The sequence below is a fragment of the Suncus etruscus genome, chromosome 11 (genome assembly GCF_024139225.1).
Source record: "Suncus etruscus isolate mSunEtr1 chromosome 11, mSunEtr1.pri.cur, whole genome shotgun sequence".
Classification (NCBI taxonomy): Eukaryota; Metazoa; Chordata; class Mammalia; order Eulipotyphla; family Soricidae; genus Suncus; species Suncus etruscus.
In genome coordinates, this window is record NC_064858.1 from 10,166,953 (window position 1) to 10,441,171 (window position 274,219).

Genomic DNA, 274,219 nt, shown 5'->3' on the forward strand with positions numbered 1-274,219 from the left:
CCTGAGGTATATATAGTTATTGCTTAGTGGACAATCTAAGTCACCTTAGGGGAAATTATTTTCATCTCCTGGGTTTCCTCCCCCCCCATTTCCCTGGTGTTCTATGATGTGTTCTATGAATGCAAGACTTTTGTTTGTTTTAGGGTCACACTCAGGGCACTCAGGGGTTACTCCTGCTCTGCACTCAGAAATCACTATTGGCAGGCTCTTGGGACCGAATGGAATGCCGGAGATCAAACCTGGGGTGGCTGAATGCAAAGTAAGCACCCTCCCCTCTGTGCTGTGGCTCCAGCCTCCAGCCCAGGGCATGACCTTTTTGTTTATTTGTTTGTTTGTTTTTTGGGCCACACCCAGCGATGCTCAGGCTATCTGCTCAAAAATAGCTCCTGGCAGGCACAGGGGACCATATGGGACACCAGGATTCGAACTAACCATCTTAGGTCCTGGATCGGCTGCTTGCAAGGCAAACGCCACTGTGCTCTCTCTCTAGCCCTTGCATGACCTTTTGATAGTAGGAAATAACCCAAAGATTAGGCAGGAGAGCCCCAGCACCAAACAGAACGTTGCTTGGGTTTTGAAGCTGAGCATAACCAGGAAGTTCTGGCCCCTCTGTGACTGTCTCACATGCAGGACTATATGCCCCACACTGCTGCCTTTTCCTTCAGCCCTTTTTTATCCCAGCATGTGTGCCCATGAAGGCAGTGGGTAGGCATAAAGGGGGACCTTGTACAGGGAGGTTCCTGGGACCTGGAGTGTTGTGTCTGCAAGAATCCCCTGCACCCCCCCCCCCACACACACACACTTCCTGGTCTCCCATTGGGGCAGGCACAGCTCTTTCATGGCAGGCTTATGACCTGGGCTATGGCTTGCCCTTGTGCACTGCACAAGTGACTCCTGCTGTGGCTTCTGTGGTGGCTTTTGCTGCACTGGGGCAGGGGCTTCCCGGGAGTGGAGCTTAGGGCTGTGCAACATGCACCTCACATGAACAAAATGAGAGAGAGAGAGAGAGAGAGAGAGAGAGAGAGAGAGAGAGAGAGAGAGAGAGAGAGAGAGAGAGAGAGAGAGAGAGAGAGAGAGAGAGAGAAGAAAGTCATTTTTTTAATGGTCCCCTAAGTTTGCGAAGGAGGTTGTGGGATCTCATGTGGGTGGGTGGGGTCAAGCAAGGGGGTCCTCAAGCTCCGGGGCCAAACTGCTACATTTCCTACAGAGGGAAAGAGAGTGTGGAGCAGGGTGCATTTGGCTGATGCATATTAGGCTAGTGCCGGGCCCCCTCCATCCCCATCTCCTCCTGGACCCCCTTTCTAATCATCAGGTTTCCCCTTTTATGCCTGGTCAGTTGACAGTTTACAGGGGGGGTCATCACCACTTAAAAATACAATAACATGAATATAGTAATACTCAGAGCGCTCTATGCTAGGTGCTAGGGGCCCTCTATGCTGGATACCAGGGACTCTTCATGCTAGGTGCTAGTGGCCCACTATGTTGGGTGTTAGGGGCCCTCCATGCTGAGTGACAGGCACTCTTTGTGCTGGGTGCAGGGGTCCGCTGTGCTAGGGAACCTGCATGTAGGTGCTAGGAACCCTCTTGCTTTGTGCTAGGGCCTTTCTCTGCTAGGGTGCTAAGGGCCCTCAATGTTGGGTGCTTGGGCCCCTCTGTGCTGGCTTCTAGGGAACCTCTGTTCTGGGCGCTAGGGACCCACTATGTAAGCCCTCCATGCTAGGTGTTAGGTATACTCTTGCTGGGTGCTAGGAGCCCTTTATTCTGTGGTGCTAGGTTCCTTCCTTACTGGGGTACTGGGAACCTTCTATTCTACGGTGCTAGGGACCCTCTTTGCTGGGGTGATGGGAACCCCTGTTCTGCAGGGCCGGAAGCCCTGTGCTGTATGGACAGGCTCTTTGCCAGCATGACCTCAGCCTGGTTGGGGAAGAATCTGTGAGGAGCTGCCTGTGGCCTGTCTGCATGTGCTCTCCTTTCCTTTCCCGCAGCCAGAAAGGACCTGGCTCCCTCCTGCCTGTCAGGCCCCCCTTCTCATGCCACAGCACTGCCTCAACTGGGTTGTAGGTGTGTGTGCTCCGTGGAGACTCAGAGACTCAGGAGAGATCTTGTGACGAGGTGCCCAGGTGCTGATGTAGAGAAGTGCCCAGAACCCAGCCAGTAGCTGTCCCCGGGTCCCTACTTGGTGTTTCATGGCACTTTAAATGACAAGAAGAAGGGAGGAGGGTGGAAGCTGGTGTCAACCCAGTCCTGTTTTCTCTTTGGAGATGTGAGGACAGACAGCTGGCTGTGTAGACTGGGCCAGGCCTGCAGGGAGCACTACCTAGGCCACCCATCTTTGTGGGTTGCATTCACACGTGCGTGCGTACACACACTCCCAGGCAGTCTCTCTTGCAGCTCAGACAGAATCCCCACTTCCCCTCGCCTTTCTTTGATCCTTCCCCTTGGGAACTGGGGGGTGGCGGGATGGGGGGTTTTCTGGGGAACCAGCCGCCTCTTAGTCATCGTGAACCTAAAAGCCCTGGAATCGGCTTCGTGCAGAGCAGCCGTGCCTTGTAACCTGAACCGTATGTGAGGGCTACTTGGGAGACTGTCTCGACTCACTCTTTCCTGAGACAGCTTCCAGGTGTTGGGCTGAGGGGAGCAGGGAGCAGCCGGCTCACCTCAGCCAGAGAGGATCGGGGTGAGCCGTGGTGCAGCCCCCATCAAGCCTGGAGACCAAGGGGCTCAGGCAGGGGAGAAATACCCACAGAAATAGTAGCCCCCACACACCCCTCAAGCCCCATCGGTGCCCCATGTGCTTCCCCTGGCTCTCAGAGTTAGTCTCAATTGTGCTTAACCCAGGAGCAAGAAGCCCAGCCACCTCAGAAAGGCTGCCATTCCCTGCCCATCAAGTCTGGGGGTGCTGAGGCAGAAACACCAGGAAAGGCTGCTCTGATGTGGCCAGCTGACTGGCTGCAGGAAAGCTTGAGGTCTTGGGGAGGCTTTTGTGGGGGACTCAGTCCATTCTCCACCTTGTTCCTGCTGCTCACATGATTCACTGCTGAGGTCAGGACAAAGTCTGGTTCCAACATTGCCAGGGTGGGGAGCCATGAGCCATGGGGCACCCCCATGCCAGCCTTGGCTCTGCCCTCACCCCTCCCAGGTGGGTATCCTGCACTTGTCCTGGGAGAGAGTCTCAGCTACTAACAGGACAAGGCAACTACAACGTTCCCATGCAGGACCCCGTTTCTGGTGCTCTCAGCAGATGTCACTGGTAGGAAGGAGCCAGGGGGCCACACCGGCCACCACCGCCAACAAGGTTGCCCTCTGTGCACTGTCTCCTTGCTGTGCGCCTTCAGGCCATCTGCATCTGCCATGTCATGCCCATACTCTTAACCTATCCATTAGCTATTCTCAACCTGTCACTTGCCATGAGACAATTGCTCTAGGACCCAGAACCCAAGCCTTTTCCTGGGGCTCCCACAGACCTGAGGGGGTAGTGACATGGGGGTCCCAACTCTAGAGGGGGCCTGGAGTTTCCTGTGAATCCCTCACCCCAACTGCTGATCCCCAAGGCATTGTGGAGTTTCAGGGTCACAGAATGTGACAGGTCAGCCCTGGGATGGGGACCTATAAGGTTGTGGCTGGGCACTGAGTGGCCCTTTCAGGGCTGACCACCACCTGAGGGGTCCGAGCTCTGACTAGCCCAGAGGAGCAGAAGCAGAACTCCCAGCTCTGTGCGATGCCGCCCCCTAGTGAGGCCTCGTTGCAGTGCAGTATGCCTCCCACATGCTCCTCTTTTCCTGCCTGGGGAAGTCTGGGGTCCAACCCCACCATTTCACTGTCCACAAAATCCAGGCTGGAAAAAAGGGAACATTTAAGCTCAGGTTCTCAGTGGCAAATGTACGGTCCAGCCAGGGCCACATTGAAGAGTGCAGCCAAGGCTGTCGCAGGGCTGTAGCCCGAGCCAAGCTCATGTTTCCAAATCAGCATCATTAGATTTTCATTTCCATGAAAGCCATCGCCATTTCCCAGCAGTGAACTGTGGCTGGGGGGGCGGAGGGGGGCATAGGTGGGGAGAGTCCCTGCCCTTGTGTGTGGCCCTGTGACTCATCCCAGGGACAGCAAAGTGGCAGAGAAGGGCTAGGTGTCGATTGTGGAAATGACATTCCCCAGGGTCCTTCAGCTTCTGAAAACGAGACGATTCTAAGGCCCAAAGCAATCAGCCCTGCATCTTCCCTTCTGCCCCTTCTTGGCTCTCTGGATGTTCAAAGGCCCTGGAGTCAGCCTTAGAGACACTGTGCCCCCTATATGCCCTCTATAGCCTGGGATGTCCTGGACATAACAGTGATCAGGGTCCATCTCTACAGGTTCCAGTGGGTTCAGAGCTGGGGGAAGAGGCAGGGAAGGGCCTCACTTTGCATCACACAAATGCTGGAGATTCTTAAGGATGGCTCATAGGGGTTCAGTCCCAGTGGGCTGAGTTCAGGTGGTCTTCGCACCAACCCTGGGCTTCAGAACAGAGTGGTCACCTCTGAAGGGGAAGGCGCTTGTCTTGCACATGGCTGATCTGGGTTAGATCCCTGACACCCACAGGGTCCCCTGAGCCCAGCAGGAGTGATCACTGAGTGCAGAGTCAAGAGGAAGCCCTGAGCACTTTTAAGAAGAGGAGATTTTTCCGAGTAGGCGCCCCTCATCTGCCCTCACCACCTGAGTCTCCCACCCCCGGCCCTGTGGATTGCTGCAGCTTTGGTGGAGATCAGATCCGATGCAAGCAGGGCCCTTTTAGGGCATCTGGAGGTTTTTCTTGCTGCCTTAATTCAAACAACCCCACTCTCAGCACCTCTGATCATATTGTGGGAGGAAGTCCAGGGGTTCACCCTAGCTGCCAAGGGGCAGTAACCCCTCCTCCTTGCCTCTGAGCCCCACGGGACTTGTGGATGTCCGGGAGCCCCTGCAGCAGTGAGGGGATGGATAATGGTGCCAGTCCTCCCGAAACTACAGGCAGCAGCAGGCCCCATAGGGAAACATGAGCATCAGAGCCAGGCTGACGGGAGACGCAGGCAGCGCTGATCACATTAAAATCTCATTTCTCCAATAATGACGGAAGCACAGGGAGTCTGTCTGCATGCTCAGAGCTCATCCGTCCTTCCACTTTACTCTGTGGTGAGAGCCTCGCCGGCGGGGGGCAGGCACAGAGTCCAACTGTGAGTGGGTAAAGTAAACCCATGATCCTGTCTGGGTCTTGCCCTCTGAACAGCACAGGTGGCCGAGCCAAGAGGGGCTTGGGATGCTGGGTCCGGAGGGGGTGGTCAGTGCAAAGTCCCCTGAGCAGGGCTGGATGTGACCCAAAAACCAAGCTAAAGATTTATGCATGAGTTAAACCACAAAACATACCAGTGCAAAGAAAGGCACATATTGTTTAAGAGCAGAAAGCTCTGAGTTCTGAAAGAGGCGTTTCCTCTGCAATTTTGGCCACCTCTAGTTTGCATTTAAGTATTCAATGATTTCACACTGTCGATTAGGCATCCATCTTTTTTTTTTGGTTTTGGGCCACATATGGTGACGCTCGGGTTACCCTGGCTCTGCTCTCAGAAATCGCTCCTGGCTTGGGGGACCATATGGGACACCAGAGGATCAAACTGCGGTCTGTCCTAGATGTCTGCGGTCTGTCAGACGTGTGCAAGGCAAACACCCTACCACTTACGCCACTGCTCTGACCTCATTCATCACTTTTAATAAGCAAAATTTGGGATAACGAATTCATTTAAAATTAGTAATCAGGGGCTAAAGCAATAGCACAGCAGGGAGGCGGCTTGTCTAACAACGCAGCCAACCAGGTTTGATACCCAACACCTCACAAGGTCCCCTGAGCCTGCTAGGAAGGATCTCTGAGTCCAGGGCCAGAAGGAAGCCCTGAGCACAGCTGGGTGTGGCCCCATAACAAACAATCAAATCAGTAATCATTCTTATTTATCTTCGTAACTCTCTGACTTGTATATTAAATACCTTCTTGACTCTGACTCGTATATTAAATGTGGCTCCATCTTACCTGGACCATCAGAACCATGAGTCAGCCTAAAGAGCAAAATGTTTGTGTCCCTGTGCTGTGGACCTAGAAATGTCTCAGTTTGCTCCCACACAAGCTGCGCAGATGCCGGATAAACATCAAATGGCAAAGGTGCCTCTCAGGCCCAGAGGGGGCCCTGGCATCAGGTGCAGATGGCGAGTGACCCAGACCTTAGGTGTTTTGTGAACTTAGGGTCCCAGCGTTCAGCTCTGCCCACACACACACCCCACCTCCTCCCTGCTTTACACTGACCAATCAGCTCCAGTGGTTGATGCCTATGATGAGCTCCACCTCTCCCTGCTCCCTGCCCTGGGCAGCTGCCACCTTTCTCCAGAGAAACCTCGGAGAACTGTACTGGCTCCTGCCCACCCCAGCCTCCCCATGAAACCTGCCAGGAGGTCCCAGCGCCGCCAGAGCATCCGCAGACATGCCAGTCACCACCACCTGTGCCCGGATGCCCTACTGCTTGGGTGAGCAACCCACACCCCGGGGTATGGGGCACCTAGCCAGGCCTATATCTGCGGTCACCTACTCGCTCTCCACCCAGGGGCTGATGCCAGGAGCACAAGGCTGGCATAGGATGGGGCCTTGGACACCCTGTGGGTGTTGGCAGCTCTGCTGAAAACAGAGGGTGGTAGATTTGGGGGGTACCAGGGAATTTCTCCCTGTGCATCGGACACTAAGGGCTCACTCACCTCTCTGTGGGGGCCTCCCCACCAGCACTACTCCCCAGCTCACCCATAGCCAAATCCTCCTCACTGAGCTTGAGGAGGGAGTCTGTGTCCCCAGAGGAGTCAGCACTGACAAAGCGTGGCCCCGAGGGTCCCCCAGTCAGGGTCCCTGCAACTGACCCATGCAACTGGGGTCACAGTTTCACTGACCATCTGGAGTCACCTTTACAGTGGCACCAGTGTGGATGCAGAGGACAGCAGCGACCCAGAGAGAATCTTCCAGAATCTCCAGCTGCAGAAGGATCTGGTGGCCAACATTCGCTGCCGGCCCTGGACCATGACGCAGAAGCTTCGGGCTCTGAGGTAAGGACAATGTGGGGCCCTGAAAGGGGGACAGTGAGGGATCCTGAAGGGACATAGGGCCCTTCAGTCTGTGGACCTGAGGGCAGCTTCCCTGCATGTCTATGTGTGAGCATGTATGTGATATGTGCATGTGTGTGCCGCCCAGTGCAGTATGTGCTCTTGAGACCCCATAGGGATGGTGGCCTGGGCCTGGGGCCTCATGTCCTGATCTCTGACTGTAGACTGGCAGGCGAGAATGCTGAGAATCCTGAGTCTTAGCCTCGGGCCAGTGCCCCTCGCCCACCCAGGCATGAAAGCCCCCATCTCTATCTATGGGGAAGATAGTGAACAGGGACCCCAATGCAGGGTGAGAGGAGGGCATCCATTGTGGAACCGGCTGTGACAGTGACTGACAGTTGCCAGTATTTGCCAGACTGGGGCTAGTTCTGTGAGTTCTGTGGGTTCAGGTGAGAGTAGGAAGAAGTGGATGGCAGCTCCCTGGCCCATCACCCCCAGGGGGATTCCTCTGTGAGAACCCTCCGCTGTGGCTGAGGTTATCCAGGGACACACTTTGGGGCACCTTCTGGCTATGCTGCACTCACAGGCATCCCCGTCCTTCTCCTCAGACACGCCAAGGAGACAGTACTCAGGTTTGAGGGGAGACTCACCAGGACTCGTGGCTACCAGGCGGCAGGCAGCGAGGTGAGGGCCGGACACCCAGGTCAGAGAGATGAACCCCAACCCCACCTGTTACTTCTGGCCAGTGTGAAATAAACTGAACCCCCTGTCCATGGCCAGCGATTTGTCCTGGACTTAGCTGCCTCTTTAATGCCCTCCTGGGACCAGAGTTCAGGCCCAGGTGTCGGCGTGGCTCATCGTGGTGCCCCGTGCCCAAGGGGATCCTGGAGCGTTGGGTTGGGGTGCCCCCGGACCTCAACTTCCTCCCTTCCCCCAGCTCTGGAGGAGGCTCCTGCGTCTTGCCTCTAATTTTGCTGCCCTCTTCATCCCCTGGGAAGTGAGAATAAAGAAAATTGAGAGTAAGTACATCTGAGAGGGGTGCAGGGTCTGGATAAGACCATCGCAAGGAGCGATGCCTCAGGCCTCAGAAAAGGGAGGCTTTGATCTCTTTAGGCTTCTCTTCAGAGGATGAGCCTCAGGTTTGTGCCCTGGGGGCTGCCTGAAGCAGCCTCCCCTGGATGGACCAGCCTTGAACTGTTTCTAGAAGACTCTGCTGGGAGAAAGACACCTGTGCCCATGGCCTGATTTCAGACTCAATCCCAGGGGAGCCCTGGAGTTGCTCAGAGCCAGAGTGGAGGGTGAAGGGCTGTACAGGGGAGGGTCCCTTGATCTGGTATGGCAATGCCTAGGCACCAGCCCCTGCCCAAGGAGTCATTTCTCCGAGGCACTCCAAGGTTTTCTTCTCAGCGGACAAACATGCTCTAAGTCTGTATGGAGAGCCAAGGAAGACTCTTCCTTAAAATAAAACTAACAGGGGGCCGGAGAGATAGCATGGAGGTAAGGCGTTTGCCTTTCATGCAGAAGGACGGTGGTTCAAATCCTGGCATCCCATAGGGTCCCCCGTGCCTGCCAGGAGCAACTTCTGAGCATGGAGCCAGGAGTAACCCTGAGCACTGCCAGGTGTGACCCAAAACCACCAAAAAAATTAATTAATTAATTAATTTAATTAAATAAACCTAACAGGAGGCCAGAGTGATAGCTCAGTGGTAAGGCTTTTGCCTTGCATGTAGCCAACCTGAGATGGACCCAGGTTCAATCCCCGGCATCCTATATGGTCCCCCAAGCCTGCCAGGAGTGATTTCTGAGTGTAGAGCCAGGAGGAACCCCTGAGCACCACTAGGTGTGGCTCCAAAACAAAAATAAATAAATAGGGGCCGGGAAGGTGGCGCTAGAGGTAAGGTGTCTGCCTTACAAGCGCGCCAAGGAACGGACCGACCGCGGTTCGATCCCCCGGCGTCCCATATGGTCCCCCCAAGCCAGGGGCGATTTCTGAGCACATAGCCAGAAGTAACCCCTGAGAGTCAAACGGATGTGGCCCAAAAACCAAAAATAAATAAATAAATAAATAAATAAATAAATAAATAAATAAAAATAAACCTAACAGGAAGCTGGAGCAATAGTACAGCAGTAAGGTATTTGCCTTGCATGTGGCCAACACAGGACAGACCCAGGTTCAAATTCCGGCATCCCATATGATCCCAAAACCTGCCAGGAGCAACTTCTGAGCACAGAGCCAGGAGTAACCCCTGAGCACCACTGGGTGTGACCCAAAATCCAAAAATAAAATAAAATAAAATAAAAATAAGCCTAGCAGGGCTGGAGCAATAGCACAGAGGGAAGAGTGTTTGCTTTGCACACCGCTAACCCAGATTTAATCTCCAGCATCCCATAGGATTCCCTGAGCACTGCCAAAGTGATTCCTTGAGCTCAGAGCCAGGAGTAAGCCCTGAGCACCACTGAGTATAGCCGCAAAACAAAAATAAGTAAACATATGACCCTTTGCCAGACATCAGCTCCAAAGTACCCCCACCTCACTTCTCTGTATCTCATCTGGGATTCGTGTTAAATGGAGCGAGACGCTCTTGCAGCGGCCAATGTGGGTCAGTGTAGGTCAGTATAGGACCCTCACTGGGTGGATGCACAGAGTGGGGTTCCCGGGACTTTGCCCAGGTTCTGTCAGAACCAGCATTGACCCTTGAAACAGACACAGGAACCAAAGGATTGTCAGGACCTTGGACAGAACAGAGCAGAGTCCCAGGGGGACAAGGAGAAGGAGGAGACAGAAGAGGAGAGAGAGGGAGGAGGGTGGGTTTAGAGAGGAGGAGAGGGAGAAGGATGTAGGGAGGAGAAGGAGAAGAGTATAAGGAGGGTGTAGGGAAGAGGTGGAGGAGGGAGTTGAAGGGAAGAGGAGCCATGTTGAATGTGGGGTTTGGGTTCTTCCTGCCCATCTTGCTGGCAGACAGAACCCAGACCCATTGTGGGGTGCAGTTGACTTCTCTGTCATCCCTTCCAGGTCACTTTGGCTCCAGCGTTGCCTCCTACTTCATCTTCCTGCGGTGGCTATTTGGAGTCAATGTTGTGCTATCGGTGATGATGGGCGCCTTTGTTGTCATCCCCGAGGTAAGGGCTTCAGAGGTGTCAGGGTACCCCCTGCCACTGATCTTGTGGGGAGCCAGTCCAGCCACCAGCCCCAGCTCTGGGTCAGACCCTCATATGGCTCCTCTGGGTGATGGACCCAGGGACCATCAGGGCAGTCAGTTCGTATGCTGGGGACCCCACAGGGACTCTTTACGACCTTGAGCCCCAGGATAACTGAGCCCTGCCCTCCCAGCTCATCGCCGGGCAGCCCTTTGGGAGTACTGCCAGAAAGAGAGTCCCCCCGGAGCATGTGGCATCTGCCCAAGACCTGGACACCGTGTGGTCCCTGGGGGTGAGGCTGGGGGCACGTGGGTGGGGGTCAGCAACATCCCAGGGATACCACAGTTCTCCCCCTTACCTACATATTTCCTTTGCCCCCTTACTAGAGTAGTTCCCCTTTACCCACCACACTCCCCCTTTACCACCACACTCCCCCTTACTACAGTACTCCCCCCTTGCCATTAGTGCTCCCTCACCCACAGCACTCCCCCTACTGCAGTACTTCTGCCTCACTGCAATAATCCCCTTTGCTCCACCTCACCTACAGTACCACTTGCCTCCTCCCTGCCTCGCAGGGCTACCTGCAGTACTCCGCTCTCTTCTATGGCTACTACGGCCGGGAACGTCGCATCGGTCAAGTGGGCTACCAGCTGCCCCTGGCCTACTTCCTGGCAGGCATGGCCATGTTCGCCTACAGCTTCGTGGTGCTCCTGAGGAAGTAGGCACCGGGCCCCGGAGTTGCAGATCTAAGGGACTGGGACATCTGCCAGTTTGCAAAGGCGTGTGTGTGTGTGTGCTGAGAGGCCTGTCTGCCCCCCAGGATGGCCAAGAACTCAAGCAGCAGCCTGGCTGGAGCCTCGGATGAGAGCTACACCTTCTGCTGGCGCGTCTTCTGTGCCTGGGACTACCTCATTGGGAACCCTGAGGCTGCTGAGAGCAAGACGGCCGCCATTGTCAACAGCATTCGGGTGAGGGGGGCTGTGTGTCTGAGGCACCTACCCCATACCTCATAAAAGTCCCCAGGGCACCATGGTGGGGACCCCAAGAACCAGACCTGCATCCCTCCTAAACACAGCATCTGTCCACGGTGTCTGTCTTTCAGGAGGCAATTCTGGAGGAACAGGAGAAGAAGAGAAACAAAAACCTGTGAGTAGAGACCCGGGGCCCAGGGACAGACCCCCACCCCTGCCAAGCCTCTGGGCTGCACCCTGCCCCCTCTTGCTGCAGGGTCGTGACCGTGTGCCTGCGGGTCGTGGCCAACGTGCTGGTGCTGCTCTCGCTGGCTGGCAGCATCTTTCTCATCTACTTCGTGGTGGGCCGTGCCCAGCGGCTGGAGCGGGCGCAGCGTGAGCTCACACTCTGGGAGAAGAATGAGGTACTGGCCTCCACACCCCAGAAGGGCCTGGCTGGGTCTTCGGGGCCCTGGAGGCTTCCAGAAGGTGCCTCCTCCCTCCCCTCCTCCCCTCTACACCTCTTTACCCTCCTCGCCCTCCTCCTCTCTCCTCCCCTTCTTCTCTTTCCTCACCATCACTCCCCTTCCTCCACCCCTCCTCCTCCTCCCCTTCCTCCTCTTCAACCTCTCCCTCCTCCTCCACCCCTTCTTCCTCTCCCTTCCCTCTCCTTCCTCCCTAACCTCCTCCCCTCGTCCTCCCTTCCCTCCTCTTGCCATCCCCCCCGCCGCCCTCCCCAGGTGAGTGTGGTGGTCTCCCTAGTGACTATGCTGGCCCCATCTGCCTTTGACCTCATCGGGGCCCTGGAACGCTACCACCCCCGCACCATGCTGCGCATCCAGCTGGCAAGGTGGGCATGGGGTGTGCAGATGGGAGAGGAATGAGGAGGTGGGGACGTCCGTGAGCATAGAGAGTCACCTAGGTCCCCACAGCAGCAAGATGGCGGTGCAGGAGACGAGGTTCCCAGGTCCGGTGGCGTCTGTCTGGCAAGGTCTCAAGTGTGGGGGCAGGAGGTAGCCTTCTAGGGGATCACTTGCAGTGCAGAGCTGAGCACAGGAGTGTAGGGGGGTGCAGTGGGCCCTGGAAAGAGTCTCCTGGGAGACTAGGAGCTGTGGCTTCTCTGTGACCTGCTTCAGCCTGGTGGGGTGCAGGCTCATGTCTGTGAGTCTTCGGGGATGCTGGTGGTTGCTGTCAGCCCCCTCACGCCTCCATACCTGTTGGGGGCCTCATGTGTCTGGGCCCCACAGGGTGCTGGTTCTGTACCTGGGAAACCTGTACAGCCTCATCATAGCTCTCCTGGACAAGGTGAACAGCATGAACACCCAGGTGAGGGCTGGTCAGATGCACACGCAGTCAGATACACTCACATGTGGTCATATACATGCATATATGTTCAGATACATGCACATACGGCCAGATACACACAGTCAGATACATACCAGGTCAGATACACATGTGGTCAGATATACACAGTCATACATGTAAACTCGCCTTTAGCTGCCCACACATGTGCATATGCTTACATGCACACAACAGCACATACATGTGTGCATGCAGCACTCCCATACATGCCCACTGGCACATGCAGGATGACACATGATCTCATGTGTATGTACCCTAGCACATGCTCACACACATACATGCATACTCCAGAATGACCCTTCCTGCTGGTCTCTGCTCCCTCTCTCTCTTTCTCCCTTCACTGAGCTCAGAACTCGGCTCATGTGGTTCTTTCCCTGAGTCCAGGGTTGAGGATGGGGCTGGGGTGAGTCTGTATGGACCCCCCTGGGGAAAAGTTTAGCTCAGGAGGAGGGAGGCAACCAGGCTTGCTAGCAGCTCCTGAGGCTGCTCAGGCCTTCGTGTAAGGAGGACTAAGATGAGTTCCCACGGGCCCAGAGAGATAGCACAGCGGCATTTGCCTTGCAAGCAGCCGATCCAGGACCAAAGGTGGTTGGTTCGAATCCCGGTGTCCCATCTGGTCCCCTGTGCCTGCCAGGAGCTATTTCTGAGCAGACAGCCAGGAATAACCCCTGAGCACCGCTGGGTGTGGCCCAAAAACCAAAAAAAAAAAAAAAAAGATGAGTTCCCAGCAGCCTCTGCTGGGTTCCCCCCCCCCATGGACTCCCCCACAGGCATCCCCTGTGCCCATGTGTCTGAGGCCCTAAACCCAGAGCGCTTCCCTTCCTCTCCTTTCCAGGCCACAGCCATAAGGAACAACACAGCTTCTTGGACAGACACTGTCCTGGCCACTGGCACAGCTCCCACAGGAGAGAGGTGGTCAGGGCTCCCGGGAAACAGCTCAGGGGCCCCCAGGATGCCCCTTCTGGAAGCCAACAGCACCACCACACCATCCCAGAGTCCCCCAGGCCCATGCTGGGAGACCTACGTGGGGCAGGTATGTGCCCCCATAGCCCAGACCCCCACCCTATTTGCAGGAGAATCAGGGATGGTTGCTGGGGACCAGACTGCAGAGAAGTGGCAGTGAGAGCAAAGGTGCCTCACACACACCCAGGCCCTATGCTGGCTAATCTGTGACATGGCTCAGGCGCAGGGACAAATGAGGGATCAAGGCTGGAACCACTGCCTCCCACCAGGATCCCCAAGGACCAGGGCAGGCAGCCTTGGGGCTCCAAGTTCAACCAACAGAACTGACTGGGAGCACACCAGGTGCCCAGGGGAAACAGTGGGGACAGGTGGTGTCCCCCAGCATCTCATGGGCCCCCTCCACGTCAGGAGCTGCTGAAACTATTGGTGGTTGACCTACTCTTCACCGTGGCCAGCGTGCTGCTCATAGACTTTGCCCGAGGCCTGGTCGTGCGCTTCCTCAGCGACTACTGGTGCTGGGACCTTGAAAACAAGTTTGTGCGTGGGATACAAACCCTAGGGGGGCGGGACAGGCAGACCTGAGGTTTCCTCCTGCCTGCCCGCCTGCTCACACCTGCCTCTGCCCCACAGCCTGAGTATGGAGAATTCAAGATCGCTGAGAACGTCCTGCATCTGGTCTACAACCAGGGCATGATTTGGTGGGTGCTGGGTGGCTCTGCTCCCCCACCCCTGCTTCTCCCAGGGTGTTTGTCCCTGTGCCTACAGTAGTAGGAAGTAGGAGGAAGGCGATGGTCCATCTTAGGATCACCGAGGATCATGGCCCAGATCGAATACTGTGGGCCTAAGAAGCTCCAGGAGGACTTGGTGCTGAGTCTGGGGCTTCCAAAGAAGGGAGTGCTCATCCTACCCTCACCCCACACCTCCCGGGGGCTCAGGGCTTCATGTGGACTGGGACAACCCCCACCCCAGCCTTTTGGCTCTCCTGCTGACCCCTGCTCCCTCCACCTCCAGGCTGGGCGCCTTCTTCTCCCCATGTCTCCCTGCCCTCAATGTCCTCAAACTCACTGGACTCATGTACCTGCGCAGTTGGGCTGTGCTCACCTGCAACGTGCCCCACCAGCAAGTGTTCCGAGCCTCCAGGTGAGCAAGGAGGAGGAGGGTCGCCACCCACATGCCCCTCCTCCAGGCAGTCCTCCCACAGGAAAAACACACACACACACACACACACACACACACACAAAACCTTACAAGTAACCCCTAATGCAAAAGCCACAGACAACACTGGGCTTCCAGCACCTCAGGCAGGGATAAAATGAGGGGCTAGGAGGTGACATGCTTCAGGGATCAAGGGCCCAGGCTTCGTGTGCTAGAGCCTGAGCACAGTTAGGGAGTCCTGCCCATCCCTGACTGACTGGAAGGGGCCCCAGAACTTCCTGGAAAGCCAGAGGCCCCTTGTTCTGGCTGAGATGTTGGCCCAGCTGGTGTTGAGGAGTTGGGTAGATGGGGCACCTGATTTTGAGGGTCCTGGAAAACTCAGGGGTGCCCTCATTCCAGAAGCTTCCCTCATCACAGGTCCAACAACTTCTACCTTGCTACGCTCCTATTCATGCTCTTCCTGTGCCTGCTGCCCACGGTCTTCGCCATTGTCCGCTACAGGCCGTCCCCGCACTGCGGCCCATTCAGGTGGGTATTCCCCAACTCTCCCCATGAAATCCTGTCCCACACTTCCTGTTCCTTGTTCTGCACTTCCTGCTCCAAGCTTCCAAGTTCCTGGTTCTTGCTCCCAGCTTCCTATACCCTGATTCCTACTTCAAACTTCCTATTCCCCTACTCCACACTTCCTGCTCCCTGTCCCCCCAAATCCTCTCTGAATCTTCCTGCTCCCAGTTCAACCAGGAGTGTTCAACCATCTCATTGCCCTGTTTTCTTCCTGTGGCCCCCAGCCCACTCACTGGCTGGCCCCCTAGTCTCATGCCATGGCCCCCCACTGACAGGATTGTCACCTGGGCCCTCTAGTGAGCTCTGAACAGGAGTGTCCGGTGTGGGCCTGTGTCCCCTGACTGTGGCCTCACCCACAGTGGCCAGGAGAAGATGTACGATGTGGTGGCCGAGACTGTGGCTGAGGACTTCCCCACCTGGGTGGGCTCCGTGCTAGGCTACGCTACCAGCCCCGTGGTGATTCTACCAGCCATGCTGCTGCTCCTGTGAGTCTGGGCCTTGGGCTCCCTTCCTCTGACCCTTCCTGGGTTCCTAGCATCCCCCACGGAGGCCAATTCCTCCTCCCAGCAGTCCCACTGCCCTCTAGGGGGAGACACCAATTCCGGGGATCTTGCAAGGCAGCTGAGGCACAGAAGGTGTCGGTGCCTAGAGCCCCCTGCAGGACTGAGAACGTACTGAAGCTCCTGTCCTGGGTCAGGGTGGAGCACCCCCTGTGGGCCTGAGGGTGCACCGCATTCCCTGTCCTGGGCCAGTGTAGGGTGCCCCCTCTGGCCTGGAGCCACAGCACTGGGTGGGCTGAGTAGTGCCCTTGCACCCAGCATGCTCATCTACTATCTGCAAAGCATCGCTCGCTCTCTGAAGCTCAGCAACCAACAGCTCCGGGCACAGGTGCAAGACGTGAGTGCCCAGGGACCCTACTCAGACCACTGAGACCCCCTTTCCTGCTCCCCCAGGACCAGGTTGCATTTTGGGGGTGGAGGATCTGGACTCCCCTGTCCCTACCCCATGACCCAGGTGGCCAGAACAATGTGGCCCCCTGCAGTCTGGCACCATTTGGGTTTTCCCCCAGAAGCCAGTTTCACTGCCCTAATTTGGAGAGGACTGAGGGACATTGGGGGAAGGGACCCCCTTTCTGGTCTCCCTTTTGTGTCTGAGGAAACTTTCCCTTTGTAACCCCTCCTGGACCTTCCCTGCCAACCCTGCACTGTCGCTGTCTCTGCATTCCAGGCACAGTCAGGCGGCAGGAAGAAGCTAGCACTGCTGGTGGGAGGTAGGAGTGGGCAGTAGGCATGGATGGGCACACGGGTCTTAGGCATCACGTCGGACCACATCTGCCTGGGCCAGCAGTGCTCAGGAACTTACCAAGCTGGGAGGGAACTTGGGGCTCCCATAGGCAAACCCCTGCTCAGTCTCACGTGTCCCCCACAGCCCGAGGCCTGTGCTGGAGGTGTGGGGTGGGGAGGCTTGTCTGCCTCACTGGGGGATACGGAGGCACATTTGTTTTGCTGAGGGGACAGGGCTCCATCTATATGACCATCTGAGAGCTGTTCTCATCCCCTCACTCTACAGCTCAGACCCATAGCCAGGAGGGGAGCATGGAGCAGCTTCCGAGGGGCAGTAGGCTTGGTTCCCAGCTTGATCCCCTGGACACATCCCAGAACAGCTGCCACAGAATCAGCACCTGCTCCCCAAAAGGGAGGTAAGAGCTTGGTCATCCCAGCACCATGGGATCCTGGGAGTCCTGGAGGGAATGTGACTTCAGCAAGTGAGTGGGGCGGCAGGCAGGGACCTGGGGACAGAGCCTTCCAGCTCAGACTTTGTTGGCAGGAGGTCAGGGCACAGCTTAGATCTAGCGTCCAAGTCCTGGGTGAGGAGTTGTGATGCGTCTGTGACATCTCCTGCCCCCAGAAAGAGATGTCCAGGTAGGCACATCCCTGCTCTCAGCCACACTTCCTCCGGGGGTCCCATGGCTCATGCTCAGACCCGTGCCTGCAGCATCTGTGCAGCCGAGCCTTCTGGCTCAGGCAGGACCATGCTCACTGGTCCCTATGTTCTGTGTCCTGGGTGTTTCCCAGCACGACTGAATTCTTCCCAGGTCCTTCTGTGCCACAGGTGCTCACGTGCTCCAAGCACCCATAATAGGAACCTTCCCAGTCGGGGGACACTGGCCCAGTCCCACACCCAGGCTCGCTCAGACCCTCCCTCCAGGAAAGGCTGCCGGCGTCGCCTGAGACCTCATGGGTCTCTCTGGCCCAAAAGCCGCTTCAGGATCAACAGCTCGGGGGACATCATCGTGCTGTCCCCCAACACCATGAGGCGAAGTGTGCCCTGGGCCTCCTGGTGGGCAATTTCCTCAGCACCTAGTGAGGAAGAAGGGGAGGAAGAGGAGATCCTCAGGGCAGGGCTTAGTCCCCGGCCTCTCCACCCAAGCTCCCTAGCAGATCTACCCAGGGTGCCCCGATTCTATGCCAGCTCACACCGAGCACCCAGGTGCCAGGGAAAGGGACTCTCCACCTCTTGGAATGGTGACCTAGGTCCGCCCAGCCGACCAGTGTCTTTGCACAGGAAGTCACGTGGCAGACACCCCCAGTACCCCTGGAGACCCCGGGCTGCACCTGCCCTCACAGAGTCCGACTCGGTATCCAGCAGTGACCTGCAGTCTATGGGTTCTACCCCCCAGGCCAGGCCCCACTGGGAGGGGATCCCCCCACCTTGGCACCCGCAGTCCTGGAGGCAGGTTCCTGTGGCTGCCCAGGACCTGGTCTGCTCCTATGTCTAGGCCCCAGAATCCCCTTCTGAGGCTCATGACCAGCTGCAGAGCTGGGCTGTCTGGACTCCTGGACACAGGCAGCCAATGAGCAGCAGAGTGGTCCCAGAAACTGCTCACTCATTCACGGGGGTTCACCTGTGACCCAGCACCAGGCCATCCTGGGTGGTTGTTTGCCAACCTTTAGCCTTTCAATCCAGACAGATCATGCCCACAGCAGGGGCAGGGGTTGGACCCCAGGACCAGGGCTGAGTGGACAGGGATGGTGGACACTAGGTGGGCCCTGAGTGGGAGCCTTTCTGCGCAAGGAGCAAACCTGAGTGAACTGACCTTTGGCTGACTTGGGCAGTGCCCAGTGGTGGAGCCAGGTTGGCCTCTAACACCCACTTCTGGGCAACTCGGTCTGATCTGAAACTGGTACCGCTGAGCTGATGCGGGGGTTCAGGCAGGTGCTGGCAGCACCTATGGTGCCCTTTTGATCCCTGGGAACACCACCAGCTTCAGGCACTGGACCTGCCGTGAATCTGCGGTGAATCTGTAGTTTAGATGGAGCCCGAGGTTAGAGTAAATACAGACTTCTATGTGCCTGCCCCCAACACCCACATTGCAACTGCTCTTGACATTGTATTTCCATCCCCTTCATTGTGTTGTGAAACCATTGCAGGCTTGGCCCTTGCAACCTACGCCAGCCCTGCTGTGGGCGTGTGCGAGAGTGTACCAAGTCTGTCTGCATTCTTTGACTCACTCTGAGAGTGTGTGAAACTGCATCACCACAACGCCACTTGTCTCTCTGCTCCGGGTGTGTGTGTGTGTGTGTGTGTGTGTGTGTGTGTGTGTGTGTGTGTGTGTGTGTGAAACAGCCCCAGACAGTACGACGCCTCGTCTGTTAGTAGAATAAATTCCTCTCTCGTGACTTCTTGAACCATGATATCATTCTGCCTCTCTGCTGCCCCCCAACCTCAGGGCATGGTATCTCCTACTAACGGGAGCCTGTTTATGGGTGCCAAATCCCTGAGAACCACTAGCTGCCAGTTCATAGGAACACCCCCCGCCCCAAAACATGCTGAGCCACAGAGCCCTGGAACCCTTGGCTTTGCCCTTACTGCCATGGTGGTGGTTTAAGCTGGAAGCTGTGGACACACTCTCCTCCCCCAATTTGAAATACTTCCAGAGCCATTCCAGTAAGAGGAGACAAAGGAACTGGGCACCCCAGTGCAAGGGCTCTGTTCAAAGGCTGCCCTCTTCCTCCTATTCCCACCAATGGCAGGAGACCCCTCTCAGAACACTTATAAGACTTATCCACAGCTTTCCCTTTCCCTCTGTCCCCCACGTTGAGCCAGGCCAGAAAAAAATGCCCAGGTCTGGGAGAAATGAATCAAGTTTCTCTGTTGGTGCATTGTTTTTTTTTGTTTGTTTGTTTTTGTTTTTTGTTTTGTTTTGGGGTCACACCCGGCAGCGCCCAGGAGTTACTCCTAGCTCTGCGCTCAGAATTCACTAATGGCAGGGTCAGGGGACCATATGGGATGCCAGGATTCAAACCAGGGTCCCTTCTATGTTGGCCTAGTGCAAGGCAAACGCCTTACAGTTGTGCTATCACTCCGGCCCCCGTGTAGAAGTTTTTCATGCTTCTTTTTGACCCGTGTGACAGTCTCGATTGTTGGTGTCTCGACAGAGAACCTTAGCCCTTCCCTCGGTTTCTGTTCCTGATCTTTTCTCCCCAGACTCAGTTCTAATGGTAACAAACCCTGGGAACTCCTGAGACACACACAGCTCTGGAGAATCAACCGAGACGCAGCTCAGAACACCTTAAAGTGTTGAATGTGTCCGTTTAGCTTCACAGATAACTGCGTGTAATTCAAATAACAACGAGGTGGTGTGGGGGGGAAGAAAAGAGAAGAAAACACCCTTTGGCATCACACACATATGCACACATATGCAAGAACGCACATATACAGCTCCTTGCTCTGCCTTCCCACAGGTGGAAATCAAGATATGTCCACAAACACAAGGTCCATTTATGACTCTTAGTGCTCTAATGAATGCCTATGCTGATCTGCTTGGAAAGGACTGTGGTGAGGCTGCACACGGTGCCCAGGACCACTCTGGCCAGCAGATCCACCAGCTCTTATCCTCTACTAAGGGCGCTGGGATCTGGCATGGCTGACCCCCACTCAGCTCATCACGAGCAGCTCCTGGCCGCGGCCTATTCCCTGTGCCCTGAGTGCTTGGCCTAGAGCTCACTCCAGGCACATGATGTACGGGTGCAGCCGCTTTCAGGTCTCTTCCTACATCTTCCTGCTCCCAGCAAGGCTGCCTGGGGCTCCTTCTGCTTGTCGTCTTGTGAATTTGACTTTGCTCCTCTCTTGGCAGGGCCCATGCTTCACGCTGCCAGGACTCTAGAACCTTTGCCTCCTAGGGGTCTCCTTGCCAGTGTGACCTGGTCCCACCTGCACTGTCAGGGGAAAGTCCACTCTCCGCAAACAAATCAGCTGCCAGGGGCCTGAGGGATAGCACAGTGGTAAGGCGTTTGCCTTGCACACAGCCAACCCAGGAAGGATGGTGGTTCAAATCCTGGCATCCCATATGGTCCCTTGAGCCTGCCAGAAGTAACCCCTGAGCACCGCCAGGTGTGACCCCCCCAAAACAAAAACAAACAAATCAGCCACCAGCTCTTCATCGGAGACCTGCCTGACTAACCAACCGTAGGTTGGTGCTGGGCCCCTTGCATGGCAGCGCGGGCCTGGAGGGAAGGAGGGACCCGGTAGGACCAGCTTACATGTTTTCACTTAGCCCCACCTGAGCCTCCGCAGAGCAAGCCAAGCAGGAGGGGCGGGGCGAGGAGGGGAGGGGGCGGGACCCTGAGCCCTGAACCAATCAGATCCACCAGGGGGCGGGGCCATAGTGGAGCGGTTGCAGCCTGCGCGCCGCGGACCAATCCGTGAGTGGGGGCGGAGTCTATCGCCGAACCAATCCGGAAGAGGGGCGGGTTTTGGAACTCCGGGCCAATCGTGGAGAAGGGCGTGGTCACGCTCTGGACCAATCAGCTGAGGCTCCGCCCGTTTCCCGGGCTTTCCCGCTAAGGTCAGCAGCTAAGGCTGCACCCAACGCCCAAAATCCTCTGGCTGTCGTTTTCCAAGGAAGCGGCTCCGCGTCATGGACCCGGCCGAGGCCGCGCAGATGGGCGAGGCGGTGGCGGAGAAGGTGCTCCAGTACCGGCGAGACGCCTCCGGCTGGAAGAACTGCTGGCAGAAAGTGAGTGCGGGCCGAGGGCGGCTGCCTGCAGGATGCAGGATCCATCACTTTGGGGCCCCCCAGAAAACTCGCAGCTCCCGCCCCCCGGGAGCTGAACTCCGGGGAGCTGTAGGCGGCCCCCCGGCGGGTGGAGCCCTGGCCCAGGCCGGGCAGCCCGGTGCATGGTGCCCAGGCGGTGCCTCCAACCGCCCTGCAGCCCCTTGAGGCGTCCTGACTCTGTGCCTTTTGACAGAACGGAGTTTCCATTTCCTGGAGGCCTTCCGTGGAGTTCCCGGGGCACCTGTAAGTGACGCCTTGTCTTGGGGCTGGTCAGGCGCTCCCCGGGTGCCAGCCGGCCGCTCGCTGCCTCTGTTCTTAAGGGAGTCGCTTCCAGCAGGGTTGCAGGGTGCAGGGCTGGGAGGGGTCCCCGTGGTGAGCACCCATTCTGTCTGTCCTCCCACCCAGGTATCGAGGCGAAGCTGTGCTGCCTGCACCCACTGCCAAGGTGTGGGACCATATCAAGCCCCAAGATGGGGGCCTGCGGCAGCAGTGGGATGAAAATATCACTGGCTTTGAGATTATCCAGACCATCAGTGATGTAAGTCTCCCCTTGAGTCCCCAGAAAGCTGTTCCCCCTGACATTGGCCCCCTCCCGTCCAAGGGAAGCCTTCCAGGGCCAGGTGGGAGAAATGTCACCGAGGATTGCTGCCAGGGCTAGGAGGAAGATTCTAGAACTCCAAGGTGGAGCACACCTTGGCCAACCTCTTTGGGGAGTGAGTGAACAGGATTTGTATTCTCTGGGCTCTTGTATGAGCCAGGCTCCCCACCGACAGGAACAGCCAACAGAAAAGTTTTTCCCCAGAGCTGATAGGTTGCCGGGACTGAGGCGTGGTTTTGGCATCCACACTGCGTTGTCTACGCTGACTGTTGTGAAACCAGGTCAGGTGGGACGTGGACCCTGTGAGGCAGGTGAAAAGGGTCTGGACCAGTCAGAGGGGTGAGCTCACCCTGTGTCAGGCCTCCTACCCTGGGGCCTGATGCCTGTTTACAGGGACACACTCAGAATTTCATGCACATGTACGCATGAGTGCATAAGAGTGTGTGTGTGTGTGTGTGTGTGTGTGTGTGTGTGTGTTGACACCACTCTGGACAGGACAGAGCATGTCTCAGGAATCTTTCTTTAATGGCCCATTCAAAAGCACATCTTCATTAGAGATTCATGCTGCTTTGCTTCCCAGTGAGCGTGTGCCTGTGGGGAAAGCAGGAGATGAGCTGGGGTGTAGGACATGGAATATGCCAGACTGGACCATGCCCTGCTGATCTAAGGACAGCGCAGGGCAACTGAGGGACCCTTCTGTAAGGGGAGGTTCGGGACATCCCCAGGCACCCACTGGATATTAGTTTCCTCCTACCACTCCGCAGACACTCATCGTCAGCAGGACCACCACCCCCTCAGCTGTCATGAAGCTCATCTCTCCCCGGGACTTCGTGGACCTGGTGTTGTTACGGACGTACGAGGATGGCACCTTCAGCTCCAATGGTGAGTCCAATCCCAGACCCCAGACCCTGGCCGCCCATGCCCCCCTCAGTGCTTGGGGGCAGCAAAGCCAGTTTGACTATGTGAGTTTCCCATCAGTGCCTGAACAGGGGTCCAGGGGCTTCATGGTGCAGGGATGAGGCTCCTTCGCTCCTGCACTGAGATTGGAGGGGCGTCCTAAATGTATACCCCCTCCTTACTCTGCAGCTATCCATGTGGAACATCCATCCTGTCCCCCACAACCGGGCTATGTGAGAGGCTTCAATCACCCTTGCGGCTGCATCTGTGAACCCCTGCCAGAGTAAGGGTGGGACCCCTGGTATAGGAACTGAGATTCCTCCCCATGGGTGCCTCCCAAAATCCTCCCATCTTTTTGTCACTGTCACCTGGCAGAGTTGGGGTGGGGGGGACTCATGGTCACGGCAGTGCCTTCTAGCCGATGAGGAAACTGCGGCCTCTTGCCTACTGAGCTCCGTCCCTGAATGGGGGTGTCTGCCTCTCTGGCCCTCTGAAGCAACCAGGACCCTCACAGCTGTATCACTCTGCGCAGGGATCCCAGCAGGACGAAGCTCATGATGTTCTTCCAAACTGACCTGAGTGGCCTCCTACCTCAGGGCGTGGTGGACTCCTTCTTCCCCCGTAGCATGGCCGGCTTCTATGCCAACCTGGAGCGTGCCCTACACGACTGAGCCCAGCCCAGGACAATGGACAATGGCCCTGACACCAGTCTCTGTCATGTGCTAGGGAGTAGATTTTAGAAAACAGCTCTGTGTTCTTTTCCAAAAAGGACTTTTATTTGTGTTTGTTCACACTGACATTCTTGCTCCCCAACCCCGCCCCTGCCCAGGCCTGCATAAGCTGTTGGGGGGATGCAGAAAGCTCAGTGCTATGCCCCCATGTCTGGGCTCACCTAGGCCTCATGTGCCCGGGTTACCCACGAAAGCCCAGTGCTGAATCCCTGAGTGGCTGGGCTGCAGCCTCGGTCAGTGCGGGTCCCCGGCCAGGGCTGCTCTGTCAGCCCCACAGGCCCTCCGGACGACGATTGTGACAGGCCCGTCGGGTAGTGCCTTGATGATTTTCCAGGCCTCAAAGCGGGAAAGTCCCTGTGCAGCGGTGCCGGCCAGGGCCAGGACCTCGTCTCCAGGCTGCAGGCTCTCCTTGGAGGTGCCTGTGGTGGCCGCTCCTGAGGAGGTGAATAAGGAGCCTACGACTCTCACGGTGCCCATTCTCACCTCCCCCTAAAGCTGGCCAAGTGACTAATCTCCCCCCAGTGCAGTCTGAGCAAAGCACAGAAGATTCCAGAAAGGTCAGAAAGGGCCCATACCCCCAGGCCTAAAAGCGAGCAGGAAGCCAGAACACCCACCTTGGAAGATCCTGTTAATCGTAAGAGGCCGGTCCCCATGCAGGGACCCCTGGCCACCCTCCAGGCTAAAGCCCAGGCCACCAGCTCCTTTGGTCAACGTCACGGTGATCACATTGCCCTCAGCTGCTAAAACACGGGTCTGGTGAGAGGCAAAGCCACCACAGGTGGACCCCATGGCCGCAGTGTTGTGGACTTACCATGCTCCTCTGGCTGGATGGGCACTGTGGGGGGCTGAGGCTCCAGCTTCCTGGTGACCACCACAGCCTGCGGGGGGCCCCGCGCCTGCCGGAGCACAGCCAGGGCATCCTGGTGTGTGGCACCCTTGAGGGACTTGCCGTTGATGGACAGAACCTCGCTGCCCCTCTCTATGGTACCCTCCTGGGCCGCCAGCCCATCCGGGAAGACTCTGTGCACCTGCATGGATGGCGTCCTTGTCAGATCCGGCCACTGAGCACTGGGCTGGGCAGGGTGGGCAACATGGTTCCTGGCCCTCCAACCTGCCCTGTATTGCACCCAGGGAGAAAGAGGGGACTCCAAGGCCAAACAGACCCAGGGGTCTTAGCACCCACGCTTGCACCCGCGTTCGTCTTGAACCTGAATCCCGAAGCAGAGTAAAGTTTCTTGGAACAAACTTTCTCAGGGCTGGGGGATGTTCACCTTTGTGAACAATGGTGGGTTTGGGGTTTGCACCGCACTGAGGGGATCCCTAGTAGGGTTGTTGGTGGCACTCACTGTGACAAGCTTGCTCTCCAGGTCAGCCCCTCCTGCAAGGCTAAACCCCAGGCCTGCTCCCACCGCCTTGTGCAGGACTGTAACACGCACATGCTCCAGCTCCTGAGACAAGACAGGGTCCACAGGGACCCAAGGTTGTGAGCACTTCTCTCTGCTCCCTATAGCACACACACCAACCCTGTACAGACAGGCTGAGTGAGTCTTGCACGGGATACGCAACCCCCACACACACATACAAACATACATGCTGCCACACCACACATAGCCCATATAGCCTGAGTGAGTCCCCATAATACACCACGCAGACCAAGCCCCTCCACAGCATGTGCACACAAACACCCTGTGAACGGTCTAAGTGAACCCTACATCCTATATGCCGACCCACTCTGTATAGACTCTTCCCCCTATCCCTACCAGATCAGCACTGCCTGTGTAGATGTGCTTTCCCCACATCCGGCCACCAGTGCACACAGAAGTAGGGAGCCCTGAGTGGGGGACACAGGCCTGGGTGAGCTGCTTTTTGCAGCAGTTTCAGCAGAGCTTTGGCTCAAAGGGTGCAAATCCTGGCCTGGCCTTTTTGAGGCCCGGGGACCCTACCTCAAGTGTGGCTTTGTCCAGGGTCTTCACCTCCTCCATCATTGTCCGCAGCTCCTCAGGGCTCAGCAGGGACAGCCTGGACTGGCCTGGCTTCAGGGAGCAGGGCGTGCACTCCTCAGCTTCTGTGGGCCCCGCCAGCCCCTCCTGGGAGTCCCACAGCTCCAAGAGGCTGCCACAGGGATCAGCAGGGGTCAGCCTCGATCACAGTCAGCCCAGAAGTTGCCAGCAAGGGCTCTGGAACCCTCCACACACCACCCTTTCCCGAGCCAGCCTTGGGAGATGGCTCTCCATAGCAGCTCTGTGCAGACCTCACTAGTCCTGATTTCAGTGGGGGAGCAGCCAGGGAAAAGGTCCCTGGGGTCTGAGCTCTGTGGCACCCCTGTCCTGCACTTAGCTGAGAAGAGCAGGTCATACCCCAGAGGGATTCACCTGTAACCACTTGTCAAGGCCTGCCAAGGGTGACTGCCAGGAAAACCCTTCCATGGCATCATGTCACACATGCCACAAGCACATGGAAGTGGACACCACATGCTCACACTCTTACTCTTGCATGCACATTCATAAACACACACACACACACACACACACACACACACACATTCTGGGGTTCTGACAGGACAAGGGAAGAAAGGAAGTGATGCAAGCGAGTAAGCCACTGACACTCACTTGAATGAGAAACCACTGTCCAGCGCAGGTTCCTTGGCAGAACTCAGAGTTCCAGGGTCTTCTTTGGGCACCGAGGTGGATGTGGTCAGGAGGCAGCTGAGCAGCGAGCGCAGGACGGCAGAGGACACTTGGGAGCTGAGGCCATACAGCTGGCTGGGGGACCCCTCTCGGGCTGAGGTGCTAGCCAGAGGGAAGCTGTGGGCCCGCTGGCTGGGCTGCTTGGCCCAGGGCTTGGTCCCCTGGGAGACAAGCCCCTCGGAAGAATCTGATTCATGAAGCAGGGCTGGCTGACCACGGGGGAGCTCGGAGCTGTACGGTGCAGACTTCTCAGGAGAGTCTGGCTCAGGAGGTGGGGCTGGTTGACTGCAGGGGTGCCCAGAGCAGTGGGGTGCAGACCTCCAGGAAGGGCAAGTGTTCAAGGTGCCAACGGGACCTGGGGGAAGCTTCGGTGCCTTGGTAGGGACCTGTGCAACTACGGAGCTGGGCGTCTGTGGCTTGAGGCTCTGGGCCTCCCTGCCAGGTAGTTTCAAGGAGCTAAAGGTCTCGAAGGAGCTTATTTTCTGCCTGATGGAGGCGGCCGCCTGCACAGGGGGGCCCTGGCGCTCTAGGGGTGCTGGTGGCTCAGGGCAGGTTCCCTCCGGCAGCAGCTGGGAGTCCAAGGCTCTACCCCTTAAGCTCTTCAGAGTCTGGCGGAACCAGGCAGGCTTGGGGGCCACGGGTGGGCCCTTCTTCTCAGTGCTGCTGACAGCCGCTGAGGCGGCAGCAGTGGGCTTGGGTGGGGTCCCCTGCACCCTGTCTTCCCCGCGGCTGGGGCGTTCACTCATGGCAGGGCTGAACAGGGTCTTGATGCAGTCAGATATGCGCACCCAGGGGTCGTCAGGGGGTGTGGGGTCCCCACAATCCACATGTGCCTGCCTCTGGAGCAGCTGGGGCTTCTCAGGGGACCCCAGGACTCCTGGGGACAGAAAGGCGTAGCTGCACCCCCACAGTATGGCCCTCTCTCCTGGGCCCTGTTCTCGGGGTCTAAGACTGGGGTGAGGGGACCTCACCTGCTGCACTTCCTAGAAGCCACCTCAGCCCTCGGTCACCTGAGTGGGGGTAGATGCATCCCCCAGGCTCTGTACCCCTCCGTGTACCCCACTGCACCCACACCCTGTGGGGGACCACCCAGATATCCCCTGGAGCCCTGGGTACCCACCTGCACAGCTGCTTGTCCCTACTGGTGCAGCCCCCCCACAGCAGGACAAGGCTGAGGCGCTAGGGATGGTCCCCGCCACCCTTTCCTGTATCGGTGGCCGTGGTGCACTGGTTTCCTGGGGTGTAAACAGGAAGCAGAACAGTGTGAAGTCAAAGTCAGGACTTCCTGCTGGCCTGTACCTGGGTTCCTGTGGCACCTCATCCCCTGGTTCCCCTGTCTTGTGGCATCCCATTCTGTGATATCCCAACCCCTAGAATCCCCTTTCTGTGGTACAACTGTCCTGTGACACCCTCACCCTCTGACACCCTCATTCTGTGCTGTGGTTTGAGCTCCTCCAAGGAGAACCTTCTCTCCTCAGAAGTTTCCTGAAGTCAGAGAAGTTCGTTCTCTTCAGTTAAAGTAGATGGAAATTGGGAGGTATCAATGCCATATAGAGAGGAATCTGGGGGCCCAGGGAAGGTGGGAGTGAGAGGATATGGAGAGAGCCAGAGAAGGAGAAAGTAGCAGCAGCAGGCAGGGGAAGAAAAGCCCGTCCTGAGGTCCAGGACAGACAGTTGAGTGCAGCTCAGGGGATTCCCTGCAGTGGAAGCCAGTGATCTGGCGCCCGTGCACTGAACTCTGCTCCCAGCTGCCCTCACAGCACCCTGAAATGACATGTTGGGACACCCCAATGGCCCAAGCTTCCCTTCTTTCCACAGCTGGGGGGCCCGGTCTCCCTTACCTGGTCGGTAGTGTGCTCCACCTTAGGGAGGCCCTGCAGAGGGGGACTGGCACCCCGGAAGTACTTCCGAGGTGGGGGGTCTGGCTTGCAGTTCGTGGGCTTCCGCACTAGGATCTCACAGGACTTGCGTAACCGCACTGGCAGGTGGTCGGCCTGGCTGACAGGGGGATGGCTGGGTGTGTTCATTTCTAAGACGGGGGACTTGTGGGCACTGCAGGGGCTGCCCCCTGGGGACGCAGCTGCATAGCTGCTGGAACGTGCCATGACCTGTGGTCTGCGGCGGCCTGCCGTCCCACTCTCACCCCTGTCCAAGGCTGGCCGCCCGTGCCAGCTACTCTCCAGCCGCTTGGCACCTGCTGGGAAGTGCAGGGGACCAGAGTGAACATGGCCCATTTAGGGGAACCTGGTCAGAATTGGTCCCCTTGGGGTCACAGAGTAACAGGCATGAAGAGAGGGGCTGGCTCACTTGTTTACGCACAGGGATTCTGCCCCCCATCCCGACCCTATCACGGGCACCCCTATTGGCTCTGTCATCTGTGGGATGGAGTCCCCACCCTGCTGCTCTTTTCTCAGACCCAGAATGAGCTAGTCTCAAGGGGCCAAGGGGGCATTTCTCTCCATGAGTGAGCCAGGCCAGGACACCCCAGGTCTTGTCAGACTCATAGCATGAGCAGCAGTAGTTGGTGCCTGACCCCCTACTTTGGGAGGCCCTTATAGAGTGAAGCTGGCACCCCGGAAGTACTTCTGAGATGCAGCTCAGGAGCTTCCCATACTAGGATCTCACAGGACTAGCGCAGTCACAGGGGCAGGTACCTGGCCGACAGGGGAAGGCCGGGGATGCTCATCTCCAAGTCAGGGGGCTTGTGGGCACTACAGGGACTGCCCTTGGGGACACAGCCGCATAGCTGCTGGAAGGTGCCATGACCTGTGGTCATGTGCCATGACCCGGTGCCTGACCCCCAAATGCTCCGGGCCCACAAAGTCCTCACCGTCCAGCCCGCACGCCAGCTTCTCCCTCCCGAAGCGGACGTTCTCTGCGCTCTGTGCCACAGCTGCTTTCAGCTGCTGCTCAGACACCTGGGGAAGCGGTATGGCTCAGGGGTGGGCCCACAGCCCTCTGCCCCTCCTCAGGGCCCTGCAACTCGCACCCAGACAGGCTTAGAGCATCATGCCAAGGGAAAAATCACCCACCTGTGCGTCGGGGTGCCGGCTGACCACAATGGGGACAGGGCCTGGCTCACAATGGCTCAGCAAAGAGTAGACATCACTCAGCGTCATGCAGTGCACGGGGCACTCGCTGATCTCCACCAGCTCGTCGCCACACCTGTGGAAGGCCAGAGGACCCCTGAGACCCTGGGGGAGAACAGGACTAGGTACAGGATCGTACCCGCAAGCCACAGAAAGCCACTGTACCCACGACCGTGACAGCTAGACCTGCAGCCCCTCAGACAACCTGAGTGACCATGTGTCCCCATACCTCAGTGTACCCAATGGAGTGGCAGGAGGTCAGGCAGGTGGAGAGAGACAAAAGGCACAGCAGGACTTCCTATCCCCAAGGAGGGCCAGGGGTAACCGAGGGTACTGAGCATGTGCCGTGGCTGTCCCCACAGAGCCCCCTCCCCGAGTACCCCAGAGAACTAAGAAGGTAAGTCCTTGACCTCTTCTAAAGGGACAGAAGTCCCCTGGAAGCCCTCGTTTCAGCAGGGGAAACTGAGGCACAGCAGGAAAGGCCTGGCAGCCCATAGGGCCGGTGACTCACCTGAGGCGTCCGTCTAGGTGTGCCACGGAGCCAGGCGACAGGGCAAGCACGAAGATGCCAGAGACGCTCTGCAGGCCAGGGACGCTGCAGAGGCCCACGCCCAAGCCCACACCGGCCTCTGCAGACAGACATGAGTCCACAGTAGGCCCCAACATGAGTTTGGGCTGGGAGGGATCCCCGAGGGGTCAGAAGCTGAGGCTTGTGTGTGTATGGGTTGGGGAATATGTGTGCTGGGACGTCTGTGGTTGTTTGGGAATACTTGTGACGGATGTGTGTAGTTATATGGGGTATGTGCGACTATCTGTGTGTGTAGACATGTGGGGGTACATGTGACTATGTGTATAGTTGTGGGGTACATGTGACTAGGCATGTGTAGTTGTGGGGGTACATGTGACTGAGTGTGTAGTTTGGGGGTACATGTGGCTGTGTGTGAAATTGTGGGGGTACATTCGTATGACTGTGTGTGTAGTTGTGGGGTTACATATGACTGTGGAGTTGTATGGGGGTACATGACTAGGTGTGTGTGGACGTGGAGGGGTGGGGGTACATATGACTCAGTATGTGTGTCCCTGTGTAGGGTATATGAGTGGCCGTGTCTACTGTCTTGAGTTCCCATGGCTGGGTGGTACCTCATGGGATTTGGACCTCAGACAGGCATGGCTGCATGCTACTAGGCCGGAGTGTGGCACCCCTTGCGTGGTGCCCCCATGCAGTGAGGAGAGGACCCAAGCATAGCCCACCTTTGCGCAAGGAAACTTCCACCAGGACCCGGTAACTGGACCGGGTGCTGCTGCCCACGACCCAGGTGCTGTCCATGGAGGTGCAGGTGCCCGAGCTCAGGGAGCGACACAGCGGTGGGGACAGGACGCTGCTTGGGGCGGGGGGTGTCGTGAGGCGAGTTCTCACCGTCAATGTCAGCAGCCCCTTCTTGGCTTGCTGGGGCAGAGACACAGACATCCAGAGGGAGAAGGACACAGAAAAGAATGGGGAGAATGATGCAGCGGGAGACAGACACAGAGAGAACCGTGAGAGAAAGGAAAACGGGAGGAGAACAGTATTACTGGGGAGAAAAATGGCCTCTCAAAGACACAGGGAGACACTTTGCAAGCAAATGCCGCCATGTCTGCAAGTGTCTTGCAGACATGGCGGCATTTCTTTGCAAAGTGTGAGAAGAGGTAGAGGAGAGCTGTGTTTATGCATATGCGTATGTGTGAGAGAGCAGCAGTGCACACAGGTGGCACAGATGCAGACATGACTTCCCAACCAACCTGGGCCCAGAATTGAGTGACAGGTTACCATCAGGTCAGGTCAAGACCGTGGGACAGGATGTGGGGGTGCTGGGCCAGGCCCATTCACCTTGAACTTTTGCAGTGCCTCCTGGTGGGTGAGTCCAGCCAGGGGTTCTCCATTGAGTTCCAGAATCTCATCTCCTGTATAGGGGTTAGAGGACCCTGGTGTAGGGGCAGGAGGGGATGCAGGGCCATTCCCACATGACCCTGCCACCCACTTTCCCTTCCTACCCAGCTCCCTGCTCCCTCCTGTTGCCTGTCTTTGGAGCCCCACAGAGGCCAGGAGAACCAGGGCGCTGAATCCCCCACACTTCCCTAGGAATGAGATTCAGACAGCAATCCCCAGACACACAGGGGGCACCTCAAGAAACAGCAGAAGTTCCCATGGTGCATCAGTGTCAGCACCTCGAGAGAAGAAGGAACCTGAGCCCAGAGCAGCGTCACCCAACTTGGGGACAACCCCAGCAGCGGAGGGAAAACGCTTTTGTGCATGACAAGAATGTTCCAGAAAGGTAACCAGATGGTGCTGCTGTCTTAGCACAGAAGCAATTTTGGGGAACTCGAGCTGGGAACCCACAGGACATTCCCCTGTCTGTCACAGAAGGGGCCACCACTGCTGTGGGTGCTAGGGCTCAGGATGCACGTGGCCTTCATTGCCCTGACAGACCCCACGGTCTCCGTACCTTCCTGCAAGCGCCCGGTGGCAGCGGCCGCACCTCCAGGGAAGATGGTCCTGATGTAGATGCCCATGGGGCCATAGGCACTGTCCTGTCCCCCCACGATGCTGAAGCCGAGGCCCTGTGGCAGGGGAGCAGACCAACCTCAGCAGGAGGTCCTGCGCTCTGCCCATCCAGGAGCCCCCATACTGCACTACAGAGCAAAGAGGAGCCCTGACCACCAGGATAGACCAAAGACTCAGCCCTACCCACCCCTGTGGTCAGTCAGGTGACAGATCAGTCAGCTCACACAGGCTCAGTGCACATGGCTGGCAGGAAGAGATGGGACTTGGGGCTGTGGGTGGCAAGGACACCTACTCCTGCCCGGCAAGATGGTGCTGAGCTGCCCAAAAGTTCCCTTCCACAGCACCAGCCAGATGCAGTACATTATGAGAAAGATTGTGGGGCTGCCCCACATCTCATCTTCTGGTGGGGCCTGGACTTCGGAACTTAGGGTGCGTGCCCCCAACTGTACATAATGGCCCCTGGAACAGGGTCAGTACCTCTCTAAAGCCCCTAGTTCCGCCCTGACTGCCTGCCCCACGCCTGCACCCCTGGCTGGAAACTACATGGTTGGGACGATACAACAACGGTCACCCCAGCAGAGGTGCCTCTCCTTGTGTGGCTGGCAAAGAAACTTCCAGACGGTGTCAGCAGGCGCCCCTGAGAGCCCAGTCATCCCATGTGCACACCCTCAGGGCTGTCCCACTCACCTTGGCCTGGCCCTTCATCAGCACCACGCTGGAGATGGCCCAGGCAGGCGGGGCTCCCCCAGGCTGTCCCAGTTGGGCACTGCTCAGCGAACGCGTGGCTCTCCAGGGGCCCTGTAGTGTGGGGGGAGGAACAGGCCCGCAGGAGATGGAGACCCCCAGGACACCTCCCAATGGGAGGAAGCACCCCAAAGCCTCAGCTCAGGTCTGAGGTAGGATGTGTCCTGGGTTTGCTTCTCACGGCGTGCAGGAGGCACTGCCAGACCAACTCCTGGCTCCCGATCCTCCTTACCCCTGCCTGGCCTGCCGACCCGTCCAGCTGCTGCGACAGGGATTTGTGGCCACTGCTCAGCGAAGGTGGCTGTCGGCTGGGGTCAGCGGCACTGGGGCTGCTCCTGGGAAAGTGCTCTGCATCCCCTGAGTAGCAGGAGCTCACACCTGGGCCGTGAAACCAGTAGCTCAGCCTGGGGCTCCCTCATCCCAGTGAGATTCCTGCACCTGGCAGGGGCCCTCAGGAAGGGTTGGGTATTGCAGTGAGGAGTGCCTAGGGGTCTTGGGCAGGATAGAACCCCCCATTATTCTGCCAACAAAGTGAGGTGCAAAGTAAAAGCCCTCGGGGATATGAACCGCCACCAGGCTGACTCAGGGTGGGCCCCCTGTTTTGGTGGTTCCAGGAGGCCCACTCCACATCCCAGAGAAGGACAGCACCGGCCACCCCACCCCCAGCTGAGGAATGAGTCTAGGGGCTCCCCGAGCCCTCTATGCAGGAGACACTCACTGGTGGAGCTGCTTCGTGCCCGAGGGGGGCTGGTCTGGGAGGGCAGAAAACTCATCACTTCTGGCTTCTCTGATTTTTCCCGAGACAGTGTGGAGGAGGCATCCTGCAAGGTGACAGTAGCCGGTGTCACAGGGAGTCGGGATCCACAGCCAACAAAACACTGCACCCACGGACTCAGAGACCAGAGGATATGGGGAGACAAGAGCCTAGATGAGGGCCACTGAGCAAAGTCCCCCAAGGGATGGCAGTGGAGAAAGGGTGGGTGCAGGGCAAAGGGGGGGCCCTAGGGCAGATCTTCAGCTCAAGATACGGGACAAAGTCACTTCTGACCACATTCCTGGTGCCTCCAGGCCCCAGACCAGTGTGTGAGGCTCTCGGGGTACATAATGTGTACATAGGGGTCCCACAATGTTTGGGCTTGACCCTGCACCTCCACAGCTGTCCCCTGCACCTCAGGACCCAGGCTTGGGTCTATGCCTCTGGGTCACCTTCTCTTCCTCTCGCTGAGCCTGAGTGTGCAGTTTGCAGGGCAGAGGGCAGTCAGGAAATAGGGGACAGGCGCCTTCTTCCCCCCATCCCTTGCTGCTGACAAAGACTAGGAGACAGAGGGGCTGAGGGGAAATGAGGAAGCAGAGCAGGTAGGAACTGTGGGTGAGTGAGTTCTAAGTAGGGTGGTGGTGGGGGTACCCGTATGTCCTCCACTGAATCTCTAGGTCTCTCCCCCTTAGCACCAGCAGGTGGCGCTCGGTCACCTGCACAAAGTCCCACAGAATAAACCAGGCGCCTCTTTTGGCCCCAGACACCTTTTTTTTTTTTTTTTTTTTTTGGTTTTTGGGCCACACCCGGCGGTGCTCAGGGGTTACTCCTGGCTGTCTGCTCAGAAATCGCTCCTGGCAGGCACGGGGGACCATATGGGACACCGGGATTCGAACCAACCACCTTTGGTCCTGGATCAGCTGCTTGCAAGGCAAATGCCGCTGTGCTATCTCTCCAGGCCCCCAGACACCTTCTTGAGGGTCTTCAGCCTTGACCTCTGCCACCCCCCTGTACATGGCAGAGGCTGGAGGTTCCTTCGGGACGCGTGGAACTGCCTCTCTGGCAAGGCCAGTGGGTAGGGCAGCAGGAGGTCCATAGCTTGGAGACAGCTGGACAGTGTCCTTGAGCCCGCCCTGCAGTGGCGGCTGGGCTCAGGAAGGCCAGGGCAGGGGTGGTCGAATTTCCTCTCTACCTGGGTGCTGGGGTAAATGCTCCGCCATATCCTCCCTCCCCACAGGGAACCCCACAACATACACGGTGCCCTAAAGCCAGTTGGTCACTTTGTGCTAGGCTCCTCAGATGAGGAAGAAGGATGGGACTAGAGGCCACCCCCAAGCCCAGGGCCTCCTCCTTCTGCCAGTCCCGACACAGCCTCACACCCATGGTCTGTCCTCTGCACCTCTCAGGAGCCTCGACCAGTCCCGCTTCAGTCCCCAGGGCCCCACCAAGTGGCCACAGTTGAAAGCTATGTAGAGGCACTCCCCTTTCATCCAGCAGGAACCCTCAAAGGTGATGACTGTCTTTGGGGTCCTATGAACCCAACCATCTAGAGAGGGGCGTTGTCCCGAGTGGCCATGACTAATCACTACCAGACACACCTCCAGGCAGGCCCTGAACGTAGACCACATGGGCTTCTCCAGAGTCTTGAGAATTCAGGCACCTGGCCAGCTCGCCCAGCCTTCTTGGGGGAGGGGGGTCACATGTCCCAGAGGGGAGGTGGCAGGATGCAGGGGATGGGTGGGACATGCATGTTCTCTGGGCAGAAGTGGGAGGTGAGGACAAGGCCCCGAAAGAGGAAAAGGGCAGACACCTCTGGGCTGAGAGACAGAGAGACAGACAGACAGACAGAGACAGACAGAGAGAGAGAGGCAAGAGGAGAGGAAGGAGGAAAGAGGAGAGCAGGGGAAAGCAGAAAGAAGAGGAGAGAGAAAGAAAGAGACAGAGATAGGGCCGGAGTTTTAGCACAGCCTTGGACATGGCAGACCCTGAACGAATCCAGGTTCGATCTCCGGCATTTGGTCCATATGGTCCCCCGAGCCTGCCAGGAGCGATTTCTGAGCTCAGAGCTAAGAGTGACCCTGAGTGCTGCTGGTTGTGCCCCAAACCCCCAAAAAGGAAAAGAGACAGAAGGAGAAGTTCCCTTCCAGATGGACTTGAAGGAGCTGAAGCAAAGACACATGAAGGCACCAATATTCAGCCAAGGGGATTCATCAGTGCTACAGGGTGAAGACTCTGGTCCAATGCCTGATGCCCAGTGCCCATCTGTCCTCCCTCCCATCCTCCTGCCCTCCAGGCCCAGAGCCCAGGAGCAAGTGGTATGAGTGAGAGAAAAGCCTGGCCCATGGAAAGGGGCGGATGAGAGGTGAAACCTCATCCCCCCCATTCTTCCTAGGTAACTTGACCTTACCTGCAAGACCCTGCCTATTTCCTGGGAGGGGTCTTGGAAAGGGTAGATAAGGTTTTGACCAGAGGGGATGAGGCCTTTTTGGTCTTTTGCCAGCATGGAGGTCAAAGGGAAGATGGCTGAAAGGAGTTAAGATGCAGGCCTAGCTAAGAATGGCTGAATGCTTAAAAGGTTATGATATAGGCCACACATGTGGTGGATAGGACATGAATAAAGTTGATGCTTCCTGATGCCTGTCTCTGGATGAGTCTGATTCAACCATTCACCTAAACTTGGGACCCGCCAGCTGAATGGGGATTGCGAAGCCACGTGGCCTGGGATGGCAGAGAAAGATCCCTCCATCCATCCACCTCAATCCAGCACCATCGTTAATTATTTAATTCTACAAGAGGAGCCGCAGAGATGCACCTCCAGCTCTGCTGGCAATCTGCACCTGGGCACCCCCGCTCCGTGATCCACAGGGAAGACACAGGGAGCCAGAACAGGAATTCGGGGGAGAAGGATGGAAGAAGGGAGGTGGTAGCTTTGAAAGGAGGAGAAACGAGAGCATCAGTTTACTGACAGACACCCAGACACCCAGAGCACTGACAGGTACTGTGTGTGTGTGTATGTGTGTGTGTGAGAGAGAGAGAGAGAGAGAGAGAGAGAGAGAGACAGAGAGAGAGAGAGAGAGAGAGAGAGAGAGAGAGAGAGAGAACACCCCTGGAGAAGAACTACACACACTGTGTGACTTTGTTAGCACCTCCAGGAAACATGTACACATCTGTGTGTGTCTGGTGTGTTTTCTAGCATCTCCTAAATACCTATCCTGTCCAAATCACTCACAATTACTCACAATTTACTCACATCTAGAAAGCAGAGACAGGGTCACGAGCAACCCCTCCAAAGCCTCTGTGACTAAGAAACTATGTGCCACCCATGATCTCATAGCACTATTGTGCAGAAAAACACAATAGCCAAAACATGTCCTTCTGTCTCCAAAATAATGCACAGGGCCGGAGATTTAGCACTGAGTACGGTGTTTGCCTTGCATGCAGCCAGTCCAGGACGGATGGTGGTTCAATTCCCGGGATTCCATATGGTCCTCCGAGCCTGCCAGGAATGATTTCTGAGCATAGAGCGAGGAGTAACCCCTGAACGCCACCAGGTGTGACCCAAAAAACAAACAAACAAAAATAATGCACATATGGAATACTCAAATGTTCAGGTAAACTACCAATCATGGGCAGATGTATAGCTTGTACATGTATTTATAACAAAATAATTAAAGTTGGGCCAGAGCGGTGGCGCAGCAGTAGGGCATTTGCTTTGCACGTGGCTGACCTAGGAAGGACCATGGTTCAATTCCCCCAGTGTTCCATATAATCGCTCGAGCCAGGAGCAATTTCTGAAGGCATAGCCAGAAATAGTAATCCCTGAGCATCACCGGGTGTGGCCGAAAAACAAAACAAAACAAAAAGAATAAAAATTGAAAATCCAGGGGCCGGAGAGATAGCATGGAGGTAAGGCGTTTGCCTTTCATGCAGGAGGTCATCGGTTCGAATCCCGGCGCCCCATATGGTCCCCTGTGCCTGCCAGGAGCAATTTCTGAGCCTGGAGCCAGGAATAACCCCTGAGCACTGCCAGGTGTGACCCAAAAACCAAAAAAAAAAAAAAAAAAATTGAAAATCCATTATCTAGGTCTGTCCCTAATTAAGCCTCCAGAGTATATTTAAAAAGAAATATTAATGACATAGGAAACAAAATATGTGGGGCCGGAGAGATAGCATGGAGGTAAGGCGTTTACCTTTCATGCAGGAGGTCATCGGTTCGAATCCTGGCGCCCCATATGGTCCCCTGTGCCTGCCAGGAGCAATTTCTGAGCCTGGAGCCATAAATAACCCCTGAGCACTGCCGGGTATGACCCAAAAACCACAAAAAAAAAGTCAATTAAATCAAAGCTGACTGAAACCCATTCCTGGAAGCCTAGAAGGGCGAATGGAGGAAAATTAGCATCAGAAATGTAAAGGAGAACTGCTCCAGTGCCTCCCAATCCTACCAGCACCCAGTCTCTATCCCGGCCGCTGTGCCAGCTGCCATCATATTTACCCACAAAGCTTCTGAGGAATTGAGAGAGGAGATGCTCATATCCTCCTTACCACACGCCAAAGAAATCAACACTGTCTCAGTGAGAGCATCCACCAAATGTGCTAAGCTTTTCCACAATGTGGTACAAAAATCCAAAAATCAGATGAGGCAGGGGTTGGGGGCAGAGTCCCTGAAGAATGCATCTTACCAAAACTGATATTAGAAGCACTGAAAATGTTTTGTCTAAATATTCTGTCTCCATTGAATAGATTAAACAGTCGTTTAAAATTCATCCCCAAGAAATAGCCAGGCTCAGATGACTCATAGTGAATTCTTCCAACCATTTCACAAAATACAGCACCAGTATTTGCCAAATTCTTCCAGAGCATGGAAAGAGGAAACATGCCGAGTATTTCATGAGGCCAACACCCCCCTAAACAGGGAAAGCCAACAAGGAGACTTTCACCTCCCCTTCTGTGCCGGCCCAAGGCGCCTGCATGTCCATAGGAAGACCAAGAGGCTCATCCATACACCTTGGCTCGGCGTGTCTGTCCCTGAAATTTCATTTTAACATCCAGAAAAGACTGCAGTGTTCACTACCAACTACTAACTACCAACTTGCGGGGTTTAGCAAGAAACCAACTGAAAGCTGTGAGGCCCCGTCAGTGAAGGCAGGAAAGAACCATTTTGAAAGTAAAGCCTTGCCCCACCTCACCCCTACAAACACAAGGAGCCTCTATACAGCAATGGTGCTGTTGGCCTTGATAAGGGCTGTGAGACAGAAGTAAAGAACCCACGACCACACCTTGCAGAACTGTATGCTGTAGATCTGCAGTGGGAGGGTAGAGACCCTCTCCCACTGCTACTAAGAAGCCCTACACTCCAACGTGGCCTAAAGAGGAGAGAAGAGGAGTGTTTGTGTGATAGCTACCAAGATGCCATAGCACAGTGAGTGGGTAGGGCATCTCCCTAGTACATTGCCAACCTGGGTTCGATCTCCTGCATCCCATAGGGTCCCCTGAGCATTGCCAGGGTGATTCTTAAGCACAGAGCCAGAAGTCAGCCCTGAGCATTGCTGGCGTGGCCACAAAATAAAACAAGCAAAAAATCCACCTCTTTAAAAGCTCCATACTGGACCGGAGTGGTAACAGTGGTAGGGTATTTGCCTTGCACATGGCTGACCCAGAACAGATGCAGGTTTGATCCCTAGGCATCCCTTATGGTCCCCGAGCCAGAAGAAATCTCTGAGCACAGACAGGAGTAACCCCTCAGTGACATAGGGTGTGCCCCCCAAAAAAACAAAAACAAATAAAAGCTCTATAATGAGACCAGTGGGGAGGGCATTTGCCCTGCACGTGGCTAAGCCAGGCTCGATTGATCCCTGGCATCCCCTAGGGTCCCCTGAAGCCAGCCAGGAATAACTCCTGGGTGCAGAGCCAGGAGTAAACCCTGGGTATCACTGGGTATCACTGGGTGTGGCCAAAAAAACAAAACAAAACAAAACAAAACAAAGAACCTTGAGACTATCCCACCAAGAAAAACATCACAAGGACCAAACAAACAGAAAGGGGAGAATTAGAAGCAACTTTGACTGTGGGGTCACTGGGAGCTCTGATTGTTGGGGTTCTCTCAGGCCCTCTGAGGTGTGCCACCTGGACCACTCTGCACAGGCACCAGAAAAGCAGAGGCAAGAATGGGGACAGAGAGATTGAAAAGCAGTAGGGTGTGTGCCTTGCACACCTGGTTCGATTCCCGGCATTCCATATGGTCCCCAGAGCCTGCCTGGAGCTATTTCTGAGCACAGAGCCAGGAGTTATCCCTGAGAGCCACCAGTTGTGCACTCCCCCCGCCCAAATGCAGAGGCAAGTAAAAGGGAATAAGAAGACATCCTTGGGGCTGGGAAGGTGGCGCTGGAGGTAAGGTGTCTGCCTTGCAAGTGCTAGCCAAGGAAAGATTGTGACCGCGGTTCGATCCCCTGGTGTCTCATATGGTCACCCCAAGCCAGGAGCGATTTCTGAGCGCTTAGCCAGGAGTAACCCCTGAGCATCAAACGGGTGTGGCCAAAAAAAAAAAAGAAGAAGAAGAAGAAGACATCCTTGTGCGGGGCAAGGTGGAAGTGGGCATCCCAGCTGGTGCCCAAGGCCTGCTGCAATTTATAAGCCCAATGAAGCAGACAGCGGGCACAGTTCCTGGAGACCTGGGCAGCAGCCATTTCTTTCAAACGTGTGGTGGGAATCTGGGTCAAGAGGGGGTTCCTGGGGCTGGCAAGATAGCATGGAGGTAAGGCGTTTGCCTTCCATGCAGAAGAATGGTGGTTCAAATCCCAGCATCCCATATGGTTCCCCGTGCCTGCCAGGGGTGATTTCTGAGCATACAGACAGGAGTAACTCCTGAGAACTGCTGAGTATGACCCAAAAAACACAAAAAAAGAGGGGGTTCCTAGTGCTCACTTCGGCAGCACATATATTAAAATTGGAATGACACAGAGAAGATTAGCATGGCCCCTGCACAAGGATGACACGCAAATTCATGAAGCATTCCATATTTTAAGAAAAAGAGGGGGTTCCTAGATAGCTCTTTCTAGAGAGGTCTGCTTCCCTTCTGGGGTTCAAGCCTAACCCATCTGAGGAGGGAAAGGAATCCAGGAGGATCCTTGAAAAACAAATTCCGACTTCCTCATCCTCTAAGGGGCCCTTCTCCTTGGAACACAAGAGGGGGGGAGCACATGTAGGAGTAGCCGCACAGACAAGGAGGGGCAGCGGGGCTTGCAGGGGTGGGCACGGGGACAATCACAAAGCTTGCTTTGGCCCCTTACCCAGCTCATTGAGAGAGCTCTGCCCCCATGAGAAAAGGGTATGGGAAGGAAGTGGCCCCTCCTGTGCCCTCAGCACCTCTAAAATGCTGTTTTCTTGGGGCTCTAGACAACCCCTAGAGGACCCCCCCTACTGCCACTGCCTTGCTGCCAAGCGCCCGCTGGGCAGCGTGTCTGAGCTGCTGTCCCCAAACTTCCCCTTTTTTGCTTCTCTCCGGGCGTTTCCAGCCCCGCTGACGTCAGGCCCACCAGATGTTGTTTTGGAATCTGGTCACCATGGCCCCACAGGCGGCCGGCTGGGCCAACTGAGTCAGGCCATGCCCTGCTTCCACATCAGTGAAGAGAGCCTCGTCCTGGGAACCTTGCTGGGTGGTTACCTCACTTGTGATCCCACAGTAGGACAAGTGCCCCTGGGACCCAGACTGCTGAGGTGCCCCTCTGGGTCGGGATGTGCTGAATTGCAGAAAAGACAGCCCCACCCTCAAAAACCCTCTGCAGTGCACAATCCAAAAGCTGCCTCCCCACGCCCTTCCTCTTGGCCTGCCAAGGTCCCCCAGTTCTCTCCCATCATAAAACCTGGTATCCCCAAACTGTGGCTAACAACTAACAACTTTGGGGCTGGAGTGATAGCACAGTTGTAGGGCATATGCCTTGCATACTGCTGACCCGGAACGGACCCGCGTTCGATCCCTGGCATCCCATTTGGTCTCCCGAGTCTGCCAAGAATAATTTCTGAGTGCAGAGCCAGGAGTAACCCCTGAGCACCGCTGAGTGTGGCCTCCGAAAAATAAATAAATAAATAAATAAATAAATAAATAAATAAATAAATAAATATATATATATATATATATTTTTAAAAGGGCCAAAGATATAGCACAGCAGTAGGGCATTTGCCTTGCATGCGGCCAACCCAGGACAGATCTGGGTTAGATTTATGGCATCCCATATGGTCCCCTGAGTTTTTTGTTTTGTTTTGTTTTTGGGCCACACCCTGTGACGCTCAGGGGTTACTCCTGGCTATGCACTCAGAAGTTGCTCCTGGCTCTTGGGGGACCATATGGGATGCCGGGGGGATCAAACCGCGGTCCGTCCTAGGCTAGCGCAGGCAAGGCAGGCACCTTACCTCCAGCGCCACCACCCCCAAAAAAAGGTTTTTTAATAAAATAATTTTAGGGGCCAGAGAGATAGCATAAAGGTAGGCATTTGCCTTGCATGCAGAAGGACAGTAGTTCAAATCCTGGCATCCCATGTCCCCCGAGCTTGCCAGAGGCAATTTCTTTTTTTTTGGCGGGGGGGTGGGAGGGAAGGATCATACCCGGCAGCGTACTCCTGGCTCTATGCTCAGAAATTGCTCCTGGCAGGCTCAGGGGACCATATGGGATGCTGGGATTCAAACCACCAACCTCCTGCATGCAAGGCTAAACACCTACTTCCATGCTATCTCTCCAGCCCCATGCTAGGAGCAACTTCTGAAAGCCCCTGAAATCTCCTGGACACCACCAGGTGTGGTCTAAAAGACAAAAAAAAAGGTTTTTTTTTTAATAAAAAAAAAATGTTTAGGGGCCCAAAGAGATAGCATGGAGGTAGGGTGTTTGCCTTGCATACAGAAGGACGGTGGTTTGAATCCTGGCATCCCATATGGTCCCCCGAGCTTGCCAGGAGCAATTTCTTTTCTTTTCTTTTTTGGGGCCTTCAACCCGGCAGTGCTCAGTGGTTACTCCTGGCTCTGTGCTCAGAAACCGTCCCTGGCAGACATGGGGGACCATATGGAATGCTGGGATTTGAACCACCATCCTGCATGCAAGGCAAACGCCCCTACCTCCATGCTATCTCTCTGGCCCAACAAACAAAATATTTTTTAAAAATTAAAAATAACTAACAACTTAGAGGCCTGGCAGTGTGTTTTTCCCAGATGTCAGGACTCAGGGACCCATGTCACATGGCTGTATCTATAGCCCTGGAGGACTTTTGAGAATCAACAGCTCCCTACTCGGGCTTTAAGTCACAGGCATCCTATCACAGGTTTGTGGAGTGAGGGTCCTGGGTGGGGGGGCTAGACTTGTTAGCCTGGCAACAGCCCCTTGGGCAGATCTGGGGTCCAAGGCCATGGGAAACAGCCCTTTACTAGAAGTCTGCAGGACAAGATAGGGGCTGGGGGGCATTGGGGTAGGAGATGCCGAAATCAGCCACCTCCATCCCACTCACAGGGCTTGCCAGGTTCCAGGTGGGGCCAGCCAGATCCCCTCTGCTCCCCCCATGGCCTGTGAAGCCCACTAGCGCTCACGAAGTGGATGCCCACCCCCAGCCCTGCCCAAGCCTCTAGGTATCTCCCTCGACTACGGAGACAAGCCCTGGGCTCACCTTTGAGAACAGCCACCTGCAATTCCTTCCCCAGTCATTCCCGCCTGCCAGATTCTCTGCCGCCTCTGCTGTGTCCCCCTCCTGGCCCAGGGTCCCCCCGAAGAGGTCAGGACCCTTCTCCTCGGGGCTGTGGCCATCATCACTGGTGCGGGCACTGCACAGGATCAGTGAGCGGGAGAAGGAGCGCAGCGTGGAAGCGGGCCTGCTGCGGCGTGGCTGGCCATGGGGGTCCATTCTCAGAGCAGAAGTGCAGCTGCGCTTCTTCCTGTCAGGGTCCCTGGTTCGGGCCACACATGGGGCGGTCACCAGCTCCCGGCGCCCTGCGGGTAAGAGGGAGGACACAGGAAGGCGCCTTGTGACTTGGTGCCTTGTGACACGAGGAGCCAGGCTGGGCCATGTCCAATGCAGGGGTGAGGCAGTCACCCCTGGGGTCCACCAGGCCTCTAGCCCCACTGCCCCCACTCACTGCAGGACAACTAAGCCACAGATAAGGAAACTGAGGCACAAAGTGTCCTGTGCATGGCCACAGAGGGCCTGGTAGGTGTGGTAAAAACACCCACCCTCCCAGGGTCTGTATCAAGGGATCTCTGAGCTACAGAGCAAGTTCAGGGCTGTGTGTCTCTTGAAGTCCCCCCAGTTCCATGTGGGGCCTCAGCTCATGGAGAAGGTCTTAGGTTGGCTCTGACCCCCAGTGCCAATGTGTGGATGGCAATGCCAGGGTGGGTCTAAAATCCTTGGCCCAGTCACACTGTCACACCTGTCGGGTCCAGCTTCTGTGTGGCAGGTGACAGTGGGCCGAGGTCCCTTGGGGGATATTCTCAGCTGAGGACCAGGACACTGGTGCTGAGTGCCTCCTGCTCCCACCACGTCCCCAAGTCAACTCCTGGGCTCCCTAGCACAGAAGGGAAGGGATATATCCCCCCACCAATAGCTCCTTAAGGATTGGTCTCAGGAGGCCCTCATGGATCCCTAGGAGATACCACCTCTGCCAGCTCCCCCAAATGCGCCTGTGACCAGAGCAGGCTCTGGCTTTCCATTTACTGCTCCAGAACCTTCCCTACAGCCCTGTACCTGTCTGAGGTGACACCGTCCATTAGACTAGCCCTGCACTGAGGACCTGACTGCCCAGGGACCCCACCTTCTACCCCCACTCCATGAGAGTCAGACAGGCTGGTAACACCTTGGAGCTGTGGAGGACTCGGTCCTGTGCCAAGGTCCCCACCAAGGCACAGAGAGGTTAAGCATTTGGTCCAGGTTACACAGCTTCCCTGCTGCCTGCCTTCCCCTCCCCAGAGGCCTGCATCCCTTTTCCTGCCCCATCTCCTACCCCACTTCTTCTTAATTTGTTTTGTTTTGTTTTGTTTTGTTTTTGGCCACACTCGGTGACACTCAGTGGTTACTCCTGGCTATGCGCTCAGAAATCGCTCCTGGTTTGGGGGACCATATGGTATGCTGGGGGATTAAGCCACAGTCCATCCTAGGCTAGTGTGGGCAAGGCAGATGCCTTACCGCTTGTGCCACCGCTCCGGCCCCTCATGCCCCACTTCCTTCGAGCCTGAACCTGGGGTTGAATGAGCATACTCACTATCTGGACACCATGGGGGCCATGGACCCTGATGGCAGACAAGGGTCATACGGCCTCACGCTCCTCCCTGCCTCCCCTCCCATCATCTGTTTCCTTCCCGGACACTCCCAAGCACGTTCTATCACTTCTGCAAAACCAGAGTCCACATCCTCTGGGCAGGGGGCAAAGCGGGAACTATGCAGTGACCAGGACAGCCCCTCCATTCCCACACACACACTCTGCTCACATGACTGAGAACAGACACTGTCCTGTCCCCCTATGTGGCCACTTTGCGACGTGCCCAGCGCACCTGCGTAATGAAGAAGTAAATGCATGGTGTGTGTCTATGTCTATGGGATGTAAATGTCGTGATTGTGTGTCTGTTTATTTGTGTGACTGTGTGAGTGTGTGTGTTGGGGGGATCGTGAATGTCTGAGTCTCTGTTGTGACCAGCATGGTGACACAGAGCAGGGTTTGCAGCTGGTGGGACAGAGAATGGAAGAGCTTCTTGAAGGGCTAGAGGGAGGGGTCAGGCCAGGAGGGTCAGAAGAGGCAGAGTGATGGGAGGGCAGTGCAGCATGTGAGGAAGTGAGAGGGGACCCATGGTGGCTTGGCCCCAGCTCAGAGCCTTGACCCAAGCACACTGGGTTGTAAGTATGAGGTGCACAAAGTGGATGGGCCCATGAGGGGTCTGGGAGCGTCTACGTAAGGTACGGAGAGTGGATGGCCAGGGCCCGGAGGGTTTCTGAAACTGGATTTTCCTCCCCAAGCCTCAGACTGTGCCCAGGTCACCCCCAAAGGCCTGAGTACCCTCCTTGGGCTGCACTGGACACAGACATGGGGGCTGGCCTGGGCAAGGTTGCAGTGACTGGGATGGGAGGGTCCTCGGACTGAGTGCAATGGGAGAGGGGACTCAGCACCTGCTCTGGCCCCATAGGAGGGCCAGGCAGGGCAGCTGTGAGCTGTACTGCCTGGGAACTAAGGAGGAAGATGCAGGTGATAGAGTCAGGCAAAAGGGGGTCAGGTCAGCTGGGAAGGCGGGCAGTTTGGGGGTTCAGGTTGGCCATACTCCTGCAACCAAACAGCCTCACCTTCCATGGAGTCTGTCCTGAGCACCCTCTCCCGCACAGTTTTGGAGTGCCTCCCAGGGGACACTCTCTCTGGCCCTGTCCCACCCCCCCAAAAAAACCAGCAAGAGCCCTCATGTCTCCTTTCTATTCAATTGATCACAGGGCCAACTGAATCACAGTTGGAAAAAGACAGAGTCAAGGGATGGGTAATAGGACAACAAGGAGGGCATCTGCCTTGAACTTAGTTCAATCCCTGGCATCTGAGATGGTCCCCCGACACTGCCCAAACTGACTCTGAGCACCACCGATTATGCCCCCGATCCTTCCCCCCACAAATGCAAAACAAACAATCATACTTGAAGGAACTAAGCCAGCCCTGCTAGGTGTTCTTCTTTCTCCTGGTCCCCTCAACCCTGTGCAGTCCCTAGGTATGGCTAGGAACCCCAACCACCACCACCACCACCGCCACTGCCAAGGTCTAGCCACAGCCCAACAGAAACAAGATGGGACATGCACTGCGATCCCCCCTTCTCCCATCAGGCCACCTGGCCCCGCACTCACCTGGCACGGCCGCCCCCACTGCCACGGGCTCCCTTCTCCTGCGGCAGGGCCCACCCTCTGGAAGGACTGTCAGGACCCACGTCTGAGCAGAACCACAGATTACAGTTGCGTCTCTTACCATGAGGGCCAGCTAGTGGATCCCGAGGCTTGACTCAGGGAGGTGAGGGCAGGTGCTGTGCCGCCACCTGTTCAACAGGAGGCAAGTGACCCCAGGAAAATGTCCGGCCTGGCACAGTACCCGGGGGCTCCAGCCTGGGCCATCTGACAGCTCTGTGTGAGCCAAAGGTTGGTCCAATTGGGGCCCTGCCCAGCACCATCTGCTGGATGGCAGAGAAGACTGGAGACCAGCCTAGAACCCCCCAGGACCTCCAGGAGGTGATTGGCCTTTCTTCTGTGCACGCCCATATTTCCCTGAGTATACCTGTACATCCCTATACATTCCCAAGTATCCCCATGTATCTGCGTGTGTCCCTGAATGCCCTTGTATCCACGTGTTTCTACATGCTCCCATACCTCTCTGTGCACCTGTATGTGTCCCAAGTGCCCAGTGTGTGTCCTTTCATGTGTCCCCTGAACCCCATGCAGCCATGGAGTCTGAATGTAGGTTGCTGGGCCAACCCTGAAGCCCCTGCCCTGAGTAGCCCAGGCACCAGATTAGACACATCTTTGTGCCCTTCTCTGGAGCATGAACCCAGATTCCTGCTCCCACCTGCCCTCTGATCCACCTTCGGAGGACATGACATGTCCACTACAGAAACCTCCTGACACTCCCACTGTCCCCCCACCCACTCCCCCAACTAAAGTGCAAGTATTTGGCTTTTCTCTTTCATTAGTCTGAAGTTTTCAGATTCTCAGTAGCCACCCCCATTCTCCTACTCTGCACCCCAGCCCAGCCCCACAAAGGGCAGTGCCCACACAGTCATCTAAAGAATGCTCTTTCCCGTCCGGCACCCAGGAGCATTTCTCACCATGGCACAGAATTCTGACTTCCCTCCTTTCCCCTGCCACTGTGACATGGTTGTTCACGGGTGAGGGGAGTCCCTAGCAAGTCATGGCATTCCTCCTCCCACAAACTGCTGGGGGAGGCCTACGCATGCCCTTTTCAGCTCTACCTGCTGCCTTTGATGCCTCAGTTATTCAGATGTAGGGTTGCTTCCTCAGAGAAGACCTCTGGGATGCCCTCCTACTGGCTGCCAGAGTCCCCACTGTGCAGCCCCCTCTCCCAGGGCACCTCCAGGAGCTGTGGATACCCTCCCTTCAGATGCAGGGTGGAAGCCTGATGACTTCACAGTGGGGCTCTGTATCTCTGAGACCTCCACAATCCCCTATCCAAAGTGCCTGCTGATTAGCTATCAGGGTGAAGGAGGAAGGAGGCATGGAGGTGAGTCAGGACACCCCTAGCCTAGGGACACAGCAGCACCCATCTCTGCACTTCTCCCCCCTCTCCTGGGCTTCCCAGACTCGACCCAAAAACAGGAGCCACGAGGTCTTAGCACAGGTGCCTATAGCCCCAGTACCTCGAAAATGCAGGGCCTATTGGGCTCATTGCCCAGAGTCCAGCACCCTACCTGTAGCGGCCTCTCTGCCTCGGCCTGGTGCTGGGACCTCCCCAGACTCGACGCCCAGACCTCCTGGGTAACCAGGATCCCAGGCAGAGATAGCAGCAGGGCCCAGGACAGGAAGTGGGGGCCTGGCCTGACTGGGTGGGTCGGGGGACCTCCAATAGCCTGGGTCCCCCTCCTCCTCCCACCCTGAGCCAAGCTGTAAGAGAGGGGACCAGGTCACAGCAGCGAGCAGAGACACGAAGTAGTCAGACACCAGGTGTCTGCTTCTCAGGGAAAGGATTGTCTGCAGTCTGCTGGCCTGTCTACCTTAGAACCAGGCTCCACCCTGGATGCCTATGCCTCTCCTTCCGACACACACACACACACACACACACACACACACACACACACACACACCCGTAGCCTGGCTTCCAGGTCTTCGAGGCAGAGTGAGGCCCAAGCAGGCTCCCAGCTGGGCACTCCTTAAAGCAAACCATGTGTGTCCACCCGGCTCAAGGCCCATGGCTGCTGCCTCTACTCAGGCTTCCACAACGGGGCGGGGAGGGGGATTCTCCCTGGTTCTGGGGGTCTCTGGCTGCAGACCCACGTGGGGTTCCATGGAAGGGACCTATGGCCATGTAGGGCTCTGCCCACGCCCTGCGTGCCCACCCAGCCTCAGACCTGCCTACCTGCAGGTCAGGATGCTCCTACCACAGACCTGCCCTGCTCCCCCTCTCACTGGGCCTCACAGCCCCTCTCCCACGCCTCGACGCATCTCCCCCAGGGCTGTCCCCATCTCAGCGTAGGGTCAGGAAAGACACAGAGTCATTCCCCCAGTCAGGGGCCACTTCATCCCTCCAGTGGTCCTGCAGATGGTCACACACCATCATGCTTCCACACCTTGCAAAGATCACATACCTAAACACACTGTCCTAGTCACATACGTGGCCACACTTTCCTCCATGCTTACATTCACATGCTCTGCTCCCTCCGCCCCTCTGGTAGCAGAAGGTACCTGAGGCCAGGTCCCTCCGTCCACTCACCGCTCGCTCTCCAGGGAAAGATTTTCTTCTGCAGACTCATGGGGCCTGGGAGGTCGGGCACCCCAAAAGTGCCTGCAGCATGGAGGGCCCAAGCAGCCTCTAGAAGTGGCCAGGAGTGTTTGAAAGAAGTTGAAAGCACTCAGTCAGTCACTCCTCTCCTCTGACCGGCCACCGACCGGCTGTTTTTCCTCGGCGGGGGCGGGAGTCCTCCCCGCTGCCAGCCAATCTGCAGCGCCCCAATCCCAGCCCCTGCCCGCCCCGAGGCCATGTGCAGAGAGGGGCGAGGTCTGCCCGGAACTGCTCGGATGCAGCCGCCACACACACAAAACGCACAACTTCAGACTTTCCTTTGGACTGAAGTCGAGGGCGGAACCCCGCACTTCCTGAGGGCCGCTGTTTGGGAAAGGGCTGAAGGCACAGACCACCCCAGCACCCCGATTCCTGGGGCCAGCCACCAGCGCAGCACTTCCAGCAGGGCCAGACAGGGGCATTCACCCCGCCACCAACATCACCACCACACAGACCCTGTGCTGTTTGAGGCCTGTGAAGACTCTTTTCACGGCGTCTGCCAGGGCCAGACCCAGCTGAAAGCTGCCTGTGTCCAGAGGGGCCTTGGAGCTGGAAAGGTGGAGGCTGGCCCAGCCCGACGCACAGGAGGGAGGTGGCCTGGCCTCCAGGGGGACGGTAGTGGCCGCAGCCCTGCCCGCACGGTCCCCGCTCGCCCAGACTTTATTTTTAGGCACTCTCATCAACGGCCCACTTGCATGGGGGGTCCTCCCATGTCCTCTAAACTGAGCCATGGTGAAAAGTATGGGTGCCCAGGCTGCGGGGGACATGAGAGCAGGGAGTGTACCCTTGGGAACACTGCAGATGCCCCCCTCTCTCCAGACGGGTCAGCCAGGTTCACAGGCCTGAGGATCCCACTCCTAAATCACAGGGGCAGTGGGCCAGGCTGAGACATGCAGTGGCCTTCCAATCCCCTGTGGCCTCCTCTAAACTGACTCAGGAAGCTGGAGGCACCCCTGAGTCAAGGACAAAGAGTGAGGGGGCGCTGGAAGGCAACACTCCCCTCATGTTACTGGAAGGCAGGTGGAACTCCAAATGTATCTCTAAGCCAATTACCTCTAACTCCAAATCCACCTTTGACTCTCCAGTACCCCTAATGACGCCAAGTACATCTCGGACCCCCTAGTACCCTGACAACCCAGGGATCCTGGTAAATAGAAAAAGAGAGTGGCAGCACTGAAAGAACAGCTGGGGACCCCAGCCCACATCTTGCACACCACAGCTGTACCCCAGGAAGAAGAGAGCTCCCTGAGGCCAGCCAGGGCTGTGGGCAGCTGCAAAGGCACCCCACCTCCTTCCTCGGCTCTGCTCAGCCCTGCTGGAGTGGTCCTGGGCTATTCCTTTATCAACAGTGTGTTGAGGACACAAGGGTGCTTGTCCCCGTTGTCGAGCCTGCCTCACTGAACAGTGCCCAACTCTCTCTGCCCAGCCCCTCCTGAGACCCACCCAACAGGCAGACGGGCCTCAAGGCTGGCATCTATCCCAGACATGGGTCCAGTGCAATAGGATAGCCTTGCATTTCGGCTAACTTGGGTTCAATCTCTGGCATCCCAATATGGTTCCCCAAGTACCACCAGGAGTAGGCCCTGAGTATCTCCAGGTGTGCCCCCCACACACAAAGAGTCATCCCGCCCCACAGAGATGTACATCCAGCTGGCCAGCCCTCTGCCTTCCCAGGAGAGTAGAGCTCCCCCTGCTAGGACAGAGAGGGGGGCAGAAGGAGGAGAAACAGGGCCCCCAGAGAGCCAGGCCGCCTGCTAGCTCCTTCCCGCCCTTTGATAGTTCCGCCTATATCCTCTTGACCCCGCCCCTGTCCCGCCCACTTTCACCCAATTCCATGATGGCCCCTGTAGGCATATCCAGGCCCCCACCCCAAGTCCTCCTAACCTCGCCCAGGCACAGCCAGGCCACACCCCTGTCTGGCCCTTCCCCTGGGCAAGAGCTTCACCTCACCCCACCTGACCAGTGTTGGACAGCTGATCAGCCTCATGCAGGCAGGGGAACTGGTCCACTTTTTTGGGGGGGGGCCACACCCCTTTGATGCTCAGGGGTTACTCCTGGCTAAGCGCTCAGAAATTGCCCCTGCCTTGGGGGGGGGACCATATGGGACACCGGGGATCGAACTGTGGTCCTTCCTTGGCTAGTGCTTGCAAGGCAGGCACCTTACCTCTAGCGCCACCTCTTGGTCCACATTTTTACAGGCCAGTCTGGGGGTTGCCTGGGACCATTTCATCCCCAGTCAGGTCCCAGACTTCTGTGGTTCCCCAACTTCCTGTCCCGACCCTCAGCACAAACCTCACCAGGCCTTCTAGAGCTTGTTCGAGCAGACTCTGGCCGGTTGGCACCCAAGGCCTCCCAGGAAGGCTCTGGTGACCCCACAAGTATAAGCCAGGCCCTCCACCCTCCACCCAGCCCCACCTCCTGTCCTCCTCCCAGCTGAGCAAGTTCGGTCATGAAGGACGCCGTAGTAGCGACGGAGACTCGGAGCACGTGAGACACAAGGATGCACATACGCCTGGCACACATGAGAATTTGGAGTACTTGACGCACTACACACAGGGGCCTGGCATGGAGGAGCATCTCCCGAGCCCACCAGTGCAGAACCAGATATAAGCACTGAGTATAGTGGGTGTGGATAAAAACAAAAGAGTGTGAGGGAGCCAGAGCAGTGGCGCAGCAGTAAGGTGGTTCAATCCCCTGGCATCCCAAATGGTCCCTCAGGCCAAGAGCAATTTCTAAGCCCAGAGCCAGGAGTAACCCCTGAGCATCACTGGGTGTGGCCCAAAAACAAACAAACAAACAAAAAGGTGTAGGGTCTTCATGGGTTTTTTTAATCTGGGGTGGAGGCATCAGACAGGATTCCCTGTGGCCTTCGGATGTCCCATCCCCAGTCAGTCCTTTTCTTCACATGTCTCATGTCCAGGTGACTCGATCCTGGGTTCTATTCGCTGTCAGGAGGAAAGTGACCATGGAGTCTGCCCTGTCCGGCCACACACACATAGTATATGATTCCCCAGGCAGAGCCAGCCCTTGGCACCCTTCCTCCCCTTATAGTGGCTCTCAGGTAGGGCAGGACTGCACAAGGGTCTTTATTTCCACACTCAGGGAACAGCTGCAAGGGGGAAGGAAAGAGAGACGGGGAGGAGTGTTCACTGTGTCTGTGGGGCAGGGGGACAAACAGGCAGCACCTGGGCCCCAGTGTCCCCCTCCAGTGGCGGTGGTAGATCCAGCATAGTGGAGTTGGTGACCTGGGGATGTCCAGTCACCAGCATCCAGTGATTCCTCGGCTTCTCCACCTTGTGGGTGTCCAGGTGCATGTGAGCAGCCACCTCGACCTCCTTCCCGAAGTAGGTCCTGGGGGGGAGAAGGTCATGGCTGGGTCGTGGCTGGCATCTGTATAGCCCCCCTTCTAGCCTACGGAGGCTCTGCTGAGCATCTTTGGAGGGAGTCCTCAAGAGACTCCAGAAAGGAAGGAGGGCACCTAGCACTGCGGTAGGGACATGCATGTGCGCCTGTCTACACTGCCAATGTGTCTACCACCAGTGGGGCCTGTCTATACTGCCAGCAAGTGGGGAGAGGAGGGTGTACACATGGGCCTGTCTACACCACCAGCAAGTGTGGGGAGGGGAGCATGACTGTCTAAACTGCCAACCATTTCGGGGTGAAGGGCCATGCATGTGTGTGACCTTCACAGTCTATACCACCAGTCAGTGGGAGGGGTGGGAAACATTCTCGCATTTGATTTGGTCCTGGCTGTCCACACCACCAACCAACGGGGGGAGCATGTTCATGGCCCTGGTTATCTACACAGACAATGTTGGGGCACCGCTGCTGCCCTAGCTATCTACACCACCGATCAGTTTGTGGGCAGGGATGTGTCCCTGCTGTCTACACTATGGCCAGCTTACCTGAAGGGGAGGTGCCGGTGAGCAGCTAGGGCACGGTTGGTGTGCCGGTGGCTGAGCACGAGCCTAGAGTTGGCCTAGAAGATGGAATTAGGGGATCCTCTGGGGAATGATGTGATGCAGGTGGCCCTGTGACTGGGCCAAGCTTTTCAGGCAGGAGCCCTGCAGTGTCCAATGCCTGAGACTGCACTTTCCCCAGCACAGCCCAGAGCTGCTCCCAACCAATCAGCACCTGGATCCCAGGATCCACCCCCACTCTGGTCAAATCTCCCTCAGTGGATGAGAGATGCTGCCCGACCCCAAAACAACTCAGGTCTGATGGGGAGATGTGCCTGGAAGTTGTAGATTATCCCAGCAGTAGCCAAAGGCCTCTCACCAGGGCCACTCACCAGCACAGGGGCACCCTCATACTCCAGCCGCATTTGGGGGTCGGGCCAGGTGGCCTGCCACCAGCTCAGGAAGGATGGCTGAGCCTCCAGGAATACGGCTTGCAGCCAGGAGCGCGGGGCTGAGCGCTGCAGCGTCAGGTGGTCACTAGACAAGAACAGCTGCAGAGATGGATGTCACAGATCCGGGGCCCCTCCTGCCCGAACTGGCACCATCTGGGGAGCCCTGGGGTTGAGTCCACCTTCAAGGAGCCCTCGACCCCCACCAGGAAAGGCCTGGTACCCACCAGGGGACATGGAGGTAGGTGTGGGTCTCTCAGGGTATGGCACTCACCATCCTGCCTTCACAGCCCCCTGTGATGCCCAGGCAGAAATCCTGCCCATACCTGAGCACATCTCCAGGGACAGAGGCATCCTGACCAGTGCTAGGGGACAGATGCAGAAGGTCAGGACATGGTGGGCAGTCATTGGGTATGACTGCTCCCAGCCCCCTGCCCCTCACTAAGGGGAGTAATGGATTTCCTGCCCACCCCAAGAAAAAGCAAGTGGGGAGCAGGAAGACATGCCTCTACCTCAGCACACAGAAAGTATTCCGGCCCATGGGGGTGCAGTTCTGTGCTGCACTCAGGCCACAGGGCACCTCCAGGCCATGTGTCAGGAATGCCTGCATCTCATCCGGGGTCACACACAGGCTCAGGTCGCCCCCCAGAGACTGGTCAGCCTCCTTCTCGTCGTAGTTGGGGTTTACCAGCAGCACCTGGTCACCGAAGTGGATGTGCCCATCTACTGACACCGACAGTTTTGTCTGCAGGAAAATGGGGGTGACCTCTACAGACACTTGCAGGAGGGGACCTACCCGGGGCTCAAATTCTCTGTTTCCTCCCCCACAAATCCCAGGACTCCAAGTGGAACCCCCCTTTAATTTCAAAATGAAGTTGGAGAAACATCGAGTGCTCCCCCTCAAATTCCCCAGTATTGCTGTAGTCCCTCACTATATGGGAAAACAAGCCCCAGGATTAGGCCTACCCAGCTCTCTGACCTCTCAGGGGCATTTTCTGAGAGTTTCAGTGCCAAAGAGAAAACCTAGGTACTTCCCATGGAATGGAACCTGGCTCATGGAAAGTTTGCTTGCTTAACAAAGATATCCGCACAGCTCAGCGGGGATTGAGTATGATGTCTGGGTTTAAGGTGGCCCATCTCGGGGCCCAAGAGCTGACTAAACTAAAAGGTCTACACTAGCCCGGTCTTGGCATTTGGGAGCCCTCGGTTCAAGCCTACCATGGCCCCGTGCTTCACTCCTGTGCTTTAGGAATCAACCTCTGAATACTGAGCCAGGAATAGCAACACCCCTCACCCAGCACCACCAGCCAGGTGTGGCCCTCAAACACAAATAAACTGAAATTACCGGCTTCAAAAGGGTGTCTTTCAGTCTCCGGCTTTTTTGAATGAGCAGCTGGCCTTTGTCTCTCTTCTCCAAGAATTCTCTCATGAGGTCCTGGTTTGGAAGAAAAAAGCCAGACTTGGGGATCAAACCAAGGTCTAAGGGGGAGCAGTAGAGGTAGAGATGCAGAAAGATTGAAAAAAAAACTTTTTTTTGGTTTTTGGGTCACACCTGGCAGTGCTTAGGGGCCACTCCTGGCTCTACACTCAGAAATCTCCATATGAGACCATATGAGATGCTCAGGGGTTACTCCTGGCTATGTGCTCAGAAGTTGCTCCTGGCTTGGGGGACCATATGGGACACCGGGGGATCGAACCTCGGTCCGTCCAAGGCTAGCGCAGGCAAGGCAGGCACCTTACCTTTAGCGCCACCGCCCGGCCCCGAGAGATGCTGGATTTCAAACCACCGTCCTTCTGCATGCAAGGCAAACACTCTACCGCTGTGCTATCTCTCCAGCCCCAAGATAAAAAAATTTATGAGAAAAAGGGGGCGGGGCGGAGTGGTGGTGCAAGTGGTAGGACATTTCCTTGCATGCCCTAACCTAGGACAGATAGCGGTTCGATCCCCTGGTGTCCCATACGGTCCCCCAAGCCAGGATCGATTTCTGAGTGCATTGCCAGGAGTAACCCCTAAGTGTCACTGGGTGTGGCCCAAAAAACAAAACAAACAAACAAACAAATCCAAAACTTCCTGGGGCCATTTGCCTTGCACGAGGACCTAGGAATCTCCACATGGTGCCCTAAGCCTAACAGGAGTGATTTGTGTTTGTGTGTGTGTGTGTGTGTGTGTGGTTTTTGGGTCACACTCGGCGGTGCTCAGGGACCATATAGGATGCCAGGATTCAAACCACTGTCCTGCACGCAAGGCAAATGCCTTACCTCCATGCTATCTCTCTGGCCCCCACAGGAGTGATTTCTAAGGGCAGAGCCTGGGTGTGGCAAGAAAGAAAGAAAAAAGAGAAAAGGAAGGAAGAAGGAAGGAAGGAAGGAAGGAAGGAAGGAAGGAAGGAAGGAAGGAAGAAAGAAAGAAAGAAAGAAAGAAAGAAAGAAAGAAAGAAAGAAAGAAAGAAAGAAAGAAAGAAAGAAGAAAGAAGAAAAAGAAAGAGAAAAAGAAAAGAAAAAGAAAAGAAAGAAAGAGAGAGAGAGAGAGAGAAAGAGAGAGTAAGAGAGAAGAGAGGGAGGGAGGGAGGAAGGAAGGAAGGAAGGAAGGAAGGAAGGAAGGAAGGAAGGAAGGAAGGAAGGAAGGAAGGAAGGAAGGAAGGAAGGAAGGAAGGAAGGAAGGAAGGAAGAATTTTCTAAGGGAAAAAAGCGAGTATAAGGTGAGTGCTGGGTGGTCTGAGCCCTGGAGGAGAAAAACAAGGAAGCCCTGGGCCCTGCTGAGACCTTAGAGGACCCCTGTGTCAGTGGGGGCCCCCATCTGACAGCCACCTGGGGCCCAGTGCCAGGACTAAGTGGGGGGGGGGGCGGACAGAGACCAGGGCAACTTGCCAGGTTCCTGTGGCCACCTGGGAAGGAGGAGGAGGGAGGTCCCAGTCTCAGCAGGACCCAAGGGCTGGCTCCTGGGGGTGTCCTGGGGGTCCCCACAGGCTCCTACCTCCTCCAGGAACAAGTCCTCGTTCCAGTTGCCCATCCGAACCCGCGGACTGTACAGGTTCCGGGCCATGGCGGCTGGGCCCCTGGCGCCCCTCCTGTCCTGGGGCAGTCAAGTCAGCAGGTCAGCTGCGTGCCCGTCTCCAAGACGACGCCCGCCGCCCTGCACACCGGGACGCGCAGCCAATCAGGGAGAAGGGCCTGGGAGGCGGGGCCGACTTGCTAATAGAATCCACTCGAGGGGACAGGGGACAGTCCAGTCCGAAGCCTCAGTCTCCCCAGCTGGCCTCTGACGCTGTGAAGAGCGGTTCCCCTGCAGGGTGGCACCCTTGAACCTGAAATCACCTGGAAGGCCCCTCACTCACTTACAGGAGCCCCTAAAGGCAGCAGATGATACATATTTATTTATTTATTTATTTATTTATTTATTTATTTATTTATTTAGGTTTTGAGCCACACCCGGTGCTTCGGGGTCACTCCTGGCTCTGTGCTCAGAAATCGCTCCTGGCAAGCTTGGGGGGCCATGTGGGATGCCAGGGATCCAACCCGGGTCTGTCCTGGGTTGGCCATGTGCAAGGCAAAGTACTCGGCTGTGCTATCCCTCCAGCTCCAGTGACACCCCTTTTTCTTTTTTAGTTTTTGGGTCACACCTGGTGACACTCAGAGGTTACCCCTGGTTCTGTGCACAGAAGTCGCTCTTGGCAGGCTTGGGGAACCATATGGGATGCTGGAAATCGAAAAACTGTGTCCTGGGTTGCAAACTCCCTACCACTGTGCTATTGCTCCGGCCCCTTTTCTTGTGTTTTAGTCTCTGCAAAAGACCAGCTGTTAGAGGCTCTAGACCATTTCTCTTGTTTTGAGGTCAGGGGTTACTCCTAGCAGTGTAGAGGGGTGGGGGTACCATATAGGATGTGGGGGATGGAATCCTGGTCGGACAAACTCCCTCCCCACTCTCCCATTTCTGGCCCCATCTGACTATTTTTGTTTGTTTTGTTTGTTTGTTTTTTGGGTCACTCTGGCTGCACTCAGGTTACTTCTGGCTCTGAGGTCAGAAATCACTCCTGGCAGGCTAGAACTCGGGTCGGTCTCGTGCAAGATAAACAGCTTCCCCCCATCTGGCCCTATCTGGCTACTTCAATCCCCTTTGGGAATTTTTCCTCCTGATTTAGGTTAGGGGTCGGTTTGTTTTGGGATGGGGAATTTTGGACCCAGGAATGGGCAACACCGACCTCGTGTGGCCAGATGTGGGATGCTCCGTCCACCACCAACTGCTGGTCAGACTCTGGGCAGGGACTATAAGGAGCTGCAGGTACCTCCACTACGGGTCAGAGCCCAGGCCACAGTGAGGCCAGAGGCCTGGACTGAGTCCAGATAAAACGGGGCTTTTCAAAATGGGGTGAGGGCCAGAGAGGTTGTACAGTGGGCATGGCGCTTACTTGTTCCTTCTGACCTAGTTTCCATCCCTGGCCCCGAAATATGGTTTCCCCAAACCCACTAGGAGTCATCCCTGAGCACAGAACCAGGAGTAAGTCCTGAGTCCACTGGGTGTGGCCACCCAAAAAAGATAAATAAATGTGAAAATAATGAAGCATGGGGCCGGAGCGATAGCATAACAGTAGGACTTTCGTCTTGTACGTGGCCAACCCTGGACAGACTCTGATTCAATTTCCGGCATCTCATATGGTTCCCCTGAGCTTGCCAGGAGCGACTTCTGAGCACAGAGCCAGCAGTAACCCCTGAGTGCTGCCGGGTGTGACCCAAAAACCATAGAGGGAGGGAGGGAGGGAGGGAGGAAACAAAACATCATTTTATGGAAGGAAGAAAGAGAGAGAGAGAGAGAGAGAGAGAGAGAGAGAGAGAGAGAGAGAAAGGAAGGAAGGAAGGAAGGAAGAAAGGAAGGAAGGAAGGAAGGAAGGAAGGGGGGCCGGGCGGTGGCGCTCGAGGTAAGGTGCCTGCCTTACCTGCGCTAGCCTAGGAGACGGACCGCGGTTCGATCCCCCGGTGTCCCATATGGTCCCCCAAGCCAGGAGCGACTTCTGAGCGCATAGCCAGGAGTAACCCCTGAGCGTCACCGGGTGTGGCCCAAAAACCAAAAAAAAAAAAAAAAAGGACGGAAGGAAGGAAGGAAGGAAGGAAGGAAGGAAGGAAGGAAGGAAGGAAGGACGGAAGGAAGGACGGAAGGAAGGAAGGAAGGAAGGAAAGAAAAAGAGAAAATGAAACATCATTTCACGTGGAATAAAACAAAAAAAGGGTTCAGAGGCCAAAGCACTCAACTTTGAGTTTGATCTGTGGACTAGTCCACATGCATTGCACAAAAGCCCACCATGGGGTTCCATATTACAATTGGTAATTGGGCCCAGGGTACAACCTCATGTAAGTACTCAAGTCTAGTCAAAGCATCTCCAAAGCTGGGATGGTCTTAGGTTTCAAGAAACCTGCAGGAAGAATAAGATGCAAGCATGCCTTTCATCTGTGTGGCAGCACTGAGCACAGAGACCCCCCTGAGGCCACCAGTCAACAGCCAACCAGTCAGTGAAGGCAGCAGACGAAGCTGGGAAACAGCAGACTGGAGAGAGGCTCTGCCCTAAGGAGCAGCTCCCACTGAGGCGCACCCGCCCCAGCTCAGCCCTGGACCTGATTCTGTAGCGTCTTTCCTGCCCACAGGCTCACTGGAGCTGGCCCAGCAGGTAGCAGAGATGTCCTGTGCCCCAGTCACAGGAAGGGTAAGGACTGTCCAGGCTAGGAGGAGGAGAGTGGAGGGGTGCGTCCATGTCTCCGGAGCTGAGGTCAGAACAGGCACTCTGAGCTCTCCCCGCTAGGGTGGGACTTCCTTCCTGCTGGAATATTCTGGGCCCCCAGAGGGGCTTCCTCCAGCAGAGCTGCTGGTTGCAGCCTTGGGTTCCCCATCCGGCCAGTTGTGCTTCATCAGGGATCCCAGCAGGAGAGCCACCAGGTAAGGTCTGTTCCTGTTGAAAAGTCCAGAGCATCTCCATCTCTGCTGCATCCCCTGCGGGAGCTGAAGTTCCCAGCAGGGAGGAAGACTTAGATACTCTCACCCACTCAGTCAAAGAGTGGTGGGAAGTGCGCCCCTCACCTCGGGAGCAGCAATGAGAGTCCTGACTAATGCCTCCTTCCCCTTACACTACGGAACAGAAACAGCAGAGCAGCACTGGGCAGCAGGCTGCATTGAGGGGTCTCCTCCTGGCCCTCCCATATCTCACAGCTCCGTCCCTACTCCCCAGAACACCTCCACTCTCCAGAGCAGGACCTGACTCAGAGCTCCGCAAGTTGTCCCACTAGGCAAGAACTGATCTGGGTCGATCAGAGCTAGTCTAGGCCTGGTTGGAACTGGTCAGAACTGGTTAAAACTGGTCTGGGCTGGTTAAGACTGGTTGGGGCTGGTCTGGACTGTTTGGGCTGATCTAGGGCTGTCGACTGATTGGAACTGGTTAGGGTGGTCTGGGGCTGCTCTGGACCAGCTGGGCTTCTTTGCTGCTTCCAGGGTAGGTTGATCAGTTCTGATGTGGAATTGTAACTGGGACAGTGAATGTCACCTGCCCATCTCATGGCAGGAGAGCAAAACCCTCAGGTCAGTGTGGCTGGTCCCTACAATCATGTGAATGCTTTTTCCCTAACCTCACAGCATTTGTCCTTAACCTCATGGGTTAGGTCCCTACCCTCATGTAGTACCTAACCTCACAGGGTTGGTCCCTCTCTTCACATGGATGGTCCCTAACCTCACAATGAATGGTCCCTAATTTTACTTGGCTGCTCCCTAACTCCATGGGCTGGTCCCTAACTTTATGAAGTTGGACTCACATTGGCCTCTTGCACGCCCTTCAGAATCTCCATTCTTCCTGGCCAAGCTCCTTCCTGAACCAGCCCCCGTGGATGTTGCCGGTCCTGGGTCTCGGTGCTCTGGTTCTGTGGCCCAAAGACAGAAGGTCCACTGGACTCCAAGCATCTCGTGGGCCCTTGGCTCCTCCCTGGATCCTTTCCCAGGAGACAAAGACTGACCAAGACTCCGACTTCTGAGCCTACCACAGTGGAATCATCTCGGCTAGCACAGGCCCAGCTTCCTGTTGTGCACGGAGCATCCTGGGCCGGCCCTGCCTGGACAGGAAGGGAGAGTGTGGCCACCCAGGCCACACACAGCACTTAGCCCAGTACAAGGCCTCCAACTACCCACGCCAACCAGTGGATCCTGCAGGCCTGTCTCGTCCCCAGGAAAACTGAAAATGACCAAGACAAATGCCCTGGTACGGGGGGGGGGGGGGTCCAGAAATCAGCACCAAAGATGTCCCTGCCACCCTATCATCACAGCTTCTGAGACTTCTCTTCGAGGTCTTGGTTCTGAGCAGCAGCCCTGGAACACAGAGAAGCCAGGGAGCTGCATCAGAGCCCCACACCTCAGCTTAGGCAGCACCACCACAGCCTGTGGGCAGCACCTCCGCACAAGGTACCAGCTAGGACAATCCTCCCACAGGAACTGCCCCAGATTCTCACTGCCTCTAGACAGCTTGAGAAGGAAAGTTTCCACCACCTTCAACTACCCAAAGGGGCACAGAGGTGCTGGTTTGGGCTCTCACAATTTATACAGGCTGGTGGCATTGGGGTCGTCAGGACCACACCTGGCAGAGTTCCGGGCCAAGTAGAGCCTTGGAGACTGACTGTTGTTAATCAGGTTCTGCCAACTCCATTTTTGTTTTGTTCTGTTTTGGGGTCACACCCGGTAGCACTCAGGGGATACTCCTGGCTCTACACTCAAGAAATCGCTCCTGGCGGGGCCGGAGCAGTGGCGCAAGCGGTAGGGCTTGGATGACATAGGATGGACTGCGGTTCGATTCCCCAGCATCCTACATGGTCTCCTAGGCCAGGAGCAATTTCTGAGTGCATAGCCAGGAGTAACTCCTGAGTGTCAACAGATATGGCCCAGAGAAAGAAAAGGGAGTGAGGGAGGGAGGGAGAGCGAGAGAGAGCGAGAGCGAGAGAGAGAGGAAGAGGAAGAGAGAGGAAGAGGAAGAGAGAGAGAGAGAGAGAGAGAGAGAGAGAGAGAGAGAGAGAGAGAGAGAGAGAGAGAGAGAGAGAGAGAGAGAGAGAGAGAGAAATCGCTCCTGGCAAGTTCAGGGGACCATATGGGATGCCGGAATTTTTTTTTTTTTTTTTTTTTTTTTTTGGTTTTTGGGCCACACCCGTTTGATGCTCAGGGGTTACTCCTGGCTATGTGCTCAGAAATCGCCCCTGGCTTGGGGGAACCATATGGGACGCCGGGGGATCGAACCGCGGTCCTTCCTTGGCTAGCGCTTGCAAGGCAGACACCTTACCTCCAGCGCCACCTACCCGGCCCCATGGGATGCCGGAATTTGAACCACCATCTGTCCTGGTCAGCTGTATGTAAGGCAAATGCCCTACCACTGTGCTATCTCTCCGGCCCTCACCAGCTCCATTTCTCAGGGCCAAGAGTCAATGCAGAGAAAAGTTGATGCTCTAGGGGCCGGAAAGACAGCATGAAGGTAGGGTGTTTGCCTTGCATGCAGAAAGATGGTGGTTCGAATCCCAGGATACCATATGGTCCCCCAAGCCTGCCAGGAGCGATTCTGAGCGTAGAGCCAGGAGTAGCCCCTGAACGCTGCCGGGGTTTGACCCAAAAACCAAAAAAAAAAACAAAAAGAAAAAAAGAGAAAAGCTGATGCTCCTGTGTGTGTGACTTCAGGCTCTCACATGTGGTGTGTGCCTGGTGAGTCCACATGTGTTAACATACATGTATACAGACCATCTTCCAAACTTGCAAACTTCTCCTCTGGCTGAGAAAAAGGTCTCAAAATAACCAAGGAAAAAAAAGGCAGCTGGCAAGCAAGGATCCACAGAGATGCAGCTGCCAGTCACCTGGGCTCCGGGACAGGGTCCAGCACTAGCTCCAGCATTAGCTCCAGCATCAGCCCGGAACCAGCTCCAGCACTGGCCCCAGCTACACCAGTACAGGCTCCTACACCAGCTCCAGCTCCAATACAGGCTCCACTGCTAGCAAGATTCTCGCGCCAGCTCCAGCTTCACTACCAGCACCAGCCTGGCCCCGGCTCCTACACTGGCTGCAGCTCCAGCCTAGCTCCCAGAGGTGCTCTCCTGACAGACAAGCCCCTCCCTGGCTTCTGGCATAAGAAGGAGAGTAAGGGGTCAGAGAGATAGCACGGAGGTAGGGTGTTTGCCTTGAATGCAGAAGGACGGTGGTTCGAATCCCCGCATCCCATAGGGTCCCCGTGCCTGCCACGAGCGATTTCTGAGTGTAGAGCCAGGAGAACTCCTGAGCACTGCAGGGTGTAACCCAAAAATAAAGGAAAAAAAAGTAAGAGTAAGCTGACCCGGGCCCGGAGAGATAGCACAGCGGTGTTTGCCTTGCAAGCAGCCGATCCAGGACCAAAGGTGGTTGGTTCGAATCCTGGTGTCCCATATGGTCACCCATGCCTGCCAGGAGCGATTTCTGAGTTCTACAGAGCCAGGAGAACCCCTGAGTGCTGCAGGGTGTGACCCAAAAATAAAGAAAAAAATAAAGTAAGAGTAAGCTGACCCAGTACAATAGGACAGAGCTGGGGAAGGCATTAGTGGGCCAGGGGCCTCTCCACAAGGGGAGCAAGCAGCCCCAGTCATACTGGGCCCTGAGTCTACCTGGCACACACCTGTGTAGGGGCCCAGCCCAGAACAGCACTTCTCTCTTTCCCTCCCTCTCTCCTCCATCTGGGAGGAACAGCTTCAGTGTGCACAGGGACACCCACCAGGTGGCTCCGTTATTCCATCCAACTGTCAGGCAAAAATCAACTTGATTTTTTTGGGGGGAGGGGTCCACACTCAGTGGCACTCAGGGGTTACTCCTGGCTCTGAGCTCAGAATCGCTCCTGGCAGGCTAAGGGGACCATATGGGATGCCAGGATTCGAACCACCTTCTGCATACAAGGCAAACACCATACCTCCAGGCTATCTCTCCGGCCCCCAACTTGATTTTTTTTTTAGCCGTTCCCCCCCCCCAACTTGATTTCTTAAACCAAGAATTTGCATGAGGGCCCAGGCTGAAACCCAAAGCTGCTCTCTCAAGGGCTAGTAGGGGCTGGCAGCCGTGAGGCAATCAAGCAGACACTTTAATGGGCCCAGGATCTCTGTGCCCTGCCACCCCTCCCCACCTGGTTTGAGGCTGGTCTTCCACAATGGGCCCCACATTTCAATGGAAGGTGGAGCACAAGGTACCGTTCCTCTCCCCTGCTTCCTCTATTCCCTTCCCTTCCCTGTCCCTCCCTTCTTCCCCTTCCCATTCCTCCCACCTGCTCTTCCCCTCTCCCCTCCTTCTCCCTCTACTTCCACACTCCCCTTCCTCCCTTCCCTCACCTGTTCTCAACTGGCTCCTCACTTCCCTTCCTCCTCCTCCCTGTCCTACCTGCTCCTCCCCTCCCTTCCCTGTTTTCCACCCTCTCGTGTGCCCCTCCTCTTTCCTCCTCCACTCTCCTCCCTCCCTCTCTCCCCTGCTCCGCCCTCCTCTTTCCCTCCCCACCCACACACCTGCTGGAATTGCGCCCATCTGAACCTCCTGGACTTATCTCAGAAGCAGGGCCAGATGAGGATGCCAGATCAGCAGCTCAGACAGAGGCAGGGCTGAGGGCCAGAGCTGGGCCCTAAGGCATAGCTGAGAACAGAGGCTGGTGGCAGCTGCCAGCACCACCTCGGCCATAAGGGACAGTGACTTTGTTTTTTTGGCTTTGCCATTTTCCTGGAAATCACTTCTGCCTGGACTGAGTCCAGAAGCCACCAACAGTCCTTGTCTTTTTTTTTTTTTTTGGTTTTTGGGTCACAGCTGGCAGCGCTCAGGGGTTACTCCTGGCTCTGTGCTCAGAAGTCGCTCTCAACAGGCTCAGGTGGGGATGCCGGGATTCTAACCACCTTCCTTCTGTATGCAAGGCAAACAACCTACCTCCATGCATCTCTCCAGCCCCAGTCCTTGTTTCTCTCCCCAGACATCAGATTCGCAGCACAACTCAAGGGCAGGCTCTGGACAAGGGACTCAGGGACTCAGACTGCTTCCATCTTGAAAGGAGCCACTCAACCCTTAGCCCACGTGAGTGGTGGGTCCCAGGACATGCTGAGTGCAGCCTCCCTCCACTCTCCCCCACAGTGGTTCCCCTTGGCCCTGGGGAACGGCAAAGACTACATGAACATGGAGCAGGAATCAAGCTAGCATCTTGCCCTTGGGGAGGCTCCAGGGCAGGGGCTATCTGGGTTCTGCCAAATGTGGACCCAACCGGGACCACCTGAGACAGCAAAGTCCCCACAGACACCCATCCCCATATAACTGTCCCCAACACCTGCAGAAAGGACAACCTTCAGGTAGCCCCAAGTAGCCTTTACCAACGCCTTCTGCCACCAGGGCATCACCTGGGCCTTGCCCTAAGAGCAGGGCACAACCTGCCAAAGACTGGGGCCTCGGGAAGGAGAGATAGCACACCGGTAGGGAGTTTGCCTAGCAATGTGGCCAATCTGGGTTTAATTCATAGCATCCCATATGGTCCTCAGAGCCTGTCAGGAGTGATTTCTGAGCAGAGCCAGGAGTAACCCCTGAGCACCAAGTGTGGCCCAAAAACCAAAATAAGTTAATAAAAAGACTGGGGCCTCAAAGTTGCTGGCACAGATTCCCACTGCTTCCCCTGGAGCCCCATTAGCTTTGATCGGGTCTAGTTGGGGGCTGCAGACAACTCCGTGGAGCTAGACACCAGCCTGGTGGCAAACCCCTCAGCCTGAGCACTGCCCACGGAGTCAGAGACACAGACACCAAGGGCAAGAGAGTGGGTAAGCCCCATCCTATGCCTTGGACACTGCAGCGGTGGGGGAAAAATCCCTGTCTTTCATCAGGGCTCAGAACCCCTCCCTCCCTAGAGCACAGGAAAGTTGGCAACTTCTGGGGAGGGAGGCCAGCACCACCCCAGAGATTCTTGAAAAGCAGCGACAACTACCAAAAACGCCATCTGAGAAACATAACGTTTTAATAGATGAAATAAATACTCCAGTACATGCAAGGTAAAAACTTGACATTGGGCGGGGCTAGGGGGAATCACTTTATAATGTAAATTAAAAAAAAGGGGGGGTTCACACACTCAACAGCCGCGTCCCCTCCGTTTACGAACCCATGGGCGAAACCAGAGTAGTTCCCACACACCAAGGAATACTCAGGACTCAACAGGATCGCTGGGAAAAAAAATAACAGACAATAAAAGGTAGCTACATCCATATCTGGGGAATGAGAAACTGAGGTAACCTTTCTTTTCATGAGAAAACAAAAGACCAAAAATAAAGTTAAAATTAAAAAAAAAAGAAGAGCCAAAACCAACGAGCCCCAAATGAACCCACGAGTCATCCACGAGAAAGCTGAGTTGGAGGAGTCCTCAGCAAGGGCAGAGGCGCAGTCCCCAGGCGTGGTCGACGTCTTCGTCCAGGTACGGTGGCCTCGCCTCTGCCATGCCAAGGTTCCTCCGCGGGTGCGCTCCACCTGGGTGGGTGGGTAGGCTTCCCCTGTGATCTCTTTGGTATCGGTGGCGGGGTCGGGGAGCAGAGCAGGGCAGGGCAGGGCTCGCTCCCCTGGGTCCGGACTAATTCACAGAATTGGAATTCACGGGCGGCAGAGTCCTGGGCGATGAGCGCTCGCGCAAGGCCTGGGAGAGCAGGGTGCAGCCCTCCGACACGGCGCAGGCCGAGCTCCGCAGCCGGTCCCTGTGGTCCGCCATCCTGGCGCCGCCGTCGGGGTGCAGCGCCAGGTCCCTGAGGCACTGGGTGAGCAGCACGCAGGCGGACACCACGCTCATGGCACCGCCCAGGATGGCCGTCTGCACCGCCTTGCCCTCGGCGCTCACGGCGGCCGCGCGGCCCAGGAACTGGGGCTCGGTGGCGAAGCCCACCAGCGCGCCCACCGCTTGCACCAGGGGCCCGCTGAAGAGCGCGCAGCGGCCGCGGGCCAGCTCGCTGGGCGCCGCCTTGACCTCGCGCACGCAGGCCAGCAGGGCCGAGGCGCTGGCGCTCATGCACCTGACGCTCAGCTTGAACTGCTCGCGCGCGAAGCGGTCCCGGGACTGGTCGCTGGCCAGGGCGCACGCGTCCGTGAGGAACTTGAGGTTGCGGGACAGGCCCTGCGACACCTCGAGCAACAGCTGCGGGCTCAGCTCGGCCAGCGGCGTGGCGCGCAGCACGGCGCAGCCCTGCTCCACCTCGTGGCGGCAGCGCGTCACGCGGTAACGGTCCACCAGGCCCGGCTGCGCGGGCTGCGCGCCCGGGGTGGCCACGGCCGCCAGGTAGGCCGCGTGCGCCGAGCACTCGGTGAGCGACACCACCAGGTCGCCCAGCTCCACCAGGCTGTCCCCGGCCTCGGCGAAGCGGCCCATGTTGAGCTGGCTCTGCACGTCGTGGGTGAGGATGGACAGGCCCTTGGTGCGCGCGATGACGGTGTCCCGGCACTGCTCGAAGGACTCGGCGCCCTCGGAGAGCACGGGCCGCGCCTCGCTCGACAGCAGCAGCAGGTCGGCCACCAGCTGCATCTTGGCCTTGCAGTGGTCGCACACGGCCGCCAGCCTCTTGCGCGGCTGCGAGCCGGCGACCGTGGGGGGAGCCGGGGAAGCCGCCTCGCCGGTGGGCTGCCCAGCGCTGCCGCTAGCCATCGCGCCCGGGGGGCACTGGCATGCCGCTGGGGACCCCGCTAGCGCCGCCACCCCCGTCGCGAGTCGTCGGCAGGCCCGGGCCGCGGCTCCCCCGCCGCACCATCATGCCATGCAGCGCGGCGGGCGGCGTGGGGCCTGCGGGCCGGCCGGCAGCGACCATGAACCGGGCGGGCGGGCGAGCGCGCTCACTCACTCACATCCGACGCGGCCAGGAAAGTCCCTGGTGCCGGGCCGCCGCCGCCGCCGCCTTCCTGGGCATGGCCGGCCCGGCGCGGGCGGGCGGGCGGGCGGGCGGGGAAACTGGGAGTTGTCCTTCCTTCCTTCCTTCCGTCCTTCCGTCCTTTCTTTGAAATCCGCAGCCTTCCTCGGGGAGGGGCGCGGGCACCACCGAGCCTCCCGGCTGGCCGGCTGTCAGCGCCGCACGTGGTGGGCTGGGCGAGCCGCCGCGACCCCTCCGGGCACCCCCGGCCCGGGGCGCATCTCGTCCTCCCGCCGGGCGCCGCCGAGGGTGTGGCCGAGCCGAGCCGCCGAGGCAGGAGCGAGCGAGCGGGCGGGCGGCGGCCTGGCGCCGGGCGGCCCCGATCACTCACTGAGCGCCTCCCGCCCCGTGCGCTCCGGAGCCCGGCAGCGGCGGCGGGGGCGAGTCCATGCCCGGGGGTCTCCCCGGCTCCGGCCGCGGTGGCTGCGCTCCCCGGCGACCCCCGGGGCGCTGCGCATCGGAGGCCCCGCGCGAGCGAGCCCACGCGCGCGCTCCTGCCGGGCCGGCCCGCGCGGACTCGACTCCTCACTGGGGCCCCGCCGCCCGGCCCCCGGCTCCTGCCATCTTCCCCGGCCTGCAACTTCCGAGGGCGCCGGCCGCGACTGGGAGGAAGGGCGGGGCGCGGATCGCCCCGGATCGCCGTCCTCGGGGCGCCCTCGCCCCGCCGCCGCCGCTGACCCCGCGCCGCCCGCCCGCCCGCCGCTCGCCCCTGCCGGCCCGGAGCCTATGGGAGCCGCTGGTGCCGCGTCTCCGCCCCCGCTGCCTCCGCCCGCCCCGGCCGGCCGGCCGGCCTCCTTCCCTCCCTCCCTCCCTCCCTCCCTCCCGGATGCTGGCGCGGGGCGCGGCTCCTCCCCCGGGAAGCGCGGGGGGCTGGCGGGGCGGGAGGCGAGGGCGGCGCCGCTCCGGCCTGATGTCAGCGCCCGGCCCGGCCCGGCCCGGCCCGGCCCGGCCCAGCCCGGCCCCGGGTGCTCCCGTCTCCCGCCTCGCGGCGCTGGCCTGGCCTGGCCTGCAGGCCCCCGCTCCGTTCTGCGGACGGGACCGCACGCGGGCTGCCACTCGGGCCATCCAGAGGGCGTGTGCCGGGCTTGTGTGGGGCGGGGCGGGCCTCTCTCTGTCTCTGTCTTGCCTCTTGTCTCTGACTCTGTCTCTTTTTGCTTCTCTGTCTCTTGTGTTTGTCTCTGCCTTGTCTCTGCCTCTGTCTTTCTGTCTCTACCTCCCTGGTCTCTGTCTCTCTGCCTCTGTCTCTTGTCTTTGTCTCTGTCTCTGCTTTCCTCTGTCTCTCTATCTTCTGCCTCTCTTGTCTGTCTGCCTCTCTCTCTTGTTTTCTGTCTATCTTGTCTCTGTCTCTCTGTCCCTTGTCTTTGTCTCTGTCTCTATCTGTTTGCCTCTCTGTCTCTCTGTCTTGCCTCTCTGTCTCCCTTTCTGTCTGTCTCTGCCTCTGTCTCTCTGTTTGCCTCTCTTGTCTCTGCCTGTCTGTTTCTGTTTGCCTCTCTGTCTTTCTGTCTGTTTCTGCCTTTTTTGTCTCTGTCTCTCTGCCTCTCGCCTCTGTCCTCTGTCTCTGCCTCTTTATCTCTCTTTGCTCCCTACCCCTACCCCTCTCCTGCTGCACCAGGATGAGACCTAGACAGAAAGCCTCCTGAGCAACTGACCTGTCTTCCCTCCGAGCATCCCGCCCACTGCCACAGCACTTTCAGGGTGCAGCCCCTATCCCCCCAGAGTAGTGGCCTTGCCCACTGTTCCCCTCCGCTGGAGGACTGGCCGCTGAGTGGCAGGAGCTCTGCTCCAGGGCTCTTGGCTGGCTGACTCAGGTCCCAGGCAACAGTGTCCGGTGAGACAGACCTGGGTGTGGTTCGTGGACCGAACGAAGGAGCGGACTGGGAAGTGCAGGGTGGGCACAGCCCCAGGAAGTTCCAGCCAGGCCCCGCCTGCGCTAGGCAAGTCTCAGACCCTGGGGACACAGATTCACTTCCTTGAGGCCAGCGCTGCATGCAGCCTTGGGGCTGAACTGCCCTCAGCCTCAGCCAGAATGTATCCCCAGCCCTGTGCAATCCCCTTCCACACCCCAGCACTGCCTGCAGTAGTCCCGAACACTCTGGGCTGTGACCCCCAAACCAAACAAATAAGCATTATCGGGGTGGCCCTGCAGTGAATCCTCCAAACTCAAACCCGACAGGTCTGGGGCCGGGCGGTGGCGCTGGAGGTAAGGTGCCTGCCTTGCCTGCGCTAGCCTAGGACGGACTGCGGTTCGATCCCCCGGTGTCCCATATGGTCCCCCAAGAAGCCAGGAGCAACTTCTGAGCGCATAGCCAGGAGTACCCCTGAGCGGCACAGGGTGTGGCCCAAAAACCAAAAAAAAAAAAAAAAAAAAAAAACCCGACAGGTCTGAGAAACAGCCATGCACTCCATCAACGCGGCCAGCAAGAGCAGAGACCAGCCAAAGGGGAGAGAGTCCGGGGCCTTCTAAAATCGAAAAGGTTCCCCAGACGAGGGCCTTTGTGAACTCACAGCCCTTCTCTGGAGCAGGTCCCCAGAGCCTGGAGGAGCTGTGATGAACCAACCATACTGACTCTCTCCATGGTAACCCAGAAATAGCACTAGTGCGTCCTAGTTAGCTCTGAGTTTATTATGAGCAAGGAGGGCAGTGACTTTGAGGTTCACCGTCCTGCACAGAGCTGCTCTGGGGTGGGGGTGGAGATCCTGAGTCCTAGTTCCTCCCTTCTATTCAGACACCCTCTTCGGATCTGCCCCACCCTGAACCCCACCCTGCAGGGCTCTTCCTGGACCCCCTCCTTTCTCACCTATCCGAGGTCTTACTTGGGTCATCTACACCATCCTTCCATCTGCCACACATTCACATGCCCTGACCCAGGGCCAGGTCTGGGCTCCTGTGAGGGCAGTGGGGGACACTCTGTGACAGAGCAGGGCCCACCCAGCGCCCACCCTGTCTCTGCCCTTTCTCCCCACCCCTGCCCAGCTCACAGAACAGTTTCTTCTAGAGCTGGAGCCTATGATAAGGATTGATTGAATCTCCAATCTCGAGCAGGCAGTGTGTCCTTAACACCCTCTCCAGAAAAACAGAACAAGAGGCTGGCACAGGTTTATTGCTGCCCAGTGAGATGGACAGATGTGAGGTTGTCGGGGAGCAACCACAATGGGGGAGTGGGTTCCGGATGCTATGGGGTGTCAGCCTCTTCAGGGGAAGTGAGGGAATAGGTCTGCCACTCCTTCCCCTCGGAATGGAAAAGGAATCTAGGGAGCTTATGTGTCATGTGTCTGTGAGGCCCTGGGCTGAATCCTAGCACAGACACTCGCGCGCACACAAACACACACACACACACACACACACAGCCAAGTGGCGCTTGCTGAAATACACACACACACACACACACACACACACACACACACACACACACACACACACACACACACAGCCAAGTGGCGCTTGCTGAAATGGAAACCAGGGAGCAAGAAGGGAAGCTGAAATCACTAAAGCTGAATTCCATGACGAGATGAAGGGACAGGGGCTGGTGAGGTGGCATTAGAGGTAAGGTGTCTGCCTTGCAAGCACTAGCCAAGGAAGGACCGGGGTTCGATCCCCCAGCGTCCCATATGGTCCCCCCCAAGCCAGGGGCAATTTCTGAGTGCTTAGCCAGGAGTAACCCCTGAGCATCAACTGGGTGTGGCCAAAAAAAAAAAAAACAAAAAAAAAGATGAAGGCACAGTCCGGGCAGCTTCCCTAGCTTGGAGGTGTCCTGGGGCCTGTTCTTTTTTTTGGGGGGGGAGGAGGATTTTGGGGTCACACCCGGCATCGCTCAGGGGTTCCTCCTGGCTCTACGTTCATAAATTGCTTCTGGAAGGCTCCAGAGACCATATGGGATGCCGGGATTCGAACCACCGTCCTTCTGCATACAAGGCAAATGCCTTACCTCCATGCTATCTCTCCGATCCCGGGCTGGCTTTTTACTGTTTTTTTTTTTTTTGTTAGTGTTGAGGGTGGAACCCATATGGATTTCCCCCATAGTGAGGCAAGGTGTGTACTACTATTGCCCCATTTTCTGTTTTGTTTTTATCAGCTCCAAGTACGGTCCCATTCAGAGGTGCTTTGCATTAGACATTTGGGCAGTGCAATACCGGTCTGCCTAGAATACAGGGTATGAATTAAGAAGTTAAAAGGAGCGCTTGTGGGGCGGGAGAGATAGCACAGCAGAAGGCATTCGCCTTGCAAACAGCTGACCCAGGACCAATGGTGGTTTGAATCCCAGCATCCCATATGCTCCCCCGTGCCTGCCAGGAGAGATTTCTGAGCGAATAGCCAGGAGTAACCGGAGAGCGCTGCCGGGTGTGGCCCAAACACAAACAAAAATAAATAAAAGGAGCGCTTTTGATAGGGGAGAACTGGCAGTGAGCAGCTATTGGTCACGGAAAATGAATTGTTGGGACGTAATACCAGCAGAGGGTGCAGCTTTCTAAGGTTTGACAGCAAGCCTTAGAACTTTTACTTGACCGCTCCCAACTGGGACTTGGTGCTTATTAAAACTATCTTATAACTACATGGGACCAGAGCAGGGAGGGTTTTTGCTTTGCATGATGCCCATCTCCGTCATCCCATTAGGTCCCTGAGCACCAAAGGGATGATCCCTAAGTGCAGAGCCAGGAGTAAACCCAAGAACTACTGGGTGTTATCCAAAAGTCAGGCATTAAAAAATAATAAACCTGGGGCCCGGAGAGATAGCACAGCGGTGTTTGCCTTGCAAGCAGCCGATCCAGGACCAAAGGTGGTTGGTTCAAATCCCGGTGTCCCACATGGTCCCCCGTGCCTGCCAGGAGCTATTTCTGAGCAGACAGCCAGGAGTAACCCCTGAGCAACGCCGGGTGTGGCCCAAAAACCAAAATAAATAAAATAAATAAACCTTAGGGCTGGAGCGGTGGCACAAACAGTAGGGCATCTGCCTTGCATGCACTAACCTAGGATGGACCGTGGTTCGATCCCCTGGCGTCCCACATGGTCCCCCAAGCCAGGAGCGATTTCTGAGCGCATAACCAGGAGTAACCCCTGAGCATCACCGGGTGTGGCCCAGAAACCTAAAATAAATAAATCTTGGGGCCAGAGTGATAGCACAGCAGTAGGGCGTTTGCCTTGCATGTTTATGACTGAGGACAGACCCAGGTTGGATCCCCATCATCCCATATGGCCTCCCAAGCCTGCCAAGGGCAATTTCTGAGCCCAGAATGCAGAATCAGGCAGAATCACACCCCTGAGCGCTGCCGGGTGTGGCCCAAACTCCAAAATATAAAAATAAATCTTATAATTTAAAAAACTGGGTCCTTCTGTAACTACATTTTAAATAAAATCAGTAGGCCTCGATTTAGAACAGAAAAAACTGGGGGCTTAGGTTTCTTCTAGGGGAAATGCCCAGGTAGGGCTCAGGGAGGACTCTCTGGAGGAGTTGGGGAGCAGATCTGGGTGGGCTGTGCGCAAGGCAGGCGCCTCAGCCCCCCTGTGCTCTCTCCTGCCCCAAATCGGAGTCACTGCAGTGACCAGAAGAGTGTCACTGGGTTTGAACGGATCGGGCCTAGGGAACAGGCGGGTCGGAAAGAAGAAATGGGGACCAAGGTGCGGCCTCTCTGGGGAAGAAGCCAAAGAAGCGGCGCCTCTGACACGGTCGCGGGCGGCCCCAGAGGCCACCGGCCTCGCCTGACGTCACAGGGCCGGGGCAGCCTCGGGTCGGGGCTGACGAGCCCGCGGGAACTCGGGGCAGGAAACGAGGCCGCCAGCTCAGGAGCCAACCACAGGCAGAGCTTCCGGAAGCCGGGGCGTGTCCCGGAGGGCGTGGCCTCAGCGGCGGGTGAGCGGAGCTACAGGCGTAATCCTGCGACGCGGCCAGAGTTGATAGGCCAATCGGGCCAGGAGGGGAGCTCAAAGGGGCGGGGCCTCAGTTAAAATCCGGAAAAGGGCGTGGCATGGCCGGGGTAGGGGGGAACGCACGCCAGCGTGTTCACGTAAAGGCTGGTCCGCAGGGCGGGGCTTGTGGGCCTGTCTGAGGGGTGGTGGAGCGGGGGCGGGGCCTGAAACTAGGGGGCGGGCCAGAGGCGCACCGACTTCTCTTCCATTGGGTGGACGTAAAGATGTTTAAGAGAATAACGGGTCACTTGTGTCAAAGCTACGCCCAGGTGGGCGGTACTACGGGGGCGGGCCTACAGTGAAATGACGTCCACCCATTGGTCCACGCTTACGGGGCCACAGAACACGTGAGGCGAGGGGCGGGGCTTGAGGGGTCACGAGGGCGCGGCGAGGCGAAGATGGCGGCCTGCAGGTGGGCGTGCGCGGCTCTGCTCCTGCTTTGCGCCTCCGACCTGCTGCCATGGCCTCGGGCCCACGCAGCCGAGAGTCCGGCCGGGACGGCGGACGAGACCACCGCCCCGCCACGCAAGAAGAAGGACATTCGCGATTACAACGATGCCGACATGGCGCGTCTCCTGGAGCAGTGGGAGGTGCGCGCGCTGGGCCCGGGTCCTCCCCACTAGGGATCCCCGCTGGCCTCGAGGGGCCACTGCACGCCCAGCCTAGGCCGAGCCCCGGCTCCTCCTCTGCTTCGGGCTTGGAGGGCTTGGGTGTAACCGGGGTGCACGGGTGTAATGCCATCCCGGGTTATTGTAGTAAGACGCGCGCGCGTGTGATGGAGACGCACCCCAAGACCCCGTGCGCTGTCCCGGGAGAATCAGGGATCGGCCTGAGGGACTGGGTGGTTGGGGCACATGCCCGCTCCTAACTCCAAAGAGCTGCAGTCAGGCAAGGTACTGCATCCTGCTGTCCGAACTGTGCACCTGGGCCTGGAGGTGGGGTGGGGGTGGGGGGCAGTCGTGAGAACTATTGGGGGGGGGTCCTGTCCAAGGAAAAGTTCTGCCCTGGTGGTTTAGGGGGGTTTGTTAACCCAGTCCTCGCCACTGATAGCAGTTTACGGTGCTTGCTGCTGGCTTGGTAAACTTTCCTCTAGGTCGTTTCAGGATATGCCCAGAAGGGGGTGCTGTCGCTGGGAGGAATTTTGGAGCTCATCTTCGGAGTTTTATCTCAAGTTTTTGGTAGCAGGACTTTGAAACGGAGAGGTTAAATAACTTGCCCCCAGGTCACAGGCAGATTAGCAGAAGCTCTGTAGTCTCTGCTCTGCCCTTGGTGACTTTTGAAGGACTCTGGCCTGTGGAAGGGTTGTCAGTGAGAGTTGTAAGGATGATAAGGCTGGATGAGGAAAAGGACAGGTAGTGTGGTGAGTGGAAGGGAGCTTTGCTCTGAGAAACCAGGGTCTGGATCCCAGGAGCTGAATCTCAACCCCACCTGGAGTGGGGGGGAGGGGGAAGGGGAGGGAGCTCCCTGGGAGAGGCTTATTCCAACTAAAGGGCCGAGCAAGAGCTATGGTGGAGGGGCAGGGTGAATTAGGATTGTAGTGACAGGCGTTTACGTAACAGGCCCAGACCCAGTGAAGTGCTGGACAGAGTTTGCAAAAAGACTGAGCCTGTGATGTGCTCCTCCAGGTGGTAGAAACCATCTAGGCTTGGCACTGTTTGGGGTGGTGGTGAGGGGCCTGGATCGGTATGTCCCTGTCAGCGGAATGAAGGAAGCACAAGGGATTGTGTTGCTGAGGGACCGTCTACATTCCTGGATACCCACTGTGAGTGTGGCCAGCCATACTTCTCCTGCAGGTCCCATCAGCTGCCAGGCCCTGGCCATCTGCTCCTGCTTTCCCGTGACAGCAGGACAGCGTAGTGTCTTTATCCGGTGCACTTCTGACGTTAACTACTGTCATCTTACCCCCCCCCCCCCCGCAGAAGGATGACGACATCGAGGAAGGTGATCTCCCTGAGCACAAGCGCCCCGCTGCCCCCATCGATTTCTCCCGGCTTGATCCTGGCAAGCCCGAGAGCATCCTGAAGATGACCAAGAAGGGGAAGACGCTCATGATGTTTGTCACTGTGTCGGGGAGCCCCACAGAGAAGGAGATGGAGGAGATCACCAGCCTCTGGCAGGGCAGCCTGTTTAATGCCAATTATGATGTGCAGAGGTGGGCCCTGGGGGCACCGTGGGGACTTGGAGGACCCCTGGGTTCTCAGCCTAGTGATTTGGAACATACCGTGTCTAGGGTGTGGTGTGAAGGGCTCTCCTAAATAGGGGAAACCCTTAAGGGAACTCATTGCTGCCTGGCCCAGGCTGCTCTGTAGACTTGGTGGATGGGCAGACATGAGCCCTCGAATCCCTTTTTGGCTGTGACCAGAATGGCCAGTGGCTCTCGCAGAAGCCATTTGTCTGCCTCTGCCCCCTGGGCCTCGAGCAAGGACAGTGTTGCCTGCAGTCCAGCCCCTGCCTTGCTGGCTAGCAGCCTTGGGCCTGTTCCTCCCTGCACCCAGGGCAGGCACTGGGTCTCATTTCCAGGATCACCTACTCATTCACTGTTGCTTCCTTCTAAGGTTCATCGTGGGCTCGGATCGAGCCATCTTTATGCTCCGGGACGGCAGCTATGCCTGGGAGATCAAGGACTTCCTCGTGGATCAGGACCGCTGTGCAGATGTGACTCTGGAGGGACAGGTCTACCCTGGCAAGGGCGGAGGCAGCCGGGAAAAGAATGCCACCAAGACAGCGAAAGGCAAGAAGACGGGTGCACCAGCTCCACGGGCCAAGGACCACGCGGGCAGGACCAAGGAGGATCTGTGAAGCCACCGCCCACCTGGACGCCCGCTCAGGACCTCACACTGACAGGCTGTGTGCCTGTCCCGCAGCACAGACTGTTCAAGACCCTCAGAGTATCTGGCCACTGTGTCCCACAGACTCCCGCCAGGCTCAGGACAGTCTGACGAGCTCTGAAGTTAGGGTTCAGCCAGGACACGGGTGTATGTGCCCCCTCTGCAGAAAGGGTGACAAAAGGTATCTTAGGGTGCACATGCCCATCCGCTCATCTGCCCTTCCCAGAGGACATTGGCGGCCAGAGAATAGGATTGACTTTTCTGGGGTCCTCTGTCCCAGCACCACTGCTTCGTGATTTTAACACATTAAACCCATGAGGACCATTGAGCATTGCTGAGTTGCAGACTGGACCTGCTGGGCTCAGTGACCCCAGGTGTCCCTGAAACCCGTCCTGCTTGGGGCCCCTGCTGTGCCCTTGGGTTGAGGTGAGCATGCATGCAAGTGCTCTGGTGAGTTCATTTCTCATTGAGGATGGGGGCCCCCAGACAGTAATGGGATACTGAGAATGAAGCTTCTCCTGCCAGAAGATGGGGTGGCTGCTGCTCTGAAGCCACCCTGCATGGGCCAGGAAAGACAGAGCACGGTGTGAGGTACTGCAAAGCAGCATAGGGAATGGGGTCTTGGGGCTGAGCACTGGTGTTCGGTGTCCTATCCAGGGACCAGCCAGCACAGGTGGCATTTGGGGCACCTTTTAAGCAGCGGGTTTGGGGACAGTCTCCAGTGTACAGGATACAGTATAGTCTAGAGGTCAGAAAACACTGGTGCCAGAAGCCCAGAAACCTGTACAGGGTAGAATAGATGCTGGGCAGCAGCATCCATCCTGTCCAAAACTGTGGTCAACTAGGTAGTAGCTGAGGCCCACTGGGGGTGGGGGGACCTTGGGCAGCACCTCTCCCTTGTCTGTCTGGGGTGTCAAGACCAGTGTGGGCACTTAGGAGGTCCTGCTGCCCAGGTTGGGCAGCTGTGCAATGCAGAAGACAGACCTGCACAGGCTGCGTTTCTTTGTTTATTGTGGCTTAGCAGTGTCCGTACTCACAGCCCAGCACTGTCTATGCAGGGCCAGGCAGACACGGGCGCATAAAGAAGTAAAACGCTGCTATCGCCACTGCTGTCGCAGCTCAGGCAACCCCTTGTAGCCACTTGCTCCCGCACGGCCCCCAGACCTGGGGTGCTGAAGACCATGCAGGTGCTCACACAGCTCCCACAGCTCCACTTCGCAGGTTCCTAACTTGCTGCTGGCTTGGATGCCTGTCACGATGGCCATGCCCAGGCTTAAGCAGGCCTTGATGTGGCCACGCCCTCTGCAGCTGTGCCCTTACTCAGTTACCCAAGGTGACTGCAGTACCCTGGTGTCACCTTACTCCACAGGAGCCCACTTAAAGCCTAACCATGTCCATGACTAGAACACACCCCTAAACTGACAAGCAACACCACCTGGACCTGACTGCCATACCCTCCATGGCCATGACCACCACTCTGGCGTCACCCTTCCCCGTGACACAGCCCCAATGTTACTGTAGGACTACAAACAGACCATACCCTGAACTCACATTCCTATGCAACCCTGACTTGATGTCTTGTGACCAAACACAGATGTCATCACGCCCCCCGTGAGACTTGAGTGAGCTCAAGGGACAGCAAAGCCCCTGGTCACCATCCTAAGAGCAGCGTGGATGCGCCAGGCTGCAATCTGGTGGCCCAGAGCTGTTTCTGCGCTGGCAAGGAACTCTGGGCGCCCAAACTGGGGGTGCCGCGGGCAGGGCAAAGCCCGAGGGACACTCCCAGATCCTGTCCTGCTGAGCTGGGCAGTGCTTCCTCCTCGTCGGGTCTCTGCTACGCCAGGGTTGGTGCTGTCCCCACCTCGGCCTCCCCCACATCCCTCACCAGGGTGCTGGGGCATCGGTGTCGGCGGGGCTTAGTCCCGCAGTCCGTCAAACTCACAGTGGCCGCCTGCGCTGCACTGGCACGGGCACTGCCTGGAAGAGCCGAACTGAGCGCTCATCCGTCCGCAGTGACACCCACGGGGGCCGAAATGCGCCCTTGAAACCCACGAAGGCCAGGTGGTCTGCAAAGAGTGGGGATCAGCACCAGGACCTTGAGGGAAGGCATACTTGCGGCCCCTGGAACTGGGGTTTGGCACCTGTCATGGGCCCTGGCTTTGGGCTTCAGATCCATGCGTGGTCCTGGGGTACCTGCCAGTGTCCCTCCCCACCTCCCTGCCTTATTTTTGGGACATCATCGCCCCCCCCCCCATGTCCCATCTCCATGCTCCCTCCTTGTGGCCTGCACCTTTGAGCCTGGAGCCCTTGTCTGCGCCCAGTTCCTCCAATGCACGGGTCCAGGAGCCTCGGCACACGGAGCTTCCACGGGAGACCGCAAGCACCACAGAGCTGGGGTGAAGGAGTGGGGTTATGGGAGCTGGGCCGAGACAGCTGGAGACGGCCTCAGAGGGATGGAGCTGGGGTGGGAGGGACCGGATTATGGATGGGTGGGGCCGATGTGGAAGTTGGGCAAGGCAGAGAGTGGGTGGGGTTAGGGATGGAGTGGCCAGGTAGAGCAGAATGGAGGGTAGGGTGGTGCTGGGGTTAGGGTCAGGGTTATGGATGGGACAGAACTGGGTAGGGACACAGAGAATGGGGTGGAGCCAGGGTCCCAGGTAGGGGCACATTTGAGATAGTGGGTTCAGGGACTGTTAGGAATGGCTTAGGGGCCTGCAGAGCCCAGTCAGAGGGTACTGGCATGGCCCTTACCGGGAAGGGGTGATGGGCAAAGGAAAGGGCGCCCATGAGTCCCTATACAGAGGGCTGCCTCTGGGTGGGTGATATGGGGCTGTTGACCCTTGAAGTTCTAGAGGTGGAGGCCGTCTGTTGTAGGGGACTCACTTGTCGGGGAGAGCTGCCACATAGCTGTAGAGCTGCCACGGGGCACCCTGCAGCACTGCCTTCCTGAAGACCGCCTGGCCCAGCACACGGGCACGCTTTCCATCAATCACCACCACCAGGAGCCCCTCCTCAGAGCCCAAGAACCGCCTTCCGTCCACCTGGGTCAGAGCCAGCCAGAGCCCTGAGCAAGCAGTCCATACCAGCAAGGGGGCAAGCAGGAGCCACGGGCTGGGGCTTCATTTCCAGGACTGGGGACCACCCGTGAGTCCTCAGCCCCATGTGATCCCCTTCCTGCCCCCTGTCTGCCCAGCACTAGCACCTCGATGTAGGCCACTTCACTGAGCAGGTGGAAGAAACGCTGCCTGCCACTCTCCAGCTTCACCTCCAGAAAACGCTCCTGATTCTGGGAGACAAGGAAGTTGTCAGCCAGGTAGAGGGTGTCACTCCATCTTCCCACCCACCCCCAGGCTATGTCGCAGGTGGCAGCTGACCGGCTTCGGACTGAGCTTGCGGGGCATAGGCACGTCCACAGTGGGCCATTCAGCAAAGCGCGGGTAGGCGGCAGCTGTGCAGTCGCTGACGCTCGCACCCTTGGGGATCAGGGCTTTGATCTTGATCCGCTCACAGCCCTTCACGGAGCAAAAGGCAAATTGCTCGCGCTCATTCTGCGCTACCAGCTTCAGGAAGAGCAGCCTGGGAGTGAGGAGGGCAGTCAGCAAACACCGGGCTCTCCCTGTCTCATAGGCCCGCACCCTGTTGCAGGGAGGAAGGACAACGAGGTGGGGGTGAGACCAGAAGGGGGCGCTGCATGCTGGTGAATGCCCCCCTCACCCCGATTCCTCGTCCCAGTAGTAGTGGCTCCGGCCCGGGAAGCTGGGCCCCACTTTGTCCATCTGCAGCGTCCGCACGAAGGTGGCTGTCTTGGCTGTCTGCTTGCGCAGGCGGTCGTGCACGTCGGACAGGATGGAGAAGGCAGTGCCCCGGGGGTAGCAGAGCCCCACACGGATCCAGTCTCCCCTGCGTGAGGCCAACAGGGCTCAGCCCAGCAGGACACCGGCGCCAGGCTCGGTGAGGGCAGATGGAGTTAGGCTGGGCTGGCTGGGCCTCTGCCCAGAGATGCCTGCAAGTCGCCGTGGCTGATGGATAGGGCTGCATGCTCAGACTTGTGCTGCCCCATGGCCTCACTTCACCCGGCACACCCCAAGTGTCCATGCTTGGTCACCGAGTGCCCCTGCTGGGCGACGTCACCCTCCAGACACGTCCTGCGAGGCTGTGTGGGCAAGCCTGAAACTTCATGGCCACCCTCCACTAGCAGCCATCAGAGGACCTGTATTAGCATCTGGGTCACTGCCCTGTCCCCTTAGTGGTCCATCTTCTCAGAGCTCCATCCCAGTATCCTCTCCCCTCACTGTTCCTGGTTCCCTCACTGTCCCAGGTCAGGGTTCTTGGTGGGGCCCCTCCCTGGTCCCCCCACCCCCACCTCTCACTTGTTGAAGTTGATGAGCCAGATGGCAAGCTCAGTGGGCGCTGGCTGGTCCCAGTGGATGGTGTAGCCATGTTGCAGTGTGACCACAGGCTGGTATTGTTGGTAGTGGGAGCTGCGGGTCAGCGCCCCCTCCAGCCACAGTGGGTGCTCAGGAAAGTCATTCTTGACAATCTTCAGCCTCAGGTTGTTGCTCTTGTAGGCCTGGATATACATCTGCAGACAGGGAGTCCACAGCAGGTGGATGACAGCTAACAGGCAGCCTTGCATGGGTCCTAAGTAGGGCCTCCTCCCCACTTTGTTGGCCCATGCCCTGCAATCACTGTGTTTCCCCTGCAATACCCCATCCCCTACAGGTGCCTGCACCCCTCCCCTGGGCCACTCTATCTGAAGGTACCCCAAAAACCAGACAGACCCTGTTCTAGAGGTTCTGCCTGGAACTGGGCACGATGGCATTGCGGTGGCACCATGTTTCAACTGTACCTGTCTAGATTCCAGGAGAAAAAGACTTCTCCATAAAGCACCCTTTGGGGGGTCAGCCAGGGCTAGGGCTCAGCAGCCAAATACTAGTCCTGCATGTGTGAGGCCCTGGATGTCACCCCCATCCTGCAGCACCCCAAATAAAGCTCAGCTCACTGCCTGATGGGCCAGGATCCCATGGAACGTAGCAGAGACCAACCAAGCCAAGAGGAGTGTGCAATGCTTCCAGAAGGGATGTGGAGAACATCCAGAATGTGGGGGCTAGATTCTAAGCATGCTGGGGTGCTGGGATATTGCTTCTCCTTCCCTAGGGGGCTTAGCTTTTCAGGAGCCTGCCCTGCCATCTCTAGCTGGCCCTATCCTGAGCTTACCCGGCCTACCTGTGCATAGTGCCCACTGCAAATGGCGCCTCTCCAGTCAGGGATGTCGATACAGTCAGGGTGCCGCACCAGCCAGTTGTCATCCTTGGTTAGGTAGGATCCAGGGTACTCGGACACAGAGCCATCCACATCGTGGAACACAGAGGTCTTGTCCCCGTCCATGTCCAATTGGTTGAACCAGGGTCCCGGCTCCCCGAAGAACACTCTGGATGTGATCTGGACAGAGCCAGTCCTGAGGCTAGGCCCGGCCGGCCCTGCTCTCTCCGCCCATTGCAGAGTGGACAGGACCGGGTCACTGAGCTCCATGTGGGGCCACGGACTCAGAGAACAGGTATCTGTGGGCAGCTCCCTCCCCCCCACCACGACCTATCCATCAATGCTGGGCAGGGACTCCATCTGGGCCTCTGGCTGTGCCAGTTCCTGGCAGTGCTGGTGTTTACACTATGGAGCCAGCCCAGGTGGCCACACCAGACAGTGAGTCCCAGAGCAAGGGCATGCGGGAGTGGCCTCCCAGCCAGTGCCAGGGTGCCTGGGGTTCATGTGGCCTGAGGGGGATGAGGGTGCGGATGGCCCCCAGACTTGACCGGGGCAGCTTCCGCTCGTACTTTTCCAGTTGGGTGCCCGGGAGCTGGGCCAGGGCAAGCAGGAGCTCCTCCGGAGGCTGCTGACTCACCCTGGAGTCTGGGCTTCTACACACCAGCCACCCAGTGGTCCCACTTACCGGCACATCCTCAAAGGTGATGTCAGTGACGTTGTTGTGGGGGCAGCTCTGCCAGGCATTGTTTAGGCGGAAAGCCAGGGCGCTTGTGTGTCGGCCCTCCAGCGCCGCGAATTTGCGGAACGTGCAACTCTGGATGTTGACAGGCCCGTCGTAGAACTGGATCCCTCGGATCGGGAAGTTCCTGGGAGTGAGCAAGTGAGATCCAGGCTGCCTCATGCCGGGTTGTGGGCGTGCCCTCCAGCATGTTCCATGCAACAGCAAGCTCAGCCCACAACAGAGACAGTGTTTCCAGATTGTTCCTGCCATAGGTGGAGATGAGGGTGGGTGGGTAGGAGGAGGAGTAGAGAGATGCAGGGTGGATGGGTGGATGGATGGACAAAATGGGTGGGTGAATGCATGGGTGATGGACAGATGGATGGAAAGACATGTCGGTGAGTGGTGGATAGACAAATGACAGATGGGTGGAGGGTAGATGATGGAAGAATGGATGGATGGACGGACAGGTGGGTAGATGAATAGATGAATAGATAACAGGTAAGTGGAAGATGGGCAGATGGTTGAGTGTGTGAACAGATAGATAGACAGAGGGTGAGTGGATGGGTGAGTGGACGATGGAAGAGTAGATGGATGGACAGAAAAATGCAAGGGTGGATGGATAGATGGATGGATGGACGGACAGATGGAGGAGTGGGTGGATGATTGAAGAGTGGACAGGTGAGTGGGTGGATGGGAGAATGAGTAAGCAGCTGGCTGCTGGCTGGATATGTGCCATCCTCCTACCCCACCCCCCGGTCTACAGAGTCACTGAGTAAATACCATCACTGCCACATAGACGCCAGCCTTAGGTCCCTGGGGAGGGCAAGCAAGCCTTTAGTCATCTGGGTCTGATTCTGGGGCCAAAACTCTGCCTAGATTAGGGCCCAGATGAAGGGCTCCCTGGGTCAGCCCTGGGATTGAGACCTGATAGTGGATCGGTAGAATGGAAACCAAATTGAGGGTGATTGTTCTAATGGGACTTGGAGCATCCAGAGAGACAAACAGCCCCCAAAATATAGGCAAAGACCCTGGGGGCAGCAGAGTAGGGCCAGGACCCCCCAGCACTTCACCCTGATCCAGTGCAGGGAGCCCCACAGCCTTGTGCCTTTGCAGTCCAGAGCTCCAGGACTGCTCAAGCACAGTCCCAGCCACCAGGCTGCCCATCTCCATGTTTCCATGTGTTGAAGAACATACGGGCCTATAGGGAGGGTGCGTCCACTGTGGTCCAGGCCACCGGGGCCCCAGAGCCGGTTGTCCACCATCTCCGTGCCCACGTTGGCACTCTCGCCCACGAACAGGCTGTTCTTGATCTCCTGCTTGGAGCCATCATCGTACGGGAAGGTCCCACCGCTGCCAGAAGAAGAGGGTTGAGGGGTCTGCAGGGAGTGGAATGGGTGGAGACACCAGGGGTCCAGCTGAGAGTGCAGCACTTACCTGGCCAGTGTCAGGCCAATGCCATTGTCAGCAAACCTGGGGATGCCAGAGCAGAGTCAGTAATCAGCCGGGTTGTGGCGGGAAAAGAGCATCCTCAGCCGATGCCTCTGGGTGCCACGAGGTGACCCTGCCCTGGGCTCTGCACTCACCGACAGCCGTCTAGCCACACATCACCCCCGCGCAGCCAGGCCCCATGCTCCTGGTTCTTGTAAGCGATGAAGCCCCGGATGATGGCCGGTTCACGGGGCTTTAGTGGGTCGGCATCCTGGTGGGGGCTGTACCTGGGAACGGGGTCGGGGGTAGGGCCAACTCTGGGGAGCAGGTTCAGCTGTTTCCTGGCACAGAGGCCATATGCCTGACCTGCGCAAGCCCTTAGAATCTGTGAGTTCCTGTCCACCCCACTCTGAGGGCCCAGGAGAGGGGCTCATAACCTTCTTAATCCATGGCACCTGGAACTTTCCACATGAGAGTCTTCTCGGATATCCACAAGGCCCAGCAGTGGGCGCAGGGCGTGGGTGGTAGGTGGCAGCTGCAGAGACCCAGGGCTGCCTACCTGGCGGAGATGATGGACAGGAAGGGCCGCTTGTCCTTGGCGGAAGCTTCCGTGGTCTTCACCCCATTATCTATGATCATGCCAGCCTGTGGGGGTGGGCGGAGACAGGGCTCCAGGTGGGCCTGAGCCGGCCGGGCTGGGCCAAGCCAGGCCACAGCCAGAGGACTCACAATGTGGCCGACTCACCCTGTAGTTGGAGTGTGCTCTGTTGTTCTGGAACTTTCCCAGGGGGCTGTGCTCTGAGTATCCTGGGGCATACATGCCCACAGAGGGGCCGGTGGGGACGTGATGGAAGATGAACCAGAAGCCTGTTTCCTGGGTGAGGGGGGTACAGTCTGTCACCCTGTGAGCTCCACTTGTTTGGGGGTCCCAATGTGTCACTGTAGGTCAGGGCCGCTCACTTACCTCAGAGCCGGCAGCAGAGCAGTTGACCAGGTGGTTGTTGGGATTTGCCATCCAAAAGGTGGACACGGCGCTGAGAGGGCAGCCACAGGTCGCACAGGCACAGAGGCCCACAGTACCCCCCCCACCCGGCATTTGCCCCCTGGGTGTGTGTGCCTCGGCTGGGGGGTCTGAGGGGAGCTCACTTGCAGTCCTGCCGTGGCCGGGGCACATAGCCGGGGTAGGCATCGTCCGTGATGGCCCTGCACATCTTGCTGTCTCGATCCGAGGGCAGCAGGGTGCCTGCCTTAACCAGGAGTCCCAGACAGTGGTCAAATATGTTCCGCTCCTCTGGCCCATCCTCCGTGAAGAAGCAGTGACCCAGGGAGTCATAGCCAACCACATCCTGGACCTGTGGCAGCAGAAGCACACCCCCCACATGGGGTGCTTCAGGGACACAGAAGCCTTATTTCCATGTGAAAATACAAGGCCCCACCAGGCCCTTATTTCTATGTGAAATCCCTTCAAGTTCCAACAGTGGAAGCCAAGCAATGAATTCTTTTGTTTCGGGGCCACACCCCCAGATGTTCAGAGGCTACTCCCCATTGGCTGTCCTCTGAGTGTTTCCACAGCCCCTCAAGATTCTGCAAACACTGGGGAAAGCAAACAAAACACATCCACCCCTGTGGCTGCCCTCGAGTTGGTCCCAAGGCTCAGAGAGGGAGGCAGCTGACTCCTCAAGAAACTTAAACACAGGGTCCAAGAGATAGCACAACAAGAAGGGCATTGCCTTGTACTTAGATGACCCTGGTTTAATCTCTGGCAATCCATATGGTCTTGCTAGGAGTAATCTCTGGGTACAGAACTAGGAATAAACCCTGAGTACCAACCAGGTGTGGCACCCCAAAATAAAAAAATTTAAAAATAAATAATTTTAAGGTTAATTTAATGTTAAATGATCAGTTGGGTGTGGAAAAGAAACAGTCTAAGGACAGGAGTAATAGGACAGCGGGCATATGCCTTGCACGTGGCTGACCAGGGTCAATCCCTGGCATCCTATATGGTTCCCTGAGCATGCCCAGGAGAGTCTCCTGATTCCTGAGTGCAGAACCAGGAGTCAACCCTGAGCACCACTGAGTGTGACCTGAAAATAAACAAAAAGAAAAAGAAGTAGGGGGATGGAGCAGTAAGGCATTTGCCTTGCACGCGGATGAACCCTGGTTCCAATCCTGGCATCCCATATGGTTCCCAGAGCCTTCCAGGAGCGACTTCTGAGCACAGAGCCAGGAGTAACTCCTGAGTACCACCATGTGTGACTCAAAAACAGAAAAGAAAAGAAAGAAAGAAAGAAAGAAAAGAAAAGAAAAAGAAGGGGCCGGAGAGATAGCACAGCAGCAGAGCATTTGCCTTGCATGCAGCCAATCCAGGACAGACGGTGGTTCGAATCCCGGCATCCTTCCATGCCTGCCAGGAGCGATTTCTTTTTCTTTTCTTTTCTTTTCTTTTTTTTTTTGGGGGGGGGCATACCCGTTTGATGCTCAGGGGTTACTCCTGGCTAAGTACTCAGAAATTGCCCCTGGCTTGGGGGCACCGTATGGGACGCCGGGGGATCGAACCCTGGTCCTTCCTTGGCTAGCGCTTGCAAGGCAGACACCTTACCTCTAACGCCACCTCACCGGCCCCCCTTTTTTGGGGGGGCCAGGAGCGATTTCTGAGGCGGAGCCAGGAATAACCTCTGAGCACCGCTGGGTGTGATCCAAAAACAAAAAAAAAAAAGAAAGGAAGGGGAAGGAAGGAAGGAAGGAAGGAAGGAAGGAAGGAAGGAAGGAAGGAAGGAAGGAAGGAAGGAAGGAAGGAAGGAAGGAAGGAAGGAAGGAAGGAAGGGCAGTTTAAGCGACATACAGTAGGTGCTAGCCGAGCTACAGACAAGGACTGTGAATCCGATTTATTCCCACATGTGATGGGGGGGTGGGGACCCTCCCTCAGTTGCAGCTGGAGTCACTCACCAGCAGGCCGTTGGAGCCATGCACAGTTACGCAGCGGGAGAAGGTGTGGTGGATTGCCATGTCGCGGACGTAGGTGGGCGGGTCGTAGCCGCCCTTGCTGTCTAAGTCGCCTGCCAGGTGAAAGTGCAGTGGGTACTGGCCCACCAGCTGCTGGCCCATATGCACCAGTTCCACGCCCTCCAGGTGCACAGCCGCGAAGCCCAGGGCCACCTGTGGGACAGGACAAGGAGTTAGCTGGGTACATGGCTGGGAGAGAAGCACTTCTCAAGCATGGCATGAAGCATGCCGAGGTGGGGTCCCCAGACCTGCCGCCTGCATACCTTGATGTGGCCCCCAAAGGTGTCAAAGTGGAAGAAGTTGCAGACATGGGGTGTGTAGGGGTAGCAGGCAGGCTCCATCTCGCCCCGCACCATGATGTTTCGACTCAGCAGCCCCACCTCAGCCCGCATGTCCACGCCATCCACCTCTTCCCCCATGTGCAGGTACTGGGGCTTTCCTGCGACAGTGGGTGGCTCAGAGGGCCCCTGCCCCCTGTATCAGGGGTCCCTGAAGTTGGGGGTAACGCCGTGATCCCAGACATCAACAGAGGGTACAGGGCCCGAAGCAGACCAAGCAGAAGGGTGGGAGGGAGCAGAGGACCCAGCAGGCGAGCAGGGGATGTGAGTCCCAGCAACACACAACGCGCACATGTGAACACAGGCAGGGTATTGCCTCACACCTGGAATAACACAGGACATATCTAGATGCACACACGTGGACAGAAGCCCTATCGCATGCATAACACGTGCACATTGCACCCATCACACGCCTTTGTGCACGCACAGGTGACATGTGGACACACCCCACCCACCAGGAGGCGCTGTGTTTCAAGGCCCAGGTTACTATTAGGTGAGGGGCTACCAGGAGCTGTCTCCTCTTCTGTCCTCCCCTGGCCAAAGACAGGGTCACATCGGCCATTTGGCCCCCGCCTGGCTCCTGCCCTTTGAGTCTCTCAGCATCCACCTGAGCCCATAAAGTGGGCCCCAGGAGCCGTGACTGATGCAGGGGTGTGGGGGTGCCAGGCTCTGTGGTAACTTGGAGAGTCCGAGTCCGGGTTCTCATCCTACCTGCCACGCGGACCTGATTGGGGGCACAGGCTCGGCAGGGCAGCACCCGGAACTCCTCGGCCTGGTACATGGAGTAGTCGGTACTGGCCACCACCAGCGTGTCCCCTGGCTGCCAGGAGCGCACATCGGCTGCCAGTGTGAGCGTGGTGCTGTTCACGTCAGTGTCTACTGTCACCGTGAGTGTGGGCCTCACTGAAAGGCAGCAGTGGCACTCAGTGGCCCCACATCTGCCCTCCACATGGGGCTGCACCGGCTTAGCCGGTGCAAGCCAGGGTCACCCGCTCACCCTGGCTGCCTGGTCTGGCATCTGCAGCCAACAAAAGCTAGAGACCAGAAAAGGGCCATTCATGAGTGGGGTAGGAATTTTCCACCCACTCTTCGCAGGCCGGAGTTAATTGTGGCTGCTCGTACCACACCCTCATGGCCGAAAACAAATCTTGTTCCTCTGGCCATTATTTACAGTGGCCCCGCCTGTTACGGCAGCACACTTGCCCCTGCAGGCCCTTCTTGGGGGTTCCCTTGAGAAGCCGAGGTAAGTGGGATGGGGATGCTCACCAGGCTTGGCACATAGGAAACGCACACGGTAGTGCAGGCAGGCCCGGCCCCGGGCATGGCACGCAAGCCTGTGCTCCTGGCCACGCCGGTGCAGGACCTCAGCCGTGAGATTCTCCCCATCGGTCGTGGCCACCTGCAGAGACCCACCGGCGCCATAGCGGTCACTTCCATGCCCAGTGATGGAGCATCACAAACACACATGGCTCTGAGCCTATACCAGGGTCTCTCACAGTAGTTCAACCCCTCCAGCCCTCAGGTTGCCTGCAGCCCTACATGACAGGCTCTGTGAGTGCCTGGTCTATACTGGCAGACTAGAGCTGATCCTTGACCTTATCTCCAAGTTGATTCTTGAGCTGATCTCTGAGTTGATCCCTGAGATGCTCTGAACTGGCCAACCTCCCTTTGCCCCCCTCAGGCCCCTGCGTTCTGAACGTGTCTGCAGCACCTGGATTTCGATGGGTCGACTGCAGATTTTCCCAGGGTCCAGAATCTTCTCTCTGCCCTTGGTTGGCCACACCTGCTCATGGTTGAACCACTCGGTCCACACCAGATCTGCAGGACAGAAGAGTGAAGGCAGGTGGGCAGGGCTGGGGAGGGGCCAGAGCCCCGAAGTTGCCTCCTCCAGGGCTCTCACCTTGCACCCACTCGCTGCAGGATGTGACATTGAAGAGCTCGCCCTGCTCAGAGCGGAACAGCTTCGAGACCCGGGCAATTGCAGAACCCCGATGCCCTGCGGGAGGAAGACGAGGTGTGAGTGCCAGGCCCCAAGTCGGGCTCCTTCTCACTGCAGGGGAACCGGCCCTGTTTTGAGCTTGGGAAGGGGGTTGGGGAGGGGATTCACAGAGAATCTCACCGTGGAACTCCACGTGCTCCTCTACCGAGGACGAGGGGTCCCCCTTCACTGTGAGGAAGCTCCAGGGGTGTCTGCAGGAGACACAGCAGAGTGTGAGTTTACATGGCTCCAGCCCACTAACCCTCTCCTGCCACAGATGTTGACACCATTAGGCATCTTTTTTTTTTTTTTTTTTTGGTTTTTGGGCCACACCCGGTAACGCTCAGGGGTTACTCCTGGCTATGCGCTCAGAAGTCGCTCCTGGCTTGGGGGACCATATGGGACGCCGGGGGATCGAACCGCGGTCCGTCTCCTAGGCTAGCGCAGGTAAGGCAGGCACCTTACCTCCAGCGCCACCGCCCGGCCCCACCATTAGGCATCTTGATCAGGCTTGCTGTGCTGAGGGAAGTCTGCACTGGCTAGCCCAGGAGTAGGCTCAAGGAGGGACAAGCAAGCCACATCTGGGGTTCTGGAACCTTCTCAAAAATTCTGGAAGTGATGGCCATACCGAAAGCCCAGATGCAAGAAGTGTTTGCTGCCCAGCCGGGTCATGGTCTTCCTGGCTGTGTCATCCAAGTGAAGGGAACCCTCATCATTCACAGCAACAGACAGGATCCGGCCATCGGGCACTGCATTTAGGTACTGAGCCAGTCGCTCACTCTCTCTCTTGGAGCCATAGGTGTCGAATCTGGGCGGAAAGGAAGGCAGGGGCAAGTGGGTCTACAGCATCCATGAGGTTCGGCCCAGCCCCTGGGGGTTGCGAATTTCAGAGGCAGATCAGCCTCTGAATGACATGAAACAGTCCCTACAGAGAAGCCAGTTCTGAGACAGCCCCAGTAGGCCCACACTCAGGACAGCGTCATTGGGCATATTTCCAGGCTGCCCTCCTGGCATGGAGGGGAGACACAGGTCCCTGCACCAACAGCTAAGGGGGACCCAGCAGTAGGTGTGCGTGTGAAACTGTGAGAGGGTGGACATGGGTGTGCATGGGCATGAGGGAGTGTGCTCGTGTCTGTATACATGTGTGTATGGTTATGAGAAGATATGTACGTGCGTGGGTCTGAGGGTGTGTACATGGACACATTGGGGTCTATGTGCATGCACGTGGGTGGATCTGAGGTTCGGGCAGGTGTCAGCTCCTGACCACCCCTAGTCGGTGAGTGCCCAGGAAGAAGAGAGGCAGGAGGCCTGTTCCTGATGTGGACCAAGTGGGTGGAGGCCAGGCTCTGCTGTGTTCAACTGGGCCAGGGCGTGGTTCCAGGCCAGGGAGCAGCACCCAGTACCTGTCAGAGTGGATGACGGCGCCTGAGCCTGGGTCGATGACATGCACAATGACCCCGCGGTGGCCCCAGCTGCGCTGAAAGAAGTAGCCTCCCTCCCGCATGCCACCTGGGTGCAGCGTCCGGTTGAGAAAGGTCCAGGAGAGCTTCTTGCGTCCATGCAGCTCCAGGGTGCCACCCCTGCCCACACCCAGGAACTTGAGGCCGAAGTAGGGGTCTGGCGGGGTGCCCTCGTCGGCCCTGCGGAGAAAGTGCCCACGACTGAGCTGGTGCCCAGGAAACTGACTCAGTGCCTGGGTGCTCAGCGCCCAGTCAAATGTGTGACCCCTAAACACTGACCATATGTCTCGGGGCCCTCCTGAGCCAACATTTGGCAGCAGAAAGGGGGCCTAGTGGAAACCCCCTAGGCAACCCTGTGGCCTTGGTCATCAGAACTGGCTCGAGTACCAGGCTGGACTCTGCCCTCTATGGGCTTCTTTCTCCTACACAAGATCAGGCATGTCACGCTTTCATGGGCCTCTCGCTCCCCACAGCATCCCACCCCCGGGACACCCACCGTCCATACAAGATGATGCTGAAGTGGCTCTGGAAGGGGCAGTGAACACTCCCGACATGAAGCTCCCCTCCGTGCTCGATCAGAATGTGCCGCACCCGCAGCACGATGCTCTCCCCACGGTCCTGAACCACCAGCTTTCCTGAGGGAGAGGGCAGTGTGGGCTGCCTCATAGCCCAGGACCCCCATCCCCCAGCAGGCAGGGTGAACCCTGGAGACTCACCACCTTCCCTCGGGACCTGCCTGGCTCTGAGGTGTCCCGTGGCTGGGCAGCAGCCAGCACTGTTACTGTGTCCCCCTGCGGGCCTCAGGCACTTACCACCATCAGTGATATGAAGCGAGTTGACAGTGGCTGAGGCCGTGAGCAGCAGGGCTGTGCCGTGGCCAACCTGTGCCACGTAGTCAGGGTCATGGCCAGGGCTCCAGGGCTGCAGCTCCGGGCTCTGGTCTGGGCACTCAGCTGCAGCTGCAAGACACAGGGTCACTGCTGACTCAGACAAGGGCCCAGGCAGCCTCGAGGGCTGGCACCTGGGGCTGAGCCTCAAGGGAACCAGTTCCCAGTCATGCCTGGAGATAGGGTGTATCAAAGCCCCTCCACCCCAAAGAGGGTCCAGGGGTTTGCTTTGTCCAGGTCAGAGGTCACACACAAATCAGAGGTCCTGTACAGGGGTTCAGAGTCTTCCCACTGGACATTGAGTCCCAGCCACAAGTTGGGGAGCACAACGTGGTTTGTGGAATCTGACTTGAAGCACTGGAGGGAAAGTCCAGAAGGTAGGGTGCTTTCCTGGCACTGGCCAACCTGGGTTCAATCCCCAGCACCCCAGATGGTCCTCTGAGCCAAGCCTGGAGTGATCCCTGAGCACAGAGGCAGGAGTCGGCCCTGAGCACTGCAGGGTGTGGCCCCCAAAAAATTTAAAAAAAAAAGTGAACTGATCATGAATTTTTAAAACTTTTATAAAAATAGAGTTTTCAGGGGACTGGAGAGATAGCACTGTAGTAGGGCGTTTGCCTTAGACGCAGAAGAGCGGTGGTTCAAATCCCGGCATCCCCCGAGCCTGCCAAGAGCGATTTCTGAGTGTAGAACCAGGAGTAACCCCTGAGCACTGCCGAGTGTGACCCAACAAACAAAACACAAAACAAAAAAAAGTAGAGTTTTCTGCTTTTTCTGGAGGGGTTAGAAGGTCCTGCCACAGGGACTGGATCCCTGCGTGAGAAAAACAGCCGAGAACTGGGAGGTAGGTGACCCTGTCCCATAGGCCCTTCCATAACCTGAGGCACAGAGGGCCTGACACAAGCCAGGCCTGTTCTGTGGTGGGGCCATGCAGGGCAGAAACAGGTCTGGAGACCCCGCATGCCAGCCTGTTCTCCAGGGGCCCTATGTGGGGCCTGAGCTGGTCTGGGTGGACGCTTGGTAGTGGAAGCTCACCTGCACTCAGGGCTCCGGGAAAGCAGGCCAGGAGCAGCCAGCCCATGGCCAGCAGCGCCCCAGGGGACAGATCCTGCTTGCACACTGCTTTCATCCCAGAGAGCCTGCAACAGAAGCCGAGCTTCAGACCTATGGCTGAAGGCATGGGGGTGGCCACGGCCACAGGGACAGAGGGGAGGAGAATGTGGACACAGGCAAGCATCAAGGAAAAGAGTCCACAGGGGCTGCTCCTTGTTTTGTGGGCTCTGTAGGCCTGGGTGCCATCCCTGGGCTTTGTTCCTTATCTGCTGAGAGGCAGTGGACGGGCTAATCCCCACAGCCGGCCACTATCCTGGGAGCATCTCTACGAGCCAAAGAGCAGTGTGGAATCTCCTCTGTCTAAGAGGATACAGGGCAGATGGCTAGCTGCCATTCAATCATTGTTATTCATGGGGGTTATACCTTCTTGCATTGGGGCTGGGAATACCTTCAGGTCCGAGAAACCCTGCACGTGCTCCTGGGAAGGCAGGAAGTTCGAGTAGGGATCTGAGGGCTGGATCTTAGGCAGCCACTGTTGGCTATGAGGCAGAGACCTAGGCCAGGACTGGCTTGGCCCATTCTGGCCTCTGCAGGCTATGCTCTCCGCCCCCTGCTATTCCCCACATGGTGCCACAGAGGAGGAGGCACATGCTGGCACTTGTGGGACATTTGGGACATTCTGTGACAACCACCAGGGAAGGACTGCCAGAATCTCTGAGCTGCAGCCAGCTCTGTGGGTCCCCGCACCAGGTATGGGTAGAACAGGCCCTTCTTCTCTGCTGCTCCTGCTGCCCGCAAAGCCAAGGTCCGAGTTCTTCACCTGCAGGGCAAAGATGGGGGAGATAAGTTACTAAGTCTCCCATCCCTGGCCACTGCACTCAGCTCTCAGGCCCCGCATGGGGGCTACAGCCGGGATCCTGGGGAGATGTATGAAGAGCAAAGGTCACTGTATGGGGCCCCAAGGTCGACCTGAATTCCTGGGTCCTCTCTGGAGGCCTCTCAAGTCACACAGAGGGGTCTGAGTGAGAAAACCTGTAGACAAGTTCGGTCTCCTGAGCTGGGACAGGTGAAGAACTGTGACTTCCAGGACCCTTGGGGTCAGCTGAAAATGGGACCCCCTTGGAGCTGGCCCAGGCTGAGTCAGCGCCCACAGGCACGTCCCCCCACCCCACAGCTCCCACCCACTGGTCCCACGCCCACTGGCGCGTCCCCTCGGAGCCGTAAACACTTCATCCCGTGTCCTGCGGAAAATGCCCAGCTCAGCTGCTGGCTGCCCGCCCGGCCCCAGGGCTCCAGGACACCCCTCTGCCGCCTGCGAACCCTAAGACCTGCGGGGAGGGAAGCGCCTTTCCCAGCATGGGTTTCGCTGTCTGAGCAAGCAAAACATAGGGTTGGAGCTGGAAGTGCCCTGAGGAGCTGGTGTCTTTTACAGGACGCTGGGGGTCTGTCTCCACTGCAGGCAAAATGCAGGGTTAGGGAAGGAAATGCCTTAAGGAGCTAGTGTATTTTTACAGGACTCTAGGGTCTGTCTCTTCTGCATGATGGGGACCAGGTTGGAGCTGAGACTTTGCAAGGCGCCCCAAGCCGGAACCCCCATCCTCAGTGACAAGTGCCCAGAGTGTCTTTCTGTGGGCGCCAGTTTGGGCTAGTTTAAATGTTTCCGATGGAACATTCCGGCTGCTCCCGAGCCAGAGCGGAAGGAGGGTGTGAGTGAGACCAGCCCAGCTGAGGCATGGCCTAAGGGATGAGGCCTACGCATGTCGCCTGAACCCCAAAACACTGTCCCCAACACACTGTCCCCTGACAACACTGCCCCAACAAGCTGTGTGCCCCACCACACTGTCCCCCTACATGCTGTTCCCAACACATCGTGCTCCCAATCCACTGTCACCCAACACCATGGCCCTAAGATGCTGTACCTCCAACATGCTGTACCCCATATGCCTGACTTCCACACACCTGAATCCCAACATTCCTAAACCCCGACATACTGGTCCCTTATGTGTCCAAACTCCACATGCTTGAACCCCAACACACCTGCACCTCTCATCCAATAGAGGGTTTCTCTCTATCCCGACAGGTGGGATGTCTGATGCCCACAATGTGGGGACGGATTGGGATCCAAGACCCCTGGGGGGGGTAAGATCTGGGGGATAATCTGACCTGTCCCCAGGGCTTGCTCTGCAGAGGGAGACCTGGGGTGTCTTCTGGACAGGGATGGGGGGAGGGGATGGATCACCTCGGTCCCCTGCTCTACCCCACCTTTTTTCATCCACCTTTACCCATCCACGTTTCCCACCTCCTCCCAGGATGGAGACCAGGTCTGTCTGTCCATTCATATGTCTATCTGTCCACACCTGGGAACTGCTGTAAACTTTCAGCACCTTTTTTTTTTTTTTTCAGTTTTTGGGTTACACCCGGCAGTGGTCAGGGGTTACTCCTGGCTCTACACTCGGAAATTGCCCCCGGCAGGCTTGGGGGACCATATGGGATGCCAGGATTCGAACCATCATCCTTCTGCATGCAAGCAAACACCCTACCTCTGTGCTATCTCTTCAGCCCCCTTTCAGCTTCTAAAGGGTCAGTGACCACAAAAGACAGAACAGGGTCACCAGCAGCCGGGCCCAGCTGCCACCAAGCTCAGTGCCCAGGCAGAGCTGTGCTAATCCTGCTGCCTGTGGGGAGGCCCCAGTGCTGGCCTCAACAGGGCCTGCTGAGAGCCTTCCAGAAACTCCAGCTGGAAAAAGTTGCTTGGAGCTTCTTATCCTGGATACAGAGCCCAGCCAGAGCAGGCGGAGGAGCCAGGATACCACCAAGCTTGGGGTCACCAAGCACCCAGCACCATCAACCCACACAGGACACCACTGACTGAGCTCAGGGTTACCCAGCACCCTCACTCCATACAGACACCACTGAGCTCAGGGTACCCCTTCCCAGCACTCAACACTCAGTGTCCTCACACTGAAGAGAGCAGAGGATGACACAGTCCTGCATGACTGGGTGCCCCCAGGACAAGGGGGTGCCCAGGTGAGCATGTGGCAGCCAGGATCCCAGTGGAACTGATACACACAGCCAAGTGTGGAGTCACCTGCCTGTGCTTTGAACCTGAGAACTGGTCTGCACACATGCTCCTATCAACTCCAGACCCATGTCCTGCAAAGATCCCCCATGCCCACAAAGACCCTCAAGCCCCGCAGAGACTCCTCCTTCAGGTCCAAGCCCCAGTGCCCGCACTGATTCCCCTACTGCAGGATCCTTTCCCCTATCTGTGAAGCCATTTGTCCCTCCTACCTGCCCATCTGCCACCTCCCACCATCAGCCCTGCAGGAAGGTGGCTTTGGGGGGCTGTGGCGGTTGTGGTCAGACCAAAGCCAATAGAGAGATCAAGGGCAGACCAAGGGCAGAGACGGGGAGGGGTGGGGAGCAAGGTCAGATGCCTATTCCTGACCTCTGCAACAGGGCCCAGAAGATGGGGTTCATGTCATCCTGCCTGGGGCTTTGAGGTTCCCGGAAACCCCAGCATTTTGTGGACTCAGGAGAGGCTGCACGAGACCCTCTGTACCCGTAGGCAGTTACCCTCAGTTGCCAGCTCCCAGATGTGCCTCTCTGATTCTGGTGCCCAGGACACACCCGCCTCAAGCAGATGCAGCTTTGCTGGAAAATGGGAACCACGTCCAGGGCCCCAGACGGCCACACACAGAGCCAAGGTGTGCCCCAGGTGTGAGGGCCACCCAGCAGCACCTCCTGGGGCGGACCCCTTTCCATGCTCCTCCCAAACTCCAGGAGAAACTCAGGACCATCAGTTGCCTCTTCCCAGGTGGACCCAGCCAGCACCCATCTCCCAGGCAACAGGGGGCTGCACAGGCAGGAAGGACCCTGGGGTGGCCCGAACCTTGTCTTTTTGACCCTAAATGCTCTGGTCTGGAGAAAAGTCACATCCAGGACCTCAAGGTTTAGCCCCTGGTCCCTGAGGAAAGGGATGTGCAGAATTCTGAGGGGGCGGGGTTTGAACACACAGTAACAGTAGGTAGATGTGTGTGACTACAGGGACACATGGACCCAAACTCAGTCCCTATATACACACACACTCACACATGATCCCTGCATACTCACACAGTCACACAACCCTGGACTCTCAGACACATTCACACAATCCCCGCTCACTCACACAACCCTGCCCATCGCATGCTCACATAAACACTGTCCCACACTCACACACTCCTGCCTGGGTTTATCTGAGCTGGTGCGTCTGCCCCTGAGCCAGGCACAGTAGACTCAAGGCCCCACCAAGGGCATAGACAGCTCCCCCTCACCAGTGTTGCTAAATTGGAATCCTCAGCACTTTAGAAGCAGCTTTTGCAAAACCAAAGCAGCTAACTGGGGCGGGAGCTCTAAGGGCGGCCACAGGCATCCGGTCCTGGCACACATCCTGCCCGGGGGCAGAGCAGGTGAGGTGCGGCCACGAGCTCCTTTCATCTCCAGCAGGGTGTCCCTCCTTCCCTCCTGCCCTCCTCCACAGGAGTAGCACAGCAGGTGGTGCGTGGGGGGGGGAGCGTGGTGCCTCCCTGGCCCCTGCTGGGCCCCACCTGGCAGGTCTCTGGGAGGTAGGAAGCGGGGGGTGGGGGGGCACCCCCTACCTCAGCTCTTCTGTCCCCACACCCCGTACAGAGAGGGGAGCCCCCCCCCAGTTTGTCCCGCCCGCTTGGAGGAACACCAGAGCCAGCCTAGAGCGGGCAGCTGAGGCCCTGCCACGTGCTGCTGCGGCACTGCCCCACGCTGGCTCCCTGATCCCGGCCATCTGCTGTAGCTTGGCCGGCTCAGAGCTTGAGTCTGCCCCGCAGGTCAGACAGAGGCTGCCCCAGCCCCAGCTCTGCCTGGAAATTCTTATGAGCGTTTCGTTTCCAAGAACCCAGAGCTGGGCTCTCGGGGGGCAGAGCAGTGGCCAGGAGTCAGGAGCTCTACAACTCAGCCAGATCCTTGCTGGGAACGGCCAGCCTCAGTTTCCCTGCTGGGGTTGAAGGGAATGGCACCTAGATAGGATGTGAAACTCATGGAACAGGGTTACGTGTGTCTACATACACATAGACATGTTCCATATGGCTGCACATAGACATACATGCACATCTGCCCATGTGTGGACACCACACGCAAGTGCACATGCAACCCAAAGCACAGCATTGCATGCATGGACTCCTGCTTGCAATGTACACATGTGCAGGCATGCCTACGCACATGATCATACAAGCATGCCACATGCATGCCCATGGTGCACAGACATGTGCCTTCGCATGTAATGTATACATGCGTGCTCGTGTGTTCATATAGGTGAGCACATGTGGTCACACATGGCAACACATGCTCTGTGTATGTTCACACCAAAAGTGATGGATCTCACCTCTCTATGGCTTATACCTATAAAAGGACCCCAAGACTTCCCAGCCTCCAGCAAGGCTTGTCTGCAGCCTGAACCCCTGAGTGTCAGGGTGTTGGTTACTCCTCTGTCCCTTCCTATGGCTGACCGGGCCACATGCAAACTCAAAAACCAAAGTTCTACTTCTCTCAGGTAGCCAGAGAACATTCTACAGGTGTCGGCAACCTGCGGCTCCGGAGCCGCATGCGGCTCTTTTGAAGGCTTGCCGCGGCTCCGGAGCCGATGTCAGAAAAAAAAAATACTGCTTTAATCTCAGCTCCGCTTCTCTCCGCTATATCTATAGCAGTGAGGCGGAGCTGAGGAGCGGAGCCAATGGAGGCAGCCGTACCTGGTGACGTATATAGCATTAAGGTAAGAAACAATATATGCAGTGTTATATTTGTTTTAAATGTTGCAATGGTTTTGCGGCTCCCAGTTTCCTTCGGAAACGGGTCCAAGTGGCTCTTTATGTCTGAAAGGTTGCAGACCCCTGTAACATCACTGGTCTCAAGTGTGATGCAGGGAGGACTCAAACGTCCCTCTAAGTCCCTGTGTCACCCCTGGACCAGAGACTCCCCCATCCTCCCACTGAATAGCCAACCAGGCAACCACATTCTGACCTAGGTTCTAGGGCGTCTCAGGGGAACCAGGACAGAACCGGCAGGCCCAGGAGTCTCCATGCCATGCCCTGGGGCTCAGCCCCAGAGCTGCTGTGGAAAAAGCACCTCACATCTCCAGTGGTGTGGCTCAGATAAAAATAGATGCCCCAGCACTGTGCACATGGCGCCCAGCTTAAGTGTAGCCCCATACGCCCACACCCTCACATCCCAGGAAACCCACTCGTCCCATGAAGAGGACGTGGTCTGTGGCTTCAGTCGGGCTCAGACTTAATTAGAGGATGTTTGTTCCAACCCCTCATGCCTATGACTGGGAAACCCGAGGGGGGGGGGATGGAGGGAGGGAGAGACAGACGAAGAGGGGAGTGAAAGGAAGTGGAGAGGGAGGAAGGGAGACAGGAGAAAGAGGAGACAGGAAGGAAGGAAGGAAGGAAGGAAGGAAGGAAGGAAGGAAGGAAGGAAGGAAGGAAGGAAGGAAGGAAGGAAGGAAGGAAGGAAGGAAGGAAGGAAGGAAGGAGCGAGGGAGGGAGGGAGGGAGGGAGGAAGAAGGGAGGGAGGAAGGAAGGAGCAAGGGAGGGAAGGAAGAGGAGGAGGGAGGAGAGGAGAGAAGGGAGGGAGGAGGGGAGGAAGAAGAGAGGGAGGGAAGAGGAGGAGGGAGGAGAGGAGAGAAGGGAGGGAGGAGGGGAGGAAGAAGGGAGGGAGGAAGTCAGGAAGGAAGAAAGGAGGAGAAGGAGGGAGGAAGGAGGAAGCCAGGATGGCTGCAAGACTGGGCTTAAGGGTTTGTGTCCATCAGAAGACATGAGGGCTGGTGGGTGGATGGATAGGTAAAGAGTGGAAGGATGGACAGATGGTTAGTGGTTAGATGAATGGATAGTGAAGAGAGATTGAGCAGATGGAGGATGGGTGGATGATGATTAGATGAAGGACGAGTGGAGGGACAGGAGACAGCAGACAGGTGGGGACGTGGCAAATAGGAGCTGTGTGGGTGGATGGATGAGTGGCAGAAAGGTAGAGGATACCCAGGAAACAGATTCTCCAAAGTCAAGTTGTTGAGCCGTTTTAAGAACGAAGAGAAAGGGCAGAAATGATTCACGAAAGGAAGTGGAAAGTTGCTTTAGGACAGTCCAAAACAGTTCAGTCCAAACTAAAGGGGAAAAGGCTCCAAGCTACATTTGGGAGGCTGCAAGGAAAGATGGGGTGCCCCAGCAGGTTCATGATGCCCCAATATGCCAGGGCAGGTGGGCAGGATGCTGTTCTTACCCCCCACTCCTGGTAGACAGGTGCACTGAGACTGGAAGGGGCAGGCATCTTAGAGACCCCCCCCAATGAAACATCATCCCGGGGGACCAATGTAGCCTCAGAGCCAGTAACAGGCCCTGGAGTGTGGATGCAGAGAGAGTCTGCCAGCAGAAATGGCATATGGGGTACCACCAACGTGGCATCAAGGACATGGCCCAAAGAGGTGGCCAGCAAACAAGACAAAACATACAACAGTCAGGGCTGAAGCGGTGGCACAGCGGTAGGGCATTTGCTTTGCACACTGCAGACCCAGGACAGACAGACTGTGGTTCAATCCCCTGGCGTCCCATATGGTCCCCCCAAGCCAGGAGCGATTTCTGAGCACTGAGCCAGAAATAACCCGTGAATGTCACCAGGTGTGACAAAAAAAAAAAAAAAAAAAAGCAATGGACACACACAGCCGGGAACATTGTTGGACTCTGGCCCAGCTTCTGGGTGAGTACATGGGGTCTGAGTGGCCCTTCTGTCTGTGACATGATGTGAAACACGGTACAAGTGGGTCCCCACAACCAGCGTTCAAGGGAGGTTCATATTCAAACGAGCTGCAACACCCCTTTTCTGCACAGGTTTCCTGGTCTGTGCTCTGCTGGAGTGGCCTTGCTGTGTGCACCTTGCAGCGTGGCTGGCACCTTGCAATGTGGCACCTCGCAACACGCCACCTTACTGTGTGGCACCTCACGGCATGATACCATAACAATGTGGCATCTCACAGCGCAGCACCTCTCAGCGTGGCACGTAAGTCCCAGCGCTGCCTCAACTGCAGCCCAAGTCGCCCACAATGGCCGTCCCACCCAGTTTCCCCAGAGACCTGTGGACCCTCCTCCCCCTGGCACCAAAACCCGCCGCCTGCTGCCTCTTTTCTGCCCACACTGGAGACAACAAACAGCATCTGCTGTGGATGCCACGCAGGCTGACATCTCAATGCTCCACTGACTGCCGAAACCCGCAACCTGAGTCCCTGTGCTGGTTCTCAGCCCTGCAATCAGAGCCTGCAAGAGCCACATGCCCCATGCCCAGGCCTCTGCTCTCTCCTGCCACCTCCTGTCTGTCCTGTCCTATCTTGTCCTCATCCCCCACAGCTCTGACTGAGGCCATGTTCCTTCCTGAGAGCTTCTCAGCTGGAGAGGACAAAGGCCCTCCCCTTCCAGCTCTAGAGGGCTCCGTGTACCCCACACCTTGGCATACACCCCACACCTGAGTAACATGTACCCCCCACATCTGAACTTCCTGTACCCCATACCTGGGATCAATATACCTCACACCTGAACTCCCTTTACCCCCATACCTGGGCTCATGTATCCCCATACCTCGGCTCATACATCCCCACACCAAAGGACTCTATACCCCCACACCTATCTCCATGCACCCCCACACCTGGTCTCTGTGTACCCCCATACCTGGAGTCTATGCCTCCCAGGAGCTGTTTTTATCAGCCCGTGGGTCTGTCTGCACCCCAGGAGCGCTATCTGCGTCTACTTGCCAAGCACGTGGGCAGCTCGGGAGAACTGTACCTCATGGAGGGGCCTGAACACAAGTGTGCAGGGCACCCAGCCGCAGTGCCCACTGCCTCCCACCAACTTGAGTTGGGCCTGGAAGCCCCAGACTGTTGGCCTGAGAGATGGCGGGCAAGTGTGGGGCTGAGACTGAGAAGAAGGGCCGCTTGTCTGCTGCCTGCTCAGTAAATATTGTCCTGACCGGCAGGAAGAACTGACTTCCCAGACAGCCACCGCTGCCCATTGCCGGCTGTCCGCTGTCCGCGCAGTCTGTGCCTCTTGGCTGCTGTCTGGTGCTGAGCCCAGCGGGTGGCCGGGCCACCGAGCCATCAGCGGCGCTCTGTGGTCTGCAGACTCTGTGTGGGGCAGCGGGGGGGGGGGTCTGGTCCTACTGAGACCCCCAGAGATCAGTTTGGACTTTCCCCCAGATGCAGCCCAGCTGGGTTCAGAGCTGCGTCTGGGCTGCCCAGTCCTCCCGAACTCCACACCTGGCCCCCGCAAGAAAGACTTGAAAATAGGGCTCCAGGCTACGGTGTGTGGGGGCAATACTCGCCTGGTCATGGCCTGTCCTGTCCCACCGGCTGTTCCTGGGCAGGAAACAAAGTTCAGAGGGTTTGGGATCACACCAGCTGAAGCAGCAGCAGCCGGAAAAGGCGCGGTGAGCCCCCATGCATTCACAGACCACTGAGACCCTCCTACCCCATAGATGGCTGAGACACCCTGTACCCCACAGATGGCTGAGACCTCCATACTCCACAGACAGATGAGACTCCTGTATACCACTGACAGGTAAGACCCCTCTACTCCACAGATGCTATGACCCCACTCCTCCAAATCAGCTGACACCCCCTACCCCACAGATGGGTGAGACCCCATACCCCACAGACAGGTGAGACCCCCCTTACCCCACAGATAGTGAAACCCTCTACCCTACATATGAGTGAGATCCTATACTCCACAGAGGAGTGAGACCCCCCCCTAGCCTATCTAACCATCCCACAAGTGGGCTGCATCCATCTCTCCAGCCTGATTCTGGGCACCTCGAACACTCCAGCCCTGAGCCCATGCCCTGCTTTGCACCAGCCTCCACCTGCCCACTCTGGGCCCCCACAGTGCCCACAGGTCACAGCTGGGTAGAGCCCTAGCCTTGGACACCACAGTCTACTCCCATACTGGCTCAGAAAAGTTTCACCACACACCCAGGTCACTTGACTTCCAAGGCCCCCTAGCATTGTGCTCTCCAATGCTGTTGACAGTAAAGCTTATGTCCACATAGCCCTAGCCCAGGCCAGGCACCTTCTCATTCCCCAAAAAACCTCCCGCACACACAGAACATTCCAGAGCCTCTTTCGTCCATGTCCCCCACCAACCCCACCACAGAGCCCAGTGCCGCCTCTTCCCTGGTAGGTGTGGCCAGAACCAAGGACCACGAAGCATCGGACAGGACAGGACCGTGAACAGGGTGGTGGGAGATGAAGTTGACCCGATGGTGACCCTACTGACTGCGGGATGTGGGCAGCTGTGGGGCCGAGAGCAAACCCCTGCCCTCAGCCTGACCTTGCCAGGACGACCTCACACCGCCCCCCTTCCACAGAGCAAGCAGAAGCTCAAAAGTTTGTGCTGATGAAGCGAGATGGGGCAGAGCATCATCCTTTCTGCGTCTTAAAAATAGCGTCTTATTTAAAGTAACTGCGAGGGGCGTTGAGTCGGAAAAGGAGCTGTGCCCGAGTCTCTGCAGAAACCCTCGATGTGTTTACTCATGTGGCCACTTGCAACCTCAGGGCCTGGTGGTTTGGAAACTTAGTGATTGCTGTTTTCTCATCAGCTGGCAAGGTCTGTGGGCACATACGGACCATAGTGGTGGGCCGGATGCAAAATGGATCCTGGGGGTGTGAGAAAGGATGTTTGCCTTGGGGGCATCCCAGAGCTCTGGAGCTCCTTCCTTGCCCCTCAGGAGCTAAAAGGACAATGAAATAAAATCTGCCTTTCCCCAAAGCTGGAACCTTCTAGAAATGGTGACTCTCCATCTCTGAGGGGATAGCAGGGTGAACTCACCCACCTTATTTCCACTTTCCCCAAAGATTCCTGCCCACTTCACTGCCTGTATGTATGGTTACGTGGAGCTGGAAGGAGTAGAGCAGAATCATGGGTGGGGAAAGTTGCCATCACCCCCAGACAGGCGACTGGCCTGGATCCAGGTTAACAAATCAGAGAGCCCAGAGCCATGAGAGGCCAGGTTGGTTGCTCCTCCTCCTCCTCTGTTCACGGGTCTCTGCAGGCTGCCCCGGTGCCCATCTTCCCAAGGGCAGAGGCCTGGATAGTGTCCTATCCCAAGTTCATTCTTTATACACCTGATACCCATGAGAACCCACATCCAGAGTCCAGGGCCCCCTACCCAGAGGTGCATCTTCTCCTCCTCCCTACAGGAGTCTCACTCAAATCTCCCCTCTGCCTGGTGAATGTGGCAGGCCCTACTCTCCGACTGCCTTCCTGTGTGTTTGGTGGCCTGTGGTCAGTGGCAGTGTTGATGGAAAGAAAGCACAGCTGGTTCCTGGCAAACACGGAGGCATCAGCACGAGCTTCTCATGGGGCCAATGGGCACCTTACAATCAGCTCCAACTGCCCCCCCCCCATGGCATGGGACAAGAGGCTCCAAAGGGAAGGTGGCTGTGGGTGGCCCTGAACATGTCACAGCTCTCATGGTTGAGGGATGGGGCCCGAATGAGGATGACATACTTGTCATGGTGAAAACGTTTGATTTGCATTGATCAACAGGCCAGTTAGTTCTCCCACCCTGTTTCCTAGCAACCGGCTTAGAAAACCAAGTAGGGGTCCCTAAGAAGGACCCCCAGTGGCTGAGCCGTCCCCCCAGGGAAGGATTTGGATCCTAGCATGGAAGCAGTTTTGTAAAGGCTTCGAAAATCCAAACTTCCACTGGTAAGGGGCAATAAAATTCTGAGGGGCAATAAAATGGCTGGCCCTAGCTCCACCTGGGTCAGTGGCAGCATGACAGTAAGCAGCTCATTCCAAAAGGAGGGATCCCACCTGCACAATGACTGCACCTGAGGGTCCCTGAGAGTCCCCGAAAGTCAGATGCTCCATGGAAGCCCCCCTCACCATGGCAGGGGGGCAGGAGGCAGCAGCTCAGCAGCAAACCCCCTGGGGGCCAGCATCAGCCAGGCTTCCTCTCGTTCCCAGGAGTGGCCCACAAGGACAGAGACCCCAGATCCTCCCACATCTTGCAGGAAACTCAAGGTGGGTAGTACTCGGGGACCCCCAAGGTCCCAGTGGCTGGGAGCTGTCCATGGTGGCCACATGTCGAGGGTGGGGGGCCCACAGGGCATAGCCTCCCTGCATCGCGGGCCGCAGCTGGATTGTGCCCCAGACCACGGGGCTGGCAGGCCTGGCCAAGAGCGCTGCGCTCCAGGCTTTCCACCTCCGGCCTGGGGTGGCCGCCAAAAATGATCGTCCACATCAAAAAGCTGTTGGAGACGGAGACGTTCACCTGTGGGCAGCTCGGGCCGCGTGAGGCTGGACTCGGGACCTCTGGCCCTTGGGCTGGTGGCGCCAGGAAGGTGGTGTAGCTGGCGGCTTGAAAATGAGACTATTGGCGAGCACCTACCTCCGCACCGAACCGCGCGTTTTTCTCCAGCGCGCACAAGTCGCGTCCCGGGCCGCTCGCGGGGGAACCCCTACCTGCCTCCACTGCACCAGCAGCGCCCCGACCCTTCTCGAAATCTCACGCTACCATCCCTGCGAACGGGCCCACCCCTTCCCATGGGCCGAGGACACAGGAACTGGGGGTGAGAGGGGGACCCTCCATCCAGCGCAGACCTGTTGCCAGGCGCGCGTCTGCTGGAGCAGTGACCGGGTCACCGTGCGGTGCAGGGCGCAAGACTCCTGGCACCAGAATGGAAATGGGGTCTGCACCGAGCCCCAGTGGGGGACCCCCGGCACGTGCCTGTCACCTGCCTCTACATGCACAGGACGTCTGGGGCTCGGGGACACTGGACGGAGGAGGGGGGCGTAGGCACGCGCATCCACAAACGCACGGACCGGGCAGGAGACCTCGGCTGCCGCGCGCTCCCCGCGAATCTGCCTTCCTCTCGGCTCAGCTGCCCCACCACCCCCATTTACCTTCTTGGCGGTGGGGCCGGAGCCTCCCCTCGCGGCTGGCGATCGCGGGGACCTGGGCTCACGGGGCTGCCGCTCCGGTGCTGGGGTGCAGCGCTTGCACCACTCTCCGCTGTCTGCGCGGGGCTCGCGCGCTCCGAGCCCTCCGATCGCTCGCGGCCTTTATAGGGGCGGCGCGGGGCGGCTCCTTTCTGGCCTGACGCGCGCCTGGCCCGCCCCCCGCTCCCCACACCCCCTCCAAGTGCAACTGGGGCCCCCGCGCGCTCGCCAGACCCAAGCAGGCTCTGCTGGCTGAGGCGCACGAGCCTGGGGCGCGCTGGCGAAGGGAGGACCTGGGGGGGGGGGCGGCTAGGCACGCGAAGAAGCCCCCTCTAGTTTGGGCTCCTTTGGCCAGAAAGTCGAGTCTGCCCAGAATCGCTGCAAGGAGGGAAGGAGCTTGGATTACTTTCCACCCAAGCAGCAAGGGGATAGTCCGGGGCGCTCCTGGGCGACACCCCCAAACATCCATTCTTCGGCATTCTTAGCTGGGTGGTCTCTGGGGCAGAGGTGAGAGGTGAGATGGGGCAGGGTCCCTGTCTTCTGTCTCTGCCCTGTAGGGTCACCCCTGCTCCTGCCCTGGGCAAGCACCCCCTGGCACCACGGGGCATTTCAGGGTACCTCATCAGGCCTGCTGCCCGTGATGCGCTGTTTGAGGCACCCCATCTCCAGAGCAGTGGGGCTGCAGAGGAAGGTGGGATCCAAGGGTGGGTACCTCCCCCAAATCGATCTCACTCTTGGTCCTGAGACCAGTGACCTCTTGGAAGTCCTGGAGAGGTGCCCGGCTGGCAGGGGTGGAGGGGAGGAGGAAAGGGCTTGTCCAGCTCGGGTACCAACAGGATCAGGCATCTTTTGACACATGTAAGGGCTTCCCGGGAACCGCTAAGTCTTGCTGGGCTCTGTGACAGGCGAAGATGTCTGCCCCATGGCCTATGGCCCCTTCACTGCCCACCCCTATCCCCATCGTCCACAGCCTGAGTGTGTCCAAACCAAGACCTCTCTGCAGGCTCTCGACCCACCCACAGGGGTCTCTGGAAAGCCCCCACCAGTTTCAGGGCTCCTCATCAAGTTTGTCTCCTCCCTACCACCCCCATTCCCCAGCACTGGAAATGGGAGTCAAAGGGTTGCAGGGGGATTGGTTCTCCAGGCCTCCCACAGATATATATGGCCAAAACCTTCCCTACAGGATGGGGTTCAGGAACAAGGGCATTTTCACACCAGGCCAACAGGGGTCGCCCTTGGACGCCAAAACTGTGTCTGGCAAGGTGCGTGTTGGGGGTGGGGGAGTTCCCGGGGAACCCAGGAGACCCACCTTCCTCTCTGGTGCACTCTGCCAGATGCAGGCACACGTGGCTGCCTGTGCTGGCATCTGAACAGGGATAGCTGCCAGGCTGGGCAGCTGCTCATTCAGGAGTCCCGAAAATAAGAGGTTCATCTCAGTGCACTGACTCCAAGCAAGAGCAAATTTTTCTTTCCTGTAGGTTCTTTTGTTTTTTGTTTTGTTTTGTTTTGGTGTGTGTGTGGGGGGGGGTTCTTTGTTTTCGGACCACACTAGGCAGCACAGCAATTGGGCTTCTGATTCTGACTCTGCTCAGGAGTCACTCCGGCAGTGCTCAGGGGACATGTGTTCCCTGGGATCCAACCAGGCATTGACGTTATACAAGGAAGTTGCCTTGACCCCCACATTTTCTCTCCAACTCTCCTGAGTTTCTTATGTCTTTTATTTTCTTTCATATTTTGGGGCCACACATGGTAGTACCTTACTCCTGACTCTGTACTCAGGAAATCACTCGGGATGGAGGTTAGAGGACCATGTGGGATGCAAGAAACTGAACCCGGTCAGTCACATGCAAGGCAAACGCCCTCCCAGCTGTACTATCAGGTTGGCCCCAGTTTTTACTTCTATAAACCCTGCAGTTTGTGTTTGGGTGGGAATTTTCTATCACTTTTTTTTTATTGGTGTAAAAATCACATGTGGCTTTGCAAACCAAGAGGACCTCATTTAAGAGCTCATGGAAAATGTCTACATTTCCCAAAGCTCGAGAAGCACGGAAAGGAAAAAAAAAAAAAAGCACAGAAAAGGAGGAAGAAGAACCAGTTCCCTGTGAATTGCTGCCATTCACTTTGGCAACTGGGCCACACACACCCCAACCCCAGTCTCCAGCTCCAAGTTGGGTGGATGCAGAACAACATAAACGACTGAGCTCAGAACCCTCCCCCGCCAGCTCCGAGCCTTGCTCTTTGTCCTTTTCCTCAAGAGGCGGCTCGTGCTGGCCAGCAGCACAGGCCGTAGGAGGTGTTTACCTTTCCAACGAATGAAAACGCCAATAAGCTGCTTACACAGAACAAGGGCTCTTACTCCAATAGAAAGAAAACCCAGAAGATCCCCAAACATTTGAAAACTGGCTCGGCTTGGCACAAGGTAAGGCCAATAGGTACAAGAGCAATGGGCAAAGACCTGGTGTGTGGGGTAGGGTGCGGGGGTACATGAGGCAATCCCACTGCAAGGTCACTGGGTTTGGTTGGTTGCCCCATCCCGCAGAAGCCTGGCCAGAGAGGGCACATAGAGGCCTCAGGCAGGGGACCCCCATTCTGGCCCCTTGAGGCAGCGGGGAGGGGAAGGCTGGAAGCATGGAGCGTAGCTATGGTTCATGCATCTTTATTCCTCCCTGCCCGGCACGCGCCGGACAAGCTGCTGAGGCTTACAGTACATTTAAGGCTTTGAATTGGAACAAGGATTTTAAAGTCTGCCCAGTGACGCCCCCTGCACATCATGTCCCCCTCCAGCACCGCGTGGGGGAGGCCCCTGAGCAGCTTCTCTGGCAGAGGTTTGATCGCTGCCACACCGGGGTTTGAGCCCAGAGTCCCCAGAAGTACAAAGAGTCCCATGGTCCTAGCTGGATCACAGAAGTCTTCAAAGCATAAACACAATGTCGGCTTGTTATTGTTTTCATCTTGGAAACGTCATAAAAAAAGTTTTAATAGCAAAACGGAGGAGTAAAAACATATTAACAAAATGTACCCCGATCATTTACATTACAAACCAGAAATTGGGAGCCCGACGGAGGGGGCGAGCACAGTGGCCCTATGTAGGAGGTGGCACAAGTGTCGGTCAGACATTGAGTTAGAACCACCTAACAGGCAAAGGAGGAAAACCTCAGTGGGTTAACAAAGACACATTTAAAAAAACAAAACAAACCGTAACAAAAAGAAAACACAAAAAACAAAAAACCACCCTGTTTCTGTTTGGAATATCCCAGTTCTGCCCAGGATGCTCGCGGAGCTGTTTGTAAGAGTCCCCTTCTGGCCACGTGTTTAGGGTGAGGAGGCGCCCACAGAAAAATATCAGGCATTTTCAGGATCTTTCACAGATGCTAGCACGGCTGGCTCCCCAGGCCCAAAGCAGGGGGGAGTCAGGTCAGGGCTGAGCCTGCCCCCACGGCTTGATGGTGGGGAACGAAGCAGAAGGTGGAGCCAGGAGTCTGAGTGTGCCCGGCCCATGGCCTCAGACCTACCCCCAAGGACCCCAGAGTGCCCACCCTCAGGAGCTGGGGAGCTCATGTGAGATGAACTGCTTCAGTCGCTCCAGGTACTGTGCATAGAGCTCGATGTCATTGTGGCCTGCCCCCTCCACCCACAGCGGCTCCACAGCCCGAGGACAGCGCTCATACATGGCCAGCCCGTGCGAGAAGTCAATGACCTCGTCCTCCGTCCCATGGATGACCAGCACCGGGGAGGTGACTTTGGAGATCTTGTCGATGCTGCAAAATACAACCGGGAATTGAGGGGGACCTCCTCTGGCTTCCGGAAGACCCTGTGAGTTGGTGCACTTTCCATCTGTGAGGCGGCACCTACAGCAAAGGCCCAGATAGCCTAGTGCTCTCCCACTACCACCTGGCTCCACACACCGAGTAAAAGATTAGACACACAATGGGGCAGGGGGCAGAATTCACCAGTTGCCTACACCCGCTTCTGCTCCAGGATTCTGTGAACAGGGCAGCAGGTTCCAGCCAACTGTGCCCTAAGAAGCAGAAAAGGGCTCGAGCACAGGCAGAAGCTTCAAGTTCCTCCTGGCACCACCATCAGGTGGGATCCCAGAAAAGAAAAGTTACCATCCACACAAGGCATGGTTACCTACAAGGCAAACAGGCCAGAGCTGAGCCCATCTGAATGTCAAATTGAGAAGGGCCATAGCACTGAAATTTCCAGAAGCTTGAGATCAGCCCCCAGAATCCACAGATGAGACTCGCTCCAGGGTGTCACGAATCAGTTCACACAGCACAGGTACATGCCACAGGTTAGCACAGGTCTCCCAAAGGACATCCAGAGTGACTGTCCTTTCAGAGGCACTGGCAACCCACCTGTCGATCAGTCTGTCCAGCTGGTTCATGATACACTCCCTTTCTGTGTTCAAGGTGAGGCACAGTTACAGGGCAGGGGACAACTGTGGCTGGAATGACCAGGAGACCACCGCACTGGCTAACTGGACAGGGGCTGTGTGGACTCACCTCCAGCTCTAGGTCCCTGTTAGCTGAGAGGCTCCTGACACCCAGTGTCTGTGTATTTGTGTGTGGAGTAGCTGAGGGCCCTGGTATCACACCTGAGCTCCTGGGAAGGGCACTTACCTGGGGAAGGCGTCAAAGCAATAAGTCTTCCTGGTATCAGGAAAGGCAACGCGCAGGCCTGACATAAGCGGAGAGTGGAGGATGACAGCAGCACACTCATAGCGGGAGGCCAGGTCCACGGTGGGCACTGTGCCAATGCTTTGCCCGTACAGGATGATGTTCTCTGGGCTGACACCATACCTGGTTGGGGGGATGAGGGACGGCTCTGTTAGCTCAGATGGCAGGAGAGAGTGGCTGTCACTGCAGTGGATGCCCACGTGCGTACATGGGAGGGACCGATCCCGGGTGACCACAGCCCACCATGCCACCACCCGGCCATCTCTTTGTGGGGACATGGCAGAGTAGGACCACCTGTCTGCACATGCAGAGAAATCCAGGACAATGACAGTGACTAGAAACAAATAATCTCCAGTTAACAGTTATCAATTATAGTGTTTAATTGGTTAATTTGAGATGAAGTTGTAAACAACGATAACCCATCTGGTTAATTATAAGCAAACGACTTAATCCATTCATCGTGAGTGTGACTAATGAAGTGGGTAATGACTGAGCTGGCACAGTGGTGAAATGAGGTCGCCCCAGGAATGAAGTGCCTCCCCTTGATTCCAGGGACCCAGCCCTGTCCCCAGCAAGGGGGCACAAGGCTTTGACACTCTCAGGGATGGATGTGCAGGGCATGGGCCGCACAGGACAGGCCTTCCCTGCTACGAGATGCTCTCAGCTACCGGTGATGCCAAGGCAGTAGCAAATACAGTTTCAAACTTCTAAGACACATGCACTTTTGCTGCCTTCTCTTTCCCATTCAGAACACTTTCTGCAAACCCTTTGGCGTCTATCATGTTTTCGGGCAACTGGCGCCCCGGAAGCAAAGGTGTGAGGCAGGCAGTGGTTCATTGCCTTGCCTGCTGCCACACCTGCCCTCTGAGCCCTCAGGGATGACTCACTTAAGCTACAGAGTGGCCGAGGCATGAAATGAGCCAGACAGTTCCCAGCTTCAAACTGCTGCTTAAACTGGAATGGTAGGACAGGGAGGAGGGCGCTGATCTTGCACACAGTCATCCCGGATTGAATCCTGGCAGTCCCACAGAATTCCCCCTGAGGGGCCGGGAAGGTGGCGCTAGAGGTAAGGTGTCTACCTGGCAAGCGCTAGCGTAGGACGGACCTCGGTTCGATCCCCCGGCGTCCCATATGGTCCCCCCAAGCCAGGGGCGATTTCTGAGAGCCTAGCCAGGAGTAACCCCTGAGTGTCAAACGGGTGTGGCCCAAAAACCAAAAAAAAAAAAAAAGAATTCCCCCTGAGCCCGCCAGGAGTGATCCCTGAGAGCAGAGCCAGGATTAATCCCTGATCATTGCTGGGTGTAGCCAAACAACAACAACAACAACAACAGCAGCAGCAGCAACAACAAACCCACCAAATCTACAGACTTGATCCTCGAACCCTTCTGTGTGAAGTCCCTTCCTCCCAGTCCACCCATTAACGTCACAGCGGGAGAATGAGGGACAGTTCCGTGGAGGAAGGCACCTTGTAGGAGGCCTTGAGTTGGATCTCTGAAGCTGCCCACATGCTTCCCCCCACATACACCTTACGATGACAAAGAGAAGGGAGGGGTGTCAATAAACCGAGTAAAACGAACAAAGTACATGTCAATGGATGACAGCCCTGGTGTGGTCGGCACCTTCCTGGGTTTGGTGACCAGATCACTGGGGGACAGTGAGAGAACCACTCCCCGGGGCCGGCTCCAATTTCGCCCTGGAGCCAGGCTCCCCCCACAAGCACCAGGAAATCAATAACGCGGCAGCCTGTCAACACACTCCATTACCCATGCCTCACATGCATATTTTAAAAGGCAGCGCTAGGCTGGCTCCCTCAGCCAAGGAGAGCCAAGGTCAGCCAGGGCCAAGGTCAGCCTCTCTGCAGCCAGTTTGGTCCAGCCCCTCACTGTCTCCTCTGTCCCCTCTCTCTGGGATTCAGAACCCAAAGAAGCCTCAAACATCCACAGGACCCAGCTCCTGAGAGCAGATCAGTAAAGGGGTCCCCAGGGGAGGAGTCCGGGTTCTAGAACACTGTGCAGGATCACTGGTCTCCACACTGCATCCACAGGTTGAAATTAAATGCCCAGTGATGCCAGGCCCACAGCAGAAACCCCCCAAGGCAGGGGAGGAAGGGGAGCCCTCCCCCACACACACATACACACAGAAGCAGAGAGGCAATGCCATGGAACTCATGCCCTCCCAGGACACCCGTCCCCTAATTCGCTGCTCCAGCACCAGTCAGGCTGGATTCAGAGGGGAGACACATACACACACCCAGAGCTGAGTCCTCTGCCTCAGGGCCTCACACACAGAAATGCAGGATCAGGGTCAGGGTGACTCAAAGAATGCAACAAGCAAGTGAGCAACTAGGTCAGGCAGTCCCATCCTCTCCTTCCACTCTTACCTCCTTTCTCATCTCCACCCTCAGCTGCACTGTAGTTCCCAGACACTGCAAACTCCTCAAATAAGAGCTGCAGTTCTGTCCCCAGTACCACCCTGTCACTGAGCTGCAGGAACTGGGCTGAGACTCCAAGTCCTCCGAACCTACCACAAGCTTGCTTCCGGGGTACTGAAGACAAATGAGGTTCCCTAAGGGTCTCTACTGTGCTCCAAGAGGGCAGGGGGGCTCAGCAAGGCTCATGCATAGGGTCCCCCTGATCAGTTCCAGAGACAAATCAGGGTCTCAGAGGACACTGCCCTGCACCCCAACCCACGTCCAGGATGGGCACCTGTCTGCAGCCCCAGGGCAGAACTCAATACACATAATTAAGGGGTACGAGGCCAGGTCCACAAGAATCCAGCTCCCCTGCAGAGGGAACTTAGGGGTGAATGGTTCTTGGATGCTCCAAGAAGAAACCCTATGACACCCCCCAGCCCCTCCTGGTCCCCAAAGGTGCGACAGAAACAAGCAACCACAGGGGAGACGCTTCCACTGCCTTTTCTCCAGTCCCGAGCCAGGACAACTATGGCCGCTGTGGCTTCTGAAGGGTCCTGGACAGTCCTAACCCTGGCTATACCACCTCACATGCAATTATGGCCCTTACACACATGCACACGTTTGAACATGTCAACATGTGTCACATGGCCTGTGGGCTGAAGTGTGTTCATGCGTACTAACCTAAGTACTTCTACAATGTGCAGATATGTTTGTGTATTGTAAGTGTGCATATGTGAGTGTGATGACACCTAGGTACTTACTTGGACAGGTGTGTGCATGTATTTGCTTGCAGCGTGTACATGAGTGTGTGTACATGAGCAGAGCTGCAGATGGACCTGTGGGCCTGGGGCAGTGCAAGCTTCTCCAAACCGACAGCATCTGCAGGAACAGGTCTGTGGCAGGAGCCTCGGAACCCCACGATTCTACTTCACCCTCGAGCCTGTTGTCCTGTGTGTTCCTCAGTAGCAAGGTGAACCCTGGTTCCTGTAGGCGGGCAGCGACCTGCCCATGGCCCCAGACTAAGCAGGTGGTGACGTGGCCTGTGCCTCCGGGAAGTCGCCCGGCCTGGTGTGTGGGACCAGGACCAGGACTTGTCTTCTGCATGAGGGTCGCACAGCGCCCCAGAGCAGCACTGGGAGTTGGGGCCAGAGGGTGCTGAGGCAGGGGAGGTCAGCCCGCCTTAGTTTCCCCTCCCGACTGGCACCCCAAGCCCAGCTTGTCCTTCGTGCCTTGCTTGCCCCGGGGCCACAGGTGTGTGTGTGTGTGTGTGTGTGTGTGTGTGTGTGTGGCCCAGCGCACCTGCAGCTTCCCAGCAGGACCCCCTCCCGAGCCTCAGCAGCCCCCGGGTCCCCCCGCCCCCGCCGCCCACCCACCCACCGCGTGCGCAGCGCCTGCCAGGCGGCGTCGATGTCCGAGTAGAGGTTCTTCTCGGACGGGCGGCCCGAGCTGACGCCGTAGCCCGAGTAGTCGTAGGAGAAGACGTTGCAGTTGAGGCGCGAGCCGAGCCCCAGGTAGAAGCCGCACATCTGGCCCAGGTCCACGGCGTTGCCGTGCGAGAAGAGCAGCGTGTAGCGGCCGGCCGGGGCGCAGCGCACGAACATGCAGCCGAGGCGCGAGGCGCGCGCCGTGCGCGAGAAGAAGACCTCGACGGCGTCCAGCTCGCGCTGCGAGAAGGCCCAGTCGGCGCGCTCGCTCAGCCGCAGGCTGCAGCCGGCCGCCGGGCCCGCGTCGCGCGCCGAGTACGAGTAGGTGGGCTCGGGCGGCAGGAAGGCCAGCTTGGCGGCGATGCGGCCGGGGCACGGCGGGCAGCAGAACAGCCAGCACAGCTCGCCCAGCGAGAAGCCGCTCATCCTGGGGCCGGCCGCGGGCATCGGGCCGCCGGGCCCCACACGCGCGGCGGGCCGGGCGCGAAGCCGGAGACGGACGCGGCGGCGGCGGGCGGCCCGGCCCGCGCCACACACAAAGCGCGCGTGCGCGCTCCCGCCCCGCCGCGCGCCGCCCGCCACTTCCGGGGAGCGCGCCGGGCCGCCGAGGGGCGGGGCCCCGCAGGTCGGTCGCGCCCTCGCGGGCGGCCGACGGGGCTGGGCGGCCCGGGCCGGCGCGGAGGGGCGGGACCTTAAGAGGCGGAGGGGAGGAGGTCGGGTCCCGGACGCCTAGGCGGCGGGGCGGGGCCACTGCCCGAAGGGGGCGGGGCGTAGCTAGGGGCGGGGCCAACGGCAAAGGGGGTGGGGCTTTAGCTGGCCGGGCCGTCGCGAGCGGGCGGGTCCTTAAAAGGCTGAGGGGGCGGGGCTTTAAGTGGTTGAGGGGCGGGACCTTAAAAGGCTGAGGGGCGGGACTTAAGAGGGTGAGGGGGGGTCGGGTCCTGGACGTCCGGCGGCGAGGCGGGGCGGGGCTCGGCGCAGTTGGTGGGCGTGGCCGCGTCCCAATGGGCGGGGCCAAAGGCGAAGAGGGTGGGGCTTTGACCGCAGGGCCCTGGCGGCGGGAGGTGGGCGTGGTCTGCGTTGAGTCGTGGGCGTGGCCTTCAGGTAGGAGGCGGGCCTGCCGCGGGGCGGGTCGCACCTGCCAACGCTGCGTTATCCTGGGCTGCCTGAGTCTTGCAAGGGACCGCGTCCAGCCTCCCGATCTGAGAGAGGGCCGCTGGGCCAGGATCCTCCCCAGGGAGCACCTGCACATGGGCGCAGTCCCGACCCCACGTCTGCCTCCTCCTCCTCCTCTTCCTCCTCCTCCTCCTCCTCCTCCTCCTCCTCCGGCAGGTGCAGTCGGACGTCGTGGTAGCCCCTTCCGTCAGCTGTTGCTCACAGGGCCCGTATGTAGGTTTCGTGTGCAAAGATTGGTCATTTAATCCTTTTATATTATTGTCAATAGTTGTATTTGGTTTGGCGGTGCTCACACCCCGCGGTGCTCAGGGGCTTACTCCTGGCTCTGCACTCAGGGGTCACTGTGGACAGTGATCAAGGAACTATATAGGGCTCTGGGGATTGAACCCAGGTTGGCTACGTGCAAGGCAAGCCAGCGTTCGACCCATGAATTGTACCATAACACTCCACTCAATAACCCCTGCACTCAATTTTTATTAAAAATAAGGCCTAAAGGGGCCAGAGCAATAGCACAGCCAGGAGCGATTTCTGAGTGCAGAGCCAGGAGTAATGCCTGAGCGCCACTGGGTGTGCTCCAAAAATAAACAACCAAAAAAAAAACTTTACTGTCCTAAAATAACTCTGCAAGGAAGGGTTAGAGCAATAGTACAGTAGGGAGGGTGCTAGCCTGTACCTAACTGACCTAGATTTGATCCCTGGCATCCCACAGGTCCCCTAAACACTGCCAGGAATAATTCCTGGGTGCAAAGCCAGGAATAAAAGAATAAAGCCAGGAATAAAGCTGAGTATGGCAGGATGTAGACTCAAAACAAACCAAAAAAATCTGCCACGATTATGTGGCAATATCACGGGTCAGTTGTGAAGTTTTTTTCCAGAATATCAAGATTTGCACTTTACAGCAGAATGCAAAAACAATCTGTAATGTTATTCCAGGAAATTTAAAATAACAAATATTAAGTACAGACTCCATCTGGGAAGATGGCCAAAGGGCTGGAGCAGGAGACCCAGGATCCTTCTTCAGCATTGGGCAGTCCCCTGAGCATCTCAGAGAGAGAGAGACCTGGGAAAGGGGTCCCCATGTTTGTAATAACAGGTATTACCCAAAAAATCTAAAACCAAGAGCCAGACTGCTGTCGGTGAGACCAGGATGAGGCCAGACAGGGAAGCCAAGCCAGCTCTCACCAGATGTGACAGTTACACACAGGCAGCAAATGTTTCCAGTCCACAATGTCTGTCTGGCTTCCTCAACAAAAATGAAAGTTCAATATAAATGGCCAAAAATTGTCAAAGCCCGTAGGACCCACAGCAGAGAAGAGGCCCTCACAGCGGGGGTCCCTGTTGCAAACCTGGAAGTGCCCCTACCCGCCCAGTCCCGTGGTATGGTCTCAGATTTCTGGCCCCACTGGGCTTCCCGGAACATCCAAGGACAGGACAGAGCCAGGGCTTTCAAAATACCAACCCTTCCTTGGCACAACTGACGGGCACAAACACAAACGTTGATCCGTGGATCTCTGGTGGTTCTTGGGTGTAACCGAGCCATACAGGGAGGTACCTGGGGCCTGGAGACATTCTGATCCCTCACCCAGGAACGGCCCTCACCTAGCTCCTGATGACTTAGCACTGCCGGCAGGGCCGGCAGAACCTGGTCTCATTCAGCAACACCCTTTTCTTATGCCATCAGTGGGGGCAAGTGGCAACAGAACCTAGCAGAAGGCCAGCCACCAGGTGGGCGGATACAGCCCAGCTGCTGCTGCCCCATGAGAGCAGGCAGTCAGGGGAGGTTGCATGGAAGAGGTGGCTTGATAGCAGGGCGGGTATCTGGGGCAGGGGGAGATGGGCAGTGGGAGGCGTACCAGTGGGGAAGGGAACAGAAGGAGAAGGGCAGAGATGAAGAGAGGAAGGGCGAGAGAGCACCCACATAAAAGAGGCTGGCTGGTGATGAACATCTCAGTAGAGAACGTGTGTTGGAGAAATTAGGGGCTGCAGTATGGGGAAGGGAGTTACCCTCCAGGGGGTTGCAAAAGGTGAACTCTGGGGTCAATGTGGGCCAAGACAGGCTCTCCACCCCCCATGATTCCCTCTGAGTTCCTTGGCTGCTTTGCATCTCTGGGGTGCTCTGACAAACTGCCACCCACAGCCCCACAGTGGAGGCTGGGCTCAAGTTGGGGGTGTGGTGGTTGGCAGGGAGCTGGCATGGACCCCTCTGATCATTTTCACGTCCCATATCCCACTCCACCTGGAGCCACCACCGCTGTGCAGGGACCGGGAGGGCAGTGTGGGGACCGTGGGTGTTGGACAGACGCTGCCCAGGGCTCCCAGGCTCCCGCTGTGACACTCAAGTCGGCCATGTCCATGTCCCCACCTTGGGGAGCAGTCGATTAAAGGGTGCACCGAGAATGCCAGCAGCTCTTAAAAGGGCTCAAAATGACAGATGGGAAGCAGCTGTGTTAATTGAAGTGGGGCTCAGAGATCTCCTGTGATTAGGGGCGCCAGGACCCTGGGAGCTCCTACAAACAGGAGTCTGACTGGTGACTGGTGATTTCCAAGAGGATGATTTATCCCCAATAAGGAGGGGAGACTTTTCAGAGGGCTTTTGAGAATCAGCAGTTATGTGATGTGCAGTGACTCAAGGGCCCAAGAAATGTCCCTGCCTTTGGACATATCTTCTCCCTCTGCAAGCTGAGTTGGCCACCATTCCAAGATTTTGCCCACCACATAGCTCTGCCTACTGGACAAAACTCCGCCCACTGTGCACTGGCTCCACCCCCGTGTACTGACCACTGCCCATTCTACAGATTGTCCCACTGTGCACTGATTTCCCCCAATTGTGTCCTGACTCTGCCCATTCACAGACGTAAGGCCCCCCTTCAGACTCGGCCTTCACCACAGGCTGACCCCTCACCGACTCCTGCTGACCCTTCTTCTTTGTGCCCAGATTTCACCCTTATGCAGACTACATGTGCAACCCATTCCCCCTGGCTCCTAGAGCTCCCCAGCTGCACCCTCCAACCAAGGTGGCCAAATGACCCACAGGAGGCTGGACTCAGAACCCCCACCCCACCCCACATCAATCTCCATCTTGATGGACCAGGGCACTTTGCAGAGTCCCTGCTCTGAGGAAACCCCCCCCCCCCTTTCTGAAAGCCTGAGGCCCTTCCCCCAACCCCTCAGGAGACCTGCAGGCTCTGAGTCCACTCACTCTTATTGGACTCCTAAACTCAAAAGAATCTGTTGAGACCAGATCTCAAACATTCCTTTGAGAATTCCTGGGCAGGGGGCCCCCAGCCGGAAGTTGCAAGAAGGCTCAGGAAGGAATGTCTGCAATCAGGTGTGGCACCCAGACCCAGGTCCCAGCCTGGGGAGGAGGCAAGGTGTGTGTGTGGGGGGGGGAGTCTGGTTTTTGGTGGCAGGTCAAGCAGAACCACCACTCCACACAGGGTCCTGTGTGGACCCAGAGGCTCAACTGTGGCACTGCACAACCCTGAGTACTGGGGTATAGTCCAAATACCAACAGTCAACAACAACAACAAAAACCAAACCACAGAAGTGGACCTTGCTAGTGCCCCCCTGGACCCTAGAACTGGTGACCAAGGATGCAGCTGACCGTGACAGCCCCTTCACAACCTGGTCTGCAGGAGGCTCTGCGGAGAGCAAAGTTGCTTTATTGGAATGAGACGTTAAAAGGCAGTTACATTCATGACACACAGACACCACTGACTTAGTAACCATTAGTCATAGAGAATGTTCTAGAAAGACAAGTGATGATTAGCCACGCACGGGAGGGCAGAGGTTAGGAGAGAGACTGCCCAGAACGCCTGCTGGCTTGGCCAAGAGAAGCAGCTCTGGCCCAGGGCAGCACATTGAGGGGGGACACGCCCAGCCCCTCAGGCAGGACCACAAAGTCCTGCAGCCATCCTTCAGGGCAGGAATGTGGCTGGGTGGGCTGCAATGGACCCTGGAGCATCTGGTCACAGAAACATCCTCTCCTTGCAGTCCTGCATGGTCCCGTGAGCCCCAGACACTGGCCTTGTATTTAGGCCAGGACCCAGAGGCTCGGAGGTTCCAATAGGAGCCAAAGGCAGACAGAAGTTTCCAGAATGACTACCACCGCCTGGGGGCTGTGGCAAGTTGACAGGTCTCTGCAGTTGGGACCTTCCTGTGTTGAGTGGAAACACACGGAGTCCTTGGCAGACAGGAAGGCCCTAGAGCACGGCTGGTTTGTGGGATCAGCCAACCATGCACTGTGCACCTTTCCTCAGGCTATCTCTACCCAGTGAGGGGCCAGCTCTGAGGGGGCATTGCTCAGCAATGGCCTCAGGTCCCACAGGGCCCCTCTGAGCATACCACCCAGGCAGGCTCATTCCTGTCACCTCGCTGGGAACCCCCACTCCAGAATCGTACCAACATTTTCGAACTCATGGCAGTTTGTTTGCCTTCCACCCAGAAAAAGTACTTGGATCCGGAAGCTATTTCTGCGCTTTTAACAAAAATAGGCCTGGTGCCAGGGTAAGCTCAGGGCTGGGGGTCCCAGGGCAGAGGAAGACCTCTTGGTTCTGGGACATGAAAGGGGTTCACCCCTAGCTCTCCCCAGAAGCGAAGGCTTCTAAGGGTCAGGGTCAAATGAGGCTGCTGCACCACGAACTGGGGTCACACAATAGTTAGAGGCCACAGACTATGAGACTGAGGGGCCCAGGGGAGTGGGCAGAGCCTGCAGATAGTCCTGTATACTGATCTGACAAAGCCCAGATGGGCTGAGGATACCTGAAGCCAGGGCTATGGCCTGCAGGGTATCAGGGCTTTGTGGGGGTTCCTGTCCAGTCTCCCCATGGGACTGGGATTAAGGGGATGGATGAGAGAGAAAGAGAGAGAGAAAGGAAGAGAGGAGGGAGGGAGATGGGGGAGGGAAAGAGAAAGAGGGGAAGATAAAGGATGGAGAAAGACGATAAGAGAGACAGAGAGAGAGAGGAAGAGGAAGAGAGAAGAAGAGGAAGAGAGAGAGATAGAGAGAGAGTGAGTTGTCTTCCTGTCAAGGATACAGCAGGCAGCCAGGAGCAAGCACATCTCCTGTCTGGGAAGCAGGTGGGGGAGCAGAGACCCCATTATCAGCCCCTAATCCTGCTGAGACCTTACAGGCAGGGGCCAGACCTGCACACGGGGCACTCAGGAGAGCCAGGTGAGAGCCCGGCACCCGGTCAGGACACGCATTGACCATGGGGACACATCACAGCACAAAGCACACACAGCACTGGCAGCCATCTCCACGCCGGCTACGTCCAGGCTCCTGAGGGTGAGTGGGGCTGTTCCAGGGAACACAATCCATCACGGGCATCCACAAGCAGAAACCCCAGCACAGGAAGACAATAAATACCGCCTGCGGTGGCTGGTGGGGTGCAGGTGGAACAGCCAGCAGCCCCCAAGGGGACCAGGGGTGGAATGAGATGCCTGACCAGAGAAAGGGAGTGTGGTCCCAGCAGGCCCAGCACTGCCCGCTGCTACTCTGAGAAGGGTGGGAACATGCCAAGGTCGGCGAAGTCCTCGATGTTGTAACTGCCCGTCCCCTGCGTAGGGTCCCCTGGCATGGGCAGCATGTCCTGCAGAAGACAGAGGGGCACCCACTTTTGTGTCCACCAAGAGCCCTGGAGAGGCTCCAGCACACAAGAGGGGGCCTGAACTGGAGGATGGGGTCTGTGTGGCAACTCCCATGAAGCCCACACCCTACCCCTGGTCTCAGATTTCCCCATCCAAGCGAGAGGATGATTCCGGCTCAGTCTCTGAAGACTGGCCTGTAATTTGGTTCTTTCCTTGGAGGAAATATTCAGATACAGAAATGAGTGGGTCAGGCCCAGGGCCCCATGTGACAATGTGATGGCTGCTTGGCAACTATGCCATGGGGAGAACCTCTGAGAGGGGCACAGGCTCCCGGCAGGGCAGCAAGGCCTTTCTGTGTACTGAAAAGTCACAGACGGGGTGAGGGCACGCTCAGGTCCAAGCTGGCTGGACACAGCAGACCCGGTTCCATCTAGGCCCACACAGCTGTGTGGTAGAGAAAATGGCTCAGGGACCTGGTAATAAGGTGGCCTGGATGCTTTCAGAGGGAAGAAGGACCCTCAGTCTTGACCTCAGAGCCCCTGCTCGCTTGCTCATTCCTGGCAGAGCAGACAGCTGGAGAGGCTCGACACCCAAGGGAGGTTAGATCAGGAGATCTACCCAGATCCTTGGATAGGTCGAGCTCTCTCTACCACCCGTTTGAACCCACTCCTGGGCACCAGGCAGGCCAGGACCCCCAGGATGAGGGAGGAGGCAGGAAGGAAGGCGGCACTGCCCCGTTTTACCTGGAACACCTCTGTCTGGCCGGGCTGCGGGTGGGAGTGCTGCTCACCGCTCTGCTGGCCATGGTGCTGGCTCTGCCACTGGGACCACACCTCCGAGGGTCGCCCCGGGAACTGCCCGCCGCTCTGCCCGCTGTCTGCTGTGGCCACCATGGGACACTCACTCAGGGGCCAACCTGGCCCAGCCCTCCCACACACACCCTGGCACCCTCCCTGGTCTGTTGCATTAAATAAATAACGATGGTGCTCACAGCAAGCATGTGTGAGCATCTGGGTTCAAAGTGCTCAGACAATACCATTACCCCTAGACAAGTGTACGGGGCCTGGGGGACATGAGTATGGGGAACTCGGAACATGTGTATGGAGCATGGGGACGTGTGTAGAGACCTGGGGACAGAGTTTGGGGGCCTGGGGATAATAGTATCAGGGCTTGGGGACACCCCGGGTAAAAGCCCAGGAGTCTGGGAGAGGGCTGCCTGTGCCACCTACCGAAGCCCGGGGTCCTGTTAGCAAGGCCGGAGTAGGCACTACCGCTGGGTGAGGAGGTGGCCGGGCTGGAGAGGGGGCTGTAGGAGGAGGGTTCTGCTGGGAAGCTGTGGCTCGTTCCAATTCCAAAGGGTGAGGTCTGGGCCTTGCTGGCCTGCGAGGGCAGCTGCTGGACGGAGCAGAGCAGGAGCAGGGCTATCATCAGGAAGCCTGGGGACGGCCGGACCTGGCCCTGTTCCACTTCCTACAGTGCGGGGGAGAGGGTCCCCCACGTCCCCACGCTTGCCTCCCCCCTGGTGGGGAACCCCCATGTGCCCATCATACCTGTCCTGGGAAGGGCGGTCGGGTCCCTGTCCATGCCACCTGGCTCTGGCTCAGCTGCCGGGAGATCTGGGACATGTTCTGGCTGCTCGAGGACGGAAGCTCGCTCACCCCCGGCACATGGACCACTGAGGAGCTGGGGGGAGATGGATCATGTAGACACATGCTTGCTAGCCGGACCCATAACCCCAGGGATGGGCCACTGGATGCAGTCACACTGTCCTTGTATGTAGACTTGTTTAAGGCCCAGCGACCACGGACAGGAGCTGGAGCAGAGGGTCCGATGCCTACCTTGTGAGCAGGGACTCTCAAGGACCCAGCCACCAGTGGCACTGAGCTATTGTGTGTCCTCAAGACAGCTCCCTCTTACCCCCACCCCTAAAGGAGTGGGTCACTGTCTGAGGCCTGCAGTACCTGAAGGCCTTGCCCGAGTGGCCCGCCGGAAAGGGGCTCCCCTGAGAATACATCTGCTGGCTCCCTGCTGCCGCAGAGCTCATCAGTTTCTTCTCAGCTGTGGAAGGTGGGGATGGGGGTGTCACAAGTAGGGGCAGGGACTTTTGTGTGGTTGTCCACCTGCCCCTGTCCCCCCTGCAGAGCCCCCTTGTAGGTGTCATTTAAGGTGTGGAAGGTGGAGAGAGACAGGCATTCTGGGTGAAGGGCAGCTGAGTTTATGCGGGAGAGGTAGGGGTCAAGCTCCCGCACACTGAGTGTCCTCTGCCTCAGTTTCTCCTGTGAAAGATGGCATTGACTCCACCCATTTCCTCAGCAGCCAATGCAGGATCTGGTGTTGTAGTGGCTGAAGTGTCAGCAGGTGTGGATGAGTTTATGGGAATGTTTGATGTATCGCACACTTTGTGAAGGTGGAGATGGGAGGCTGGGATGTCCAGTGACCTGCTTCTCCAGTCTCCCTGCTTCCCACATGCCCTCTCAGTGGCCTCTGCTTCCTCTGTGTCGATTGAGAGATTGACAGGTGGGGGAGCTGTTGGTTATGGTGGTTCCGACTTCATGACCCCGATTCCATGACTGCCTGGCTCTATGGCTATTTAGGTCTATGGAGGCCTGGCTCTGTGGCTGCCTGACTCCTTGGTTCTATGGTCCTCTGGTTCTGTGATGGTGTGGCTCCATGGCTTCCGAACCCCAGGCTCCCTGACCGCTGGCTCCCTAGCTCTGTGGCCACTGGCTTCTCGCCCAGAAGCAAAGACCTCCCAGGGTCCAGAGGTGCATAGCTGCATTGCATCTGAATCATGGCCGTTTCTTGGGCGCCAGGAGCAGCCATCCGGAGGAGCGACCTCTAGCTCACGCAGGCTGCAATCTGGTCCTCTGAGCACTTTGCAATTTACTAAAAATCGTCCTTTCTTTTCTTGGAAGTGCAACTTCCTTCCTGCTCCTTCCCCTCCATTAGTGGTTGTGTTCAAATGCTCAGGAAGCCGCTTCTCTAAAACCACCAGGGAGAAAACACCACGTGCGGATGAGAAGTTTCTATTTATTACTGAGGTCAGTGTGCTGCCTAGCCTTGGCTAAATGTGCTGGGTTGGGGCTTTTGTTGTTGTTGTTTTTAATAAATTCTGTGTCTGGCAAGTTTCCACAGATCTGAGGCACCAGTCCCCCCCCACTCATGTGTTTGTGGGAAACGTTCCATGTTTACCCCCAGATCCTGAGTGGCAGGCATCTTGTGCAGCTGCAGGTGTGGATGGCAGGGTCAAGACCCCCTTCCTACTGTGGGACCCTCTTTCCCTGTCTGTGTGACAGAGTCTTGGGGCTCCCTTCAGGCTTAGTAAGGAGGGAAACAGTCTAGAGACACCTCCATCCCTCTTGCTGGGTGGGGAGTTGCATGGATTGGGCCTTGGGACTCAGCCCTTCCAGCTTGTTTCCTATACGTGGCCCTGGAGGCCGTCCTCAGGTCAGGGTCAGGGCTCTGCTGATGAAGGGCACCTTCACCTCAAACTCTGAGACTTCGGGGCCAAGCTGGGAGGGACCCCCCCACACCTGCTCCAGGGACCCCCCCACCTGCTCCATCTGCCACTGCCGTGTGCACAGAACTGGCTCAGACGATGCTTCCAACGGAAGTCAGGTGCTTGCTGGCCACAGGACCCCACTGGACCTCAGAGTCCAGACACTTACATGTACTGATACCTGCGAACATCTCAGCAAACCGGGGGTCCCTCTCCTGGGAGAAGAGGGCGTCAGCCTTCTCCACTGATTTGCCAGCCTCGTGGACACCTGCTGGGAGGCTGGGCATGGGCACCTGTTGGCACAGACCCAGGGCCCCACTGTGAGGCCCTGTGCCCCACGGGCCCACCTTCTACCCTCAGCCTCCAGGGATGCCTCTTAAGTATAGCTGAAAAAATGTCCGGAGGCAGGGGAAAGAGAAAAAGGGAAAAAAAAAGAAGGGAAGAAAAAGGGACAGGAAAGGGAAGAAGATAGGAAGAGAGAGAAAGGGGGAGAATGGAGAGAGGGAGGAAGAGAGATAACCCCAGTACAGATGAGTCAACCAGATACCAATACAAGGGAAAGGCTGGGAGAGGGAGTCTGGGATGAAATGCAAAAATAAGGTGCCTGGAATCCCGGAATCCCATATGGTCCCCCAAGCCTGCCAGGAGCGATTTCTGAGCATAGAGCCAGGAGTAACCCCTGAGCGCTCCTGGGTGTGGCCCAAAAACCAAAAAAAAAAAAGAAGAAGAAGAAGATAAAGAGGAAAAAAAGGAGCCTGGGCTCGAAGAGATAGCACAGCAGTAGGGCATTTGACTTGCATGCAGCTGATTTGAACAGATGTGGTTCGAATCCCGGCATCCCGTATAGCCTTTGTGTCTGCCAGGAGCGACTTCTGAGCACAGAGCCAGGAATAACCCCTGAACACAGCTAGTGTGACACAAAAACAAAAAGAAAAACAAAACAAAACAAAAAGTAGCCTGTATGGGCAGGTTAGAGTTGAGGGAGAAAGAAGGGAAAAGAAAGGAAGGGGAATGGGCCGGGCGGTGGCGCTAGAGGTAAGGTGCCTGCCTTGCCTGCGCTAGCCTTGGATGGACAGCGGTTCGATCCCCCGGTTTCCCATATGGTCCCCCAAGCCAGGAGCAACTTCTGAGCGCATAGCCAGGAGTAACCCCTGAGCGTTACCGGGTGTGGCCCAAAAAACAAAAAAAAAAAAAAAAAAAAGAAAGGAAGGGGAATAAGTGAGAGGAGAGTAGAAGTGAAGAGGGGAGATTTGGGAGGGGACAATGGGGGATGACTGCAGGGGAGAGTGGAGAGAAGAGGACAGGGATGAGGCAGGGAAGAGGTGAAGAGGGGAGGACTGGAATGAGTGAGGGGAGAGGTGAAGAGGGAAGAGCCATAGAGTTTAGACTGAAGAAGCTGCTCAGGGCAAGGGACACTGGATCCTGCACAGCTCCCAGCTTCCATCAGTCTCCAACTGCAGTTCTGGGGCACTCAGCACACACCCCCAGGAAGCTTCACCCACCTGAGACAGGTCGTAGGACGACAGCCCATCTCTGGGGTGCACTTCTAGCTCCGCCTGCTGCTGCTGGAGCTGCCTAAGATGGGGAGAAGTTGGGGCTCAGGGAGGAGGACATCCAGGGGCAATGGACTCAGAGGATGGGGTGGGGTGGCCCAGGGACGGCTTCCCCTGGGTGATGAGAGAATCCTGGGGACAGAGGAGACGCAGAGGAGGTGGACAGGAATGCTGACCCCTGTCCTGGCTTCAACACCCACATTCACCCTTGCTAGTCTCTGCGCCCGAATCAAGTGCCACCTGAGAAACAGTTTGGGGGGAAAAAAAAGCAGCACAGGAAAACTAAGGCTGAGACTCGGGGTCGGGGGGGCCTGCAGCTGCTTCTGTCCCTCCTTATCCATCTTCGAACTGCCCCGCCCCTGTGGTCGGCACATGGAGGCAAGGACAGCAGGGCTGGGGCCTTGGAGGCCGAGGGGAGCAGAGGAGGGCAGAGGTGCTTCGGGGTCTCACTCGTACTTGACATTGCTGTTGGTGCAGATGATGTACTCGATCTCATCCGAGTAGGGGTTCTGGAAGGTGAAGCTGCTGGTGCGGATCAGCACCCACTCCCGGTTCTTGGTGCGGAAGCGGTACATGACCGACAGCACCTGGCCTTTGAGCTTCACCACCTGAATGACATTGGGGAAGAGTGTGGATGGAGGCAGCATTTGCCAGGAGTGATCCTGCAGCTGGGGTGTGAGGCTGGGAGCATTCTGAGAACACAAGTTACCTGCTGGAAACTCTCCCGCAGGTGGCTCTGGTCCTCCGAGTGGCAGAACTCCAGGATGTCCTTCCCAAGCAGATCCTGCGGAGAGCGGCCTTCGGTTGCTTGTTCTTTCTCGTTCCTTATTCACCAGTGAGAAAAGGCGCCCCCATCTCCCTACCTGTTTCTGCAGTGGTGCACCCATGCCACAGGGCCCAAAGCTGATCCCCACCCTTAATCCTACCAACTCACCTGTGCAAGAGGCCATGAGGAGGAGACATGGGGCAGCACATGGAAGGCCATGTCCCTGATGGACATACTGACTCTGCAGGCAGCCATCTGCAGAGACCCTGCCTGCTCATATGACCACTACCCTTACAGTGCCCTCCTCAAAGAAGCCAGTCCCATGGGCAAAGCACAACACTGTAGGAAGTGGCTATCAGAGACCTGTCTTCGTAGGAAGGGCTGAAAGGCCTCCGCTTTTCTCCATTGGTCAGAGTCTTGGCCTGTCTCAAGATTGGCTCAGGCCAAAAGGGAGTCCATCTCCCAGGTCACATCTCACCCATAATGTGCCCAGTGTCCAGGGCTCATAGAGAGAAGCCACATGCCAACAGCAGCTCTGACATCCGACCAGAACTCTTTACTTCTTTTTTTGTTTGTTTGTTTGTTTTTTGGTTTTTTTTGGCTACACCCGTTTGACACTCTGGTTACTCCTCACTATGCGCTCAGAAATCACCTCTGGCTTGGGGGGAACCATATGGGACTCCAGGGGATTGAACCTCGGTTCATCCTAGACTAGCGCTTGCAAGGCAGATAGATGCCTTACCTCTAGTGCCACCTCTCTGGCCCAACCCTTCACTTTTTTTTTTCCGGGCCACACCTGTTTGATGCTCAGGGGTTACTCCTGGCTAAGCACTCAGAAATTGCCCCTGGCTTGGGGGGGACCATATGGGATGCCGGGGGATCGAACTGCCATCCTTCCTTGGCTAGCGCTTGCAAGGCAGACACCTTACCTCTAGCGCAACCTCGCCAGCCCAACCCTTCACTTTTTTTTTTTTTTTTGGTTTTTGGTTTTTGGGTCACACCCGGCGGTGCTCAGGGGTTACTCCTGGCTGTCTGCTCAGAAATAGCTCCTGGCAGGCACGGGGGACCATATGGGACACCGGGATTTGAACCAACCACCTTTGGTCCTGGATCAGCTGCTTGCAAGACAAATGCCACTGTGCTATCTCTCCCGGCCCAACCCTTCACTTCTTGATGGACACAGAGTAACTTGTCCATGACAGTCTTGACCTGATTTGGGGCCACATGTTCCTCCTCCTCCTCCTCCTCTGTTTTTGTTTTTGTTTGGTTTTTGGGTCACACTCAGCATCGCTCAGGGGTTACTCCTAACTCTATGCTCAGAAATCACTCCTGGCAGGCTCAGGGGACCATAATGGCATGATGGGATTCGAATCACCATCCTTCTGCATGCAAGGCAAGCACCCTACCTCCATGCCATTTCTCTAGCCCACTAAATTCATGGCTCTCAGGAGTAACTCCTGGCTCTGCACTCAGAAATTACTCCTGGCAGGCTTGGGCTTTGTGGAATGTTGGGGATCAAACCTAGGTTGGCTGCATGTAAGGTAAGCACCTTCCCCACTGTGCTGTTTTTCAGGCCCCACCTCTGGTCACTTTTTTTTAAACTTCATTTATTTGTTTTTGGCCCACACTCAGAGGCACTCAGGGATCACTCCTGAATCTGCACTCATAAATTGGCCTAGCAGGCTGGGGAACCATATGGGATGCCTGGAATTGAACTAAGTCTTTCCCAGATCAGCAGTATGCAAGGTTAATGCCTTACCACTGTGCTATCTCTCCAGTCCCAGCCTCTGGTCACTTTTATGTCACGAAAAAAGCTGGGAGAAGTGTGGCCAGCCTGAGATGACTGAACCCAGACACAACAACTGTTGGCAGGTCACAAGCTGACATGCTCTTATCTTCTGTGTCATGCAGAACTAGAGTGTCAATGCAAGTGACATCAGCACAGATGACCATGGCCATAAAGCATTGTCCCTGTCTACCCTCACGAGACCTCACAGACAGACATGGACGAGATCTCCCGGGATCTCACGTCTCAGAGAAGGGCCCTGACCTCAAGCCCCTGCCAGCATATCCAGCCTGAGGCTGGGCTGAGCTGCACTCCTACCTGAGGCTGGTAACCGATGACGCTGATGCACCGTGGGTCCACGAAGGTGATAATGCCCTCAGCATTGTGGCGGGAGAGGAACTCTGTAGGCACTGCCACAGAGCTCATGTCCATGCACACAGGGGAGCTGGTCACCTGGGGGCAAATCGAGGAGTGCAGAGAGTCTAGCCTGAACCCCATCACCGAACTTCATAGGCATGTCCCTGTCCCCTGGGAGTCTGGGATGTTCCTGGGGCCCCAGGTGCCTCCAGTGGCCAGTCCTGCAGCACATATGCTAGTGACTCACTGTCTCCACACTCAGTTTCTACACAAGGCCAGGGGTTCCAGGGAGGCCACACAGCCAGGCACTTCGGTGTCAAGCCCCTTCCCTCCCTGTGTGTCTGTACTGAGGGGGCCAGGCTGCCCCAGGAATAGGAACCCCAGGCCTCCACTTCTCTCCACAAGTACCTGGTGCCCTTTGTGTCCCAGCAACTCTCATGCCCACCCAACATCGGTCCCTCTACAAGAGCCGCCATCCCTGGGGATGAGAGCTAGAGGGTTTGCAGAGAGGTCAGCGCCACCCTACCCCTCTAGGAGCAGGAGAAACCCCAAAGCTTCTAGAACTAGACTCTCCCTCAAACCTCACCTCCTCCCTCAGACTCTGCCTCCTTTCTGCACAGAAAACAAATGCCAAGTAGGGAGTCATCCTGAGCCCTTCCAGATGTTGTCCAGAAAACAACAACCACCATGAAGTCAAAGGCCCTCAGCTGCTTCCTACCTGGAGCCTCCCAATGGCCACTAGGCAGTATTTACTGCCCTGTCCCACGTCGGCATCCTCTTCAGGAATCGTCATTCCTAAAAACAGGAGACATCAAGCCTCATCAGCACTTTGGGTCTCTTCCCCAGGCAGCCTCTCTTGGTCCAAGTGCCCCTTGAGCTGACAGCATCCACATCTCAGGCCTCTCAGACCAGAGATCATCTCTCAGCCAGCTCTGGGAGTCCAAGCCCACCAGACAACATCTTGATGACACAGGAAGGAGCACATCCTCCCCACAAGTGAAATAGAGGTCAGGTTTCCTGGTCACATGCTGGCCCAGAGGCCACACAGAACAGCAAAGCCAGGGCCTCAGGGTTATCTGAAAGAAACTGGGTATCCCTAAGGAGATATCTGAGAAAAACTGTGTCGCATGGGGTGTTTGAGAGAGGCTAGCTGTCTCTTATGGGGTGTCTAAGAGACATTGGTGTCCCTCGAGGGATGTCTGGGAGTCTCTGAGATAAATTGGGTGTCTCCCAGAGGTGGCTGAGAGGCTGGGTATCCCTGATCGTGGTTTGAGAGACATTGCGCATCCCTCAGAGGGTATCTGAGAGAAGCTGGGTGTCCCTGAGGGGTGTCTGAGAGAGGCTGATGTGAAAGACTGAGAAACACAGGAATCAACTCCCCAAAGATCTCTTGGATTCCCTTTTGAGGTACCTTTTAAGATCCTGTGTAGTTCAGGCTCCCTGGACCACCTCATGAAATCTCTGCACTGAGAGGGGGGGTTCCACCCAGATCCTCCTTTCTTTCCAAATACCTTCCAGCCACTGTCCCCTCCATGTACCTCAGTCATAACCCACCCAAGTCAGCAATGACCTGAACCTCTCCCTGCATGAAGTCCCGCAGAGTGAAAACTCCAGCAGCCAGCAAGGCCCCCGCCTGCAGAGGGACACTCATGCCAAGCTAAGGAGACCACAAGGATGAGCAAGGGCGAGTGCAGGCTCAGAACAGTGGCCAGCAGGCCAGGCCACACCCCGATGGGCAGCTTCGGAGCATGGGCAACAGCAGGCGGAGTGAGCTCATGCAGGGCTGGGCTGTCAGCAAAGTGGCCACTAGGGCTCCAGCCAAAACCCCATCATCTCAGGCCTCTGGCATGCCGTGGGCAGGCTCGGGGATCATGCCAGCTGGGTCCAGGCCCTTCCGGGGTGGGGGGTGGTTCTGGGGCCACCCGCTCCCTGGGTCCAGCAGTCAGAGAACTAAGATTTCTAGGCACAGTGGGGCATGTTGGATTGAATGAAATGGTATTCTGAGAGGAACTCCTACCGAGGCATTTGCTCACAGGAAGGAGATGCAGAGACTTCAGCTCAACAGGAGGGAAAAGGGGAGTGAGAGACGGTCCTGATCTCTGCTGCTTCTGGGTACATGCAAACATGCCCCATGACACATCCACCTGCTATCAGACTAAGTGAGTAGTCATTGTGCAGGAGAACATCAGAATATACCGGAACATACTAGAGCACACTGGATCATTCCAGAACATAATGGAACAGACCAAACCATACTAGAACACACCGAAACATTTTTCTGGTGAAATACACCAGAACATATTGGAACACACCTTACCATTATAAGACATAATGGAACATGACAGAACACATAAATATTTCAGAACATACCAGAACATATGGGAATATACATGAACACAGGGAAGCATCTGTGACACATACCCTGGTGTCAGGGATTAGGGGCCTGAGTGGTGAGGGCAAGGCACAGGGACCACATACTGGGTCAGGGTGGGTAGACCAGGACACTGGAGAGTGAGTGCACCTGCCTACCACCCAGGATTTTCCAGGCTGTTCTGTGAGTATCTAGATCTCAGGATGGTTTGGAACTCCTAACAGGTTATCGTGGTACGTGGGAAGCTGGATCGAGAGCAGGAGGGACCCTGACCCCCATTTGTATCTGCACAGTACATCCTGAGCCCAAGGTCCTACCACTGGGAGCGTGTCTCCAGGGACCTGATGACATTCCTTCACAGCCCGTCCCAGACAGACAGACAGACAAACAGACTCGGGCAAAACTAGACTCTCTACCCTCAATTCACCCGGGATGCCCTTCAAAGAATTCAGATCAATGTCTTTCAGCCTCACTCTTTGTGATCAGAAAAAGTCATGAAAAATGTGAGAGGCCAAAGGAAGGGTGCCCATGTTCTGCCAGTTCAGCAGTGAACACGCTCCTCTGCAGGTCAATGTTGCACAGGTGGGCTCTTCCCAGACACTGACCAGGAAAAGCAGAGCCAGGAGAACCTGCGGTTCTTATGTGCTACCTGGTCCCTGGCCAGGCTCTGGACTCCTGGTGCTGGCACCATGCAAAGGCGAATTCCAACCTGCTGACCTGCTGTTCTGCTGACTCTGGCACAGATTAAGTCAGGGATCTCACACCTTTGACAAGGCTCCAGCAGGCCCCACTCTCAGGACTGTTTGACCTGATTCCTAGAAATATGATTCCTCGGGGGCCGGGCGGTGGCGCTGGAGGTAAGGTGCCTGCCTTGCCTGCGCTAGCCTAGGACGGACCGCGGTTCGATCCCCCGGCGTCCCATATGGTCCCCCAAGAAGCCAGGAGCAACTTCTGAGCGCATAGCCAGGAGTAACCCCTGAGCGTCACAGGGTGTGGCCCAAAAACCAAAAAAAAAAAAAAAAAAAAAAAAAAAAAAGAAATATGATTCCTCTGTCTTAGAACTGTCCAGGGCACCAATGCCAGGTGAGAAATTTGGCTCCTTGAGGCTCACCTGAGCATCCCTATGTGGTCAGCACTGGGTATCCTGTGTCCAGTGAGGGACAAGGAGTCCGTCTCAAACTACCATCATGCGCAGACCCATCTCCCAAGAGTCACAAGTGTGTATGTGAAGGTCACTCCTGGCTCAGTGCTACTCCCAGATCAGTGCTTGGTGTTACTCTTTTCTCAGTGTTCCTGACTTGCTTCTGGATCAGTGTTCCGAGTTATACTAAAGCAGTACCCCCACCCAGGACACTGGGAAGGTCTATCAGGTTTATGAATGTGCCACGAGTATATGTGGATATGTGCCTGTATGGGTGTGTGACTTGTATGTGTAGACATGTGATATGTCTATACATGTGTACAAAGGTATCATGTGTTCACCTCATGCATGTCATCTGTACATGTGTGCATGATTGTGTCTGTGACGCACACATGTGTGCTGAGTGCTTTTCTCTGTATCACCCCCTCTGCACATTCCTTCCCCCTCCACCTGTGCACTGACCATCAGCCTCTGGGTCACTTTCCCTGCCTGGCGCCTTCCTTAAGTCTCCATAAATGGTCCCTCCTCTCCACAAAACACCCCTTCAAATACTTGAAGACCAAAATCACAGTCTTGATTCCTCCAGGATAAACACCACCCACTCCCCACTCTCCAGAGACCATTTGGTGGTTCCTGTCTATTCAGGCTCCTGGGTCCCGAGCCAAGTGGCCACAGACACCACCAACTCAGCCCTGGTGTGGCCTGTGCCCTGTCCCAGAGCAGAAGTGAGTGTTGAGGACAGAGGCCATCTCACCTTCTTCCATCTTCTGGCCATCCTGTGGCAGGATGGGATTCACACTTGCCACCCCAGATGGCTGTCATCATGGAGCACTTGGGTTCATCCCAAATAGCACTGCACAGAACAGCACGATGCCCACCATAGGCCTCACATATCTTTCCACAGCGTGGACAGCTCGGGGCTGTGCCCTGCATTTCCACAAAGTGAGCTCCTCAAGCACGACGACCCACCCCTGGTCCCCCTAAAGAGTGATGGCACATTCTGGTTTCCAGGTAACTTGGGACAACTGTGCTATGTGTGTCCCTGTCCTCACTGCTCAGGTACATGTGAGACAGACAGATGGAGACACAGAGAGACAGGCCAGCGAGTAAGCAGAATGTGGCTTACCTGCTGGGGGCCAAGCTTTGATGTAGCCTGTGCAATGCACAACTGCATACTGGGCCTCCCCCTCCTTCACAGGCCCCAGGCCGTTCCTGCAAAGACAGGATGGGGCAGGGGTCAGTACTCAGGAGGTCCTGAGGGGGAAGCTAATTTAGTGACTGTCTTTGTGTTCCTCTGTGTGTCTGTGTCTGTGTAAGGACACAGGTGGGCTTTCTCTACCACTGCTGGGACCCTGACACCTGCACCCCAGCTGTCTTCCCCCTCCCTCAAGACAGACCCTGTTTCCATCTGCTCTGGAGTCCCACCCAGTGGTGTTGAGGGTGACTCCTGGCTCAGTGCTCGGCGCTACTCCCAGATCAGTGCTTGGTGTTACTCTTTTCTCAGTGCTCATGACTTACTTCTGGATCAGTGCTCAGAGTTATACCAAAACAGTGCCCCCACCCAGAATATTGGGAAAATACCTTTCACCGACCCCCTTCTGGCTCTCCACACCCAGAGACCCCCCTGAAAGATCACTCACCTGAACCTCTTCCTCATTGTGGTGATCCTGTTTAGTGGAAGGTGGTCCAAGGGGGCATTGCCACACCTGTGGGGAAGTGGTCGCTATGGAGGAGCTGCAAACATGGGGCTGCTCTGCAAAGACCCTGCTTTGGAGCTATGCCCAAAGTGCTCAGGGTCACCAGTTACTCCTGGCTCAGTGCTACTCTTCCCTCAGTGACTGGGTCTTAGATCAGTACTCAGGGGTACATCTGGGGTGGGGGATGCAGTGATGCCAAGGATCAGCCCAGGCTGATGTGCAGAGCCTGCATTCAGCCCACCAAGCCGTGACCCTGTGACTCTGTGTGGATACCCTCATGCAGGAGCTCCAGAGCGAATCCACCTCCAAGTGCAGATACATTCCTGTAGGCCCCTGGAGATGATGGAGGGTGGGACTGGGCTGAGGCAAGTGACTGGGCAGTGCTCAGGGACAGTGAGTATCCCAGGACAACCTCCGGTGATGGCTGTGCCTTGGGCCTCATTGCATCTCCTGCTCCTCCGCTTGACTGCAGATCACACGCACCTCATCCTACAGATGAAGGACCTCCGGGAGCCCATGCACATGCGCATGGATGATTGCTGACCCTCCTTCTTCACTGTGCCCGTCTTCAGGTCCAGGATGCGGCCTGTGGGGACATTATATCAGTTGGGGGCAGGTGGCAGGGTCTCTCCCCATGGCTGGGGTGCAGCGAGAGGCCTCTCCCCCACACAGGGGAGAAAAACCCAGGGCCTAAGCCCCTGGAATTCCCAGTCTCTTGCAGGAAACATATGGAGAGGAGACGCATACAACCCTAGCATTTTGTTCCAAGAGCATAGGAACCAGGATCTTCATGTTGGACTCCCTCACCCCAGTGCTCCCCCTTGACCTCAGCCAAGATTATTGTCAACTCCGTCTGTGTTCAGACCACATGTAACCAACTACCTACTGAGCCTCAGACAGTGACAGCAACCTCCCAGCTCCTGACACACCCTCTCACCCCCCCACCTTTCACTCAGGCCCAGACCTGGAGGCTTCCTGTATTTACAGGGATTTGGGATCTACAGCCCTTCACCCCTCATTGGCTCTCCCCCAATGTGGAACCATCAGACTCCACAGCACTGCCATAGCCCTCCCTCCTCAGACCCTCAGAGACTCTGACGGCTGCACCATCCTCCCTACTCACTCCTGTGGAGACAGCACTGACCCCCTCTTTGCTAGAGACCCAAAGCTCTCAGAAAATGCAACATCCTCTGCCCAGGGCTCAGCCTCCTCTCTCCCACATTCCCATCCAGATTCCAAGAAAAACAGGGAGAGTGGCTGAGTGTCGGGGAATGTTGGGGAGGCATGTTCCGGAGAAGTGGAGGTCACAGGTGGAACCCATTTCCTGAACACAGCCCAAATACTTGCATTTCAACAAGCCATCTTGAAGAAACGGGGGCTGGAGACCACTTCTGTTCTGGGACAGGGCTCTGCAGCTCTCAAGCAATATCTTCACACCAGCCCCTTCAGAGCTCAGAAGCCACATCCCAGGGCTCTGTGGGGAGAGCCCCTTGTCATGCTGCCCGGGGCAGACATGATCATTCCTGCAGGTCCTCACTCTATTGTGCACATACCCCACTCCTCCATCCAACACTAACTTCCCCAGAAACTGTCACTAGCTCCAATGTCATGGCCTGGGTTTTTTTTCTGAATTTTTCAAACAGAACGTCCTATCGATCTACTCATCGCCTACCTACCCATCACCTATCCCTCCCTCCATCCACTCATCCATCTTTCCTTCCATCCATTCACATATCCATCCAATATAGCCAATATATCCAATGTATATTCCTACTCCACTCACTCAACAGTCCATCCCTCCAGCCACTCATCATCCATCCACTCCTCCATCCCTCCATCTCCTCATCCCACCATTCACTCAACCTGGGTTCACAGCCTATTGGGGGAGATTTCTCAGAGCATGGCCCCCGAGTCCTGCCACTGCAAGACAGAAACTCCCACTAGAGCTCCTTCGCTGCTAGGCTCTGCCACTCTTTGGGGAATGGCTTCGGTGGAGGGGGGACATATTCCAGTCAGCAGGAACTTTGCATGAGAGAAGAGCCCAAAGTTTTCCTTGGGTGGGACCAGAGAGATAGCATGAAGGTAAGGCGTTTGCCTTTCATGCATGTAGGTGGTTTGAATCCCGGCATCCCATATGGTCCTCTGAGCCTGCAGGAGCTATTTCTGAGCATAGAGCCAGGAGTAACCCCTGAGCACTGTTGGGTGTGACCCAAAAACCAAAAAAAAAAAAAAGTTTTCCTTGGACAAGATCTCACAGGCAGGCTTTGTGCTCGGACAGAGGTATCCAAGCTAAGGCTGGAGAAATGTGAATTATTTCAGCAGAAGAATTCTTAAGAAAATTGCAAATATCTTATCTGGGGCTTGAGAAGGAAAGAAAACAAGATAGCCAAGGGAGGAAAACAAGAGAGAGTGATAAGCGGTGAAACTGTTTGATGTCCTTCTAAACACGCGTGGGCCCCGAAAAGGCAGCTGGAAGTCGGGGCATGCCGGATTTTGGTCCAGCAACACCTTGTCCTGCCTTCCCACACAGAGGCCCCACCTGCCCCAGGAGGGGCTCCAGAGTATTGGGAGTTGGGGCAAAGGCTGACCTGGGTGTGTGAACCACACTGAACCTCACAGCCTACAGAAATTGCCTGCTCTAACCTTGAGCTGGCAGAACCATGCAGGGCCATTCTGCCAAGTGTCTTGCAGGCAGGCTAGCCAGAGACACACCCAGGCGCATGGAAGGGCAGTGCCATGCAGCCACGTCATGTGGGAAAAGAATAGCTTTGGCCCTACTGGGCCACCAAAGCCAGTGTGGGCTGCTGTGCTGTGCTGTCTGACCTGCAAAGATGGAGCTGAGGGGTCACACCTCACACCTGCCTGCTTTCCTAGAGAAGACAAGGGTGACGGGCATGAGCTGACCCTAGCTGAAGGGCAGACCTAGTGACACAGTCTATGCAGAGGCCACAACCTAGAAGGAGTCACTAATAGGTCACAAGTGACCCCGGAGAGCTCAGGCTGGGGACAGGCACTATGGCCAGCCCAACACGAGGCCTCTTCCAGACCACCTCCATCTCTGGGTATCCACGTTCCAGAATGACATGCACCCCTGGGGTATCTCAGGAGCCTCCTCCTGGCGCCACCGCCGCCACCTCCTTGTGGACAGAAGGACGAACCCATCACCGGCTCCAGAACCCGTGACCCGGAGAAGCACATTCTTCATGGGCATCATGCTACAGGAATGCCAGCAATGTGGGCCTGCGGCTGCATTCACACAGCACCGGGGACTCCAGGGGGTGAGGGGGCCGTGGGTGGGGTACCCCACGTGGAGGTCAACAGTGGGCTGATGTTAGCCAGGCCACACTCACTTACCCCGAGGCTGCAAATAACCAAGAAAGAGAGGCGGGTCTGAAGGGTTCCCTGACTTAGAGATCCTGAAGCTGTATTTTGGGGGCTTAAAGCCAAACTTGGGGACCCTGAATCTGAAACCGGGGGGACTGAAACAAGACTTGGGGGCCTAAAGCCAGACTTGGGGACCCTGAAGCCAGACTTGGGAGGCCTAATGCCAGACTTGGGGTCCTGCAGGGTAGGCAGGGAAGGACCCCAGGATGTTGATCCATAGACACAGAGTGAGGCTGAAAAGGGAAAACTAGGGACCCTTACACCCCCTGTCCTTGTCAAACAGGATCTGACCAGTATCAGCAGGATCCGAAGGGGATCCAGCCCAGGCTCAACCAACCAGGCACTAGCAGGGTCTCAAACTCAATTTACCTGGGGGCCGCAGGAGGCAAAGTTGGGGTGATCCTTGAGTGCAAAGTCAGTAGTAAGCCTTGAACACTGGGGGGTGTGACCCAAACAACTAAAACAAAACAAAACAAAAAAGATTCCTCTAGGGCAGGGCCACGCACAGAGCTTTGTGTGACCACCAGGGCAGCATCAAAGAAGCAACTTTTTTTTAATCTCTCAGAACATGGAACCATCTTCTGTGTGTAATAAAACAGTTGCAGGATGGACGGGAGAGAGAGCACAGCGGTAGGGCATTTGCCTTGCACTCAGCCAACCCAGGATGGACCTGGGTTCGCTTCCCGGCATGGTCCCCCGAGCCTGTCAGAAACCATTTCTGAGCACAGAACCAGGAGTAACCCCTGAGTGCTACCAGTGGCCCAAAAGCAAAAAGAAAATTAAAGAAAAAGATGGGCCCGGAGAGATAGCACAGCGGTGTTTGCCTTGCAAGCAGCCAATCCAGGACCAAAGGTGGTTGGTTCGAATCCCAGTGTCCCATATGGTCCCCCATGCCTGCCAGGAGCTATTTCTGAGCAGACAGCCAGGAGTAACCCCTGAGCACCGCCAGGTGTGACCCAAAAAACAAAAAACAAAAAAACAAAACAAAACAAAAGTTAAAGAAAAAGAAACAGTTGCAGGAAGGGCCCACCGAGGGGCCAGCAAGGATGCCCTGGACACTTTTTGTTTTGTTTTGTTTTGTTTTTTGGGCCACACCCATTTGATGCTCAGGGGTTACCCCTGGCTAAGTGCTCAGAAATTGCCCTTGGCTTGGGGGGACCATATGGGACGCCAGGGATCGAATCGAGGGCCTTCCTTGGCTAGCGCTTGAAAGGCAGAAGGCAGCCACCTTACCTCTAGCACCACCTCGCCGGCCCCACCCTGGACACTCTTGTATCACCCAATGAAGGGGGCAGCTGAGAGCTGACACTGACCATTTACCCACATGGGCTCTGCTGTGGGGAGAAAGGAACTTAGGGAAGCGAGGGCCCCATAGCAGAGAGGGAGAAGAGAGCCCCGTGGGGTCCCACTTAACTGTCCGCTTGAGTCAGGACAAGCCCGTGGGGGAAATCTATTTTTCAGTGAAGCTGAAGGAAACTATTTTAATTTCCTTGATCACACGGAGGGTTTTGCAATCGAGTTATTTTTAAGCAAAGCATTACAAAGCCCAGCCTCGGTGCCAAGTGTGGGGGTCAGTGAAGCCGGCACCTGGCAGGGAGCAAGGATGATCCTTCTGGGCGCAAGTGAGGCCAGTGTCCTGCCAGACGCACTGCCCGGGTCATTGTGGTGAGCATTTCCAGCTCTCTCAGCCTGGAGGAGTCCCGGGAAGGACGCACTGAGATTAAGAAATCAGGACCCCTGCAGAGGGCTGGCAGGGCCCCATCTTGCAACAGCAGTTGCTGCTGCTGACAATTCCCACATGGTTGCTCCTGTCATCTCTAGCCTTCCTCTGAGTCACGCAAAAGCCATTAACTGTCTCTGGGTCTTGCTGAGGCATCTCACTGTGAGACAGACTGCACCATTCAGATTGGTGCTGGGCTTGCTCCAGACACGACATTCTTGACCTCAGGTCCCTTTATTAATAGATACCTGAACCTCACCCAACTTCTCGCAGGGTTAGGGGCACCTGGGGTCTAGGCCTGTAAACCCTGGAGAGAGCCTACCCATCTGGCATGCACAAAGCTGCTCGGAGGCTGTGCATCAGTCATCCATTGGGCTTTTCATGCCCCACTTCTATAGGACTCTATGGCAAAGCCCAGGACTAATTGCCAAGATGGCGCCGCTGGGGCGGATGTGCTGTGTTTACAGGTGGGGAAACTGAGACTGAGAGACTTCAGCTGTATCCTTGGGGGGCTCTGGGCCACGCAAGCACGTCCATGAAATATAGGACACATACACACACACCATAGATCAAGCCCTCTCTCTAGCAGCACCGAGTGCTGTGAAGCAAGGCTGAGACTGTCTGCTCCTAACTCAGTTCCGCATAAACCTCACAGGCAAGACCTGAGAGCAGTCTCACAGCGCTGAACACAGCTGAGGCTGCACAAATAATTCACCTGCAGGCAACACAGAGAACAACTGGGAGAGGGGCCCACAGAAAGGGCCATGGGAAACCCCAGGCACACAAGTGCCCTTCGCCCAGACTCTACTGGTTATCCTAGGCAAGACCAGCACCGCTAAGCACTTCCAGGGTAGAGGTCACAGTCCTAGCCCCCAAAGTGCCTGATTCTTGACGGGAGGAGTCCTCTGAAAGCTCCCAGGGCTGACTCAGGGATACCGGCTACACGCGCCACCTAGACCTGTGGCCCACAGGAGCCCAATGGGGTCTCCTGGAGCACCCTGGCCTGCTGGGCTTCTAGGAACCACAGGCTCCCATTATTAACTTCCTTATCCTCACAAATCTTGCAGGCCCCCATCTGTTTCTAGCATCAACATCGCCACCTGGTGTCCACACTTCCATATTGCAGGTAAAGCTCAGCACCGTGATTTTTATTTTTATTTATTTTTATTTTTTTGGTTTTTGGGTCACAACAGCAGCACTCCTGGCTGGCAGGTTCAGGGGACCATATGGAATGCCAGGATTCAAACCACCATCCTTCTGCATGCAAAGCAAACACCCTATCTCCATGCTATCTCTCTGGCCCCAGCACCATGATTTTTGATGTTTTTCCACTCAGCAGTTACTCCTGGTGGTGCTCAGGGGACAACCTAAGAGAATTAATTACCCCTTTTGCCGTACTATTTCTCCAGAAGCCTATGGCACTTCCGCTGTCCTGTTGCTCCAGTGATTCTCAGTTATTAAACGCACTGAGGAGTTTTTGAACATACAGAGGATGAAGTTTCTCAAGGAGAGGAGACAGCCCAGTGCACAACTGACCCTGTGGGAAACTTCTCCTGACCTCATGCCCCAGGCTGTTTGCTGTGGATCTTCCTTACAAGCCACCAGTACCCACTTATTTAACCACTCACCCACTCACTCACCCACTGCCTCAGTCACCCCCATCACTTTCTCTGATCACCCACTCCCCTCCACTCGCTCACCCGTCATGGAGTTCTCTGATGTACAGAGCTGCTCCCGGAGCTTGTCCACGTCGTCGGGGTGCACCTGCTCATACAGGGTGCTCCCAAACCACTCGGACTGCGGTTGATTCAGGACAGGTGTGACCGAGTCAGACACGTAGATCACCCGCCCCGTCTCGGCTGCCACCACAAACAGGAACCCATCAGCCGCTTCTAGGATGAGGTGTTTCAGTTCCTGGAAAGACAAGAGCACACTGGGCTCTGGCCCCTCTGAATGGGCCCAGACCTGGGTCCTCACTGTCCAGCCACCCTCCATGTCTGGGTGCACAGCAAAGTGCTGCTTCTACTTGGTTAACAGAGATGAGATGAGCTCCACAGTGAGTTCTGGGCTTGAGCACCACCCAGGAGAAGGAGGAACTTTCCCCAGGGGGTTTGGGAGGCTGTAGAGGGATTGAGGTATGAAGAGGAAGGGCCTCAGCTGCACAAATAGAGAAGAATCAGCCCAGTGCTTGAGGTAGAAGGAAAGAGGGGGTCGGGGACTTTCACCCACATATCTGTCCAACCCCAAACTCAGACACCCACAATGCTGAAGTGATAGGACAGCAGCGAGGGTGTTTGCCTTGCACAAAGCCAACCTTGGTTCAATCCCCACCATCTCATAGGGTCCCTTGAGCCGCCCCCCCAGGAGTGATTCCAGAGCAAAGAGCCAGGAGTAAGTCCTGAATATAGCCGAGTGTTGCCCCAAAATAATAATGATAAAAACCCAAAGTAAGTTAGAGCCCAGCAGGAAGGGTGCTTGCCTTGCTGGATGTGGTCCAAGAACACACAAAAAAGGCTTTTTTTTTTTATTTTTTTAAATCTCTGACTGGTCATCTCTTATCTAAAAGTTTTCAAGTTAAAAATCCCGAACTCTTGGGGCTGGAGAGATAGCACAGCGGCATTTGCCTTGCAAGCAGCCAACCCAGGACCTAAGGTGGTTTGTTTGATACCCCGGCACCCCATATGGTCCCCCATGCCTGCCAGGAGCTATTACTGAGCAGAAAGCCAGGAGTAACCCCTGAGCACCGCCAGGTGTGGCCCAAAAACCAAACAAACAAACAAAAAAATCTCGAACTCAGGATTGAAGCCATACATAGCACAATGGGGAGGGTGTTTGCCTTGTACAGGGCCAACCAGATTAGATTCCTGGCATCCCACAGGGTCCCCAGAACCTGCCAGGAGCGATTCCCAAGCATAGAACCAGGAGAAATGACTGAACACCGCCAAGTGTGGCCCAAAATTAAAAAAAAAAATTAAATTGAGGGGCCTGGAGAGATAGCACAGCGGTGTTTGCCTTGCAAACAGCCGATCCAGGACCAAAGGTGGTTGGTTCGAATCCCGGTGTCCCATATGGTCCCCCGTGCCTGCCAAGAGCTATTTCTGAGCAGACAGCCAGGAGTAACCCCTGAGCACCGCCGGGTGTGGCCCAAAAACCAAAAAAAAAAAAAAAAAAAAAAATTTAAATTGAGGGGCCAGAGTGATATCACAGCAGGAGGGCATAGCCTTGCACATGACCAATCCAGAACTGACCGGGTTCTATCCCCAGCATTCTATAGGGTCCCCAAGCCTGCTAGGAGCAATTTCTGAGCTCAGAACCAGGAGTAATCCCTGAGCACCACCAAGTGTGGCCCAAAAACAGAAAAATAAATAAATTTGAATTGAACTGAAAGAACCCATGACTTGGAACCAGCACAGCCACACCGTCAAGACATACTTGCTCGGTGAGGAAGGACGGCTTGTAGGCCCCGTCGGTGGACTTGTTCCCGGTGCCTCGCATGGACTTCATGTGCGACACAGCCATGCGCAGGATGGTCAGCTTGTCGGGCTTCCGGGCCAGCGCGCTGCAGGTGGGCACCATGTCCGACAGCTCCGTGATATACTGGGTCATCTTGTTCCTCCGGCGCCGCTCAATCTCGCTGTGGTTCTCTCTTCCCGCGAGCAGGAGGGGGCGCGAGGGGGGAGAGAGAAAGGGTCAGTGCGGGAGGCGGGCAGGGGCACAGGAGACCCCGACTTGCTCCCTGTGGCCGCCCCACCATGGGCCAGATGTAGCCCATAGGCACCTCCCTGTGCCCACACAGCCTATGGCATGGGTGTCCAGGGTACTGCCCCTCACCTTGAGAACTTGCTGGGCCCTTCACCATCTTCATCCTCAAAGTCCATCCTGAAAATTCAGAAGAGAGTCAGGGGGACATGGACTGGGCAGGGGCAGGGGGATCACAGATGGGGCACCTAGGGGCTCAAAATGGGCCCTCAGATGTGACTGCCTGAGCGCTGGTGTCCCTGGTGGGGAACAGGCTGACCCACAGTCCTGTGGGGGTAGAGATGGGGGAGAAGGGGTGAGGTCCAGCTGGCGCCTGTCACAGCACGCGCAAGGAGGAGGCAGGAGAAGGGAGCTTGCAAAATCCAAACAGGATTTGGAGCCGAGGCCACAAAGGGCAAGGATTTCTGGCCACATCTGTCTGTCTATCTGTCTGTCTGTCTGTCACTTACCCCGAGCGCCGCTTCCCTCCACGGGCTGGCATGGCCCCTGCCATCCTCACCTGCCCGGCCGCTGCCATGGGAGCTACGGGCAGTGCCACAGAGCCAGGCATGTCCGACGCCATTTCTGGAAGGCAGCAGAGAGCAGAGGGTGAGGACCTGGAGCAGAGGGGTGGCTGCCTGCTGGGACCCCATCACCCAGTTCTGAATCATAGTCACCATCAGTATCTCCAAGTTGCTTACAGCAGCCACAAGCCCCATATGGTCCCTGAGCACCACAGGGCATGGTCTTTTGAAAGACCAGAGTGAGGGGCCGGCGCAGTGGCGCTAGAGGTAAGGTGTCTGCCTTGCCAGTGCTAGCCTAGGACGGACTGCGATTCTATCCCCCCGCGTCCCATATGGTCCTCCAAGCCAGGAGCGACTTCTGAGCGCATAGCCAGGAGTAACCCCTGAGCGTTACCGGGTGTGGCCCAAAAACAAAAAAAAAAAAAGAAAGAAAGAAAAAAGAAAGAAAGAAAGACAGACCAGAGTGATAGCACAGCAGGGAGGGTATTTGCCTTGCACATGGCTGAACTGGGTTCAATCCCCAGTATCTCATAGGGTTCTCTGAGCTTGCCAGGAGTGATTCCTGAGCCCAAAGCCAGGAGTCACCTATGAGCACTGCCAGATATGACCCCCAAAAAACTCTCTCGAGCACCGCAATCCAGAAGGAAAGACCCCCAAGCAGGAGCCCCCCAAACACCTCAGTGCTCTGTCCAACACCCAGCCAGAATCTAGCCCTCTTCCCTACACAGTGAAAAGACTGAGAGGGGGGCCAGAGAGATAGCATGGAGGTAAGGTGTTTGCCTTGCATGCAGAAGGTCATTGGTTCGAATCCCAGCATCCCATATGGTCCCCCGAGCCTGCCAGGAGTGATTTCTGAGTGTAAAGCCAGGAGTAACCCCTGAGCGCTGCCAAGTGTGACCCAAAAACCAAAAAAAAAAAAAAAAAAGGAAAAGAAAAAAGACTGAGAGGGGGCTGGAGAAATAGCACAGCGGTAGAACGTTTGCTGTGAACACAGCCATCACAGGACAGACCCCGGTTCGAATCCCAGCATCCCATATGGTCTCCCAAACTTGCCAGGAGCAACTTCTGAGCACAGAGCAAGGAGTAACCCCTGAGTGCCGCTGTGTGTGACCCCCCCCCCGCAAAAAAGAAAAAAGAAAAGACTAAGTGGCAGCTGATGGCGGGGAACAGTGATACGTAGCCCGACGAGCCCACCACCCAACCTGGAAATGTGGCCATAGCACCCCCTGACCTCCAAAGAACCCCTTCCTGTCCTCTTCCTGCACCCGGGCAGGGATCCTATTGTTCAGCTTTTGCCACAAGGGGCACCCTCCAGGCCGGGTGGTGAACGCTGGGGCAGTGGGAAACTCTCCTGGGGTTCCCAAGGCCTCTGCTTCTTCCCAAAACCAGGAGGCACTGACCTCCGACCCACAGGAGTCTTGTCCTACCAAGAGGCACCCAGAACTACCGGGGTTCATTCAGAACCGGAGGGCACTGATGCCCTGGTCCACTTGTCACAGGTTGGACCCCCTACAAGGCCCAGCCCCCCCCCCCACCGAGAACCCCAGGAGCCAGAGAACCTGAGGCACTGGCTGGGGGTAAAGCAGCTCCTCCATCCACCGCACACCTCGAAGAGCTCAGAAACCCGGCCTGACCTTCACACTAGATGCAGAAATGACGCGAAGAGGCCACCAGGTGCAGCCACCATGCAGGGAAGAAGCCGGGAACCCTCATAACTCCCTATGCCCCACTGCTTCGAGGTCCAGGAAAGACAAAAGCCCTGACCTGTGTTGCAATCCCTGGACCCCACACAACCGTAAACCATAGAGGAGCCAGCAGCCACCCTTGTATTCTGCTGGCCTGTGTTGTCATCGATCTGTTTACCTTCATGAGGCCCTGAATCAGCCTTGAGAACCTTCTCGCATACTGATGGGCCGCATCTGCAGCGCCCAGCCCCGTTAACCACTTAGGTTCTGGGAGGCGCCTGACTGGGTCCCCTTTAGGCTCCTCTGGGGAGCAGCTGCCTAAAGGCCATCTGTAGGGGAACATCAACCCTGTTGGTTCTTGCTGGGCTTCCATTGCCTAGTGGAAATAGGACCAGGGTTCTCTGCAGCTCAGGTGACAGCCCTTGGAAGGGGAGAGAGGAGGAAGGTCAGGCACTCAGGGGGCTCTAGTGGGCTCCCCTAGAGCCCAGAGCAGGGGTCAGCACAAACTCCAGTGTCCAAGCCAGTGCAATCCTGGACGGACGCGGGGGAAGAGCAATGAACACAGCAGCCCAAAGAGATGCTCAGGACAGAATGTTTGAGGGCCCCCAGACTCAACCTTAGTCCCAGCTTCCACCTAAGACCTGCTGTGCCCACCAGGGCTTGAGTGCTGGGATCAGAGCCCAGAGCAGCAGGAGGGACTAGGTGGGGCCCCAGGGCTGGGCACACACGACTTCAGGCTGGGCTGGGGCGGGAGTGGGCCGCCAGCAGCTGCTGCAGTGCCTGGTTTTGGCTGCTGCTTCTCCTTCTCCTCACTTGGCTCCATCCCCAAGACTGGCGCAGAATAATTCTGGGGATGCCATGGCCTTGGTCTTCCTGCACAGCAGTTAGAGGCACAGACCCACACCCCTGGGCCCTGTTGGCCCCACACACACTCAGGACCCCTCAGAGTCAGGCTAACTGTGTGGCTGTTCCACACTCACTCTGTCTCACAAACTTTCTACTCATTGGTGTGAGCAGATTTATTTATTGCAAGGGTGCTTGGGTTGTATACCTGGCTCACTCCTAGCTCTATGCTCTGGGATCACTCCTAGTGAGGCCATATTTAGTGCTGGGGAGGATCAAAACTGGCTTGGCTGTGTGAGAGGTAGAGAGTCCTTCCCTCTGTCCCACTTCTCCAGCTCCTTGAGCAGGGTTTTTGTTTTTCAGTTTGTTTGTTTTGGGGCCAGACTCCTGGAAGGCTCCGGGACCCTATGAGGTGCCAGGGATCGAACTCAGGCTGGCTGTGTGCAAGGCAAATCCCTTCCCGCTGTGCTATCACTCTGGTCCCTTGAGCAGTTTTCAATCCACCCATCAATTACACAGTCTTGGCATTTTTCAGGACTATTATTTCCAACTGCTCCTTGGGGAGACTGTGGCTCATGGGTGCCAGGTCATACACATCTCGGGGAGCCTGATGGGATAGGAGGGAATGGCCATACTAAGAGGAATAAACAGGTCTGACATTAAGGAGTTCAGCTCAGCACATGGTGTTGCTTCATGGCTAGCACCCCAGGAGCTGAAAAGGGTCACTTTTTGGAGTGTGGGTTTAGGGAATCTATATTTTTTAACTTTATTGATTGATAGATTGGTTGGTTGGTTTTTGGGCCACGCCTAGTGGCGTTCAGGGGTCACTCCTGGCTTCTGAACTCAGAAATCACCCCTGGAAGGCTGGGGGACCATATGGGATGCTGGGAATCGAACCAGGTCCCTCTTGGGTTGCCCACATGCAAGGCAAATGCCCTACCATTGTGCCATCTCTTCAGCCCTGGGGGTCTATGTTGAGATTAACTGGTGTCCTTTTCCGGGGGGGTCTCCAGAAAAGGAGGTTCTCAACTGACCAGGCGCCGCTACTGAAAGGACTGAAGCAGATGGACCCAGGGTCCCAAGTCTAGTACTGGTATTTTAGGGGTGGGATGAGGGAAACCTATCTTGGGCAGGTAGATCCACAGGGACTCAGCCTCTTGCCACACAGCTCTGGGCCCTTCCAGAGGGACTGAGCTTGACTATGGCCCCAGCAGGATGGGACCACCAGGACACTCCCACCCACCAGCTTCCCACCCAGGTCATCCAGGAGAGCCCATTGGAGTGGGTACAAGATGGTGCAATGTTGCCACCTAGAGGTGAGGGACCGTAGCTGCAGGAGCAGTTGTTGGGACTTTTCCCTGGCACCCTTTAAAGAGTTCACTGAGCTCTAGAGAAAGTTCTCGGGTGGCAAGGCACCCGAGGGAAAGCAGAGGGACGCGTGAACAGGCCACTCCCTGGATAATGTGCCCGCTTGTCACTTGTCACGAGGCTGAAAGAGGTGCCACGGACTTGGACAAACAAGACAAGTCTACCCCAACTCCAGATGGCACTCCTGTCCTCCTCAGTTGGCGTCCTTCCTGCCCACAGGGACACACAACAGCAGGGCAACTCCTTTCACAGGACGGTCCCTCAGAGGCCACCGTATCAGACACCTTTGCACAAACCTGTGGCACTTGTCACAGCTACAAACAACAGAGAGCAAAGAGGGACAGGGGTAGAAGAGGAGGGCAGGGCTGGGCCCGAGGGACTCAGGGCCAAAAACTCAGCAAGATCTTAAGTCATAAGATGCAAAATATGAAAATATATTTTATAACAGGGCTGGAGTGACAGCACAATGGGGAGGGTATTTGCCTTGCACACATCTGACCAGGCATTCCATAGGCCCCCCACCCCAATCCTGCCAGGAGTAATTTCTAAGCACAGAGCCCAGAAGTAACCCCTGAACACTGTCAGGTGTGGCCCCAGAACCAATATATATTATATATGTAATGTACAATATGTAACATATATTATTATTGTATATATTCAAGTATTTTACATTTCAGCCTGTGACAGCAAGCCTGGTTTATGTGGGCACAGAAGCTTCCAAAACGAAATGAAAGCCCTCTTCTTCCCTCCCATGCATACAATAATGCCTGCAGAGAAGAGGCAAGGGCACTAGCCTTACTCTAGGCCAAGGCCCCCAACACTGTGGTGTTCCCTGTTCCCCAGCTCTACCAGGGGTCCCTCTTGAGCACAGAGCCAGGAGGAAGAGCACCTGACCATCATCCCCTAAGGCCCCAACCCTCACCACCCCCAAATAATACATAAAGGCTCGACAGTCGAGGACCCAACCAGTGAATTCAGAAACCTCTGGGAAGGGGCCTCTGACCCAGGCGAACCGTGGGGCTCTCTGCAAAGGCTCAGGGCTGTCACGACTCTGACCAGCACTATCTGAGTCTGCAAAACCTCTCCCCCCATGAACAGAAGGGTGCAGCCCCTTCAGCACAACCAGTGCCACCTCTGCACAAGAAGCACACACCCACAGCTTTCTTTTTTTTTTTTGAGGGGGGGGCCACACCCGGCAGTGCTCAGGGGTTACTCCTGGCTGTCTGCTCAGAAATAGCTCCTGGCAGGCACGGGGGACCATGTGGGACACCGGGATTCGAACCAACCACCTTTGGTCCTGGATCGGCTGCTTGCAAGGCAAATGCCGCTGTGCTATCTCTCCGGGCCCCCACAGCTTTCTTTAGAGGCCCTGAACAGCGAGCAGAGCTCCAAACTCGGTTCCAGAAGCTACCCCTCTGGGTCCTCTCCAGCAGGGGGTCCGAGGAGGGAGACCCTGCCCCACCCCAGGTGCAGAGAGCCCTAGGGGCTGGGAGAGCACAGTGGTATAAGCACAGTGGTATAAGGGGGGACCTCATGGAGCCTGCACTGAGACCCTCTGTCTCTGTAACTCTGCCTGCTCTCAAGCAGCTGATGGGACAGGGTTAGGCTCAGGGCATTGGGGACCCTCAGCTGAGGCCCCCTGACCTGCTTTCCTACCTACTGCCCATCTCCTGCAGGTCTGAGTACAGCAATACCACCTGTCCTCTGTCCAGCCAGTGGTGTTCCCTCACCTCTGCCACCCACCACCCCCTCACCTCCAGCACCCACCCACCTTTGCCTCCATCACCACCCCCTCACCTCCATCACCCACCCACTTTCACCTCCATCTCCCAGTTCTTCACCTCATCGCCTACTGCCCTTCACCTCTTCCACCCACTGCCCCTCACCTCCATCACCCACCCAACCTCACCTTTGCCACCCACCACCCCTTACCTCCATCTCCCACCATCCTTCACCTCCACCACCCACACCCCCTCATCTCCATCTCCCACCGCCCTTCACCTGTGTCACCCACCGCCCCCTCACCTTCAGCACCATCCCCACTCACAAGGGCCCCCTAAGCCTCCAGGAGCCTCTCTCTCCTCCCTTCCACCTTCTCCTCCGGAAGGTCCAGGGGAAAGAGGACTCAGCCAGCGACCACACCTGCGGGCCCGGGGCCTGTGAGCAGTGTCCCCTGCCAGTGTGCCCGCAGCGAGCTGGAGCTGGGCAGGGCCACCCGGCGGGGCATTGGGGGTGGGCGGGGTCGTGCGGAATCAGGGTGGGGGTCCTGGCGTGGAATCCGGCCCCCCAAACTTTCCCCACCCACCCACCCACCGGCCGGGCTGAGCCTGGCCTGGCTAGGCTGGCACCGAGGCCTGGGGCCGGCCCTTGCGGTGCGCCCTGGAAGAAGAGAACCGGGGAGCCGGGGCGGAAGATGCGCGGCCGCACCCCGCAACCCGCGCCCCGCTACTCACCGGGAGGGTTGGCAGCAGCCGGCGTTGCCATCTTGCAGGAGGGCGGCGCCGGGGGGCGCGGGAGCCTGCGCGGCGCGGGGATCCGGGGGCGCGGGGCGCCGCACACAAAGGCCGCTCCCACGCGCTCCCGCCGCCCGGTCCGGCCTTTGTCACGCGGCGGGGGCTCCGGGCCCAGGCCGCAGCACCGCGAGACTTGGGGAGACTTGGGGCCGGAGACGCCCCTTGAGGACCCCCGAAAGCCGGGGCCCCGCGGGGTGCGTGCAGGTGCCGCCGGGGCCCCGCGCGCCGCCTCCCCTCCGCGCGCGCGCGGGCCACTGGGGCGCTCGAGGCGGGGAGCAGCGCCTGCCGGGGGGCGGGGAGCCCATTAATATTCCGAGGGCAGCGGGGCCCGGAGATGCGGAGGGAAGGAACAAAGGGCGCGGCGCAGTGAGTTGCACTTGGCCTTGGGGCGCTGCCGCTGCTGGCCCCAGCCCCAGGAGTTGGGGTCCCACCCGGGACAGCTAGGCCCAGGAGCTGGAACCGCCATCTCCCTGGGGTGGGGGTCCCTGACTCCCCAGGCAGAGAATTAGGGGGCGGGCATGGGTGATCACAGGTGAGAATGGGCCCCAGGAATCCCCACACTGTGTCCCAGAGTTCTCCGAGGGGGGTTCCTGGCACCCCAGGCAGAGAATTGGGGAGTGGGCATGGGTGGGCAAAAGTGAGAATGGACCCCAGGGGTCCCCACACTGTGGCCCAGAGTCCTCTGGGGGGACCCTGACTCCCCAGGCAGAGAATTGGGGAGCGGGCAGGGGTGAGCACAAGTGAGTATGGACCCCAGGGATCCCCACACTGTGGCCCAGAGTCCTCCAGGGAATGTCTGACACCCCAGGTAGAGAATTGGGGGACAGATATGGGTGGGCACAGGTAAGAATGGACCCCAGGAATCCCCACACTGTGGCCCCAGAGTCATGAGAAGGAAACAAAACCTGTGGCCCCCGGGGAAGTTTGAGCTACCACGGGACTCAAAGCCGCAGTGTTTGGCCCTGGACAGACGGAAGGGCGGTCGCCCGCGGGGCTCATGTGACTGCTGGACTGGCCAGAGTGCTGGCACCGACCCCAACGTGCCAGGCACCCAGCCGTGTCGGGCACCCGTGAGAGAAGCCAGAGAACTCAATCCTGTTCCCTGCAGGGGACACAGTGGTCAACGGGAACCTGAGGAGGGCAGGAGAGGTCAGTGCCCCGGTGGATGGCTAGGACCAGAGAGGGGTCGGTACATGGGGCATTTGTGACAGAGCCAAAGGGGACCCCTCAGCAGATCACCCCTCTTTGAGCCCACTGAGCTGGATATCTTCAGTCCCCAAGTTTCCTCACTCAATCCCTCTGACTTGACTAGAGGGTGTCCTGAGGGTGGGAGGGGGCTCGGCTCACTCCTTCCCTGCAATCCCCAAGTCTGAATAACTGAGTCAGTCCCGTGTGTCGAGTCCCCATGCTCTGCTGTCCTCTCCTGCCATCCCCACGAGCATTTCCCCACACAGGCACAGTCAGATGCATTCCCAGTGGCTTCACACATGAACACACCCTCCACCACACATTTGCAAATATGCACACACAGCACCTGCATAGCCACAGCCCCTGCATACGTGTGCACGCGCCCGCGCACAAAGCCACAGACAAACACACTTGCCCACACGCTCAGCCCTGTGTGCCCGGAGGTGTTTGCTTCCGAGCCAAAGTCTCTCCAGTGTCCTGGCTTTGGAGCTTGAGGCTTCATTCTTACTTTCTCACTGCCAAGCTCCTGCCGGGCTCCTCCCTAACATCTTCAGCGATGCCCCTCCTCTCTGCCCCTCATCTTTGTGCTGGGAAGGACAGACCCCCTCGTGCCACCTGGGGGTGCTGTCTTGCTCCAGCTGGGGCCTAGGCTCTATGGCCTGCAGGGACTCTGAGCTGGACCTTCGACTCCTGCAAAGAGGGAGTCAGGGGTCACTGACTTTGTCATTAAAAAAAAAACAAAAAACAAAAAACAAACAAACATGGGCCTAAGAGATAGCCTGGAAGTAGGCCATTTGCCTTACATCAGGGGTCTCAAACTCGCGGCCTGCGGGCCGTTTGCGGCCCTCTGTACATTTTGTGGCCCGCCGCCGGCCTTCAAATATCACAGTATTCGAGATTATTCGCTTACTGAATAATCGCAATAAAAATCGCATTAGTAAGGAAAAAATCGCATTAAACATTCGCATACCCCGAGCAGTTCCATTCGGGGTATGCAAATGTTTAATGCGATTTTTTTTTTTACTAATGCGATTTTTTATTGCGAATAGTTGGTAAGCGAAATCCCTTATGCGGCCCTGCCTCACCCCGATTTTGCCTCCTGCGGCCCCCAGGTAAATTGAGTTTGAGATCCCTGCCTTACATCCTGAAGGACGGTGGTTCGAATCCCGGCACCCCATATGGTCCCTCATGCCTGCCAGGGACGATTTCTGAGCACAGAGCCAGGAGTAATCCTTGAGCCATGCCAGGTGTGACCCAAAAACCAAAACGAACGAACAAACAAACAAACATAAACTAATTTCTTGAACTGGAGAGATGGTGCAGCAGTAGGGCTTTTGCCTTGCATGCAGCTGTCCCAGGATGGACCATGGTTCGATCCCCTGGTGTCCCATAGGGTCCCCCAAGCCAGGAGCAATTTCTGAGCACAGAACCAGAAGTAACCTCTGAGCATCACAGGGTGTGGGCCCCCCCCCAAAAAAAAAACAAATTTCTTGGGTGCAGGCTATCGCAAGAACCATGAAACATAACTCCATCCCCATCCCGGCTCCAGTTCAGCTCAGACCCCTGCCCCCACTCTGGGGGATGTCTGCAGAGGGTCCCATCCCCAGTCCTGCTGCCTTGGGGGTCTGAGTAGTCCCTGTGGGTGAAGCTTCCTCTCCATCTGTCCAGGGGCTACCCTGGACTGCCCTGTGTATGGAAGGAATCTAGCAGATCTTGCAGATCTAGCAGAACATGTCTGCTGTAAGGAAAACATTGCTTCCGTACTCCTCACCTTCTTTTTTTTTTTTTTTTTTTTTGGTTTTTGGGCCACACCCGTTTGCCCGTTTGACGCTCAGGGGTTACTCCTGGCTATGCACTCAGAAATCGCCCCTGGCTTGGGGGGACCATATGGGACGCCGGGGGATCGAACCATGGTCCGTCCTATGCTAGTGCTTGCAAGGTAAACACCTTACCTCTAGCACCACCTTCCCGGCCCCCCCCTTTTTTCTTTTTTTCTTTTTTTTTGGGGGGGGGGGCCACACCCAGCGGTGCTCAGGGGTTCCTCCTGGCTGTCTGCTCAGAAATAGCTCCTGGCAGGCATGGGGGACCATATGGGACACTGGGATTCGAACCAACCACCTTTGGTCCTGGATCGGCTGCTTGCAAGGCAAACGCTGCTGTGCTATCTCTCCGGGCCCACTCCTCACTTTCTAAGTGTTAGGGTGGTAGGGCAAGGCTGCCTCTCCAAATTTGGGGTTATCTCTCTGCTCCACTGGAACTGGGTATATTAGGCAGGTCCCGGAATAATGTGCTCCTGAGTGAAACCATGCAACTTCTTTCCCCAAACTCTGGGTTCCAGGGGTGGCTTGCCAGGCCCAAAGAGTAGATTTGTGCCACTGGAGTGACCTCAGGATCACCTACTGGGCTCTCCTCAATGCTGCCACAGGCAGTGTCCATCCTGCAGGCCTAGTGGCTCTGCCCCCAGGATAACCCCAAAACTCATGGACAGGGGCCAGAAAGATAGCACAGCGGTAGGGTGTTTGCCTTGCATGCAGCCAATCCAGGACAGTTGGTGGTTCGAATCCCAGCATTTTATATGGTCCCCTGAGCCTGCCAGGAGCAATTTCTGAGTGCAGAGCTAGGAGTCACCCCTGAGTGCCTTCAGGTGACCCAAAAACCAAAAACCAAAACCAAAACTCATGGACATTGTTTTTTCAGGGAAGGCCACATCCAGTGGTGCTCTGAGATTACTCCTAGTTCTGTGCTAAGAAGTCACTCCTGGCAGGCTTGGGGGACCTTATGGCATGCCGGGCAGTTAATCCAGGTCAGCAGTAAGGCAAATGTCCTCCCCTTTGTGCTATGGTTCTAGCCCACGTTTCACAGGGAAGAACAAGTCCTAGCATGAGCGTTTAGATAAATGACAGTAGCCCCAGGTCGGGTGCGGGTTGGACTTGGCCCTTGGAACTGAGCTAACGGGACACTGTGTCGAACCAGGGCACCTGGAGCTCAGGTTCAGGCTGTGGCCCACCATGACCTTAGAACCACCAGTTGGGCAGTGGGGACAGGCGGGATGTGCAGGGCAAGGCCTCACTCGGGCTGGACTCAGGGTCTACCCTTTTCTGGGGGACCAGGTCTGGGCTTCCCAACCCCGATCCTCTTGTGAGAACAAGTGGCTCATTTAGGATGCCGCCTGGTCCTGAAGCCCTGGGTGCTCCTGTTATATCTATGGGAAGGGCTCCGTGAGTCCGCAGGAAATCCCACCAATGACTGGGACAAGAACTGGCCCGCTAGAGGCTCGCTGAGACCGGATGGGAGAGAAGCACCCTCTGCAGAAGGCATAGCGGCGTCGAGGGAGCCTCCAGTCAGCCAAGCTCCCACCACAAGGCGCATTTGTGTCAACTTAGGAGCCTGTGGGAAGCTGTGTTCAAGTGAGAACTCCAGAAACCGTGGGCACATGCTTTCACATGGGAACCAGCATTTATATGAGCAACTCAGTGCAGCTATTTTCTTTTTTGGGTTTTTATTTAGGAGGGGAGATCACACCTGGTAGCACTCAGGGGTTACTCCTGGCTCTACGCTCAGAAATCGCTCCTGGCAGATTCGGGGGACCACATGGGATGCCGGGATTTAAACCACCATCCTTCTGCATGCAAGGCAAATGCCTTATCTCCAGCTATCTCTCTGGCCACGCCCAGTGATGCTGAGGGGTTACTCTTGGCTATGTGCTCAGAAATCGCTCCTGGTTTGGGGGACCATATGGGATGCCGGGAATCGAACCCAAGTCTGACCTGGGTCAACCATGTGCAAGGCAAACGCCCTACCGCTGTGCTACCGCTCAGACCCCTCAGCACAGCTATTTTGCAGGGCCCCTATGCGCATCCTGGGGCTCTCCTCTGTGAGTCTCTAATTGGGGACCCACTCAGGCTTTTTCCAAAATGAGCCAATCCAGCCTTTTTGCAAACGTGGCAAAGAAATATCCTGTGTGAACAGCATCAGAAAGTGTGGGCTCCTTCCATGCATGCTCAGACACCTCAACCGGTGCCCTAAAGCATGAGGACATGGGTACAGGGTCACAGAGGAGAGGGTCTTACAGCTCCTTAGCCAGAGGACCCCAAACCCTTGCCAGGTGCTTCCCACCATGAAGACCTCCATCCAGGCTTCCACACTGACTTTCACAGCTTGAAGCACTCCTCCCAGTGTCAGCAGTGTGGCCCAACAGCCTTATCTTCGTCTTCCAGGCTCCTGAGCCCATAGTGGCCCACCCACCCCCTCTGGCCTCCTTTACTTTGCAGCAGGCTAAAAAAAGGCTCTTCTGAGCACTGTAAAGCTCTGGTGCATCAGGACTCCTGCTTCTGGGCCCCTGGGGGAGCTGGACACGTTCCTCTCCCTGGGGAAAGGGGCTTGCAGCTGAGTCTCTGAGGGTGCCCGAACCCACGGGGACCCTCCCCTCTCCAGCTCCGTGGCAGGGTCTGGCAGAGAAGCCACGACTCGTGGGGCGCCCCGAGTGGGCGGGGTGCGGGGCGGCGCTTCTGCAGGACTGGGCGGCGACTGCAGGGACGCCAGGAGGGATGCAGACGAGGAGCCCCCAGATGGGTCTGCGCCCCCGGTGGGGCTCGTCCCCGTCCTCGACGCTCAGCCCGCCTTCCTGCTGGAGCCGCATCCAGGATTCGGCCTTTAACATGCCGAGGCCGCTGCGGCTTTGCTCACTGTCCCGCTCGGCCGCCGCCGCTGCCCCTGGCCCGGCGCTGACTCAGCGGCTGCGGGGCCACCCGCACCCGGGCCGGGTGGGGACCCCGCCAGGGCCGTGCCCGTCCAGCCGGTGCAGGAAAGTGTCGGGCAGCGATCCGGCCCCCCGGGTCGACCCACCAAGCCGGCCGCTGGGGCCAGGTAAGAACCGAACTGCAGGAGTAGCGAGCTGGGCACCCCTTGGGCAGGGTCTGGTCCCAGGGCAGGGGTGGTGGCGAGTGCGGGGCGCGCGGTGCTGGGACCAACGTCTCCAGCTACAAGCCTTGAGGTCCCCGGGGAGCCTGGCACCCTCGGTCTGGAGGGGTGCTGGGGGCGAAGCCAAGTTCAAGTTAGAAATTTTAATTTACCCCCCACCACCACCACCTCCCAGGTCACCCTCTCGGTGGGACCCAGTGGGGGGCCTGAGATGTTTCTCTTGGCTGCCAGAGGTCACAGTGGCAAAAAACTTCTAGGGAAAGTTAAGTCGCCTCTGCCAGTCTCTTTCCCTCCTGCCCAGCTCAGGTCTCCACTCTGGAAAACCAGGTCCAAATATGGGGTCTTGGGCGGGAAATTCAGGGGTATGTCCTGGAGCTAAATCTTATCATTTTCCTGCCTGCAGGAAGGTTCTGGAAGGGAAGATTGGTTAGGAAAGACATACAGGGGCTGCCTCTGTTGCTTTAGATCCTCAAACGGGTTCCTGGGGGGTAAGATGGGGGGAGGTTCCTTCTAAGGCAAGATTTCTCTGCCCTGGTAGCACCGGCCACAGATTTGTAGGTGGTGAAAGATACCTCTTGCCCTCCCCTCGGGGACCCCATAAAGTCTGACACAATCTTTGGGAATCTCCCTGTGGGACCAGGAGCCCCCCGTTGCTGTTCAGGCGTCTGGGCCATGGACACATTTGCAGATGGAGTTGGACCAAGGCCCCATTTCCAGGAACGCTGGCAGAGGCTCGTGCCAGCCCGTGGTGGCCAGAGAGGCAGGGACCGGCGCATCCAGTTCATCTCCGGGGAGTCGCTCTGCAGGGCATGGAGGCTGCATTTAGATGCCAAAGCCCTCAGACACACACCATGCCCAGCCCCACTCTCCTTATCCACATCAGTTTTTCAGGTTGTGTTGGTGGTTTCTACATTAACCGCAAGTCACGGGCGTATGTGTGTCAGATGGCGCCTCTAGGCTCAGTTAAGTTCAGAAAATCACGGTGGATCCCAAGGGGCTGAGAAGGACCTGGAGGGGGCTGGACGGGGTGGTTCTGGAAACCAGAAGGTCCCTTAGCCAACCTGGGGGCCAGAGGAGGGGCCAGGACGTTGGGAGCAAGAGAAGTGTCAGTTCCTGTTCTCTAGCTTCTTCTTCCCACAAACGTGAGTGCTCTGGCCCCAGCCCCAGTTCTGGGTCTCACCAAGCTCTGCATTTGTGCGCCCTCCCCTGACTGAATCGGGGGAACTAGCCAAAATCATATACCGAGGGGGGAATCACAGAAGTGAGTGAGTCCCAGTCCAGGTGGCCCTGGTGGGTGGTACCAGTTCTAGCCCCAGTCTTGGGAGTGGCCCCTCAGACCCACCAAGTTCCAGAGAAACATCCAGGCAGGGAAATGTAGGTGCTGTGGGCTGAGGCCCCACCCATCGGGCAGGCGCCTCACGCTTTGCTGAGCCAGGTTCTGGGTTCCCTGTGTCAGAGCTGCAGCTGCTGCAGAACCCCGCCCTCCCACCCAGGACACACAGCGGGACGGTGGACAGTACAGGGTGCAAGTACTCAGGCCAGTCACCACAATCTCACTCTGTCCTGCATCAACTGTCGGGTGTGACGGGGTAAGAACAGGCAGGGGTTGCTCCCGGCAGGCTGCTCAAGGGCTGTTCTTGTGTAGGCAGATGGGTATGATTTTTCGCTCATTCACAGCAAACCTGGGCTGTGAGGGTCCTGAAGAGGAGTATGTGAAGCTCTAAGTCTCCCCATGTCCCCAGGATGCTTCCTCATGGTGGGCCCTGGACTCTGCTGCTCAGGTGTTTTTCTTTGACAGTACCGCTGAAAACCCAATTGTCACCGGGAAATTTCTCAGGGTTCCGCCACTGGGCTGAGAGTTCTGGGGACAGCTGGGCCCAGGATGTGAGACCCTGGCGCCGTCCATGCCCAGAGAGAGCTTCTGTAGGACCCCAAGCCTCACTCCCAGCCCAGTCTCTTCCCGTGCATGGCCCACTGCCACTGACTTATTTCCCGAACCAAGTGTCTGGCTGACAGATGCCTCAGAAGGTCCCTCCGCTCGGGACGCAGATGAGAATGTTCTCTGCACAGCTGCCTGCTCTGCAGGGGTCAGAACTGCTAGTCCCTGGGCCGGAGAGAGAGCACTGCGGTAAGGCGTTTGCCTTGAACGTAGCTGATACAGGACAGATGGGGGTTCGAATCCTGGCATCCCATATGGTCCCCCGAGACTGCTAGGAGCGATATTTGAGCGCAAAGCCAGGAGTAACCCTGGGCAGCGCCGGGTATGACTAAAAACAAACAAACAAACAAAAAAAACAAAACAAGGGCCCGGAGAGATAGCATAGCGGCATTTGCCTTGCAAGCAGCTGATCCAGAACGAAAGGTGGTTGGTTCGAATCCCGGTGTCCCATATGGTCCCCCGTGCCTGCCAGGAGCTATTTCTGAGCAGATAGCCAGGAGTAACCCCTGAGCAACGCCGGGTGTGGCCCAAAAAACAAACAAACAAAAAAAACAAAACAAAAACAAACAAAAACAAAAAACAGAACTGGTAGTCCCCAAGTTCCTTATCCAAGGGGGATGCGGCAGCCTATGGGCTGGTGAGCAGGGTGGGGAACCAGGCTCCAGGAAGGGGATTTCAAAGGCCCAGCGGTAGGACAAAAGAGGGGATGTCAGGGTAGTTTGGGGGCGGGGGCAGCAGAGCTACCTTTAGCTAGGCTCCAGATAGAGGTTAGGTTAAAGAAGCAACTGGGACTCGGTTTCCCCTGCAATCAGGTGCTCTGCTCCCTGTGCTCAGTCCCACAAGGTCATGCAAAAGTGCATGAGCGCATGCTGTAACAGCAGAAAGTGGGGGCTGGCCGTGGTCAACTGCACATCACTGTTCTGGGACACGGGGGCATTCTTGGGGCATCCAGAGCATAAGCTCAGACCTGGGCACCCAGTTGCATGTGTGATTCCAGTTTCTAGGGTTAGTTTTTTGCTTTTTTTCTTGGGGGAGGGGGCAATGTGTGCATTTGCACTCAGTGCTCACTCCCAGCTCTATGCTTAAGTCTCACTCTGTGCTCTGTGCTCAATGATCAATCGTGGCTCTGTGCTCAGGGCTCTCTCCGGGCAGGGACTGAGGGACCCAACGTGGCTCCAATAGTCCTAACCCTGCAGGGACCCCCTGTTGTTGCCCACAGGGCTCCTGCAGGTGGAAGATGGTCACAGCCAGCTCTGAGCACCCCCGCCATGGACACGCCCACCCCCGAACCCCCATACCTGGACGTAGACAAGGGACTGACAGTGGCCTGCTTCGTCTTCCTCTGCTTCTTCCTGCTGCTAATGATCGTCCGCTGCGCAAAGGTCATCATGGACCCCTACAGCGCCATACCCACCTCCACCTGGGAGGAGCAACACCTGGACGACTGAACCCCCGAGCTAGGCAGGGAAGAGAGGTGGCCGCAGAACATGGACAAGGGGTCTGACTCAGAACTGACTGCACTCACCACAGCACCGCAGTTCACTCACTGGGAAAGACACAAGTCAGAACTGGAGACCCCTGAACTCCCGGGAGCCCCGTTTTCCCAGCCCAGTCTGGGGGGATTGACTATCTCCCTATAGTCAATTCTGTGCAATTGGAAATTTGGGGACATGCAAAGAGAAGGGGAGCTGCCCCGTTAACCCCTCCAGGCTGCCTAGTCTTCACTCCGCAGAGCCCTGCAAAGGCTTCCTTCTCCCTGAACTGCAGGACCCCCAGGTCCTGCCCCAGAGCTCAGCCCTCCCTGGAGCCACCTGCCCCCACTCTCAGGACAGCCAGCACCCACACAGGAGGCTCTGGGGTGACAGATGGGAGGCACAGACCAACAGCCTGGCCTGCAGTGGGTCTGTTGTGCCTAGAAGGGCCTATGGGGTGCTGGGAGAAAATGGAGCACGCAGAGTCTGAAGCAGCGCTGCTACCCTGCCCTGTAGAACAAGAAAAGCTGCTCTGTGCTCCAGCCCAGTGTGTCCTGCAGACTCAGACACCTCCAAGACCCCCCGGGCTCCCCCAACTCACAAACACATCCACATGCTCCAGGGTTCAGCTCTATAAGCAGGGACCCCACAATTCCCTCCTGCTACACGGGTGCAGCGCCAGAGCTCCGTGATGCACCAAAGACCAGGGACCACTCAGACCATTCAGGATATGCACCACGTACTTTATTGCTCATAGAGGGGAGACTGTTATGGGAGGTTCAGAGCTCCCCGCAGTACATAGGGACCTTATGCCGGTGACAGGGCAGGCAGCACCTTCCCAGTGCACTGGCCAAAGCCAATGCGGTAGCCGTTCCCCTGGCAGTAGCCTAGAAGAGAGGGTGGGTGGTTCAATGCTCAGTGTGTAGGGGCAGGGGAGGATGGTGGGGGGAGCAGGGAGGAGAGTGGGGAGGGTGGTAGAGGATCGGGGAGCAGGGGAGGATGATAGGGGAGCAGGGGATGGACATCTCAGTCACAGGGCCTGCTGCCAATTTGGGCACCAGCGGGCCCGGAGAGATAGCACAGTGGCGTTTGCCTTGCAAGCAGCCGATCCAGGACCAAAGGTGGTTGGTTCAAATCCCGGTGTCCCATAGGGTCCCCCGTGCCTGCCAGGAGCTATTTCTGAGCAGCCAGGAGTAACCCCTGAGCAATACCGGGTGTGGGCCAAAAACCAAAAAAAAAAAAAAACAAACAAACAAACCAATTTGGGCACCAGCTCAGAGAATGACAAGCAGGCTCAGGGTCCTGTGACCCAAGAGGTGGCCTGGGAGTGGCTGGCGTCTAGCAAGAGGCCGAGGGCACAGTAAGCAGGAACACAGGCAGGCATCTTACCTGTGATGACCACCTCGTCCCCATCCAGCAGGAACTTCCTGGTCTGTCCACCACCCAGTGCCACGGCCTTGGTGCCCCTCCAAGACAGCTCGAGCAGGGACCCGAAGCTCTCAGGCTCCTTCCAGAGGGAGGACAGTGTGAGCCTGGCAGCCGCAGCCCAGTACCATAGGGCCCAACCTGATGCTCCCTCCTGAAGCTCCACATTAATGCTCCCTCCTGATACTCCACTTTAGTTCTCCCTCCTGGTGTTCCACCTTGGTGCTCCTACCTGCTGGTTCCCTGCCATGCACCCAGAACCAGGCTCCCAGCCATGCTCATTGCTCATTGCTCAGCTGGCACCCCAGATGCCCAGAGGCCCTGCCGACCTACATCCAGGTAACCCGAGATCTGGAATTGGGACAGCCCGGCCCGCAGGGCAGAGCTGGTTATTTTTGGGCTCCGGAACACAGTTAGTATAAAAGGAAGGAAAATGTCCCATACCCTGGGGTTGCGTCCCCAGTGGTATTCCCCCAATTCCTAGAGCAAGTGCAGTCCAGGCGCTGCACATTCCACATCTTGCCTACACCCTCAGGCAGGGGTACAGCTGCTAGGTGGGGTATGGGGTGAACCATAGCAGACATAGCTGCACTGAGCCCAGCCATGCAGCTACTAGGAGCAACTGGGGAAGGATCTCTAAGGCGCGGGTGGGATCCAACTCAGGGCTCTGTGTCCCTCTCAGGCTCCATATTGCTCCCAGGCTCCGTGTCCCCCAGGACTCCGTGTCCCTCCTTCCATCCACTCACCGGACCACTGATGGTCCCAGATGCCAGCAGATCTCCGGGCCGGAGGTTGCAGCCATTGACAGTGTGGTGTGTCAGCTGCTGTAGCATTGTCCAGTACATGTGCTGCGGGCAGAGGTCGTGTGGGCTGGGCAGGCACAAGTCCTAGGTCGTGCCACCTCACACACTCCTGATCTCTACTCAGCCCGCCTCCTCTAGAAAGCACTCCCTGACTGCCAGGCTCACTGCTCAGCTCCATAGCTTGCATATGGAGCAGGAGCAGCTCTCCCCATGCACAATTTCTATGGCTCTCCGGCTTCCATTTGGGCAGAGCCAGTCCTCACCCCCATGCGGGAAACAGGGGCCTGAAGTACAGTTACCTTAAAATTGGACCTGCAGATAGTGGCCGGCTGGCTCATGCCCTCTCCTGGTGGGGAAAGTGACCATGAGTGCCCCCAGCTCTGGGGGGAGGCATCAGATCTTCTGCCCAGAATCCCACAGTCTCTAAAAGAATCTGAGAACCCTGAGCTCCCAGGGACCAGAACAACCTCCTCCTGCATGCAGTCCCTGGAATTTGTTTCCTTTCCACCCCTCCATCACAGTGCTCCCACAGTCACTCAGCCCAGTGGTCCTCACTGTCACCCCCATGGCGGGATGACAGGAAGGTGGCAGGAAGGAAGCAAGATTGAGGCTCTGAGAACTGTGGGGTGGGGAACTGCAGATTGTGCTCCTGGCATCCAGGGCACCTCTTCCTCTTCCTGTCTTGGTCACCATGTCTGAGAGCAGCAGCTTCCCAGGCTTTGTACTGCAGGAAGTCCTGGTTCATGGCCCTTCCCCTGCACCAGGGGACACCAGGAGTCTCCCCATACCGAGGACCCGCCCAAGACTAGCCTGGAAGCATGAGGGGAAGGAAACTAGGCAGAAACGATGTTGGCCACAGGTCTCTCAGGAACCCCAGACTCAGGACCCCCAGCCCCAGCCCCCCCTGACTCAGGACCCCCGAGACTGAGGACTGCAGACTCAGGATACTCCAGACTCAGGGCCCCTGGATTCTACATTACCTTTCACGGCGACCGAGAGGTGGATGTCGAAAGTGTAAGGCTGGCTGTGGCGCAGATACGGCAGGGGCTTGGGGTCCTGAGGGGGGCAGATGAAGGATGAGGAGCCTGCAGTGGGGCTGGTGCCAGCTCTAGGCGCAGGGTGGTTGCCAGGCTGGGGGGTCCTCGCGGCAGCAGCCATGGGAGGCCAGTGCAGGGACTAAGCCTGCCCCAAGACCTCCCTTCAGAGCACCAGGAAGCAGGTTAGCCACTGGCTCCCCCCAAGTCCAGATTTTCTGGCTTCTGATGCGTTCCCAGGGGACATTCAGGACTGAGCCTCAACCACAGTGCTGAGGGCCACAGGAAACAGCTTTAGACTGATCCATGCAGGAGGGTGGGGGGGTGAGTACTGGGGACAGGCAGAGGTGTGGGACAGACCAGAGCTCCCTACCTGCTCCGGGTTGGGCACAGCGAAGGGCATGAGGGCGTCCATTGGCACCACCCAGGGGGAGATGGTGGTCCCAAAGCTCTTCCCCAGGAAGGGGCCCAGAGGCACGTATTCCCACTTCTGGATGTCCCGGGCTGCAGGGAAGACACAGCTGAGCCCGAGCCCACCCTGTACCCACTGTCACTGCCCCGTCCTTCCCACACTGCACCACACCTACCACTCCAGTCATTCATGAGGACCATCCCGAAGATGTGGTCCTGGGCCTTGGAGATGGGGACAGGTTCCCCAAACTTGTTCCCGGGGCCAACAAAGAAAGCCTGGGGGGGGATGGCGTGCGGGAAACACAGGGGTGAATGTGAGATGCTGGAGGGCAAAGGTCAGGGTGCTCCTTCCCCCATTGTGCCCCATATACTAGACTATGATAGCCAGGAGAGCCCACAGGCTACGAGGCTTCAGCCAGGAACACAACACTTGCCCCACTCACCATCTCTAGCTCAATATCCAGGAGTTTGCAGGGGCCGTACACAGGGGGCTGGGCTGCAAAAGACCAGAGAGGTCTGGTAAGCAAGCACTTCAGGAGGTGCCTGGGCACACGGGCAGCTTCATGTGCCCCAGGAGGCTAAGGACACATAGTACATGCCCAGCGAGGCTGCAGGAACACAGGTCAGAACATGGGCCCCAGGAGGCTGCAGGTACAGTAACCAGAGCTTGTGCCTCTGGAGTCCTGGAGCACAGAGACCAGAGCACTTGGGCCAACCCTACTCACACTCATCGGGTCTCATCTGCCCCATGGGCCTGCGGATCGGAGTGCCGGACACCACCACGGAGGATGCGCGGCCATGGTAGCCCACGGGCAGGTGCAGCCTGCAGAGGGGTCAAGTCAGGGTCTTGCGCTGTCCCCGACACTGGGTCACAGCCAGAGCCAAGGCACAAGTGAGGGCAAAAGTCACTGGGACGCGGTGCCTCAAAGGGCTGAGTGCCTGAATGAGCCTGGCCCTGGGCATTTATCATGTGAACCTGGGCACTGGCCAGCGTGACCCTGCTGACCCCCAGTACCACTGCCTTGTCAGGCCAGAGCACCAGACCCCAGAGCCTCGTGGTCTGGCCAAGTATCTAGTATCAGGGCTCTGGAGAGACTCCATGGCCCTCTGAGCACGGTTGGGAACCTCCTCCCACACTGCAGACAAGGCCACCAAGTGTCTGTGGAGAGGAAGGACAGTCCATCCCATGAACAGCTACATTGTATCTGCAAGTGGGGACCTGGGGGAGGACTCAGGGGACCTTGGGGTTACTAAGGGAGGGCTGAGTACGCAGGGAGGGTTCAAGGGAGGACTTAGAAGGTCCAGGGAGGACATAGGACTCATGAAGGACTCAGAGGGCTCAAGACTTGGGGAGGACTCAAGGAGAGCTCAGAACACTCCCAACACCTAGGCCTGGCCCAACAGTGTCTCACTCACTGAAGCTCCCACAGAGAAGCAGTGTCTGCTTATGGCCACCTGGGCTCAGCTGCCCTATGGCCACTGTCCTGTACTGGGATGCACTTGGCATGTGCGGGGCTGCGAGTGCCCATAGCACAACATCTGTCAAAGGGCACATTCCTGGCAAGACCACAGCCTAGCGTGGCCTTGACTGGGCCAAGAGGCACCATAGCCCGCCCGCTCTCCAGCCGGCACTGCTGCCTGTGATCTGTGTCCACCACAGCCAGTCCATCTCCCGAGGGAACATTGTGGCGTGACAAGGCCATGAGATGCCCATCTGCCAAGTACAAGGAAACCCTACAGCACTGGCCCCCAGGGGCAGAGGGAGGCAGAGCTAAGATGTGTCCCCTGATCCCACGCCCCACACCGACGTACCAGTTGGGCATGAGTGCATTTTCCTTGCCTCTGAACATTATGCCCACATTGACCGCATGCTGCCGGGAGGAGTAAAAATCTGTGTAGTCCCCTGCAGAGAGACAGGCCATGGTGTGAACAAAGAAAAGGTGGTCCTGGGAATATAGCCCAAAGCCTGCAGCCTCAGGAGTGTGTCTTTCTTGCTCTGACTATGGCAGGGAAGGCCCTGTCCCCAACCTAGCTGCTGACCTGCCCCCATGCACCAGTAACCCTCACCCTCTGGGGTCCAAGCTTTCATGGGCCATGCCCAGCAGTACAGAAAGTCAGCATGTTCCAGCCCAGGGCACAATTCAGATTTGAAAAACAGACTGGGGCACTCAGTTGCCTCACTGGGCTCCACCTGCTTGTGCTTCTGACAGTCATGCATGGGACTTAGCTGGCAGAGGGCTGGGCAGGTGACTATGAGCCTAATGACCTCGTGTCCAGGGCCAGGCAGGGACCACACTCACCGATGGCAGCTGGAAGGTGCATCTTGGCGATCGCCTGGGCTGTGAATGCCCTGAAATGCACAAGCAGGGTTTTGGGGGACCTGCAGAGGCCCCCTCCATGGCCAACCCTGCCTGCCCACCGTCCTCACCGCCGCCGGAGCTCCAGGTCATCCCGTAGCTTAGCCTGGCCAGCTGAGAGCAAGTCCTTCAGGGTCGCTCGAGCCTCCTTCCAGGCCGCAGGGCCCAGTCCCATGAAGCTGTTGAGTGTTGGCTGGACCAGAATGGGGACATAGTGGGCACAGAGACCCCAGGGCTGGCTCCCCTGTGGCCCTACACAAGTAGTGGTCTAATGACCACTACCCATGCCTCGTATGTGCAGGATGTCAAGCCTTGTCCACCCTATATGCAGGTTCTGGGGCAGCTGTTCCCGCTCCAGAAGGAAGCATGGGAATGACGTGTGCAGATCAGCTGGGTGCTGTGAGAAAGTTGGGGCAGACACACTGACCGGGCCCCCGTTTGTTGTGGCCCCCAACACAGGACACAGGAGCTGGTACCTCATCGAAGACGGCCTGGTGCTGGGAGAGGATGGGCCCAGTGAAGAGGTGCTTGATGACGCTGAGGTCCAGGATCTGGTCACCAATGGCCACACCAATTCTTGGTCTTGGCTGGGAAGAACAAGCACATGAACATCTGCAAAGTTCAGGCACTCAGATGGGGCCTAGCAGATACTCTGGGTCCCCCAAATGTCACTGTGAACATGCAGAGCAGCCTGGGACATCCAGGCTGGCCACGTGTTCTCCTCCTATCCAGAGGTCCTCACAGCCGGGCTCCCACTCGCATTACTGTCATCTCCATGAGCCTCAGTTTCCCCAACATCAGTATGGGGCAGCCTAGAGCATAAGAGGCTCTCTGAAGGCCATGAGCACCCAGACCCTTTCCTGTCCCTTTGCTCTGCCCCTGAGTTAGTCCCAAAGGGCCTGGTTACACCTGGGAAGTGGGTATCTATGCACCTGAAGCCCACCAGCAGGACCAGGGAGGGTATGGGGTGTTGGTGGTGAGGGAATTGGCTAAGGTTTAAGCAGGTACAGACTGTTTGAAGTCCTTGCAACATCTGCCTGTTGTGAAACCACTGGCTGCCTCACCGCGGCCATGTGTCAGGCTCAGGGGTGTCCAGCCAGGCCTGTCCCAAGCACCTTTCCTGAGACGCCAAGGGAGTGGTCAACTCTGGGGGATCTGGGGTCTAGGGCCCAGGGGCCCAGGGGCCCAGGGGCCCAGGGTTGGCTCTGCTGGTCCTGAGTACAGGCCCCTTCATTTAAAACACTGCTGCTTGTGAAAGCTAGAAAGTGTGTGTGTGTGTGTGTGTGTGTGTGTGTGTGTGTGTGTGTGTGTGAGAATTGTCAAAGAACACAGAGGCAGGCCAGTGCTCAGAAGGCATTTACTGTCCCATTTCTGGCCCCTGGTCACCCACAGCCCCGAAGCCCAATGTCCCAGCTCCAGCGTGGGAGAGATGCGGGTGGGTGGATCCCCGTGTGGACGGGGCGAACGGAGTCGAAGGGTCACAGGGAGAGAGGGGCCTGAGGGGACAGGGACACGAGGAGACAAGACACTATGGGACGGGTACACGCGGGGACAGGGATAGGGGTAGGGACACACAGGGATAAAGACACTGCGGGATAGGGACACACAGGAACAGGACACTGGGATAGGGAGACACGCGGGAACTCGGCACGTGGGGGAACAGGGCACCGGGGAGGGGGCCAAGCGCTCACGTTGACATCGGTGGAGAACACGCCGTAGGGCAGGTTGTGGATGGGGAAGTCCGAGTCTGCGGCCACTGGGACGAAGGACATGGCGATCAGCGGGTCGGGCCGGGTGGCGAGCGGAGGAAGCGGCGAGCAGAGAAGACAACAGCAGGCCCGGCAGTGGGGCAGATCGGAACCCCGAGGACTCTGCACCTGGGCCGGGCCCGCCCCATCCGGCCCCTCTGCCTTGGCCCATGGCCTAGGACTCTGGCCCGGCCCCCGGCCCGCCCCTATTAGCTTGGGCCCACGCGACTGGTCCGATCCTGTAGTCACACCCCCGTGGCCTTGACCTATCCAAAAGGGCCCGTCCTGCAAGGCCCGCCCAGATTTAGTCTAACCACACAGCTGGCCCGCCCCGCGGTCTCAACCAATTCAAACAGGCTCCCCCGGGCTGGACACGCCTCCACGGGTACCACGCCTCCCTCCCTAAATCCTGGGTCCAGCTTGATGGATGGATACACTGGATGGATGCGGTTGCATCTATTATCTTGAAGACCCGGGTCTTTAAGGCTGCCATGAGCGGTACCAGCCTTCTCTGGGGTCAGTCCCGGGTCTCAGCCCAATACAACAGGTGGACACGTGGCAGGAGGACATGCATAGGCAGCCCCCCATCCCTCTCTCGCACAGGCTCTGGTGGAGGGGCTGCAGCTTGAATACTGGATGCTGAGCTGCCTGCATGGAGTGGAGCTCCAGCAGGACACTAGACAGACCTCACGGCAGACTTGCAGGGGGTTGGTAGGGATGTCAGAGGGCTTGAGCCACCCTGTCAGGCTAGGCCGCTTGGTTATGGATGATACCATGCTGTGCATGTGTACATGCATGCCTGACACGAATGTGCCCTGTGTTTGCATGTCACATGAATATGCTGTGTAGCAGGTGAATGAGTAATGGGTGAACTGGTGAGAAGCTCCAGGACCTCTGCCAGGTTGCAGGAGTAAAAGGGACTAAGATGCGGTTTTCAAATGACACCCCCACCCCAATCCCCGTCTTCTCTTTCCCCTTTTTGGGAAGGTATGGGCCAAGCAGGGCCAATAATCACAGGCATCAGAACGAAATCCTTTCCTTCCTCCTCACTCCCGTGCCTGGCTGACTTTGGTCTTCATTTGTCCCCGTGACTCCCTTGTGGCAAGTGAGGGTCCTTTTCACCACTGGAGCAGCTGTGTTTAGAGTTCAAGCTGCCGCAGGAGACCCACTCACTGGCCACCTTCTCGTAGGCTTGAGCTTGTCCGGAGGCAAAGTTCTGTTTTGCTCTGTGTGTTTGTGTGTGTCCGGAGACAAAGTTCTATTTTGCTGTGTGTGTGTGTGTCCGGAGACAAAGTTCTATTTTGCTGTGTGTGTGTGTGTCCGGAGACAAAGTTCTATTTTGCTGTGTGTGTGTCCGGAGGCAAAGTTCTGTTTTGCTGTGTGTGTGTGTGTGTGTTGTTTTGCTGTGTGTGTGTGTGTGTGTGTTGTTTTGCTGTGTGTGTGTGTCGTAGGCTTGAGCTTGTCCGGAGGCAAAGTTCTGTTTTGCTGTGTGTGTGTGTGTGTGTGTCGTAGGCTTGAGCTTGTCTGGAGGCAAAGTTCTGTTTTGCTGTGTGTGTGTGTGTGTGTGTGTGTGTGTGTGTGTGTGTGTGTGTGTGTGTGTGTGTGTGTGTGTGTGTGTGTGTGTGTGTGTGTGTGTGTGCGCGCGCGCGCGCGCGCGCGCCATATGGGACTCCAGATTCGAACTGATGACCTTCTGCATGAAGGGGCACTCCTGGTCTCTGCTCTCTCCCTTTCTCTGGTCAGACCTACTTTCACCTTCACCTTCCTTCAAAAATGGGGCCATCAGCCAAGGGAGGCAGTTGAAACGCCTTACCTCCATGCTATCTCTCCGGCCCCTTTTTGTTTTGCCTTTTTTTGTGTGTGTGAGAGGCAAAGTTCTGGTCCAAGGCTGTATCAAATTTTTAGTACAAAGTAGTTCCCAGAAACTACCGACCAAGAAAACACCACACGGGGAAGCACTGCTGTTTTCCTTTTATTTAATCAAAGACTGTGGATAAACATAAATACAGCACAATTACTTCAGATCATTCTTCATATTGTACACACAAACCAGGGACATCTATGAAAGCAACATGTGATCAGCAGTGAATGCACACAGCTTTCCTTCCCTAGCTCAAACAAATGAAAACACACAAACTTAGAATCTCATCAGCACGCATCCTCCTGTGACAAATGATTCAGACATAAATAGTGGGTGCAAAGAAACTCTATGCTAACATATGTATAACCTTTGTTAATGTAAAACAAAACAAAACGAAACAAAACAAAAAGCAGCCATAATGATTAAGATACATTCAGTTACTGATGCTAGTGCCCCAGAGGGCATTCTCAAAAGATATCGTGCTGCAGAGAAAAGCTATATATACATACAAATGAGAAAATTAACTGCAAGATTAACGCATGCATGTTTAATACTGGAAAAAAATCACAGCCCTCCAAAATTTCTCCATGTTTGTTATAAAAGCCCTCTGCACTCAACTAAAATTAAAATGATCTCAAAAAGATAATACTTATAAAGTTTACTTAAAGTCTTTCAGCCACAGAAACTGCAATGAAAATAAATGTTCAGAGTCATTTTCAAAACAAAAACAAAAATCTATTCTTCTGATGACATGCATGATTGAAAAGATCTATGCAAGATACATTGCTCTACATCCCAAGGACTAGGAAAAAAAACCAAGTCAATTTTTAGTTTGCAGATGGTCAAAGAATTTTGTATTCCAGCAGGAGTTCAAATCTTCTGGATCTTTTCACCAACCACTACTGGATTTTCTTTTCTGATTTTCTCAGCAGCATCAGCTTTGTAATTGTAAGAGCAATTGTGTACATCTGAGTAGCGGTGTACCCCGCAGTAGACATTCCCACACCGGCACTCAAACCCTGAAAAGGATCGTCAGGCATAGTGAGTCAAATGGAGGCCTCAACAGTAGGTTCTAATATAACTAGTGTGAGAGCGAGCCTGCACTCAGGGCTACAGGTTGGGAGTCTCTTCCACTCCTGCCTGCATCCTCCTGGATGCAACAGGAGGTCAGGAGCAAAATCATTCTGTTTAGATCACAGAGTCTGGGGGCTGAGTCGGCGCACAGACTGACTGATACTAAACAGAACTTCGGGGGCTCTTTACCTCCTTAGAAGTCGCTTCATCGGTCACAAAGCTTTGCTCAGACCTTTCTCATTTCCATTTCTCTCTGACCCAACCCTCAGCTAGACCCATCTACCTTTCCTCTCATCTCCCAGGTCCGATTTCTCATGCAGGAAACTCAGCATGCTGTAAGGGGCACTAGGAGCCTCTTGGCAGTAATACCAGGCCAGGTGAGCAACTCAGCATCTACCCCCAGTGCCACTGTCAGATGCCCACACTGATTGGTGATGTGGCACCAACAGCTAGCCAGCTTGCCACCTTCCTCTGAGCTTCTGCTTGTGCTCTTCCTTCTGCCGGGAAGCACTGATGCAGTTATAGCCCATCCACCCTCATGAAGTTTCTCCGGGTAAGTCTCTACTCTGCTGAGCTGAAGCCCTGAGCACATTTCACTGCCAGGAGCCCACTCTGTCTGCTGGACACAGAAATAGGGGTCTGAGTGGCTCCTGTCTCCCTTATCCCACTAGCAGCAGCACCTGAGAGGATTCTCACTGTAGGCTAGCAGTAGGTTGAACTTTCGAAGCCTTGAACCCTCGTCACAGTCCACATCCGCCCTGTTTATTCAAAGTGCGTAATGCTTCCCAAGGACGAAGCTCGTGCTTACGTTCAAGTGCAGGCTGCTGAGGACAGGACAGGTCCCCAACCTGAAGAGCCCAGCAAAGTCATCAGACTTGTATTGACACTCTTAATACCAGGTGAAATGAAAAATAATAGCAATAAAAAATTTAAAGCTATTCATTTCATTTCTGGGTACATCATATTAAGGTTACTTTTATTTCTTTTTTCTTTTTTTTTGGTTTTTGGGGTCACACCTGGCAGCGCTCAGCAGTTACTCCTGGCAGGCTCAGGAGACCATATGGATCAGCTGTGTGCAAGGCAAACTCCCTACCTTACACAATACTCTACCGTTGTGCTACCTATCAGGCCCCTATTTTTAATTCTTTTAAGAAAATTCAAGGGGGGCCAGAGAGATGGCATGGAGGTAAAGGCATTTGCCTTTCATGCAGAAGGATGGTGGTTCAAATCCTGGCATCCCATATGGTCCCCTGTGCCTGTCAGGGGCGGTTTCTGAGCATAGAGCCAGGAGTAACTCTAGTGCTGCCGGGTCTGACCCAAAAAAAAAAAAAAAAAAAAAAAAAAAAGAAAAATCAGATGTAATGCAAATAATGCATGTGGCAGGAACAAAATAACCTGAGGGAAGTCCTAGGTTATTCCTAAAGCCCAACCTTACTTAATCCCTTTGGTTCAGCTCTTACCAGTCAGTCCCACTTTCTTCCTGCACATGAAACAGCGATTCTTTTTTTGTTTTGGCTTTTCAAGAGACTTGCTTTGTTCCTCAGATGGCTGCTGTGCTATATCTGATACTGAAGCTGACAGAAAGAGGAGAGTGACAAAACATCCTCAGTGAGGTTTTGCTAGCTGTGGGGTGAATGGCTGCACCTCAGGCCTCCCACCCCATGGACACAGAGACTAACAGAGAGAAGTACTGACTTCTGGCCCAGCAGTCGCTCAGATGAAGAAGCAAGTGAGTTAATGGGACAGGCTCATGTGTGCCAATGTACACACATTCACACACACACCACCCCTGGGTCAAACAAAGCACAGTGCTCTGAGACCAGCAGTTCCATTTTGCTGGGAAAGGAAATACTCCAAAAACCAGCCTTCCCCACAATAGTCAAGGGTTCGAGTGGGATTCTATTTCTCAAAGTAAACGACTTTACAGAGTCCATGTGTGTGCTGACAACTTTTGACTCTAAGTGAGAAAGGGCACTCACTGTGCCACTAAGGGAAAGAGCACTGATGTCCAGGCACATCATCCCCATACGTGTGCACAGCCAGAACAGCACCAACCACAAGGGGAGGTGACTCGAGGCTCACCTTGCAGGTCTTCTGCTTCAGGCACTGCTTTGTCCACAGATGTGCTGTCCACTTGGGAAGAGGCTACAGATTCTGATAAAAGTGACTGACTGGACACGGGGCTAGAAAAGCAAGAGCACATGGACCTTAGAAGAGGACGGGGATACATTAAGTGACTTAAGAGTAAAGTTCGGGGTTCCAAAGCAGTAGGGCATTTGCCTTGCACGAGCTAATCTAGGGCAGACCAAGGTTCGGTCCCCTAGTATCCCATACGGTCCCCCAAACCAGGAGTAACTTCTGAGCGCATAGCCAGGAGTAACCCCTGAGTGTCACAGGGTGTGGGCCAAAAACAAAAACAAAAAAAAAAAAAAAGAAAGAAAAAGAGTAGAGTTCAATGGATCTAAGAGATGGTGAGGAAAAGAATGAAAAGAGGCACATTATTTTAACTTAAAATGTTTCTAATCTGGGCGGGAGAGATAGCATTTAGGTAGGACAGGAGAATGGTGGTTCGAATCCTGGCATCCCATATGGTCCTCCAAGCCCCAAGCCTGCCAGGAGTGATTTCTGAGCATGGAGCCAGGAGTGACCCCTGAGCGCTACTGGGTGTGACCCAAAAACCAAAAAAAAAGCAGAGACACACAAAATCTCACAGAGCAGACAGGAATCTTCCATCTGACTGGGAGACCTAGGATCTGCTCTCCAATCACAGAATAAAAATACAATTCTATGTTTCTTGTGTTGTGACTTTAAATCTCATGGGAAACATCAGAAAGAAAATACATAGTGCAAGACAGATAAATCTGAGTCCAACATCACGAAGTGAAGCTGGAACTTCCCCAGCTCATTCAGCAACTACATGCTTTCTAGGAAAAACCACACGTGGAACTGCACCTTCTCTAGGTTAGCACATGAAAAACATTCCCCAGGGCCAGCAAGACAGCTCAACTCTCAGGGTCCAGCACTAAGGGGAGTGACGCCCGAGCAGAGCCAGGAGAAGCCCCCTAAGCAACAACGGGTATGAACTAAAAACACAGCTGCCCATCCCCTAACTCCAGCAAAGGCTTCTACCGTGCTTTCCTCCCATCATTCCAGCATCTCCTGGAGATGGGACAGCCCACTTCAGGACAGACAAAGAAGCTGGACAGCCCTGAGAGATACTCCTTGAATAAACCAACGACTGAATACAACTGGCAAGGGACCGAGGAGAGGCTCTATGAGGTGCCACATGCAGGAACAGCATGATGAGTGTCTGAAGAGTAAACTACCAACCTACTCCCATACCAACGCAAAAACCCATGAAAATGTCTTTCCTCAGAGAGCCAGACGCTGGGCCGTGCCTGATAGCCTAAATGGAGGGCCTTGAAACTCCCCATCCTAGGGGTTATTTACCTGGGCTCCTTACCTGGGCTGCATAGATGGAGACGTGGAGTCTAAGGCTGACTGAGCAGCTGCAACCCCACCGTCCGAGCACGGGCCTGGCAGAGTGTCTGACAAGCTGCTTACAGAGGCTGCAACGGAACCACACACCATGAGCAACTCTGCCCTGGGCAGCCCCTCCTCGCCAAACAAGACCACAGGTTGCCACAGGCCACAGTGCTGCGGGCAAGGTCTTGTCTATAATGTAATGGGCCAGTGCATCATCGCTCACTTCCATTTCCCCAGGTGTTTCCCATGCCTCCCCACAAAAAAATGTTAATTTTAGCCAAGAAGACTGGAATTAATACTTGCACTCAGCTCTGTCCCACTGTTTTTTCCCTTTTCTTTGTATGACACAAATGTACATACTAATTTACTTTAAAAATGATTTGCAGAAGACTGGAGAGATAGCACAGTGGTAAGGCATTCGCCTTGCATGCAGCTGACCCAGGATGAATGTTGGTTCGAATCCTGCCACCCCATATGGTTCCCAGAGCCTTCCAGGAGCAACTCCTGAGTGCTGCCAGGTGTGACCCAAAAACCAAACAAACCAAAATAAAAAGGATGTGCAGAGCCAGAATGATAGCACAAAGGGTGTTTGCCTTGTAGACAGTTGAAAAGGGTTCAATTCCTCACATCCCATACGGTTCCCCCCCCCCCCCCAGTCTGCAGCCAGGAGTGACTTCTAAGTATACCACCAGGTGTGACCCAAAACAAACAATGATTTGCAAGGGGCTGGAGAGATAGTACAGTGGGTCGGGTGTTAGCATTGCACATATCCCTCACACCCCATCTAGTCTCCACTAGCACAGCATCCAGAGAAAGCCCAGAGCATTGCCGGTTGTGCCCAAAAATCCTTCCAAAAAAAAAGAAAAACATTTCAGATACGACCCAAGTTTGCTGAGTTAGGAATTCTGCTTGTTCCAAACCAACGACTTACCAGGTGGGCTTATTCTGCCATTACTACTATTCTGTCTTTGCAGGTGTTCTTTGTAGCAAACGGAACACATGCCGTTCGTACGAGGGTTCCCGTAGAATCCGCAGCCAGTAGAACAAAGCATAGGCACTTGGCCATGGTTAGTTTCTTGAGCCATGATCCTCTGTTGCACACCTGAAACGAAGCAGAGTGGAATCTCGGCGCTCAGATCGTAAACCACTACCTTGTTATTCAAATGTGCCTCCTGATGAAGGAAACCCCGGGCGGACAGACAGGACAGTGGGTAAGGAACCAACCTTGCAAAAGACCAATGCGGGCTGAATCTTCAGCACCCCGTGTGATCCCAGGTCCCGCTAGGAATGAGCCTTGAGCACAGAGCCAGGAGTAATCCCTGAGCACTGCAGGGGGTGTGTGTGGGTGAACCCAAAATCAAAATAGATATCAAGTAACTTTTATGCCTCTCTCTCAAGGTCTAGGATTGAGAAAGAAAAACAAAGATCAAAGCACACACAGTGACTCTCTTGCTTCAAGTCCTATCACAAGCAGGCCTGTTCTGGTTCCTGGAGGAGTAAGAATGGGAGGAGGTCTAGCTCTGAAGGACCTGTCTAGAAGAGTGCTAAGAACACCACCAGTTTAGATCAGACGCTCCACGTAACTGAAATACACATTTTTGTCTTCGAGGTCATACTATGAGTTCCTTTTTTTTTTTTTTTTTTTTGGGTCACAACTGGCAGCGCTCACGGGTTACTCCTGGCTCTATGCTCAGAAATCGCCCCTGGAAGGCACAGGGGACCATATGGGCTGCAGGGATTCGAACCGCCGTCCTTCTGCATGAAACGCCTTACCTCCATGCTATCTCTCCGGCCCCATACTATGAGTTTCTAAGCATTTAGATATTTTTTTTATTTTGATCATAGTGGCAGCATTAGATTTTTTTTTTTTTTTTTTTTTTGGTTTTTGGGCCACACCCGGCTATGCTCAGGGATTACTCCTGGCTGTCTGCTCAGAAATAGCTCCTGGCAGGCACGGGGGACCATATGGGACACCAGGATTCGAACCAACCACCTTTGGTGTTGGATCGGCTGCTAGCAAGGCAAACGCCGCTGTGCTATCTCTCCGGGCCCAAGCATTAGATTTTTGTTGGAAATCTGTGTGGTAACCTAATATTTATTCTGTTTCAAAAGCATTTACAATATCATCAATGCTGGCAAAGGATCTGGAAAAAAAAATGGGTGGAATGCTAGCTAGTATAGAGAAATTAGTCCAATCTTTTTGGAATGCAATTCAACAGTTCACCTCCAGAACAAGTGCTGTAAAAAAAAAAAAAAGCCCTCAGAACATACAATTTCTTCCTCTTCCCGTTCCAGAGGCCTCAGGAGTCATCAAAGTCTAATCAGAATGAAGAATAATATAAATATATATATGTGGAAACTCAACACACAAACTGAAAATAAAAGTTCCACAGGAAAACTTTCCCCCCCCAAGTGATACTGTATCATTTTACAGTATTTTATAGAGACCTTTCTGTTTTTGTTTTTGCTTTGGGTCACTCCTGGAAGTGCTCAGGGGTTCTTCCTGGCTCTACACTCAGAAATTGCTCCTGGCAGGCACAGGGGACCATATGGGATGTCAGGATTCCAACCACTGTCCTTCTGCATGCAAGGCAAATGCCCTACTTCCATGCTATTTCTCCGGGCCCCTAGAGTCCTTTCTGTCAGAGAAAAACGTCAGTGATGAATTAAAAGGTATGTTGTGAGCTACATGGGCAGTGAACTGCCGATGAGGACCGAAAGACCATCAAAAAAAAAAAAAAAAAAAAAAAGATCAGAATCAAGAACGAGAGAACTCAGGCCTCTTGTCTTTTCTGTACTTTGGAATCCCCTTGGATGAAGATACAAATTGCCAAATGAAAGCAAAATATTTGCTTATTCTTTAGACACTCAGAAAGTAAATCAACAGGACAGAGAAGCCTTTGAAAACCGCAGGGAGAGGCACTTGCAGCAGATGGAGGAACCGCATGCACCATCTCCCCTTCTCTGGCCTTCAAGGCCTTCTCTGGCACGGGCAGGGGGACAGAAGGTACTAACAGTTTCATCCTGATTCAAGGGAAAGGAAGGTCACTCCACGGTGGGTGGGTGTGGAGCCAGAGAACCTAGAAGGGTCCCTCTGAATAGGAGGAGCTGCTACCCCAGATACTCCCAAATGGCTGAACCCCAGATACTCCCAAATGGCTGAGCAATGGAGGAAGGCAGGTTTGTTTGTCCGTGAAAGGACTTGAAAAGGCAACTGGGGACGGAGGGACTTAGTGCAAACTTCAGTACCAACGGTGCATTTATGTAGACTGTAAAGGCAGCAGTTGCCTTTAAATGGCCACATCTTAATCACAGAGATGTTCTGACTTTTAACCCAGGAATTGGGGATCTTGCCTGTGCATCTCAGAATTCCCACCTCCTGCCCAATTCACGGGCACCAACTTTAGTTTCCCACCCACCCACAGCTCTGAAAACACACTGTCCGAGACAAGTGACCAGAGGGAGAGCAGTACCAGTCAGGAACCAGCATGCAGTTCGTTCCTCGACAAAAACAGGCCCCGTGTTTTCAGTCACCACTGTACAATGCTGGGGTCCTTCCTAAGTCCTATGTCATGGCCAGGTTGGAGGCTGGTGCCCAACTGTACTGATGCTCAGGTACAGCCTTCAAACCAGACCTTCCTTAAGATACCTGCAAAAAGGGCAGCAATGCCCTTCCTCTCACTGAATTATTGGGGATGCAGATATTTTCCACAAAATACTCTTGTGCTGGAACCAGAGCAGTGGCGCGGAGTGGCAAGGCGTCTGCCTTGCTGGCACTAGCCTAGGACGGACCGAGGTTTGATCTCCCAGTGTCCCATATGGTCCCCCAAGTCAAGATCGATTTCTGAGCGAATAGCCAGGAGTAACCCCCTGAGCGTCACCGGGTGCAGCCCAAAACAACAACAACAACAACATTCTTGTGCTATCTCTAAGCAGAGCTGGGGGGACCAGGTGGTGTCAAGGATCAAACCTGGGTTCAAACCCGCACCTGTACAAGACATTTTTTTTTTGGTTTGTTTTAGATTTTTGGGCCACACCAGGCGGTGCTCGGCTGTTACTCCTGGTTCTGCACTCAGAAATCATTCCTGGCAAGCTTGGGGGACCATATGAGATGCTGGGATTCGAACCACCGTCCTTCTGTGTGCAAAGCAAACGCACTACCACTTTGCTATTTCTCCAACCCTACAAAACATCTTTTAAATGAAGTAATGATTCTTTTCTCATTTTCCTTGTCAGATTTGATCTGTAACATAAATATATCACTAGCTATAGCTGGAGTGAAAGCTTCAGAGATAGAAGGCCAGGCAGAGAAAAGCAGTATTGTTGCTGGTGACACCAGTACAATATGATGCTCTGAAGGAGGTTCCCCTGCTGGCACTGGCACGTGCTCCAGTTTCTCCGTGTATCTGTATCTAGAATTCAGAAGCACCCAGAACAGTCTACTCCCATCAAAACTCTAACTCGTGACAGATTACGAGCTGAGCATGACCATCAAACTTTGCTTTGTTTTCTTTTGGGCCACTGAGCATGACCATCAAACTTTGCTTTGTTTTCTTTTGGGCCACACCCGGCAGTGCTCAGGAATTACTCCTGGCTGGTTTGGGGGACCATATGGGATGCCGGGGATCAAACCCGGGTCTATCCCAGGTCTGCCACGTGCAAGGCAAACGCCCTATGGCTGTGCTATCACTCTGGCCCCTGGTCATCAAACTTTAACACCATCAGATCTGCTCCTTTTCAACAGCAAGATTGAAAAATGAAAATGTGTAACACTAGCAATTTTCCCCCAAGAAATTACCCTGCATGGCAGCAAATTCAAGCTTTTCAGGAACCCTGGGGGAACAGTGCTCTGGGGGATCCAGAGCACTGGCACTGCGAGCATATGACATGAGTTCAACCCTCCAAGGTCCCACATGAGCTGAGCTGAGCTCCATCTTGGCACTATAAGTGCTATTAGCAAGCCCCCAAACTGCGGTGTGATCCCAGCAAAGCAACACAATGGAAAAGGTCACCTAATGCCATGGTGAGGAAGATTAAACTATCCACAACCCTCACAAACACAAACCGGAACTGATGCCCCAAGGCAAACACAGTAGGGGCTGGACCCCAGTCAGTATGAGGCCCCGGGGTAGGCACCATGGCCAGCCCTGCAGATGTCCTGGCTTCAGCTTCAACTGCTGCCTTGGGAAGTGGGTTCCACTCTCTCACTCAAGAAAAGTAAATAAAGAGTGCAAGCTACTATTTCAAGACAGCGAGATCTTACTGCTACTTCTTCAGAGCTCCTGGAAGATGAAACAGTAGAAAAGCCCTAGAACTGGGAGCTAGAAGAGAGAGGGTGGAGCATATGGAACTGGGAATTCCTCCCAGCTCTCAGCTACAGGCCCACTAGCCTCCCTTCACCACAAACAAGGGCCCTGGGGGCTCTGCCATATTCCTAGGGGATCCGTAAGGCCTCTCCTACACTGAGCTCCAGGTCCGTTCCAATCTCCCTCAGTCAACATGCCTGAGACACAGGCATAAGCACACACACAACCTTGCTCTTCAGCCTCCTAAAGCGCTGGTCCAGGCTTACCAGCCCGTCAGACACACACCCTTCAGTCTGGGCAGTGTCACACCTTTCAGTCACCTCATTATACAGGAAACTCCTCTCTTGGAGACACAGTCCCTTTTTATTCGCACTCCTGAATCCCTAGAGAAAACAATTGGGAGGGTGGGGCTTTTCCAAAGGGGTAAAGGCTCTGGGAGCTTCTCAAAATGACTCTCAGCTGAGAACATACAACTCCAAAGGGGTGGTGCAGCTTGGGCCCTGCAGTACTGGGGCCTGCTCAGGTCAGGCCAGCAGAGATCAGGGTGGGGGTTTCTGGGGGTTGTGCCCAGATGTGCTCAAGAAACCATGTGGTAGTACAAAGTCAGTGTGCAAGACATGTGCCTTAACCCTAAGCTCTCTCCTTGAAGAAAAAATTTTCCAAGGAAAAGCAGGGGGAAAACAAATCAAACTCCCCACCTCTCCAACCTAATTATTAAGCTAACATTTTTTTAAGGTAACGAACTTTTAGGAAGAAAAAAAAATTTTCTTCAGTGGGTATTTATGGGAAAACTTTTAAAGAAATTGGCAAATCTGTAAGATTTACCACTGCATTTAGGAAACAAGAGTTCCAATTCTAAACTGTAAGCTGACTAAAAAGAACCCATTAAAATTACTAACTGCAGATTAAATTGGGAGTGCCAAGAACTATTTTGCATTAATTTCTAGCACCAACTTCTCCAAATACATTTGAGGGTCATTCCAGCAAAATATAAATGTAGAAGGGCAAAAGTAAAACTTTAAAACAAATACCTATCTAAATTATAATCTTTTCCTTTTATTAATTTTTTATTTTTGTTTTTGGGGCCACACTAGGTGGCACTCAGGGGCTATTGCTGGCTCTGCGCTCAGAAATCGCTCCTGGCAGGCTCAGGAGACTACATGGGATGCCGGGGATAGAACCCACGTCCGTCCTTGGTCAATCACGTGCAAGGCAAATACCCTACCGCTGTGCTACCACTCCAGTTCTTAATCTTTTCCTTCACAATCACAAGCAGATTCCAATACTTCAGAATAATTCTGCAAAAGAGGCACGTTCACTAATGGGATACTTGGTGCTGGTCTCCACACAACCAACCCCCCCCACAATCCTTAGTATCTGGCTAAGCACAGACAGACCCTAACCATGTTGTCTCGTGCTACCTTTGGGGGGCCCCAGGTTGCTCTGCCCCTTAGGGAGGGTTCCCAGGCTGAGGTCTACTCACACAGTTGAAGTTGAAGAGCAAACAGCTGTCCTGAATCTTGAGACAGACATTAGCTTCCTGACTTCCCTATCCTCATAAGCAGCTACTTAAAAGTCTGAGTTTTAGGCAAGAAAACATTTTAAAGCCTTCAGAGTTTTATTGCAGCCGACTCCAGATTCATTCCTGTAACACATGCAACAGGAAACAGAGTTGAGACAGTTAAAATCAGCTACATTTTCACCATCTAAAAGGTTAGGAGTGTTTTCACTAGCAAAGGTCGTGGAAATCAAATGAATAGACAAACATATTTCATTCGTTGACACCAATGTACAACAATTTCTAACTTGACCGTAATTTTTTCCTTACAAAAACTACTTTCTATAATCATCTGCACTAAAGTAAGCAAACAAGGAGATTCTTCTAAAGTTTAAGCTAATTGTTAAGGCTTTGTCTTATAGCACAAACTGAAGAACATCAACTAAAAATCAAACTTTTAAAAACAAGTAGTCAAGATAGATGACTTCAGGCTCATACAGGGGATCTGGGACTCAGAAGGACTATCTGGAAAATAAAGAGTATTTGTAATCAAAATAATCGAACTTCCTAGATAACTACTTCCCCTTATATGTACAATATGGGGTTCAATTTCTACAGTGAGGTTTTGGAAAAGCAAAAAAAAAAAAAAAAAGTAAAACAATAGTGTTTTACTAATTATATTATTAACACGATTTAAAAATACCATGAGAATGAATGAACATCAACTCATATCTCATTCTCACTTACAGAGGGGAGAGCACTTGCCTTGCATATGGCCAACTCAGTTTGATTCTTGGCACCCCATAGGGCCCCCCAGGGACAACTGGGAATAATTCTTGAGTGTAGAGCCAGGAAAAAACCCTAAGTACGGTCAGGTGTAGCCCAAAAGACAAAAGCAAAAGCTGTAACTTGGTGTTAACCAAAATCCAAAAAAGAAAACACTTTTATGGGGAGGACTGGAAGCACATGAACTAGTTGTGGTATGACTGCAACTCTCCATAAAATTAAGAGTTGGGGCTGGAGTGATAGTGCAGCGGTAGAAAGTTTGCCTCGCATGCAGCTGACGCAGGACAGAGCTTGGTTCAATCCCTGGTGTCCCACATGGTCCCCCAAGCCAGGAGCGTCTGGGCACATAGCCAGGAATAACTCCTGAACGTCACCAGGTGTGGCCCAAAAAGCAAAATAAATAAATAAATAAACAAATAAATAAAATTAAGAGCTTATTTCAGAGTAATACTTAATCAGCCTCTAAACCTGATGATCTACAAATTCCAAATACCTCACAACAGAGAGCCAGGTTTTCGGTTTTATTCCCACACACTCCAATATCAGTCTAGCAACTCATCCAGTGAGTGAGACACTGACACTGTCACTGTCTCGAAACACCATCCATGAGTGGCCAAAGGTACAAAGCACCAACTGGTTCGTAAGAGGGAGCTTCCTCCTGTAGTTCCTACATTATAGGTCTGAGAAACGATGAGGCCACCACCCACAGGATCCACAGGCCAGTCGTGTATCACTTAATTGGAAATGTATTTAAACTCTGTCAATTGATCAAGCACAGCTGATACTGATATAAAAGTTCTCAACAGCCATCAAACCATTTTCCCCCTGTAAAACCCTTGCGTTCATCCTGCATAACAGTCATTTTGCAGGTCACTCCCATCTGTTGCCAAGTGGGATAAATATATGTGAATGAAACGCGATGCAAAACAGCATCACTAAGAAACAAAGCAGTGGGCAAGAGACTTTTCTGGCCAAGTGAGGCAGTGAGATCCAACCCCTTCCACTGTGGTCCCACAAACCCCAAGGGCAATGTGTCCTGATCACCACTCTCCTTCCAGACCCTGGCACACAGCAGATCAGGCACACAGAGGCTTTCTATAACGGGCTAACACTTGACTAGCATTTGCCCACTCATACAAACCAACCCTAAACTCCACTGGAAATTCAATTCCCTGAGTCTTTTCATCTTTAGTTCCAGCCTCAATTAGACAATAAGCTTTAATGAAGTAGTTTGTTGGTTTTTGGGTCACACCCGGCAGTGCTCAGGGGTTCCTCCTGGCTCTACACTCAGAAATCACTCCTGGCAGGCTCGGGGACCATATGGGATGCCGGGATTCGAACCGCCATCCTTCTGCATGCAAGGCAAACGCCCTACCTCCATGATATCTCTCCGGATCCCAAAAATCCACTTTTTTTTTTTGGGTTTTTCGGGCCACACCCATTTGATGCTCAGGGGTTACTCCTGGCTAAGCGCTCAGAAATTGCTCCTGGCTTGGGGGGACCATATGGGACGCGGGGGGGGGGGGGAATCGAACCGCTGTCCTTCCTTGGCTAGCGCTTGTAAGGCAGACACCTTACCTCTAGCGCCACCTCGCCGGCCCCCAGAAACCCACTTTAAGGAGCCCATTTCTCCTTTCTGGTCATTAGACAGTCAGCATCAGATTAATCTATGACAATCGACAAACAGCTCACCAGATGATAAGCGCTTGCTTAAGATTTCCTGATTGGTACAACAATCCCTTCAAGGACTCAACGGTACTCAGGGGTCACCAAGGAAAAAAATACATTAACAAAAGTGACAAAGTATAAGCAAGAGCTGTTTCTGCTCATATCCCTGAAACACGTGGTAGGTTCTCACCTCTTCTGATGGTGAAGAACACCATTTGCAAGTCTCCTTTTATTAGGAAAGAGAAGAAGCATATTCACACTCACATACTGGGGTGCCATCCACCCAGCACCTGCCCTGCACACCACCCTCCCAGCCAACTTGCTTGCCTAGGTCAGGGACACCTGACGAAGTGCTTGGCAGGCGTGACTCAGCCTTTCTTATCTGTCTCAACGTGTGATCGCAAAAGCTGCAGAAACCTTCTAGGTAACAGGAGTCCAGTGGCACCCAATTGGGTACTCTTCTCACCTCCCTCATTGAGGTGGTGCTGGAGCTCCTTATTGATGCCTCATCAAGTCACCCCCCATGAAGCCTGCACAGCCCAGCATTGGTCTGGACTCAAGGCAGGCGTCAGGTATGTTGGAACCAAGACTACAGGGTATGATTCAAAACGTCAAGCGCTGAATCAAGTTTAAAAGGCAGACTTTGGGGCCGGACAGATAGCACAACAGTGTTTGCCTTGCAAGCATCCAATCCAGGACCCAAGGTAGCTGGTTCGAATCCCGGCATCCCATATGGTCCCCCATGCCTGCCAGGAGCTATTTCTGAGCAGATAGCCAGGAATAACCCCTGAGCACCGCTGGCTGTGGCCCAAAAACCAATAAATAGATAAATAAATAAATGGCAGACTTCTCCTGTAGTAGCCATTAGTACTAACTCGCCCTAGAATCTTAATCCCTCTGTTGCTCAGCTCTGTAAATTAACAGCACCTGAAATCTACAAATTCCTAGGTGTTACCGATGAATACTTTCCTAGAGGCAGGACCCTAGGATCAGCATGGGCTAGCCAGCTCCTCTGGGAGTCTGAGGTGCAAAACTTTACTTTTAGATAAATACTGAGAAATTTTGTTAGCATAGAGAATAGGAAGTACATATTTACAGCTGAAAGAAAATGATTTCAAACTACTGCAAAAGTAGTAACTTCAGAATAACTGAAGTTATTCATTCTAGAATTTGGCCAAGGGATGCCCCTCACCCAAAAGTTAACTGAAGCAATGGTTTCCCCCACTAGAGTTTCAGCAAAAGCTTTGTGTTGGTAAGGTAAGACAAAAGTACTTAGTACAGTACCCAGGGTACACTGTACTTACCGAATTAGTATTTACTAAGGTGGCTGTTAGGAAACAAGTGTTTGGTTGGTCCACATTTTTATTAATGAATATGAAAAATAAAGTATAGTCAAAGATATTTTCTACTTATGTTTCAGGGCAGAAAATCGAGAGCCAAAAAAAAAGAAAGAAAAAAAAATTGAGAGTATGGGGCCGGTGAGGTGGCGCTAGAGGTACGGTGTCTGCCTTGCAAGCGCTAGCCAAGGAAAGATCACGACCGCAGTTCGTGACCGCGTCCCATATGGTCCCCCCAAGCCAGGGGCAATTTCTGAGCACTTAGCCAGGAGTAACCCCTGAGCATCAAATGGGTGTGGCCCGAAAACCAAAAACTTTGGGGAGCTGGAAGTGAAAACAGGCAGGAGGAATTATCAGGATGGTATTCCTTGAACTCACAGTCGTCTACTCTGGGTTAATGATCCACATTCTCTGCTTTACTCTGAACTGCTAGGGAGACATTAATTTAATAGAAAAAAGAACAGGGGACTTCCAATGTCAAAGAATCAAATTTCTCCCACAGCTATGCAGAAAGGAGATTTAAGAAATAGCAAGACAGGACTGGAGAGGTAGCACAGCAGGAGAGCATTTGTCATGAAAGCAGCTCTCAGGTTTGATCCCCGGTATCCCATAGGGTTCCCTGAACCTTCCAAGAGTGATTTTTTTTTTGGGGGGGCCACATCCGCAACAACACTCAGGGGTTACTCCTGGCTCTGCACTCAGAAATCGCTCCTGGCAGGCTTGGGGGATCACATGAGATGTCGGGGATTGAACCTGGGTTGACCACATGCAAGGCAAACACCTTACCTGCTGTGTACTATTTTTTTTTCTTTTTTTTTTTTTGGTTTTTGGGCCACACCCGTTTGAAGCTCAGGAGTTACTCCTGGCTATGCGCTCAGAAATCGCCCCTAGCTTGGGGGGACCATATGGGACACCGGGGGATTGAACCGAGGTCCATCCGCTTGCAAGGCAGACACCTAACCTGTAGCGCCACCTTCCCGGCCCCACCTGCTGTGTACTATTGCTTCAGTCCCCCAGGAGTGATTCTTGAATGCAGAGTCAAGAGAAATACCAAAACACCCCTGGATGCAGCCCCAAAACCAAAAACAATAAAACAATCTTTCAAGAAAATATAACTATATCCAGGACCCAAGAACAATCCATTTATGACCAAAGTGAGAGACTAAATGAGCAAAAGGAAGACAATAATAAAGGCATGGAAGCCCCATCTCAGTAACAAATGAAAGGAAAGGGACCACACCTGTGAGGCAAAGCGCTACACACACCCAGAAGTTGTCCAAAAATGACAGAAACCTGGGTAAAATTTCGATAGCTCCTTCCCCACAAACTAGTGCCTGTTCCACATGAAAGAGCTGAAACAGCCAACAGAAAAGCATTTTCCTGGCACAGCAGTGCATGGCCACAGGTGCCCTTCTTCCGGGAGTGCCTCCCTGCAGCATCTCTGGAAGCACTCACAGCTCAGATGCTGCACACAAATCCCTGAATATCCCTGCACCGGACAGCCCCAGCCACATGGCCGCTGGGTACACCACATGAGTCTGCGTCCTGAAGACACACGCTGGCTCTTCGCTGCAGCCAAGCTGTCATTCTGCTTGTCATTCCACGGGGAGAGCCACCCTCACCTCACTCCAGTGTCGGTGCCACAAGGTGAAGTGTCACTCGGGGCCAAGTGCAGTGCAACTAAGGCTCGTCCAGACCTGAACAGTGGAAGAGCGGTGGCAGCTGGTAGGGAGAAAAGAGAGAAAGAGTAACTGGCCTGAAGAGAAAAGCACCCCGGCTTCCCTCTCTCTACCTGACCGGTTTTGGAGGGTTCAAGCCCACCACAGGAGATGGATGCCCTCCTGCATGAACAGCAGAACCCCATGGTCCTTGTTTCCCAGGAAGGCTGGGACTGACTCCAGGCTTGCCCCAGGCTCCCCCTGCTGTCTCTCCACAGGTCAGAGGTTCAGCGCACCCTGACAAAATGTCTGTGGGTCTGCAAACTTCCCGCCTGCCCACTCTGCCCTGGAATTCCAGAAAACTTCCAAAGTGCAAAGACTGAGGACTTTTACCATCAGAAGCTTCAAAGCCAACCACTCATACAATGATGATTTCTGACGAAGCAAATGTAAACTATGAACTAATCAGACCTCTTGGGATTACGATAATGGAGAAATCCACAGCTGTGGCCAAAACGAGACTAACTCTGGGGTCCAATTATCTTGCCACTTCCATTCTAGGGTCGTGAACAACGCTCAATGCCCTTCCGCTTTTGGTGTTTAAGAAGTTAGCTCCAGAGATGACAGGCAAAGCACAAAGTATTTCTCCCCCTTTCTGTCCACACTCGGTTCATGTTCCACTACTTAAAAAAGCCACTTAACCTGCAGAATTCTGTTCAGCATAAAATGTCTGTCCTCCTAGAGTCAGAAGTAATTATCCCTGAGCATCACTCGGTGTGCCCCCCCCTCCCCAAAAAAGAAAAAATGTGAACATTCAGACTCGTCCAGCGGCAGCGGCAGCCAATTGCTGTGATAGGAAAGAAGCAGGGGTCTCAAACTCAATTTACCTGGGGGCCGCAGGAGGCAAAGTTGGGGTGATCCTTGAGTGCAAAGTCAGTAGTAAACCTTGAACATTGGGGGGTGTAACCCAAACAACTAAAACAAAACAAAATGGGCCACAAAATGTTGTAGGAAGGCCATTTGCGGATACCGTTGGGAGGACAGGCAGCAGCTGGGTGTAACACAGGAGTGATAACACAGAAGTGGGATGAAAGTGGGCAAAGCCTGAGTGATGAAAGTGGGCAAAGCCTGAGTCTCTGTGCTGAAGACACAGACCAGGACATCAGACTCCAGTCTGGCACGCCTCTGCCCCAGGCTCACTCCCCAGCATTGCATATGGTCCCCTGAGCACTGCTGCAGGCCATCCCTAAGGCTGAGTCAGAAAAAGCCCCTGAGCACTGCAGGGTGCGGACCCATCCACCCCATTCTTGCACACATTAAAAATGTCTGAATTCAAAATTCCATATCTTGGAACCATTTATCTCTCTAGGTTAATCCAAGAAAGAGGCTGCAGATTACCTGGTGTATAGAAGAATGGTAAGAGTAGGCCTAGAACATTCCCAAATTTAATAGTTGCAAAGAGGAAGTGTTTGCAAAGGACAAAGGTCACAAGTAGGAGGAAGCCCAGACACTATTACTGAAATCCGAGTAAGAAAGGAGGAGTAAATAGTGCTATTATATTTTACTGGGAAATCAAATACTGACAAAAACCTGGAGGGAAGGGAGGAGTGAGAGGCAGGGGGAGTACCAAGGGTGCTGATACAGTTGTGACAAAATAAAGACAGAAGTATCTAGGGCAGGAGCAATAGCACAGCAGGGAGGGCTACTGCTTTGCCTGTGGCAGGTCCAGGTTCAATCTCTGACATCCTATAAGGTCCCTCGAGCCAACCAGGAGTAATTCCTTAGTGCAAAGACAGCACAGTCAGTGTGGCCCAAAAACAAAACAAAACTTTCTAAGTTATAAACAAAAAAAGTGAACTCTAAATAAATCCTTATCTACTTTATTATAAAGAAACCAAACAGGAAAATCATTATAAAACTGGGGTTCCCAATTACAAAGAACAAAGACAGTTTAAAAGAATTCTGACAGCAAGCCTGGAGAGACAGCTTATGAGAGGATTCAAACAGTTGTTTTATCTTGGATAAAGCATTTACTGTGTAAATTCTGACACGCCTAAAAATTTTACATGCATACAAACATATTTCATAAGAATCCTCTCAGGGTCTGAAGAGGTAGTACAGTGGGTAGGGCGCTTGTTTTGCATGTGGCCGACCAGGACTCAATCCCTGGTATCCTATATAACCTTCCAAGCCCACCAGGAGTGACTTTTGAATGCAGAGTCAGGAATAAGGTCCTGAGCATCTCTGGTTGTGGTCCAAAAATAAATCATGTCACTAATTAAAAGTGATACATCTTAAAAAAAAAGTGATACATCTTACATTTGTCTCCATTCCATTCCAAATATTAAAAAATATTAAGTTTGGAAACACCAAATGTCTCAGTGAGGACAAATAAAATTAAGATGTTAACAACAACAAAAAGAAAAAAAAAGATGTTAACAACATGGAGGTGTGTGTAAAACACTTGGTTCTACAGGTCAACTCAGGTTTGATCCTCAGCATCCCATATGGTCCTGAGTATGGCAAGGAAAGATTCCTGCGTGCAGAACCAAGAGTAACCCCTAGGCATGCTCAGTGCCCCCGCAAAAGAAAACAATGGGGAGGAAAATGGGTCTGTCTGGTTCAAGCTCCTACCCTGTAAGCATGAAGTTACAAAGAGTTCAAATCTGATCTCCAACCCACCCCGTTTGCCAAATGTGATCCTGGCAGAGTTCACCAGTGTCCCATGAGATTTCTGGCTGTGCTGCAACCAACTATGTGAGAGAAAACACAACAAAAGGGCTGGTGGACATGACAGCCTCAATCTTCCCAAAACAGCACCCGCAAGTACCACTCAGAGTGCAAGCACCATCACCAGGCATTTGGACAACGAACAGAAGGGAAGAAAAAGAGCAGAAACGTGCTTTTCCCGGCAGTAAACCAGTGACCCAGAGACCAACATCAGTCTGAAAGTTAGACATTCTAAGTGGTCAGTGAAGGGGACACAAAGTTTACAGAAACAAAGCGAAATTACTCAAATTGCAAAATGAACAACAGTTAGTTCAGGTTTGTACATGTTCGACCATGGGTTGCAACAGGGAGTTATAGTTTAACCCATGACCTATGGCTTCCCGTTTATAAGATGTATTAGTCTTTTTAAGTCTCTAGAAATTTGCTTTATGACTTTTAAAATGTATGCTGAACACTCATCAACAAACAAGCTTACCATTCTAGGGGTGGTAAGCAGTAGAAGGCCTGTTGCATTTCAGAGACAAGTTGGAAAAATGTTCAGAATTGACTTCATGTCAAAAGTGCTTTGAAAAAGACCCTCCAGAAACGCACTCAGCACCATCATGTGGAGTCCCCTCCTTACCTTTTACGAAGACCTGTGGAATTCTGAAAACTACACACACTAACTGCTTCTGTGGCAAAGCTCTAAAATCACCTAAGTATGGTTCTGCCAGGGTGCACAGAAGAAAAGAGAGCGCTTCTTCACAGAAGCAGCTCCCAACAAAGACAGGTTAAGGAAATCAGCACTCGGGCAGGTCAACAGTAAATATCTCAACAAAATACCCCCACTGGAGCTGCCACTGCTTCCTTCAGCGGGCAATTTCCACGTCCAGAAAACACATCTAACGTGCATCTACATCATGAAAACAATAAAATTCGAAATTAGTTCCTGGAGCAACAACCAACAAGTGTTGGGTACCGGGGTTTGAAGACCTGGAGGAGGGCCTTTAGGCTGGGGTAGTCCCAGGGGTGCTGTGTAGGGTCGTGGGGGGCATCAGGTGGGGGACCAGAGAAAAAATAAAATGAAGAGTCACACGGGTGGGAGGACCGAGAGGGCTGGATCCGGACCGAGTGGGGTCAGCTCTGAGCCCGAGAATTGGGGGTGAGGATTGTGCCCAGAGTTGGAGGGTCCCAGCAGGGCTCAGGCCCGGAATGGGGGCTCCGGGTAAGGGTCCAGGAGTGTCAGGGGTCAGTCTCTCGACACGCCCCACTCTCCGAGGGTCCGGGGAGCAAAGGACCCCGAGCCCCGAATTACGGGTCGGACGGACAGACGGACAGAGACCGTCCGCCGGCCAAGGCGCCTCCAGGCCAACTTGGGGGTGGGGGTGCGGAGTGCCGGGCCCACCCGGACACAACGACCAGGGGGGCCGAAGGGCGCAGGGCCCCGCGCCCCGAGCACCCCCAAACCGCCTCGGAACCGCGCGCGGGCGCCCCGCCGGGTCCCAGCCCGTTTCCTGTCCGAACCAGCCTTTGTTCCGCTCCCGGCCCGACGGGGAGGGAGAGTTCGGCGGGGACACCCCCACCCCCAGCGCCCGCCGGCGCCGGGCCGAACCCACGCCCCCTGCGGGCCGGACCCGGGACCGAGGGGTCGGAGGCCTCGCGGGGGGCCGAACCCACCTCCGACCCACCCAACTCCGCCGGGCTCCGCTCGCCGCTCCGCGCAGCAACTTCACTGCGAGCGGCCCTCCGGCGCGGCGCAACCCAACGCGAACCGCGGCGCGGGTCCCTCCCCCGGCGCTCCCATTGGCGGGGACGCCCCCAGGCCCCGCCCCTCCAGGCCGGTCCCGTTCCGCCATTGGGCGCCGCGGCCATCCATTCTTTTCAAGAACTTTTCCTGCTAGCAGGTTAGGTTGACTCGCGCCGCCTCCTCCCCCTCCTCCCCCGAGAAGCTGGTTTCTCTTAAAGGGGCAGCGGCGCGTCAGTTTTTCCCACCCCAACCCCCCCAGGTGGGGAGCAGCGGGGTACAGGGAGCGCCGGTCGCCGCGCGCAGTGCTCCTGCTTGCAGGGCAGCGGGGCCCGGCTGGACAGAACTCCCCACCTGCATGCAGCTCGGCTACTATACTGGTCCCCCCTAGTCTTACTTCCAGCCCCCAAAGGCTGAATTTGCCAGGAGGCCCCGAGCTCCAGAGCGTGCCCCGCAGCTCTGATTGCCCCGCAAGCGTCCAGTCCCGGGGACCAAGAAGTGCAGAAAAACACACGCACCGTAGACTCTCCGGGCCCGCGTCCCGCGGCCTGCTCCGCCAAGGTGACTGCCCCTTGCAAAAAAGACGTCAGTTTGTTTGCCTGGGCCGGGGCCGGGGCCGGGGTCGGTCCGGGTTCCCCCGCGCGCCAACCTCCCTGGAACGCAACCTGCCGCCGACCTCGGGCCCCCGCCCCGCACCACGTCGCCAGGAACCATCGCCACCGCCGGGACGACCCTTCCGGCTGCCGTCGGTCGAGTCTCATTTTCACCTCTGACCAATGTTTGCACCGATTTAGAAGAACACTGTAGTCTAAGTTCCAGCAAGAGAGTCTCTGCTTTCTTCATACTTTCAGCAAATTTAAAATTGTTTCCAAAATTATGACTCTCAGGAGCCAGGAGACAGACGACAGAGTACAGGGTGTGTGTTCGCCTTGCACAGGGCCAACCTGATTTGGGGAGGGTGTACGGGTTGATTCATACTCGGTCTAGGGCTCCCCAAGAGCCCTAGATGATGTGAGGGGACCCCTGGGCACAGAGCCAGGAGTAAGCCCTGATCACTGTTAGGAGTGGCCCCCAAATCTTAGATAGCTAATCATGAATTTACGAAGTTAAAAATGTTGCAAGCCTGTTTCCCCTAAGAAAATAACTCCCTGACTGAATCGAGGCCAGCAGTTTGGTATTGGTTTCAAACTGGAGCCTAAAGAAATGGCTTTCTGTGGTCTGTTAACCAAAGTTGTCAAAACTCTGGAAATGTAATGGTCAGTTCTTTAGGAAAAAAAAAAAAGGGAAGAAAATGTATGTATATTAGGTCACAAAGCCAAGAAACGTGTTTGACTACAAGAGAAGTTTCCTGTAAATTGAAAAATGGCATAATTACAGCTACACTGAATGGGGACTAAATCCTGAAGCAGCAGTGTTTTGCTGTTGTTTGATTTGGTCGTCAAAGTGTTCAGGGGACTGAACCCTGGTTGGTTGTGTACAAGCAAACACCCTGCCCACTGTATCTCTCTTTCCTGCCCCCTATTTTTTATTTCTGATTATCACCAAAATAAAACCCTAACTATTTTGAAAAGCAAAGTTGCATAGGGAATATTCTCTGAGGATCCCATTCTAAGTAATTTGACGCCTCAAATCTTTGAGCACTTCAAATGGTGTGACTTGGCCCGCCAATGTAACCTAGGGCATAGTGCATAATGCTGTGCGACAAAAATAATTATGAGGGGATAGAGCAAGGAAAAAAATATAAGAGCCACATTTCACTGTCATTGTTCTGGGGCAAACCCCTAAGCAGCTAAACGAACAATACAACATTTCATTTGTCACAAGACATATACTTCCAACTTTTCACACCAGTATTTTTTTTGTGCAAGAAATCAAGTTCATGTTACATTCTTCTCTCACATCTCAATTCATCCCTGCCACATTTCACCAGCCAGATGTGTTGCTTACATGAAACACAGCAGCTATGTGTACATCGTTACTTATAAATTGGCATTCAGTTGCGTCACTGCAGAAGACTATCTCTGTTGCCAGATGTGACAGCCACCAGTCACGGGTGGCTAGACCACACCTCAGATGCCCTCAGAGGCGGTGTAGTCACTGAGATTGTCATGTTGTTCCATCAGGATCACTTTAAAGAGCCACAGGTGGCTGGTTGCTACTAGATTAGTAAGCACAGCCTGAGGAAAAGACAAATCACACAGGCTGTGACCTGTGGCAGGACCAAAAGGAGTGAGCACAGTTGGCAGAGGACTGACCCCAAGGAAGTCACAAAAGAAGCCAAAGAGATCGACAACATCCTCAGTAGGGAAAACTGCAAACTGAGTTCAAAATAACAAAGAAAATACTAAAGGGCATTTCTTGAGTATGTACTTTATGACAGATTTAACTATAGGATCACAGAAATCAAATAGAACAGGAAGACAGAGATGTGAAAGGTCTGCCCTTAGAAAGGGTCAGTCTTTTGAAAAGGGGGGGCAGACCTGTTTCTGCACTCCCTGAGGGCAATGCAAACCCATTTGTCAATTTCTCATAAAACAAGCCTTTGTCCCCTTGATGCTTCCCTTCGTTGTCCTGCTCCAGTTCTCTCTTTATCTCAACACTCAGGATCAAAGTTCCACATTTTCTACACAAATGTGAGGACAGTACTAAAATAGTTGGAAGATAGAGAAGAGCTTGAAGCTGTTTGCAAGGCATTGTGAGAAAAAAATAAACTACAAACAAAATCAATGTGCCATTATTTTAAATCTATTCACACAGACTAGGAGAAGCTAGAGAATTTCCCCGAAGATACTTGAAAAGCACCATGAAGCTTAAAACTTATACTCAGCGCTTGCTTGCCTTATACAACGGGGACTGGGATTCATCCTCTGAACTTCATATGGTCACCAGCGCACAAGGAGAGATCCCTAAATATAAAGCCAGGAGTAAGCCCCGAGCATCACCAAGTGTGGCCCTGCAACATCATCAAATATTGAACTTTATTTTGTACTATTAGCCAAAAAGTTTTTTCCTTCTCCAACATCAAGGTCTCTACACTCTTAGACAAACCCTAAACAAGGAAACACTGGGCGAGGTTTTGGTTCACCAACTGAAAGGCGGAAGGACTTGTAGAGCAGAAACAGAGTTTGCTCTTAAGAGGATCTTTCTTTATAAAGCTTAAATAAAGGGCAACATAAACCAATTACATGCCAGCATATAGGTTCAAGTACTTGGCCAGGATGCAATAGGATAGGCCCTTTCCAAGCTCTTTTTCCCACTCAGGTGCCCTTAGGCAGTTGACACACCAGCAGGGGTTGCTACACAAAGGAACCCACTTATTCCTTCCAGCAGCTTCTACACAGGAGGAAGGGGGCTGTGTGGACCTGAAGGGAGGTTAGTGGCAGGCAGGTCTCTGAGGGGAACTCTCAGAGAACGGGAAGGGACAGCTCACAAACACACACAGCTGCAGGGCAGGGGTCCAGATGGATATCTGTCTGTCTGTACAAGACCATACCAGCTAGGGCAGTGCATATAGCAGCCTCAGGAACACCTCAACAAAACCAGCCCAAGATTTCTTACACTAAATCCTTGCTAAAATCATAAGTATTATGGAGTTAAATAAAATTTCCCCTGAGGGGCTGAAGCCATAGCACAGTGAGTGGGTAGGGTGTTTGCCTTGCACAAGACCCAGATCCAATCCTGTCATTCCATATGGTTCCCAGAGCACCGCCAGGAGTAATTCCTGAGTGCAGAGCCAGGAGTAAACCCTGACTATTACTGGGTGTGGTCCAAAAACAAAAAGATTAAAACAAAAAAAAAATTTTTTTACTGAGGGTTTATTGTTTTTTTGTTTTTGGTGAAAGAACAAATACTAAAACTTTTTCAACTAGTTATAGCTCCCCCTGTTTTTCCACTGGGGGACTGCTGGCCTAACTAAGGTATAAATATCATAGAGAAAATGTCTGAATTTTACTCTGTGAATTTTAAGGTCGATGGAGGGCTCTGAGTCTGGGAAGAAAATTACCTAATTCACACAACTGAAGTGATGGTTCTGCACAGGAGCAGCCAGAATGGGGTTACAGGGGCGGGAGGTAACACCCAGACGCAGCCAAGCACTGGGCTAACAACAAGGTGGGCACAGCAGAGCAGAGGGTGTGGACCTGGGAAAGTGTTAAAGGCAAGAGCCCCACAAAATGATGCTTTGTCTTCCAAATGTTTAAAACAGCAGGGTATATATCCAATAGAAAAACAGGTCCTGTACCCAACAAAATAGTAATAATGGCTACTTACTCCCTGTAACCTACTTTTTCTGAAAGACAAAAAGCACACTGGTCTTACAACTGAGAGGTTGTAAGAACAAGAAGGAGGTTTTGTTTTGGGGGAGATGGAGAGCTCCCAAGGTCAGGGGTCCTGGACCGGGCTCAGCAATTCCAGGGCAACTAGACAGCCAGTAAGTACTAGGGTCTAGGGTGCCAGGGACCACTTGGGCCTCAGCCCCTTAAAGCAATAAATGAATGGTGCCCTGGACTAGCTTCCTGAACCCCAAAACAGGAGATTTCTTCTTGGTTTCTTTTTGTTTTTATCATGCAGGGGGAACTGCCCTATCAAAACAGTGATCTGGCTACTTACCCACTTGCAAGTGACACATCTCATCCTCCTCTATTTACTAGTTTCTCAGGGGAGGGGAGGGGAGGAAGTGCAAATATCATCAGACTTCTTATTATATTGAGATTAAAATAAAAAAAAATTCAGGGGGCCAGAGTGATAGCACTGCGGGTAGGGCATTTGTCTTGCACGCTGCTGACCTAGGTTCGATCCCTGGCATTCCATAGGGTCCCCAGAGCCAGGAGTGATTTTTGTTTTTGTTTTTGGGCCACACCCGACGGTGCTCAGGGGTTACTCCTGGCTGTCTGCTCAGAAATAGCTCCTGGCAGGCACGGGGGACCATATGGGACACCGGGATTCGAACCAACCATCTTAGGTCCTGGATTGGCTGCTTGCAAGGTAAACACCGCTGTGCTATCTCTCCGGGCCCAGAAGTGATTTTTCTGAGCACAGAGCCAGAAGTAACCCCTGAGAGCTGCCAGGTGTGGACCAGAAACCTTAATAAAATAAAATTTATTTAAAAAAATTCAAATTCTTAGGAGATAAACTGTCATCATCATTTCTCCCACGATGTCAAAAGTTATAAAAAGCCAGAACTAAGACTTGGATCTTCTCTGGACACCTAGAAGCAAAACCTAAAAACTCTCCTGACCCCTGGAAGGAACACCTGCCCTCCAGGGTGGTCTCCAGCCGCCTAGCACCTCACTGTGAGGTCCTCGCCCACGGTCTGTACAGGATTCTATCCCCCCAGGACTCGAGAGAAGCTGCAGAGCCCAGTTAAGGGCCTATGTGTGAGCTGCCCAAGAGGGTGGGGTGTGGTGGAGTGCAGTGGGGGTGCCCACCAAACTGATTCTGAGCAGCTGAAAAGGAAAACAAAGCTCCAGTCTGCAAAATAAAAAATAAGCCTCCCTCTCCCACCTGCAGCAGTTCCCACAGCCGGGTCTGGGTCCAGGACCCCCAGGGTCAAATTTGGGGGTGTGTGTGGGAGTTCCTCAGCACTGGGGGGGCCCTCCCAGGAAAACCCACCCCAAAGCTCACCCCCGAAGTCTGGAACCCTCCACCCCGCAACCCCCATCACCCTTTCCCGGCCTCCCCGACCCCCTCCCTAACTCCATCACCCCCCCAAAAAAACCCTAGGGACCCCGCAAAAGGTCCTTCCTGGCCTCCCCAACATCCTGCGCCCTCCAACACCCCAGGACCCCTTCAGCCTCGTCCCCCCAGTCCCGAGCCCCTCGCAGATCTGCACCCCACAACTTCGACACCCGTCCGCCCACCGGGGTCCCCCCCCGAGACCCCCTAAACCCTCTCCCCTAACTTCCATCGCCTCCCCCAAAGACCCCCCAGGACCTCGCACCGGGTCCTTCATCCCCAGACCCCCGATCCCCGGCCTCGTCCCCCAGGCCCGACACGCGCCCCCCAAAACCTGGGTCCCCGCGACCCCCGCCCCGCCCCCACCGCGCGCTTCCGGGAGGCTGGAGGGAGGCGGCGGCGCCCGCGCGGGGCTCACCTGGCGGGGCCCGGCCGCTCCGCCTGACGCGCTGCCTCCGCCGCCGAGAGTGGGGACGTCCCGAGAAGGCCGCGACGCTTCGGGCGCTCGCTCCGGCCCCGCCGCCGGCCTCGTCTCGCTCGCTGTTGCTCCAACTTTCCGGTCCGGGCTGTTGGTTCGCCGTGACGCGGGGCCGCGCGGGGATTGGCCGGCTGAGCCGGTGACGCCAGGCCCGCCCGCCGCCTAATTATTACCGCGGGCGGGGCCTGGGCGGGGAGGGGGCGGGTCAGAGCCCCGGAGCGCGCGGCCATTGGTCAGAACCCCGGAAGTAGGCGGGTGCGTAAGAGCGCGTTGTAGGGGCGGGGCGTAAGGGCGGGGCGGGGCAGCTGTCAGAGTGCGCTTCTAGTGGCTCGAACATTGAGAAGGGGCGTGGTCTATGGGGGCGGGTCAGCTTGGAGGCGGGGCTATGGCTCTCTGAGCGGGGTGATTGGCCAGGTTCCAAAGAGGAGGCGGGGAAAGGCGCTTTGAGGGCGGGGCGAAGGGTGGCTCCCATCCGCTGGGACTCGGCTAGCTCCCAAGTTGACCTATGCCCTCTAATGCTGTTTGTTTTTCAACCTTTTTGTGCAAAGGCACAGGTTTTTGTTTGTTTTTTGTTTTTTTGGGTCACACCCGGCGGCGCTCAGGGAGCTCTGCGCTCAGAAATTGCTCCTTTTAGGCTCAGGGGACCACATGGCATGCGGGATTCGAACCACCGTCCTTCTGCATGCAAGGCAAACAAACGCCCTACCTTCACCAGTGGTCCTCAAACTATATGTGACCTGCGGGCCACATATTGTATTTGTATCTGTTTTGTTTCTTCATTGCAAAATAAGATATATGCAGTGTGCATAAGAATTCGTTCATAAGTTTTGTTTTTACTAGAGTCAGACCCTCCAATGGTCTGAGGGACAGTAAACTGGCCCGCTGTTTAAAAAGTGTGAGGACCCCTGCTCCATGCTATCTCTCCGGCCTCAGCAAAGGCACACTTTTTTCATGAGAAAAAAATCACAAGGCACACCACCATTAGCAAATGTTAAAAAAAAAAAAAAAAAGAAGAAGAAGAAGAAGAAAGGGCGGCCGGAGAGAGCAGGGCCTCGTTTGCCTTGCAAGCAGCCAACCCAGGACCAAAGATGGTTGGTTTGAATCCCGGTGTCCCATATGGTCCCTCATGCCTGCCAGGAGCTATTTCTGAGCAGAGAGCCAGGAGTAACCCCTGAGCACCGTCGGGTGTGGCCCAAAAACCAATTCTCCCCCCAAAAAAGAAAATGTTAAAAAAAATTGTTAAAAAATGTGTAACTCTGGGGCCGGAGAGATAGCATGGAGGTAAGGCGTTTGCCTTTCATGCAGAAGGGCAGTGGTTTGAATCCTGGCATCCCATATGGTCTCCTGTGCCTGCCAGGGGCGATTTCTGAGCATAGAGCCAAAGTAACCCCTGAGTGCTGCCAGATGTGACCCAAAAAAAGAAAAAAAAAATGTAACTCTATGCCTATATTGACTATATATAAAGTAATTCTCTTGAATTGGAATCAACTAGATACAAGGAAATTATTTTATAATTACTTTATTATGAAATAATCTAATGATTTGGTCTATGTGTGAACTGAAGTCGTATGTTACGGATGAAATTGGATTTTTCTCATGGCACACCAGACAATATCTCACGGTACACTCGTGTGCCGCAGCACAGTGGTTGAAAAATGCTGCTTTAATGTTGTTCCCCAGGTATCCACAAAGAAAAGAGTGTGATACCTCTGCTACCACACAGGGATCAATTTGTGTCTGACTGAGAGTTCAGGAAACACAGACTGCCAGTTGGGGAGAGAGGAATTCCAAATGAGAACAGGCACAAGATCTTCCTCTCTCCATGTCCCTCCATCCCTCCTCACTTTTGCAAACTCAAAAGTCCAAACTCCAGATCTGTGCTCCGAGCAGCACTTCTTCTTCCCTTAAGGGCAGGCTCTTTAGAGAAAACTGGACTGGAAACACTCATGCAGAAATCCTGTATACACAAAAATACTCAGACACACCTACACACTTTCAGACACAAGCGTGCAGAGACACTATGCAAGATGCACCAGTCCCCAGAGCCAAGACCCTGGTCCAGAGATGCACGGTGAGGAGAAATGACTCCCGCAATGCTGCAAACAGAAGCCCAGGGCCTTACATGGATGTCATTCAGCCTTCAGTCATCCAGTTCTGAGTTATTGGGTTTTGGTTTTTGGTTTTTGGGACACACCTGGCGGTGCTCAGGGGTTACTCCTGGCTCTGCGCTCAGAAATTGCTCCTGGCAGGCTCATGGGTACTATATAGGATGCTGGGGATCAACCCCAAGTCTGTCCCAGATAGTCAGTGTGCAAGGTAAATGCCCTACCACTATGCTATCACTCAGGCCCCAAAGGTGCACATCTTAACCCTAGTACTATCTCCTCAGTTCTTGAAAATAGTTTTAACCTCATAGACCCCCCCTCCAAAGACATGAGTCCATAGGTTATACTTGAGGACTCTCTTAACAACCGTCAATAGGACAGATCTTAGACTAGCTGAGAGGGGATCAACTTCACTATGCCAGCCCAGCAGCTCACAATCTCTCTTCTGATGCCCCATTTGCTAACCTTTCTCAGGACACTGCACACAATCTCTCTGCTCACACTACTAAACTCCTATTCATCCCACCCACATACAAAGCCCTGTGGGTATTTTTTAGACCCTTTATTTCTCCTTCTGTCATCTATGGTACATTCCCAGTAGAATTAAAATGTATCGGTCTGAATAATCGCCTCCATTCTGAGTATACCAGAAAGTTGTTTTTCTGTTTTTTGTTTGTTTGTTTTTAGTGCTCGGGTTACTCCTGGCTCTGAGCTTAGGAATCACTCCTGGCAGGCTCGGGGGATGATAGGGGATGCCGGGGCTCAAAGCCGAGTCAGCAGTGTGCAGGGCAAATGCCTTAGCAGCTGTGTTATCACTCTGGCCCCTAGAAAGTTGTTTTCCTGAAGTTTGTTGTTTCTCTCATTTGGGTCTGAAATGAAGGATTGAGTTGGCCAGTGGGCACTGTCCAGTGGATGCCCTTATCCTTTGAACTCAGCTGTATGTCCCTGGGAAACAGGAGGAATGGGAGTGGCAGAAGAGGATAGATGGAGAAGGCATGGCGAGGGCACTGTTACGGTTTTGAGCCCTGCTGGGTCCAGGGGATGTGATATTCTTTTGTTGTTGTTGTTGTTGTTTGGGTCGCACCTGGCAGCGCTCATGGGTTATTCCTGGCTCTGTGCTCAGAAATCACCCCTGGCAGGCTCAGGGGACCATATGGGATGCCGGAAATTGAACCACCATCCATTCTGGGTTGGCCGAGTGCAAGGCAAAAACGCCCTACTGCAGTGTTATCTCTCTGGCCCAGATGTGCTATTCTTCTGCTCTGGGTTCCAGAATCAGTCCTTGCTCTCTGTCTCTGTCCCATAATTGTTCACTTGGCACCACAGTGTCAACTGAGATGTTGTGGCTGTAGATGCTGCGCAGGGAGCCGGCCTGTGATGGGTCCTTCTCAAAGACTTGTGAGGCAGAGAGCCAAGTGCTGGGATTCCGGGACACCTATAATGCTGGTGGATTCCAGCGCAGGGCAGTGGATGTGGGGCTCAGACAGGTGATAGAGACAAGCTGTTTGTCTCTCAGCTTCCACAGCTATCTCTAAGGAGAGATGATAATTGCCCAGCATTAGGTTGATTACATAAAAAACAGTCTACACCCACAATGCTTAGCACAGTATCCGGGACAAAAATAAATGCTCTGTAAACAGTGGTTATAGGTGTTACCTGGCCTGGCCAGGTCTCAATTAGATTCCCTTTTGCAATCGTTAATGAGGAAGGACACACACAATTAGCCACAGCTATAGTCACCAGCAGGCATGTGGGTATGCTTGTCCAGCTCAGAAGCCCTGAGTGGCTGGCCTGTCAAACACAGTGACGGTCTGGGACTCAAACAGACAGACTGAGAGACTTCGAGTGAGGCTCAGAGACAGCAGAAGGCACTGGTCTCAAATGAAAACCTGTACCCTCTACCATAGCAAAGACCACAGAAACACCCACATTCTCAGCATCATTGTCTGCATGACAATAGCCAGTTGGAGGCCAGACAGACAGAAGGAGTGCCAGACACAGACAGAGGGAGAGGAGCCAGAGACACAGACAGAGGGAAGGGGGCCAGAAACACACAGCTTGCTACCCAGAAGGGGTCACCTCACCATGAGGTCCTGTTGTTCAAGGTGCAGCTGCAAGAGGATCTCATCCTGGACAGTGTTCGCTGCACCTGTGTGGATGTCACCAGCACAGCATTGGCACAGAAAAGGAATGTGAGGTTCAAAGCAGGGAAGGGACATGGATGGCCAAATGGGGTGGGATGGGGTCAGGAGGAAAGAGTTAGAACCGATTTTTGATTACATCAGCCTCATGCACACGTCCCTAGGACGTCAGCCTGTGTGCATGCAACCTAGACCTTTGTCCCCAGAAAGCCTGTGTGCATGTGCCCCAGACCCCTGTCCCCAGGATATAACCTGTATGCATGCACCCCAGATCCCTCTCCTCTGCTGTCACTGTAGCATCAGCTTTGTGGGTGAGGAAGAGACGCTGTCAGACGCTGAGGTCTAGTGCTTTTTCCTCCTTTAGACTTTGAAGTTTTTATGGAGTGAATGAAGCCACAGGTCACTCTGAAATTAGGAGTGACCACAGCTAAGACACAGCTGTTCTGGCATCACCTCCCATCCTGGGGTGCAGATCCTTGCACCTGTCTGGGAGCCACCCAGGTGCCCCACCTATGAGTCGTCAAAGAATCCTCTCCAGGCTGCATCCAAGTTGAATGTGCCCTTGCGAGGTGGCTTAGTGTCAGATGGGGGTCCCTTTCCTTCTACTGAGAGCCACATTGTTGGTAAAGCCCCTTCAGAAAGAGGAGTTTGGGGGCCAGAGCAATAGCAAAGTGATAAGGTGTTTGCCTTGCATGCAGCCAACCCAGGATAGACCCGGGTTTGATTCCTAGCATCCCATATAGTCCCTGAACCTGCCAGGGGTAATTTCTGAGTGCAGAACCAGGGAACCTCTGTATATCCTGGGTGTGGCCTCCCAATAAAACAAAACAAAACAGAAGAGGAGTCTGGGGCTCAATCCACCAGGACCCCACCTAGAAGGATCCCTTGGGCTGGGCTAGAGGCAGGAGGCAAGTGCCCGCTGTATCACCTCATTGTCTTAGCATCCTGGCTGGGGAACTCCCAAGCTACCCACTTGGGCTGGGAGGAAGCTGACAGTTCTGCACTGGCACCGCTGAGTCACTGGGTGGGTGGGAACAGACAGCACTTTCAGGTTGCTGGTTTAGAGGCGCAGAAGCCAGTTTACATGTTTCAAAGGTGGCAGTGGAAGCAGCAGGACCAGTGTTCAGGACTGGGGAGAAGGAAGGCATGTTGTGGGTGGGGCTGATATGCAGGTGAGACTAGGTGGGGAGGGGTCCAAACCCTGTGGAGGTGAGGTGCAAAGGACAGAGAACAGAACCCACTGGCAGGGTGGCACAGCTACTTCCCAGACCCCCAGCTGTGCATCCCCAGAAGAGACGAGTCCATGCGCTACTCCCCACACACTCTGTGTTACCCCCCAGCCCTGATGACTCCTTCACTGGCAGGCCTGCCCTGACCTCAACTGTGTACTGGGCACCGAACCCAGCAGAGCTGTGAGCTGCCCTCCTGCCTCCGCCCGCTGACTCAGCTGCCAGGCGGTGCTGACTCAGCAGTGGTGGCGTCGGCAGTGTCCCCAGGAAGCCCAATCAGAGGCAGGTGTTTACCCCGGAACCTTCTATGAGGCAGAGAGCACCACCCCGTCAGTAGGCTCACCCAGACAGCTGTCCTGGAATGTGTGCCGACAGGTTGGCCAGCCAAAGTCTTCTAGACTGGCTACCCCAGCGTGCCTTGCCTACAGTGCTTCCTGGGACAATAACAACATTGAACTGCCCTGGGCAGATAGGATTGTCCACAGAGGTGGACAAGGTCTGGGGACCCAGGGCCTTGAACAGAGAAGGGGGAGCAGGTACAAAGGCCTTATAACTGACTCCTAGGCAGGGCCACAGTTTACTCCTGGGGAAAGTGGTTTCTCTGACCCAGATTTCTCCATCCTGCTTCACAAACACACGGCCACATGAATGTGGCCAGGAAACTGAAGCTGCAAAGCTCCCTCAGCTTTGGGCATCTGCTTCCGGGAGTGCAAACCGTCCTCCTCCATCTAACACTCAGGCTGTGTGTGTCTGTAAACAAGATCCCTTGACTGGGCCATGGAGCTAAAAGGGAGTCCAGTGCACTGAAGAACAAAAGAAAACGTCACAGTGGAAGCCCCACATTTGAAAAATGCAGAGTCAAAATGAGAGGACCAGAATAGTGACTGAAGGAAGTGGGTGGCGTTCCGGCCAGCACAGGAAGCACAGGACAACGATCAGGCCACCAGCCACAGTTGCTCCATTTCCTGCCAAGGGTTCTGTGTGCAGCACCGGGCTCTGTGCTACTGATGGCTCTGTACTCAAAAATCCCTCCTGGCAGACTCAGGAGACAGAATGGGATGCCAGAGATGGAACCTGGGACAGCTGCATGCAAGGCACATACCCTGTCTGCTGTGCTATCGTGCCAGCTTCATGCACATTTTCACAGAACATGTGTGCCTGTGCATACATAGGCACATAAGTCTACCACTCACTCACGCACAGACCAACAGACACATGCAACCTTGCCTCTCTGTGCACTGCAGAGAAGGGGGGGGCATGTCACTGATATGCTTGCAACCACTTATCTCCCACAACCCACGTGTTGCCTTGCTGACCACACTAGTGGAACTTACCCGACAACACCCCACCCTGTGGCTCTTCGTCAGTGCTGCCAGCCCATTAACTATTTCCGGACCATGCTTCCCTTTGAGAGCAGAGGCTGGGACTCAAGGCTTCAGAGAGGCAGGTACGGGGCTGGAGAGATAGCATGGAGGTAAGGCATTTGCCTTTCATGCAGAAGGTCATCGGTTCGAATCCCAGCGTCCCATATGGTCCCCCGTGCCTGCCAGGAGCAATTTCTGAGCATGGAGCCAGGAATAACTCCTGAGCACTGCTGGGTGTGACCCAAAAACCACAAAAAAAAAAAAGAAAAAGAAAAAAAACAGAGAGGCAGGTAGTGTGGAGCTACAGCTTCCTCTCACACCTGCACCCCACACCACTGGCTCACTCCTGCTCCTTTGTTGATGCATGCCGAGCAGCCTGGAACTGACTACCAGGTCTGGCGAGCCCATCTGGACCCTGGGCTTCCTCCACTGAGCTTCTCCGTACCTGCTTGTTAGGAAGAACTCAGGGAAAATCCTCCCTGGTGCCATCTTTGGGGCCCTCAACCCTAAGGTCACCTCCCTGACTGGTCGGTTAAAGACCTCAAATGAGATTCTTGTCTGTCATTTCCTTTCATGACACCTGCAATTAGGTGTTTGTTATGGGACAACTTCTCTAATGTTGGCCATCCAGTCATTTCTGTCAGATGTATACCTCTTACGGTGTTTACACGGTCTGTACACTGTCTCGTACATCATAAACACCAATTAAATGGCTGGAAGGACAATGAGTGGGTAGGTGGGTGGATGGATGGGGACTGTGATAGGGCAGTGGTGGGTGGGTGGATGGATGGATGGATACGGGGGCATAAGTTGGAAGGCCAGAAGGTGCGCTGCGAGCACAGGTAGAAGGGTCCTCACTGACAAGAAGCTCTGCAGATGGTTTGGGGTCTAGTTAAGCTGGCACCCCTTACTTCTCCCATCCCATGAAGTTTCTGAGTCAGACTTAAACATTCTCACAAATCTACTCTCCATTTTATGCCCTGAACACAAGGTGGCCCTGCACTTTGGACTCCCAGTGCCCTTCCACAGTCCCAGGGACTGTGAGGAACCTTCATTTTTGCAGCGCTCTAGGGCCCCTTGGAGCCAGCCCAGGAAGGCGGCCTCACCCTTGGGGACAAGGGAACCCGTCCCCGGGGCAGTGGGCGTGGCCCCATTAGGTCCCGCCCCAAACGACACCCATTCGACGAGATAGGCGTTACCACGCCCCACACAACCACGCCCTCCAATCAAACACGCCTGTGCCCCGATGCCACGCCCCCTTCTCCGGAAGCCCCGCCCGAGGTTGCTTCCGTCCACGGACGGGACGGGGCGGGGTCTCAGCCCGAGGGCGCGTGGCGTCGCGTGCAGATGGCGGCGGCGGTGCGTGGGGCCAAGCAGCGCCTCCGGGCCGAGCTGAAGCAGCGCCTGCGGGCCCTGAGCGCCGAGGAGCGCCGACGCCAATCTCACCTCCTGACGCAGAAGGTGCGGCTGCGTGGCGGGGAGGTCGCCGGCAGTGCGCAGGAGCGGCGGGCCCTGCCTGAGGCGCGCCTCCGCTCCGGCGCCGGCGGGACTCTCGGCCGCGCGCACGTCGCTGCGGGGGCGCGCGCGGTGAATCAGACGCGCGCACGGCGATCGGCCGCGCGCACGTCGCCGCGGGGCGCGCACGCTACTGGCGGGCCTTGGGCAGGCGTCGGAAGTGTGCTAGGGCCCAGCTGGCCAACAGGGGGGCCGGAGCGGTGGCGCGAGCGGTAAGGCGTTTGCCTTGCCCGGGCTAGCCTGGGACGGACCTGGGTTCCATTCCCCGGCGTCCCATATGGTCCCCCAAACCAGGAGCGATTTCTGCTTCTCTTCATGTGTTGTAAGGTCGAAGCCCAGCAAGTGCTAGGAAGGCACATCACTTGGATGTGGGGTGGAGTGATAGCCTGAGATGCTGGAGGAGCCGATGCCTATACCCTTTCTATCCATTAGCACCCCCAATGCACCCCTGTGATTTGCCCAGCTCCTGGCAAATTGATACAGCTGCCCCCCACCCCTTCTCTGAGCTCTGTCTGCAGGTAACCCCTGCCCAGGACTTATGTGGGGGATGCAGAGTATGCTTGGGTGCTGGAACATGGTTGAGCCTTCAGGGGCCGCAGTTCCATACCTGGCACCACATGTCCCCACCACCACCACACCATAACATACCTTACAGGGGTCCTCAAACTTTTTAAACAGGGGGCCAGTTCACTGTCCCTCAGACCATTGGAGGGTCTGACTCTAGTAAAAACAAAACTTATGAACGAATTCTTATGCACACTGCATATATCTTATTTTGCAATGAAGAAACAAAACAGATGCAAATACAATATGTGGCCCGCGGGCCATAGTTTGAGGACCACTGCGACATACATAACACCATAACATGGTCAGTCCAGGAGCAAAGCGTGGACTGGGCACCAAGTTTGAGTGTGAATGAGGGTGCAGCTCTGTAGGTGCATGCAACAGCCACAGAGGAGGGGTGTCATGTGCCTGGGATGCAGGGACTGGACAGGTGGAGGAGGTTGTGGGATGGAGCATTCGTTCCAGAAGTCCCCTCTCTCTCGTAGGTACTCGCCCATCCTCAGTACCAGAGGGCCAGGAGGGTCTCCGTCTTCCTGAGCATGCCGGACGAAGTAGACACGGCAGCCATTGTCCACGACATCTTCCAGCAGGGCAAAGTCTGCTTCATCCCGCGATACCAGCGAGGAAGCAGCCACATGGACATGGTGCAGCTGGCCTCCCCTGATGAGCTGGCTGTCCTGCCCAGAACCTCCTGGAACATCCTGCAGCCAGGCGAGGAGGAGGTGCGTGAGGAGGCCTTGTCCACTGGTAAGTCCTCCCCATGCATGTCCCTCCGGGGAGCCATTCCCATGTCTTCCTCTCTTTATTTTCCAGAACCTGCTTCCATTTTATTCTAGTTTATTGTTTGATTCTGGGGTTTTTGTATGGTTGGTTTGTTGTTTTTTTTTTTTTATCCACACTCGGAGATGCTCAGGGGTTACTCCTGGCTCTGCACTCAGGCTCGCAGGTTACTCCTGGTGATACTCAGGGAATCCTATGGGATGTCAAGGATCAATCCTGAGTCTGCCATATGCAACACTCTTTCTACTGTACTACCTGGCCCTGTTTTGTTCATTTATTTATTTTATTTATTTATTTATTTTGGATTTAGGGTCACACCAGGAGGTGCTCATGGGTTACTCTTGGCTCTGCGCTCAGAAATCGCTCTTGGCAGGCTCGGGGGACCATATGGGATGCTGGGATTCAAACCACTGTCCTTCTGCATGCAAAGCCTTACCGCTGTGCTATCATTCCGGCCCCTGATTCTCTCTCTCTCTCTCTCTCTCTCTCTCTCTCTCTCTCTCTCTCTCTCCCCCTCCCTCTCTCTCTCTCTCTCTCTCTCCTCTCCCCCCCTTTCTCTCCCTCTCTCCCTCTCTCCTCTCCCCCCCTCTTTCCCTCTCTCCCTCTCTCCTCTCCCCCCCCCTTTCTCTCTCACACAAGCGAGCATTTTCTTATAAGTCTCATGAGGTCAGATATTACCTATAACTTCTGTCCGGATTGGGGCTTCTTTCAGTTTTTTGATTGGCAGTTCCCGTGTCTGCCAGCAGAGGGCAGGCCCACCCTGGCTGATGGCTCCCTGAGCCCTGGGCCTGCCTGAGGGCCTGAAGTCACCACTCCTCCCCTAGCTGCAAAGAAAACCCTGCTTGGCCTGATTCTAAGACCCTGTCTCTAGAATTCTGAAAGGGGCAGAGTGGAAAGGTGATGGCCAGAAGGAGAGTCCTAAAGTCCTAAAGCACATGTCACAGAATATGAGACTTTGAGACCATGGTTGACATGGGTGAAATCATATTTTGAGGCCAAGATACGTGTGTGGTGGGGGGTCTGGGGATGTCGGAGGTCCCTGGGCATCCCCGATTGCTGGAGCTGTGACTCCCTAAGGGTCTATGCCCCTGCTTGTTGCCTGACCTCCCCACCTGGGATGGTGCTTGGCACTTGGCACCTCCAGGAGTCCTGGCACTGGAGGGGCCTTGGGCCAGATGCTGACTCACCCCTACCCTCCCCGCAGGAGGCCTGGACCTCATCTTCATGCCAGGGCTTGGTTTCGACACACAGGGCCACCGGCTGGGTCGGGGCAAGGGTTACTACGATGCATTTCTGCGGCGCTGCCTGGACCAGCAGCCATCTGCCCCCTACACGCTGGCTTTGGCCTTCCGCGAGCAGCTGTGTCCCTGCGTCCCTGTGGATGAGGGTGACATGCAGGTGGACGAGGTGCTGTATGACCAGGACCCCGCGGCCCCAATCTGCTAAGCTGTCCAAATGGATGTATCTCCTCCAGCCTCCAGCCACCCCTGGTAGCCCCCCAGTGTGGCTTCCTCATAGTGCTCAGGGTGTGTCCTGCTGTGGACACAGGCCTGGAACAGCGTCAGCCCCTGGGGTAAGGAGGGGCCTTGATGCTGGGCACTGACCGGGCTGTGTCAGTCAGTACAGACCAGACTCTGAAATCACCTGGAAAAATCTGGGAACAACCCTAGGACTCAGGTCAACCCTGGGCCCGCACCCTCCCCTCCTGCCTAGACGCCTCACTTCCTGACTGGACCCCTTTGCTTCCATCCTGGACCCCCTCCCCTCCCTTCCTACTTGATTGCCTTCAATTGCGAGGGACCCACTTGCCTCTAGCCTGGACATCCTTAACCTCCTAGCTGGACCACTCGCCTCCTATCCAGATACCCTCACCTGTCTGGAGGTCCCATCATGCTCACCTGACTGGCCTGCAGCAGGAAGGATGGGCATGTGACTGCTGGTTCAGGCTAAGGCCCTAGAGCAGGGGTCCTCAAACTTTTTAAACAGGGGCCAGTTCACTGTCCTTCAGACTGTTGGAGGGCCAGATTATAGTAAAAACAAAAATTATGAACAAATTTCTATGCACACTGCATATATCTTATTTAGAAGTGAGGAAACAAAATGGGAATAAATACAATATGTGGCCCGCGGGCTGTAGTTTGAGGACCGTTACAGAGTGTATGCAGACAGCTGCCTGGCCCCCCTGCCCCATTGCCCTGGCCATAGAAACGGGATGAGGGGCACTGACTGGGCCATGCAAGAGACTGCAGCCTCCCCCACACTGGCCGCAGATGGCTCGGTGCAGCCCCAGGAGGGGGCCGGGCCTCAGTGCTAAATTATCTCTAATTTCTTCCTGAGACAGTTTCATCAGCAATGAAAAATGGCTGGTCTTTTGCTGACATTTTAGCCTGGGAAAGTCAGGCGCTCCAAGAGACAGCAGTTTTGCAAGGTCTTTGGAGCTGAAAAGGGGGGGGTGCTCTCAAGGCTACTGTGGGGCTGGAGGCTAGTTCAACGCCTCTGCCCCAGCAACTCCCATATACACAGGAGGCAGAATGGTCGGCTCTCCTGGGACCATCCTTCTCAGTGCCAAGAATACCCACTAGCCACAGCTGGCCCTCCTCTACCCTTGTCCCCTTCCCTGAGCACCTGGCAGGATGATGCCTGTCTTGTTCTCAGGAGGCAACTGGGTACTGACCCCTTCCTCTCTCCCCAACAGCCTTTCTGGGCTTCGTGAAGTCTCCCCACCCAGTCTATACCCTAGAACTTAGCTCAATTGAGTATGGATTACCAGGGTTCAACTCAGGACATCCCCACATTGAAACTATCTCAAATCCCCAAGCCCAGCTGGGACCTGGGAACACTCAGTGAATCCTGCTGGGGTCTATATGCCCATAGCCATTGAGCCTACAGGGCCTTGTCTGGGGCCAATGACCCCAAAACTGAGAGTTCCCTGTGGAAATGGTTCGGCTTTGGCTGGGTCATACTGCCTCTTTCCAGCACTTCCTGGCCTGGCCTTGACCTGGGGACCTCCACATGCCCGTATGTGACCCAGACTGAGGCCCTGACTCTGTCCTGTGTCTCCACCCCCAGCCTCCACCAGGACCAACACCTCTTGTTTCCATCCATCTCTGGTCTGGGATGGGGTCCTCTGCCCACACCCCCACACTCTGTCCACTCTCATCATCATGACCCCCAACTCTGCACATCCCCCTGGACCTCTGTACTAAGTGACACAAAAGCATCTCTCCCGGACAGCCGCAATGAGTCACAGGACAATTTGGCCACTCTGCCACCTCTGGGGGGGGGGGGGGCATGTTTTATGGGCTGGAGCCCGAAAAATGATGAAGTGTTGTGAGCAAATTAAGTTTGCCTTGTTTGTTTTCGGAGCCTTATTAAGTCAGGTGGCGGATTTATTTAAGAAGGAGTCTCCAGACCAGATCCATCATGGGTTTATTAGCAGAGAAAGCGACAAGGCCTTGAGTGCTGAGCAAGAGAGATGCTCTCTCCCTGGAAGGTGTGACCCAGCCACCAGGCACTAGCAGAGTCACATCAGGCATCTCTGACAGATGGTCCTGGCTGTGGTTCTGGGAGGTCTGAGGGGAGGAGGTGTGATCTTGAGGGCAGAGGAAAAACAGGGTCCTTGTGGAGCCACCTCCATTGTGGATCCCTCCTATCCTGTTGCTCATAGAGGAGCAGGTTAGAACCACAGGGGAAGGATTCCCACCAGGGTGGGGACAGAGGGGAGGTGACTTTCTATTCAAGGCCAAAAGCCAGTTATATTTTCATTTGTTTTTTGTTTGGGGCTCCTGGCTCTGCGCTCAGAAATAATCCTGGAGTCTCAGGGTGGGCCATCTAGGATGCTGGGGATCAAACCTGGGTCAGCTTCATGCAAGGCAGATACCTTCCCCACTGTGCTATCTCTCCAGCTCCAGGCCAGGTTATTTTTAGCAAAGGCGATGGTGGCACCTCCAGGCCAGCAGGCCCCCTCACAGTCACCTGCCCCTTTTCCACACTCTGCCTTCACGGCTGCTCAGTGTGAGCAGTAGGTGCTGCGTAAAATTGGCCTGCAGACAGGCACGGGAATGTAGACACACGGGAGACCTTGTATAGCAGTCAGAGATGGGGCTCAGGCATGAGTTGGAGGCGGGGTGCTCTTTCTAGGGGAGTCTGATAAGCCGTTCCAGCCTACCAAGGCCAGCAAGAACCACAAGCTGCTGGTGCATGTATGTGATGCTCTAGAAGACAAGGGGTCACCCACTCTTAGGTGCTGTCTAGTGATGCAAACTCAGGCCAGACTGCAGTCCACTAAGACCCCTGCTAACAGGAGGCAGCGCCATGGGTATGGGGCCACACAGCATAGCAAGGAGGGTTGGGTGGAGCATCATGATTGGCTGCAGACCAGGCAAGACCAAGGTTTGATGTGCCTTGTGGGACTTGGGAGAACATGTGACCTGCTCTCTGCCCCCCAGGAGAGAAACACCTCAGAAAACATTCTAGTCAGTTTTGCGGCCGGTCAGGAAAGGGTACTAGTCCTGAATCACTTTCCTGCCTTTCAAGACTGGATAGAGAGAGCCAAGATTCCATTGGCAAGACATGCAACAGGGTTCGGAGATGGGACGTGTGGGCATGGTGGATCCCGATAAGGGCAGGAAGTTCAGTGCATCTTCACCCACGTCTGCTTGGCACTGCTGTGCTCAGAGCACACATAGCAACAGAAAAGGCAAGTGAGGGAATCAGAGGTAAAAAGATGCTGCATTGGGCCCGGAGAGATAGCACAGTGGTGTTTGCCTTGCAAGCAGCCGATCCAGGACCAAAGGTGGTTGGTTCGAATCCCGGTGTCCCATATGGTCCCCCATGCCTGGCAGGAGCTGTTTCTGAGCAGACAGCCAGGAGTAACTCCTGAGCACCCCCGGATGTGGCCCAAAAAAAAAAAAAAAAAAAGATGCTGCATTAAGAAATCCTTCAGTTGGGGCCCTGAGAGATAACATAGCGGCGTTTGCCTTGCAAGCAGCCAATCCAGGACCAAAGGTGGTTGGTTCGAATCCCGGTGTCTCATATGGTCCCCCGTGCCTGCCAGGAGCTATTTCTGAGCAGACAGCCAGGAGTAACCCCTGAGCACCGCCGGGTGTGGCCCAAAAAACAAAAAAAAAATCCTTCAGTTGAGGTCTTGATGATGCATGTGAGGCTCAGCCCACAGAGTGGAAACCCAAGTCCAGAGATTCCCCAGAGTCTGGAGCCTTTACTCATTAACAACCCAAATGTCGGGGCCGGAGAGATAGCATGGAGGTAAGGCGTTTGCCTTTCATGCAGGAGGTCATCGGTTCGAATCCCGGCGTCCCATATGGTCCCCCATGCCTGCCAGGAGCAATTTCTGAGCCTGGAGCCAGGAATAACCCCTGAGCACTGCCGGGTGTGACCCAAAAACCAATAAATAAATAAATAAATAAATAAACAACCCAAATGTCCTCTAGTGTTCCTGGGTCAACCTGGGTTTTAGGAGTGCTGAAACCTCACTTTGGGGATATTGGCAGCTTTCCCTTCCCCTCCCTTTCTCTTCCCTTCCCATCTTTCCCCTCCCTTTCTTTCCCTTCTTTTCCTTCTCTTTCCTTTCCCTTTCCTTCCCCCCCCCCCCCCCCCGCCATATCTGAATTCATTTTCCTTTCTGTCTGCTAATAAGTCAGCGCCTGCTCTTCTGGATTCTATTTTTACTCTACTGGCACCTCTGCAGACCGTTTATGTCTGTGATGTGCTGGCATGGAAATTAGATGCAGGTGAGGACCAAGTGAAGTGTGTGAGCATGGGGGTGAGAGGCGCTCTTCCACTGGTGTACAAACCCCAGGAGTGACAAGGTGGGAAATGGGGTGCTGGGGAATCTGGAGCTGCAGTGCCCCCCATTCTGCCCCTTTGCTCTTTGGGATATCCTGAGACGGCTTCATTTCTTCCAAGGCCCAAGAATGTTGCACGCTGCCCTGCATGCTTCCTGCTGCTTCCTGAACCCCAACCCCTGTCTTAGGGAGTGTGGGGACTCTAGTTGCATTTGGTGGAAGAGATTTACCAGGAAGCCCCGTGCAGTTACTCCTTCCTGCTATGGGGGGCCAGAAGTAAAACTTGATTAAGCACTGCCAGATATTACCCCCAGGTTCTCCACACACACCCCCAAAAAAGAAAAGGAAATATCTGGAGGCCAGAACCTAATACATCAGGGAGGCTGCTTGCCTTATACATGGCCAATTTCAGTTGGATCCCCAGCATCCCACGTGGTCCCCAAACCTGCCCCAAGGCAGAGTGCCTGAAATTTAGTTCTTGTTTTTGGGCATACCCGGCAGCACTCGGGTTACTCCTGGTTCTGTGCTCAAAAATTGCTCCTGGCTGGCTCGGGGGACCATATGGGATGCTGGTAATCAAACCGGTTGGTCTGTCCTTGGTTGGCCACGTGAAAGGCAGATGTCCAACGGCTGTGCTATCTCTCTGGCCCTCTTAGCTCTTTGTTTTTTTTGTGTGTGGGGGGGACACCCAGTGATACTCAGGGGTTACTCCTGGCAGTGTGCTCAGAAATTGCTCCTGGCTTGGGGGACCATATGGGACGTGGGGGAATCAAACCACAGTCCTTCCTAGGTCAGACTCATGCAAGGCAAATGCCGTACTGCTGCACCACTGCTCTGGCCCCACTCCTTAGTTCTTATTTTCAATGCTCAGGACAAAGACCTCATGACAAGGAATCAGCCACTCAACAAGTTTATTTTCTGTTATATTTGGAGAGGCAGAGTTTACACGAGCACTTCCAACTAACCGTGTACATTCACCAAATGTGACAAGAGCCATTTGAAAATAAAGTCTAGAAATGTGCTTAGTTCTTGGTTTTTATATAACATTGGTCAAGCACCAGAGTGTGCTGAGATACACCTCGGATCCAGGGCCCTCAGCCTCCCCAAACCCCCCTCCCCCTCCCCTCGCTCATAAGGCATAAGTAAGTGTGTTGCATTTCTCAGTTACTTTAATAAATATATTTTTTGCAGTATTGTAACCTGTCCCCATTTATGCCAACAAAGATGAATGCCTTTTGCCTTTAGAAACACATCCCAAAGCTCACAGACAGTAATGGTGAGATCATCCCTGTTCACCAGAACATTCTCAGCAGCTAGAAGCAGGTGGGGCCCAATTTCCACACCACACAGGATACTTTCCTCCATCCTGAGCCCAGCTGTGCCACCTTTTCTGGTGACCTGTAAACGCAACCAGTAGGCAGGGGGGAGAAAGGGGTTGGGGGTGGAATCCGAAAGCTGGGGGTAGGGACTTTTTACTTTTCTTCTCTGAGGCTCTGTCCAAAGGAGATTCCAGTAGAAAAAGAGGAGGGTAGGACCGTGGACTTTCCAGGAGATCGGGGATCTCCAAGGAGCAGGGCTGGGCTCGCTGGTGGAACCCGAGGATGAAATTAGGTGGGTCAAGGTGTGTGATGATATAGGCTCAGATCCAGGAAATTGCTCTTGCAGATACGGTGCTGGAGTGGGGGAGGGAGCATATGAACCCCCACCCCCACCAGTCTGGGTGGCCATGCTCCTCCCCAGAAGAGGGAATCTCCCCATTGCTGTCCCCACTGGTGGCTGGAGGGGCAGTTACAGACATTCCCTGCATAGGGCAGGGAGGGAACAGAGGACCCTCAGCCCAGGGCAGCCTTCAGGAGCAACTGCCCCCCTACAGCACCAGGAGAGGAATTGCTGGACACCCCATCCACGCAAATGTCCCCTTGAGTGGCCCCTGAACAGCACTGACCCCAGCTCAAAATCTCGGCCATTCTGGCCATACTTGGTTGAAAGCTGCTTCCAAGGACCCCACAGCATGGGGGACTGGGCTCTCACACCCCACGAGGGACAAGACAAGATACTCCACCCAGTCTTGTGGGTGGAGACGACTGGAACTTGGACGCTGGGGTCTGCAGGATTCCAGGAGAGTAGTGGCTTCACAGAGACAACACAGAGCCTAGTGGTTGGATACACAGATGGACACACAGACAGACGCAGTGCAGTGGGCCTGCCTGTTTGGTCTTTTGGCTTTTTGTTTTTCTTTTTTTGCTCTGTTGACCAGTGTTGGAAAGTCAGTGTGGGTACAGGGGACCCGACACCCCACACTCCTGAGAACCTCAGTGTTCTGGCCCATCTCTCTTCTTCAAGGCACAAGTCCCAGAGAAGCAGAAGGTGTCAGGGAGATCCCCAACCCCGAAGGGCCTGGAACCTGGGGAGCTCCCCAGGCTCCAGTTCTCTAAGCAGGCATGGCAGCTCACTCTTCCCACTTGGCCTCAAGAACATCCAGAACATTCCATGGTGCCCATGAAGACAAAGTTGGACAGATGGATGGACGAGCAAAACTCAGCATTGTAGCCCTTGGGAGGCCCCACAGGTGGCCTCAATGCCCGAGGCCATGCCCCCTGGCCGCTCATGATTTCATGGTGCAGAGGGGTACCACAATGACCAGCAGCACGGTACAGGCAGCCGCAGCCACGAGAGCTGCCATCTTGCAGCCCTTGGCATGTCGGAACTCAGCCTCCTTGTGCTTTAGCAGCGAGTCGTAGCCGGGTGTGTGCAGCCCCTCCATCCAATACTCCAGATTGTTGGGGTTCAGGGTCTCCTGGGCCTGGTAGCCAGAGACAGCATCAGACCCTCACCCCCTGAGCCCAGAAGAGACTTCCCACGTGCTCATGGAGCCTATAGGCTCCACAGTTGTGGTCAGGGGGCAGGTGAGTGGACGAGGCACTTGCCCCAGGGGTCCCCACAGCCCTGCCTGGGGCACCACTTGCCCTCTAGGCCGTCACCTAGTCCTGGTCAGTCTAGGGAACTTGGAAACACTGAAGGAAACTGGGAGTTGCTGTGATGTACGTAGTCTTGTGATTCTAGGGATTTGGGGGCTTGTACCTGCCTGTTGAGGGGTCCCCATTTATATGCAACATCCTGGGGGTTGTATCCACCCTCCTGGGGGTCCCTGATTATATCCACCATGTTGGATATAATGCTGGAGGTTTCCCCACCTCCTGCTCACCTGCAGGTCCAGCGCGGCCAGCTTGCCCTTGCCACCTGTGCTGCGGATACGCTGGTCCAGGGCCCAGGGTGGTTGCCGCTTCACCTCGGCCAGCCGCATATCAGTGTACAAGGAGCCACCTTTGGCCGGGCCCCGCAGCGAGGCTGGGTGTGCGCGGGGGCTGAATACCTGCTCCACCAGGAAGCCCACTCGGGGCTGCAAAGGGCCGTCAGGCTGCCGGTCGGCCTGTGAGACAATGGGGAATAGGCTGCCTTTCTCTGGCCCTGGGCAATGTCTACCACAGAGATGTAGGTACTTACTAGAGGCAGGAAGGACCCTGGGTGGAGGGAACCACCACCGCCAGGCCATCTCTTTAGGACAGAAGGGCCCAAAGTTCCCTGAATCCTGGAGCACTGTTGAGGAGAACATTGCCCAAAGGGAGCACTACTTGAGGGAGCACATTCATGAGAAGTGGGGAGTGCTACCTGGGAGACAGTGTCCATGGGAGAGCACTCCTTGGGGAATGTATTCATGAGGGAGCACTACAAGGGGGTGATGTCCACAGGGCGCATTACCTGGGGGAATGTATCCACGGAGGAGCACTACCTGGAGGACGGTGTCTATGGGGAGCACTACTGCCTTTACACATGCAAGTGTGACCTTTCCAAAGTTCTGGAGCAAGAGGTGCCCGTGGGCTCCTGCCCCCAAGCCACACCCCACATTGTGCCACCCCGCTGGGCAGCACAAGATCTTTGCCCCCTCCTGTTCTCACTGGAGCATGGGGGGCCCCTGCACCTGCCTCGTGCATGGAAGGAGGCTCTTGAATCATTGGTCACAGAGCCTCAGGGAATTCCCTCACTCTCCAGCAGGCTTACCTCCCGGGTCTTGTGATGCCAGTCTTTGCCTTCAGCCCCACCCAGGCCCCCATGGCTAGGGTGGGTGCCATGGGCACCACGGGTGCTGGCACTCCAGCCCCGGGGCAAGTCGGAGATACTGGCAATCTTGGACTCTGTGGCACTGTTCTCCGTCAGGGACCTGGATGAGGGCCGGGCTAGCAGATTCCGCTTGAGGGCGGCCACCCGCAGACTGGCACTGTGGCTGCTGCCGCCCTCCAAGCAGCCCCACTCAGCGGCCCCGTCACCCCGGGTGGGTGTGTGACTGCAAGGGAGCCGGGGCGAGCCTCCCTCCTCATCCTCGCTGGTCATCGAGGGCAGGTCCAGCGGTGTGTGGCTCGTCCCCTCTGCAGGCTGCCGCATCTTCTGGTCCAGCTTGTTGAGTTTGCCCAGCACCTGGGAGATCTCCTCACGGACGCCCAGCAGTGACTCCAGCCGCCGTTCGATCTCCCCAATGCGCAGCAACAGCCGACACACGCTGCTCTTCAGCTCCTCCTCTGAGTCACCTTTCTCTCGGGGGCCACGGGGCTGCTCTGGAGAGCTGTCACCCTCTGACTTGGGCAGCTGGGACAGGGAGCCAGTGCTGTTGTAGCAAGAGGAAGGCAGAACGCCTGTGGAGCCACAGACACTCATGTCATCCAGGAAGCGAAAAATGTCACTGATGTCGTCGCTAATAGCCTCTGAGTCCTCCGACTGCTTCCGGCTGGGCCTGTCGCTGGATCGGCCGGCGCTGCCTATGGGCTCAGGTGCCAGCTGCTCTGTCTGGGTGCTCACGCTGCTTGTGTCGGAGCTCAGCTGCCGGAGGCTGCAGGCCGCTGCCTTTCCCTTCTCTGGGAAGGCCTTCACTGGCTCCAGATTGTCTAGTTCGATGGGAGACAGGGCTGGTGATGGGGCCTCTGTGGGCTGGGACACATACAAGACTGGCTGTGGGTCCTTGGGTGCCAAGAATACGGGGTGCCTGTCTTGGATGGGGAACACAGGGCTCTGCGTGCCAGGATTGGGGTAGCGCTGCTTTTTCTCAGGCAGGTCTCTGCTGAAGAAGGATGGTTCCAAGTCAACCACTTCCTCTGTGTTCAGGCTCCAGCTCTTGGCCGGCCAGGGGGTGGGTCGGCCGGACCTGCCCAGGCAGCGCCTTGGCTCCAGGGCTCCGGGTACAGGAGAGGGCCCGAAGTAGGTGGAGGCCTGCAGGTCGTCCAGGCTCTCATGCTTGACCCGCCGCTGGTCATAAGCAACATCCAGGCCGGTGCTTCCGCAGGGCAGCTCAAAGCTGTGGGTGAACATGGGACTCCTGGGCGGCTGCTTCTGTCTCAGGGGCTCCCCACACTCAGCCTCCAGCTGCCGGGCGCTCACAGGCACCAGGAGGTGGAAGTTTTCCCTGGAGACTCCATGGCTTTGCCCACTGGAGGGCACCAAAAGTTGCCCATCAGCAGCTAGGAAGGTGTCACTGTTGGCCAGGCTCGGTGGCAGTGGCTCAGTGTCCGAGAGGGGCTCAGTGTCCAGGTTCATGGGGAAGTAGGTTCTCTGCATCTCACAGGGCCGCGTGCCACCCACGCCGAAGGAGCCCAGGCCCTGAAGGCGGTCCAGGGAGGCTGAGCCACTCTTCCCAGCTGGGCCCAGCAGGAAGTCGGGCTGTGAGGGGCTGAGGAACACGGGGCTCTCCTGGCCCTCCCGCTGCCTGGCTGAGTAGCCAGGTTCCAATGCCTGGTCGTGGAGCCGACAGTCCAGGGGCGCACACTCGGCCTCGCTGCCAGCTTCCTTCCTGCACCCCTTCTGTCTGCCTCCCACTGAGCCCGACAGCTTCCCCTTGGTGGTGCCGCTGTTCATTTGGATGAGATTGAACATGGTCACGACGTCAGCGGCCACCATGATCTTCTTGGACTGCGGGTTGTCCACGGAACACTTTGCCTTGTCCTTGAACAGCGTGGCCGGGAAGCCGGGGTCCAGGCAGGCAGTGTGGAAGAGAAGGGTTCTGAGCCTGGACAGCTGCGGCAGGTCCAGGCGGGCACACAGCGACTGGCAGAGGTCCTGGTAAGATGCCACATGCCGCGTGCTGGCCAGGTCCTCAAGAACCTTCACTAGGATGAGTGGTGGCTCCCGGGAGCCCTCCATGGCTCAGGACTCTGGGGGACAGCAGAAGTCAGCGTCCCACAGAGCCCTAGGAAGACACTAGGGAAACTGCAGAGGAGGCTATTTAAATGCAAAGATCTGGGTCCATCTGGATGCCACACAGCCCCCAAGTTCCACTGGAGTCCCCTTAAAAGTTGTCCATGAAATCACAGGACCTAAAAGAAAAAAAAAGAACGGAAGGAAAGAGGGAAGGAGGGGGAAAGGAAGAGTAGAGGGGGAGAGGGAGACAAAGAGAGAGAGAAATGTTTGCCACAGAGGCAGGCAGGGTAGGGCATGAGGGAAACTGGGAACATTGGTGGCAGGAATTGCATACTGGTTGTACAGTTGCAATGGGTGTTAGACATTGTATGATTCAAACCATCCTGAACAACTCTGTAGCTGAATCTCACAGTAATTCAATTAAAATTTCATTAATTTAAAAAATAATACGGCCAGGGCCCAGAGAGATAGCACAGCGGCGTTTGCCTTGCAAGCAGCCGATCCAGGACCAAAGGTGGTTGGTTCGAATCCTGGTGTCCCGTATGGTCCCCCGTGCCTGCCAGGAGCTATTTCTGAGCAGACAGCCAGGAGTAACCCCTGAGCACTGCCGGGTGTGACCCAAAAACCAAAAAAAAAAAAAAATAATAATAATACGGCCAGAGCAATAGCACAGCGGTAGGGCATTTTGCCTTGCAAGCTGCTGATCCAGGATGAACCTCGGTTCCATCCCTGGCATCCCATATGGTTCCCCTTGCCAGGAGCGATTTCTGAGTGCATAGCCAAGAGTGATGAGCGTCACCGGGTGTGGCCCCCCATAAAATAAAAGAAATTCAAAAATATAAAAGAATAATAAAAAAGTTCTCCATGAGGGGGCTGGAGCAGTGGGGAGGGTACTTGCCTTGCAAGAAGTATACCTGAGTTTGATCCCCAGCATTCCATAGGATCCCCCCGAGCACCACCAGGAAAGATTTCTGAGTGCAGAGTCTGCAGCAACAACTAACCACCACCAGGTATGACCCCCCCCCCAAATAAAACTTTTAATTAAAAAAGCATTTTTAAAGTTGTCTTTGACAGTGGTTTCTCCTAAAAATGTTCCCCAAGATGGACCCTCCTCAGAGTGAAACAGGTTTGTTAAGTGGTTTCCAAAAGATGGAGCCTCAGGAAAAGACTGAGAACCAGATTCTGAAGGGGGAGGGAATGCCCTCAGAGGGTCATGGCTCAGGGAAGGCAGCAAAGATCAGAGACTTGCCCCTCGCACCTCAACTGAGTCCTATAAACGGGTGAAGCTGGGACTCCAGGCCTGGCCCCACCCTCCCTGCTGGACACAGCTGCCTCCCAGCTCCCAGCTCCCAGCTCCCAGCTCAGAGCCTGGTCAGGGACACACACAGCAGACCAGCTTCTGCTCCACCACCACCAGATGGGGGGGGGGGGGAGGAGGGGCTTGTCTGTGTAAGAATGCCCAAAAGCTTGGGACAGAGGTGGAATAGGCACCCATACCCAGAGGGCCTCTAGAAGCTATGAAGTCACCAAGGTCGCCCGTAGGGAAAAGACAAAGGTTTGTGCTCTGAAACCCAGCCTGGGCCATAAGCCCCCAGCTGGGCTGGCTCCGGTCCTGAAGCTCTGTCCCCAGCACTCCCCAGCCACTGGCATTGGCATCCAGGACCTAGGCCCCTCCACCCTCTCAGGAAACCGCCCTCCGCTTGGACTGCTGCAGGCTTTTCCTTCAGACTCTGGAGTGGATCTCTCTGAGGCTGTCTGATGCCAACCACCCTTTCTTCCAGGGGTGCCGGCGGCTCTCCGGGCCTCAGGCATCCCCAGGCAAAGGGGTGCACAAACTCCTCTGTGATGGCCTCAGAAGGCTGGTGCCAGACTGGGAGGCTGAAGGGGAGGGTGATGGCGCAGCCAGGGTTCTACTGCGTGTCCCAGCCCGCTGAGCCTTACAGACTCTCTGGGGGTCCCCAGTAGGTATCATTCCTGACCAGGGGCTCCAGCTAAGCCAGAGGCACAGTCTGCAGCAAAGCCAGGCCGGGCCGCTGGAGCTGCTGGTGAGGCTTGTGACTGTCACCGGCCTGGCAAAGTTGAGCTAGCTGAGGACACCCATCCGGAGAAAGCTCTCTTAGGGTACCGGTGGGCGCCAGGGGGGCTGTGCCTTTCAGTGCACATTGTTCCAAGATCTAGCCCTCCAAATGCCGCTTTTGGAGAAGGGGTGAAAACTTGCCCCCAAACTGCAACCGAGCCTCATCCATCCATCCATCCACAGACCCCCCTGGGTTGGGGAGGGACCACCCCCTTTCTGCCCCACCCCCTCGGACCGCAGTGGCCAACTCCGGAACCAGGGGGACCCCCCACATACGCATGCACGTGCGCCCCCGCCTCCCAGTTCTTCAAGTTACCTCCAAGGATGCGGGGCGCAGGGCCCCCTGCTCGGTCCGGCCGCCAAGATGCGGGGAGGATGCTCTGGGCGCCGGGTTCTGCGCGTCCTGCGCGCCGGGCCGGCTCCGGGGGTGCTGCGCTCACCTGCGCGGTGTCCCCCCCAACCTCCAGGATGGTGCCAGGGCGCCCCGGGTTGTGCTGCTGCCCGCCAGGCGCCGGCGGCCCAAGCTTGGCCTTTGTGTCTGTCTGGCCGCGCCGCGTCACCGAGGAGGGCCCGGGAGCGGGCGGCGGGGCGCGGGGCTGCGGGGGGCGGGTCCGGGGGCGCGCGGGAGGGCCGGTCGGTGGCTCCCGCTCCGCAGGCTGAAGGTGACCGCGGGGGCCGCTCCTTGCCTCCCTGCGCGCCACCCTGCAGCCCCCCGGCCCGCCCGGGCCGCCCCGGCCACTTGGTCCCGTTGGTTGATTTTTCCCTCTTGGAAAAATTCCCTCTTTGGGCTTCGCTGGTTCCCAGATTGGAGAGGCGGGTCCTCACGTGACCGCCCCCCCAAAACACGCGCAGACACCCCAACGGGAGCTGGAGCCGGAGGGACTTGCAGGTGGGGACCGGCGTCCTTGTCCTGGGGCTGCCTCGGGCACAGGCCCCCCGCAGGTGCACCCCCTTCACGGGTGCAGCCAGGACGCATCGATTTACTGTCTGGGTTTTTGGGGCTGGGGGAGGCCTCATCGTCTGGGCCCCTCCCTGTGAGTGGGTACCTGGAGTAGGTGTTGTTGGAGATCTTGTTCCCACCCCGAAGAGGCAAAGGCCGGAGGGACAGTTTGTGAAGAGTGTGGCTTGGCCTTGCAGACACTTCACATCCTTCCTGCCCAGAGGCTTACCTGAACCCCAGCAGGGTCCCTTTCCTGCCCCCTCCCCCAGAAGTTAGACTGGCAGGCAAGACAGGCAGTCTTGTGCCCATTCTCTGCTGCCTTCCTGTGACTTCTTCCTGAGCTCACATCTGTGAAGCGCTGGAATCCCACGTTCCTTTTCTTCTGGGACCACTATGTGAGCGGGGCATAGAGGGTACCTCTTCCCCAGGGCACTCCCTCTTCTCCTTCCTGGTGCGAGGGATGGCACCCCAGACTCCCACACTTTCTGGTGCACTGAGGAAGGCATCCCTCAATACACAGACAGACCAAGTCACATAGACCAGGGATGAAGGGTTCAATGGGTCAGACTAAGGTAAGAGGGCACCCTAAATTTCCTTCATGGAGGACCTAGGAAGCAGGCTGAGGGGCCAAAATAGAAGTGGTACTATCCAGAACTCAGGCCCCCAACATGGGGTTCGAGGGGACTGCTTGCTCCCTGGCATCTGTGCTGTACTCCAGTACTCCGTCCTGGGCCCCTCAGGATGCCCATCTCTGCTAGGAGTGCCTTGGGAGGACCCCTTCCCTTTTAGGGGGCCTGACCCCTCAGGCCTGAGTTCAGATATGGAGAGGTGTCCTGCAGGGTCCTCTGCTCTCCAGGGAAGTCAGTGTGGGGAAGAAGCGAGGACCCCTTCCCAATGGGTCTCGGCTTTGTGCTGATTGACTTGGGCCTGCGACACAGGCACCTCTACAGGCAGGGTCTTCTTAGAGGGAAGTCCGGGATTCCCTGGGACATGCAGTGGGGGGAGCAGCTAGAGGGGCTCTGTCCCGCCCCACACTTCCACTTGCCAAGTCTGTTTGCAAACACGCCGCATAGTGTAGATCTACTCAGAAGTCTCATCCGCCAACTCAGATGAGTCAGCTTAGTGCTCCGCCACCCAGTGGGCAGAATCAGGGGCACCCATAAGCGACCAGAGAGGTGGCATCTAAAGGACCAGTTCTCAGAGGGGAAGCTTCCAGAAACCCAATGGGAGCAGCAGTAGCCCCTGACCTCCACTTGGAAGCTCTTTTCTGCTAGGACAAAACCTCTACTTCTTCCCAGGGCCAGAGAGGAGTCTCAGAACACAAGGCTGCCCAGACTCTGTCCCAGGGCAATTTTGGGGTCACCAAGTCACTTCCCTGCCCTGAGATGTGCTCGGAGACCCTAAAGATGCTTTTCAGCAACACTGCCAGAACACTCAGGAAGCCATTGTCCCTTGTCCTTTGAGTAACCCAGAAGGGGACCACTCAGCACGCTGAGTGCCTTCAGCTGGGGGTGTTTCTCTACCCACCACTTCTGGGAAACCCAAAATACTTACAGTTGGTTAAACAGAAGAGACGTTCTAAAATACCTAGTTGACAAGTTACATTTAAGGGAATGTTACTCGTACTGAATGTTATTGTGTAGTTATGTACCTACTATAATGTAATAATTGCATAATATGTACATGTAATTCCATATATAACATTACATGAAAGTCTGTATTCCTAGATAGAATCCCTAGTGCTATACTTTGCAGAATTTATTAAGAAATATTTTGGGGGCCGGGCGGTGGCGCTAGAGGTAAGGTGCCTGCCTTGCCTGCGCTAGCCTTGGACGGACTGCGGACTGCGGTTCGATTCCCCGGCAACCCATATGGTCCCCCAAGCCAGGAGCAACTTCTGAGCGCATAGCCAGGAGTAACCCCTGAGCGTTACTGGGTGTGGCCCAAAAAAACAAAAACAACAACAAAAAAAAAAAAAAGAAAAAGAAATATTTTGGGGCCCGATAGCACAGTGGGTAGGGCATTTGCCTTGCACATGGCCTACCTGGGTTAGATCCCTGACATCCCATAGGGACCCCTAACTGGCAGGAGTGAATTCCTGAGTGCAGAGTCAGGAGTAACTCAAGTGCCACCAGATGTGACCCCAAAACCAAAAAAATTTTTTGATTGTTCCTGGCATTAATATACAATATTAACGTACAAATAGTAATAATATATACCATTTTATTTTAGTGTAGCAAGCTGGTATACATTACTATGTAGTTTTCCATTCTCTAATATGTGCTGGTTAAATAAGGTTTCTGTAAGTAAAAGGTGATAAGGAGATTAACTGCAAGTCAAGGTAACAAGTATAATTAACTGTAACTGTAACATTTACAAAAGGATTTTTGGAGAGTTCTATTTCTCAGGAATTCAAGAAACCACTTGAATAAATGGCTAACATCCATCAGAAAAAGAGAAGGTGAATTCCAATTACTCAGGTTCATCAGCATCACAGGAGGAACTAATTAAGCCATTAGTTTGAGTATTAATTACAAACACTTGGGCTCTGTGGGCCAGGCTCAGCATTAGCCCAGCAGGCATAACTGCAGAGCTCCTCCTAGCCTTGCAACCCACCTACATGGGTGGGAGCCAAGCACCTCCCTCAGAATCCCCATCACCACCCAGGAAGCTCAGCCCTGAAAAAGCACTGCAGCTTTTCAGTGCTTTCTTAATTTAGTCAAAATAAAATTTTGGGTAAAAATTATATTAAGAATAGCAACAGCAGGGGCAGGAAAGATAGCACAACGGAAAGAGCATTTGCCTTGCATGTGGCCAACCTGAGTTTGATCCCCAAAGTCCCATAGGGTCCCTGAGCCTGCCAGGAGTAATTTGTAAGTGCAGGAATAACACTTGAGCACTACCAAGTGCAGCACTAAAATACAAAAAAATAGAGAAAAAAAACAGGGGCCGGAGAGATAGCATGGAATAGGGCATTTGCCTTGCATGCAGAAGGATGGTCGTTTGAATTCCGGCATTCCATATGGTCTCCCTAGTCTGCTAGGAGTGATTTCTGAGCATAGAGCCAGGAGTAACCCAAGTGCTGTCGGGTATAACCCAAAACCCAAAATAAATAAATAAAAAATAAATGAGAAAAACTCAAACAAACCCAGGGGCTGGAGAAATAGCATAGCCGGGAGGACGCTTGCCTTGCATGTAGCTGACCTGGGCTCAATTCCCAGCATCCTACAGGGTCCCTTGAGCAGCGCCAAGAGTGATCCCTAAGTGCAAAGCCAGGAGGAACCCCTGAGCAACACCAGGTGTGGCCCAAAAACAAAACAAAAAATTAGCTTTGTCACTATCTGGAGCCGGGACACCCGAGGCCCAGCTGTCTTGGGCCAGGCCAAGCAGGTGGAGCTCAGTGACCTGGATGCCGTGGACTATGTCCTGCAACAGCCTTGACTTTCTCTGCCCACTTTGCCCCCTGCTTCCTCGAGCCCCCTCCCAAGTTGATAACAACCCTAACACGGATGCTTCTATTGCCCTCTTGTGGCTATGCATCGTGTTGCTGTGGCTCAGAGAAAAGCAGAAGAAACTGGGAAGTTAAGAGTGATAGCGAAGCGGGGAGGACGTTTGCCTTGCATGTGGCTGACCTCGGTTTGATTCCCAGAATCCCATAGGGTCCCCCGAGCCTTCCAGGACTGATTTCTGAGTGCAGAGCCAGGAGTAACCCCTGAGCAGAGCCAGATGTGGCTCAAAAACAGAAACTGGTTGGCATTGACTGAGAAGATCCTACAGAGCTTCCCATCTCATCAATCCAGGATGGGAGCTTCTGTGTTGACATCTGGGCCCATCTGCCAGCTTCCCTCCCTCCCTGTGTGCAGCTCAGGGGCAGGACACACAGCAGGGGGGCGGTGCAGGACAGAGCATAGGCCTGCACTGCCTCTCTGCCTACTCACTCGAGATCTAGGAAAATTTCCACGGCCTCAAATCAACTCTCCTTGGGAAGAAGGTTCCCAGATTCTTCTCCCCATGATGCATGAGCCCACATACTCTGTCTCGGCCAAACACTTGGGGCCATCCTGGAGAGGAGCTGAAGGTAGACAAGCTTGGTGCACAAAGAGACTGAGTTCAGGAGCAGGTGCTTGGTGACACTGTTCTGCCTTGCCCTGCCCTGTGCACTGGGTGCCAACCCCAGTACCTCCAGCTTGCGGGTGTCTCTAACTCTCTAGCCTACAGCCCCTCCAGCCAAGAAGAAAGGCCAAGTCAGGGCTCAACCTCAGTTTATTATTGAGTCCCTCCCGATGTAAGACACCACCACCATCTGTTCTTTCCAGGATGCTCCAGCCTGCTCTGGACGGGCTGAAGCAGGGAGAGCAGAGGGTCCCTCTGCAGAGGCTCCCTCTGTCCTGGGGGCCTGATTACGGGCAGCAGTCCCTGCCCCAAGATGGCCGCCACCTCAGCATCTCCTTCTGCAGTCACCCACGCAGAGGAGACTGATGCCTGACTGGACTGTGCAGCACAGGACAGAAGACACCCAGCCCAGCTGCCCACCACCCTCATGCCCTAGGAAGGGCTGGACCGCTTGTCCGTGAAGAAGCTCTTGAGCAGCAGGACTTGGCCCAGGCTGACCAGCAGAAGTGCTACTGTTTCGCCCACAGACCAGGAGCTCACGCGGCTGTTGAGGTCTTCGGCCCGCGCTCGGTCCTGGGCCTCCCGCAGCCGGTAGTGCGTCTGTGAGTCGATGATTGACTTCAGTGCCTCATGGATGGTGACACAGGCCGACTCCATCTGAGGGAGGAGGTAGGAGCAGCAGTGGTCATATGGGAGAGTGGACCTCCTAGCATAGTCTGTGAAAAGTACAGCAGGGAGGGCATCTGCCTTGGATGCCACTGACCCGGGTTTGATCCCTGGAACAGGGTTCCCCATGAGTGCAGAGCCAGGAGGAATGCCTGAGTGTCACCAGGTGTGGCCCAAAAAAACCACACACAAAAAAAAAGGCACTGCAGAGCTGAAATGCTCCACTCTGGTAGCCAACAGAGGGGTCAGCGTCCCCCTCTGCAGCACCTGTCTCAGCTCAGAGGGGTGCCGAACAGGACAGGGCTGCAGCTCACAGACTCCAGGGAGTGTGCCCTCCTGGGGTGACATGGTCTTGAGGTGACGTGGCTGTTGGAAACTCAGATATGCTCTAGGACAAACAGCCAGAGTGTCACTCCTGTCCTACAGGAGGGACTCAGTGGATATCAGGCGCTTCCAGGCCACACCTCCCAGTATGACACCCCCCACTTCTCCAAGGCTGTTCGTTGCTGAGACCCAATGGCAGGTCCAGCTCATGGTGACACTGACCTGCGTGAGAGCAGTGACCCGGCTGCCCATGTCCGGGAGGATGGGGGGCTCGTCCCCCACCTGGAAGTCGAAGTAGACGGTCTTGTGTGAGAAGGTGGAGAACTCGTTGCTGAAGCAGAACTGGTGGACGCCGGCCAGCTCGGCGCGATGTGTGAAGCTGTCGTACTGCTTCTTGGTGCCGTGATACAGGCTGCGCCCCTGGGGGTCCTCCACCGAGCAGTCCACGTCGTAGTGGCCACCTGCGATCACCTGAGCCAAAACACAGGCCTCTGTAGAGCCCCCAGCAGCTCCCACCCCGTTCCAGACTAGACACGACCCCTTTCACTCTACAGCACCAAGATGCAGGGGGGCCTGGTTCCCATCCCTGGCTAACCAGGTCCTGAAATTAAATTTCCTTCCATCCTGGGTCCCCTCAGCTCACCTCTCCAGTCCCTTTGGGTCCCCTCTCTGTCCCCTTCTGGGTTCCAGGACCTCTCCAGTCCCTCTGGGGTCCTATCACCCACTCCACCCTAAGGTCCCATCACTCCCCCATCACCCCCACTTCCCAAGACACATCATCTCTCCAGTCTCTCCTGGGTCCCAATCATTCCCCATCCCCTCCCAGGTCCCACCATTCTCTCCCTGCCGGCGTTCCATCATTTCTCCAGCCCCTCCTGATTCCCAGTACTCAGGCCAAGCCGTTGCACCTGGTAGTCGAGGGAAAAGCGCTCCCCGAGTGCCACGTCCTCGAAGAAGCATTGCTTGGCACTGTCCTGCAGCTCGAAGGTGAGCTCGGCGGCCCAGAGCCGCTCGGCCCGGAGCAGCAGCAACAGCAGCAGCACCAGTGACAGCAACGCGCAAGTCTTATGGCCCATGACGCCCCCTGTACGGGGGCAGCTTCGGCTAGACGCGGGCCTGGGAGGTGCACGAACACAGCCCAGTGCGCAGGCGCACGCTTCTCCACCAGAATACAGAGTACGCACGCGCCGGAGTTGCCGGAAAAGTGAACCCAGTGCGCAGGCGCATGCTCTCCCCAAACCCCCGCCTAGTTGACACCGGTGCTCAGCTTCACGCTTTTCTTTTCGGGACGGTGAACCTAGTGCGCAGGCGCCCGGTCTGTCCGCTGGAGACCCAATGCGCAGGCGCTCGTTCCTTCCTAGCGGTCCCAATGCTTAGGCGCACGCTTTTTTTTTTTTTTTTTTTTTTTTTTTAAGACTATAGAAGCTACTGCGCAGGTGCAGGCTCGGGCTCCTCCGGCGGGAGGCCTAGTGCGCATGTGCAGCATCTGCACCATTGCCTTAGGGCCTTCTTTATGCACATCCTTGCCACTGTCTTTCTCCCTTTCTCCCCCGTCGCGTCTGGTACTACAAAGGTGTCAGGTGATTCCAGGAGACGCCTGCAAAACCGCCTGCATCTCTACACCTCCTAGATAAGCGACAGTGGCGAGACAGGGCTGGGAAGGCTAAAACCAAAACTTTTTGGCTCGGTGCTGCCTGGGTCTGTGGCGGTGGCTGGGGATCCAACCCAGGGCCTCACATATCAGTCATGCCAGGCCAACTTCTACTGGACTTCTTGAGCTGCCAGGGGCCCGAGGAGGGGAATTAAAATCTTTTCTGCACACCAGAGGGTACTCAAAGCCTTCGTTTAAGCAGGGCAGGGCAACTGCTTGCTTCTACTTGCTTGAAGGAGCTATGAAGTCAGGTGGAAATGTTAGCCCAGAGTTCAGGAGTGGAAGAAACACTCTAGGTTCCCAAGAGGAGTGAATAGGCCTGGTGGGATGGGCCCCCAAATGTTCAAGCTGCTCCCTTAACTGGTCCCTACGATTCCATCCTGAAATCCACGCCCACACCACCCTTTACCGTACAGCCTCTGCATCTTATCACATTGAACATTCAGGTTTGGGGAAAGCCCTCACGAGAAGAATCAGGACACCTTTATGTTGTTTTGTTTTGGGGCCACACCTGGAGGTGTTCAGGGGTTCCTCAGGAATCACTCCTGACGGTGCTCAAAAGACCCTATGGGATTCTGGGGATTGAACCTGGATCAACCATGTGCAAGGAAACCGCCCTCCCTGATGTGCTATCGTTCCAGCCCCAGAATTGAGATACCTTTAATTTCTTTTTTTTAAATAATATCTTTATTTAAACATCATGATTACAAACATGTTTGTAGTTGGGTTTCAGTTATTAAAAAGAACACCTCCTTCACCAGTGCAACCTTCCCACCAACAATGTCTCCCCTGCCCCACCCCCACCTGTATTTGAGGCAGGCACTCTACTTCTCTCACTCATTAAGATTGTTGTGATAGTTGTTAGTGTAGTTATTTCCCTAAATGCACTCAGCATTCTTTGTGGTAAGCTTCGTATTGTGAGCCGGTCCTTCCAGCCCTCATCTCTATTGTCTCTGGGCATTATTTCAATAATGTCTTATTTTTCTTAAATTTAATAGATGAGTGAGACTATTCTGTATCTATCTCTCTCCCTCTGTCGTATTTCACTCAGCATCATAGTTTCCATGCCCATCCATATATAGGAAAATTTCATGACTTTATTTTTCCTGATGGCTGCATAGTATTCCATTGTGACACCTTTTATTTATGAGCATTTATTTGCATTTGAGTTCTGATTCTTTTTTAGGGAGAGGGCATGTCTTGGACCACACCTGGCAATGCTCAGGGCTCACTTGTGTTCCTGACTCTGTGCTCAGGAACATACTGGCAATAATCAGGGGATGTTATGGGATGCCACGGCTCAAACTCAGGATGGCCACATACCAGACACACACCCTCCTGCTGTACAATCACTCCAGCCCTCTGTCTTGACATGGTTCTTGACATGACATGAAAGGACAGACAAGAGAACAGTGCTAAGTCGGCACCCCTTTGCCCCCTATCTCCTGGGAATGATCCTGACTGGTGGGAAGCCCCCCATCCCACCCTGCTGGGCTGCCCCTCCCTAGATCGGCATGTGGAATTCCGAAAACTGCCACATCTATTCCACCTGCATCGAGTGTCTCCGCAGAAGCACCTTCTTGCCTCTCAGCTCCAGTGTCCTGGGGGAGCAGGGAGCAGCAGGGCCCTTGGCCTTCAGGCACCTGGCAAGCAAGGAGGCTGGCTTGCTGGCAAGCCAGAGGTCAGCCATGAGAAGGCTCAGGTGGGCAGTGAGTGATGGCAGAAAGCCAGGTCGGGTTTGGGGAAGGCGGTTTAGCAGCAGTATGACTGAGCCAGGTCTCTTCAGAAGGGATAATGGGCTGCCCCACACGGAGCTGAGGCATGAGCTGATGGTGGCATCCATGGGCTCCTGGAACAGGTGGGAGCTGGGGGACCACTTCCTGTTGGCTGTGCCTGGCTCCAGGGTACCATCTACTCCATGGTGCTAATCTCTGGGCAGTCCGGGTGCCGTTGTGGTCTCTAGGACGACCTTTTCTTGGTCAGTCAGGAGAGCACCCCTCCAGGTCAAGCACACTTGGGGAGCTCGGTTCTTCTCATGAGCCCTCCAGGCTGCCAGTCTCTTGGGCCCCTGCTCAGGGACGGAGGGGAAGAGCATGGGATCCTTGCCATCCATGATGCTGGTTCTGAAGAAAGATTCCCTTTTGGGGCCAGAGAGATAGCATGGAGGCAAGGCGTTTGCCTTTCATGCAGAAGGTTGGTGGTTCAAATCCCAGCATCCCATATGGTCCCCCAAGCCTGCTAGGAGCGATTTCTGAGCATAGAGCCAGAAGGAACCCCTGAACGCTGCTGGGTGTGACCCAAAACCCAAAAATAAAAAAAAAATAAATAAAAAGATTTTCTGGGCCCTGAGAGATAGCACAGCGGCGGCGTTTGCCTTGCAAGCAGCCAATCCAGGACCAAAGGTGGTTGGTTCAAATCCTGGTGTCCCATATGGTCCCCCGTGCCTGCCAGGAGCTATTTCTGAGCAGACAGCCAGGAGTAACCCCTGAGCACCGTCAGGTGTGGCCCAAAAACCAAAAACAAAAAAAAAAAAAAAGAAAGAAAGACTTCCTTTTGGGGAAGGGTGCCTCGGTGATGCTCGTACAGGCACCCCAGCGCTCATCATGGTGCCCAGAGGGTGCTCGCAGGCCCCAGGGCTCTGACCGCAGTCTCTTCAGCTGTGGCAGTTGTGTCCTTTGGAGGGCACCAGCTTTCCTAAAGGGTGAACCTGATGCCACCAGAACCTTGGAAGGGTTGGCCAATCCCAGTGGCCACGTTTGGAGGCCAAAGAAGCTGTCTCTGTCTCTGGGCAGGAAACTGGGGCTCGGGTCTCCCAGCTGGCCATCAGAAGTCAAGATGTAGGGGCAGGTGTCTGCCTGGCTTTGCACTTGGGCAGAGGGGACCTGTGGAGGTACTGCCTGGTGCCTGTGTCGGAGGCTATGATGATCATCTCCTACCCCTGGGCCTTGCAGGCATGTCCTTGTCATCAGTGTTGATGACTAGTGCCAAGACCCCCCACGTGGTCCTCCAGGCTAGGGTCGTCCCATTCTCCAGCAGCAGGGACATTACCTGTCCTCTGACTCCACATGCAAGCATAGATGAGTGCCCTCCTGCCAGATCTGGATATCCTGGATTTTAGGGTCTGCCTGCTGCCTGTTTGCAAGGCAAACTGGACCTGGGGCTGCTGTGCATGTCTGCATGCTGTATGTTGCAGGCCACCATGAGTGCTGTTTCACTCCACTCATTGCTCTCGTTGACATAGGTGCCACCTTCCAGCCCAGGTGCACAACAGCCTTCAGGACGGAGTTTCCATCCACCCACAGCTCTGTGTCCTCGTCCACTACAGTGTCTGCAGCTGGGAGCCTCAGTCCCATATGGGGAGAAAAGAGGGGAAGACCCTGGCCCGACTGGGCACTGTTGGCTTCTGGTCAGGTTGCTGGCCACGCCACGTGGTTCTCTCCACCACAGCTTCCTCCTCTGAAGTGTGTGCATGTAGTTGCCCCATGTATGCATGTGAAAACAGCCTTATGTGTTCTCTCCCTCTCAGGTCCCTCTGCTTCCCACCTATCTGTGTGTTGTGGGTCTGGCTGAAGCCTAAGAGCTGGCACCTGCAACCACACCCAAGAAGCAGTTTTGTTTTCATTTCTTTTCTTTTTATTTGGTGGGTTTGTGGGGGACACACCCGGGATGCTTAGGGTTTATTCCTGGTTCTATGCTCGGGGATCACTTCTGGTGGGGTTCATGGGGACCTTCTGGGATACTGTGGTTTGAGCCCAAGTCAGTCATGTGCCAGACGAGTGCCCTCCTTGCTGTGCTCTGGCCCCCACCCAAGGGACTGTGTTTTACTTGGTGCCTGGTTTCCCTGGTTTCATTTAGGAAGTCTCAGAGTTTGAGATCCAGGGGTGTGTGTGAAGGGAGGCAGGAGATTTTGGTGTAGGGTTGGCACAAGAATTCCTCCTCTTCCTTTGAGTTCTGTCTGCGGTGCTGAAATCTGCAATTCTGTGTGTGTGTGTGTGTGTGTGTGTGTGTGTGTGTGTGTGTGTGTGTGAGAGAGAGAGAGAGAGAGAGAGAGAGAGAGAGAGAGAGAGAGAGAGAGAGAGAGAGAGAGAGAACTAACTATGGGGTCCACTGCAAGCAAGGAGTGCGTGAATCCTGGCTCAAAGATGCTCGACTCCAAGCTCATCACCACACTGTGGGAACATCTTTTTGTTGTTGTTGTTTGTTTGTTTTTTGTTTGTTTGTTTTTGCCACACCCGTTTGATGCTCAGGGGTTACTCCTGAAACACTCAGAAATTGCCCCTGGCTTGGGGGGACCATATGGGACGCCAGGGGATCGAACTGCGGTCCTTCTTTGGCTAGTGCTTGCAAGGCAGACACCTTACCTCTAGTGCCATCTCACCGGCCCCGGGAACATCTCACGTTACTAAAGACTTCTACAGAAATCTCGATGAGATTCCCTTCCTGTCCTAACAGCAAGGCAGACACCTCTGCTCCATGGCCAGTTCTGACCACATGCCAGTGCACAGAGAAGAAACTCCTGGATCCATCTTCCCTTCTCTCTCATTTCTTTTCTTCCTTTCTGTGGCTGGTTTTGGTGGTCCTGGAGTCCCATCAGAGGAGGAGTCTTGGACGCTCTTACCTGGCAGAGCTGCTCCCTGAGCAAGGGCCCCTGAGTCCAGGTCCTGGGTGGTGTTGTCACCCCAGAACAATGCCGAGGCCTCATTGTGCTCCAGCGACTCAACTGTTGGGGGACACTGCTCTGAGCCAGCTTCTTCATGCCTGGAAGGTCCCACGGCATGTAATTTGCCCAGAACTTCTTCAAGTTTCATAGATTAAGAAGTTTTTTTTTTTTAATTTTGCACCAGTTCTTCTGACTTGATAATTCTTGCTCTTTCAGGCTACAGTGAAAACAAGGTGTTATTTTCTCTGAAAACAAAGATGAAAGGCAGGAGAGAGAAAAGGTCCAGGAGGCTGCAGGCAGTCTCTCTCTCTCTCTTTCTCTCTCTCTCTCTCTCTCTCTCTCTCTCTCTCTCTCTCTCTCTCTCTCTCTCTCTCTCTCGTGAGGAAGTGAGCTGGAGGGAATGGGGACAGGAGCTACCTCATGCACATCTCTGGGCATCTGATTTCTGCACCAGACTTCTTCCAGAGAAGCTTCCAGACAAGTCCAGTCCAGCAGAGCCAGAGGGCTGTTTGCTGCCCCCTCACCCTTCCCCCCTAACATGGTCTCTGGGCACTCACTACTCGTCCTGCTGGTCCCCTTCGTCCCCTTCCCCATTCGGCCACTGTGTTCCCATTCTGGCTACTTTTAGAACAGCCCCAATCTCTCTGGGCTAATTAGTGTTTCCCCACAAAGTTGTCCACATCACACAGTTCCCAGATCACAGGTGGTTCTTCCCTTTAATTATTCTTTTGGGGGGGGGTGTTGGATTTTGGGCCATACCCAATGGTGCTCAGAAATCACCCCTGGGGCTGGAGTAAGGTGTTTGCCTTGCACACGACCAACAGGGGACGGACCATGGTTCAAATCCTGGCATCCCCTATGGTCTCCTGAGCCCATCAGGAGCGACTTCTGAGCGCAGAGCCAGGAGTAGCCCCTGATCACCACCAGGTGTGACCCAAAAACAAAGAAAACAGACAAACAAACAGAAAAGAAATCACTCCTGTCAGGTTGGAGGACCATATGGATAGCCAGGGAATGAACCTGGTCTGTCATCCCACATCGGCCGTGAGCAAGGCAAACAAACACCTTACCACTATGCTATCACTCTGGCCCCTTATTCTTTCTTTCTTTCTTCCTTACTTTCTTTTTATTCTTATTCTGTTTATTTATTTTGCTTTTTGGGCCACACCTGGTGACGCTCAGAGGTTACTCCTGACTATGTGCTCAGAAATCTCTCCTGGCTTGGGGACCATATGGGATGCCAGGGGATAGAACCTCAGTTTGTCCTAAGTTAGTGCATGCAAGGCAAATGCCCTACCGCTTGTGCCACCACTCTGGCTCCTTTTCCTTCCTTCCTTCCTTCCTTCCTTCCTTCCTTCCTTCCTTCCTTCCTTCCTTCCTTCCTTCCTTCCTTCCTTCCTTCCTTCCTTCCTTCCTTCCTTTTCCTTCCTCCCCTTTTTCCCCTTTTGACTTTTGGGCCACACCCAGCAGTGTTCAGTGCTCACTCCCAGGTCTGCAGTCAGGAATCACATCTGGTGGTGCTCAGGGGTCCCTAGGGGGATGCAGGGATCAAACCTGGGTCAACAAAAGCAAAGCAAATGCCCTCCCGGCTGTGCTATGGTCGGCTCCCACAGGTCACTTTATTATGACTTTCTTTCTCTTCAGACCCTGTCCTTCCTGATGCCGTTTGCTTTTGCCTACACAGTTTTGCCTCAGCACAGAGCTGAAGATGTGGGGGGTTAGCGCACCAAAACGGCGTGTCTGGGGGCCAGAACAATAGTACAGTGGTAGGGCGTTTGCCTTGCACACAGCTGATCCAGGACAGACCTCGGTTTGATCTCTGGCATCCTATATAATCCCCCAAGCCAGGAGCGATTTCTGAGCGCATAGCTCAGAGTGTCACAGGTGTGGCCCAAAAAGCAATAAATAAATAAATAAATAAATAAATAAAATTAAGTGCTTATTTCAGAGTAACACCTAAGCAGCACTGAACCTGATGATCTACAAATTCCAAACACCCCCCCACAAAAAAATAAAAGCCAAAATAATGGGTCTGTCCCTGAGCCCACGTCTACCCCTCAGATCCCAACTGAGCTTAACTGTCTCTGCCTATGTGTCCATTTGTCCCCTTTCTGCTGGCTCCCAGAGGCTCCTGTGGATATGGGGATCCACCTAATCTGGCCCCATGCGAGGTGCCTCATACAACACCCTGAGAATATACCAGCAGAACTAAATGGTCCTTAAATAGCTGTTCCTGGGGCGTCATGATGTGCACCACACCAGAGCCCTGAATCGGGAGGTTGGGCCATCCCAGGAGCAGCTCATTTAGCTGACCTAGTTCGGGGCTGTGAGCTGAGCTACTGCTCCTGTGAATACCTGAATTTTTGTTAAAGGGGGTTTGTCTGAAAACCCTCCCAGCTGCTCCCCAGGGAGGCTCGTGTGATGTGCTCAAAAAGCACCCACCTGCACTTGTGTATCTAGGGAGAGGACCCCAAGCTGTGCGTGGACTCCTCCCACTATACCATGTGGAGTGTGCTCCTCCACGGGTCCCACTGATCCCAGGTAGTGAGTCCACAGTGACTCTGTGCAGCGCTGAGTCCCCAGGGCCCAGAAAGGAAAGCGGGTATGTCTGGAGGCAGCCCAAGGGGAGAAAGACCCCCTCCCTTCCCATCTTCACTGCCATGGCGACAGCCAGTTAAAAATAGCACATGTCTCCAGCAGGGCAGCAAGACCTAAGGGCTCAGTGTTGATTCCCCGGCCTTCCCTGCTGCCCCCAGACCCCAGGGGCCTCCCCAGCACAGCAGACCATGAGGAAGGCATGTTTCCTGCCTGCCTTCCAGATATGTAGCCCTCACTCTGGCACAGCATTCACCATCCTGACAGCCACTCCTGCCCTGGGATCCCCACATCTCTGTGCCCTGGAATCTGCTGCCTCGGGTATTCCTGCAGTTCTGAGCTGTTCCTGGCAGTGAGTCAGATGCCTGAGCACCCCTGTCCCTGCCCCATCTGATCCCAAAGCAGAACAAATCCATGGTGGGGCCCTCACAGCTGGGGACACTGAGGCTCAACACCCCTCTGTTTCCCCACACCTCCCTCCCAGGTGTGGACTCCCAGGAGGAACTAGGGTGCCCGCCTCCCAGCACCTCCCAGGCGGGCAGACATCAGAGACCCTGCATACGGCACTGGACAGCCTCAACCCAACTTGGGGGCCTCTGGAGGATCCAGTAAAACCCCTGGGCATAGACACAGAGGACAGTGCAGAGTGGCTGACATCCTTCTGTGAGAACCCTGCTTCCACACTCCTTAACATCTCTGGACCCAGCTGCCTGTTGTGAGCTGGACCAACCTGTAACTACATAGGGCACAGACATGGGTGGCCCTGGAGAGGAACCAGAAAAGCAGCCACTCCTGCTGATGCCACCTTTACATCATGTTCTGGGCCGAGTGTGGCCACAGAAGGTCAGTGAGTTCACCAGCAAGTCAGCAAGCAACTGCCTTCTGCAAGGACACAGAAGCCTTAGTCCTGTCCCCGAGGTACTTTGAGACCTGTGAAATTAATCCCAAAGACCCTTCGTCTCCCCCCATCCCAGCCTTACAGCTGCAAAAAAGAACCACACAGAGTCATTCTGGGACCACAGCTGTGTCAGGCCCACTGCTGCCACCTTGCCCTGGGCTGAGACTGCCTCTCACGTGCCCTCACCACTTCTCCATCCAACACCACCTCACCATGCTAGCCAGAAAAGTGATAAGGGGACAGCTTCATGTGCGATGGCTCTGCAGGGCCACATGAAGACAGACAAATGCTACCCCCTCACCTGTCCACACTCTGCACCCTTCTTCAAGGCCTGGCCTCAGCCTCTCCCCAAGAGAAAATCAGGGAAAGGTATATGAATGTGTGTGTGTGTGTGTGTGTGTGTGTGTGTGTGTGTGTGTGTGTGTGTGTGTGTGTGTATGCAAACCAGAGAGCCAGGTGTGGGGGTGAGGAGTGGGCTGCAGATTCCTCAAACCGTCCATTCAACCATTCAAAGGCATATATCGAAAGCACAGATTGATAGCACGGCAAGAAAGGTTCTTGTCTTGCGTGCTGCTGACCTGGATTTGATCCACAGCATCCTACATAGTCTACTCCCACCCTGTTCACCCCACAGAGCACCGCCAGGAGTGATCCCTGAGTGCAGAGCCAGGAGTAAGCCCCAAGTAAGTAAGTAAGTAAGTAAGTAAGTAAGTAAGTAAGTAAGTAAGTAAGTAAGTAAATAAATATATAAATAGGAGCCGAGTGATAGCACAGTGGTAGGGCATTTGCCTTGCATGCAGCCATCTTGGGATGGACCCAAATTCGATCCCTCATATCCCATATGGTCCCCTGAGTCTAGCAGGAGCTAGTTCTGAGTGCAGAGCCAGAAGTAACCCCTGAGTGCCGCTGGGTATGACCCAAACACCAAAAAATAGAGAAAGAAATAGCACCGACTGCCCTCAGAGACTGTGGAAAGGCTCCATCCAAGCCATCTTCCCGAGATTCAAGACACCCTCACCCTGAGAAAGAGAATGAGAGAGAAAGAGGGAGAGAAAGTGTGTATGTGGGGGGACTCACTGCCTTCTCAGATCACAGACAACACCCCTGTTTCGAGGCCCCAGCTGCAGGGAAGAGCAAGGAAGTATTTTTTTGGCTTGGCACTTCAGACCCCAGCTCAGCTCACACCTTCTGGCCCCTTTGCTACACGTCTTGGCATTGCTAACCACAATTGGCTCCAGAAATTCACATCAGGAGGCCCCAATCAGCAGGTCAGTCTCAGGGCTGCCCCTGCCTTGTCTTTGTAACCAGACTAGTGGTCTGGCACCTCTCCACAGAAGGACTCTCCACCGTCCTCTGTCCCAGAGCTTTGCATGAACCATGTGCTAAATCCATATCGTGGAAACTCTGGGACTCTTTCTCTGTCATCAGTGCTATGTCTCCGCAGCTAGACTCGAGTTTGTTCCACACCAGTAGAGCTGTAAGTGTTCGTGGGGGTGGGTCAGCTCCCCTAAGCACCTCTCTCCTTTAAAGGATGAGAAGCAGGGCCTGGAGAGATAGCACAGCGGCGTTTGCCTTGCAAGCAGCCGATCCAGGACCAAAGGTGGTTGGTTTGAATCCCGGTGTCCCATATGGTCCCCTGTGCCTGCCAGGAGCTATTTCTGAGCAGACAGCCAGGAGTAACCCCTGAGCACTGCCGGGTATGGCCCCCCCAAAAAAAACAAAAACAAACAAACAAACAAAACACACACACACAAAAAAAAGGATGAGAAGCAGATTCAGAGAGGTCAAGTCACCTACTCCAGGCAGTACAGCTTTCCAGCATGAGCATCCAGATGTCTGGCTCCCCTTGTGTCCTCATCATGCCACAGGGGAAATGTACAGACCTTCCTGACTTCTCATGCCAGGCATGCCCCCCCCCAGCCAGAAACAAGCACATTCAGCCCACCAGATGGGTACAACTCAGATGATGACCTGCTCTCCAAGCACTTGTGCAGACAGCTAGGTCCTGAGGATCTGCAGGTACTGCCCCTTGCTCTTCTGGCCATGGCTCACCCAACCAGTTACAGAACAACAGTGCCCAGGGCAAGGCCCCTGTCTCTCCCAACTCTGCATCTAACAAGTGCTTCTGCTCTTCCACAAAGCCTCCCACAATCAGAGCTGCCCCCAAGATGGCAGGGACACCCTTGTGTCCTTGCACAGCTCTGCACAGCCCAGATTCTGCCCCATCTCCTCATGCTCTGGACCTGAGCCCCACAGGTGCCTCCAGACTCTACCTTCTGCAGGATTGGTCCCCAAGGTCCTGCTCCCTTGTGCAAACCCTTGACCAAGATCTGATGAACTGCAGGAGAGTCTGGGTGGATGGCTTACTGCGTCCTGTTTCTGTTAATGAGTCAAGAATGTTCTGGGAAGGGCTAAAGTGATAGCATAGTGGTAGGGCATTTGCCTTGCATGCATCAGACCCAGGACAGACCAAGTTTGATTCTGGGCATCTCATATGATCCCTCAAACCTGCCAGGAGCGATTTCTGAGTGCAGAGCCAGGAGTAACACCTGAGCACTGTTGGGTGTGCCCCTCCCCAAAAAAGAATGCTCTGGGCTGGCTCTACTGATGGTCTGCACCCAGACATCCACATGCCTTCTATGTGCTTGTCTTGAAGCACCATCTGACCAGCTGTGTATGGGGTGGGCTCCCACGGGGCTAAACCAGGACACCTGACATAGCATGTGGGGGCCACGTTACCAGCATCTAGTCTTGGACACCCACAGCCCTGTCACTTTGGGTGGGATCATGCTAAGATGGGCTTTTCTGAGCACTGTAGGACAGACCAAGTTCCCATCTCTGCTCACCCCCCTCAACCTAGTCCCCCCACCCAGCCTCCTACATGCCCCGCTGACCCCCTGTCCCAACTAAAGGGCTCTGAGACCACCTGGAATTTCTCAAGTTCCAATGCTCCTGCTCTGAGACTGGTGCAGGCATCTTCAAAGTTGTATTTTGGGGTCTCTGGAATAGGTGAGAGGGTTTCATCTCGGAATTGAGAAATAGAGAAGCCCTTTCAGGGGTCTCAAACTCAATTTACCTGGGGGCCGCAGGAGACAAATTCGGGGTGATCCTTGAGTGCAAAGTCAGTAGTAAGCCTTGAACATTGGGGGGTGTGACCCAAACAACTAAAACAAAACAAAACAAAAAAAGATTCCTCTAGGGCAGGGCCACAAAATGTTGTACGGAGGGCCATTTGCAGCCCTCGGGCTGCGAATTTGAGACCCCTGCTTTGGTGGTGCATGAAAGCTCCTGCCAGACACCCAGGAATGTGAATGTTCCTGTCCTGTGACTCAGGAATTCAGAGCAGATGGGGACAGATATCAAGAGCCAGCAGCTGTAGATTGAGGGTTGGGGAAGGCAGGCCTGGGGATCACTCCCACAGCCCTCTCAGTGGGGGGTGACTCCCCAGATCACCTTCAGCCACTACCATTTCCAGAGAAATCATGTCCTGAATGAGGAACTGGAGCATCCGTGGACCCTGTTAGCATCTGTGACCCCTGGTGGCCTCACCCGGCTCCAACCTGGGGAGTGTCTGCATTTTTAGTGTCATGACTCCATTTGACCATGAGATGACGGTCGTGTTGCACGGAAGATTGGGACCCGATCTAAGGAGTGGCTGTGTTTGCAGTGTCATATCCCTTATGGCCACAAGATGGTGCCCATGTTACACAGGAGATTGGGACCTGGTCTAAATACCCAGGTAGACAGGTAGACTGAATGGATGGACAGGTAGATGGGTGGGTATGTGGATGGACAAATAGGTGGACATGTAAATGGGAGGACAGTAGTTGGATGGACAGTAGGTAGGCAGGTAGGTCGATCGGCAGGTAAATGGGTGGACGGTATGTGGATGGCCCGTAGGTGTGTGCCTAGGCAGGTCAGCCCAGCCAGTGGTGCTGTGGCTGACTATCCCCAGAGCCAGGAGTCTGATTTCGACTGAGGAGCAGAAAACAGGCTGAGCGGGAGGCAGGGAGACAAGCTGGCTTAGGTGCTGCGATTAGCCCGACTGCCATGATAACAACACAGCAGTTATTCCATGGCCGACTCCTGAGAGAAAAGGCAGCAGCTTAGTGTGTTGATGTAGTGAGCCTGGAAGGACACATAGTTCAATGCTTCCCTAAAGGACATGCAGCTCAGTGCTCCACAGAAAGACTCTTGTGTAGCGTTCCCTGGAAGGCTTCTCATCTCAGTGCCTCCAGGAAGGATCCCAGCACTGTGCTCCCCAGAAGGACTTTCTCAGGGCTCTCTGGAGGAACTCACAGCTCAATGCTCCCTGGATTGTATATTAGTGCTCCTGGAGGACTCATAGTTCAGTGCTCTCTTGAAGAACTCCCAGTTCAGTCTGTTGATGCAGTGCAGCCTGGCCACAGGCACACAATCCTGCTATCCCCTGCTGTCTCCAAGAGGCTGACATGTGTCCAGCCAAAGGCAGGTTCTTGGCTTTCATTGAGGACACTATGGACTGGATGAGACCTAGAACTGTGTAGGAGTGACTCTCCTTGCCTCTTTCCCTAGCTCCTTCCTCAGGCTCCTCTGGGAGAGACCGTGTTGGGATTCAGCAGAAAGCAACACCTGTGTAGTTTCCCCCATTTCACCCTCATAGAACTATTAGAAATCTCTGGATTGGAATGATAGCACAGGGGGTTGGGTGTTTGCCTTGCATGTGGCCAACCCATCAACACAGTTTTATCCTTGGTGTCGCATATGATCCCCTGAGCTTGCAGGAGCAATTTCTGACTCAGAGCCAGGAATAACCCCTACACACCACCAGGTGTGGCCCAAAAACCAAAAAACCCCCCAAAAAGGAAAAATAAATCTCTGGAGCAGAAACAGGTCTGATTTTGCTGAGCTGCCCCTTCACTGCAGGGACCCGGTGCCTTCTGTTCTCCTCCAACCCCGCCAAGTTCCCATTGCCTGTTGCTCCAGTGGAGTATTATCAATCTTCAGAGACGAGGTTCATCTCTTTTTTTCCTGCCTCATCCGACTGGAAATCCTTAGCACTGATGAGCAAGATGAGGGCTGTCCCCATGCCCTCCTGCTCAGGAGCCCGGGGTTTCTCCTCCCATCTGTGTCGGGAGCCCCTTTCAAATGTGCCTTCCTGATCTGAAGACAGCTCTGAAGTGTCTATTTTCATCTCCTTTCATTCATTACAGCTGCCAGGAATTGTGCTGGGCAGCAGAGGGCTGGAGCGATTCTAAACCCAGCTGGGGATGATTAATAAATTATTACAATCCAAGAAACACTTATCTCCAGGCGGGGAATTGGGTGGGAAAAGGAATTACTGGGTCTATAGGGGAAAAATATTGTCTTGAACGCGACTGACCTGGTTCCATCCTTGCAACCACTTTGGATTTCCTTGAGCATCATGAGGGATTCCCTGAGCACTGCAGGGTGTGACTCAAAACAAACAAACAAAACAAACACCAAAATAGATGCCCTTGGTGCGTGATTGTGGCCCCAAGTTCCCTGTTCCTCTGAGCAGCAGCTGGGAAAGCCACAAGCTGCTTCCAGCCCAGTTCCTGACATGTGTCACCCTGTGAAGTCCCTTTGCTGAGCCACTTTGCTGGTGGGCTGAAAGGGGACAGACCTAGGTGTGTGTGCAGGGCACCCACTGCTGGCTCTGTGGGCAGGAGCCATCTGTCCCTTCTGTCCTTTGGAACAGGGCCTCTGTGGCCCTAAAGGAGGCGTCTGGGGCATCCCCGAACTCAGCTTCCTCTCGAATCTCCCAGAACAAGCTGTTCAAAACTCGGAGATGGGGAACGTGGTGAAACAGGCTTTGCCGCAACCATAGCAGGCAGTGAAGCCCACACACTTGCCGAAGCTTCTGGCCTCTAAACAAGCTGCTGATTCAAGAGGTCCTCCTGAAACGTGGTCAGACCCACAGCAGCAGCTTTGCTGGGCAGTCCCTCCCCCTCCATGGGGCCTGGCTTCTCCAGCCCTGGCTATAATGACCCTGAATTTCTTCTGGGCCCGATTCTGGCCTTCGTGTGCATCTTCTGTGCTCCCGCCTGCTGGGTTCAGGCTCTAGGTTCCTCACACCCTCAGGGCCTGGTTCAAATTCAGGGTCCCCCCCCCCATGAGGATGGGGCTGGAACCACTTCAGTCAGGGTTGATTAGGGTCTGAAAGTCACACCTAGTTGAGTGGAGTGTGGTGGAAGAGACTGTCCCTTAGTGATCCCTGGGATTGCACACACACCCGTGATAGGAATGTGGGAGATTTCCCACACAGAGGGTTCATGGGCAGCCACAGCCGCAGGGTAGGGACCTGGATGTGAAATGTGTCACACCCTTGTAGGTCAGACTGATCGGGCCCCACCCACCCACACCCCTACATCAGAGCCTTGCCCATCTTCAGCCCTGCCTCATTTCCTCAGGGTCCCCACAGCCTCACCCCACCCGTGTCCCTCCCTGACTGAGTCCAGGGGCATTCTCCCTCCAGCATCCAGCGCTTTCTGTGTACTTCACATTCAAACCGGGCTTTTTCCTTCTAAATCGGGAGAAGCCTCCGCCCCCAGCGTTCCAGGGAGCTTGATGGATGGGGCCCAGCTCACTTTGGAGAGTGACATTTATTCTGTGATTCAAAAAGCAAGGGTGGTGGGAATAAATAACCGGGCACTGATCACAGACCAGACTTTATTAGTAACACGGGAGTGGTGGGAGGGAGGGGACCTTGGCCAGCTGGGGAGAGACAGGTGCGTCACTGGAGCCTGGCACAGGTATTCATGATGGGAGGCAGAGCCCATTTTCGTGGGGTGAGCCTGTACCTCACATCCTGTCCCCTTACTCGCCCAGGTCCAAGGCCACTGATCAGAGATTCTGGGGGCCAGAGACAGGGAGTGGCCCTGATTGTCTTTTTTTTTCTTTTTTTTTGGTTTTGGGGTCACACCCGACAGCACCCAGGGGTTACTCCGGCTCTATGCTCAGAAATCACTCTTGGCAGGCTCAGAGGACCACATGGGATGCCGGGATTTGAACCATGGTCCTTCTGCGTCTAAGGCAATGCCTTACCGCTGTGCTATCTCTCTGGCCCCGTCTTTTTATTTATTTTTAATTGTTTGGTTTGGGGGCCAGAACGATAGCACACGGGGGGGGGGGGGGCATTTGCCTTGCACACAGCTGACCCTGATTTGACCCTGGGTACCCCAGATAGTCCCCCAAGCCTGCCAGAAGTGATTCCTGAGCACAGAGCCAGGAATAATACCTGAGCACCACTGGGTGTGGCCCCAAAACAAAAAACGATGTTTAGTTTTTTTGACCACACCTGGCCATGCTCAGGGCTGACTCTAAACTCAATGATCATTCCTGGAAATGATCAGGGGCCCCTCTGGGATGCCGGGAATCGAACATGAATCAGCCATGTACTAGGCAAGCACCCTCCCTGCTGTCCTATTCTCCAGCTATCCAGAATATATATGTATGTATATTTATTGGTTCTTGGGCCACACCCAGCGGTGCTTAGGGGTTACTCTTGGCTCTGCACTCAGAATTGCACCTGGCAGGTTGGGGGACCATATAGGATGCCGGGAATCAACCGGGACTCTCCTGGGTTGGCCACATGCAAGGCAAATGCCTACCACTGTGCTATCTCTCCGGCCCCTCCCTCCAGTATATATATATATATATATATATATATTTTTTTTTTTTTTTTGGTTTTTGGGCCACACCCGTTTGACGCTCAGGAGTTACTCCTGGCTATGCGCTCAGAAATCGCCCCTGGCTTGGGGGAACCATATGGGACGCCAGGGGATCGAACCGCGGTCCGTCCTACGCTACCTCCAGCGCCACCTTCCCGGCCCCCCTCCAGTATATTTTTAAGCTTTAATTTAATTAAACTTATTTTGTAGTGCCAGGATCAAGGCCAGGATCGGCACCACAGGTGTGACATCTGTGATTTACCAGAGTTACACCCCCAACTTTCACTACCCCATCTTCTTCCTGGTCTCATTTGTGTTTGGAATTGGCAGGAGCCCAGCAGCCTGGCTGGTGATGTTGGATCTGCTCACACATCAGTCCCAGCAGAGAAGGAGGGCAGGCAAAATTTCAGGCATAAGGTTCTCAACTCAAATATTTTCAGAACCTTCTAGCAGCTTCCCACAGCGCTGGAGCCTCCGCCCAGTTCAGAGCTTGGGGGGTAGCTACTCACGGAGCCCTAGAGGGTCTCCAGAGGACCTGGGAGCCTGGGAAGACGAGGGCTCTGATTCCCAGGGAGGACTGCAGGCAGTGGGTGGTCTCAGTGCCTGAACTCTGAGTGAGCCCTGAGCAGAGAAAGGACAGACGCATTCCCACGTGCTCAGTAGCGCCAGCAAAGTTTCTGCTTAGGCTCCTTTTGCTGGACTCACTGGCTCTTCCAGCTTCTCCCTCCCCAGTGACCCAACATGCAGCTTGGGCAGGGGCCATGTGACCCAACTTCAGGAAGCTCTAAGCTGAGCTCTGGACCACCTGTTGGTTCACAGCCAAGCCCTCCACCCAACAGCACAGATACCCTGAGACAGTGTCCATACGAGACCACGGATACCCTGAAATGCCTGACCCCGAATGTCCATTTCAACGGCTCTCTGTGTCCCTGTCCCTTTCTGCAGGAAAGGGCCACCCCACAGGACAGTCAGAGGGCTAACTGATGAAATATTCAAAAGGTGGCTTTCAGGGAGCGTGCCAGGGCTCAGCGTGGCTGTTGCACGCAGCAGATTGAGGGGGATGTTGAGCCTGCTATATACAGCCCTCCCAGGGCACTACCCAGGTGACCCCCAAGCACCTTGAACGGGTGCCCAAGTCAAAGGGCCAAGAGAAGAAAGAGTGTGTGTGCGTGGTTGGCAACGCAAGGGAAGCCTGTCCATCCTTCTCTGCTGTTTTCCTTATTCCTGAAAAGACCTGGTGCGGCCCGACGCGGTGGCGCGGTGCTGGCACCACCAAGAACCAAGTGTCCCCTGCGCACCCGGCGCGCGCGCTCCGGTTCCTCGCGGTGGGCATCTCTGACCCCTAGCCGGACCTCCCCAGAACCCCGTGATGTGTCTAGAGAGAGAGACTGGGATGCGCAACGTGTCGCCACGGGGATGGGTCTGGACGCCCCCCCCCCCCAAGTCCTCTCTCTCCCTCTCCTGCGGGCGACCGGCCCTGGGCAGGGCGCGCCGCGGGCCCGGTGGCTGTCCTCTGCGGCAGGGGCCTGCGCGCGCTCCCGGTGCCGCATACGGGCGCTGTGACGTTCCCGGGTAAATGCCGAGCGACTGTGTAGGCGAGCGGGAGCTAAAAATAAGAGCGGAAAATCTATCATTAAGGTATCATTGCGCCAGCGCAGCGGTTCCGAGGCGCCCATGGTCCCCGGCGCCTGCGTTTGAAGCCGCCTGCGGGCGCGGGCGCGGGGTCGGGGGAAAGGGGGCGGGAGGGGGCTTTGCCGCGGCTCCTGGGGGAGCAATCGATGGCAACACTCGGAATAAAATACCACCCCCTGCCCCGTGCCCAGCGCCCTGCCCCGTCGCCGTGACCGCTGAGCGCGGGTCCAGCAGCCCAGGGGCTCTCCATTTGCGCCCAGATCTGCGCGCCCAGAGCGCGCGGCAATCTCTCTCCAGCTTGGAGCTCTCCAACCGCCTCCAGACCCAGTGGGCTGAGATCTGAGCGCCGGAGAGGGGACGAGAGTCCCGCAGGGGGTGGGGGATCCCACAGGGGTGTCCCTGGTTCGGGGCCCCCCAAGGCCCGGCGCTCCGATGTGGGCGTAGGGGCCCCCTCCGCCCCCGGGCGCGCGCGCTCGCGCGGGTGTCCGCGAGCAGGAGGAGGTGCCTAGGTGCGCCCCGCGCGCCTGTGTCCCTGTCGGCGCCGCTGGAACCCGCTCTTCGAAGGATCGCGTCACCGGACTCCGCCTGCCCTGGGCCAGCGCGCAGCTCTCCGGCCCCCGGGCTCTCCGCGCGCAAGGCAGGGCCGGCTAGGGCAGCGCAGGGCCGGGCCGGGCAGGGCAGGGCGGCCAGATCCCGGGTCCGGGGCTCAGCTAGGTGCCCTCCCGGCTGAGCTGCCACCCCGGCTCCCCGCGCCCCGGCGGCTCAGCGCCTCTCAGAGGCCCCCGGAGCGCAGCGCTCCAAGGTGGGGGGACCGGGAGCGCGCGGCGCGGCTCAGCGCGCACCGACCGGGCTGCGGGGCCGCGGGGCTGCGGCGCGGGGACGATGTGAGGCTCACTCGGCGCGGGCCCGGAGGACTCCCGAGCACCATGCAGAAGGGGATCCGGCTCAACGACAGCCACGTCGCGTCGCTGGGGCTGCTGGCGCGCCGCGACGGCACGCGCACCGGCTACCTGGGCAAGCGCAGCTCGGACACGGCGAAATGGCAAACCAAGTGGTTCGCGCTGCTGCAGAATCTGCTCTTCTACTTCGAGAGCGACTCGAGCTCGCGGCCCTCGGGGCTCTACCTGCTGGAGGGCTGCGTGTGCGGCCGCGCGCCCTCCCCCAAGCCCGCGCTCTCGGCCAAGGAGCCGCTGGAGAAGCAGGTGAGGCGGCGCCCGGAGGCTCCGAGCGGTCCGGGCGGGGGAAGGCGGGACTGGACGACGGGGCAGGCCGAGTCCCCCCCACCCCCGAGCCGCGGAGGCGGGTGGGGGCGGAGACAGGTCCGGGTGGGTGGGCGGACACCCCGGAACGCGGCTCCCCGCTCTCTATGCCACGCGCGCACCTGCCCAGAGCGGGGAACCCACTGTGCCCCGCGGGGGGCCGCGACCAGCCTCCCTGGCTCTGTCAAGTTGGGGCGCGGGGGTCGGTGCGCGTTGCTGGCTGGTCCCGGGGCCCCCAACCGACGGGCCCCAGCTGGGCTCCGCCTCCCCCGCCTCGCCTCGCCTCTCCTCGCGCTGCGGTCCAGGCTGTCAGCGGGGGCCGTATCCCTGGCACAGGCCTGTGCGGGGGGCGGTGCGCCTGCTGGCGCCGCGGGGGACCCCTGGCAGCGCTGGGGTGCTGTGCTGCTCGGGCCCAGGTTCCTGGGGAATTTGTTCTGGGGGTGGGCGGCCTGTCAGGGGCCCGCAGGCACCTGAACGCTAAGCCGTGGCCGGCCCTGGGGAAACCTGGGCCATGTCCAGGACCTGGTGCCGGTCCACCGGACCTCAGCAGGTGTCTCGGAGTGGTTGACTAGTTCTGATGGCCATGCCAGGACCCCAGCGCCCAGTGGGGAGAAGCTGGCCAGGAAAACACAGATGATGGAGCAGAGCCCGGAGCAGGCTCCGGGATGGGCAGGGGCAGTGCTTGAAGCATCCAACTTCTGCTCAGGAGCACCAGAGTTGAGCTCTGCCTGGTCTGGGTGATTCCTGTCCCCATCACTATGTGACCCCTGACCATGGGGCATCCTGTCTGTGTGACCCCTGGCTGTCCCAACTGTGTGACTCTGACCCTTGACCCTTTGCCCTATTGATGTGACTTTTGATCCCGGGTATTCTTCCGTGTGACCCATGGGTGACCCTGTTCGAGTGACTCCTGGCACCTGACATCCTGTCCCTGGGTCCTAGAAGTGCCCACTCTAGACAAAGGGCTTCCCAGATCTCCTCAATTGCATGCTCCTGACTTCACTGAGTCTGAGAGCAAAAGGGCACCCAGAAGGGGGATTTGGGGAGCTCCCGCAGGGTAGCAAGTGCCCCATGTCCCTTCCCTAGAAGCTCCCAAAGGTGCGGCCTCCTCCTGGCTGCAGAGTGGGAGGGCTCTGGCTGGGCAATCTGGTTGGGTGGATCTCAAGACAGGGGCCTGACTGGTACGTCCATCTCTGTTTCTAGCCCCAAGCGCCTATGAAGATGCAGCCAGAGGTAGGCTCAGTCTAAGTAAGCTTAGAGCTCAGAGAATCCCCACATGTTGCAGGAGCACAGCCTCGGCTCCAGCGGGTCACTTCAGAGGGAGGAAAGAGAGGGGGCATGATTAGAGGTGTGCAGGTCAGAGGGTGTGAGGGTCTGAGGGTGAGCAGGTCAGAGAGTGTGTGGGTTGGAGAGTGTGCGGCTTGGAGGACATGCAGGTTGGAGGGGTTGCTGATCCAGGGTGTATGGATCTGAAGGCGTGCGGGTCAAGGTGTGCAGGTCAGAGGGTGTTTGGTTGAGAGTCTGTAAGTAGGAGGGTGTGCAGGTTGGAAAGTGTGCAGGTCAAGGACATGCCGATCTGAGGGTGTGTGGATCTGAAGGCATGCAGGCCTGAGAGTGTGTAGGTCCAAGGCACATGGCCCTCTATGACATGTGGAGTGCCACCCAGTACTTGTAGTCTCTAGTCTCTCTCACCTCGTTCCCCTCTCAGAGTCTAGTGTTAGCAAACACTTTCAGACTTGTGGGTCCCAGCTGGGTCCCAGGGGAGTGACAGTTGGACGCAGTTGGACGGACAGAAGCTGAGGTGTTGTGACCTGAGGGCAGAGCACTGTCACTTCCGACCCTGAGAGTCACTGGCCTCCTGCCCAGGACCCAGGGGTGGGCAGTAGGGCCAGGAAGCAGACTGACTTGTCCCCAAGACTCCCTTGCAGCGTGATGCAAGCTCAGGCCCTACCCAGTGAGGGATGTCCCGACCTTGTGCCCTGACTCAGGATCATTCCCAAGAGCTCCTGTCCAGCCTGCAACGTCCCCAGGAGGGACCTTGTGCTCTGCCTCTGGTGGCCAGGCTGGGCCACCTTCCTGCTCCTGCCCTGGAAGCTCACAGGGGTGAAGTCAGACCACCCAGAGGTCTTGGGGTGCAGTGCAGGGCCCCATGGCTCCATCTAGCTAGTTCTCGAGGGGCTGAGTCTCCAGGGCCCGATGGTGATTGGAGACTCCACTGGCATTTCAGCCACAGCCCAGCTCCGTTGCTAGGAGACAAGGGAGCGGTGGCACTTTGGCACACGCACACATACACGTGTTCATCACAAGAGACATGTGGCCTTCCAGACATGCTCACATGTGTGCACATGCGTGTTCTGAACATACACGGCCATCAGATGTGTTCTGGAGCTTACACGGGGACCATCTTGTCGCAGGAGCTAAGAATAGTTGCGTAGCATGGTAACTGAGGACAGGGGACGAGGACAGCGGGGACACTATGTCCCTGTGCTGAGTCTTCAGAGGCTGCAGGCAGATGGGCTCACCCCAGTTCCACCAGCACCAGGCAGGGGGCCCAGCTTCCAGTTGTGTCCCCCTCCTCCCAGCCCCTCAAGAGCCACACTCCCAGATGAACCACTCAGACCTGCCTTTATATGACCTGTCCTGGTCCAGCTCACACCACCCCGCAGCCACTCTGACCTGGTCAACTCCCACCACCATGCTGTCCAGCCTGGAGCTCTTCCTCCAAGTAGCCTGCCGGGGTCAGTATGTAGAGTGGCCATGGGCGAGGGGCCGGCTGACTCAGTCTCTCTGCCCACAGCACTACTTCACGGTCAACTTCAGCCATGAGAACCAGAAGGCCCTGGAGCTGAGGACGGAGGACGCCAAGGACTGTGATGAGTGGGTGGCCGCCATCGCGCATGCCAGGTACGACCTGGGTGCGGGAACAGGTGTTGCCTCCATCGGTCTGTCCATCCGTCCGTAGGCTGGTGAGCCCAGTGTGTCCCTCAGGACACTGATGGGTGCTCTCGGCATCCCTGGCCCGATGACGTGTCCTCTGTGTGGTTGGGGCCCGTGGTCAGTGCGCCCTTGTCCCCAGCTACCGCACACTGGCCACGGAGCACGAGGCGCTGATGCAGAAGTACCTGCACCTGCTGCAGATCGTCGAGACTGAGAAGACAGTGGCCAGGCAGCTGCGGCAGCAGATAGAGGACGGCGAGATCGAGATCGAGAGACTCAAGGCTGAGGTCGGTGTCCACAGGCAGGCAGGGCGCCTGGACCCACACAGGACATAGGACACGTGTGACATCCAGACCCACGTGTGACACGAAACACATGTGATGCCCAAATCCACAGTGGCATGAAAACATGTGGTACCCACATGGGGCATGCGATACCCAAACCCACACGTGGTGCCCAGATCCGTATGTGACATGTAATGCAAGTGACACTCAAATCTACATGTGGCATTAGGCCCACACATGACACATGTGGTGCCCAGGGCCACCTATCATTACAAGATACATATGGCACATGGACTGTCACATCACATGTGCACGTGATACCGGACCCACACATCACGCCTAGGCACCCAGACACTGCCCTGTTCTGTGCACATGATGCACCTGGGTCCCTGCAGGTGTTATAGAAGCTGAGTCAAGCTGGGTGACTGCCTGTGTCTGTCCCAGGTCTAGTGCCTGATGACTAAGGTGGCTATTCTTCGAGGTTCCTGGGGCCGGTGCACTCAGGGTACTGCCATTCCCCCCCCTCAGCAGAGCCTGTTCTGTCCTAGGCCCAGTGGCATATTTGCTCTGCTACCACGTCCTGTGCAGGGACTGTCCTATGTCCTGTGTCCCATGTCCTGTGTCCCGTGTCCTAGTCCCATGTCATATTCCCATGTCATATTCCAGCGTCATATCTGCTCTGCTACCACGCCCTGTGCAGGGACTGTCCTATGTCCTTTGTTCTGTGTCCCTGTACCCGATCAGACCTAGGGAATGCTGGGCTCTGTGGGTGCAAATGCCCCTAGCTTGGGGTATTTGTGGGCATGAATGTGTATACAAGTGTGAGGTGTGCTTGAGCGTGGGGTGTTATTGTGTATGGCTGTGAATGTTTACATGACTGTAGGTGTTTGTGGCTGTGAATGGGTTTGTATCAACATGTACATGAGTGTAGGAGTGTATGCGAACACATGTGGGGTATTTATGAGTGTGTGAATGTGTACGCATGTGTGGGGTGTTTGTGCGGATGTTCACAAGTTGTACATGATGGTTGTGTGCATATGAATGAGTGTTCGAGTGTTGCACGTGGGTGTGCATGGCCACAGCTGGGCTGCAGGGAGAGGCAGCTGAGGTCCTGACTGCAGGCCGGAGCATCCAGGTCATTGGAGCCCGGAGTCTGGCTGTGCTCCCTCTGCCGCTGCAGCTGTCTCTGACCTCGCTCTGCTCAGAGCTGCCCAATCCTAGGCACTCAGGTCAGTGCATCACCAAGTCCTACCTAGTACACAAAGCCAGGTCCCTTCATGCTGGGCCCACAGCATGTCACCTAGACCTGGGGATGCATGGGCAGAAGACTGTGGCAGTCCAAAGAGTGCCAGAGAAGCCTGAGGCTGTGAGTGCAGAACCAGGATGCCAGGAACACAGCGCCAGGCCCCGATCTCTCCTTCTCATACGAACCTCCAGGAGTTGGGACTGTGAGCATAACGATTCCTCTTTACATGGTGTGTACTTCAACATGGGATCCTAGACAACATGGGATCCTCTATAACATGTGACCCTGTACAACATGGGACTCTCTGTACACAGGATCTGGAAAACATGACCCTGGAAAACATTGGATCCTATAACACTGGAACTTGGACAATACGGAATCCTCTATAACACAGGATCTTGGGCAACATGGGATCCTCTCTAACATGGAACCCTGAAAAACATGAGATCCTCTGTAACACAGGACTGTGAACAACATGAAATTTGGTACATTTGGGATTCTACAACACAGGATCTTGAATAGCATGGGATCCTCTATAAAATAGGATCCTGGATTACATGGGATAGTCTAGAACATAGGACCTGGGCAACATGGGATCCCCTAACATGGAACCTTGGGCAACACAGGATCTTCTATAATATGGTATTCTTGACAACATGGGATCCTCTATAACACAAGATCCTGGACAACATAGGGTCTTCTTTAACATGGTATTCTGAACAACATGGGATCCTCTATAACACAAGATCCTGGACATCATGAATCCTCTATTTATGAGACTCTGGATAACATAGGATCTGCCTGCACACTGCAGCCAGCAGGTGTGGCCATGCCAGGAGGGAAGGCCAGTAGCCAGTGGTACTCGATGGCAGTGACACGAGCCAGCGGGCACCAACTTGGGCATGGAGCTGGCATGCTGCCACATGCACAGCAAGGGGAGCAGTGCCAAGGCCGTCCCGCACTCAGCCATCTTCAGTAAGGTCAGCTAAGTTGGCCAGACACCGCCCCTATGGGCAGGTTCCGAATGAGCCCAACGCAGGCAGTGGGCCAGGCCAAGTGTCCACTACATCTGGCTGAGGGAGGAGCCACACCCTGAAAAGAAGGGGGCTAGGAGAGCACCTCAGAGCTGCCGAGGAAGGAGATTCACCTGAGGGGATCCTCTGTAGTTCTACAGAGGACATGTGTGCTGCAGCTGTGCATGTAAGATAATGCAGACACACAAGCATGCTTGTACTGTGCCCATGTGCTTCTCTGTCTGCTCCTGTACATCCCTGTGCGTGAACACACTCGTGTGTTTCATGCATGTGTGCTGTTGCCCTGTGCATGTAGACATGTGTCTGCGTATTTCTGCAGGCTGGGCTGAGGGAAGCAGCTGGATTCCCAAGCAGATGTTGTCAGCGACAGACAGGAGGGCGGGAGAGTGGAGCCCGAGCGCTTCCCGCTTGGATATTTTCAGCCACTCAGGCAGGGCTGGGTAATTTTAGCAGCCGAGGAGCAGCGAGCACTGACTGCTCCACTTCGCCTTCAAAGTGCTCCTGCTCCACTCAGCGCGAGGCCCATTCATGGAGGCCGGGAGCAGCTCAGGCTTTGGGGCACAGTGGCTCTGCAGCTCTTCCTCGGGCAGCTTTGGGATGCCCTTGAGGGTAGGAGGTGGCTAGGGCCTCATCACCATCCTGTGGCCATTCCCCTAGGGTTCGGGAAGCTCGAAGGCCAGCAGGGACAGATCATCTGGGCGAAAGGGAGCAGGCGCTCAGTGCAGGGGTGCAGAGCTGTGCCGAGGCACACATGGAATCTAGTGCCACGTTTTTGTTTTTATTTTTGTTTGGTGTTCAGAGATGACGTCTGGCTCTGCATTCTAGGATCAATCCCAGCGGGGCTCAGGAAACCCTGTGGATGTGGGGACTGAACTCGGGTCAGCTACACGCAAAGGCAGCTCTCCTCTGGCCCCACAGTACTGCTGTGTCTCTAGTTTATTTGACGAGCTGTGGGGGGGTTGGGAGGGAGAATCTGAATGGAGCAGCCACTGCTCAGACCATGTGCTGGTTCTGGCCCAGCAACTGCCGGTGACCTCACACACAGGCTGGAGAGCAGCCATCTGGTCCTGGCACATACCTGTGCACCCCTCACTCCTGCGCATTCCACATCTGTCCTCCCCTTACACACCTTTGCACCCCACACCTCTGCAACCCACACACCTATGCACTCCACACCTTTGCATCTCACATATTTGTACCCCCAACTTGTGTATCCTCATACATGTGCACCTCTCACATCTGCACCCCACACCTCTGCACCCCAGACCTCAGCACACCACACCTTCGCATCCCACATATCTGTACTCCCCACACCTCTGAGCCCCACACCTCTGCACTCACATCTGTGCAACCCGTGTTAGACTCTCATGCACCGTGGCCTAGAGCTGACCTGGCTTCTGTCCTAGATTGCATCCCTGCTGAAGGACAGTGAGCGCATCCAAGCCACCCAGACCATCACCCCCAGCGATGAAGACAGTGACATCAAGAAGATTAAGAAGGTTTGTGCGTCTTGGGGTACAGAGACCCCAGCCCCTGCCTGTTCCCTGGTCCCCACCCCCAGCAGGGGTCCTGAGGCACAAGCCATGCTGGTGCACTTGCTCTGTGGTGGTCAGACCAGAAGGGCCGGGACCTGCAGGGAGAGGGCCAGTCGAGCAACAGAGGCACACATACAGAGCAGTCCACACCACAAGCCAGTCACTGTGATGTCTACACCACAGGCCGCTGCCACTGTAAAGTGTACTGTGTTTTTGAGTGAAACATTCCTTGTAAAAAAACTAGGTTTTGGGGGGGGGGTTGAGCCATAGCACAGCGGGGAGGGCATTGCCTTGCACACAGCCAACCCTGGTTCGATCTCCAGCACCCCTTATGGTCCCCTGAGCCAGCCAGGAATAATTTCTTCTTTTTTTTACTGAAGTAATTTCTGAGCACAGAGCGAGGAGTGACCCCTGAGTGTCACTGGATGTACATCCCCCCAAAAAAAGTACAAATAAAACAAACCTCGGGTTTCTGGTCTCTCAAGCACAAACTCATGGGCAGCCTCCACACTGTCCAGGGGCAGATCTACCCCAATTACTCTGAACACCCTCTGCCTGTCATGGATAGAGAAACGGAGTCACGGAGGCCACAGTGTCCGGGTCCTGCCTGTGAGCTCTCGCAAGCTGACCCAACAACAGGGCCCCAGGGAGGCTCTGTTGCTCTGATGCGAATCCCACCCCAGGTGCAGAGCTTCCTGCGGGGCTGGCTGTGCCGGCGCAAGTGGAAGAGCATCATCCAGGACTACATCCGCTCGCCTCACGCCGACAGCATGCGCAAACGCAACCAGGTGGTCTTCAGCATGCTGGAGGCCGAGGCCGAGTACGTGCAGCAACTGCACATCCTGGTCAACAACTTCCTCCGGCCCCTGCGCATGGCCGCCAGCTCCAAGAAGCCTCCCATCACCCACGATGACGTCAGCAGCATCTTTCTGAACAGGTGAGTGGGGCAGGCAGGTGTGTGGGGCTTCCCGCGTCTCGACTCGCGCGCGCCCCCTCGTGGTCACACATGGTACTGCAACATCACCCAGGGTGATCCGGGCCCCTGGTGGTCACACGCGGTACTGCAGGCTCACCTCAGGGTGATCCTGGCTCCTTTTGGTGGTCACACCCGGTACTGCAGAATCATGTCAGGGCACTCCTGGCCCCTGGTGGTCATTTGCGGTACTGCAGGTTCACCCCAGGTTGATCCTGGCCCCTGGTGGTCACACGTGGTACTGCAGTCTCACCCCAGGACGATCCTGGCTCCTCCTAGTGGTCATACCTGGTACAGCAGGATTATGCCAGGGCGATCTGAGTACCTGGTGGTCACAAACGGTACTGCAGGCTCATTCCAGGGTGCTCCGGGCCCCTGCTGGTGACACGCAGTACTGCAGGCTTACCCCAGTGCGCTCTGGGCACCTGGTGGTCATACGCGGTATTGCAGACACACGCCAGGGCGCTCCAGGCCCCTGGTGGTCACCTGCGATACTGCAGGTTCACCCCAGGTTGATCCAGGCCTCTGGTGGTCACATGTGGTACTGCAGCCTCATCCCAGGGTGATACGGACTCCTGGTGGTCACACCTGGTACTGCAGGATCATGCCAGGGTGCTCCGGGTCCCTGGTGGTCACCCGCGGTACTGCAAGCTTATCCAAGGGCAATCTGTGCCCCTGGGGGTCACATGCGGTACTGCAGGCTCACCCCAGAGTGATCTGGGCTAAATGCACAAGTTACAGTTCCGGGGGCTGTAATGAGTCACCCCATGGCCCCTTCCTCCCTGCACGCAGAGGGCCCTTCCCAGGAGGAACTATGGCTCCTGGATCTAAGCAGAGATACCCTCCTCACTTCTCCTTCTAAAGGGACTGTTAAGGTGGTGGGGTGGGTGAGAAACTACGTCTGTCTCCCCCAGCCTTGGAACAGCTCCTCCTCTCCATCTTCTGAGAACCCCCCACAGAGGCCCACAGGTGGGCATGAGCTCATGGGTCACTCTCTGACAATTCCCTGGGTGGCACATGGTGGGAAGGTGCAGGACACTCTCTGTTCCAGCGAGACCATCATGTTCCTGCACCAAATCTTCTACCAAGGCCTGAAGGCCCGCGTCTCCAGCTGGCCCACACTGGTTCTGGGTGAGTGCTGGGGCCCGGCCCCATGACAAGGGGGGGGAGAGGGTCCCGCATTGCATAACCCCGAGGGAGCAGAGGAGGCCAATACTCCCAGCATCTTTCCTGCCTTCCTGGGCCTAAGGAGTGTTTCCAGTCATTTGAGGATTAAAGAGTCAATTTAAAGAGTCAATTAAAGAGTCAATGGTTTGGTTTGGGGGCCACACCGGCAATGCTAAGGGGTTAATCCTGGCTCTATGCTTAGGAATCACTCCTGGATGTGCTCAGTTGACCCTATGGGCTGCCTCAATTGATCATGTTCAAGGAAAACACCCTCCCTACAGTTTTATCCCTCCAGTCCCAGATGTCAAGAAATTTAAAGTCGTCTCCCACACTGGTTCCTCACTTCCCCTGCTCTTTCAAAGCACTCAGTACCAATTTTTTCTGCACCCACAATGAAACACACCCTGGTCTGAGAACTTGGGCTGAGCAAGTGAGACGTGCCAACTGGGCCAGAGCCAGTCTCCAAACAGATGAACAAAAAGCCAGAGACAGGCAGACTGAGGCCCCTGTCATTCCTCCTGACAAAGCTGGTCAGAGCTGCCCAATTCTGGTGACTGCTGCCGCCCACCTCCAGCTTGAGTGCAGAGGAGGCGGCTCTGTCTGACCCACTGTCAGGATGGGGTGTCTCATCTTTTCTCGGGCCTTCCCGAGCTCAGGGCAGCGGGCACTGTACTGTTGCTGGCCTCGCTGACTCTCCCTCCCACAGCCGACCTGTTTGACATCCTGCTTCCGATGCTGAACATCTACCAGGAGTTCGTGCGCAACCACCAGTACAGCCTGCAGATCCTGGCCCACTGCAAGCAGAACCGTGACTTTGACAAGCTGCTTAAGCACTACGAGGCCAAGCCTGACTGTGAAGAGCGCACACTGGAGACCTTCCTCACCTATCCCATGTTCCAGGTGGGCTACGTGGGGGCTCCTGGCAGTGCCCCCCCCAATCCAGCAGGGAAAGGGTCATCTGTGTCTCTGTCTCCCCTCGCCCCGCCCCAGATCCCCAGGTACATCCTGACACTTCACGAACTACTGGCCCACACGCCCCATGAGCATGTCGAGCGCAACAGCCTGGATTATGCTAAATCCAAGTTGGAGGAGCTGTCCAGGTAGGCTACTTGCTGAGCCCTTTTCTAGAGGCTTCTGCGGGAAAGGCTCAGCTCATCCCCTTTCTACACCTCTAGGCAGCACCAGCTCCTCACAGAGACGACCGAAACCCCACATGGGTTCACACTTTCCACATCTGCCGGAGCGAGGGGGTGGGGTGGTGGCAGCACTCTGAGCAGGCGCCCTGGCTCCCGTATGGTCCCCCTTCCCCCACAAGGTGTATTTGTGGGGTTCCACTTCCCATGAAGGCTTTAGCACACAGCTCTCCCACAGGCGGCTTTGGGCTCACCCCCTTTTGACAGGTGAATCTGAGAGGCACCAGCAATTAAGAACAAAAAGAAGGACTGGGCCTGGAGAGATAGCACAGTGATGTTTGCCTTGCAAGCAGCCGATCCAGGACCAAAGGTGGTTGGTTCGAATCCCAGCATACCATATGGTCCCCCGTGCCTGCCAGGAGCTATTTCTGAGCAGACAGCCAGGAGTAACCCCTGAGCACCACCGGGTGTGGCCCAAAACAAACAAGCAAACAAAAAATACAAAAAGAAGGACTAGACTGATAAGACAGCAGGGAGGGCATTTGCCTTGCACATGGCCAACCTGGGTTTGATCCCCGCATCTCATACGGTCCTCTGAACTTTCCAGGAGTAATATTTGAGTGCAGAGCCAGAATTTAGTCCTAAGCACCAATGGGTGTGGCCCAAATACACACACACACACACACACACACACACACACACACACACACACACACATGAAAACAAAGCAACTGAGGCAGGAATGAAAGCATAGTGGGTAGGGCACTTGCTTTGCATGTGGCTGACCTGGGTTTGATCCCCAGCATCCCACAGAGTCCCCTGAGTCCCTCCAGGAATGATCTCTGAGTGCAGAGCTGGGAGTAACCCCTGAGCACCTCCAGGTGTGGCCTCAAACCAAAACCAGAATCAAACTACTCTGATACCATGTGCAGAGTTGCTACTGCAGCTGATCCCAGGTCCAAGTCTGCCCTCTGCCTGGTCACCGCCAAGCCTGACACTGACACTCACACCCCCATTTGTCAGCAGCTCTGTTCTGTAAGAACACATACAGGCCTATCCCTATCCAGCGTCCTGGCAGCCTGTGTGTTGGGCTCAGAGCCACCTCTTGCCCTTGAAGGAGGGTCACAGTGTTTATAGGTCAGCTGTTGCTGGCTGAGCTCTAGAAGAGCTCCGGGGAGCTGGTGGAGAACTTGGGTTTCCCCCCATCACCACTGCAGGATAATGCATGATGAGGTGAGTGAGACCGAGAACATCCGGAAGAACCTTGCCATTGAGCGCATGATCATCGAGGGCTGTGAGATCCTCCTGGACACGAGCCAGACCTTTGTAAGGCAAGGTACGCCTACACGTGTGCCCAAAGGTACACCATAGGAACACCCACAGATATGCCCACAAGTACGCCCACAGGTACAACTGGGCTTAGGCAAGCACCCATGAGCAAACATGGGTACCCCTCAGCACACACTGTCTCAATACACAAAGGTACTCCCTGAGCATACATAAATACTACCCAAGCACATCAGGTACACACAGGTATTTCCTTCCTAAGCCCACAAAGATACTACCTAGGGCACCTTTAGTGGTCCTCTGGCCTCAATAGCAGCCCTCAGCTTTGTCAGCCCGTGAGATCCCTCCAGGTAGGGCCCTGCCCCTCACCTCCAGCACAGGGAACTTGGGAGTGGCCGTGCCCAGAGTGCCTGGCCCAGGGGACACTCAGCCAGGCCCCTGCATCCCCTGCCCAGCCCTGGGACTCTGGCTCATCCTCATCCTCCACTCCAGGGCCCGAGCAAGACTGTCTCCTTGGACTGTATCCAAGCCCCTGGTGGCCCGTGGCCCCTGGTGTCCCCACAGGCAGCAGGTGAAGCCCCCAGGAGGAGCCCCCAGCCAGGGGCAGTGGGAGGCCCATGTGCAGTGCGGCCGCTCAGCAGGCCTCTCCCGCAGGCTCCCTCATCCAGGTGCCCATGTCCGAGAAGGGCAAGATCACTCGCGGCCGCCTGGGCTCGCTGTCCCTGAGGAAGGAGGGCGAGCGGCAGTGCTTCCTCTTCTCCAAGCACCTCATCATCTGCACCAGAGGCTCGGGTGGGAAACTGCACCTTACCAAGGTACGCCTGGCCTTCTGGACCCCAGGGTGGGGGTAAAGAAGCTGCCCCCCCCACACAGTGCAGGTGGGCCTTGGGGTCTGCGAGCCTTGGGCTGGGTCAGTCTCCACCCCCATGTCTGGGTGAGGAAACCTGGAAACTTGCCTGATGGTTGTGGGCAGCACCCACGTTCCATGTGCCGAAATATGCAGCAAGGTAGTTTCTGGCCTGGCCCCCCTGACCTGAGGCACCTCCTCTTCCAGAATGGCGTCATCTCCCTCATCGACTGCACCTTGTTGGAGGAGCCGGAGAGCACCGAGGAGGAAGGTGGGTGGGCAAAGAATGTGCGTACTCCCACCCAACCTCAGGCTCCTTCATGAGTGTGCCAGCACACTCTCATACACGCACACACATCCACTCACACTCTTATATGCCCACTCACAATCATACAACCCTCTTACGCTCACTTTTTAAATTAATATCTTTATTTAAACACCTTGATTACAAATATGATTGTAGTTGTATGATTACAGTCATGTCAAGAACATCCCCCTTCACTGGTGCAACATTCCCACCACCAATGTCCCAGATCTCCCTCCTCCCCACCCCACCCCTGCCTGTACTCTAGACAGGCTTTCCACTTCCCTCATTCATTCCCATGGTTATGATAGTTCTTAGTGTAGTTTTTTTTTTTGTTTTTTTTTTGTTTTTTTTTGTTTTTTGGGCCACACCCGGCGATGCTCAGGGATTACTTCTGGCTGTCTGTTCAGAAATAGCTTCTGGCAGGCATGGGGGACCATATGGGACACTGGGATTTGAACCAACCACCTTTGGTCCTGGATTGGCTGCTTGCAAGGCAAATGTCGCTGTGCTATCTCTCCGGGCCCAGTTATTTTTATAACTGCACTCATCACTCTTTGTGGTGAGTTTCATGTCATGAGCTGGACCTTCCAGCCCTCCTCTCTTTTCTCTGAGGATTATTGCAAAAAAGTCTTTTATTTTTCTTAAAATCCATAGATAAGGGAGACTAATCTGCATCTATCTCTCTCCCTCTGACTTATTTCACTCAGCATAATAGATTCCATGTACATCCATGTATAGGAAAATTTCATGACTTCATCTCTCCTGACGGCTGCATAATATCCCATTGTGTTTATGTACCATAGTTTCTTTAGCCATTCATCTGTTGAAGGGCATCTTGGTTGTTTCCAGAGTCTGGCTATTGTAAATAGCGCAGCAATGGATATAGGTATGAGGAAGGGATTTTTGTATTACGCTCACTTTTATTTACTCACTCACACACACCCATTCACATTCTCATATAACCCACTCACACAAAACACTCACTCTCAGCTATACTCACACACCCACTCACAATCGCACTTGAGGTGAACACCTGGCTTAGGCCTCCATTTGCCACACAGCTGGGCTGAGCTCTCCCCACATGCTGGCTTCTCTCTGGTTGAGTGATGAACTGGAGCCACCATTGCTTGCTAACCCCGGCTATGTTTCCTAACCGAAGCCAAAGGCTCGGGCCAGGACGTGGAGCACCTGGACTTCAAGATTGGGGTGGAGCCCAAAGACTCGCTGCCCTTCACCGTCATCCTCGTGGCCTCATCCCGGCAGGAGAAGGCAGCATGGACCAGCGATATTAGCCAGGTGAGGCCAGGCAGTCAGCGGCTCAGGAGAGGGCTATAACATGCACCCCTCAACTGTCCAGAAGTCAGTGCCTAATATTGTCATACAGCCAACAACCCAGAAGCTGGAGCCCCTTGTGTGGCCTCAGAGCAGGGTCGGGTGTTGCCCAAGTCCCCTGATGCCAACCAGAATCCAATCTTCATCTGCCTCCTGCCCAGGACAGAGCCCCATGTCCCCCCATGTCCCCTGCCCACAGCAAGGCCTCCCCTGAGTTGGATAGGGGTCTCTGATGTTTTGCCCCCACCCTCAGTGCGTGGACAACATCCGGTGCAACGGGCTCATGATGAATGCCTTTGAGGAGAACTCCAAGGTCACAGTGCCACAGATGATCAAGTAAGTGCCCTGACCCTTGACCCCTGATCTCTGACCTCTGGGCAGCTGCTAGGGGCCTCTCAGGACACTGAGTTCCAACTTGGACTTTGGCATAAACCGGCTCCCCCGCTGCAGGATCCTCACCAACACGGGCTTTTTCTCCTTTCTCTGTTGTTCTACACTCCACACACTCATGCTCTGTCCCTCAGCTTCTCCGCTTTGGAGTTTGTGCTCCGCATCACTGGCAGCAAATGCCCCTGGTGACCGTCGGCAGCTGCTCAGGGACAGGCTCTTTGTGCCCTAGGGACTCCTCCTTTCACAACAGGCACTTTCAAGCGTGAGCATTCCCTGAGGGGGGCCGTGGCTGAGCCCTCCATTTCCACTGCCCAGCATGGGTAACATCCGTATCTGCTCCCCTCCCTCTCTGCAGCTTGTTCCAAAGTGCTCCATTCCAAGCTCCCAAGGCCCTGGGCGCTCCTGCAAGCTCTGGGGTGCCCCCTGGTGGCCATGCAGACTAAGATTGTCTGTAACCCGGGTGGAACCCTCATCCATGCAAGTCACTCACCACACTCACATCCTGACATCCTGCATGCGGCTCAGACAACTCGTGGCCCCCTCTGCAACCCATCACCCATATGGCTGGGCACAGAGTCCCCCAGAGAGGGATGGTCGCCCCACAGAGCATTGGGCAGTTTCAATTGCTCATCTGGAGCTGTGGGCAGGAAGGGCAGAAGTTTAGGACATCAGGGGCTGGAGAGATGGTGTGGAGGTGAGGCGTTTGCCTTGCATGCAGGGGGTGGTGGTTCGAATCCCAGCATCCCATATGGTCCTCTGAGCCTGCCAGGAGCAATTTTTTTTTGTTTGTTTTTGGGCCACACCCGGTGACGCTCAGGGGTTACTCCTGGCAATGCACTCAGAAGTCGCTCCTGGCTTGGGGGACCATATGGGACACCGGGGGATCGAACCGCGGTCCGTCCTAGGCTAGCGCAGGCAAGGCAGGCACCTTACCTCTAGCACCACCGCCCGGCCCCAGGAGCAATTTTTGAACGTAGAGCCAGGAGTGGCCCCTGAGCAATACCGGGTGGGTGTGACCCAAAAACAACAACAACAACAACAACAAAACCCAAACAAACAAAGAAGTTTAGGGCATCTATGCTGGCTCTGTGGAGGCAGGTCCTGCAGGCGCCTGCCCAGCTGGAGGGATGTTTCTTGGGGTCCGATGGCCCTGTGTCAGGATGCTTCGGACCTGGATGGTCCATCCCCAGTACATGCCCATACTCCGTCCATGCTGTCTGGGTGGCTTTCTGCTCACTGCCCCACCCTGCCCCCTGCAGGTCCGATGCTTCCCTGTACTGTGACGATGTGGACATTCGCTTCAGCAAGACCATGAACTCCTGCAAAGTGCTGCAAATCCGCTATGCCAGCGTGGAGCGGCTGCTGGAGCGGCTGACCGACCTACGCTTCCTCAGCATCGATTTCCTCAACACCTTCCTGCACTCCTACCGCGTCTTCACCTCCGCTGCCCTTGTGCTGGACAAGCTCATCGCCATCTACCGGCGGCCCATCAGCGCCATCCCAGCCAGGTGCTGGACACCCGCCCCACCCCGGAATTCATACGTGCTCTCACTCATTCACACATATGTGCACAGATATTTACATGTGTGTTCGCTCACCTCATGAACTTGCTCTGCAGGTCGCTGGAGTTGCTCTTCGCCAGTGGCCAGAACAACAAGCTCCTGTACGGGGAGCCCCCCAAATCCCCGCGAGCCACCCGCAAGTTCTCGTCGCCCCCACCCCTGTCCATCACCAAGACATCGTCCCCCAGCCGCCGGCGGAAGCTGTCGCTCAACATCCCCATCATCACCGGTGGGAAGGCCCTGGACCTGGCGGCGCTCAGCTGTGGCTCCAACGGCTACAGCAGCGCCTACTCGGCCATGTCGCCCTTCAGCAAGGCCGCGCTGGACCCCAGCAAACTCTACGTGTCCAGCAGCTTTGCCAGCAAGATCCCGGATGAGGCTGAAGTGGCCAGCGAGAAGCCCGAGGAGCCCCCGGCCCTCGGTACCAGAGTGTGGGGTGTGCGTGTGTGTATATGTGGACCTGTATGTGAGTGCATGTGTGTGTTTCATGTGTGCAGATAAAGTCGGGGTTCAACTCTTGGGCTTATAGAGCCCTGGGGGAAGAGAAGACTTGAAGTCCCGCCAGGCTCTTGCAGGAGGGATGGGGGCTGGGATGTCCCACAGAGTCCTGTAATGGGAGGGGAGGACTTGGGGTCCCGCCAGGCTCCACAGACGTGTGTGGGCGCCGGGCTGCAAGGATCTGGAGAGTGGCCCCGTTGCCCTGACAACAGTGCCCCTCAGTCCCACTGTCTGTTGCAGTGCCCTCTTCTGGATACCGCCCGGCCTTGCATCTGAATTGGGGTGATGGGTAGATGGAGGAGAAGTAGGTTGGGCCTTGGTCCAGTGGCATTGATGGTGGTAGCGAAGGGCAAACCACCACAGGATGGCTGGACCCCTGCCCCCACAGGCACAAGGGGTCCTTTCTGTGCAGGTTGGGATATCTCTGCCCATGGCGCTGACTCAGACCACAACAAACTGTGCCTGTGCTGTATCCTGGCACCTTGAAAGGACAAACCCCTCACTTGGGAGGACTCGAGGAAACTGAGTCCTGGAGAGCATGAGGGGTGCTTACTGTCACACTGTATCAAACCTGGTGCTGGCATCCAGGATGGGCCTCCCAGGCTGGGTCCTCCTTGAGCGGGCACACAACTGGTTGCCTACAGGCAGCTGCCAGGCCAGGGAGCAGGTAGTGGCTTTGCTCTGTGATGTCCCCTCCGTGCCCAGAAGACTCAGCGCTTGTGGGCTTGGCTGGCACCCCCTGGCAGTCTGCTTGGGGGTGCCCTTGCCCAGAGCTCCCCATGCTGGCTCCTCACACACTCTTTTCTTCCTCCCAGTCTCTGAAGTGCCAGTCCGGGAGGAGTCAGACCCGGAGCAGACCCAGAGTGATGATGGAGACCCCGAGGGCTCACCCACCAAATCCCCCACGACACCCCAGTCTGTCAAGAGCAAGAATTCTTCAGGTGGGCCCAGGGGTTACGGGGCCCCTCTGCCTCTGGGTAGCCACGGATGGTCCCTGCACCCCCTGACTGTCCCACCCAGGTGTCTCAGGTGGCTCAGGGCTCATTGGGACAGGCCTGTGTTTGCTCCTGCACCAGAGCCCAGATGGGCAGAAACTCAGCCCTCTGCCAGCCCCGTTTCACCTCCCTGACTCAGCCTTGACTGGCAGAACTACAAACCACAAGCTTTTGTCCTTGGCAATAGAAGAGGCCCCGCTGGCATCCAGGAATAGGGATCCCACAAATGCCAGATGGTCACCCTGACTCTGGTTGACTGTCCCATTCCCCCAGAGTTTCCACTCTTCTCCTACAACAATGGAGTTGTCCGGGGTTCCTGCCGAGAACTGGATAGTAGCCGCAGTGCCCTGTCTGCTGCCTCCGCTTTTGCCATCGCCACAGCGGGCGCCAACGAGGGTACCCCCAACAAGGAGAAGTACCGCCGCATGTCCCTGGCCACTGCAGGTACCGGGAGCCACGTGGGCCACAAGGTCATTCCAGGGATGCTGGTGGGCCTGTACACTGTCCCCTCTGGTCAGCACTCACTGCCCAGCAGTGCTCCGAGGTGAGCCACTGCACAGGCCCCGTTCGGCCCAACTCTGGCTCTGTCTGGAAGGCGTGGAACATTCCAGCCATCTCTCTAGAAGATTGTAGCCAACTCTGTGGGGTGAATGGCCGGCTGGGAGGTCCCTGTATGACAGCAGCTTTGGGTCAGGGGTGTAGGAGGTGCTGCTGTACCTTATGCTTCTTATTTTTTGTTTGTTTTTGGGGTACACCTGGTGATGCTCAGGGGTTACTCCTGGCTATGTGCTCAGAAATCACTTCTGGCTTGGGAGACCATATGGGACGCCGGGGGATCAAACCACAGTCCGTCTTAGGCTAGCTTGGGCAAGGCAGATGCCCTACTGCCTGCGCCACCGCTCCGGCCCCTCTCATGCTTCTTTCACCCTTGCTGATCTGTACCCAGGGTTCCCTCCCGATCAGAGGAACGGAGACAAGGAGTTTGTAATCCGCCGGGCAGCCACCAACCGTGTCCTGAACGTGCTCCGGCACTGGGTGTCTAAGCATTCACAGGTAAGCCCACAGGTGGGCAGGGGTGTGAACACTCTCAGTTGAGCCCAGAGCTGGGGTATGTGAGCTTTCACACATGAGTCCATAGCGGGTGTCTGAGCACTGGAAACTGAGTACTGACTCCTCAGGTGCTTAAAGGAGACACAGGACACCGGAGTTGTAGGTGAGCAGTCCTGAGGCCTTATGCCTCTGAGCACTAGAGGCCAAGACCATCTACTGTGCCTGCAGCTGGGGATCCACTCTAGGTCACAGGGTTGAAGGAGGGTCTGGCTGAGCTCCAGGTGACGAGGTGGCCAGGGCCAGGGCACCCACTATCCCTTGCACTCCTGCAGGACTTCGAAGCCAATGCCGAGCTGCAAAGCAAAGTGATGGGCTTCCTGGAGGAGGTGATGCATGACCCTGAGCTCCTGACCCAGGAGCGGAAGGCGGCAGCCAACATCCTCAGGTGCCGGGTGGGGCCTGTACCTGGAGCCCAACATGAGATACTCACACGGGATCGGACACAGGGTGTGACGTGGGGTCTACACATGGGGTCTACACACAAGGTCTGACACATGATCTGAGTGGGGTCTATACTCGGGTCCATGGAGGTAGGAGGGCTGGCAGACAGCTGGTCTGGGACCCAGTATGTGGCCTCTGGCTCCCTTAGGCCCATCCAGTTGATGAGTAACCATCAGAGTGGCCGTGGTTCTTTAATGGGGTTGTCACACCTGGTGGCACTCAGGGGTTATTCCTGGCTCTGTGCTCAGAAATTGCTCCAGGTAGGCTCAGGGGACCATATGGGGTGCCAGGAATCGAACTGAGGTCTATCCTGTGTTGGCTGCATGCAAGGCAAATGCCCTACTGCTATGCTATTGCTCTGGCCCCTTGGCCTGGTTCTTGGGGCTGGTCACTCTCAGAGCACTGAGCCTCCTCCTTCTTCCAGCCCAGGGCTTGGGCCTGAGTCCCTCTCATGGCCCTGCTCTGGCCCCACGTTCTCTGCTAAGATGGTGACCAGTAACAGTCCTCAGCAGCAGCCAGCTGTTGGGCTCAGGGTGACAGCTAAGGACAGGAAGGGGGTTCCCTGTGGAGAGAGTCAGGGCCCACACCAGCTGTCTCCTGTCCACAGGACCCTGACACAGGAGGACCCCAGTGACAACCAGATCACGTTGGAGGAAATCACACAGATGGTGAGAGGGCCAGGCCACCCCGCAGCATCGGGCTAGCCAACGCTCCCTGAGAGGCACCTTGAGTGGGTCAGAACCGATTCCCACTGTGGGGCTTCTCCTCCTTCAACCTGGTGGGGAGTCCCTAATCTTTCTAGCTGTGGTGCCTGATCCTGAGGATCTTCCCTTGCATTTGTGTGTCCTGAACACAGACCAGCCCTCCTCAGTCACAGTCAGGGATGCAAGGCTGCCTGCACCACCTCTGCTCACCCACACAACCTCTCTTCACCCATGCAACTCTTCTTTACTGCACAACCTCACCTACACCTCTCCTTCCCCATACAACCCCATCTGCACAACCTCTCCCTCACCCACACACCCTCTGCCCTTTCCCTGACTGGCCTGTGTCCTTGCAGGCAGAGGACGTGAAGGCTGAGCCCTTTGAGAACCATTCAGCCCTGGAGATAGCAGAGCAGCTGACCCTGCTGGACCACCTGGTCTTTAGGAAGATCCCTTACGAGTGAGTGGGGGCCACTGTGGGGCCCATAACGTGAGGAGGCGGCTCCAGCACCTCCTCTCCTATCTCCCTGATGTTCAGACACAGTCCCCACCTCACCCCTGTCCTGGTCATGCCCTAGCCCCTGTCTCAGAGCTGGGGAACATCACCCCAGAACTCAGGCATCAGGCTGACCCCTGCCCCACCTGCAGGGAGTTCTTTGGCCAGGGCTGGATGAAAGTCGAGAAGAATGAGCGGACCCCGTTCATCATGAAGACGACCAAGCACTTTAATGATGTGAGTGCACCGACCTCCACCCCATTCAACCAGAACCCAGAGCCACATGTGAAGGCCACCCTCCCTGTGTCCCTGGGCAGGCAGAATGTGGAGACACACCTGGACACAACAACCTCCCATTGCTCTTTCTGTAGTCTTTCTGTCTATTGCAGTCAGCTTTCCTAAAGGGGCTGGCTGGGTCTGGGGTTTGCTGAGTGAAGCAGGGAGATCCTGATGTGAGGGTCTCCACTGTCTCTCCCTAACCCCTCCAGGCACGATGCTGGTCATGGTGGAACAGCCTCTTTGGTTCCTGGGGGGCCCCCTAACCCCTTAGTCCCTTCCAATCCTGGGGGCCTTGGATGAGGTCCCAGGTGTCCACCCCAGCCTGCACCTCTCCACTGCTCTCTCATCCACAGATCAGTAACCTGATCGCCTCGGAGATCATCCGGCAGGAGGATGTGTCTGCGAGGGCCAGCGCCATCGAGAAGTGGGTAGCCGTGGCTGACATCTGTCGCTGTCTACACAACTACAACGCGGTGCTGGAGATCACCAGCTCCATGAACCGCAGTGCCATCTTCCGGCTGAAGAAGACCTGGCTCAAAGTCTCCAAGCAGGTGTGGGGGCTAAGCGGGCAAGGGCCACAGCCACCCCCAGCTCTACTTCAAGTTCTTTCTTTGGTCCCCTCAGCCCTGGGCACTCCTGAATGGCATCCCAAGGGGGCGCCCTTGCCCCTAGTCTTTTGGAGAGAAAAGTCTGTTGGGATCATGCAGGGCCTTGTCATCCAGTTGTCAGGGAGCAAAGACCCACAGGAGAGCTGGTGTTGAGACCCCTCTGGGTTGGAGAGAAGGTGTAGACAGCTCAGAGGATGAGAAGTGTGTCCTATGCACACTAGGCTTGGTCTGGGGACACCTTGTGGCTCTTGGCCACCAGTCCTCATTCTGTAAGCTTGCTCCTTGCACCCACTTCTGTGCTGTGTCCATTTGACCACAGAGCCAAGAAAGAGCTCTGGGGCAAGGAGGCTCTTGGTAGGCATGAATCTGTCGCTCTGCTGGAGAGATAGTACAGCGGTAGGGTGTTTGTCTTGCATGCAAGACAGACGGTGGTTTGAATCCTGGGATCCCATATGGTCCCCGTGCCTGTCAGGAGTGATTTCTAAGCCAAAGTCAGAAGTAAACCTGTGAGTGCCAATGGGTGTGAGCCAAAAGACCAAAAAAAAAAAAAAAATCTGGGGCTGGAGAGATAGCATGGATGTAATGCGTTTGCCTTTCATGCAGAAGGATGGTGGTTCGAATCCCCACATCCCATATGGTCCCCTGTGCCTGCCAGGCGCAATGTGATTTCTGAGCATACAGCCAGGAGTAACCCTTGAGCACTGCCGGGTGTGACCCAAAAACCAAAAATAAATAAATAAATAAACAAAAAACAAACAAACAAAAAAATCTATTGCTCTGTCCTGGTCCTGCTCCCTGCCTGATGCCCACTCCAGGACCCACCCTGTCCTTTCCCTCCCTCTTCTTTGCTCACTGGCCCTAGTTTCCAGCTTTTAGCTGCAGCTTGAGACAAAGCTGGATTCCTATGTCTTCATGAGGCTTGGGGACCCTGACAGGTCTCTTTTTTTTTTTTTTTTTTTTTTTTGGTTTTTGGGCCACACCTGTTTGACGCTCAGGGATTACTCCTGGCTATGCGCTCAGAAATCGCCCCTGGCTTGGGGGGACCATATGGGACACCAGGGGATCGAACCGCGGTCCGTCCTACGCTAGCGCTTGCAAGGCAGACACCTTACCTTTAGCGCCACCTTCCCGGCCCCAGGTCTCTTTTTTTAATATAACTTAATGTCTTTATTTAAGCACCATGATTATAAACATGTTTGTAGTTGAGTTTCAGTTATAGAAAAGAACACCCCCCTTCACCAGTGCAACCTTCCCACTGAATGCTCCCCATCTTCCTCCTACCCCAACCTTCCACCCTGCTTGTATTAAAGACAGGCATTCTACTTCTCTCACTCACTACCTTGTCATGAGAGTTGTCAGTGTAGTTATTTCTCTAACTGAACTCACCGCTTTGTGGTAAGCTTCAACCTTGGACCAGTCCTTCCAGCCCTCATTTCTATAGTCTCTGTGTATCATAACAATAATGTCTTATTTTTCTTAAAACTCATAGATAAGTGAGATTATTCTGTACCTATATCTCTCTCTGACTTATTTTACTCAGCATAGTCGTTTCCATGACCATTCACATATAGTAAAGTTTCATGACTTCATTTTTCCTAACAGCTGAATAGTATTCCATTGTGTACATGTACCACAGTTTCTTTAGCAATTCATCTGTTGTCAGGCATCAGGGTTGTTTCCAGATTCTGGCTGTTGTAAATAATCTGACAGGTCCATTGCATGGGCTGGCCCACGGCCGTGTTTTAAAGCAAGGAGCAGCTAAGATCTGAGCCTCTCCTAGTCCCCACCTTAAGGTTCTGCTTTCTTCTAGACCAAGGCACTGATTGACAAGCTCCAGAAACTCGTGTCCTCTGAGGGCAGGTTCAAGAATCTGAGAGAAGCGCTCAAAAAGTGAGTATCGGGCACCCTGTCCTGCCAAGGGATGTATGAATGAGCTAGGTCCATCTAGCTTGTCACATTCGCCCAAGCCTCTCTCTGTTGCTGTCCATAAGCCTGTTCCTGAACCTCATTCAGACAGCTGTGCCCCAACTGGCTGGCCATGTGAAGGGTCTTGGTGCCCTATCATGTTCTGCTATTGGTGGGTCTCAGGACTGGGGCCTTTTCTGTCTGAAACTCAGTCATCAATTCAAGGGAACCCCTGGGGGGGATTCATGGCCTGCAGGAAATGCTGCTCTCAAACAGTACTTTTCCCAGTCCTGTCCTACCTGGAAGCATAGGCAGGTAGTGGCAGTGGGACAGTCAGGGCATTAGTGACTGTGCTTATCTCCTCTGCAGTTGTGACCCGCCCTGTGTCCCCTATCTGGGCATGTACCTCACCGACCTGGCCTTCATTGAAGAAGGGACTCCCAACTACACAGAGGACGGGCTGGTCAACTTCTCCAAGATGAGGATGGTGGGTGCCTGCGGGCTACAGGGGATTCAGGGGTCCCTCACATCTCTCCTCCCCACCCCCAGGCCCACCAGTTTCTGGTTCCCTGTCAGAGACCTTTGAGGGTGAGGACAAGCTTTACAGAAGTGATCCCTGAGCACCACCAGATGTGGCCCCAAACCCAAACAAACCAAAGCCATGTGTCATAGCCAGAGATAAAGCTGTTTCCTCACATGTGTGAACCCCTTATCTCTCTCAGGGCCAGGGAGGGACCCAGCACCCTGAAAGCAGCCCCAGCTTCTGGCCCAAAGATTCAGACAGTACCTGAGGCGGGAGCGATAGCATTGCAAAGAAGGCGTTTGCTTTGCACATGGTCAACCCCGGTTCGATCCCTGGCACCCCATAAAGCCCTCAAGCCTTCCAGGAGTGATTCCTGAGCACAGAGCCAGGAGTAACCCTTGAAGACTGCTAGGTGTAACCCAAAACCAAAACAAAACAGAAGATTTTGGTTTTCTGGTGGAGGGCTGCTCAGAATGGACTATCCCCGCCACCTTCTGCCCTTCTGGCCCCTGGCTTTGGGCCTTAGACCAGGGCCGGAGCTAAGAGTTCCCGGTCGGGCTCCACAGATCTCTCACATCATCCGAGAAATCCGTCAATTCCAGCAGACGGCCTACAAGATCGAGCACCAGAGCAAGGTGAGGGGGCACCTGGCACCCATGTACTACCTCCTTCCCATCACCCTGCCTCCCACCCCTAGAACCTCCTGCATCGGCCCCTACACCCGCCGACTAAGCTTCCACCTCACACTCGCAGGTTACCCAGTACCTCCTGGACCAGTCTTCCGTGATGGACGAGGAGAGTCTATATGCGTCTTCTCTCCGCATTGAGCCCAAACTCCCCACTTGAGGCTGCGCCCAGACATGCAGCCGTGTACATAGTTGTGGGTGTCTCGGACCCTGCTCCTTACTGTGTGCTCCTCCAAAATCCGAGTCTGTCTTTGTCCTTGGGTCCCTGTTGCGCTGGCCCGGGCCCTGGCCCACCCTGGCTCCTGTCCTCCCCACTCACCCACCCCACACACCACCTTAGGTCCCAGCCGCTTCCTTCCAGCATGTTCCTTGTGGTTGTTCTGGGGGTGGGGGGAGGCGGGAGGGGACCCGTCATCCACAGACCTTCCGCTGACAGCCACTTTCCAGAGCTGCTGCTGACCCGCTGCGCCAGGGCAGGGCTGGGGACACTGGGCCGGGGACAGCCTCCCTGGACCCTGCATCCTTCGGAGCTTGCCTCCTGCCCCGTGGACCCCTAAGGCACGCCGCTGCCTCCCTGCAAGACTACACCTCCCCTGGTCCACCCTGCCAGCCCAGCCAAGCCGGGAATCCACGCCCGTGTACCCCCACTCCACCGCACCCCACCCCAGCCCGCACGCTCACGTTGCTGCATCCATCTGTCCCTGTGACCGAGAGCCTCTGAGATGCGGGCAGGCCCAGGGAACTAACTCGCCCAGCAGGAGGTGCCTGTCACACTGCTTCTGTCAGCACCTTCCACTTCTGTGCTACAGAGCTGGGGGGGCTGCCACAGATGGCAGACAGACAGACAGACAGACAGACAGACAGCCGCCTCTGTGCAAGCAATACCCAGTGGTCTGAGATCCCCACTTCAAGTCCAACAATATTTCAACTCACAGCTCGTTTCGAAAAAGAAACTTCCATTTTTTTTTTTTTTTGTAAAAATATATGTTTCCTGATGATTACCTCTTGCTAATAAATCTATTCTATCTCAGGGTGAATGGAGGCGCTGACTGGTCTCCTTCATGCGGACTGGGCGGGGACCCCATCTCTCCCTCCCCTCTGTAGGCTCTGCTGGTCTTTGGGCTCTGTACAGTGCCCACTGGGGGCTCCATCTCCCAGCGATCAGGCTGGGTTCACTGAGGCTGCTCAGGGTCCGGTACTTGTGGCTAGAGCTGTTGTCAGGCCATCCTGGACTCGCAGTTCATGTCTCTTTCCCATGAGCCTGGGCTCCTTCAGAACTGCTGCTGGCCCCAGGGGGACACGGCAAAGCCATGTCACTCCTGTCTGCGGGTGTCCTGCAAGCCCCCCGAGGGGGCCCAACCAGCGGAGAGTAGATGAGAGGCTTACGGACAGCCGCACCTTTATTTTGCGTAGCTCAGATCAAAACCGCACCTGTAGAAATCTAAGAGGTTAGTAAAAAATGGCCCAAGACCAGACTTTGTTCAAAGGCGCTTTAATATGATTCTGCACTCTCTTATATAGACAAGGTAAAGGGGGGCAGGCAAAAGGCAATGTCAATCATTCGTTTGGCGCGCAAACTGCTTCATTATTCCAAATAAGGTATAAGCCCAGTATAGGTTAGGAGAAACAAAGAAAGTAAATCATTTTCCAGAAGGGAGGAGGGCAGTGAGACAATCTTGCAAGTCCTGCTAGATCAGCAGCTTTCAAGGAATTGCCGTATGACCCTGAGTAGGGTCTGCAGACCACTTTCCGGAACTCTCAGCAGGTTTTATGGTGGGGCAAGCTTTGTTGCATAGGGCGATGGGGTTTAGCTATTAACTCAGGAATGTAAGTTATGGGAGATTTGGTTCCATGGCATCAGGCTGTGTCTTCCTCCCCTGGGCTGAGAAGTTACTTTATTACTTTGATGGTTGCCTTTTTCCTGTTGGCTTATGGGCTTATAGCAGACATCACTTAGCACTGAAAAAATGGCAGGGAGTTTTGCAAAAGTAACCACTGAGTCAGGTCACGGTAGCCAACACCTGTCCCCTCCATCAGACTGTACAGTCTCATTTCATAAACACTGTCTCGAGCCTTGAGGATAGGACTCAGTGGATGCAAGTTTGCTTGGCCGGTGTCAGAGCAGAAGGAAGCTGGTAGGAAACAGCATCATCATACAGTTTCTTTTTCATTTATTAATTTTTTTGTTTTTTTGGGGGGCAGCGTTCAGGGGTTACTCCTGGCTCTGTGCTCAGAAATCGCTCCTGGCAGGCACCGGGGACCATATGGGATGCCGGGATTCGAACCACCATTGGTCCTGGGTTGGCTGCTTGCAAGGCAGATGCCCTACTGCTTTGCTACCTCTCCAGCCTCATCTTACAGTTTCTTACCAGTATAGAATTTTGTAGGATCACCGCTGTTTTCTTCAGGTCCTACCAGGCTGCAGTTACTGCGGTAATCTATAAGGTTTCCAGGCTTCTTCAGGTTTTTGAAATAAGCTGCAAGTCCACCTGCTGCTTGGTTGCTGCAAGGCTGCAGAGGCCCAAGGCTGCCAGGGCTGCAGGCTGCATGTTCCAAAGCTGCCAGAGCCCGAGGTTGCAAGGCTTGTAGGAGTCCATGAAGCCCAGCTGCCAGACAGGCCTTGTATCCACCCAGGGATGCCAACTTGTAGCCACTGCCTGCCCAGGACTAAGAAAGAAAGGGAGAGAACCTAAATATCTTTTTTTTTGGGGGGGGGGTCACACCCGGCAGTGCTCAGGGGTTACTCCTGGCTCCACGCTCAGAAAATGCTCCTGGCAGGCTCAGAGGACCATATGGGATGCTGGAATTCGAATCAATGACCTTCTGCATGAAAGGCAAATAAATGCCTTACCTCCATGCTATCTCTCCGGCCCCCCCCTTTTTTTGTTTTGTTTGTTTTTTGGGGGGTCCACACCTGTTTGATGCTCTGGGGTTACTCCTGGCTAAGCGCTCAGAAATTGCCCCTGGCTTGGGGGGACCATATAGGACGCCGGGGGATCGAATCGCAGTCCTTCCTTGGCTAGCACTTGCAAGGCAGACACCTTACCTCTAGCGCCACCTCTCCGGCTCCCCTAAATATCTTTTTTATTCCTTCTGGAGTCTGAGGCAAGCTGCCACCAGCCCAGGGGTTTCTGAGAGAGAGAAAGAGATAGGTGGAAATTTACCCGCCAGAGTTAGTGGGGGAGAACTCAGGTTCAATAGAGAAAGAAGGTTAGATACAAAGCAGGCAGCATCTTGAGGATGCTTTATCTCCACCCCCCCATACTGCTTTGATCACTATTTCACTATTCTTTTGCCCTCCCCCAAAGTACAACTTTTCTCTTTTATACCTGGCATGACAGGGGGCATGTCCAGGGGCGTGTCCAGGTTCAACTGTCATTACAGTGAGGTTACCCAAGGGGCATCTCCAATTTCAACTGCCATACATCAACAGACCCCAGTCCCTCCTGGTTGTCTGCTCAGGTGGGAAGAGATTTTGCATTCTGGGGCCATCTGCCCATCCTCCTGCTGCACCTCCGCAGACCACAGGACTTATAGGGCAGGCCGTACTTCCTTGGGCCAATGTGTTCCCTTTTCACAAGGCTCCTTTGCATTCTTGCAATCAGGTACCTCTGAGGACCTCTGACTCAGCTGCAGTTAAGGCCACATTCCAGATTCATATCTGAGCACAGTGTATTCCCTGGCAATGTAGTCTAAAAGTCAGGGCTGAGGGGGACCCAGAAGGCTGAAGGGGACCCTAGTGCCCCCAGCACCAAACCTTCAAACTCCTTAGTAGTTAACACCGCTATTCTGAGTGAGTCCAAACGCCCTCTGCTCCCACTGCTCCAGTCTCTCCATCATCTCACAGCACTCCCCATGCCCCACTGGGCCTGCACCTCAATACTAAGGGCTCATCCCAGCAGGTCCCTGAAGAGACAGAGTCTTACACATTTGTCGGTGTTTATTTCTCAGTCTGAGAAGGAGTCAAATGCACGTTCCAGCGCTGGGGCGGTAACAGGGGGCAGGCCCTTTCCTGGCAACCGGTGTGGTCCCAGCATCACCTAAGTTCCTCTGAGCA

The 274,219-nt window shown here is 55.5% G+C and overlaps 16 protein-coding genes and 1 non-coding gene across 32 annotated transcripts; 7 read left to right on the forward strand and 10 right to left on the reverse strand.

Annotated features, from left to right (window-relative positions):
* The first annotated feature begins 6,375 nt into the window (after nt 1-6,375).
* On the forward strand, nt 6,376-18,092 carry TMC3 (transmembrane channel like 3). Its single transcript, XM_049782868.1, has 22 exons — nt 6,376-6,516; nt 6,949-7,080; nt 7,686-7,761; nt 8,015-8,096; nt 10,091-10,197; nt 10,409-10,507; nt 10,791-10,933; nt 11,036-11,183; nt 11,318-11,361; nt 11,443-11,590; nt 11,906-12,015; nt 12,413-12,491; nt 13,363-13,560; nt 13,899-14,027; nt 14,121-14,188; nt 14,502-14,630; nt 15,063-15,173; nt 15,569-15,694; nt 16,028-16,106; nt 16,437-16,479; nt 16,779-16,908; nt 17,322-18,092. The coding sequence occupies exons 1-22, from the start codon at nt 6,428-6,430 to the stop codon at nt 17,986-17,988; spliced, it is 2,937 nt and encodes a 978-aa protein (XP_049638825.1). The 5' UTR covers nt 6,376-6,427; the 3' UTR covers nt 17,989-18,092.
* A 2,978-nt stretch (nt 18,093-21,070) lies between these two features.
* STARD5 (StAR related lipid transfer domain containing 5) lies at nt 21,071-23,530 on the forward strand. The gene is made up of 6 exons (XM_049783271.1): nt 21,071-21,228; nt 21,461-21,510; nt 21,673-21,805; nt 22,630-22,747; nt 22,952-23,045; nt 23,295-23,530. The coding sequence occupies exons 1-6, from the start codon at nt 21,130-21,132 to the stop codon at nt 23,431-23,433; spliced, it is 633 nt and encodes a 210-aa protein (XP_049639228.1). The 5' UTR covers nt 21,071-21,129; the 3' UTR covers nt 23,434-23,530.
* Nucleotides 23,517-48,801, reverse strand: IL16 (interleukin 16). Of its 2 annotated transcripts, XM_049783245.1 has the most exons (18): nt 48,736-48,801; nt 42,954-43,273; nt 33,274-33,376; nt 32,788-32,933; nt 31,753-31,867; nt 31,137-31,210; nt 30,521-30,716; nt 29,781-29,898; nt 29,213-29,345; nt 29,011-29,098; nt 28,022-28,374; nt 27,301-27,415; nt 26,103-27,057; nt 25,437-25,605; nt 24,840-24,941; nt 24,305-24,521; nt 24,108-24,233; nt 23,517-23,927 (listed from the first exon to the last, which is right to left on the reverse strand). In XM_049783245.1, exons 1-18 carry the CDS (start codon nt 48,773-48,775, stop codon nt 23,728-23,730), a joined length of 3,570 nt encoding a protein of 1,189 aa, XP_049639202.1. In that variant the 5' UTR covers nt 48,776-48,801; the 3' UTR covers nt 23,517-23,727. The 2 variants fall into 2 exon arrangements, with proteins under 2 accessions (XP_049639202.1, XP_049639203.1); XM_049783246.1 differs by lacking the exons at nt 32,788-32,933; nt 33,274-33,376; nt 42,954-43,273; nt 48,736-48,801 and adding an exon at nt 32,499-32,621 and having other exon boundaries at nt 28,022-28,377.
* On the forward strand, nt 40,223-40,329 carry LOC126023442 (U6 spliceosomal RNA). Its single transcript, XR_007500565.1, has one exon. It is a non-coding gene; the product is annotated as a U6 spliceosomal RNA (small nuclear RNA).
* Nucleotides 48,802-51,874: 3,073 nt separating the features above from the next.
* On the reverse strand, nt 51,875-56,212 carry CFAP161 (cilia and flagella associated protein 161). Its single transcript, XM_049783282.1, has 7 exons — nt 56,127-56,212; nt 54,498-54,587; nt 53,665-53,897; nt 53,427-53,517; nt 53,096-53,254; nt 52,710-52,783; nt 51,875-52,155 (listed from the first exon to the last, which is right to left on the reverse strand). The coding sequence occupies exons 1-7, from the start codon at nt 56,193-56,195 to the stop codon at nt 51,951-51,953; spliced, it is 921 nt and encodes a 306-aa protein (XP_049639239.1). The 5' UTR covers nt 56,196-56,212; the 3' UTR covers nt 51,875-51,950.
* Nucleotides 56,213-65,731: 9,519 nt separating this feature from the next.
* TLNRD1 (talin rod domain containing 1) lies at nt 65,732-66,865 on the reverse strand. Its single transcript, XM_049783737.1, has one exon. The coding sequence runs from the start codon at nt 66,802-66,804 to the stop codon at nt 65,746-65,748; it is 1,059 nt and encodes a 352-aa protein (XP_049639694.1). The 5' UTR covers nt 66,805-66,865; the 3' UTR covers nt 65,732-65,745.
* Nucleotides 66,866-73,329: 6,464 nt separating this feature from the next.
* Nucleotides 73,330-76,119, forward strand: MESD (mesoderm development LRP chaperone). Of its 2 annotated transcripts, none has more exons than XM_049783970.1 (3): nt 73,330-73,555; nt 74,885-75,117; nt 75,521-76,119. In XM_049783970.1, the coding sequence occupies exons 1-3, from the start codon at nt 73,364-73,366 to the stop codon at nt 75,762-75,764; spliced, it is 669 nt and encodes a 222-aa protein (XP_049639927.1). In that variant the 5' UTR covers nt 73,330-73,363; the 3' UTR covers nt 75,765-76,119. The 2 variants fall into 2 exon arrangements, with proteins under 2 accessions (XP_049639927.1, XP_049639929.1); XM_049783972.1 differs by lacking the exon at nt 73,330-73,555 and adding an exon at nt 74,622-74,727.
* A 1,306-nt stretch (nt 76,120-77,425) lies between these two features.
* CEMIP (cell migration inducing hyaluronidase 1) lies at nt 77,426-104,352 on the reverse strand. Its single transcript, XM_049783663.1, has 30 exons — nt 104,245-104,352; nt 92,668-92,740; nt 91,903-92,006; nt 90,796-90,942; nt 90,480-90,618; nt 89,927-90,163; nt 89,152-89,331; nt 88,665-88,735; nt 88,446-88,541; nt 88,257-88,363; nt 87,812-87,944; nt 87,257-87,448; nt 86,471-86,646; nt 86,151-86,360; nt 84,351-84,556; nt 84,169-84,238; nt 83,950-84,078; nt 83,764-83,849; nt 83,360-83,491; nt 83,211-83,246; nt 82,971-83,126; nt 81,741-81,921; nt 81,020-81,235; nt 80,164-80,375; nt 79,508-79,693; nt 79,168-79,369; nt 78,996-79,079; nt 78,677-78,834; nt 78,084-78,184; nt 77,426-77,859 (listed from the first exon to the last, which is right to left on the reverse strand). The coding sequence occupies exons 3-30, from the start codon at nt 91,994-91,996 to the stop codon at nt 77,732-77,734; spliced, it is 4,065 nt and encodes a 1,354-aa protein (XP_049639620.1). The 5' UTR covers nt 91,997-92,006; nt 92,668-92,740; nt 104,245-104,352; the 3' UTR covers nt 77,426-77,731.
* Nucleotides 104,353-108,254: 3,902 nt separating this feature from the next.
* On the reverse strand, nt 108,255-113,875 carry ABHD17C (abhydrolase domain containing 17C, depalmitoylase). Its single transcript, XM_049783674.1, has 3 exons — nt 113,382-113,875; nt 109,535-109,714; nt 108,255-108,670 (listed from the first exon to the last, which is right to left on the reverse strand). The coding sequence occupies exons 1-3, from the start codon at nt 113,873-113,875 to the stop codon at nt 108,451-108,453; spliced, it is 894 nt and encodes a 297-aa protein (XP_049639631.1). The 3' UTR covers nt 108,255-108,450.
* A 6,202-nt stretch (nt 113,876-120,077) lies between these two features.
* ARNT2 (aryl hydrocarbon receptor nuclear translocator 2) lies at nt 120,078-203,966 on the reverse strand. Of its 5 annotated transcripts, none has more exons than XM_049783669.1 (19): nt 149,076-149,131; nt 142,673-142,787; nt 142,296-142,343; nt 141,897-142,110; nt 140,165-140,378; nt 133,844-133,946; nt 133,304-133,369; nt 132,790-132,875; nt 128,870-128,946; nt 128,113-128,247; nt 125,952-126,026; nt 125,699-125,850; nt 125,192-125,264; nt 123,859-123,982; nt 122,152-122,248; nt 121,741-121,873; nt 121,420-121,585; nt 120,934-121,070; nt 120,078-120,192 (listed from the first exon to the last, which is right to left on the reverse strand). In XM_049783669.1, exons 1-19 carry the CDS (start codon nt 149,104-149,106, stop codon nt 120,094-120,096), a joined length of 2,145 nt encoding a protein of 714 aa, XP_049639626.1. In that variant the 5' UTR covers nt 149,107-149,131; the 3' UTR covers nt 120,078-120,093. The 5 variants fall into 5 exon arrangements, with proteins under 5 accessions (XP_049639626.1, XP_049639625.1, XP_049639624.1 ...); XM_049783668.1 differs by lacking the exon at nt 149,076-149,131 and adding an exon at nt 144,491-144,611 and having other exon boundaries at nt 121,420-121,582; XM_049783667.1 differs by lacking the exon at nt 149,076-149,131 and adding an exon at nt 144,491-144,611.
* CTXND1 (cortexin domain containing 1) lies at nt 154,769-158,890 on the forward strand. Of its 2 annotated transcripts, XM_049783690.1 has the most exons (3): nt 154,769-155,189; nt 155,647-155,731; nt 158,402-158,890. In XM_049783690.1, exon 3 carries the CDS (start codon nt 158,451-158,453, stop codon nt 158,628-158,630), a length of 180 nt encoding a protein of 59 aa, XP_049639647.1. In that variant the 5' UTR covers nt 154,769-155,189; nt 155,647-155,731; nt 158,402-158,450; the 3' UTR covers nt 158,631-158,890. The 2 variants fall into 2 exon arrangements, with proteins under 2 accessions (XP_049639647.1, XP_049639646.1); XM_049783689.1 differs by lacking the exon at nt 155,647-155,731 and having other exon boundaries at nt 154,776-155,189.
* Nucleotides 159,377-166,600, reverse strand: FAH (fumarylacetoacetate hydrolase). The gene is made up of 14 exons (XM_049783672.1): nt 166,376-166,600; nt 165,161-165,271; nt 164,756-164,877; nt 164,628-164,677; nt 164,140-164,230; nt 163,053-163,150; nt 162,771-162,823; nt 162,504-162,603; nt 162,290-162,420; nt 161,863-161,938; nt 161,182-161,228; nt 160,826-160,927; nt 160,044-160,161; nt 159,377-159,541 (listed from the first exon to the last, which is right to left on the reverse strand). Exons 1-14 carry the CDS (start codon nt 166,454-166,456, stop codon nt 159,462-159,464), a joined length of 1,260 nt encoding a protein of 419 aa, XP_049639629.1. The 5' UTR covers nt 166,457-166,600; the 3' UTR covers nt 159,377-159,461.
* On the reverse strand, nt 168,392-195,824 carry ZFAND6 (zinc finger AN1-type containing 6). 9 transcript variants are annotated; one of them, XM_049783677.1, is made up of 8 exons: nt 195,651-195,823; nt 185,071-185,170; nt 179,643-179,804; nt 173,785-173,955; nt 172,831-172,936; nt 171,450-171,550; nt 170,828-170,941; nt 168,392-169,312 (listed from the first exon to the last, which is right to left on the reverse strand). In XM_049783677.1, the coding sequence occupies exons 4-8, from the start codon at nt 173,936-173,938 to the stop codon at nt 169,164-169,166; spliced, it is 624 nt and encodes a 207-aa protein (XP_049639634.1). In that variant the 5' UTR covers nt 173,939-173,955; nt 179,643-179,804; nt 185,071-185,170; nt 195,651-195,823; the 3' UTR covers nt 168,392-169,163. The 9 variants fall into 9 exon arrangements, with proteins under 9 accessions (XP_049639634.1, XP_049639637.1, XP_049639639.1 ...); XM_049783680.1 differs by lacking the exon at nt 195,651-195,823 and adding an exon at nt 190,078-190,189; XM_049783682.1 differs by lacking the exon at nt 195,651-195,823 and adding an exon at nt 189,504-189,557.
* MTHFS (methenyltetrahydrofolate synthetase) lies at nt 203,876-212,723 on the forward strand. The gene is made up of 4 exons (XM_049783688.1): nt 203,876-204,010; nt 205,114-205,375; nt 206,613-206,981; nt 212,703-212,723. The coding sequence occupies exons 1-3, from the start codon at nt 203,897-203,899 to the stop codon at nt 206,852-206,854; spliced, it is 618 nt and encodes a 205-aa protein (XP_049639645.1). The 5' UTR covers nt 203,876-203,896; the 3' UTR covers nt 206,855-206,981; nt 212,703-212,723.
* Nucleotides 212,724-213,466: 743 nt separating this feature from the next.
* Nucleotides 213,467-217,606, reverse strand: MINAR1 (membrane integral NOTCH2 associated receptor 1). The gene is made up of 3 exons (XM_049783666.1): nt 215,272-217,606; nt 214,418-214,642; nt 213,467-214,015 (listed from the first exon to the last, which is right to left on the reverse strand). Exons 1-3 carry the CDS (start codon nt 217,396-217,398, stop codon nt 213,818-213,820), a joined length of 2,550 nt encoding a protein of 849 aa, XP_049639623.1. The 5' UTR covers nt 217,399-217,606; the 3' UTR covers nt 213,467-213,817.
* Nucleotides 217,607-224,660: 7,054 nt separating this feature from the next.
* TMED3 (transmembrane p24 trafficking protein 3) lies at nt 224,661-226,783 on the reverse strand. Its single transcript, XM_049783676.1, has 3 exons — nt 226,424-226,783; nt 225,738-225,986; nt 224,661-225,182 (listed from the first exon to the last, which is right to left on the reverse strand). Exons 1-3 carry the CDS (start codon nt 226,589-226,591, stop codon nt 224,958-224,960), a joined length of 642 nt encoding a protein of 213 aa, XP_049639633.1. The 5' UTR covers nt 226,592-226,783; the 3' UTR covers nt 224,661-224,957.
* An 18,216-nt stretch (nt 226,784-244,999) lies between these two features.
* RASGRF1 (Ras protein specific guanine nucleotide releasing factor 1) lies at nt 245,000-271,199 on the forward strand. The gene is made up of 27 exons (XM_049783664.1): nt 245,000-245,826; nt 248,681-248,787; nt 248,960-249,107; nt 252,791-252,883; nt 253,603-253,856; nt 254,944-255,023; nt 255,766-255,959; nt 256,050-256,159; nt 257,410-257,528; nt 258,134-258,294; nt 258,534-258,597; nt 259,793-259,929; nt 260,219-260,301; nt 261,615-261,863; nt 261,974-262,338; nt 263,231-263,356; nt 263,684-263,854; nt 264,357-264,463; nt 264,793-264,905; nt 265,569-265,629; nt 266,022-266,125; nt 266,314-266,398; nt 266,794-266,991; nt 268,859-268,938; nt 269,323-269,440; nt 270,043-270,111; nt 270,230-271,199. The coding sequence occupies exons 1-27, from the start codon at nt 245,551-245,553 to the stop codon at nt 270,320-270,322; spliced, it is 3,765 nt and encodes a 1,254-aa protein (XP_049639621.1). The 5' UTR covers nt 245,000-245,550; the 3' UTR covers nt 270,323-271,199.
* Nucleotides 271,200-274,219: the final 3,020 nt, after the last annotated feature.

Coding starts and splice junctions, on each gene's coding strand:
- MTHFS (XM_049783688.1), top strand. CDS start 203,897: ATGGCGGCGGCGGTGCGTGGGGCCAAGCAGCGCCTCCGGGCCGAGCTG. Junction 204,011..205,113: donor CTCACCTCCTGACGCAGAAG/GTGCGGCTGCGT, acceptor TCTCTCTCGTAG/GTACTCGCCCATCCTCAGTA. Junction 205,376..206,612: donor TGAGGAGGCCTTGTCCACTG/GTAAGTCCTCCC, acceptor CCCTCCCCGCAG/GAGGCCTGGACCTCATCTTC.
- CTXND1 (XM_049783690.1), top strand. CDS start 158,451: ATGGACACGCCCACCCCCGAACCCCCATACCTGGACGTAGACAAGGGA.
- STARD5 (XM_049783271.1), top strand. CDS start 21,130: ATGGACCCGGCCGAGGCCGCGCAGATGGGCGAGGCGGTGGCGGAGAAG. Junction 22,748..22,951: donor TGGCACCTTCAGCTCCAATG/GTGAGTCCAATC, acceptor CTTACTCTGCAG/CTATCCATGTGGAACATCCA. Junction 23,046..23,294: donor ATCTGTGAACCCCTGCCAGA/GTAAGGGTGGGA, acceptor CACTCTGCGCAG/GGATCCCAGCAGGACGAAGC.
- TMED3 (XM_049783676.1), bottom strand. CDS start 226,591: ATGGGCCATAAGACTTGCGCGTTGCTGTCACTGGTGCTGCTGCTGTTG. Junction 225,987..226,423: donor GCTTTTCCCTCGACTACCAG/GTGCAACGGCTT, acceptor GTTTTGGCTCAG/GTGATCGCAGGTGGCCACTA. Junction 225,183..225,737: donor GGGTCACTGCTCTCACGCAG/GTCAGTGTCACC, acceptor CTCCTCCCTCAG/ATGGAGTCGGCCTGTGTCAC.
- TLNRD1 (XM_049783737.1), bottom strand. CDS start 66,804: ATGGCTAGCGGCAGCGCTGGGCAGCCCACCGGCGAGGCGGCTTCCCCG.
- MINAR1 (XM_049783666.1), bottom strand. CDS start 217,398: ATGGAGGGCTCCCGGGAGCCACCACTCATCCTAGTGAAGGTTCTTGAG. Junction 214,643..215,271: donor GGCATCACAAGACCCGGGAG/GTAAGCCTGCTG, acceptor ATTGTCTCACAG/GCCGACCGGCAGCCTGACGG. Junction 214,016..214,417: donor TGGCCGCGCTGGACCTGCAG/GTGAGCAGGAGG, acceptor TCTGGCTACCAG/GCCCAGGAGACCCTGAACCC.
- ABHD17C (XM_049783674.1), bottom strand. CDS start 113,875: ATGCCCGCGGCCGGCCCCAGGATGAGCGGCTTCTCGCTGGGCGAGCTG. Junction 109,715..113,381: donor TGGCAGGCGCTGCGCACGCG/GTGGGTGGGTGG, acceptor CCCCCCAACCAG/GTATGGTGTCAGCCCAGAGA. Junction 108,671..109,534: donor TGCTTTGACGCCTTCCCCAG/GTAAGTGCCCTT, acceptor TGTATTTTGCAG/CATCGACAAGATCTCCAAAG.
- IL16 (XM_049783245.1), bottom strand. CDS start 48,775: ATGAGTCTGCAGAAGAAAATCTTTCCCTGGAGAGCGAGCG. Junction 24,942..25,436: donor TGGACAAAGCCACACTTGAG/GTAGGGTCCCCG, acceptor GTCTTGTCTCAG/GAGCTGGAGCATGTGCGTGT. Junction 24,234..24,304: donor CATCCAGCCAGAGGAGCATG/GTAAGTCCACAA, acceptor CCCGTGTTTTAG/CAGCTGAGGGCAATGTGATC.
- ARNT2 (XM_049783667.1), bottom strand. CDS start 144,530: ATGGTTTACGGTTGTGTGGGGTCCAGGGATTGCAACACAG. Junction 142,788..144,490: donor GTCCAGGGATTGCAACACAG/GTCAGGGCTTTT, acceptor GCTGCCTTCCAG/AAATGGCGTCGGACATGCCT. Junction 121,586..121,740: donor GACCGCCCTTCCCAGGACAG/GTATGATGGGCA, acceptor TGCTCCGTCCAG/CAGCTGCCCTCGCAGGCCAG.
- TMC3 (XM_049782868.1), top strand. CDS start 6,428: ATGAAACCTGCCAGGAGGTCCCAGCGCCGCCAGAGCATCCGCAGACAT. Junction 10,198..10,408: donor CCTTTGTTGTCATCCCCGAG/GTAAGGGCTTCA, acceptor CTGCCCTCCCAG/CTCATCGCCGGGCAGCCCTT. Junction 14,028..14,120: donor GGGACCTTGAAAACAAGTTT/GTGCGTGGGATA, acceptor TCTGCCCCACAG/CCTGAGTATGGAGAATTCAA.
- MESD (XM_049783970.1), top strand. CDS start 73,364: ATGGCGGCCTGCAGGTGGGCGTGCGCGGCTCTGCTCCTGCTTTGCGCC. Junction 73,556..74,884: donor GTCTCCTGGAGCAGTGGGAG/GTGCGCGCGCTG, acceptor CCCCCCCCGCAG/AAGGATGACGACATCGAGGA. Junction 75,118..75,520: donor GCCAATTATGATGTGCAGAG/GTGGGCCCTGGG, acceptor CTTCCTTCTAAG/GTTCATCGTGGGCTCGGATC.
- FAH (XM_049783672.1), bottom strand. CDS start 166,456: ATGTCCTTCGTCCCAGTGGCCGCAGACTCGGACTTCCCCATCCACAAC. Junction 165,272..166,375: donor TGTTCTCCACCGATGTCAAC/GTGAGCGCTTGG, acceptor TGTTCTTCCCAG/CCAAGACCAAGAATTGGTGT. Junction 162,824..163,052: donor GCAGATGAGACCCGATGAGT/GTGAGTAGGGTT, acceptor GGTCTTTTGCAG/CCCAGCCCCCTGTGTACGGC.
- RASGRF1 (XM_049783664.1), top strand. CDS start 245,551: ATGCAGAAGGGGATCCGGCTCAACGACAGCCACGTCGCGTCGCTGGGG. Junction 252,884..253,602: donor ACATCAAGAAGATTAAGAAG/GTTTGTGCGTCT, acceptor ATCCCACCCCAG/GTGCAGAGCTTCCTGCGGGG. Junction 266,992..268,858: donor GGCTCAAAGTCTCCAAGCAG/GTGTGGGGGCTA, acceptor GCTTTCTTCTAG/ACCAAGGCACTGATTGACAA.
- ZFAND6 (XM_049783684.1), bottom strand. CDS start 173,938: ATGGCTCAAGAAACTAACCATGGCCAAGTGCCTATGCTTTGTTCTACT. Junction 172,937..173,784: donor TGGCAGAATAAGCCCACCTG/GTAAGTCGTTGG, acceptor GTTCCGTTGCAG/CCTCTGTAAGCAGCTTGTCA. Junction 169,313..170,827: donor GAAGAAAGTGGGACTGACTG/GTAAGAGCTGAA, acceptor GATCCTTTTCAG/GGTTTGAGTGCCGGTGTGGG.
- CEMIP (XM_049783663.1), bottom strand. CDS start 91,996: ATGAAAGCAGTGTGCAAGCAGGATCTGTCCCCTGGGGCGCTGCTGGCC. Junction 88,736..89,151: donor TTCTTGCATCTGGGCTTTCG/GTATGGCCATCA, acceptor TGTCTCCTGCAG/ACACCCCTGGAGCTTCCTCA. Junction 81,236..81,740: donor TCACCTTTGAGGATGTGCCG/GTAAGTGGGACC, acceptor GGCTCTGTCCAG/ATCACATCCAGAGTGTTCTT.
- CFAP161 (XM_049783282.1), bottom strand. CDS start 56,195: ATGGCCCGGAACCTGTACAGTCCGCGGGTTCGGATGGGCAACTGGAAC. Junction 54,588..56,126: donor AGGACTTGTTCCTGGAGGAG/GTAGGAGCCTGT, acceptor CTTCCAAACCAG/GACCTCATGAGAGAATTCTT. Junction 53,518..53,664: donor AATACTTTCTGTGTGCTGAG/GTAGAGGCATGT, acceptor TCTGTCCCCTAG/CACTGGTCAGGATGCCTCTG.